We start from the raw sequence: 288,358 nt of genomic DNA, 5'->3' as shown, positions 1-288,358 counted from the left end.
GAAAGCTTTGGTACATATACACAATGGAGTATTACTCAGCCATTAAAAAGAATGCATTTGAACCAGTTCTAATGAGGTGGATGAAACTAGAGCCTATTATACAGAGTGAAGTAAGCCAGAAAGAAAAACACCAATACAATATACTAACACATATATATGGAATTTTGAAAGATGTAAATGATAACCCTGTATACGAGACAGCAAAAGAGACACAGATGTATAGAACAGTCTTTGGGACTCTGTGGGAGAGGGTGAGGGTGGGATGGTTTGGGAGAATGGCATTGAAACATGTATATTATCATATGTGAAACGAATCGCCAGTTCAGGGTTGATGCATGTTACAGGATGCTCGAGGCTGGTATGTGGGGATGACCCAGAGGGAGGATAAGGGGAGGAGGGAGGTGGGAGGGGAGTTCGGGAGGGGGAACTCATGTACACCCAGGGCGGATTAATGTCAATGTATGGCAAAACCAACCAATATAATAGTGTAAAATAATTAGCCTCCAATAAAAATTTTAAAAATAAATAAATAAACAAAACATACAGAAAAAAAATAAAAATAAATAAAAAGCAGAGACATTACCTTGCCAACAAAGGTCCATCTAGTCAAAGCCATGGTTTTTCCAGTAGTCATGTATGGATGTGAGAGTTGGACTATAAAGAAAGCTGATCACCGAAGAATTGATGCTTTTGAACTGCGGTGTTGGAGAAGACTCTTGAGAGTCCCTCGGACTGCAAGAAGATCCAACCAGTCCATCCTAAAGGAAATCAGTCCTGAATATTCATTGGAAGGACTGATGCTGAAGCTAAAACTCCAACACTTTGGCCACATGATGCGAAGAACTGACTCTTCTGTAAAGACCCTGATGCTGGGATAGATTGAAGGCAGGAGGAGAAGCGGACAGAGGATGAGATGGTTGGATGACATCACCAAATCGATGGACATGAATTTGAGTAAGCTCTGGGAGTTGGTGGTGGACCAGGAAGCCTGGCATGCTGCAGTCCATGGGGTCGCAAAGAGCTGGACACGACTGAGTGATTGAACTGAACTGAGCTGAACTGACAGTTGCTCACTTGGGGGAGGGGCCCACTGCAGCGCCAACCGGCCAACCGATGACTGAGCAGGACCATTAGTGGTCTCAGTAAACATTGCCTCGTAACAGCAGTAAGGAGCAATGCTGAGCACCAACAGCTGTGTACTAAGGGCTGCCCAAGGCTCAGTTCTATTACAGTATGACTGAGTCCAAAGGAAGTACAGGTCTAAGACAAGCCATTTGTGTAAGGAAATAGAAGGCTGTGGAATAACAGAGCATGAAAGAGAGAAAGAGAGAGGAAGCTGATTAAAAAAAAAAAAAAGAATAGCTGAAGTAGGAAAATTTTTCTACCCTTCACTAAAGAAGTGTACTCTATAGCTGTGATCAGTTCAGTTCAGTCGCTCAGTCGTGTCCGACTCTTCGCGACCCCATGAATCACAGCACACCAGGCCTCCCTGTCCATCACCAACTCCCGGAGAACACTCAAATTCATGTCCACAGAGTCGGTGATGCCATCCAGCCATCTCATTCTCTGTCGTCCCCTTCTCCTCCTGCCCCCAACCTTTCCGAGCATCAGAGTCTTTTCCAGTGAGTCAACTCGTCACATGAGGTGGCCAAAGTATTGCAGTCTCAGCTTTAGCATCAGTCCCTCCAATGAACATCCAGGATTGATCTCCTCTAGAATGGACTGGCTGGATCTCCTTGCAGTATAAGGGACTCTCAAGAGTCTTCTCCAACACCACAGTTCAAAAGCATCGATTCCTCGGCGATCAGCTTTCTTCACAGTCCAACTCTCACATCCAACATGACCATGGGAAAAACCATTGACTTGACTACACGGACCTTGGTTGGCAAAGTAATGTCTCTGCTTTTTAATATACTATCAAGGTTGGTCATAACTTTCCTTCCAAGGAGCAAGCGTCTTTTAATTTCATGGCTGCAATCAGCATCCGCAGTGATTTTGGAGCCCAGAAAAATAAAGTCTGACACTGTTTCCACTGTTTCCCCATCTATTTCCCATGAAGTGATGGGACCAGATGCCATGATCTTTGTTTTCTGAATGTTGAGCTTCAAGCCAACCTTTTCACTCTCCTCTTTCACTTTCATCAAGAGGCTTTTGAGTTCCTCTTCACTTTCTGCCATAAGGGTAGTGTCATCTGCATATCTGAGGTTATTGATATTTCTCCCAGCAATCTTGATTCCAGCTTGTGCTTCTTCCAGCCCAGCGTTCCTCATGATGTATTCTGCATATAAGTTAAATAAGCAAGGTGACAATATACAACCTTGACGTACACCTTTTCTTATTTGGAACCAGTCTGTTGTTCCATGGCCAGTTCTGACTGTTGCTTCCTGACCTGCATACAGGTTTCTCAAGAGGCAGGTCAGGTGGTCTGGGATTCCCATCTCTTTCAGAATGTTCCACAGTTTCTTGTGATCGACATAGTCAAAGGATTTGGCATAGTTAATGAAGCAGAAATAGATGTTTTTCTGGAACTCTCTTGCTTTCTCCATGATCCAGCGGATGTTGGCAATTTGATCTCTGGTGCCTCTGCCTTTTCTAAAACCTGCTTGAACATCTGGGAGTTCACGGTTTACATACTGCTGAAGCCTGGCTTGGAGAATTTTGAGCATGACTTTACTAGCGTGTGAGATGAGTGCAATTGTGCGGTAGTTTGAGCATTCTTTGGCATTGCCTTTCTTTGGGATTGGAATGAAGACTGACCTCTTCCAGTCCTGTGGCCACTGCTGAGTTTTCCAAATCTGCTGGCATATTGAGTGCAGCACTTTCACAGCATCATCTTTCAAGACTTGAAATAGCTCAACTGGAATTCCATCACCACCACTAGCTTTGTTCGTAGTGATGCTTTCTAAGGCCCACTTGACTTCACATTCCAAGATGTCTGGCTCTAGGTCAGTGATCACGTTATCGTGACTATCTTGGTCGTGAAGATCTTTTTTGTACAGTTCTTCTGTGTATTCCTGCCACCTCTTCTTAATATCTTCTGCTTCTGTTAGGTCCACACCATTTCTGTCCTTTATCAAGCCCATCTTTGCATGAAATGTTCCCTTGGAATCTCTAATTTTCTTGAAGAGGTCTCTTGTTTTTCCTATTCTGTTGTAAGGAAGAAACTTACTTTTCTTCACTACTTAATCTTTAAAGATACCCAGATTTTTAAAAAAACTCACAAAGAAGGAAATGAAGAAATAACTAAATATGGCTCAACATTTATGTACAGAAGCATTTAGTATTATTCTTAGTCCATTTTTAAGCTTCCCATTTTCCAGATAGATAAACCAAAGCATTGAATTTAGTCGACTTGACAAAATTAAAAATAGCCTGTAGAAATAAGTTAATTTCCTTTTTTTTTTTTTTTGCAGGGAGATCTGAGGAGCTGCTGAGTTTGCGTCACAGAAGTGTACATGCCCAAGTATATACACATCTTTTCATCAACTTACACAATTCTGGAATTCCAGGATAAAGTCCCAGAATTTATCCCCCAACTGTGTCCTTTAACAAACATTTATTGAATGAAGGACATCCAAACAATACACTACACTACCCTCCAGAACTCAGATGGGTCCTTATTTAGACATCAGTACTAATATTCCTTTTTAGTGATATAAAACAGCTGCATAATCCCTAGGAACTCTCTAGAATATCATTTATTTAATCATTTTCACTATACTTATCACCACCTGAAATTATCCTGTTCATGTATTTGGTTACCTGTCCATTGCCTCTCCGCTCCCCGTCATTATCAAGTAAACTTTTTGATAGCAGGGACCTCATATGACTTTCTCACTGTTCTACTGCTAGTCTCTGCAAAAATAATTGGTATGTAATAGGTGACCATTAAATATTTACTGAATTAGAGAGAGGATAAATGAATAGATTCAATGGATATTGTGAAAACACTATACTCTGTAGTTGGAGAGGTTCTTTTTTTTTTTTTTGAACAGAGGAAAATTTATGCGTCGAACCTGGACTGGTCACTTATGATAATATACATGCTACAATTCCATTCTCTCCAATCATTCCACCTTCACCCTCTCCCACAGAGTCCCAAAGACTGTTCTAAATGCCTATGTCTCTTTTGCAGTCTCTTATACAGGGTTCAGGTTACCATTTTTCTAAATTCCATATATATGCGTTAATATACGGTATTGATGTTCTTCTTTCTGGCTTACTTCACTCTGTATAATTGGCTCCAATTTCATCCACCTCATTAAAACTGATTCAAATGCATTCTTTTTGATGGCTGAGAAATACTCCATTGTGTATATGTACCAAAGCTTTCTTATCCATTCATCTGCAGATGGACATCTAGGTTGCTTCCATGTCCTGGCTATTATAAACAGTGCTGCAATGAACATTGGAGTACATGTGTCTCTTTCAATTCTGGTTTCCTCGGTGTGTATGCCCAGGAGTGCGATCGCTGGATCATATGGCAGTTCTATTTCCAGTTTTCTGAGGAATCTCCACACTGTTCTCCATAGTGGCTGTACTAGTTTGCATTCCCACCAACAGTGTAAGAGGGTTCCCTTCTCTCCACACCCTCTCCAGCACTTATTGCATGTAGACTTTTGGATAGCAGCCATTCTGACTGGTGTGAAATGGTATCTCATTGTGGTTTTGATTTGCATTTCTCTGATGATGAGGGATGTTGAGCATTTTTTCATGTGTTTATTAGCCATCTTTATGTCTTCTTTGGAGAAATGTCTGTTTAGTTCTTTGGCCCATTTTTTGATTGGGTCACTTAGTTTTCTGGAATTAAGCTGCAGGAGCTGCTTGTATAATTTGGAGATTAATCCTTTATCAGTTGCTTCATTTGCTATTATTGTCTCCCATTCTGAAGGTTGTCTTCTCACCTTGCTTAGAGTTTCCTTTGCTGTGCAGAAGCTTTTGATTTTAATTAGGTCCCATTTGTTTATTTTTGCTTTTATTTCCAATATTCTGGGAGGTGGGTCTTGGAGGATCCTGCTGTGATTTATGTCGGAGAGTGTTTTGCCTACGTTCTCCTCTAGGAGTTTTATAGTTTCTGGTCTTACATTTAGATCTTTAATCCATTTTGAGTTTATTTTGGTGTATGGTGTTAGGAAGTGTTCTAGTTTCATTCTTTTACAAGTGGCTGACCAGTTTTCCCAGCACCACTTGTTAAAGAGACTGTCTTTTCTCCATTTTATATTCTTGCCTCCTTTGTCGAAGATAAGGTGTCCATAGGAGCGTGGGTTTATATCTGGGCTTTCTATTTTGTTCCATTGATCTATATTTCTGTCTTTATGCCAGTACCATACTGTCTTGATGACTGTGGCTTTGTAATAGAGCCTGAAGTCCGGCAGGTTAATTCCCCCAGTTCCATTCTTCTTCCTCAAGATTGCTTTGGCTATTCGAGGTTTTTTGTATTTCCATACAAATTGTGAGATTATTTGTTCTAGTTCTGTGAAAAATATTGTTGGTAGCTTGATAGGGATTGCATTGAATGTATAAATTACTTTGGGTAGTATACTCATTTTTACAATATTTATTCTTCCAATCCACGAACACGGTATATTTCTCCATCTATTCGTGTCCTCTTTGATTACTTTCACTAGTGTTTTATAGTTTTCTATGTACAAGTCTTTTGTTTCCTTAGGTAGATATATTCCTAAGTATTTAATTGTTTTCATTGCAACAGTGAATGGAATAGTTTCCTTAATTTCTCTTTCTATTTTCTCATTATTAGTGTATAGGAATGCAAGGGATTTCTGTGTGTTGATTTTATATCCTGCAACTTTGCTGTAATCATTGATTAGCTCTAGTAGTTTTCTGGTAGAGTCTTTAGGGTTTTCTGTGTAGAGGATCATGTCATCAGCGAACAGTGAAAGCTTTACTTCTTCTTTTCCAATTTGTATTCCTTTTATGTCTTTTTCTGCTCTGATTGCTGTGGCCAAAACTTCCAGAACTATGTTGAATAGTAGTGGTGAGAGTGGGCACCCTTGTCTTGTTCCTGACTTTAGGGGAAATGCTTTCAGTTTTTCACCATTGAGGATAATGTTTGCTGTGGGTTTGTCATATATAGCTTTTATTATGTTGAGGTATGTCCCTTCAATTCCCACTTTCTGGAGAGTTTTTATCAAAAATGGATGTTGAATTTTGTCGAAGGCTTTCTCTGCATCTATTGAGATAATCATATGATTTTTATTTTTCAGTTTGTTAATGTGGTGTATTACGTTGATTGATTTGCGTATATTGAAGAATCCTTGCATTCCTGGGATAAAGCCCACTTGGTCATGATGTATGATCTTCTTAATGTGTTGTTGGATTCTGATTGCTAGAATTTTGTTAAGGATTTTTGCATCTATGTTCATCAGTGATATTGGCCTATAGTTTTCTTTTTTTGTGGGGTCTTTACCAGGTTTTGGGATTAGGGTGATGGTGGCCTCATAGAATGAGTTTGGAAGTTTCCCTTCCTCAGCAATTTTCTGGAAGAGTTTGAGTAGAATAGGTGTTAGCTCTTCTCTAAATTTTTGGTAGAATTCAGCTGTGAAGCCGTCTGGACCTGGGCTTTTGTTTGCTGGGAGATTTTTGATTACAGTTTCAATTTCCGTGCTTGTGATGGGTTTGTTCAGATTTTCTATTTCTTCCTGGTTCAGTTTTGGAAAGTTGTACTTTTCTAGGAATTTGTCCATTTCTTCCAGGTTATTCATTTTATTGCCATATAATTGCTGATAGTATTCTCTAATAATCCTTTGTATTTCTGTGTTGTCAGTTGTGATCTCTCCATTTTCATTTCTAATTTTATTGATTTGGTTCTTCTCCCTTTGTTTCTTGATGAGTCTGGCTAGTGGTTTGTCAATTTTATTCACCTTCTCAAAGAACCAGCTTTTGGCTATGTTGATTTTTGCTATGGTCTCTTTTGTTTCTTTTGCATTTATCTCTGCCCTAATTTTTATGATTTCTTTCCTTCTACTGACCCTGGGGTTCTTCATTTCTTCCTTTTCTAGTTGCTTTAGATGTAGAGTTAGGTTATTTAGTTGACTTTTTTCTTGTTTCTTGAGGTGTGCCTGTATTGCTATGAACTTCCCCCTTAGCACTGCTTTTACAGTGTCCCAGAGGTTTTGGGTTGTTGTGTTTTCATTTTCATTCATTTCTATGCATATTTTGATGTCTCTTTTGATTTCTTCTATGATTAGTTCATTATTCAGCAGCGTGTTGTTCAGTCTCCATATGTTGGCACTTTTAACAGTTATTCTCCTGTAATTGAGATCTAATCTTACTGCATTGTGGTCAGAAAAGATGCTTGGAATGATTTCAATTTTTTTGAATTTACCAAGGCTAGATTTATGTCCCAGGATGTGATCTATCCTGGAAAAGGTTCCGTGTGCGCTTGAGAAAAAGGTGAAATTCATTGTTTTGGGGTAAAATGTCCTATAGATATCTATTAGGTCTAACTCTTCTATTATATCATTTAAAGATTGTGTTTCCTTGTTAATTTTCTGTTTAGTTGATCTATCCATAGATGTAAGTGGGGTGTTAAAATCTCCCACTATTATTGTGTTATTGTTAATTTCCCCTTTCATACTTGTTAGTAATTGTCTTACATATTGCGGTGCTCCTATGTTAGGTGCATAAATATTTATAATTGTTATATCTTCTTCTTGGATTGATCCTTTGATCATTATGTAGTTTCCTTCTTTGTCTCGTTTCACAGCCTTTGTTTTAAAGTCTGAAAGTGAAGGGCTGGAAAAAGATAGTCCATGCAAATAGAGACCAAAAGAAAGCAGGAGTAGCAATACTCATATCAGATAAAATAAGTTAATTTCCAATTGATTTTTTTAAACTAATTTCTCAGGCAGTTCTTTCTCCCCACATCCTGACTGTAAAACTGCTGTTCTTAGGACAATATGAGTGGCTTTTAAGACATCTAACATGAAGGAAACATTACAGAGTTCACTATATAGATGGTCCCTGAATCAAGTTCAACTTTTAAGACATAGTACCACAGAATCGTGCTAAACTCTTTCCCCAAACTGTGACTATTAAATAATAATGATACATCCTTTAAAACATTTTATAAAATGTATTCAACCACATACTTTTTAAAAATCAAAAGGGATATAGCATAGACATTTTCTCTTAGTACTTTTTTTTTTTAATCTACATAGTTTGCTACTCTATCAATTTGCCATAGTTTTCTCAACCATCACATCAGTGGCTTTTATTTAGGTTATAAACAATTTTTCACTATTACAAACAATACTGTAGTACTATTCTTTGGCTTATCTTCTGCAACATATATAAGGATTTCAGATGAATAAATGCCTAGAGGTTGGATTTCTGAGTTGGAAATTATTATATTTGGGGAGCTTTTTGCAAATACTGGGCCAATTAACATTCTCACCAGAAATAAATAAGAGGGCCCATTTCCCCACACTCTCACCAATTATCTAGAAAACGGGAAGCTTAAAAATGAACTAAGGCTAACACTAAATATTTCTGTACCAAAAAGTGTTTCAATCACATCTGATAGGAAAGGAAGAAAATATCTAGATTTTGACTTCATTTGGATCTTTTTTTTTTGACAAATCAAAATCGAGAGTCATCTTTTTCTAAGTTTACATTTTATTCTCCACCTTCTTGTTTAATTGATCTTTCCTGATGCCGTCTATTAAAAAAGAGGATAGCAATAATAAAAATTTTCTGTCTTGAGGCTTATAGGGTATATTTGAAAGCATTCATTGGACTCTAGAAATTGACAAATATAATTCAGCACTGAATATACTATGAATTCCTACATTTTTCTAACATCTTTGGTTTAGCCTTTCATCAAAGCAAAAATCAACCTTATTCTACATAATGTTCCCTAGGAGTAAGAAACATTTTAATTTTGCCTGTATTCAGCAAAAATTCAAAACTTTCAATATTATCCAATTTAAAATTTTGACTCACTATATGATTTTCTCTTCAAACAATTTCTGTCTTTCATGAACATAGATTCAAACCCAAAGAGAGATTAGTTTTATAAATTTATACTTCAAAGGGAGACAAACAAAAAAACAAGAGAAGTGCTTCAAGACTGCCATGGAAATTGACATTCCTACCGTGCATCTTAAGGACAACATGTGAGAGCTTTAGTAAAGCCTTTGAAGTTTTAAAATGCATCAAATTAAAAAACCACATCCATTTAAAAAAGAAAAAAAGAACTCTTCTGACATTAATTCTGTCAACATCTCTTGGGGGGGAAGATGGCTTTTTTTAAGATATAAACACAGTTGGGGATAAAGATATTTTCTTTATACAGACTATCTAGAAATCTCACTGTTGGATATTAATGTTAAGATAAAAGTAAAAGCAGATTTCTGCCAGTGGATATAACAGGAGAGTGAGCTACAAAGAGAAAATTTTCCAATTACTGGAAACTGTAGTGCTTACAGAGTATCATGTCTTGAGGATTTGAAGGCAACTTTAAAAGATGACTAGTTCAACCACTTATCCACCTAAACACTTAAATCTTCTCCATGGGAGATTGGTCAAATGTTCATTCACTCAGTGTTTAAATACATGCAATGATAGAGAATGTATTACTTAGTGGTGCAGCCCAACTAACCTCTGGGCAGTCAGGATGATTAGTAAGTCCTTCTTAGTATGTCCTTCTGTTTTCTTATACTTAATATTTAATGATCCTACTTGCTGTTGTTGTTTAATTGCTCAGTCATGTCCAACTCTTTTGTGACCTTACAGACTGTAGCTCACCAGGTTCCTCTGTCCATGAAATTTCCCAGGCAAGAATACTGGAGTGGGTTACCATTTTCTTCTCCAGGGGATATTCCCAATCCAGGGACTGAAACTGCATCTCCTGCATTGGCAGGTGAGTTCTTTACCACTGAGCTACCAGGGAAGCCCAACTCTACTTACAAAGTGGCATTAAAGGGGAACTCTTGGCTGGCTAATTCTACATCTATTCCCAACTCCCTCTTTCTTTCACCTTTCACCACCAGTTCAGTTCAGTCACTCAGTTGTGTCCAACTCTTTGTAACTCCATGGGCTGTAGCACATCAGGCTTCCCTGTCCCACCAACTCCCGGAGCTTGCTCAAACTCATGTCCACTGAGTTCACCTTCCACAATACAGGTGAAAAAACTATAATACTCGCTTTTTCTGGTCTCTGTTGAAGCTAATGATTGCCAGCTAAACTCAGCTGTAGCTAATGAGACATAAGAAAAGTTTACATGGGGGTTCTGAAAACAGTTTTTTCATCCATTCCCACATCTTTCTGCCCTGAGCATAAACTTAATAAGCCATAATTGCTACTTTGCAACCAGGAATCACAAACATTGGCCCTCATACTCCCGTACCACTGAACAGTAGCAGCAACCTACCTTCAATGCTGACGGATTTTAGCTCAGGGTTTTTGATGCGTACACCTAAAGACAATTCTATTTAGCACACATACCATATGGTCATACTGAAAAGTCAAATGCTTACTCCACTTGATAACACCCTGTATATTAAGAGAGAAAATATTAAATTAACTGGTTAAGCCCAGCCAGACTGGATATACTTTCACCTTCACTTGTTAACAATCTAGAATGTATTTTAATATTATAATAATTTAAAACTACTAGTTAGAATACAGCTAAAAGTAAGAGAATTTAGTAAATGGAAGTTAGAGACATTTGAATTCTGATAGACAACCACTGTAAGCAATTTATTCTTCCTTCTCTTTTCTATCTTCTCTTTCTATTCTTACCTTACCTCCAAGTTCACATTAAATTAAGATTTCTAAACTCTGGAAAATCCTGATAGAATGATCCAGTTTGCTTTCTCTCTCTCTTTTTTTTTTTCCCAACTCTATCAGGAATGTTAGTTTTCCACAAATTACTTGCAGCCATAGCTTAATCCCAAAAAGGAGGACTGAATTTCAGCTTTCCCAAGATCATCAAATTTGAGCCTCCAGTTGCAATGTGATTTAGAGATACTGATCTCCTACAATCTTTTTAGACAAACAGCAAAATGCCCCAGAAGAAATATGTCTCAAATTTGACCCATTTTTCTAGCTTTATTTAATGCATATTACCAATAATGCTATAAAATAATTAATGTAAGTAGTCTCTTGAAAGAATTAGAAAATGTCCCCCATAATTCACACCCAACTCAATCCTTTATAAGAAAGAGTATAATTGTATTATAAAATTTTGATTCTATCAATTCCATTTCTGAATCAGTCACAGGATTAATCATTTATCTCCCATCAACTTCAAAGAAAACTTCTAAGGATGATAGTACAGCAGTTAAGAGAATAAACTTTGGCAAAAGTAAGACCTTACTTTTGAATTTGAATCAGTGCCTTATGAACTGATTGATGTGGGGCAAATTACTTAACCCCACTTATACTCATCATCAGGAAAAAGAGAATAATTAAACCTATGTCAGGAGATTCAGGTTCAATTCCTGGGTCAGAAAGATCTCCTGAAGGGGGAAATGGCAACCCACACCAGTATTCTTGCCTGGAAAATTCCACAGAGGAGACTTACACGCTACAGTCCATGGGGTCACAAAGAGTTGGACATGACTCAGCAACTGAGCACACACATATCTCATAGGTTTATTACAGAAATAAATTTAAGATGTGTGTATGGGGGTGTATATCCCACATATATACATGGTTTAGCATCATCACTAGCCCATAAGTGCTCAATAAATGGTTTGCTGTTATTGTTTCTTAAAAAATTATTGGCATCTTTTGGTATCCTTTAGACCTCAATCACACTACTCTTTTTTGCTATCATCATTTTTTAATATTCTTTCTTTGGATTTGGTGGAATGATTCAAAATCATGGAATATTTAGCATGAGTATATATTATTTCCGTATTTATATAACTTCATTTTTCAAAATCTCTGAACCATTGCCCATCCTTTCAGAGAAATAGAAAACACATGGTTTGGAAAGAGGTTTTAAAAAGACAGAAACAGTAAACAGGTAGAGATGGAGAACCTTCACGTTTACAGGTATGCCTAAGCTTGTGTTCTCCCAGGAAAATACCCTGAATCAAGGATTTAAGTACAAATAGCTTTTTTGAGAAATGCTGGGAATACTACTATGACAGTAAGGAAGGGGGACAAACAAGGATGCCTTATCAATCCAACTACCGCTGGAGGTGACTTGAGCTATATCTCACTGGGGAAACTCTAGGAACCAGTGCAAAACATACACTTTCAAATTATGGCACTTTGAAGGGGCAAGGGAGCTAAGGTATTCACCCCCAACTTTATGCCAGGCTTCCCTGCCTTCCACAAACTCCATGAGATGGTGAAGGACAGGGAAGCCTGGTGTACTCCACTGGGTCGCAAAGAGTTGGACACATCTGAACAACCACCACCTGAGATCATCGGCTGAGGACTGCTCAGCTGAGGCGCTTCTGTCCTGTTCATCATGGGTCACAGGCATAGCAGCGTTCTGTAGTGCTGGGGAAAAGGAACCAGACAGCAAAATGCAAACCCTGGGAGACAGAAGGCAGGGGGAGCCCACTGAATGATCAGAGGGACAGGAGGAAGTGGGCGCTGACGGTGTGTGCTTCAGGGCACCAAGCACCAAAACCAGAGGAACAAAAGCTAACACCTAGTCACACCTTGCAACAGAATAAATCCCACGGGTAAAAATACTACATGAAAGGAATCTGAGGAGAGGAAGCAAAAGGCTGACATTTTTCTGTGGGAAGGTAATGCTGGCAACACAAAAGAAAGTCGTACTTTTGGTTTTGTGGGCGTAGTATACATCTCAGTCCAGATGATTTTATTTTGGTGCATTCCTACCAAGAAACTCATGGTGCTGTAAGTCCTTTTCTTAGCTATATGGGCATAACTGGGCCTCTGGGTACGTGTCTTTTTTTTGGCTGGCTATTGTACACAGCAGTGGTCCCCTACCCGTTTTAGCAGCAAGGACCAGTTTCATGGAAGACAATTTTTCCATGGATGGGAATGGGGGTGGTTGGGATGGTTTGGGGATGATTCAAGCACACTTTTCTGTTATTATTTCATTGGATAGATAACGAAACAATTACATAATGCAGAATCTGACAGGAGGCAGAGCTCAGGCGGTAATAAGAGTGATGAGGAGCAGCGATAAACATAGATGAAGCTTCACTCACTAGCCAGGTACCCACCTCCTACTGTGCAGCCCAGTTCCTAATACGCCACAGACCAATACTGGTGGGTGGTCCAGGGATTGGGGACCCCTGGTATCGAGCATATAGTACTTCCCAAAGCACTTCCAACCAAACTTTTCAGAGTCTCGAAAGAGGAAGCCATTTTGGAACTCCCCTTGAGAAGTAACCCTCCTTCTCTGAGGGAAATCCCAATAGTTCTAACCTCCACAAGTCCTTCGGTGAAACTTGGCTCACTGTCATGGCATTTTCTGAATCTTCCTGGTCTGCAACACAGAATGTGTTGGGTGTTGTCCTGCTGTATAGTGGAAACCCTGAGAGAGGCCTGGGGCCATGAGGGCTGAGGTCCAGAGTCAAGGTGGACGCTGACCTAAACTTGTGAGAAAGCCTGCAACACCTTCCCTCTCCTTTCCTGACTTCCTCTGCAAACATGTTTTAAGCACCTACTTTCTTCTCACATCTTTGGCAGAGTTTCAGTGGCTACTAAGCAAGCCAGGAGCTGAAACCCCTCTTAGAAGATCTGTCAATCAGCCCATCTGTGCTAAGGCGGTCCAAGCCCTAGATTCGATTCTCACATCTGGATTGCAATTCATTTTCCAGTGTCTGAATGCCACGATCTATCTCCAACCTACCCCTGCTCCATTCCTAACCAGCTTATCATGGGGGTGGGTACTGGCGAAACCTCAGTGGGGTCTTTCTCAGACACAAGGGATGTTATTATCATTAGAGGGGCTTGTGAAACATTTGCAAAGAGCTATTCAATAGCTTTTGTTGGGCTTCTTGGAAGTATGATTATACTTAGGGAATTTTAAGAACTTATTAGGACATTTTCATGTAAGAATTATGCTTTGCTTTATACAGAAAACTTTTCCTTAGGAGTCATAATAATGATTCCACTAACCTTCCATTTTTTATAACCCCTGTGAATGCGATATGTTGGTATAAAGGTATCTCTATAGGGGGCAATTCTCACTTTTAAAAAATGACTGCTGATAAATGTGAAGTTATCCTTATAGTTAAGTGTAAAATAGAAACATGTTTAAAAGGCTATGTGAAATTAATCTGGGGACATGCTGAAAAGAAAGTCAATTAACCAATATGTTCTAGATCCTTCCCTAAATCATATGATTTCTTTATTTTTTTATAGTGGGACTTTTCATCAGAAACCTAGATTTATGAATGAATACCTTTTGGAAATATAACTGAATCTTTTTCTCCTTGGGGTATCATTATCCTTGAAATATGATGATAAAGCTGAGAATGGTTTCACCAACAGAAACTCAATTTTACATTGTCCATACTAATGAAGGAAAGCACTGCATGAGTTTTTGAGCACACAAACAACACGAAAAAATAATTTATAGGAATTTCCAAATGAAGACATGGAAACAAGGTAAAGAGGAAGAGAGGGAAATAAGTTAGGATGCTCAACTTTGCCTTCATTATGTCAAGGAAACTACTGCTACTTTAAGACGCCAAAGACAGTCCCTTCTCAGGGCCTTATTTGACTCACATTGCTTTCTAGATTCACACTGTTAGTGTAAAAGAGAAATTCCAAGTAGGTAGAATACAGCAAACTTTTTTAAAAATATATTTCAGCAAGCCTTTACCTTCCACTTTACCATAACCTCCAAAACTCCCTCTTATTCATAACCCTGCCCCGATGTATGTAATCCTTCATGTATTCAGTCTGGTTTCTACAGACATGTGATCTGCAACTCCCATCCAACATTTCCTCCACCTAACCAAACCACTTTATTTGCTATCCCAGAAAACTAATCACTCCATAATTCCACCCTCAAATAGCTTCTCACATGTTCTCTTTATTAAAATCCCATAAAATCCATTCATATGACAACCTCTTCATGAAGAAGCTATCATATTTATTACTTATAAGCAGGAGTGCACTGGTAAATGTTTACTAATTGGCTCTCCCTAGAAGAGAGGGAGACACTTGATTTATACTGTTTGCCAATTTCTATGGGGTAAATTGCCCTACCATGACCAATTTCGAAACTTGGAGCTGGAAAGGTGCCCACAATGGGCTCTTGAGAGCTGACAAGAGCTGGCTCCAGCACATTCATTGATTTAATAAGATCAGCTGGCCAAATCTGCACCACTTTGCAACAGTGAGGCAAGGTGTTATAGTTTCTTTTTAAGAGAGGTGAGAAACTGTTCTAGACACAGCACTGAGCAGAAACAGAACTGGGTTCTGGCTCTGGGCTTCCCAGGTGGCACTAGTGGTAAAGAATCTGCCTGCCAATGCAAAAGACTGAGACACACGTTCAATCTCTGGGTCGGAAAGATACCCGGAAGGAGGGCATGGCAATGCACTGCAGTACTCTTGCCTGGAGAACCCTATGGACAGAGGAGCCTGGCAGGCTACAGTCTACTGGGTCACAAAGAGTCGGACACAGCTGAAGGGATGTAGTACACAGGCACACAACGGGTTCTGGCTCTAGCTCTGCCATTTTTTAACTAGATGACACTAAAAGCACTAAACCATCCTGGGTCTCAGTTTTCTTTCTTTTTTTTTTTCATTTGCCATAAAGTATGCAAAATTCTCCAAGCTAGGCTTCAGCAATATGTGAATCGTGAACTTCCAGATGTTCAAGCAGGTTTTAGAAAAGGCAGAGGCACCAGAGATCAAATTGCCAACATCTGCTGGATCATGGAGAAAGCAAGAGAGTTCCAGAAAAACATCTATTTCTGCTTCATTGACTATGCCAAAGCCTTTGACTGTGTGGATCACAATAAACTGTGGAAAATTCTGAAAGAGATGGGAATCCCAGAGCACCTGACCTGCCTCTTGAGAAACCTGTATGCAGGTCAGGAAGCAACAGTCAGAACTGTACATGGAACAACAGACTGGTTCCAAATAGGAAAAGGAGTACGGCAAGGCTGTATATTGTCACCCTGCTTATTTAACTTCTATGCAGAGTACATCATGAGGAACGCTGGGCTGGAAGAAGCACAAGCTGGAATCAAGATTGCTGGGAGAAATATCAATAACCTCAGATATGCAGATGACACCACCCTTACGGAAGAAAGTGAAGAGGAACTCAAAGGCCTCTTGATGAAAGTGAAAGAGGAGAGTGAAAAGGTTGGCTTGAAGCTCAACATTCAGAAAACAAAGATCATGGCATCTGGTCCCATCACTTCATGGGAAATAGATGGAAAAACAGTGGAAACAGTGTCAGACTTTATTTTGGGGGGCTCCAAAATCACTGCAGATGCTGATTGCAGCCATGAAATTAAAAGACGCTTACTCCTTGGAAGGAAAGTTATGACCAGCCTAGATAGCATATTAAAAAGCAGAGACTTTACTTTGCCAACCAAGGTCTGTCTAGTCAAGGCTATGGTTTTTCCCGTGGTCATGTATGGATGTGAGAGTTGGACTGTGAAGAAAGCTGATCACCGAAGAATTGATGCTTTTGAACTGTGGTGTTGGAGAAGACTCTTGAGAGTCCCTTGGACTGCAAGGAGATCCAACCAGTCCATTCTAAAGGAGATCAGACCTGGATGTTCATTGGAAGGACTTATGCTAAAGCTGAAACTGCAATACTTTGGCCACCTCATGTGACGAGTTGACTCACTGGAAAAGAGTCTGATGCTAGGAGGGATTGGGGGTGGGAGGAGACGGGGACAACAGAGAATGAGATGGCTGGATGGCATCACCAACTCGATGGACATGAGTTTGAGTGAACTCCAGGAGTTGGTGATGGACAGGGAGGCCTGGCATGCTGTGGTTCATGGGGTCGCAAGGAGTCAGACACGACTAAGCGACTGAACTGAACTGATGCATGTTAAGAAGAGAAATGTCAGAAGATTTCTTGAAAATGAGGCTCAGTTCAGTTCCGTTCAGTCACTCAGTTGTGTCCGACTCTTTGCGACCCCATGAATCACAGCACGCCAGGACTCCCTGTCCATCACCAGCTCCCGGAGTTCACTCAAACTCATGTCCATCGAGTTGGTGATGCCATGCAGCCATCTCATTCTCTGCCGTCCCCATCTCCTCCCACCCCCAATCCCTCCCAGCATCAGACTCTTTTCCAGTGAGTCAACCTATCGCATGAGGTGGCCAAAGTATTGCAGTTTCAGTTTTAGCATCAGTCCTTCCAATGAACACCCAGGATTGATCTCCTCTAGAATGGACTGGTTGGATCTCCTTGCAGTCCAAGGGACTCTCAAGAGTCTTCTCCAACACCACAGTTCAAAAGCATCGATTCTTCAGCGATCAGCTTTCTTCACAGTCCAACTCTCACATCCATACATGACCACTGGAAAAACCATAGCCTTGACTAGACGGACCTTGGTTGGCAAAATAATGTGTCTGCTTTTTAATATGCTATCTAGGTTGGTCATAACTATCCTTCCAAGGAGTAAGTGTCTTTTAATTTCATGGCTGCAACCAGCATCCGCAGAGATTTTGGAGCCCAAAAAAATAAAGTCTGACACTGCTTCCACTGTTTCCCCATCTATTTCCCATGAAGTGATGGGACCAGATGCCATGATCTTTGTTTTCTGAATGTTGAGCTTCAAGCCAACCTTTCCACTCTCCTCTTTCACTTTCATCAAGAGGCTTTTTAGTTCCTCTTCACTTTCTGCCGTAAGGGTGGTGTCATCTGCATATCTGAGGTTATTGATATTTCTCCCGGCAATCTTGATTCCAGCTTGTGCTTCTTCCAGCCCAGCATTCCTCATGATGTACTCTGCATAGAAGTTAAATAAGCAGGGTGACAATATACAACCTTGAAGCATTTGGAACCAGTCTGTTGTTCTATGTCCAGTTCTCAGTGTTGCTTCCTGACCTGCATACAGGTTTCTCAAGAGGCAGGTCAGGTGGTCTGGGATTCCCATCTCTTTCAGAATGTTCCACAGTTTATTGTGATCCACACAATCAAAGGCTTTGGCATAGTCAATGAAGCAGAAATAGATGTTTTTCTGGAGCTCTCTTGCTTTTTCCATGATCCAGTGGATGTTGGCAATTTGATCTCTGGTTCCTCTGCCTTTTCTAAAACCTGCTTGAACATCTGGAAGTTCACGGTTCACACTACTGAAGCCTGGCTTGGAGAATTTTGAGCATGACTTTACTAGCGTGTGTGATGAGTGCAACTGTGTGGTAGTTTGAGCATTCTTTGGCATTGCCTTTCTTTGGGATTGGAATGAAGACTGACCTTTTCCAGTCCTGTGGCCACTGCTGAGTTTTCCAAATTTGCTGGCATATTGAGTGCAACACTTTCACAGCATCATCTTTCAGGATTTGAAATAGCTCAATTGGAATTCCATCACCTCCACTAGCTTTGTTCTTAGTGATGCTCTCTAAGGCCCACTTGACTTCACTTTCCAAGATGTCTGGCTCCAGGTGAGTGATAGAAAGCGTCTTTAACTGAGTTTTTTTTTTCTCCTTACAGTTGATTATGGAAGATTCTCACAAGAGTAACACTTCAGAGACAGCACCTCAATCTGGTTCAACAGTTCAGGCAGCTCATATTTCTCATATTGCTCAACAGGTAAGGCAGGAACCAGTTATCAGTGTTTGTTATTGCAGATGAATCTGTCGTTTCATGTCAATAATTACTAACATTCAAAAAAATAAGCAATAGAGAAAAACTAAACTGTTGAAATGTATGGAAGGAAGGAATATTTATGTATGTTGTCAAGATGATTCAGTTTTATTATTTTTTCTACAAAATATACTTAGTGTTGTTTTATTTTTTTTAATTTTCAAAATTTTTTATTAGACTGAAATTTACAATGTGTTTATGTCACTCACTGAGTACATGGCATTTAAAAACAACATCATTACAGAAAGATAACAAAAATACAAAGTCTTAAAACCTACAGGATATGGAAAACATTATTATCCACTGAGGCCTTAAATGTAGTAGACTTTACATAAAAAGGAAAAGCAATGAGTATACAAGTATACAGCCAGTTTAAGAAGTTAGCAAAAAGTTAGTTTTCTTATCTATAAAATAACAAGAACACACTAAATAAACCCCTCCGACTAACAGGTCTATGATTCTATTCAATCATTCATATGATCATGTCTTTTATCACTTACCTCAACTGAAATAACTTAAGAATAAGCTATACTATAACATGTACCTTCACTCCACCAAGCACAGTGCCTTGCCTTTAACTGGTGCTTCATAAATAGTTTGAAAATACCTGATTTTCTTAGGTAACACTGGCGGTAGCCTGGGTATGTGATAAGATAATGGAGAAGAATGAGTTATGAGAAGTACTGGCACAAGCAGACAAGAATCAAGTGATTACCTTGAGGGATAATTTTCTCTATGAATATATATATTTTCCAGGCTGGCAATGGATGGATGGGAAGTGCCACATTTAGTTGTCCACCATGTCTATTCCTTCCTTCCCCTTTAGGGGCCACCTGAAACAAGCACCAAGCTGTCCTCATTTGACGGTGTCTCTTAGTGGAAAATTCCACTCCCCAACATCATTTTTCTACCCTCAATATCACACTAATCTAGGTTTTTAGGATTTTTTTGCCATTATTATTTCTCCCTGTCATATATGGGCTTCCCCAGTGGCTCAGAAGTAAAAATTCCGCCTGCCAATCCAAGAGACATAGGTTAGATCATTGGGTTGGAAATATCCCAGAGAAGGGCAAGTCAACCCACTCCAGTACTCTTGCCTGGAAAATCCCATGGACAGAGAAGCTTGGTGGGCTAAAGTTCATGGAATTGCAAAAGAATCAGTTACAACTTAATGACTAAACAACAACTGTCATATATCCTTGCCAGATGTATCTCAGAGAAAATAGTACCTTTTTGCCAATTTCTTTCCATTTACCTCATAATATTACTTGTGAGCATAAAGAACTTGAACAATGGATGATTAGAGCACTATCATTAATACCTACATAGCAAAGTACATGTATGAAAGTAAAATCGACATTCAACAAAATGATAAATGGGATCATTCTATTATAAGCTTTGTCCAAGACTCCAAAGTTATTATATAATAATGAGATAAGAAGAGCCCAGTGCAGAACTGCGAAGACTACAGAACCACTTCTGTCAGCATCTCCAACCAATAAAAATCTTTGAGTTGGAAGAACTGGAGAAAAATCCTATGCTGAGTTACATACATAGTTGCTCCAGGGAAGAAAGACAACTCCTTTGCTTTAAGTCAAGTGAGAGTAAATTCAAGGGGATTTGACAAGTATCTCTCAGAGTTAAATGGAGTTTAAGTGTTGGCGTAAGAAGGTGTGGCTAGACTGGCCCGAAGAAGCAATGGAGAGAGAAAGACAAGACCCAGGTTTTCCGCAGACTAGATGTGGGCCACACAAGAAGGGGCAAACCAACAGGCGTCTTGAAAACACTGCCTGGAACAACCAGGTGAATCAAGAGATGGGCAGTCACCAGAAGTCTAGGAACAGAGGTCACAGTGTCAAAATCACAGGCGTGTGGCATCACAACTCACAGGAATTAGCTGCAGTTGAGAGTTCCAGAGGGGGGTCACCCTAAAATTCTCCATGAAAGAGTCAGCTCTGAATATCTGGGAAGTCAAATCTGAATCCATCAGTAAAATCTCTCCTGCTTCATCCTAATCTAATTCTGGAGGGGCCAGAAAAGACACACTCTCTCTCTCCTCTCCTCTCTCTCTTCCCCCATCTCCCTCCTTTTTTCCACACTTCCAGTTCTTGGTTGGGTCCTTGCTTGGGGTGGGAGAAAACTTAAGGAGGACAAGAAGTTCATATTATTACATTATAATAAACTCTACTCTTTGACGTTTTAGAGTTACTGCAAGACTATTACTTATCAGACAGTAACTTAAAAAGTTAGAGTTCTGCACAAAATTTCATCTAAGAACTGAAGGAAAAGCTATTCAACAGAATGTGTAAAAGAAATAGTGAGAAAAAAAAATAATGTTGCTTTAGGTGGTTTCTTTCTAGCAACTCCACTATTTTAATATAAAAGTGGCAGACTTAAAGGAAAAAAGGGGCCTCCGATGCTTAAGCTCTTAAATGTTTCCAAAGCCACTCTACAACACCTGGAGGCACTGGCTTGCCTGCTTCTAACCAAGCTATAAGCACCTACTTTCCAAGAAAAGCAAAAGCTTTTCAAGTGTTTTGTTCCTCTATCCTGTCTAATTACTACTGTTAAAATTGTGTTTTTCCTACTGCTTTTAATTGCAAGTATACAATGTATTTCTAATCCCCTATAAGTGGGCTAGTCCTAGGATTTCAAACACTACTTATAACATTACTTAAAGTCCAAAATCAATGGTTGGTACCCAACCCATTTGGAGACTGTTTTCCTGCAATATGTGCATACTCCAGCAGGGACTGTCCATGTAAGAGTAAAATTAAAATCTTTATTGAAAACAATAACCTCTATGTAGAACTTCTATATGGCTCTCAACTCTCTCAAAGGATGAGGAAGTTTTCTCTGAAAGTCTGGCATGGAAATAAGAGAAACTCAATATTCTTTCTGTATTAATTTGTCACAGTGTGTATAATCACATACTCCGCATAGAAATGGCACAAGTAGAGATTTCCAGGCTGACTGTCTCTTGGGCTCCCTTCATACCACAAGTTGACAGAGTTAATAAAGATATACTGTAAGAATTATGAACCTGCCCATTATTTTTCTGGGAATAGCAGCCAAAGCCAATAGCAGAAAAACGACCCAATGCTGCCAGGATGGCAAGCATTCTTGACTACATTTCATGCCAATTATTTCTTCTCACATGACAAGCAGGAATTAATTCCCAACCCCTGACCTATATTTCACATATTTGGGTTTCAGACCAAAAGAAACACTTTCTATCATAAAAATGCTATGACAGTCTGCCACACGATGAGGAACCCCTGCGGGCTCCTAGCCAACAAGTTCAGATTGAGTCTGCAAAACTTTTCTAGGGTAGAAAGGTGAGGTAGGGGGAAAAAAGGATAACTGTCCTCCCTTTTTGAGAGGTCTTATTTATCACAGTATCCTCCACATTCAGAGTGGGAGAATGAAACGCTGGAAATAGTAACCCAGTATCTACTTATCTCCATGATATCTCAAGCAGCAGCAGACCTTAGCTGCTTCCTCTCCTTCAAGTACATACTAACCATTTAAGTAAAACCTTCGAAAAAAGATCTCATGCCTGCCTAAAATATTCCAAAGAAACAGAATTCGAACAGAGAGAACTCTAGACAAAAACCTTATAGCGTGTGGCTTCTGTTAATGAGATAACTTGGCCAAAGGCACTTAGCGCAGCTGAGCAAGGAGTTGAGTTTGATGGTAAATGCCCACTAACTGGTTCCCCAGGAGCCTTAAAAAGAAGTATCCTAAAGCGCCCAGCATCTTCCCAGGGGCAGCTTTTTCAAGGGAAGAGTCTAATTCTGAGAAGATTCCCAGAATGTTAAACTGAAGGAAATGCAATGAAGATACAGCCCTAAACCTTTACTGCTGCTGCTGCTGCTGCTGCTAAGTCACTTCAGTCGTGTCCGACTCTGTGCGACCCCATAGATGGCAGCCCACCAGGCTCCCCCGTCCCTGGGATTCTCCAGGCAAGAACACTGGAGTGGGTTGCCATTTCCTTCTCCAATACATGAAAGTGAAAAGTGAAAGTGAAGTCGCTCAGTTGTGTCTGACTCTTAGCAACCCCATGGACTACAGCCCACCAGGCTCCTCCGTCCATGGGATTTTCCAGGCAAGAGTACTGGAGTGGGTTGCCATTGCCTTCTCCACTAAACCTCTAAGCAGACCCCAAATGCAGAAAGTCGGATCACAAGTCATTCTCAGATTATGGCCAAGTTCTAGATGGATATCAAGACCCAAAAAGATTAGTTTAATTCTCCAGGGTAAAAAGTCAAGACATAGGGTTTCAAATGAAATCATTTTTGCCTCACAACCATATGAAGTACTTAAATAGTAAGTCAGTGTTAAACTCCATTGTTTCAAACTTCAAAATCTGTTCTAGGCCTAATGAGAGAAGCATGAGTGATGGGATAGGAGGCGTGTTGTATTTTTATTCAAAGTAAATATTCAGTATCTTTCTGTACTCCCTCGATTTGATTATTCATTCACTCGGAAATACATACTGTATAATTATTTTGTTCCAGGTACTATGCAAATTATTAGGGTTGGAATTGTGAACAAGATAAACTCCTATCTTCATGAAAAAGCAGAAGAGAGAGGACAGTTGTATTTTGCACAATTTTGAACCAAAGTCCAGGGCCTGCCCTCTGACATATTTGGTTGACCAAACTTTGTAAAACACGAGACTTCTCATCTTGGCTCTGCTACTAACCTAATGTGGAATCTAAAACAAGTCATAAAGACTTTTGGCCTTCAATTTGCCATCTGTAAAATGGAGACAATGGCACCTGTTTTAACACTCACTATATACAGAGTTAAGATATGAAGTTTTATAAAGCACTACATAAATAAATCATTTAATTAAAATACTAAGAAACACCTGTAGTGAAAATAGTTGTTAAGAGTTAGCAGTCTACTTGTTAACCAAATTCAAGTCTAACAATAAATACCTGCTGTCTGAAATGAGAGCCAAAACAGAGAAGTGGTGATTGTAAAACATTTTCACTCTGCATCTTGAGGAACATATGATACTGAATTCTGCACAAGGTTAGAAGCTAGAACATACTGTTTCGCAGTTTTATTTGAATTAATCACAAATGATGTAAGGAAAAGAAACACATATTTTTCATCTAATACCTTTTGGAATTAAAGATAAATAAGAGAAGTATGACAAATAGGATTTTTATACATAAATATGATTTTCTTTAATGAACAAATACATTTATTTCAATGACTCCAGGGAAAGAAGTTAGAGGAATAGCCCAACTTTGGTGTCTTTTTTTCTTTCCCGCCCTCTACTGCTTCTCCTCACCAAAGGAAAGGAGCCAAGAATTGTGAGCAGGAGGTTTTTTTTACATTCTCCCATAATTCAAATATATTTTTTTTGACTGAAAAGGGGGCAGGTACATCTTAAGCTTTGATCCAGAATGACCACTTTCAGTTTCAGAGAGGATGATAAAAGGCAAATAAATATACAGTGGACAAACAATGGTAGTTACATACAGAAAATTTTTTCTACATCTAATACATAAATGAGCCTGAATATTCTGAGTGGCTTTACTCTCTACATGGCCTTCCCAGGTGGTTCAGTAGTAAAGAATCCGCCTGTCAATGCAAGAGACTTGGGTTCGATCCTTGGTCTGGGAAAATCCCCTGGAGAGGTAAACGGCAAACCACTCCAGTATTCTTGCCTGAAAAAACCCCATGGACAGAGAAGCCTGGCAAGCTATAGTCCATAGGGTTACAAACAGTCAGACATGACTTAGCGACTGAACAACAACGTTAGGTAGAAAAAATATTTTTAACAGAGGAGGTTGGGGGCGGGAAGAGAAGGGGACGACCGAAAATGAGATGGCTGGATGGCATCACCGACTCTGTGGACATGAGTTTGAGTGAACTCCGGGAGTTGGTGACGGACAGGGAGGCCTGGCGTGCTGTGATTCGTGGGGTCGTGGAGAGTCGGACACGACTGAGCGACTGAACTGAACTGAACTGAAAGATTTTCAAAAATTAACAATATCACTATGAAGACACCATAGAAACACAAGAAGGAGGAAAACATGACAACTGGACCATCACCAACTCATAGAAAATGTCTTATAGAAACATCAGCATAAAGAGAAAATACATCTTAACCAAAACCATCTGATGGCTGAACTCTAGCTGCCTTGTAAACAGGATCTTTGTCTTTATTTTTCTCCCAGCAGTTGACTGCAATTTTGGTAGTTTAAATGAGCTGGAATTTTTCTACAGATGAAACCTATGTATTTGATATTTGCATTTCTGAAATCTTTCTCTAGCCATATAAGGCTCTGGTGGACACAAATACAAATAATAAAACACACACGTGCATGCACATGCATACACTAAACATTGATATATACTTCCCATATCCAGTGGAACATAGTCTCTTGGGAGTGGGAACATAGTCTCTGATAATATAAAGTATAATCCTTCTTAAGGACAATTTGGGAGGGGGCAGTTATAAATATGGCAAAAGTTTGCGAAAATATATTTTTCAGTTGGTATTTTAGCTAGACAACAAGGGAAGTTAAGTTTGATTTACTTGCACTAGATTTTAAATCTGTTGAATTCACCAGTTTACCCTGAGCCCAGAACAGTGCATGACACATAGTAGGCACTAAGAACATTTTTGTTAAACAAACAGTTATCAGCAAACCCACTGTTTAATTGAAGTTTTTCCTTAATCATTTGTATTTGTTGTTCTTGTTCAGTCTTTAAAATTGTGTCTGACTCTTTGTGACACTACAGACTGTAGCCTGCCAGGCTCCTCTGTCCATGGGATATTTTAGGCAAGAATACTGGAATGGGTTACCATTCCTTCTCCAGGGGATCGTCCCAATCCAGGGATCAAACTGGAGTTTCCTGCCTTGGCAGGGGATTCTTTACTGCTCAGCCACCAGGGAAGCCCAATCATCTGTATAAACTACTTCCTGTTGTAATAATGTTAGTTGTGAGCTAATATAGAAAGAGCACTTAGATTTCATAAGTGTTAGGATTTCACACCCTTCTCTTCCCCAGCAGCAGCCAGGCCTCAGTCAATAATTGCATAGCGATATTTCAAGTCCTCATGTCTTAAGCTAACAAATAAAAGCAGCAGGATAAGAAGAAAATTTATTAAGTATTATTTGAAGAAAATTCAAAGGATTGCCTGAAAGTAATTTTATTTCACCATTTTACCACTGGTGTGATCTGAAATTGCCATTATCAGTGTACTTATCGGGCTCAAAGCACTCAAATGCTCTGGTAAAACACAAGTGTGTCACAGACATAACCTGAATTTTCTCACACCTTAAATGAAGTTCTATTTAAAAGGATAATTTAAATGGTCCTGACTTGTATATCCACTTGTGATAGACAGGCCCTCAGGTCTTCAGCAACTCTCTCATTGCTCCAACCAACCCCCTGAAAACTCCTGTCCAATGTTTCTGGGTCCTCAGAGGTCCTCTCAGACTTGTTCCTAAAGAGTCCTATTCCCCCGGCTCCTGTAGTGACCTTGGCTGGGTTCACCCCCTTTTCTGCAAGTACCTCAGTCCCTAACAGAGCCATCCAAAACCATTTCTGTGCCAGGGATGGTATCACAGCATAGAACCTCGCACTTCCATTTTGATCCCAGGAGACTTCTACAGACTTCTCTTTTTCTCCCTCTCTAATTTCTCTTCAAATCTTAGTTACACTGCCTGTCCTCTCCACACAGCTCACATATGCTTCCAGCAAGCCTGGAGGACAGCTCCAGGTGACCAAATCCATGGTGCACTCTGACCAGCCCGTCCTGACAGCGAAGGCTCTTTGCCAAGAACCCATCCAGCCTATCTCCTTCTCCCAAGACATTCCTCAGTGTTCATGCAAACCCACTCCTGGCAAGCACAAGACAAGCACTGCCAGACAAGCCTGAATTTCAATCTCACTTGAGACCACATCCACACGTGAAAAAAAGAAGTAATAAATATTAAAACAATAACATCGATAAACGTCTTCATGAAAAGTTAGATTGCTTTTTCCCATCTTTACTGAGATGTAATTGACAAATAGAAATTATATATATATATATTTAATGTGATGATTTGATACACATAAACACTGTGAGATGATTACCACAATTAAGCTAATTAACACATCACATCTTCACATGACTTCTTATTTGTGTGTATGTGTATGTATGTGGGTATGGTGAGAACATTTAACATCTACTCTCAGACAATTTCAATTGTGCAATGCAGTATCATTAATTATAGTCACCATGCTATATATTAGATCCCCAGAACTTACTCATCTTACAACTGAAAGGTTGTTATAAGATGACCATTTGACTAACATCTTCCCATTACACCACCCTCTGGCAACCACCATTCTAGTCTCTGCTTCTGTGAGTTGGATTTTTATTCCATATATAAGTGAGATGATACAGTATTTATCATTCTGTGTCTGACTTATTTTCACTAAGCACAATGTCCTTCAGATTCTGAGACCAGCTTACCCTGCAACAGACAGCAGATATCTGAAATACAGGACAAATAAGATTTGATGAAAGGGGCAAAAGGTAAAGAGACACAAAGGCTCAAAATCTGAGAAGCTGGGGGTCCTGCTGAGAGAGGAAAAATCCCAGGAGTGGGGTGTCTTTGGAGCCAATGATCATGGTTAGCCTGAGGATATCAGGGACACTTAGGTACAAGGAGCTAAAATGGAAATGGAGGGACACTAGAGACAAACAGTATCAGGTCTCAGAGTTCCTGAGAGTCAGTCTTAGAAACAAATATTTTCCAATGAAATTCCATGCAAATATTTATTTCACATATTTTTTTTTTATCATTTCTCCTTGTAACTGGCACGGTTCCATTTCTGTATCTAGTCATAACATGAGTCTACATGACACCGACATCCAGCCAATTCAGCCATAATCAAAACTCCAGTTAACCAGCCAGCTGCTTTCTGTACATGACGCCAAGCAATCAACTGGACTAACTTCTTCCCTGGAATAATGGACAAGACCAGATGTTTTGGCATTACATAAATGTTAAGTGCCAATTGGAAACAGGAGTGTTAGCTGTCATTTTACATAAAATCTTAAAATGATCCACCTTGTACTTTTCTCATGACTAGGACACAAACCTAACAAAGATCTAAGATACTCATATACAAACACATGTACACACACAGGCTGAAAATGCTAAGGAGTGAGCATGTGTGTTACAGAACAAGTCAGAGGAATGGGGGGAGTAAACTATTTCACACAATCTCAATTTTCAAGCCCTTATTAAATGGGCCCATTTCCTGCCACTTTGTGCTCTTCCCTGTTCTGCTCTGCTCTCCATCTCAGGGTTCCACTTTTCCAGGCATGGGTTTTTTGTTTTGCTTCATTTTGCTATTGAGTTGTAGGAGTTCCTTATGTATTTTGGAAATTAACCCCTAATTTGATATATGGTTTGCAAATATTTTTTTCCATCCCACAAGTTGCCTTCTCATTCTGTTGATTGTATCCTTTGCTGTGCAAAATGTCTTAGACTTTTGTAGCTCCATTTGTATATTTTCTGCCTTTGTTCCCTGTGTTTTCACTGTCATGTCCAAAGAAATCATTGCCACAGCCAATGTCATGAAGCTTTCCCCTTGCATTGTCTTCTAGTTTTACAGGTTCTGGTCTTACTTTCAAATATTTAATTCATTTTGAGTTTATTTTTATATATGGTGTAAGATAAGTCCAATTTCATCCTTTTTCATGTGACTATCCAATTTTGTCAATATCATGTGTAGAAGAGACTATCCTTTCCTTACTGTATATACTTGGCACCCTTGTCGAAAATTAGTTGAACATATTTGCATGGATTTATTTCTGGGCTCTCTACTCTGTTCCACTGATCTATATGTCTGTCTTTATGGGAGTACCATGCTGTGTTTAATTACTGAAACTTGGTATTATATTTTGAAATCCAGGAAGTGTGATGCCTCCAGCTTTGTTCTTCCTCAAGATTGATTTGGCTATTCTGGGTCCTAAGTGATTCCATATGGATCTTAAAATTGTTTTATATATATATATGCAAAAATTGTCATTCAGATTTGATAGAACTGGCATTAAATCTGTACACTGCTTTGCAAAGCTGAACATTTTAACAGTACTAAGTCCTCCAAATCATGCTCACAGGATGTCTTTCTATTTGTGTCTTTTTAAATTTCTTTCATCAGTGTTTTATAGTAGTGAGTGTATAAGTCTTTCACCTCCCTAATTAAGTTTATCCCTAAGCATTTTATTCTTCTTAGTTGCTATTGCAAAGGGACTATTGTCCTAATTTGCTTTTCAAGCAGTTTGCTGTTAGTGTCTAGAAATGCAAGTTCTTTTTATATGTTTATTTTGTTTCTTGACACTTCATTGAATGTGTCTATCAGTTCTACCAGTTTCTCTAATCCAGTCTTCAGAATTTTATATATATATATATATATATATATGATCATGTCACTTGCAAACAGGGACAATTTAATTTGTTCCTTTCTGCTTTTGATGTTGTTGTCTTTCAGTCATTAAGTCATGTCCAACTCTTTGTGACCCCATGGACTGTGGCCTACCAGGTTTCTCTGTCCATGGGATTTCCTAGGCAAGAATACTGAGGTGGGTTGCCATTTCCTTCTTTAGGGGATCTTCTTGACCCCTGCATTGGCTTCTTTACCACTGAGCCATCACCTTTCTGATTTAGATGCTGTTTATTTTTCTTAACTGATTGTCCTTGCTATGACTTCCAGTAGTTTGTTGAACAGAAGTGGTGAGAGTGGGCACCCTTGCTTTGTTCATAGTTTCAGGGGAAAAACTCAGCTGTTCACTACTGAATGTCATGTTAGCTGTGGGCCTTTCATATATGGCCTTTTTTATGATGAGGTGATTTCCTTCTATTCCTTGTTGGTTGAGAGTTGTTTTTCTTTTAATCATGAAGAGATGTTGAACTTGATCAAACATTTTCTGCATCTATTGAGATAATCATGTGACTTTTACCTTTTATTGTTTGCACAGTATTTCACAGTAACTGACTTTAGTAAGTTGAAATACCCTTCCATCCCAGAAATAAATTCCACTTGATCATGAGGTTTGAGCTTTTAATTTGCTTTTGAATTCATTTAGTTGAGGATTTTTTCCATACTCATTAGAAGTATAGGTCTGTAGTTTTTTAATGATGTCTTTAATCTGACTTTGGTAGCAGAGTAATGCTGGTCTTATAAAGTAATTATTCCCTTCCTTTCAATTTCTGGAAGAGTTTTAAAAGGCATAAATTCTTCTTCAAATGTGTGGTAGAATTCACCAGTGAAGCCACCAAGTCCTAAGCTTTTCTTGGTTGGGAGATTTTTAACTATTGATTCAATCTCCATATTCATTATTGATCTGTTCAGACTTCTATTTCTTCATGATTTAGTCTTGGTAAGATGTATGTTTCCAGGAATTTATCTATTTCTTCTAGATTGTTCAGTTTGTTGGTGTTCACAATAGCCTCTTCAGATTTTTATTTCTGTGGCATCAGTTGTAATGTATCCTCTTTCATTTCCAATTTTACTTGAGCCTTCTCTGTTTTTTCCTTAGTCTCTAAATTATCAAAAAATTTTCTTATTTTCAATAATTTTATATTGCTTTTCTGTTCTGTATTCTATTTATTTCTGCTTGTGTCTTTATCATTTCCTTCTTTCTGCTAATTTCAAGATTAGTTCTTTTTTTGATAGTTCCTTGAGATGTAGTTTATTTGAGATCCTTCTTTTTTAATGTAAGCATTTATTATTAATAATTTCCCTTAGTAGTGATTTTGCTGCATCCCATAGGCTTTGGAGTGCTGTGTTTTCATCAGTCTCAAGGTATTTTCTACTTTCCCTTTTGATTTTTTTCCTTTGACCCACTGGTGATGGTTCAGGAATATGTTGTTTAATTTCCATTTATTTGTGGATTTTCCAGTTTTTATCTGTTTTAATTTCTAGTTTTATTCCACTGTGGTCAGAAAAGGTATTTAATATGATTTTAAACTTCTTAAATTCATTAAGACCTGTTTTGTAACCTAACGTGAAATATCCTGGAGAATGTTCCATGTATGCTTAAGGGGAATGTATATTCTGCTGCCACTGGGTAAAAATGTTCTCCAAGTGTTGATCAGTTCCATTTGGTTTACACTGTTATTCAAATCTGCTGATCCATTGTTTCCCTGATTGTATTTGTCTATCTGCGTTCTCTTGCATATCATTAAGCTTCTCTGAGATGATTATTTTTAATTCTTTGTCAGGTAATTTAGAGCTTTCCATTTCTTTGGAACTAGTTATTGGAGTTCTAGTATTTCCTTTGTGCTGTCATGTTTGCCTGATTCTTATGATCCATGTAGCGTAGTGTTGGTGTCTATGCATTTGAAGGAGCAAACTCTCTTCCAGTCTTTATAGACTGGTTTTAGTAGATAAAGACCTTCTTCTGTTGGGTCCCTGGGCTGATTGTATTGCCTCTAGAATTGCAGTTCAGTGGAGTTGGAACCAGGTCATCACTGCTGCTAGTTCCACAGTGGGGTCCATGTTGTCAGACCACTCAGGGACTCAGGGGGAATGGGTCCTGTTTGGTCTCTGAGTGTACAAGACTGTTCACGGACCATGTCATTAGGGCTAGAACCAGGACAACGGTCCCCTTCAGGGTCTGCAGCTGGATCCGCAGGCTTGTTGCAGGTGTATGGACAACTATACCTCAATTAAAAAAACTTCTGTACATCAAAAGACACTATCAAGAATAGGAAAAGACAACTCCAGAAGTAAAAGAAAACTGCACATTATACACCTCACATGAGATTTATATCCATTACATAAGAAGAACTCTTGCAACTTAACAATTGCTAAGTTGCTAAGTCACTTCAGTCGTGTCCGACTCTGTGCGACCCCATAGACGGCAGCCCACCAGGCTCCCCCGTCCCTGGGATTCTCCAGGCAAGAACACTGGAGTGGGTTGCCATTTCCTTCTCCAATAACTTAACAATAGAAAGCTAAAATAATGTGATGGGAAAAGTAACTGAATAAACATTTTTCCAAAGAAGATTTAAAATGGCCAATAAGCACATAAAAAGATGCTTGACATGACTATTCATTAGAGAAATGTGTGTCAAACCATAATTAGATACCTCTTCACAGATACTAGGATGGCTATAATAAAAAAGACAGACAATAACAATTATTGGTAAAGATATGGATAAATTTGAACCCTCATATGGATATATAAAGTGCTGCAGCTACTTTAGAAGATAGTTGGGCAGTTTCTCAAAAAGTCAAACATAGACTTACCCCCTGATTCAGCAATTCCACTTATACTCCCAAGAAACAAAAATATTCAAAACTTTCACATGAATGCTTATAGCAGAACTATTCATAATAGCCAAAACGTGCAAACAACAAAGTCTATCAACTGACGAAGGGTTGCAGTGGTTGTTGTTGTTGTTGTCCAGTTGTGGCCGACTCTTTGCGACCCCATGGACTGCAGCAAGACTGCCTGTCCCTCCCATCTCCCCGAGTTTGCCCAAGTTTCTGTTCACTGCATCAGGGATGCCATATAGTCATCTCATTCTCTGACGCCCTCTTCTCTTTCTGCCCTCAGTCTTTTCCACGTGAGGGATTTTTCCAATGAGTCGTCTGTTCGCATCAGATGAGCAAAATACTGGAGCTTCAGTTTCAGTATCAGTCCTTCCAATGAATATTCAGGGTTGTGGTATATCCATACAATGGAATATTATTCAGTTATAAAAAGAAATAAATACTAATTCATACTACAATATCAGTGAACCCTGAAAATATTAAGCTAGGTGAAAGAAAGCAGACATAAAATGACTATATTATATGATTAATTTACCTGAAGTGTCCAGAATAGGCAAACTCATAAATATACAAAGTAAATTGATAGTTTCCAGGGGTTGTATGGAAGAAGTAATGGAGAGTGACTGCTAACAGTAGGTGATTTGTTTTCAGGGTGATGATAATGTTCTAAAATTAGTGATGGTTGCACAATTTTATGTACATCTAATAAACACTGAATTTGCAGTTTAGGAGGATGAACTTCATGGTATGTGGATTATAGCTCAATAAAAATGTTATCAATTTTTTTTAAAGCCTGCACAAAAACTTTTAAGTTTAATTAGGTCCCATTTGTTTACAGAAATATCAAAAATTTTATTTGGCATGTAAGCTTCTCAAGAAGCTACTGTAAGATGCACTCCTCTAATAAAAGAGAGTGAACTAAAAAAAAGGAAAGAAACATAGGAAACAAAGGATATAATATAAGAAAGAGGAGGCCCATGAAGGAAAATCCCAGGATGACACTGTGCTATAGAGCTAGAGAGCAACTGGGATAAGACTGGAGCAGGTAAAAGGTATCAGGAGAGATTTATTCAAAAAGATGAATGTGATAGAACCCTAAAAGGCCTGAAAGTTTTGAGATGATATTTTCAAAATCAGGGAAGAGTTTGGTCTAAGAGATAAAATCATAGAAAAATAAAAGAATAAAAACAATAAAACCCGACTTCATGGAGATCAAAATGTTATTTGGAAAAAGAAAAGTGATCATGGTACACTACTTGGCTCATCCATGAGTAATAAATAACATACTCATAAAAATATAAAGGTATAAATATACCTTGATTACTGATCTAATCTGTCATGTTAGGGGGCAGGCAGGATCAGAAAAGGACTAAAGTATGGTCAAAGCAAGTAGCTGAAAAGCACTAATCTTCATCCTCCAGAGTGGTAAGTCAAAACATAATGCTAAAACTATTTTCCACTTAAGGTCTCTTTCCCTTGACTTTGTAAGTACTCATACTTTCTTTCTGTTGCTATAGTTGCAGCACAATGTTGACCATATTAAAGAAGCTAAGGAGATCCAACCAGTCCATTCTAGAGGAGATCAATCCTGGGTGTTCACTGAAAGGACTGATGCTAGAACTGAAACTCCAATACTTTGGCCACCTCATGCGACGAGTTGACTCACTGGAAAAGACTCTGATGCTGGGAGGGATTGAGGGTGGGAGGAGAAGGTAATGAGAGAGAATGAGATGGCTGGATGGCATCACCAACTCGATGGACATGAGTTTGAGTGAACTCCGGGAGTTGGTGTTGGACAGGGAGGCCTGGTGTGCTGTGATTCATGGGGTCGCAAAGAGTCGGACATGACTGAGCGACTGAACTGAACTGAACTGGACTGAAGGAAAATACTTTATGGTAAATCATTACCTGATTGTTTATTTGAGGAGGGACTATATACCGGTGCTAAAATGTTTGATATTAACTTTATGTAAAAGCTTCCTCAGAAGTAGTTCTGCATTGAATAAAATATATTTTGAAAGTAGATGTTAAAATCTAGAACTACCTTTTTCAATTCTGCTTATGGTATTCTCTTCACAGAAGAATTACAATATAATATATAAGAAAACATAAGCTTTAAATATAATTAAAATATTGTATTATCAGACCATGTTTTCTGGTGGATAGTCAAAAAAAAGAAAAAGTAACAATTCAGTATGAAAGCTATTGAAAATCTCACTATTCTTTCTATTTACAAGCATTTGTTTGTATCAAACACATTTGCATCTTCACCTTTCTTTATATGGAAACCCAGAATCCAACACTTTAAGACCATAGTAAGACTGTAGGAGCACAGCCCATATACTAGAATTCTGAGTGCAATGGCTATCTGAATCATTCCTGTTTCTCTATCATCAAATCCTTTGAAAATCCTTAGTTGTTATCTCTCACTGCCCCCCATAGCTTTCTAACTTTCTTCCCTTACAAATAAAAAGTCTCCAGAGATGTGAAAGATAAGGTATAAGCCTAATCAAAGGAAGACTGATTACTTCATTCTATAAAAAGAGCAATCATATCTTAAGCAGCTAAAAAGCTTTCTTTATTTATTCATTTTTAAAATAAACCTGTTTATTGGATCATTTGACTTTAACAACTCCTTTGATTTAGAGAGGCAGATTCATTATAATTGGTATATAGAAATTCATGTCAAAGAGAAATATATTAAGAATCATGGTTAAAAATTGCAATTGGCCAATATAAAAATATTTTTTCTATTAATCCTAAGATTTTTCTTTTGCAGAACATTTTAAATATTATTTAACACTAACTTATTGTGACTGGGGATTTGAACCATTTTTTCATGATAGCAAAAGCTGCCACAGAACAGGAAAATCCTCCCAATATACCATTCCATATAACATTGGGAAACCATAACAACTTCTGAAGACGCAAAGAATTTACATATTATTTCCTAGAAAAATATCTCAAGATGAATAATAATAGAGAGCAGTTTTATTTGAAAATTCAAGACACTTTAAAAGATAAATAGAAGAAAATGTTAAGATTATAATCCTTTACAGAGTTTTTCACATGTATGTACATTTACATCATTTTAAATGGTATTAATATGCTCATAAAAAAGTAGTACTCTCTTTAAGGGAGATTTAGATACTAAGTTTTGCACTGAATCAAAGCTAAAACACCATCATTTCAGTTCAGTTCAGTTCAGTCACTCAGTCGTGTCCGACTCTTTGTGACCCCATGAATCACAGCACACCAGGCCTCCCTGTCCATCACCAACTCCCAGAGTTCACTCAAACTCATGTTCATTGAGTCGGTGATGCCATCCAGACATCTCATTCTCTGTCGTCCTGTCTCCTCCCACCCCCAATCCCTCCCAGCATCAGACTCTTTTCCAGTGAGTCAACTCGTCGCATGAGGTGGCCAAAGTATTGGAGTTTCATACCAAAGTAAAATTCTAAGAGAAGTTGTTTTTAAGCAAGTAGAATTGAAAGGCAATAAAGTATTAATCTATTAGGAAGTTAAACATATAAATCTTCTAATGTGAAGTCAGAAGACTAAAGATGCTTTTCATTTACCTACACCAGTAGACACATTATTAAGGAAGTTGGTATATTAGATATACTTTATGACCCTTCCTGCCAACTGTCTGCCAGAGAGAAAGGTAATGAATGAACTTTTTGGACCTCATTTATTCCATCTAAAATAACGAAAGCAATATGTTTTAAAATTCTAAGACTTTGTAGAGATTGTAGAAGAAAACAACTCCACATTTCATGATATTTTTCCAGTATAGTTGATGTACAGTTTAAAGAACAACCTAATTCATAGGATTTTTGTCCTTCTTTTATTTATCATTGCTTGAGAATTACTGGACTACTCATATATGTGCTGGTCTGGTCATTAATTTGCTGGCTATTCTCTTCTCTCATAAATTCTGGGGTATTCATTGGTCTTTAATAGCAGTATGTCAACAAATAAGAATCATCTTCCAACTCCATCAGTATATACACAAACACTTTGTCTTCAAGCCAAAGTGGAGATTAAAAAAGGATGAATTCACCACAACAATCACCCTCTGTGTTAAAAACTAATTAAAAAATCAGACAAAATTTAGGAAACAAAGACTTACAAGCATTAGAAAAGAGGCAGTATAACACTGTGACCTGAGAGGAAGAAAACATGCAATGGAACCTCAGCATTCATCAGCTTACTTCCTGGATGCAGTTTAAAGGCAACAACCGAGTCAAGCAGTCTTCCTCAGCTGAAGACGCAGAGATCAGACTTCAGGTAAACCAAGTAAGTTAGAACTTGTGGAACATATTACTTCAGAGAAAGTGGCTGCAAACAAAAGAAGTCCAGAGATCTGCAGTGGGGTCCACTTGAGACTTTGGGTACCCATCTGTGCATGCATCTGAAAGAAAGGGTCAGAGTTAGAGAAACAATACAAGAAAGGAGGAGTCAGAAAAACCCCTGTGAGTCATGGACGGGTCACAGAAATAGTTCATCTCCCCTTAAGCCCGAATGGATCACACACACACAGCATCAAGTAGAATTCTCAGAGGGGTACTGCATGTTAAGGCACCATGTAATCAAATTGCTGGAAAACTAATGATAAAAAGAAAATCTTAAAATTGTGCAGGAAAAATAAGACACTCTGTGACACATTACCTACAGGGCTTTAAAGAAAAGAATAACACCAGACTCTAAAGCCAAATACATTGGAAGAAGGAAAATTAAAAAAAAAAAAAAAAAACCACTATACCTATAGTTCTTTATCAAGGGAAAATAGCTTTCAAAAACAATGAATAAATATGTACTTTAAATGAATAAAAGTAAAGAATTCATCACCAACAGATTTCACTAATAGAGCAACACTCCAAAAATGGTAAAGGAGGTTTTGTAGGCATACCTAAAATAACACAAGATAGGAAGTTAAAACTTCACAAAAGATAGAATAAAGCCATAAATGATAAATATGCAGAGAAATGTAAAAGAAAAAATTCTTACTTTTAAACTATGTGAAAAATATAATTGACTAAGGATCATAAGAGACTACTACAAGCAACTAAACACCAATAAAATGGACAACCTCGATGAATGGTCAAATTATTAGAAAAGTACAACATTCTAAGACTGAACCAGGAAGAAACAGACCAATCCCAAGCACTGAAATCAAAACTGTGATTAAAAATCTTCCAGCAAGCAAAAGTCCAGGGCCAGATGGCTTCACAGGTGAATCCTACCAAAAATAGAATGAGCTAACACTTACCCTGCTCAAATTCTTCCAGAAAATTGTAGAGGAAGGAAAACTCCCAAACTCATTCCACGAGACCACCATCACCCTGATATCAAAACCAGACAAAGACAACACAGAAAAAGAAAACTACCGGCCAATATCACTGATGAACATTGATGCAAAATCTTCAACAAAATTCTAGCAAACAGAATTCAGCAACACATTAAAAGAATTACACTTCATGATCAAGTGGGCTTTATCCCAGGGATGCAATATACACAAACAATATATGCAAATCAATCAACGTAATACATCATATTAACAAACTGAAAGATAAAAACCATATGATCCTCTCAATAGACACAGAAAAAGCTTTCAATAAAATTCAACACCCATTTATAATAATAAAAAACAAGCTCTCCAGAAAGTAGGCATAGATGGAACCTACTTCAACATAATAAAGTCCATATATGACAAAAGTAAAGCAAATGTTATTCTCAATGGTGAAAAACTGAAAGCATTTCTTCTAAGATCAGGAACAAGACAAGGGTGCCCAATCTCACCTCTACTATTCAATATAGCTTTGGAAGTCCTAGCCACAGAAGTCAGAGAAGAAAAAGAAATAAAAAGAATCCAGATTGGAAAAAAAGAAGTAAAACTCTCACTCTTTGCAGATGACATGATATTATACATAGAAAACCCTAAAGATACTATCAGAAAATTACCAGAGCTAATCAATTAATTTAGTAAAGTCACAGAATATAAAATTAATACACAGAAACCCCTTGCATTCCTATACACTAACAATGAAAAATCAGAAAGAGAAATTAAGGAAAAATATCCCACTCACCTCTGCAGCAAAATGAATAAAATACCTACCTAAAGAGACAAAAGACTGGTATGCAGAAAACTACAAAACACTGATGAAAGAAATCAAAGACAACACAAACTGATAGAGAGATATACCATGTTCTTGGATTGGAAGCATCAATATTGTGAAAATAACTATACTACCCAAAGCAATATACAAATTCAATGCAATCTCTATCAAACTACCAATTTTTCACAGAAATAGAACAAAAAATTTCACAATTTGTATGGAAACACAAAAGATCCTGAAAAGCCAAAGCAATCTAGAGAAAGAAGAATAGAGCTAGAGAAATCAACCTTCCTGACTTCAGACTATACTACAAAGCTACAGTCATCAGGACAGTATGGTATTGGCACAAAAACAGAAATATAGACCAATGGAACAAGATAGAAAGCCCAGAAATAAACCTATGCACCTATGGGCACCTTATCTTTGACAAAGGAGGCAAGAATATACTATGGAGAAAAGACGGTCTCTTCAATAAGTGGTTCTGGGAAAGCTGGACAGCTACCATGTAAAAGAATGAAATTAGAACACTTCCTAACACCATATGCAAAAATTAACTGAAAATGGATTAAAGAATTAAATGTAAGGTCAGAAACTATACAAATCTTAGAGGAAAACATAGGCAGTACATTCTTTGACATAAATCACAGCAAGATCCTCTTTGACCCACCTTCTAGAATAATGGAAATAAAAACAAAAATAAACAAGTGGGACCTAATTAAACTTAAAAGCTTCAGTGCAGCAAAGGAAACTATAAACAAACTGAAAAGACAACTCTCATAATGGGAGAAAAATAATTGCAAATGAAGCAACCGACAAAGGATTACCTTCCAATACATAAGGAGTTCATACAGCTCAGTATCAGAAAAACAAGGAGCCCAGTCAAAAGATGGGCATAAACAGACATTTCCGCAAGGAAGACATACAGATTGGGCAATAAACACATGAAAAGATGGTCAACACTGCTGATTATTAGAGAAATGCAAATCTTTTCTCACACCAATCAGAATGGCCATCATCAAAAAAACCTACAAACACTAAACACTGGAGAGGATGTGGAGAAAGGAAACCCTACTGCACTGTTGGTAGGAAAATAAATTGATACAGCCACTACAGGGAAAAGTATGGAGATTCCTTAACAAACTAGAAATAAAACTACCAAATGATCCAGCAATCCCACTACTGGGCATATACCCTGAAAAAACCACAATGCGAAAAGACACATGTACCCCAATGTTCACTGACGCACTTTTTACAAAAGCCAGGACATGGAAGCAACCTAGATGTCCACTGACAGATGAATGGACAACGAAGATGCAGCACATATACATACATACAAAGGAATACTATTCAGCCACACAAAGGAATTAATTGGAGTTAGTTGTAGCAAGGTAGATGAACCTAGAGCCTATAACACAGTGAAGTTAAGTCAAAAAGAGAAAAGTAAATAGCATATATTACTGCATATGTATCTAATCTAGAAAAATATTACTGATGAACCTATTAACAGGGAAGAAATGGAGACGGAGACATAGAGAATGGACTTGCAGACACAGTGGGGGAAGGAGTGGGTAGGATAAATTGAGAAAGTAGCATTGACATATAAACACTACCATGTGTAAAAATAGGTAACTAGTGGGAAGCCACTATATAACACAAGGAGTTCCGCCTGGTGCTCTGTGATGACTTAGTAGGGTGGGACGGGAGGGGAAAGGAGGTTCAGGAGGGAGGGAGTGTGTGTGTGTGTGTATGTAAAACTATGACTCGCATTGTTGTATAGCAGAAACCAACACAAACTGTAAAACAATTATCCTCCAACTTAAAAAAAAATATTTTAAATAAAATTGTTACAAACATGAAATAATTATATAAAAATATTTATAATTGGCTGCTTAAAGCACAACTGATAACATTATACTTTGGGATTTCCAGCAATTGTGGAAGTAAACTATATGACAACAATAGCACAAAGGATAAAGACACAGGAGTGTACTGCTGCAAGGTTCTTATACTACACATGAAAAGGTACAACATCATTTGAAAGTGGACTGTGAGAAGTTGAAAGTACATATTGTTAACCGAAAAGAGACTAATACAAAACAAAACAAAGAGGTATAATCCAACAATGTAAATAAAATGTAATTATAAAAAATAGTCAATTAATCTCAATAAAAGGAAGGACAAAAGGAAAAATGAAAAAAGAACAGGTGGGGCAAATAGAAAATAAACAGCACAATGGCAAATTCAAATACAACCATACAAATAATGACTATAGTTTAAGCATTCCAATTAAAAAGCAGAGATTGCCATACTGACACCAAACAAATGACTGCAAAACTCTTTAAGTAAAAGGCATCAGTTCAATTCAGATGCTCAGTCGTGTCCAACTCTGCGACCCCATGAACCTCAGCACGCCAGGCCTCCATGTCCATCACCAACTCCCAGAGTTCACTCAAACCCATGTCCATCAAGTCGGTGATGCCATCACATCCTCGGTCGTCCCCTTCTCCTCCTGCCCACAATCTTTCCCAGCATCAGGGTCTTTTCAAATGAGTCAGCTCTTAGCATCAGTTGGCCAAAGTAATGGAATTTCAGCTTCAACATCAGTCCCTCCAATGAACACCCAGGACTGATCTCCTTTAGGATGGACTGGTTGAATCTCCTTGCAGTCCAAGGGACTCTCAAGAGTCTTCTCCAACACCATAGTTCAAAAGCATCAATTCTTCGGTGATCAGCTTTCTTCACAGTCCAACTCTTACATCCATACATGACCACTGGAACCATAGCCTTGACTAGATGGACCTTGGTTGGCAAAGTAATGTCTCTGCTTTTTAATTGCTGTCCAGGTTGGTCATAACTTTCCTTCCAAGGAGCAAGCGTCTTTTAATTTCATGGCTGCAATCAGCATCCGCAGTGATTTTGAAGCCCAGAAAAATAAAGTCAACCACTCTTTCCACTCTTTCCCCATCTATTTGCCATCAAGTGATGGGACCAGATGCCATGATCTTAGTTTTCTGAATTTTGAGCTTTAGGCCAACTTTTTCACTCTCTTCTTTCACTTTCATCAAGAGGCTCTTTAGTTCTTCTTTACTTTCTGCCATAAGGGTGGTGTCATCAAAGGCAGAGATAGCTTAAAAGCAAAAAGGATGGACAAACATATAACATGCTAATACTAATCCAAAGAAAACTTGAGTGATAATATTAATGTGAGACAAAGTATACTTCAAAACAAAAAATATTATCATGAATAAAGAAGGACATTTCACAATGATAGAGGGGTTAATTCATCAAGAGGCTATAAGAATCCTAAATGTGTACATAACTATTAACAGAATTTCAAAATACAAAATGTATATCTGAAAGGTGACAAACAAATCTTAGTTATAGTTGGAGACTGGCATCTCTCAGAAATTAACAGAATAAAGATTCAGAAAGTCTGAAGAACACAGAAAAAGGTTATCAACTAACCTGACCTAAAAGATAAATAAATAAATAAAACACTATATTCAACAACAGGCTTCCCAGTGGTAAGGAATCCACCTGCCAATGAGGGAGACTCAAGAGACACGGGTTCGATCCCTGGATCAGGAAGATCCCCTGGAGTAGGAAATGGCAACCCACTCCAGTATTCCTGCCTGGGAAATCCCATGGGCAGAGGAGCCTAGCAGGCTACAGTCCAGGGAGTCGCAAAGAGTCAGACATGACTGAGCATACACACACATACATACACACATCTCAACAACAGCAGAAAGCACAAACTTTCCAATCACACGCTGCACATTTGCCAAATTAGATCCTATTCGGGGGTCATAAAGTGTCTCAATAAACTTAGGAGACTTGAGAAGATATAGAGTATGTTCTACGTCTATCAAAGAGTTAAACTAGAAATTGATAGGGGCTATATTATGGGAAATCCCCAACTATTTGAAAATCAAACAATGCACTTCATGAATAAAGTAGTAAGGAAAAACAGAAAAAAATTTAACCAAATAATTAAAGCAATCAAAATTTATGGAATTCAGCTGAAGCAGAGTTTAGAGGAGAAAATATAGTGAATGCTAATATTAGAAAAGAAAGGTCTCAAATCAATCATTTAAGTTTTTACTGTTAAAAAAAAAAAAACTAGAAAAAGAATGGAAAATTAAACCCAAAGTAAGTGGGGGAAAGTAATAAAGAGCAGAAGTCAACGGTATTGAAAACAGAAAAACAGTACAAAAACAAGGAAACCAAAAATTATTACTAGGAGAAGAGTCAATGAAATTGATAAACCTCTAGTCAGACTAACCAGGAAAAGAAAAAAGACACAAACCACCAATAATTAGAATGAAAAGGGGCACAATTACATTTTCTAAGAGATTAAAATGCAGATGCCTGTCCCTGAAAGTTTATAATCTAGGTGATAAGACAAGCTCTATGTACATAAAACACGGAGCAATCTTACATCAACAGCAATAATAAACAACAACAACCAATCACTTATTAAATGCCAGGAAAAGTTCTAAGTACTTTAAATATATTAAGCCATTCAATCATCACAACCCTAACAGGTAGACACCAGTATTAATCCTACACTACAGATGCATTTGATCAATAGAGATATGATGAAGGTAGATAAGATAATTGAGTACTTAAAAATAGGAGAAGAAAATAGGATTGTAGTGTCCTTGGGAATTTCTTATGGAGGAGATAAGGCTTGAACTAGCTCTTGTAAGGTCTACACTGATGATTACCAAGTTTTTCACAATAGATATCACAATCTAACATTATCAGAGAGTTAGTATTTCAGCAGAGCAGTATAAATCAATTCTTCAGCTGTTTCAATGGACATTTATTGAACACCTACTATGTTTCATGCTTTGGGATCACAGAAATGGATAAAAGAAGAACATCTATTGTGTATGTATACTCAATATACACCATACTGCTAGATGTCATTGGGTTGTAGTCCTCACGTTCAAAAAGTTTGCAATCTAGTTAGATCTCTCTGTGTGTGTGTGCGCGTGTGTGTACATGTGTGCATGTGCAAACCAATCAGAAAGTAACTGAGCCTAGGTCACAGTCATGAGCTACCTTAAGTATTATTATATGGTGCAATTTCCTACAGTTTCCTGCTTTCACAGCAGATTAGTGTGAATTACCCAGAGATACGTCTTAATGGAAATGCCTTGGAGCTGAATCCTGAAAAGCAGGGAGACAGGACATACCAGCATGTATTAACAGGGTGAGAAAGGCTCAGATGAGAACAAGCATAATCTGCTTAGCTAACAGTAGGTAATGTCAGAAGACAGCTGAAGATAAAACTGACCATGTAAAGGGGGAAAAAGGGATACAAACTGGGGCATGAAAATTAACTTAAATCCCAAATTTTTGTTGAGAATATAGGTTTAGTAGTTTTCATCCCCAAATTGTAATTAAATCATTCTGTTTTACTTAGGCAGGAAAAGGGGCATAAATACAAGAGGAAATTCCCAAAACAATGGGAAAAAGGTTTCAATGATTATTTGATATGCATGTGATTTTCTTGGAATTCAAGAAATATCAATACAAATTAAAACAGAGAAAAAAATTTACCTGATCCAAGATTCTATATATTTTTCTAAAGACAAAAGCTTCTTCAAACAATGAGCAAGCATGCATCACTGATGCCACCCAACATCATCAAACTGTAAAGAAAACAGGAACCTTATGCTGGAGTAGGATAATCACTGATATTCCCATGGGCTTGTGAAGGGCCTGCTCTACTCAAATGACAGGGTACTGGGCTTTCAGCATGTCCAGGAGATATTCCCACTGCAATCGGTCAGCAGTTAACAAATGTTCTTAGTGACAGGAACACGCAGTCCAGGAGTACAGCCTTAACTGTCACTGGTGCCTCGGATCACCTAGTGCAATGTCGTTCTCCTCTCTGGCTCCCTCTAATGGCTCCAAATACCAAGTAAACAACTTCACCATATCTGTATATAAATTTGGATACAGGTATCATGTTTGGGTGCTAGATGAGACTAATTAAGTGCTTTGCAGAAGTGTGAAGTTACCTCTTAAACTGGAAGAAAATAAAAAGAAGGAAATCACGAGTGGTGGTTCTGACCCAATCCCTGCCCCTATTGAAGTTTCATAAGATCACAGCGGAAGGTACAATCTACCATAAATTGAAGAGCTCTGTGTTAACAGCAGGAAGCCAAAACTCATCTCACAACCCCTCCCCCACTAATTCAGCATCTCTTCCACAGATTCCAAAATCCTCATGCTGCTATATATCGCCACCTAGCGTCCAGAGGCTGATATTCAGTTCAGTTCAGTCGCTCAGTCGTGTCTGACTCTTTGCGACCCCATGAATCACAGCACGCCAGGCCTCCCTGTCCATCACCAGCTACCGAGATTCACTCAGTCTCATGTCCATCGAGTCGGTGATGCCATCCAACTATCTCATTCTCTGTCGTCCCCTTCTCCTCCCGCCCCCATCCCTCCCAGCATCAGAGTCTTTTCCAGTGAGTCAACTCTTCGCATGAGGTGGCCAAAGTATTGGAGCTTCAGCTTTAGCGTCAGTCCTTCCAATGAACACCCAGGACTGAGCTAGTGGAGGTGATGGAATTCCAGTGGAGATATTTCCAATCCTGAAAGATGATGCTGTGAAAGTGCTGCACTCAAGATGCCAGCAAATTTGGAAAACTCAGCAGTGGCCACAGGACTGGAAAAGGTCAGTTTTCATTCCAATGCCAAAGAATGCTCAAACTACCGCACAATTGCACTCATCTCACATGCTAGTAAAGTCACGCTCAAAATTCTCCAAGCCAGGCTTCAGCAATATGTGTACCGTGAACTTCCAGATGTTCAAGCTGGTTTTAGAAAAGGCAGAGGAACCAGAGATCAAAATGCCAACATCCGCTGGATCATGGAAAAAGCAAAAGAGTTCCAGAAAAACATCTATTTCTGCTTTATTGACTCTGCCAAAGACTCTGACTGTGTGGATCACAATAAGCTGTGGAAAATTCTGAAAGAGATGGGAATACCAGACCACCTGACCTGCCTCTTGAGAAACCTGTATGCAGGTCAGGAAGCAACAGTTAGAACTGGACATGGAACAACAGACTGCTTCCAAATAGGAAAAAGAGTACGTCAAGGCTGTATATTGTCACCCCTGCTTATTTAACTTATATGCAGAGTACATCATGAGGAACACTGGGCTGGAAGAAGCACAAGCTGGAATCAAGATTGCTGGGAGAAATATCGATAATCTCAGATATGCAGATGACACCACCCTTATGGCAGAAAGTGAAGAGGAACTAAAGAGTCTCTTGATGAAAGTGAAAAGAGTGAAAAAGTTGGCTTAAAGCTCAACATTCAGAAAACTAAGATCACGGCATTTGGTCCCATCACTTCATGGCAAATAGAGGCTGATATTAACATTGGTATTTAGTCGCTGTGCTGTGCTGTGCATAGTTGCTCAGTCATGACCAATTCATTGGAAAAAACCCCCATGTCAGGAAAAACTGAAAGCAAAAGAAGAGGGTAACAGGATAAGATGGTTGGATGGCATCATCAACTCAATGCACATGAGTCTGAGCAAACTCCAGCAGATAGTGAAGGACAAGGAACCCTGGCGTGTTGCAGTTCACAGGGTCACAAAGAGTTAGCCACGACTTAGCGACTGAACAAAGTTGTGTCCAACTCTTTTGTGACCCCATGGACTGTAGCCCACCAAGCTCCACTGTTCACAGCTAAGCCCAAAGGTGCCATTTTTCTGCAGTTACCTTCCCAGGGTTTCCTGTTAGATTTGGCTGTTCAGTACTTCAGGAATCCTAGCGTGATTCCTCATTCTACCCCAGGGTATACCCGAGAAAGTGTAGCTTTGGATTTATTTTATTGAGTTAAACCCCATTTTGTATATTATCCTCAAGTACTTTGAAACTGCAAATAATTCCTCAGGATAACTCTTTCTCAACACTTAGCATATACCTCACTTCCCCTTTCCTTCTTATGTTTCTCCTTCATTGGCCCATGGACTCTCTCTATCTAGTCTATACATTTTAATAGCATAACTTGCTGCATGATTATAATTGGCAAGAGAGGGCTGTAACAGAAATGCATCAGGATTGTTTGTAACACCAACATCTGAGTGGCTTTCATTTTGGCAATTCAGGCTTTCCCTCCTTCTAGTCCCACAACCACACAGTAGGAGAAAGAGATATTAATGAACAATCAAAAATCAAAAGAGTAACAGACTATCACAGAAATGAAAAATAATTTCAAGGATTAATTAAGAGGCCCTATTTCCCTCCAAGCAGTCTTTAGAGTATAAGCCCAAGCAAGCCATTCCTAGACAGGAAATATCAACATTTTGAAGATGTGAGTTTTCAGTTAGCAATAACTCTCTGAAACCATTTTTAGACCAACATTTTTTTGAACCAGACTTTTTTCCATATCAGGCAAAATAGAAGGTTCAGGTGTAGAAATATAAACATGGAACAAGGTCCTTAGTTTGCCTTTGAGTTAAATTTGCCAGACTGCCATGCAATATCTAAGTCCTACTTATACTAACAAATTATGCACTGTTTATCTGAAACTCAAATGTAACCAAGAGTTCTATATTTTATCAGTCAACCCTATATGAAGTAGACTAAAAGATCTAGTTGGGGGAAATAACTAGGCTCTTAGCAGAACCAGTCATTTTTATGGAAAAGGTCCTTTGGTGGGGGGTTCAAAAACCAATACCAAAGCAGAGGCCCAATGTTGTAAGCATTCAAATAACATTTTGCATTTATTTAATACTTGAAAATTTATAAAACATTTCATAAATTTTGTATTACCTGGGTCCTCCTCATGATAGTCCTTATGTGGGCATTTTTATGCCTGTTTCAAGGCTCACAGATGTTAAGGCATCATCATGCTGATCCATATGGACTTTATGAAGAAGATAGAACCTGAATCCAAATACCTGAGTATGGTGCAGAGTTCACAAATAAAGACAATGTTCACATGAACAGACAAGCCTTTCAATCCCTAAGCTGCAGATAAAAATTAAATATCTGGCAAACCCAGCACAAAATTAACGTTGTAACATAAGGTCAGGAAAAGGAAAAGATATTCTAAATGAGTCACTGAGCTGCTTTAAATACTTTGTCTGTGGACTCCAGCTTGGCTTTTTAAACCACATACACTCACTTTGCTTCCCCAAGTACAAAGAGACATTATTCTTCAGATGTACTTATATTCGCATGTACCCAAAATTTCTAAATCTCCAACCACTTCTCTTTGTAAGTCATTCATACGTCCTAGAGGTCTTTAATAAAATCACAGGAAAATCCAACTCTGTTTAACTTGCAGTTCATTTTCCCTAGACCTATACACTGAAAATTCAGATGTTCTTCTAACACTTCTTTCAGCTATTAATGATCAGGGCCGTCTTTAAACTGTAGAGTAGTGGCAGCTAGTGTTCACGATGTGTATTGCACTGCTCCCCAGCAGTTTTATCTTTTACCTGTGGTCCTCAAATTCCAGTGTTCATAAAAAACAAAAGTCCCCTGAAGCGTTAAAACATAGTTTCCTTAGCCTCTTATAGATTCTGATTCTATATAATATGGGGTATGAACATTCTGCAAGGCCCTATGCTACTGTCTCTTTTCTACCTCCTGGTGAATCTCATTCAAGAGAACTTTATTGTACACATGAATCACTGTGGATCTTCTTAAAACACAGATCCTGTGGCAACAATTTTGGGTTGGAACCAGAGACTCTGCCTTTTTAACAAGCTCCCAGGTAGCATTATACCCTCACTTCAGATCGAAGCATTCACCACAGCCTGAATCGTAAGTTTACAAAATGTGACTTATGGATGTTTCTCAGTGTTTAATCAGATTTTGCTTAAATCTTCTCACTCCTATTCTCTGCTCTGACTTTATGCTTTAAGTCCTAAAATACAGCCACCATCACCTCAAAAAGAAGTAGCTCAGAACAAAACAGGCCAACATCCTGAGTCCCACATAAGTCCATGCCTGTTCCTTTCTAGACCAAACCATTTCCTGATACCAGAGAGGAGGGCCTAGGCAGCATCATCACCCCTGATAAGCCTGTGCATACATATGGGAACCACAGCTCCTTACCACATTATCATCCCCCTGCGAGGATGGAGTGCAAACATGATGACAAATGATGATGACAAGCGATGATGAGGAAGATGATACCAGCTAACATTCATTGCACGCTTGCTAAGTGCCAGGCACTGTGCTAAACTCTTTACAGGGACTGTATGTATGTATGTATCATGCAATCTCATATCTTCACATGGACTGTCTTTATGGATTATCTCATATATATCATATACGTCTGTAAAGCAGATAATATTGTCTCCATTGTAATGAGGAGGAGAGAGACAGAGAAGAGCACATAGGCAATTTTTATGTTTAATATCACAATTAAAGTCCAGTGACAGCATGTATAAGGGAGGGCTCTTCCTCCCTTATGTCCCAGAGACAAATAACATTCACTGTGTAACATTTCTCTATGACATCCACATATCACCACCTAGCAATGGATAGCTGGAACATACAGGGGGTTTCCGGGAAAATCTTGAGTTTTTAGAAATGGCCAAAACTAGGCCTGTCTTAATGTATCAAACACTAAAGAGCTATTGCAGAAGATACAGGCAACTTAAAAATATGTGTTCTCAATAGTTACGTTCTAAAACCAAATCAAAGAATAAAAACCAAGTGTTCACACATGTTTTCTTTTATTCATACCATTTTTTAATTTATATCATTATCCTTTTTGACTCTTTATTTGCTTACAACCAGCTAATAGTTCCACGCACCCTTAAAAAAAAAAAAAACACAGAATTTTGTCTCTAAACTTCTAATGTGCCTTAGATATGCGTGGCTGAGCAGAAAATATTCCCTCTTGTCTCTTTGCTTTTATAATCCTATTGTTTTTACAGAAAGAGTTAGCTGCAATACAACAGTCTTTCCAAGTTGAGCACAGTGATGACTATATATTCCTCAGTTTGCTTAAGTATGTATCCTTTGTTATTGAGAATTAGTGGAAGCCATGTAAATGTTTTAAAAAGCCATGTTTATCACAAAGTATTAATTCAGGCAGCTGTGAGAAAGAGAGACGAGAAAGAAAACCCCAAGGATTACATATAGGCCTCTGAATAATCTCGTAATCTGTACTTTGATCAGTCATTACAGTTGCATGAAGGGCCTGCTTTATCTCTGAAGAATAAGAACAACCCAAGAGAGAGGAAGGAGGAAAGCAAATAGATAAGGGAAAATTGGATAACAGTTGAGAGACAAACTCACCTCTCGTTCTTCTTCGCCCTTGTTTTACTGTCATGGGAGACACAGAGATTCTGGAGCCAGACAAATCCAAGTTTGAAACTCCTATTCATCACTGCATGTAGCTGTGTGGCATCAGGCAGTTTACTTAGCCTCTCTGAGTCACGGTTTCCTCGTTTATGCTATGGAGACACTACTACTCCCCCAGGCCAGTTGTTGGGTAGATAAACATTCTTGTAGGATCGAGCCTGGAAATAGAACAGAAAGAGGGTATTACTTTCGGTTATTGTTATTTAGTCACTAAGTCCTGTCCAACTCTTCTGTGACAGCTAGACTATAGCCCACCATGCTCCTCTGTCCACGGGATTTCCCAGGCAGGAATACTTGGGTGGGGTGCCATTTCCTTCTCCAGGGGATATTCCCAACCCAGGATTGATCCCAAGTCTCCGCATGGCAGCAGATTTTTTACCACTGGGGTATGCTGGCTATGGGGCTTCCCTGGTAGCTCAGAAATAAAGAATCTGCCTGCCATACAGGAGACAATTCAAGAGATGCTGGTTTGATCCCTGGGTCTGGATGATTTCCTGAAGGAAGGCATGGCAACCCACTCCAATCTTCTTGCCTGGAGAATTCCATGGACAGAGAAGCCTGGCAGGCTACAATCCACAGGGTCAGAAAGAGTCAGACACAACTAAAGCAATTTAGCACACACGCATGATGGCTATTAATGGCCACCACTTCTTCATCTGTTCAACTTTCAACAAATTATTGATCATCTCTCTATGTCAGGAGTACAGTGAACTCCCAGGACTACAGTGAACAAACAGGAAAAGTCTCTTCCCTCAACAGATTGTGTTTCATCCTTTGAATACCCAGTTATCAAAATTCCATTCCCCCCACCCACTACTCCACTGAAACTCCTCTGGCAAAGTCACCATTGCCTTAGTTATCAAATACAATGGATTGGTTTTGGTCCTCAACAACACTTTTTTATAGCATCTAATATAATTGAGCAATTATCATCTTCATGCCTAGAATACTCTCTCTTGATTTCCTTTTACCCTCTAACTGAAAATTTTCAGTCTCCATTACTAGTTTTTATTTCCTACTACCTCTTTAATTAATATAACCTAATCTTCTGACTTTTGCCCTTTTTCTTTTACATGCTACACTAGTGGTTCTTGATCTTTTCACTTATGAACTTTAAGAATCTGAAGAAGCTATGTGCTGACTTCCTAGGGGGTGGAAATGGATCTGCTTACAAATAAACAAAAATTTGCATACATTTTCAGGAGCTTCACAGACCTTCTTCTTTTAAAACCCATTATTGAACTCCAGGTTAAGGAGTTTCTACTGCAGATGCTGATTGCAGCCATGAAATTAAAAGACACTCCTTGGAAGGAAAGTTATGACCAACCTAGATAGCATACTAAAAAGCAGAGACATTACTTTGCAAACAAAGGTCCATCTAGTCAAGCCTTTAGTTTTTCCAGTGTCATGTATGGATGTGAGAGTTGGACTGTGAAGAAAGCTGAGGGCCGAAGAATTGATGCTTTTGAACTGTGGTGTTGAAGAAGACTCTTGAGAGTCCCTTGGACTGCAAGGAGATCCAACCAGTCCATTCTAAAGGAGATCAGTCCTGGGTGTTCATTGGAAGGACTGATGCTGAAGCTGAAACTCCAATACTTTGGCCACCTCATGTGACAAGCTGACTCACTGGAAAAGACTCTGATGCTGGGAGGGATTGGGGGCAGGAGGAGACGGGGACGACAGAAAATGAAATGGCTGGATGGCATCACCAACTCGATAGACATGAGTTTGAGTGAACTCCGGGAGTTGGTGATGGACAGGGAGGCCTGGTGTGCTGTGATTCATGGGGTCGCAAAGAGTCAGACACGACTGAGTGACTGAACTGAACTGAACTGAACTGATGGCTTTAACTGCTATCCATATGTCAATGACTCTCTAATCTCTGTCTCCCACATAAACCACTTTTCTGAGTAACAGGCCTACTGTCCAATAACTTACTAACAACTACATATGAATGCCCCTCAGGCATCTTAGAATTCAAGATATCCCAAGCCAAACTTCTTATCATTCCCCTAAAACCTATTTTCTTCCTAGGAGACAACACCTATGGGAAAGAAAACAGTATCTTTAAACCTAACAGACTGAGATTTAAATCCAGCCCTGGAAGCTTCAGAAATATACGTAAGTCATTTGCACTTTAATTTCTTCATATTTCACATGAGGATAATAGTATGTCCATTTTCTGGATTGTTATGAGAATTGAAGAATGGAAAAATCCCTATACGAGTGCCACCACATAGCATACATTCCACAAATTAATATTCCTGGAGTCCCAATCTCAGCAAAAGCAACTCTAGTCACCAAGTATCCTAAGTCAAAAATGTAGGAATCATCTTCAACGTGTCCTTTTCCTTGTCTGCAATTAATGGACAGCTATACAGTACTGATTTCTCAACTTTCCCCCTCCTTTTAATTCAGGTTGTCATGGTCTTTCTCATGGGCACAGCAATAGTCTCTTAACCACTTGCTCTGGATCCAGTTCCACATTCTTCCCACCTATCCTGTATACTGAAGCCCAAGGATCTTCCCAAGGCACATATCTGATAATGCCATGATGGCTTAAATTTGCCCAGTATCCCATTGCTTCCGGGATTACATCTACCTTAATAGTTCACTGAAGACTGACTATGATCTGGCCCCTGTCTACCTCCAACTCAATCATTTGATTATTTGTGGATATCCTCAACTGCCCATAGTGTTTTGGATTCTGTATCTCTGTCCACACTGCTTCCTTTGACTGAATGTCCTCACCCCTGTAATGTCTTTTCTTGGCACTTAGATAAATAACTACTCATCTTTCAATATGCTGATCAACATCACCTACACTATGAAGTTAATCCTGACAGCCTCCTGCCATACCACTGTTCACTCTCACCTCCATCTGACAGGTGATTTTCTACCTGGCAAAGATGAATAACATATGGTTTCCAGTCTCAAAAAGCTTACAGTCATCATTCAACCAAAAATCTTGTTATATAACCTGGAGTAGTAAGCTGACTTCAAGGTGAAATTATCAGGAATGAAAAAGGAATGAGTTCTAAGTAACTCAAATACTCAGCTCACTGGTTTTACTCAGAAGCCTCTGAGACTCCCAAGGAGTGAGCAGGTGTGTGTGTGTGTGTGCACGCACACACACAGAACTATATGTTAGCTACATATTAACTGATTTAATATTCATGAAATATGAGTTGGGCGCTATTATTACATTATTCCCATTTTAGAAGAGAGGAAACTAAAAGCATAAAGAGACTAACTTGCCCAACATAACCCATCAAAAAATATCAGTATGAATGAAGTATGGACTTCAATTAACTTTTTAATATACAAAGGATATACTCTTCAGTTCTACTGGAGGTGTTGAACCTATTATACAGAGCCTATTATACAGAGTGAAGTCAGAATGAGAAAAATAAATATCACATACTAATGCAGATATATGGAATCTAGAAAGACGGTACTGATGAAAATATCTGCAGGACAGCAGTGGAGACACAGACACAAACAACAGACTTACGGACAGGACTCAGGGTAGCGGGGAGGAAAGAGAGGATGGGATGGAGAGACACAGTAACATGGAAACATACATTCGGTTCAGTTCAGTCACTCAGTTGTGTCCGATTCTTTGCGACCCCATGGATCACAGCACGCCAGGCCTCCCTGTCCATCACCAACTCCCGGAGTTCACTCAAACTCATGTCCATCAAGCTGGTGATGCCATCCAGCCATCTCATTCTCTGTCGTCCCCATCTCCTCCCACCCCCAATCCCTCCCAGCATCAGAGTCTTTTCCAGTGAGTCAACTCTTCGCATGAGGTGGCCAAAGTATTGGAGTTTCAGCTTTAGCATCAGTCCTTCCAATGAACACCCAGGATTGATCTCCTTTAGAATGGACTGGTTGGATCTCCGTGCTGTACAAGGGACTCTCAAGAGTCTTCTCCAACACCACAGTTCAAAAGCATCAATTCTTCGGCGATCAGCTTTCTTCACAGTCCAACTCTCACATCCATACATGACCATGGGAAAAACCATAGCCTTGACTAGACGGACTTGGTTGGCAAAGTCATGTCTCTGCTTCCTAGGTTGGTCATAACTTTCCTTCCAAGGAGTAAGTGTCTTTTAATTTCATGGCTGCAATTAGCATTCGCAGTGATTTTGGAGCCCACACTGTTTCCACTGTTTCCCCATCTATTTCCCATGAAGTGATGGGACCAGATGCCACGATCTTAGTTTTCTGGATGTTGAGCTTCAAGCCAACTTTTTCACTCTCCTCTTTCACTTTCATCAAGAGGCTTTTTAGTTCCTCTTCACTTTCTGCCATAAGGGTGGTGTCATCTGCATATCTGAGGTTATTGATATTTCTCTGCCATAAGGGTAGTGTCATCTGCATATCTGAGGTTATCGATATTTCTCCCAGCAATCTTGATTCCAGCTTGTGCTTCTTCCAGTGCAGAGTTCCTCATGATGTACTCTGCATAGAAGTTAAATAAGCAGGGTGACAATATACAGCCTTGACGTACTCCTTTTCCCATTTTGAACCAGTCTGTTGTTCCATGTACAGTTCTAACTGTTGCTTCCTGACCTGCATACAGGTTTCTCAAGAGGAAGGTCAGGTGGTCTGGGATTCCCATCTCTTTCAGAATTTTCCACAGTTTATTGTGATCCACACAATCAAAGGCTTTGGCATAGTCAATGAAGCAGAAATAGATGTTTTTCTGGAGCTCTCTTGCTTTTTCCATGATCCAGCGGATGTTGCAATTTGATCTCTGGTTCCTCTGCCTTTTCTAAAACCAGCTTGAACATCTGGAAGTTCACGGTTTACATATTGCTGAAGCCTGGCTTGGAGAATTTTGAGCATCACTTTACTAGCGTGTGAGAGGAGTGCAATTGTGCAGTAGTTTGAGCATTCTTTGGCATTGCCTTTCTTTGGGATTTGGATAAAGACTGACCTTTTCCAGTCCTGTGGCCACTGCTGAGTTTTCCAAATTTGCTGGCATCTTGAGTGCAGCACTTTCACAGCATCATCTTTCAAGATTTGAAATAGCTCAACTGGAATTCCATCACCTCCACTAGCTTTGTTCCTAGTGATGCTTTCTAAGGCCCACTTGACTTCACATTCCAAGATGTCTGGCTCTAGGTGAGTGATCACGTTACCATATGCAAAATAGATAGTCAATGGGAATTCGCTATATGACTCAGGGAACTCAAACCTTGGCTTTGTAACAACCTAGAGGGGTGGGATGGGGAGGCAGGTTGGAGGGAGTTTCCAGAAGGAGGGGACATCGGTATACCTATGGCTGATTCACGTTGATGTTTGGTAGAAACCAACGCAATACTGTAAAACAATTATCGTTCAATTAAAAATAAATTTTAAAAAGTGATATACTCCTTATAAAGAAGTCGTGGGATATATATTTATTGCGCCTATTAAAAGTCTGGGATATAAACGAAAAAAGTGCTCTATTCTCAAAAACAGTTATTTTCTAATTTTTTTTAAATAGATACAAAGAACAGAAAACTGTACCTCCTTTGAGCAATAAAGGCTTGGGGCAAGAAAGGAGGCTTTCAAATACATCGGTGAGTTAATGATCGAAATTAAATGAGTGCGGAACGCAGCTCTGTAGCCTTGATCTCCACATGTTATTATCCACGCCTCACCTTTCCTCCTCCTACGTGGGGGCGGTGGACTATCCAATGAAAGGGCGGTGCTACGTGGGCCTCCCGTGCGCGTGCGCAGCATCTGCTTGAGGATCATTCCCATCCATGCGCTCGAATGCAACTTCTTCAGTCTGGTCACTGCCAGCGTCAGAGCGACACCTTCTGCCGTCGCGCCGCCATTTTGAAGACGGGAAGGGTACGGGCCTGGGACCGCTGGAGGCGGCTGTGGCGGCGCCGGCGACTGGTACGGACGGTTTCCGCCCGCGTTAGCCCCTCCAGATTTGCCCATCTTTTGGCCACAGCTCTCGGTGTTGCCCCTATACTCGCAGGGCCCCTGTCGCTGTCCCCGGTCGTCCTGTCACTCTGTCGTTAGGATCTGTTTGGCTTCCTCAACCTTCATCTTTGCTGGAACCTTTGCTTACAGCTTGTTTAGAACCCTGCTCGGTGTTAAAATACCTACTTGGAGCCTCAGGACTCCATCCTGGTGGACGGCCCCTCTCTCCTCACGCGGATCTAGTGGGAGTTGTCTTCCGCAGACACACCGGGCGGGCTGAGGACGGCAAGGCCTCCTGTGGGCAGCGACTTGTGCCCTGCGGGGGCAGGGGGCGAATTCCGGGCTCCTGGGGTCCGGCACAGCTGGCACTTTAGTTCTGTCGCGGAAGAAGGGACACCCAGTAGGCGATGGTGGACATTACCCGAGTGATCTGTTGTTAGAGCTTAATCCGTCACTGGCCTGTTTTGTTTTGTCCTTTCCCAGGAATAACTTTACAAAAGGGAAGATAATTTTCGTCTGCCCTTTCCGCCAGAAATGGCCAATGTGAGTAAATTAGTCTCTTAAGAAGCAGTACAGTAATTATTTTGGGAACTCGTTAAGAAATGGAGGGACGGGTTTAATTATAATGGAATTGATGGCATAATGTTTCTTGTACTTAGTGAATCAAAAATGTCAAGGGAAACAAGAGGTGTGAAATTAGGTCAATATGCCTTGAAGGTAGTTTGAAGACAAACATATTTCTCAATACTTTTATTTACTTATGCAAGTTCCTTTTGAGAAATAAATTCAGTGCCTGCATCCTTTCAGTAATTTTAAAAGGCGTTATTTTTGTAAATACTTAGAATCTATTTTTAAAGCCGCTTTCTTTTTGGTTAGATAAACTGAAGGTTTTGTAGCAGTTTTAGTATAGGAAGTAACCTTACAAATACTACAAAATGAGAGCAAGAGAGATTATTCTCATAGGCCAGAGGTATTTATTCACGGTAGCTGTCCAGTGATTACTTAAACACATCGTGCCATAGGGTTCATAAAACATACATGAAAACTATTACAGTAAGAGTAGAAACTAATTTTAAAAGTTACACAGAGGTACAATACAGATTCAGAGCTTTGTGGAGAGGGAAAAGTGGGGGTTTGGGTTCACTTAATCAGAGAAGCATTTTAATTTTAAAAGATGGGTGAGATTATCTAAATCTCACCCAGAACAGGTATATTCAAAGACACCCCCTGCTCCCGCCCCCCTTCAGAAATCAAGAAGTCATTTCTGTCTTCCTGAATGTAAGATGTGTGAAAGAGATGAGTGGGAAATAAGGTTGGGTTGTGGATTTGGTATCAATGGCAACCCACTCCAGTGTTCTTGCCTGGAGAATCCCAGGGACGGGGCAGCCTGGTGGGCTTCCGTCTGTGGGGTCACACAGAGTCGGACACGACTGAAGTGACTTAGCAGCAGCAGCAGCAGCAACAAGAGTCTTGGGGCTTCCCAGGTGGCTCAATGGTACAGAATCTGCCTGCCAAGCAGGAAACTCAGGTTCCATCCCTGGGTCAGGAAGATCCCCTGGAGTAAGAAATGGCAACCCACTCAAGTATTCTTGCTTGGGAAATCCCACGGACAGAGGCGCTTGGTGGGCTACAGTCCGTGAGGTCAAAAAGGATCCAATGTGACTTAGCAACTAAACCACCAGCAGAGTTTTGTATGCTAGACTTGGTAATTTGGACTTTATTCTTTAAATTTTGGTGATTTGATTAGTGTTGTGTGTTAGGAAAACTGATATGGTAACAGTTAGCCAGGATTGTATTCCTGTAGTTGAATATGATACATTAAGTAATAATCTAATGATAAGACTATAGGGCCAGGGGAGGATGCTTAAATTTTTAGGTGGACAGAATGCTCTGGAGACAGGCCTTGCATTTTGGAGACATCTGGAGGAGGTTCAGTTTATCTGGATCTTGAAGAAAGAGTTGGAATTTGTCCAGCCTAAGAGAAGGAAAAGGGCATTTTAGTGGAAGAAATCTTACGGCAGTATAAAAGACAGAAATATGGAAATGTTGGGTAGGTATTTTTATGTGACTGAAAAGTGAAGTAAGAGAGGGGAAGATAAAATTAGTAAGAAATTCTGTCAGAGAGGTAGAAAGACCAGTCAAAGAACACACAGGTTGTATTTCAGAATACTGTATGAAAGGGAAGAAGAATGATTCCAAAGTATCAAATGGCTAGACTATTTCAGCCTCCTGGTAACTAGTTTTCATACCATCTCTCTAATCCCACTCCTTTCTCTTCACTACCCTTAGCTGTACATTCCTTAAAACATCCTTTATTTTTATCTGTTAATTCTTTTCCTCCCTGCCTACAGGTTAAAATTCCGATTTATTCTCTTGTTGTAACAGGCCCTTTCCTGTCTGTGTCGCAAAGTATGAAGCCTTTTATAGTTGCTCATAAGTTAAATTTCAAGCCTGTTCTTTACTGCATTACTTTATATCCACCTTCAGTGAACCTGTCACTCTGAAAACAACCTCTATACCTTTCTTCCTGAAAGGCACTCATTGAAATGAGTGCCTAAATTTCTGTTTCTTCACAACCCAGTATATCCTCCATGAAACTTTTCCTATGACCTCAAGGATCTCTTAATTGTTCAAATCTTTTAATAGAATTTCACAGATGATATGATATTTGTTGTTACGCATTTTCTACTAATCTAAGAGTCAGCAGTGATTTTAAATATAAAGGGCCAGGTAGCAAATATTTTGGAGAAGGAAATGGCAACCCACTCCAGTGTTCTTGCCTGGAGAATCCCAGGGAAGGGGGAGCTTGGTGGGCTTCCGTCTATGGGGTCACACAGAGTCAGACAAGACTGAAGTGACTTAGCAGCAGCAAATATTTTAGGCTTTGTAGGCCAGAGTCTCTGAAATAACTCTGCAATTATGACATGAAAGCAGCCATAGACAATACATAACTGGGTGGCAGTATTGCAATAGAACTGTTTTCACCAAACAGAAGGCTAGAGTCCACTGTAGTTTGCCAACCCCTGCATTAAGTTATTCTGATTCGGCTATTTTGATTATACATGAAAGATGTTCACACATTCATATTGTAACTGACCTGAGTCTAGGAAATGAACATAGGAGCAGAGAAGGTATAAAGATGTGTGCTAAACTGGAAGAAAGTGGACATTGCCATAAAATCAAGAGAAAGATAGCATAGGAGATAATTAGTACAATCTAATAGCAGTAAAAGAAGCATTAGGAAGTAAGTAGGATTTTTTTTTTCTAGGAGAGGTTTTGAAAGTTCTTTATTTTGAGAATGGAAGAATCTTATTAGCTGTGCCACTTTTTTAGTGTTGCTGATAAATAGGGCAACTTTTCAAAGTTCCTATTCTTTCTGTATGGCACTCTTGATTCTGGCCTTGCTAGGAAAGCCATATATTTTTACCCAAATAACTTAGTACTTGTGTTGTTGTTTGTTTTTTTTTTAATATTTGTGTTTATTTTTAAAATTATAAATATGCATGTTGCTCATTCAATGGCAGGTGCTCAATAACAGTAGAATCAATGTTGGTTTTATAAAAGATACATTGCAATGTGAGGATTTGCCTGAGATTGTCTGCGTTAGTGTAACATTTATATCCACAATAATTTTGGGTTTTGTGTGATTCTTAGGTGCTCTGTAACAGAGCCAGACTGGTTTCCTATCTCCCAGGATTTTGCTCTTTAGTTAAAAGGGTTGTCAATCCCAGAGCCTTTTCAACCGCAGGATCTTCAGGTTCTGATGAGTCTCATGTGGCCACTGCACCTCCAGATATCTGTAAGTAAAACTTATTTTTGCTTTACTTACAATTGTTTCATAACATTTGTTATGTTTCCTGTAATATTTTTTCTTGAAGTTTTACTGATCTTCTAAAGTTGAGTTTATCCCTTTGAAAGTAAAATCAGAGCTCTGCCTAAATATTTATGCCAGGAAGTTACAATATTAAAAAAAAAAAAAAGAATACTGGTTTCTAAAACTTACTTTCTTGAACTTTAGTTTTTTTCTAATCTATATTCAGATACACACAGTCTTCCCTGAAACAAATCTTCTTTTGATCCTATTAAACTATGTTACTACTTCTTGCCCCTCTGCTGAATTTCCTAAATGTAGCCATCACTTTTTACTAACCAGTGTTTATTAAGTCAAAGTCTGCTTTTTCTTATCCACCTTGCACACCACTGTATCACATTAATTATTCTAAAATACTGTAAATCATGACATTTCCATCATAAGCCTCAGTTATCTCCCATTGCTTGCAATAGCCATTCCTAAACTATCCACAAACTATGAATCATTGTTCAAGGTCTAAAAAAAAACTTTTTTTTTAAGTTCTGTAATTAGTTAACTTTGAGAAATGCTTTATGCTAAAGTTCTATCTTAGAGGTTTATAAAGCACGCTAAAATATTAAGGGAAGACTCTTAGAAACTTTACCTAACGTATTCTGAAGGGATTGCCCATGGAATCCCTTTTTCATTCAATGCATTACTGCATTGAATGTCAGTTCACTGGGGCATGCAAAGCCTCCCCTAGTTTTCTTGCCCCAGTTTTCTAACTCCATCTCTGATTATTCCTCAGTTTTCTTGATCTGAAGACTAAACATGTATCTTATCATAAATGAAAGGTCTGTTACTCAGAATAGTTAAGGGTTTGTATTGTGAATATACAGCTTAGCCTTCCTGTCTATGGGTTCTGCATCCTCAGATTCAGCCAGAGATTGAAAATATTTGAGGGGGTGGGGAATTCCAGAAAGTTCCAAATAGCAAAACTTGAATTTGCCATGTGCCAGCAATTTACACATCATTTACTTTGTGTTCGATATTATAGGTAATCTGGAGATGATTAAAAGTATACAGGAGGATGTACATAGGTTACATATATGCACATACAGTTCATTCTTGAAACAGCATGGGTTTGAGCTGTGCATATCTGTTTTATACACAGGTTTTTTCCAATAATAACTAACTGTGGTGCTACACAGTTCTCGGTTCCTTGACTCTGAGGATGTGGAAATGACTAAACAGAGAACTGACTATAAATTATACTCAGATTTTTGACTGCAGGGTTTGAACAACTAACTCTTGAGTTGCTCAAAGGTCAGTTGAACTATACCCTTTTTATATAAGGACTTGAGCATATGCAAATTTTGATATCCATGAGGGTCCAGAAAGCATTGCCTGTGAATACCTAGGGAGTACTATATAAAGAATTTTTGTAGATCAATAGGAAAAAAACAACCCAGTAGAAAACCAAACAAAAATTTCAAAAATGAGTTTGAACAGGCTATTTCTGTAAGAGAAAACCGAAAACATTTGAAAATATGCTCATTTCCAGTATTTAATATTGAGTATTTATTTGAAGACACAGATCTGAATAATCTATAAAATCCATATTGTTCAGAATAGCTGGTAAGTTTTAGTTTGTGAACTGATTCCAGTCGGTCATTGGTGGCTGTCTAGAGCCTTATCACTCAGTGTGATCTGCAGAACAGTATAGCATGGCATGGTATAGCATCAGCATCATGTGGGACTGGTTCAGAACGAATTTTGAGCCCCACTCCAGAGCTGCATTTTGGGAAGTTCTCAGATGATTCTTAAATACCTAATAGTTTGAGATGTGCTGGACTAGAGTGTTTGGGTTGAGAATTATGTGACAGTCTGGGTTCAGCAGGGAAAAGTTCCTTGATAGGTAATGTCTGTCATAGGTATGGAACAGAGATATGGGCATCACATAGGGGCAGCCGTGATGACGTGACCATTTTTAGTCACTTAGTTCTGGCAGAATATTTATAAATACTTTTATTGCCGACTAAAGTCTACAGCCATCCTTTCCTTTCTCTAAACAAAATTCCTACTCTGAGTATTTCTTCATTTGATTTTCTAAGTTACTTTTTTCTGAATCTTTTTTAATTTTTCATGTTAGGATTTTTTTTTAATTTTATAGGAATAAAGTAATGTGTATTCTTCTGTAAGTATTTAATCCATGTTCACGCATGTGACTGGTAAACAGGGCATTATGTCACATTGGCTGGTACAAAATTTTTTCCAGTCCATTAATGTTTTGTGCCACCAGGTAACAGCAGTTGAATGCCCCTCCCCAAGGGTTGCCTGATGGCTCAGATGGTAAAGAGTCTGCTTGAAGTGTGGGAGGCCTGGGTTCGATCCCTGGGTCAGGAAGATACCCTAGAGAAGGAACTGGCAACCCACTCCAGTATTCTTGCCTCAAGAATCCCATGAACAGGGAAACTTGGCAGGCTACAGTTCATGGAGTCATAAAGAATCTAACACGACTGAGTGATTAACATAGACACACCCCCCAAGGGTAACCACTATTAAGTCTGGTATCTTTACTTTCAAGTATTTTTTTTTCTGTATTTAAAGCATTATTATAAGCATGTAAAATAAATGTCACATATACTGTTCTTGGACTTAGGTTTTTCTTGGAGTGTCATTTATCCTGTGAACTTCTTTCACCATATGTAAATATTTACTAATGACCATTAAGAATTACATAGTACGGAAGTTCCCTGATGGTCTAATGGTTAGGATTCCAGGCTTTCGTTGCCATGGTCTTGGTTCAGTTCCTTTTTGGGGAACAGAGATCCCACAAGCCTCACAGTGAAGCCAGAAAAAAAAGAATTACATCGTATGGATTACAGTACTTTACTGAATCTCTTCCCTAATAAGGGAATTACCTATGAGTTGGCAGCTGGTTGCTTCAACTAGTGTTTTGGAAATAACATGAAACCAACTAACATTCAACCAGTAAAGCAAACTTCAGAGATCTATTGTTTAGGTAAAAAATAAAAAAAAAAACAAAAAAACCTTATTGGAAGAACAACATTCTTTCACATTCTTTCAGTATACCAATGCACTTAAGTTGTAAGGAGAAAATGGTTCATTTTATTGTTTCTCTTCAGGCTCTCGAACAGTTTGGCCTGATGAAACTATGGGACCATTTGGACCTCAGGATCAGAGATTCCAGCTTCCTGGGAACATAGGTTTTGACTGTCACCTCAACGGGACCGCATCACAGAAGAAAAGCCAGGTTCATAAAACTTTACCTGATGTTCTAGCAGAACCTTTATCAAGTGAAAGACATGAGTTTGTTATGGCACAATATGTGAATGAATTTCAGGTATGTTGTTAATATCATTTATTCCATTTTCTAATTATTAAAGCTATATTTCTGATAACTATGAGCATATTACTTTCATTGAAAAAGTTAAAAAAATATTTAAGTCCAGGATATACAGAAAAAGCATGTATAAGTTTTTAAAACCTTGGTGTTGTCCTATACTTAGTATTTGCTATATAATTTTTCACATTACAGTCTCTTAGGTAATTAATTCTTCAAAATATCTTTTTTAATAACTATTTATTGTAAATATAAATAGCTTAATTTCTGTAACTGGAAATTTAGATTTTCTTTTTTTCATTTTTAGAAACTAATTATAATTTGTATATGGACCAAATTCCAACTAGTTTTATATTCCTCTAGCCATTTAGAAACTTAAAAAAAATTTAAGATCTCTAAAATTCTTCAGATATACTAAACTAAAAAGTAGGATTTTTAAATAGGTTTTGTAAAAAACAATTCCTGAGAGGTTTTTTATGAGTTTTTTAGAACTGGTATTGCATATGAATTCTTTAAATGATTTTTAAAACTAGTATTGCATCATTGCTCACTCAAATGGGAAGTTACATGCATTTCAGAGTTTGTCAAACCCCTGATCCTTCCCATTTTTCATATTTCTGTGTGGTTTCAGGTGAAGATTTTGATGAAAACGATATTATTAAAAGTAATAACCCCTCACAGTTATGGGTTATATCAGTAACCTAACACTGGGACACAGTTGACCTCCCCTTTTTATCTCAGATAATTCCTTCTCAGTCTTGGCTCTTCCTCTGTCTACCAGTTATATGATATTTCCCAAATGTCTGTTCTTCATTTTCTCCTTTGACTTGCTCCCTGGTCACTTAAGTCCTCAGCTTTCTCCATAGGCTGTGTCTTCATATTTCCTCACTTTCTGTTTCTGTTTCTGACAGTTCTGGTTCTGTATTACTTGCCAAATGTCTTTATCTGGATGTCTCAGAAGTACGAAAATTAGGACTAGTACACATCCAGTACTGAATGAGTCCTTTTTACTCTCAAAACTTGTCTTTATTCCCATGTTTGTCAGTAGTATAAGTAACTTAGTCATCCTTGCACTGTCCCAAAAATAAAGATTCCAGTGACAGCCTTGACTCCTCTTTTCATCATTCCCCCATAAATAGTGACAGTTACATTGCTTTCATCTCTGAAAGTAGCCCTTAAATTTGTGTCAGTTTAGTTCTCACTAATATGCAGGTCAGGAAGCAACAATCAGAACTGTACATGGAATAACAAACTGGTTCCAAATAGGAAAAGGAGTACGTCAAGGCTGTATATTGTCACCCTGCTTATTTAACTTATATGCAGAGTACATCATGAGGAACGCTGGGCTGGAAGAAGCACAAGCTGGAATCAAGATTGCTGGGAGAAATATCAATAACCTCAGATATGCAGATGACACCACCCTTATGGCAGAAAGTGAAGAGGAACTAAAAAGCCTCTTGAGAAAAGTGAAAGAGGAGAGTGAAAAGGTTGGCTTGAAACTCAGCATTCAGAAAACAAAGATCATGGCATCTGGTCCCATCACTTCATGGGAAATAGATGGGAAAACAGTGGAAACAGTGTCAGAGTTTATTTTTTGGGGCTCCAAAATCACTGCGGATGCTGATTGCAGCCATGAAATTAAAAAACGCTTACTCCTTGGGAGGAAAGTTATAACCAACCTAGATAGTATATTAAAAAGCAGAGACATTACTTTGCCAACCAAGGTCCATCTAGTCAAGGCTATGGTTTTTCCCGTCGTCATGTATGGACGTGAGAGGTGGACTGTGAAGAAAGTTGATCGCCGAAGAATTGATGCTTTTGAACTGTGGTGCTGGAGAAGACTCTTGAGAGTCCCTTGGACTGCAAGGAGATCCAACCAGTCCATTCTAAAGGAGATCAATCCTGGGTGTTCATTGGAAGGACTGATGCTAAAGCTGAAACTGCAATACTTTGGCCACCTCATGCGACGAGTTGACTCATTGGAAAAGACTCTGATGCTGGGAAGGATTGGGGGTGGGAGGAGAAGGGGATGACAGAGAATGAGATGGCTGGATGGCATCACCGACTCGATGGACATGAGTTTGAGTGAACTCCGGGAGTTGGTGATGGACAGGGAGGCCTGGCGTGCTGTGATTCATGGGGTTGCAAAGAGTCAGACACGACTGAGCGACTGAACTGAACTGAACACTATTAGAGTTCAGCACCTCCTTATCTTACCTCAGTTTTTAGAGGCAGTATAGTAGGATAGACTGTGGAGATAGGATAAATCTGTATACAGAGATTAACGCTTATTTATTGATACTTAATTTTGTGACCTTGAGAAAGTTACTTCACCTTTATGAGACGGTTTCTTTCTATGTAAAATAAGAGTATTTTATTAATATTATTTAATGATATTAAAGTAAAAGTCAAAATTTTGTAATGTGGTATAAATGGATTTCCATAGTTTTGATCCTTTTCTTACCTTATCTCCCATGATTTCCTACTCCTCCTGCATGCTAATCACAACATACTTTTCATTTTTTGAAAATTACACCGTTCTCTTTGACCATTGCATGCCTTTGCACTATTATTTCTTGCTAGACTGTTTTTTTTCCTCCTGGATTCTTAACCTGTATTCTGTCCATTCTTTTATATGTCAGACACATATATTAATTAACATGTAACTCAAATGTGATTTCAACCTTTTCCTGATTTCTCCCAACAAAGCAAGTTTCTTCCCCATTTATACCTCCAGAAGACTTCCTTCATGACTCTGTAGCACTTTTCATAGTGGATTGAATTTATTTGTTCATGCTATTTTTCTTCTACTAACCCTTATATACCTAAGAGTGAAGACTGGATTTTTACCACGTAGTGTCTGCTCCTGTTATAATGGCTGATGTATAATAGGTACCCATTAAATTTCAGCTGAATAAAAGCCTCTAGGCTTTTCCTGTTGGAGAGATTATGTAATCACATTGCTTTGTAAGTTAGTGTTCTTATGCCCATTTTACAGAACAAAGGAAAGCATAATTAGATATGACAAAATATCAGAAGAGGTAACATTATAAGATACAATCATGGCATTTTTAAGTTTTTTAACCAACTTCTATTAAGTTTAGAATATCAATAGATATATATTCCTTTTTTTTTATTTCAACATTTTTTAAAAATTCTCAAATTACATTCATCAGAAAAGTTTGAGTATGTAAGAATACACTGATTATTACCTGATCACCAGCTAGATTAGGATTATTGAAAAAGCTTTCTAGGACAAACAGGTTTATAACAGGCAGGATATTTTATTTGAACTCCAGATTTTGTTTATCTGTACTTCTTATTCCCCTAAAGGGTAATGATGCACCTGTTGAACAAGAAATTAACAGTGCAGAAACTTACTTTGAAAGTGCCAAAGTAGAGTGTGCAATCCAAACATGTCCAGAGTTGCTGCGAAGAGGTATGTTGTGCTTTATTCAGTTTTACACTAGTGTGTGTCAGATTATGTCACTAATTTAAACATATTGAAAAGTGTACTCCTTAGGAATTATAATGTTTTATAATTGGATATTTTAACATGTCTCGCTGGAAACGATGATTGCCTGGCCAAGAAAAAGACTAGCAAATGTCCCCTGACATCTGACCTCATGCTGCCATTAGATAGGATTAGTAGAATTTTTAGTAACTTTTTCCCTAAAGTCATCCTACTCCCGGGTGATTACTGAGATAAATCTTAATAATAAACTTTTTTTTAATTCCAAGACTAACAACATGTAACCCAACTTACTCTTTGGAATTGTTGGCAGTATATTTTTAGTTCATCCAAAAAGAGCAGAAGTAAACCAAAACTAAATTTATTTCATCCTTTTAAAAAATAATATCTATTAATAACCCTAACTTGGTACCATAATGATTTGACTTAATCATCGTTTTTCTAAAGTGTTTTATGCACTGTTTCTATTTAAAAAAAAAAAACAATTTTTTCCTGTAATTTTATTCTTATTTATAGATTTTGAATCACTGTTTCCAGAAGTAGCCACCAACAAACTAATGATTCTGACTGTAACACAGAAAACTAAGAATGATATGACTGTTTGGAGTGAGGAGGTAGAAAATGAAAGAGAAGTGCTCTTAGAAAAGGTAATTCTTTCAACTGCTGACTGTTTAGTTTGATAATCTTATTTAAACACCATGAACACTGTTTTAAAATGATGGCTGTCTTTTCTTACCATTATTAGTTCTCTCGTAATGTATGTCAGTATTTAAAAAATGTACATCCTTTCTGAAAATAAAATGCCAGGGGTTTTTTGTTTGTTTAGTATCTTTGAAAAATTTATATTCTGTCCAGTACTTCCTCAGTTTTTTTTTTTCTCTAATTTATGTCTGTCTTAGGAAGTTTGGAAATACAATAAACAAGAAAAATGTAAAATTAACTCTTCGCCCCCATCCCTGTCTCCTCTCTTATCCTGTTTTCTCCCTCCCTGTCTCTTTCTCTTAAGCATGTCAAGTAAAAAGTGAAAATTACCTAATCCTTCTTCATAGTGTAAACAATAACAGTGTACAGTACAGTAATAATAGTTGTACATACCCACATTTTTCCCTTCCTTTGCTTTTAACTAGAAAATATGTTTTGACACCTTTCCTTCACGTTACACATAGATTATATTTCACTCTTTGTAAAATCTGTATAATATTAGATTACATGGGCAAACCATAAATTTTTTAAATTATTAAAAAATTTTTTAGTCTTTTGTTAAGTTGAAAATCAAACTTTTTGCTTTTATAGGCGGTGAATATATTTGTACATTTATTTTTTATGCATATACTTACATATTCCTAAATAGGGAATTGCAAAATCAAGGGGTATATTTATTTTAAGTTATAATATATACTGCCAATTTGTCCACCAAAAAGATCATCCTAGTATATAGGCTGTTACTCTTACCCTGGATATTAGCATTATTTTTCATTTTTATCAACCTGAGAAATAAGTGGTAACTGAAGATCTCATATTTAGAAATTATATGAGTTTGATTCCTTTGTATGTGTGACAAGATTACCTCACGTAACTACAGTTGAAAAAATTCTCTTTGCTAATTTACATGCAGAATAATATTGGGAGTTTTTTAATGTTTTCTTTAATGTTGGATGTATGGTTCTCACAGCTTATAAAAATATTGTTTACATACTTAACAAAGTATTTTATGATAATGACTTCACACTTAAATGTCCCAAATACAGCTTTGCTAATAAATTCCAGGTAGTAATTAACAGTCAGGAGCGAGTTATATGCTAGTTAGCAAAGAAGTTATAGAGAGGCATAAGACATTGTCTCTGATTTTTAGAAGATCTGAATTTGATGAGTTGAAATTTAAATATACAATAACTCAGTAAACATTTTTTGTTTATGTATTAAGACCAGGAGTAGTTTATTATCACTGTCATTTAGATGCTGGAGAGTTTGCTCTCACGTGTACATTGCATCATAAGTCCTACTTTTTGATTCGTCTAAGATTCTGAGTCTCATTTGATACTGACCCCAGTATAGATATAACTCAATTTTCTGTAACCAATTTTCAGGTTTTGAAATGGCACTATACTTTTTCATGTGATTTTTAATTTTATAGTGAGTAAAGCTGTTTTATTTTTTATGGAAAAGAAAATGTTTCTATTTTAGATATGTTAGTGATTATTTTAGCATCACACATGACTTTACTGTCCAAGTAGATATTTTATCTTTTATGGTTTAAATCTATTCTAGTTTTTTCCAGCAGATGTCAGTGTTTCCCACTGATGAGCAGAATAAGATAAATATTTAAACTGGTTCTTTTTGTGATCATTTGACATTCTTAATCTTTGCAAACATTTAAATACATTGTTTTGTTCAGCTTGTAGTTTTTGTGTACGTCTTATTAAATTGATACATAATTTTAATGACTTTTCTAGACCATATTCAGTTTTCCTGCTTTTTAAGAATTGTGAGGATTAATAAAATACAGCAATAAGTGCAAATATTATGTAGATAACCTAAAGAGTATAGTATTTTTAAATTTTTTCATTAGTTTACAAGAAAGTTTAGGCATGCCTTGGAGATATTGCTGGTTTGGCTCCATCACAATAAAGCAAATATGGCAATAAAGTGAGTCACATGGATATTTTGGTTTCCCAGTGCATATAAAAGTTATGTGTATGTTATACTGTACTCTATTAAATGTGTAATAGCATTATGTTTTAAAAAATGCATACCATAACTTTAAAATACTTTGTTGCTAAAAATGCTAACCATCATCTTAGCCTTCAGTGAGTCATAGTAGCAAAACATCAGTGAAGGTCACTGACTGCAGATCATCATAAATATAATTTTTGTAGGTCATAGGTTTTCAATTGCTCAACTTTTACCCTTGTATTGTTAAAGAAACCATAGACAATATATAAATGAATAGGCATGGCTGCATTTCAGCAAAACTGTATTTATACAAACAGGCAGCCACTCAGTTTGATGGCCCTCTGAGTATCACTTCCTCATCCCTTATTTAGAGTATGGCCCATGTGCCTAACTTTAGCTTGGACTTTGAACCACCTGAATGCCAGAGATGCTCAGTGAGGTCTCATCACTTGGGGTGGCCTGAAACTCATGTTACCCAGCGCTGCATGACCCCTGATAACACTATTCAGTTGCAGCCTTGCAGCTGGCACTCTGCTAGACCTCAAGGAATCTCACCCTCTGTCTGCACAGCTCAGCATGAGACTACCGAACCAGCAAAGACTGTTCTGCAGACTGCTTTGGAAGCCTATTGTGCATTACCCTCTTCTCCAGCGCCCTACCCCAAAAAGTCCAGATGCTTCGGCAGTCCAGACCTGTTGCTTTCTACTGCCTCAGCTCAGTGACACTGTCACTTTGCTTGGGCTCTGCTTCTTTGTCCTGCAGCGGAAAAGTGTCCTCAGCCAGAAGGCTAGAGCATATATGGGGATCACCTTATTTGTTTCCCTTCTCTCGAAGACTACAGTTTTGTGTCTGCCTGTTGTTCAGTGTCTAAAAACAGTTGTGTCGTGTATTTCAGTCATTTTTGTAGTTTTCAGCAGGTGGCAAGTTTGATAACTGTTACTCTATTACGACTGGAAGTGGAATTGTGCCCTTGTTTTTAAACACAGTGTCCTTTTTTTTAACATTCTAATCTGGTTCTAATATTTGTTGTCTTTTTCACTGCTTAGAGTTCTGATAAAGCTAGTCTTTGCATCATAGGAGTTAGACATCACAGGATTTGAATAGGTAATGCAGGTACATGGTCTGTATTATTTATACACTACGTAGGAAAATAGAGAAGCATATGGGGAAAAGTAAGTATGCTGTCCAGCCCTGTTCCCAGTCTATCCATTTATCTTATTTTCATGTGCCTTTTCAGAAATATTTCATGACTATGTGACTGGATAGGTGTATTTTTGAAGGACATACAAACAAGTTTTTTTTGTATACAAAGCCTGTTTTTAAACAACTTCCATTCAAATTAATGAATGGTTCAGATCTTTTCATTATGAATATTTTGTTTTCCCTCTCTTACTTTATTTCGAAGTTTCCATAGTGATATAAAACAGCAACTATAGTTTATACTCCTTGACAAATTTGGGAGTAAATAGCACAAAAGTGATTAGAAGTAGTTCCTAAAACAAATAATTTAGGAGAAAAAATGTACAATTTAGACTTTAAAAAAATGAAAGTGTTATATTAACCATTAATCATTTGGACTGGTGAAAATAATCTTAAGAGTATAAGTCCTAATTTATCATTAGTTTTAATTTTTTATTAATCTTGTGTTCTCTGAGGCAAAATATATTTATTTTTAAAATTTATTGAAAAATAAAACAGTCTATAGTGATGCTATCTTGAGCATAGTATTTGTGTCTTTTTCTATGCAGTTCATCAGCGGTGCTAAGGAAATTTGCTATGCCCTTCGCGCTGAAGGCTATTGGGCTGACTTTATTGACCCATCGTCTGGTTTGGCAGTGAGTAATTAAATACATTTTGAAAGCCAGATTACGTAATTTGAAGTAGGAATTATTATTTTATAATTACAGCCTAGGTAAAAATCGTTTAGGATTTCTTGAAAACCTCGCAATTTTATGCACAGAAGTACCAAGAATCAACTGAATTCACAACTTTGAGGGACCTCTGTCACTCCTGGTTAAAGTTCTCCATCACTTTAATTTTTTTTTATTAAAAATAATTTCAAATTTTATTTTTTCCATCCTTACTAATAGACATTATTTGAATTACATTGAATTAGTATGCTTACTGTTAGTTAAAAATTAGCATTTGGTAGTTCCTTTAAAGAAGAAAGAATACATTTGAATCAGTTCTAATGAGGTGGATGAAACTGGAGCCTATTATCCAGAGTGAAGTAAGCCAGAAAGAAAAACACCAATACGGTATACTAACGCATATATATGAAAGTTAGAAAGATGGTAACGATAATCCTGTATGCGAGACAGCAAAAGAGACACAGATGTATAGAACAGTCTTTTGGACTCTGTGGGAGAGGGCGAGGGTGGGATGATTTGGGAGAATGACATTGAAACATGTATATTATCATATGTGAAACGAATTGCCAGTCCAGGTTTGATGCGTGATACAGGATGCTCAGGGCTGGTGTACTGGGATGACCCAGAGGGATGATATGGGGAGGGAGGTGGGAGGGGGGTTCAAGATGGGGAACACATGTACACCCAGGGTGGATTCATGTCAATGTAAGGCAAAACCAATACAATATTGTAAAGTAATTAGCCTCCAATTAAAATTAAAAGAATAAAAAATTTGGATGGTAAAGAAATATTCAGAAAAGTAACTTTTTGGAAGTTAACATTTATAAAGCTATACTTTAAAAAAAATAATGAGCCACTATTGTCACATTTTAAATTCTGTGTATGTCTTTCAGTTACAAATAGTAATATTATTTTAATCTTAAGATAGAAGTATATACTGTTTCTTCTCGAAGTTAAAATTTAGTGAGTACTAGAAATGAAAAACACCCTGGGCTATAGTTTTCTTATCTTAAAAATTACAAAGGTGAACCATAGATGATTGCCTAAGACTTATTTCATCTCTAAAGGTCATGTGAAGTTATACATTGGTTCTAGATAACATGCAGTCTGCTAGATCATTCATTTCACATTTCCAGAATACCCAAGTGTTGACGGGAGAGGTTTTAAGGCAGTTAGGTGTTACATGTGACCCTTTTATTTCATATTTGACCTTTTAAATATTTGCAATATTTATACAGATCTGTGTTCATGTTTGCATAAAAATTATTAGTCCATTATCTTTCTTGTTAATAAAAATATGACATCATTTTTTATTTCTTCCAGTTTTTTGGACCATATACAAACAACACTCTTTTTGAGACAGATGAACGCTATCGACATTTAGGATTCTCTGTTGATGATCTTGGCTGCTGTAAAGTGATTCGTCACAGTCTCTGGGGTACCCATGTAGTTGTAGGAAGTATCTTCACTAATGCTACACCAGACAGCCATATTATGAAGAAATTAAGTGGAAACTAGCAGTAGGGTCAGTTAATTTGATCTTCTGCTTGTCTGTAACATTTGGGATGATCCACAAGCATTGTCAAAGGCTTCAGTTTTTAAAATTTACTCCCTTGTAGGTATTTATTTCAACATATGGATTTACAATATTGGCAAGTGGTTTATAATTTTTAAATTTCAAATACTCTTCATTAAATACATGTTGAGCACATCCACATTGTACAGAATGTGATAATTAACATGTAACCAGGGTATGATCTCATATTGTTACTTCTCCCCTTAATTGGAAAAAACCTCACTTTTAATTATACCTCTCCAAAAATAAATCATACATTGGCTATGATCATATGTGTTTTTTTTTTATTGCAGTCTTTTTAAAATACAGTTCTTAAAGTTTTTTTCTTTTTTTAAATAAATGCAGTTGAGAATTCTGGATTCAGTGTAGATTTAACTTTTTAAAATTTTTTTTTTCTTTATTACTTGTCAAGTGTCCTGGTACCAGTCTGAGTATTAGTTTGAAATGTATGTGCAGAAAAAGAAGAATAAGGATAATACTACATCTTTACATACAAAAGAATTTGAATCTCAACTTTGTATAATAGTGGCTTCCCTGGTGGCTCAGAGGTTAAAGCATCTGCCTCCAATGCGGGAGACCCGGGTTCGATCCCTGGGTCGGGAAGATCCCCTGGAGAAGGAGATGGTAGCCCACTGCAGTATTCTTGCCTGGAGAATCCCATGGACGGAGAAGCTTGGTAGGCTACAGTCCACGGAGTCGCAAAGAGTCGGACACAACTGAGCGACTGAACAGAACGGAATGGAAAAAGTAATTCTTAACTCCTTGGTGAGACAGCTAAGTGTTTTATTCTTAGACAAAACTATGACTCAGCTTCTAAGTCTATTTCTCTAATTTTAACAACAGATAGAAACTGCAGTAGTTTACAGAAATGCCTCATGGGGACAGAACTTGTTTTTACAACATTTTAAACTCAGAATTATCTTTGATTTTCTTTTGTCAATAGGAATAGAGATAAATCTCAGAAGAACAAGTAACTTCTGCCAAATGAATTATTTGAAATGGATTTTTCTGTATTTTTTTAATTAAATGCCTGTGTTTTAAATGAACACATGAAGATGACCAGCTTTAGCTTATATTCATTTAAAATTCTTTGCTTAATTAGCATGTAGCCTGATAATGAATATTGCTTAACGATTCACAGAGTAAGACCTACAATGTTCTCATTTGTTATGAAGAAGATAAAGTAGTGACTCCCATAGTGTTTTGAAAAAAAAAACTTTGAAGTATAAATGCTCAATAAATTTTCATCTATGTAAGGAGGACCTCGATCAATACAGAACATTATTGGCACCTCAGAGGCTCATCCTGTTCCCTTTCAGGCACTTCCTCCCCTTACCCCTCCTACAAGCAACCACTATCCTGATTTCCTACAGTATAAGTTGGTTTTCTCTTTTGATGGTTAATACATATATGAAATCATATATACCGTGTTCACTCTGGCTTCCTTCACTCAGCAATGTGAGATTCCTCCTTACTGTGCGTAATTATATATTGCCTATTTGCATAGCATTTGTCTTCTCAGTGAATTGGTACAGTTTTGCCCCCAGGGGAAATTTGGCAATGTTGAAACAGTTCTTGATTGTTACAGCTTGCAGTGGGTTAGTGCTATAGGCATCGAGTAGGCACAGGCCATAGATGTTACTAAATACCCTACAATGCAAAGGACATCTCCCACAGAAAGAATTATTTGGTCCACTGCCTTTCACCACTCATTTCAGTGTGCATTTTGCTTATTCAGGCATTTCTGACCTTGCACCATCCTTTGAGTCATGTTCTTTGAAATTTCACCCTCTGCTTTAACAGTTCTGAAATGCCGTCTGCTGGTTGAAAAGCATACTTCCATCGATGGCTGTGGCTGTGTACTGGATTATATCAGGAGTAGGGTAAAGAGTGGTGGGGCTCCTTTTCTCATCTTGATTTGTAACAGGATTTGCAAAAACAAAACTTTTAAGAAGCAGTAACCGCCAGTTAAAAATTTCATTTTCCTTGAAATGTTTTAAGAAGATTTAGGTTTGGGATATATAATCCAAGGGATTCTTACTAATCCTAGTAGAAAGTAGTTTAACTTTTATGTACTGCAGTAAGAAAATATTCCTGGTATCAGTTTCATCACATTCCTGTAAAGGAAGAATTGGTAAAATTTATTGTCTTAAACAGAAGTTTGCTACCTTTTAAAGCAAGACTGAGCCATTGAAATTGATGTAAGACCTATCACTGAAAATATGTTTTTGTTGTAAAATTTTCATTTTGACAAGAATTTATAGAAGATAAATGCTGAAAGGGGTCTTTCAGATCACCTGACCCACCTCCATCCTTTTATAATAGAATGAAAAACAGGAACGTGCATCAGATTACACAAGTTAGTGTTAAGAGCCAGTGCTGGAATTTGGCTGTGACTTACATACATACATACAGAGAGAGAGAGACTCTTCATACTCACTATAAAGAAGTTTATTAAGCAATTAAAAATATCAAAGAGTTGCAGAATTTAACTTCAGGTTAACTAATACTACTGCCACATTTCATAGGTAAACTTTGAGTTCACTCCCTTGAACTCTGCATGCTCTGAATTTCTTTGAAAATTTACTGAAATGTATCTAAAAATTCAATTACAGATCTTACACTTCACACAGTAGTTCTCTAACTTCAGGTTTAAAACTCCTTTCTTAGGCTTCTGTCACTTGTAGCATCAATATAATCCCTACATTTGAACCAAGTTCTGCTTTTGGTTCCAGACTCTGTTTCCTCTTCTTAGCACTAGTCCTCCTGTTCCGAAGCAGAATGTATCTACCTCAGCACTGCTGACGTTTTGAACCAGATAATTGTTTGTCCTGGGAGATGCTCATGTGTGTCATAGGATGTTCGGCAGCATCCTTGGCCTCCATCCTCTAGAGCCCAGTAGCAACCCCTGGTCATGACAAAAATATCTCTAAAAGTGGCCAAGTTTCCCCTCAGGAGCCAAATGTTTACATGAAAAAAATTTAACCAATGTGTCCTTTATTTTATGTGACAGTATCCTATCCTCAGTTGAGAACCACTGATTGAGTATTACCTTCTAACTCAGCAGTCCTGACTTCAGCTGTACATTTGAATCAGGTGGGAGTATGCTTAAACACACATGATTTGACCCCCACACGCATAGATTGTTCTGTTAGTGTGGAGAGGCTTGGGCATCATCATTTTTTAAAAATTTCCCAGATGATTCAGATGTACAGTCAAGATTCAAACCATAAGTCTGTTCTGAAAACAATAGGGATTAAAGAAGCATTTAAAGAAATAACAGCAGTATATGATCATGGATTTAATGCATTAAGGAGATACAGGAAACAAAAATGAAGTCTAATGTTCTGCATTAAGAGTGATCTGGTTGGGTTCAAATTCAAGGATACTTCCTCTACTAAGGCTTTGCTAACAGCTCCATCCCTTCTTTCCTTTCCCTTCCTTTGTTGAGCACTTGGTTTATATCATGCCATTTTGGATTTACTACTTGTACACAGTTCTTTTATATATTTTGTTGTTTTCTTCCCATACCTGAAAAGTAGGCATCTAGTTCCCTAATAGACATCACACTAAAAATGCAGTAATAATCTTCATTCTCATCTCATAACTACCCAGGATATTTTAAACTTTTTTATAAGTATTCTTTTCCCTCCTTGTTTTGTGTCAGTGGGATATATGAGAATCATAACTTATTCAGAAGATTCAAATTCAGGCTTTGAGCATTTGCCTTCTGATCATATTGTTGGAAGCTATAATCACTTAATGTTGCTACTATAAAGCTACAGTAATTAGGACAGTGATATTGACACAAGGATGGACAAACCAGTGAAGAGGAAAGAAAGTCCAAGAAATCAACCTGCATATTAGTGGTTACTTGATTTATGACAAAGGTGACACTGCAGTACAGTAAGAAAAGAATGATCTTTTCAATATATATTGCTGGGTCAATTGGATATTATATAGAAAAAGAATGTATTTTTTGCTTTTACCATACACTATACAAAAATCACTTCCAAATGAGTTGCAAATCTAAATGTGAAAGAGATCTTTGTCACTTTGGAGTAGGTAAGGATTTCTTTAAAAACAGGACACAACACTAACCATACAAGGGAAGAAAACATTATATTAGGATTAAGAACTTTTCAGTTCATCAAAAGACATGACAAAGGAGAAGGCAACCAACAGAATTAAAGATATGTATAGGGAGGCCTGGGGTGCTGTGGTTCGTGGGGTCGCAGAGTTGGACGCGACTGAGCAACTGAACTGAACTGATATATATATATATGTATATCTTCATCAATCCATATATATATATCATATATATGTGTATATCTTCATCAATCCAGATATATATCCAACAAGGGACTTGTTTCCAAAATATATATAAAGAACATGTAAAATCATCCAAAGAACCCAACAGAAAAAAGACAAACATCTGCAAAGAAAGCTATCCAAGTGACTAATAAACATGAAAAGGTTCTCTGCTTCATTAATCCTCAGAAATGCAAATTACATCCACATCACATCACTGCAGGTCCTCAGAATGGCTAAAATTAAGATACCAAGTTGCAAAAATGTAGTGTAATTACAACTTGATGGACGATGTAATAAAAACACTTCAGGAAACTTTTTGGTTCTAAAGCTTAACTTATCTGGGACCTAGCAATTCCTCTCTGAGATATAGATCCAACAGAAATGCATACAATAAAAGACATGCTTTTGAAAGTCTATACCAGTGCCATATATAATGCCCAGAAGTAGGACACTGCTCAAATGCCCAGTAGCACTGAAAGGTATATATAATTGTGGTATACTTACAAAGTGAGATGCTATATAATAATGAAAATGAATGGTTTATGACTACTTACAGCAAAGTGATGACACTAACAAGGGTGAAAGAAGCCAGTCACCAGTGTCTACTGTGTAATTCCACTAATGTGAAGTATAAAAGCAACAGTGCTGCTAGAAGTCAGAGTGATGCCCTGCCTTGTAAGGGGAAGCAGAGAGACTAAAAGGAAGGAAAAGAGACTTCTGAGGTGCTGGTGATGTTCTTTTATTTTTTTAATTTGAGTACAGATTGCATGGGTGATTTAATTGTACAAATTCATACAGATAAGTGCACTTTTTCGTATGCATATTATACTTCAAAAGTGTTTTTAAAAATACTACCAAATCCACTCAAGAGATACTAGTAAAACCTGTTTCAAAAATAACTGATAATAAAAAGACCCTGAAAATTGAATCTACTTTTAAAGAAAGGAATTACAATTTATAGTTAACCCAGAGAAACTAAAACAAAATTATGGCTTTTTAAATATTTAGGTATAATTTCAACTGTACATTAATTTCTAGGTTAAATGAAGAACCAAGTTTTCAAGCATTTCACTTTTCTTACACCTTTATATTAGACATTTTATACTTTTTATAACATGGTCAATTTTGCCAAGAGCCTAAAGAGTTTTCCAAGAATGTCTTAATCCTTGGATAGTTAATCATTCTCTTTTAGAGTTCTAACATTCCATCAACCTTGTAGATTATCTCTCTTTAATTATTAATTGATCTAACAGTTGTTTCATCATATTTGAGTATTTCATGAAATGTCTCATTTTTGTCATACTTAAATTTTACTGTAGTGTATTTACATAAAATGCCATAGTCATTAAATTTGCTTTTTTAAAACATACAGATAAGGTCATGATGCTATATTCTGCTTTGATCATATTGTCCTATATAAAAAGAGGCTCTAATTGCTTTAACTTTGTTTTGTGTAAGATTATATTTAAGTTGCAATTTCTTGCCCATTCTAGTCTAAAGGAACAATATTCCTGTATTTTAAGTAAACAGCAATTTAATGATACAAAAATAGGCACTGAGCTTTTTAAACACTGTTTTGTACTTACAGTCTAGGCCATTCTGCTGTAAATTGAATTTTCAATAGTTTTTGAATAGTAAAAAGCCATGCTTATTACAAACTGTGAAAAAGTTCCTACCAAAGGTTGAGTTTTGTTACTGGAAGAATGCTTCAGCACAGTGCATTACTGAACACAGATGTTCAGTAATAGATATTGTAAAATAAACGCTAACCAATTTAATGATGGTTCAGAAACAGTAATTCAGATTTCATGGGATCAAATTGGAACTTTGTGTCCATTTTCACTGAAAAATCTTGGACAGAGAGATCTTCCAATTAATTTCATATTAATTCAATCTGTTTTGCAATTTCTGTGCAATAGGGGCAGTGTACTTAATGAATATACTGTCTACCTCCCAAATATTTCTTGGTACTTATTTATACTAAAATGTTACTTGCTTTTTTTTTTTTAATCGAATTTACCTGAGTCCTCTATTTTATTCTATGTGAATGACAACTCTGCTATCAGACACTACTTATTTTTAATGGTGCCACTGTAGAGGAATTTTAATAGAATTACAAACTAAAATTTTTAAACATACATAGTCTTATAGAAAAAGAGTACAAGCTTTGAGCACCCTGGAGAATCAGCACTTGCAGTAACCGGTTAAACCTCCATGACTTGTCATCATTTTTCAATTTCAGGTTTTTACCTTTGAATGTTCATGGTGCTGTTCCCTGACTGCTTATTTCTCCTATTCATTTTAAAACTGTGACTAAGTTAGATCCTTAATACTGGAATCAACAATATTTTGTGGAAGAATTTTATTCTCCACAGTCCTATTTAATAATAGAAGGCTTGAGATCCATTTGTAATTTGCTTACAGAGCATGTGACTCCCTTAGTTAAAGTCATTTTAAATAATACAATTTCCATCTCTAATGTCACACAGTCGTAATTGTAAATTACTGGGTTTGGAGCAGTTCAAACTGAGTTAAATCACCAGTAGGGTCAAAAGAAAGACTTAGTTCTGGCACTGAGTAAACAAGCTGGGAAAGATTAGGGGAAACCGTATTTATTGCAGTGTAATCTGTTACAGTAATAACAATCTATCCTGTATTAAGCCTGGGTGCATGAAAAGACCTTTGCAGAGTCAAGGGGTCACTCATGGGAGGTAAATTAACTCGACTGGGACACTGGAGTACGAATTAGTGACCTGGAAGAAGCAATTAATCTCAAATGGATGAGCACTTGGCTTTTAGATTAATTCTCCATTTATAATTCCCTTGTCACTCAGCTGGTAAAGAATCTGCCTGCAATGTAGGAGACCTGGTTTTGATCCCTGGGTTGGGAAGATCCCCTGGAGATGGGAAAGGCTACCCACTCCAGTATTCTGGCCTTGAGAATTTCATGGATTGTATAGTCCATGGGGTTGCAAAGTCAGACATGACTGAGCAACTTTCAGTCACATAATTCCCTTAGAATTGAATGTAGATCAACACACAGTGTATTAATACTTTTATGAAAATAAGCCCAAAACTCTACACTGATTCAAGACAATTATGTCTCCAAGTGGCAAAAAATCGTTTCAGCATATTGGAAAAAAACTGAAAGTTGGTCAAGGAATCTACAATGGTGATACAACTAGAACTAAAATTGAGACTATAGGAAGTTTTATGGATTTGGTGTTGCAAGTTTTGTTTATAGCTGTTGACACAGGTTCTGGCAAGAAAATTAGAATGTGGCGATAAAGTAAAAAGACAAGATACACTCAGAACTCCTGGCCTGCTTCTCAGACTAATCCTGTTTTCCATTTTAAAATTAAAATTTGTTTTCACTGATAAGTTAAAAGACTGTAGAATATAGCCACTTTTCTGACATTAGGGTTATTATGAAGGATAACTGAAAAAGCACTGAAGTTAATACCTTTCATGTTAGATGTAAAAATCAATTTCATTACAGTCATTTCTGATAGTAGATCTCTATTGTTGGTCCTTGATGGTGTGATTCCAACCAGCAGAAGAAGCTATTGGATGTCCGGGGTTGCCGTTAGCTGTTGGCCCTTCCACTGTGCTCTTGCGTTTCATAGCACAGAGTGAGCTAATGTAATAATGAGTGCCCTTTTACATAGATACTTACGTGCTCATACACGCACGTTGTGGACAAAATCGTCATATATGTGAGGTGTGCTTATCTAATTTAAAATGTTACATTAAAATGTGTCCACAATGTGAATATCTCACATGGGTAAGAACCCTGATTTTGTCCCTGAGACTTCACCACATTATTCAACCCTCTGCAGTTCAGTTCAGTTCAGTTCAGTTCAGTTCAGTCGCTCAGTCATGTCCGACTCTCCGCGACCCCATGAATCACAGCACGCCAGGCCTCCCTGTCCATCACCAACTCCCAGAGTTCACTCAAACTCATGTCCATCGAGTCGGTGATGCCATCCAGCCATCTCATTCTCTGTCGTCCCCTTCTCCTCCCGCCCCCAATATCTCCCAGCATCAGAGTCTTTTCTAGTGAGTCAACTCGTCGCATGAGGTGGCCAAATTATTGGAGTTTCAGCTTTAGCATCAGTCCTTCCAATGACACCCAGGATTGATCTCCTTTAGAATGGACTGGCTGGATCTCCTTGCAGTACAAGGGACTCTCAAGAGTCTTCTCCAACACCACAGTTCAAAAGCATCAATTCTTCGGCGATCAGCTTTCTTCACAGTCCAATTCACATCCATACATGACCATGGGAAAAACCATAGCCTTGACTAGACAGACCTTGGTTGCAAAGTAATGTCTCTGCTTTTTAATATACTATCAAGGTTGGTCATAACTTTCCTTCCAAGGAGTAAGCGTTTTTTAATTTCATGGCTGCAATCATCATCTGCAGTGATTTTGGAGCCCCAAAAAATAAAGTCTGACACTGCTTCCACTGTTTCCCCATCCATTTCCCATGAAGTGATGGGACCAGATGCCATGATCTTTGTTTTCTGAATGTTGAGCTTCAAGCCAACCTTTTCACTCTCCTCTTTCACTTTTCTCAAGAGGCTTTTTAGTTCCTCTTCACTTTCTGCCATAAGGGTGGTGTCATCTGCATATCTGAGGTTATTGATATTTCTCCCAGCAGTCTTGATTCCAGCTTGTGCTTCTTCCAGCCCAGCGTTCCTCATGATGTACTCTGCATAGAAGTTAAATAAGCAAGGTGACAATATACAGCCTTGACGTCCTCCTTTTCCTATTTGGAACCAGTCTGTTGTTCCATGTACAGTTCTGACTGTTGCTTCCTGACCTGCATACAGGTTTCTCAAGAGGCAGGTCAGGTGATAGACATTTAAAATGATAATCTTGCAGTGATACAATTTGAACAATAGGTGTCGCCATCTGATTACCTCAGTCAGTTCAGTTGAGTCGCTCAGTCCCGTCGGACTCTGAGACCCCATGAATCACAGCACGCCAGGCCTCCCTGGGACTTCTAGTTCTGCAAAGCACTTGGGACTTCTGATATTGTAGAGAATATCTTACATTATCAATTCTGCCAGTTTGAAATTTAAACTATTTTGTTTAGGATGAAAGATTCCTGTACGTTGTTAATGACTTCTTTTTTCGGCCTTTTTTATTTTCCTAATGCGATTACCCACATGCCATTGTTTGGTCTGTGAAGTTAATTATATTATCTTTAAAACAGAAATTGAATCTCCAGTGCAGTTAGTCAAATGGTCAAACAGTTATAAACATTTTTTTCCTTTTTAAGTTGTGGGTTCCTATAAAAGTATCAGTGTGTCACAATGCACATAGTGGCTAGAATCAGAAAAGAAAGCTGGGGAGGGCACCTAGCTGCTAATACATAAAGGAAGGGGCAGCAGTGAGACTTGGTGTGAGGCGGTCGATTTATACTCACCAGCAAGGCAAACCAAGAAATCCTGCGGTAGTCAGGGAATGCTGAGTTTAGCCAAAAGTTCTGATGTGGTCTCAGATTTCATATTAATTTCCATTTGTTAAACAATTATTTGATGTCTCCTGTCTCTTAATAAAAGAGACTTTGTCTCTGAAATATTGTGAAAGCAAAAAATTAATAAGGTAGGCTTTGGAAATATAGTAATGTATTAGTTTTAGAATCATTAAAAATATATAATACTGTAAAATACAGAAAAAAGTATGAAAAAATGAGCCTATAGAATTTTTTATGTTATTATGCAGTATTTGGAATAGAGTATCAAAATCCAAAATGTCTTTTGAATCATAAAAGAAAATTCAAAATTTATATTCTAGTTCTTTGAAAAGTAAGGTATGTGGGAATAGACACTTTCATTGAACATTAAGGTCATGGAAAGTGAGTATTAGAAACTTACATAAATAGTTTATAGCTGTACAGGGAAGAAAAGAAGAAGGCATAGAAATATTGATGTGTTTGGGATACATTGAAACCATCTATCCTACCCTTTATTTTTTAGATGAGAAAACTCAGATCTTTAGAGTCTCAAGTGATTTGCCAAAGGTCACATTAAAATTTTAAAATCACATTGAAATCACATAAAAATTAAGATTTCTTGAGTCTTTAGTCTTTGGAACTACTTCTGTAACTGGCAATTTCTGATAATTCAGCTAGGTAGTTTTGAAATTGCTATTTTATTTTCTATGAACAAAAGAATATTCAAGTATAACAGAATTTTATGACATCAATTTGCATTACATGATTATCTATTCGTAATCTTAGTTAGGAACCGGCCCCCTTCTCAAAGAGTAAACTATAAGTTGCTCACAGTATTCTTGCTTTATTTGGGCAGTTCTGCTTAATTTATCATATCAGAGATGCTAGGAATGGTAAGAAGTTCTATCATTGATGCTAGAGGGAAAGACCAATATCTTTGATATAATAAAATACTATATTTGCTCAGTAATGTCTATATTTTATAACCATACATCTATGACTATAAACAAGTAAACTTTATTGTTGAAATTCCTTAGTCAGCAGTTATAAATCTGAAACTCCTGTTTTTTCCACTGACTTTTCTTTCTTTCTTTTTTTCTTGAGCATGTAAGATTTCTTAGGAGAGAGACTCACGTTATAGTGGAATGGGCAAGGGAGATTGAGAGGGCTGTTAATTTAATCTTGAACAGTGATTTCAAGCAGTTAATTATACATGAGATGTATTTATTAAAATACTTAGGTTACAGCAAGCAAGCCCTTTGCTAGTTACTTCAGTCATTATTTGTGTCACTATATAGATATGAAAACGAGTAGTTTTAAAATTTTGTAATTCACTGAATATTTCAAAAAAACCCATACCCTTTCTTTGCTTTTTACTTAAGCACCTGTCCCTATACATGTGCACTCTGGATTAGTAAACCGTGACTTTATTCTGATGCCCTTTGTGTCTGCTCCAATTCATAGTGCTTATGGCATGTCTAGAGTCTTCGGAGGAGACAAACGTTGAGCTGACCCAAGAGTGCAGGTAGGGTTTGAAGAGTGACAAGAGGATATTCAGGCCCCACAAATGTGTGAAGAAGAGCACATAGCACCGAGTGGATTGGTTTGCCTGTAGCTTCTTTGACATGCAAAGCAGAGATGAGGTTAAAAAAATAGGTTGGGGCTGGATTGAAAGGATTTTCTGTCCCAGAGTAAGGAATTTGCATTATATACTGTAGCATTAAACACAAAGTTTTTTGAGTAGGAGAATAATTCTGTTAAATCAACATAAACAGATAGATCTGGTGGGATAGGGCATGAATTGTAGGAGAGAAGTCACTGCAACAGGAAGACTACTATTGTGATTGAGAAAACCTAAATAAAGAAGGCGGCTTTTGGAAATGGGATAAATATTCCAAAAGAAGTACCAAAAGCAGTTGGAGGCTAACTGCTCCCTTGACCTTGCTCTCACTTTGTTCCCACATGTAGCAACCCAAATAAAGACTGTAGTTTTCAGCCTGGAGGATGGAGAATAAGAGTAGTAATAACCACAAATGTTTCCATGGTGCTTACTATGTGCCCAGCAGTGTCTAAATGCTTTACATGTGATAATTCATTTAATCTTCTTAACAACCCCATGAAATAAATATTATTTCCGCTGCACAGATGGGAAACTTGAAGCAGTGGAAAGAGAGCTTAGATGATATATTTAGACACACAGATAATGAGTGACAGCCCAGTCTGGAACATAAGCAATCAGGCCCCACAGTCTAATTCCTGTCCTGAAGGTCTCATTAATAAGTACTAGTTTGTGGGTTATAACTGGCCCTCAAATTTACCAAAATGGTGGTGAATATCCAAATGGGAATATCTAGCAAGTACTTGATGGAGAAGGCAATGGCACCCCACTCCCGTACTCTTGCCTGAAAAATCCTGTGGATGGAGAAGCCTGGTAGGCTGCAGTCCATGGGGTCACTAAGAGTCAGACACGACTGAGTGACTTCATTTTCACTTTTCACTTTCTCACATTGGAGAAGGAAATGGCAACCCACTCCAGTGTTCTTGCCTGGAGAATCCCAGGGATGGTGGAGCCTGGTGGGCTGCTGTCTATGGGGATATATAGAGTTGGACACGACTGGAGCGACTTAGCAGCAGCAGCAGCAAGTACTTGGAGGTGGGAATCTAGCATTCAGAGAACAGTCAGTATTGAAGATACAGAATTAAATGCTATATGTCCCTCACTCAACTAACTTGAGTATTGAAAACACTCTGTTACTGAATTTGAGATTAGAATTGAACCCACTGACTTTCCATAATCCAGGGGAGGGGATGTAGCTGGATGTAGGATCAAGACAAAGATTTTCAGTCTCATTGGAAATAATGCTGACAGACTTCCTCACCAGAGCCTTCAGAAGCAATATTCCACTTGTCTTTTATTTTCTCATGTTTGATATTTGATGGCAATTTGATATTTGATCATGTGTCATTTTCATTTCTATTTGTTTCTAGGAAATCACCCAGAGTTTGGTGGTTCAGACGGTAAAGAATCTGCCTGCAATGCAGGAGAACCGGGTTCGATCCCTGGGTTGGGAAGATCCCCTGGAGAAGGGAAAGGCAACCCACCACAGTATTCCTGCCTGGAGAATTCCATGCACAGAGGAGCCTGGAGGTACAGTGCATGGGGTCGCAAAGAGTTGGACACAACTGAGCAACCAACACTTTCACTAGGAAATCAAGTGGCTTATAATATTTTCATGCTCATTTTAAAGTTCCAACCAGGTTTGGGCTTCTGAAATTCTCATCTTTACAGCATGTCATGAAATATCATTGAGTTCAGATATCCAGACACTTATTAGAAAATCAAAGAGCTTTATAGAATCGTTGCTGTTAAGTAATAGGCTTTGGAAGACACCTGAGTTAGGATTTGGATCTTAGTTCTGCCACTTAGAAGTTTTCCAACCTTGGACAAGATACTTTCTGTCTCTGATAACACCTATCTAATGGGAAGATTGTGTGGTTTAGAAGAAATGATGTATTTAAGTTATTTGTTACCATTCCCTAAGGAAAAGGTCAGCAAATTTTAGCTGCTATTATTGTATAATCACTGTGTGCAAATTTTGTGAACATCTAAACAATAAAAGTTACCCCCCAAATGAATTTCCCTAGAAGTATAAAGCCACTTCAAAAGGAGGTGTGCTTGGCAGAACACTTTAGTACTTAATCTAACCACAACTTTGGAGAAGGAAAAATAAAACCATCACAAACAATTCATAACATCCAAAGCAAATAAAAGGACTCCTCCCACTAGCTGTTAATACACAGATAGTGTGTATTAGGTAATCATAGAATTCACTGCTTTAGATTTAATCAGTCATTACATGCACAGGGAAATCTGTCAGAAACTTTTTTATTGGCATTTTAAATCATTTTTCTTTAGTTAGATGAGCAGTACCTCAAAACCCAACACACAAACACCAGATCCAACAGAATTCTGTCTCAAAAATTTAGATACATACATATATATACTGTATGAAAAAAAAAATAGAAATGTTTAAACTGTGAATATTTATAATGATGGATGCTGTATGTTTGCAGAGACAAGTTTTAAAAAGTTCTACCCTGGTACAAAAAGTTTCCTATGCAGATATCTTTCTAAGTCATTATAAAGTTCAAACGTGTGATAATTCTAAGTCAGTAAGACGTTAGAATTAACAATTTTTTTTTTACAGAGACATTAATCTGTTGAAATTTACATAAGTATCTTATTTAATATTCACAAAAACAGTATGGGGTAAGTGATGGTATCTCCAATTCATGAGGAAGAAATTGAAACTCAGAAAAAAAAAAAATTTCGAGTCACAAAATTTTTAAGTAATGGACTAGGATCCCTACTTCAGGACTTATTTATATGAAAGTCCCAATTTTTCACACTGGATTACCTTGTGAAAATAATTGGTCAAGCTTCTCACTTTTGGAAATAGGTATTGAATACTTTACTGGAAGGAAGGGCTCTTGATTAGGCAAAAGTGATTTAAATATCATTTAAAGTGATTTAGAAAAGTGATTATTTTTAGGTACTTAGAAGTCATAAATGGAAAGACTTGATGGTACAAGATTGTATGGCAGGTGGTTCAGAGTATGTTCTACTGCCTTTGGAAAATGAAAGTTCAAGAAGCTTTTGAGTTCTGGTTTTAAAAAAAAAAGCACTATTTTTAGACTGACTAATAAAACTTAGATGAAATTAAAACTCTTAATATTGCAATCCCCATAATGACTCATGAATAAAGTGGGATATCTTTACTCATATATAATTCATATATTATTCAATATAAGCACCTGCTTGTAAGGTTTAGTGAAGAATATTGTAAATACCTTAACAAGAATTTTTCTATTTATAAAATGATCATAGGGATTAATTAGAAAACAATATTCTAAAAGTAGTCTTAGTAGGTATAAATGACCATGGTTGTCCTCAATAAAAAAGATTATAGACCCTTACTTGCATGTGCACGCTCAGCCGCTTCAGTCGCGTCCAGGTCTTTGTGATCCCATGGACTGTAGCCCGCCAAGCTCCTTTGTCCATGGGATTCTCCAGGCAAAAATACTGGAGTGGGTTGCCATGCCCTCCTCCAGGGAACCTTCCCGACCCACATATGCATATGGCCACACATACGCAAATATGCACAGGTTTGTTTTGTTCCTGACATTATTTTATTTAAATATTTAATTAATATTCTGATGCCTAAATTACTACCATATTTTTTCTTAACTTTTTACAATTCTATCTATATTTTTATGATAGCTAGTATTCAAACTAGAAATATAAAGTTTGGAAGCAGAAACACTGTTGTTCTAAATTAGATATTCATTGCTAAATTAAGAACATATGTTTCAGGGATTCTTAACCTTTTTTCATGCTACGGGCCACTTTTTAAAATAAGGTTTTTAAATGCTTCAAATGCAAATACTATTAAAAATCTGTTATTTTGAAATACATTTATAAAAATGTTTTTTAACTTGTGATAGGATACATGTGCTTTTATTAATGCTTTAAATTACAAGATTTAGCAGCAGGTCTAATAGATAATGTAATTTTGAATTAGTGATAACTATAAATAGTATTTTTTTTCTTTTTTGGAGGCTAATTACTTTACATTATTATATTGGTTGGTTTTGCCATTCATTGACATGAATCCGCCCCGGGTGCACATGTGTTCCCCTTCTTGAACCCCCCAAGGAGATCAATCCTGGGTGTTCATTGGAGGGACTGATGCTAAAGCTGAAACTGCAATACTTTGGCCACCTCATGCGACGAGTTGACTCACTGGAAAAGACTCTGATGCTGGGAAAGGTTGGGGGCGGGAGGAGAAGGGGATGACGGAGAATGAGATGGCTGGATGCCATCACCGACTCTGTGGACATGAGTTTGAGTGTACTCCGGGAGTTGGTGATGGACAGGGAGGCCTGGCGTGCTGTGATTCATGGGGTCGTGGAGAGTCGGACACGACTGAGCGACTGAATTGAACTGAACTGAACTGATAAATAGTATTATGAGATATTTGCAGCAACTATAATGTGATAGGAAAAGATCTGTGTTTTGTATCTGTGACAGAGAACTTCTAATAACAATTTGTTACCTAAATTCATAATGAAAAGAAATGCTAAATTTCAGTTGAATGTTACTGAAAATAAAAATATTATTTTTCTAACTAAATTTATTCTACATATGGACCCCACATTAAGAAAGCCTGTAACTAATAAGTTTTTTGTTTTAAAAGTTTGTATCAGCAATTATTACTTACTGATATTTCATGCATTTGGGGTCCTATGATGATACTTAAATAATATTTAAAGTAGACTAAACTGATATAGGGGTTTCCCTGGTGGATCAGTGGTAAAGAATTCACTTGCCAAGCAGGAGACCTGGGCTCGATCCCTGGGTCAGAAAGACCCCCTGGAGAAGAAAATGGCAACCCACTCCAGTATTCTTGCCTGAGAAATCCCATGGACAGCGGGCTACCATCCATGAGGTTTCAAAAGAGTTAAATATGACTTAGCAACTAAAAAAAACAACATTACAAACAGCTATGACAAATTGAGTTAATATGTATTTTGGAGTCTAACAACACAATGGAAGTCTTATTTGTCAGTCATATAACACTAAGTCAGAGGGCCTTGATGTTGTCTAAATTCTGCTGATCGAAGGGGAAGAGTGGGGAGGGAGCCTGCCAGCTTCCTAAACGGGTTTGGCCCAGAGGTGGCACACATCCCCATCACCCACTTTCCCTTGGCAAGAATTAGTCACGTGGCCCCTTCTGGGCACCATTTCCTAGTAACAGCACTGTACTGTGGAATGGGAAACTCAAAATTTGGGGTGGACAATTAGCTGAATCCACCACAATCATGTCTTTACTTAGAGCTTCTGTACAATATGCTTTGGGACAGTTTTCCTATTATTATAGTATTCTTCACATTCCTGAGGGGAATCCTACTCAGTTTCAGTAGGATTGTGTTTTTATTTTTTATTTTATTTTTTTTTAGGATTGTGTTTTTAAATTGTTGAGCAGGGTGGGAGGAAAATCCAATAAACCAACAAACCAACAGCCCTTGCTCTGTGAAAGGAAGCACCTAAGCTGCAAACCTTGTTGTTGCTGTTGTTGTCTAGTCGCTCAGTTGTGTCCGACTCTTTGTGACCCCATGGAATGTAGCCCGCCAGACTCCTCTGTCCTTGGGATTTCCCAGACAAGAATACTGGATGGGTTGCCACTTCCTTCTGCAGGGGGTCTTCCCAACCCAGGAATCAAACCCTTGTCTTCTGCTCTGCAGGCAGATTCTTTACTACTGAGCCACCAGGGAAGCCCTAAGCTGCAAAGCGAGGAGTCATCTTTGAAGCGTCTTTCTCTTTCCTCCTCAAAGGTAATCTGCTCGTGACCACTTCCTATTTATTTTACATCCTAAATACCACTTACATCCAGGACTGCCCCTGCCACCAGCTCACTTAAGAGCCTCATAAATTCTGCAGCAGCCTCCTGATTGAACCTTCTGCCTGCAGTTTTGTCTCTCTCCCAAGGCCATTTGGTCTTCCCTCATAACTCAGTCGGAGAAGGCAGTGGCAACCCACTCCAGTACTCTTGCCTGGAAAATCCCATGGGTGGAGGAACCTGTGGGCTGCCGTCTATGGGGTTGCACAGAGTCAGACATGACTGAAGCAACTTAGCAGCAGCATAGCTCAGTTGGTAAAGAATCACCTGCAAAGTGGGAGACCTGTGTTAGATCCCTGGGTTGGGAAGATCCCCTGGAGAAGGGAAAGGCTACCCATTCCAGTATTCTGGCCTGCAGAATTCCATGGACTGTGTATCCATGGGGTCACAAAGAGTAGTACACGACTGAGCTACTTTCACTTCACTTCAAGGCCATTTTACCAATATTCTCCAACTTTTAAGATTTCGCACCACTGTGAATGAAAAAGTTGAACACACTTCAATACATGCACATTGATTTATTTATAAGATGTCTACTTATTCTTTCACTGTTGTGGGTATCATGCAATGGCATGATGTGGAAAGATTACAACAAATATAAACAGAATTTCTAAAATTATCTTCCCCATGCCATGGACTATTTGATACACAAGAATAATCACATATCAGTCTGCGTCTGTCAGGCTAAGGGACTAACATGAGAATTTTCAACTTACTTAAAGGAGGGAGAAGCAAGAAAGTGAAGGTTGGTCTGCAAGGGCAGGTAGGTGAAGGATTGTAGAAAAAGTCACCACTTCAACTTGAAGCAGAAAAGCTGGAGTTCGCAGAAGTCCAGGAAGCAATAGGTCTGATCACAGCAGAGGACCAGGAAATGGGAACTCCCGGGGAGGTCCCTGAAAACTCTGTGGGACCACCCCTGTGACCTCTGCAGCTTTCGAGTATGTTGACTTGTGCTTCATGTTGGCCTGTTAAATCGCCACAGCTTCCTCTCATCAGAAACTAATGCGTAACTACTGAGAAGGCGATTAAAGGGAAATCCACTTCACAGCCTTCGGAGAGACTAGACACGTGGTGCCGGTTGACAACAACTAAGCCAACTCAGAGACTAAAACTGTAGTCTGGATTCAGAATGATTTTTCTAAAATGCACCCGATTTTGTCTTACTCAAAATCTGCCTATTGCTTTCTTTTGCCTCAGGTGGTAGTAGGTTTAGCCCTGCATACTTACATAGGAGCATAAAGAGGTCAAATATAATTCTTATATTTAGCCTTGGATGAACAGTGGGAGAGTGTTGAAATCTCTTCTATTTCCTCATAACCCTGTACAGAGCCTCTTAGCAGAGGAACTTCAGCACTCCACAAAACCTCCTTAGAAACCAACACCCTAAATGGTGACATCCATTCTATCCTCCAGAACTATAATAAATTTGTATTGTTTTGAGTCACCAGGTTTGTAGTAGTTTGTTACAACAACAGTAGGAAAAGAATACACCTCCCTCCCAACCAAAAAATTATTTAATAAAAGAAAAAAACTTTAAACTTATTCTGGTAAAGAAATATATCAACAAAATAAATCAACACAGCATGTATGAATTAGCAGCAGTCACTTCAGGGACTGTCTGAAATCTTCATTTTTTAAAAAGAAGGCAAGATAATTCAGACACTTAGATACTTTATGGAGCACTCACTTTCATCTTCCTGGTCTCAGAAGACATATTTGTTTGAACATAACAAATTGCTACAGCACACAATTATATTAACGCATTACCAATATGTATTTTGTTGTTGTTGTCTAGAAGTATTAGAAATGATTCCTACTAATAACCCAGCCTGGCTGTAGAAACAAATAACTTCAGGAACTATGAAAGTAATGATATTAAAGGGACTATTTACAAGCATTTAGTCATTCCCTTCAATTTAGAGATAGGTGACTGAGTCCCAGAAAGAAAGTGACATGTCCCAAGTTACATAGTTTTTAGCAGAATGGGAAGTAAAATACAACTCGCACTGTACTCTGGGCCAGTGTCACTGGCAGATGGAGCAAGGGGGAGCTAGGGAGGACATGGGACTCTGGAGAGGATCAGGTCCAGCCTAGGGACCCTACCCAAGCATAGGACTTTGGACTTAATCCAAGTGCAAGAGGAAACCATAAGCCAGATGTATATTCTTAAATGCTTAAATTTAACATAATATGAATACATCAATTCACAAATACATAGTAGCATGAATATATAAGTTCAGTCTTGTAGAAATACAAGAGTAAAAGTAAAGAGACTAGTTGTAAGATCTGCACAGGAATTGAGGAAAGAGGTGACAGTGACGTGGACAAGGGTGACAGCAAGGCGCTGAAGACAGATGGGGGATTCGGGCTCTTCTGTGGAGTCACAATCAGTCCAACTTGCTGATAGGTTGATGTGCAGGTAAAAAGAGGAGAGGAATCAAAGGTTATTTGATTTTGGTTTAATGGTTCCATAAGCTAAAGCTGAAACTCCAATACTTTGGCCACCTCATGCGACGAGTTGACTCACTGGAAAAGACTCTGATGCTGGGAAAGGTTGGGGGCGGGAGGAGAAGGGGATAACCGAGAATGAGATGGCTGGATGGCATCACCGACTCTGTGGACATGGGTTTGAGTGTACTCCGGGAGTTGGTGATGGACAGGGAGGCCTGGCGAGCTGTGATTCATGGGGTCGCAGAGAGTTGGACACAACTGAGTGACTGAACTGAAGCTGAAATGGGAAAATTCAGTGGAAAAAAGCAGAGTTTCTATTGTATCCTCTTCAGTTCAGTTCAGTTCAGTGGCTCAGTCATGTCCGACTCTTTGCGACCCCATGAATCACAGCACGCCAGGCCTCCCTGTCCATCACCAACTCCCGGAGTTCACTCAAACTCATGTCCATCGAGTCGGTGATGCCATCCAGCCATCTCATTCTCTGTCGTCCCCTTCTCCTGCCCCCAATCCCTCCCTGCATCAGAGTCTTTTCCAGTGAGTCAACTCGTCGCATGAGGTGGCCAAAGTATTGGAGTTTCAGCTTTAGCATCAGTCCTTCCAATGAACACCCAGGACTTATCTCCTTTAGAATGGACTGGTTGGATCTCCTCACAGTCCAAGGGACTCTCAAGAGTCTTCTCCAACACCAGTTCAAAAGCATCAATTCTTCGGCGATCAGCTTTCTTCACAGTCCAACTCTCACATCCTCTTAAGTTCAACTAATTGATTAAAAATCAATAACCCTTTTTTTTTCCCTGATTCAGTCCTTAAGTATTCACTTATGTGTGAAGCACTGTTCTAGGAGGAACAATGAGGGTTTGAATTGCACCAGTCCACTTATATGAGGATTTTTTTGAATAGTAGATACCTCATAAATGGAGGGCTAACTATAAGTTATACTTGTATTTTCAACTTCACTCCCATGTTTGTTCAAGTGTCAACTGTATAGCCCCTCTTCTTATGTAGCTTATAACTAAGGGAAAGGCTAGCTGGGGGAGGTGTTGGATAAGAAGAGTTCAAAGACACATCTGTGAGGGAAGGCAGGATAGGATTTTTTGTGAGAGGATTACTAATAAAGTACTACAAGAGTGTGAGATTATTTCTTACTGGACTAAGGGAGGGAAAAAGGTATAATGGATGAAATATTATTTGACATAAGTCTTTTAGGAGTGAGGGATGATGATCCAGAGAGAAGAAACTGTGCTCTGAGGAAATTCAAAGTATGTCCAAAGAAAAGAATAGAAATTTGGTTTTGATTGAGTGATTGATTCAGTCACTCAACGTTTATTTCTTGAATACAATATAGGCCAGGTAGCATGTTACCAGCAGGTGATTCAAAGATGTTTGAAATACACTACTTTTCTTCATGAGGTTTAGTGCCTGATAAGTGGTGAATAAATTCAATGGATGCATGGGGAAGAGGTATGGAAACAAATATTTATACATATTTTTTATTCATTCAGTACACATTTCTTGAGTACCTACTATGTGCATTGTTCTAGCACTTCCACATTGTTCTGGGACTTATATCCAAGTGTAAATAGATGTGCTCATGGAAGTCCTAGAAAAGAATTAGTAAAATTCATATTTTTTAATTAATTTTATGGGCATATAGTTGATTTACAATGCTGTGTTAGTTTCTGCTGTACAGCAAAGTGAATCAGTTATATATAAACATACAAATTAACTTATTTACAAAACAGAAATAGAATCATAGATGTAGAAAACAAACTTATGATTACCAATGGGGAAAGGGGAGGAGGGATAAATTGGGAGATTGGGATTGACATATACACACTACTATATGTTAACATAAAATAGATAACTAATAAGAACCTACTGCATAGCACGGGGAACTCTATGCAATATTCTGTAATATAGGAAAAGAATCTAAAAAAAAGTCCACATGGTTTTAATCGTCAATGTGGTTGGAGTTGTTAAGGAAAGACTTTATAAATAAGTCAACTTTTACACTAGAGTAGTTGGAATTCAGACGAAATTATTAGGAAAGGACCACACTACGGAGGGCATTGGGAAGTTATCAAAGGATTTTTGACCACAATGTGGTCAAAAGTGACAAAATTGAAGGTTTATTTTAATTAAAGAGCTTTATCTTATTAATTTGATCCAGATAGAACTAAAATAAGGATAAAGGGGGAAAGGAGAAGTTTCAAAAGACCCAGTAGTTCCACTCGTAGAAATATAATCAAAAGAATAGAAAAGCATGTTCAAGATTCATATTGATGTATGGCTAAAACCATGAGAGTATTGTAATTATCCTCCAATTAAAAATAAAATAAAATTTAAAATAAAAACATGTCCACACAAAAATCTATACAGGAATATTTACAGCAGCTTCATTCATTACAGCCTAAATTGGAAAAAATTCAAATATATATCACCTGATGAATGGATAAAGATGCTATATCTGTATAATGGAATATTAATCAGCTGTAAAAAGGAATAAAACACTAGTTCACGCTACAACATGAATGAACCTTGAAACTATTATGTGAAATGAAAGAAGCCAGACACAAAAAGGTGTATGTTGTATGATTCTACATATTTTAAGTGTCTAGAATAGCTAATTCCACAGAGACAGTCAATTAATGGTTTTCAGGGAAGGGGGAAGGGAATGGTGAGGAGTATCTCTTAGGTTTAAGGTTTCTTTTTAGGGTGATGAAATTGTTGTAAAATCAGATAGAAGTGAACACTGCCCAACTCGTACTAAAACCCCACTGAATTACACGTTTTAAAACGGTAGCTTTTTACATTTTGATTTTATATTGAAAGATAGTTGACTAACAATATTGTGTCAGTTTCAGGTGTACACTTAAGTGATTCAGTTATACATACAAATGTATCTCTCCTTTTTCGAGGTCTTTTCCCAGTTAGGTTATTATAGAATATTGAGCAGAGTTCCTGTGCTATATCCAGTAGGTCCTTGTTGGTTCAGTTCAGTTCAGTTGAGTCACTCAGTCGTGTCCGACTCTCCGCAACCCCATGAATCGCAGCACGCCAGGCCTCCCTGTCCATCACCAACTCCCGGAGTTCACTCAAACTCATGTCCATCGAGTCAGTGATGCCATCCAGCCATCTCATTCTCTGCCGTCCCCTTCTCCTCCTGCCACCAATCCCTCCCAGCATCAGAGTCTTTTCCATATAGTAGCATAAACATGTCAATCCCAAACTCCCGATCTATCCCTCCCCCACACCAAAAGGGTAGCTTTTATGGTATATGAATTATATCTCACTAAAGATATTATTTTAAGAATTGAGTGACTCTAAGACTGTTAAGACCATTATCAGAATATAGAGGATATGAAACGGAGCAGATCTGGGGAGAAGATGAGCTTGGGACATAGTGAAATTAAAACATTTATAAAACATTTAGCTGTTTTATAAATACTCATTATTTTAAGAGCTCATTCACAACTTTAAAAGTGGTGTATTGGGGTACTATGTACACAGAAATGACTATTGGAAACCTTGGAGTGGTTAAATGCTCTGAGTGAGAAAAGAGGGGAAGTCAAGTCCAAGATAAAATCTTGAGAAAAGTTATGGGAAAGCATCAAGGGAGAGAACAGAATTCCAGGAAGAAAAGCTACTTGGAAAAAGGCCTGAAGAAAGAAGGAGGCTGAAACAATGTGAGCAGCTGGAATAGAAGGCCAGCACAGCAGAGTACAGAAGTGAGTGAGGGGAAAGACAAGACTGGAGGCATATTTAGCGGTGAGCGGGCAGGGTTGAGGATGCATGGTCCTTGAGCTAAAGAACAATATGAAACTCATAAAAGGAAAAGTCGGGATTAGATTTGTATTCTTAAAAGATCACTCTAGCTGTAGTGTGAGGAGTGATTTGGAGAGGATTCAATCAAAATAACACTTGTCGAAGATGAAAACTTGGACTAGGATAGTGATCATATAGGTGGAGACTTGAGAGAGATTTCAGAGATGAAATGATAAGTGGGTGATGATTGAAAATGGATAGTTGGTGAGGATTGAATGTGGCTGGTGAGGGAGAGGCAGATGTCAAGGAATATGCCTTGTTTCCTGGCTTTCTTTTATTGGATGGTGGTGCCTTTGAATGGAATAGAAAAGAAGCCCATTGTGAGGGAATTAATGGTATTTGTCAAAATCCAACCAGAGCTATTGAGAAGAAAGTTGTATGAACAAGGCTGGACTGCTGCCTAATAGGTAGCTCTGAGCTGAAGATAATAACCTGGGAGTCATTATCATGAAGACAGTCATTGAAATCAGAGAGTGAATGAGATTGATTAGAAAGAGAATGAGAAGCCAACAGAATCAGTCTGAAACGATAGACTAACGACCACAATGGACTTGAAGAACACCAGCATTTAGTGCTCACATTGAGTTGATTGAGCCACTGTAAGAGGAGACAGAGAAGGACTGTTTGGACAAAGAAGGAACACCGGGATAACCCTCCATCATGGACACCAAGGAAAGAGAGTGTTTCAAAGAGAAAGGGGTAATCAGCAAGGGTAGATGGTTTAGCTGTTGCTGAGAGATCAGTAAGGATAAAGACTAAAAAAATGTTGGTTGTGAAAATTTGATATAATTCCATAGTGAAAATATATCACAAATAGATGACATTACAAAACCCAAATCTGGACACAACCTTTGAATGAGGAGGTGTGAGCGATGCTGACTGTTGTTGAATGTGGCTTATGACTGTTCAAAGGAGTTCCTGGTGATTAGGGAACTGAGGCTTGGTGGCCTTCCAAGTGGCTTCAGAAATCAGACATGATGCAACCATGTGGAGGTGTTTGAGAGGTGCAGTTTTCAAACCCATATTCCCCTGAGTCCTCCCTCTCCAGAACCTCCACCCAGAGAACCACAGGAGTGTGGAAACAAATGGGGGAATTCCCCATCATTTTTGGTAGTCCCTGAAATCAAATCAGGAAAACACTCACAGTTGAGCTACCGAATCTTTAGTAATACAAAAATGTATGTATAATAAGTGTATCCTTCCCTCCTTCACACATCCCAGTCCCACCTCCAGCACCCTATAAGCTCATTTTCTAACTCCTGTTTGCTGAAGATGTAACTGGTCAGTTTTGGAGCAGGAGCGGGTAGGTGGTTATCCAATGAGCTGTACAGCAGTACTGACAATGTAAATTAGAGCATTGTCCAACCATTTTTGTAAAATTTTCAGAATCCAATAATGACTTCAGTATTGATGGTTATCAGTGAGGTAGAATGGCAATTTTCTGTTATTTAAGGTAATTCAATCCAAGCAGAACATAAACATTATAAAAATTTATACTTTCAACTAGATCTATTTTACATGCATTTGAAAGCTAGCTGTATTTAATCGCTTTTAATTACATAAGCTAATTATGTGGATAATGTTGTTGACTTTTTATTCATCTCTTAACGTGTAGTTTCAGAGCTAAACCACCTTAAGTGCCCTCCTACAGGGCTGCTAAATGATAAGATCAAAATCATATAGGAAGATGACAAATCGTTCATCAAGAACCACAACCGTAAGTTACAGGGAAGATAAAATTGAGCTGAAAGGTCTTTATAGAATCTCTTGCAATTGCTCAAGAAATAGTAAAGTATATTTCTGTTTGACTGCTGCTGCTGCTGCTAAGTCACTTCAGTCGTGTCCGACTCTGTGTGACCCCATAGACAACAGCCCACCAGGCTCCCCCGTCCCTGGGATTCTCCAGGCAAGAACACTGGAGTGGGTTGCCATTTCCTTCTCCAATGTGCGAAAGTGAAAGTGAAGTCGCTCAGTCGTGTCCGACCCCACGGACTGCAGCCTACCTGCATTCAGCTTAAAAGTATACAGTGGATAAAATCTAAGCTATCTCACTAAACTTGTTTTTCCAATTAGTATAAACAAAGTTGACTTCTAGGTTGTGTGTGCTTTTCAAATTAACGTGTGGTCAGACCTTACTTTTTCAGGGGCTATATTTGGTTATCATGTTTTTGGATGATAGAGGCCCTCTGCTTCTTTTCCTCTTTTACTTCTCTCCCTTTGTTGTTGACTATTTTCAAGACATGTCATCCCTTGTTAGCAATTCTGCTTGGCAAGGGAGCAGAGAAAGGAGCTGCAACATAATTCCATTCATTTCACCTCTTTGCTAGCAGCAGTGGTAGAAGATTTATTACAGGAAGAGGTTGAAAGTATTGGCTGAAATCAAGTTCAAGGAATATGGTATATTTCAATTACTTGCACTCTCTCTCTGTTCTTTAGACAAACAAACCAGTCTTGGACATGCAGTCAGCTGTTCAAGTCTTATTATCTCAAGTGCAGGGTGTCCGCATACCCTGCTTCCCCCAACACCTGCTCTGTCTCACCAACTTTGTTAGCAGCCTTATGTGTTACTAACTCTACCTAAAGAGAGCCAGCACAAGGGAAGCCTAGCTGCGCATTGCACTCACGTCATCTAAGAAGCGGAAAAGGCGATGGCACCCCACTCTAGTACTCTTGCCTGGAAAATCACATGGGCAGAGGAGCCTGGTAGGCTGCAGTCCGTGGGGTCGCTAAGAGTTGTACACGACTAAGCGACTTCACTTTCACTTTTCACTTTCATGCATTGGAAAAGGAAATGGCAACCCACTCCAGTGTTCTTGCCTGGAGAATCCCAGGGATGGGGGAGCCTGGTGGGCTGCCGTCTATGGGGTCGCACAGAGTCGGACACGACTGAAGCGACTTAGCAGCAGCAGCAGCATCTAAGAAGAGTAAGAAGTTGCAGCCTTGGAAACACAGTCCTTAGGGTTGTCTTAGAACCACCTGGGGATCTTGTTAAAATGCAGATACTCAGTAGGTCTGAATTGTAGCCTGAGGTCCTGCATTTTGTTCTTTTTTTCTTTTTTCTTTTACAGAGGACAACTTTATTGGTTATTTATTAATGATGTAGCTATAACTGATTCTATTTTTAGTGCTACACAATTAAAAAAGGAAACTTGTAACGTAGAAATTTAGAAATCATTGAGATAGTCAAGGCATGTATCACAAGGGTTTGCTAAGTTCAATAACAAATGGTGACATAAATGGGGTCACATGTCTTCCACAATAGAGTAATTTTTAAACCCATACACTAAAAAGAAAAATTACCAGTATTATCATGATTATTATTATATTATTATTTGTATTAGTGCCATATAATATTGTTGAGATGTAGAAGTGATAGGCAAAGAATTTGTAGCTAAGATAACAAGGCCTTAAATTTGTTAACTTTCTCTTTGGCTTCCTCCCTGTCTAAGTAGAAAGATGTATTCTACCAAAGCTTCTGAAAAGCCAAAACTTAATAAATCCTCTTTGAAAACACTGAGGTTCTGAATTTCTCATAAGCTCCCATGAAAACTCTGTTGCTGCTTGTCTAGGCACCCACACATTTTGAGTAGAAAAAGCTTAGAAACCCTGTGGTAGACCTTAATAAGCAATAACTAAGAACTTATTCTGCTTTACATAGAGTTTGGGGTATAGATAATAAAATAAAGATCTTCCAGGGTATATTTTTGTTTAAATACAGAAAGAGATATTTATTCAATTGCTCAGTCGTGTCCAACTCTTTGTGAACCCATTGACTGCACCAGGCTTCCCTGTCCTTCACCATCTTCCGGAGCTTGCTCAAGCTCATCTCTGTTGAGTCGTGATGCCATCCAACCATCTCATCCTCTATCATCCCCTTCCCCTCCTGCCTTCAATCTTTCCCAGCACCAGGGTCTTTTCTAATGAGTTGGCTCTTCGTATCAGTGGACCAAAGTATGGGAGCTTCAGCATCAGTCCTTCCAGTGAATATTCTGGGTTGAGGAAGATATATCTTACCATAAATCAGTGTTTCAAACATGGTTCCTTTTTTTAAAAAGAATGTATTGTTATCGGAACACTTAACATGAGATCTATTCTCTTAACACCTGTTTAAGTGTATAATCCAGTATTGCTAACTATAGGTACAATGTTGTAAAGCTGATCTCCAGAATTCTCTTATCGAGCTTAATGAAAACTTACACCTGTTGATTAGTAACTCCCCACTTCTCCCTCACCAAGTCCCTGGAAACCACCATGCCACTCTGATTCTATTTTAGCTACATTACATAAGTGGAATCATGCAGTATTTGTCTTTTCTGACTGGCTTATTTCATTTAGCATAATGTCCTCAGGGTTTGTCCACGTTGTCACATATTGCAGAATTTCCTTTTTTTTTTTTTTTAAAAAAAAATGTCTAAATAGCATTTCATTGTGTGTTTGTATTACTCCTAGCTTCATCTATGGGAAGGAAGGTGTTGGCACATGCATCTAACACCCCCGCGTTTCCAAGGGGGCTCCCTGGAGGACTAACTTCTGTCTTGCCAGTACTGGAGCTCTGATGGGTGCAGCGCAGTCTAGTTACCTGGGGAAAAGGAGATGGCAGCTAGAGGTAGCAGGTGACTCAGCCCAGAGCAAGCGGATGAAAAGTCTTAGCTCTCTGCTTCCCCTTGGGAGGTAAAGAGTAAAATCAAGCATGTTTTCTTAAAAGCAGTAAAACTCCTTTCTCAAAAGAAATATTTAATAAAACTTCACTATGTAAAACAGTAAAGTGGTTGTATGAAGGGCAGACCGCCTAATCCCTACCCACTTAGCCCTCCTTTCAGTTTCCCTCAGCCAGAAACGTCTCTGGAACTGTAGATTCCAAAGGGCATACATACAAAACCGTTGCTTTAGACTCTAGTTTATATGTCTTGGCCAGTGCCACACAGTAGTGTTCATCCATTCATTCAACACATATTTACTGAATGCCTACTGTGTGCCAGGCACATGGTGGGGCTTTACATTCTAATGTGAAAGACCAACAATAAACAGCAAACAAAATGAATAAATAAGTTACATAATATATTAGAAGGAGAGATGAGCTACAGAAGAAAGTGCAGAGCAGGGTGAGGTGTATAAGGCTCCTGGTGTAGGCAGGGGCAAGTACAGCTGTAAATAGGGTGATCAGAGAGGGCCTCATGCATGTATGTGTGTTCAGTCCGGTCTGACTCTTTGCCACCCCATGGACTGTAACCTTCCAAGCTCCTCTGTCCATGGGATTTCCCAGGCAAGAATACTGGAGTGGGTTGCCATTTCCTACTCCAGGGGATCTTTCCAACCCAGAGATTAAACCTGAATCTCCTGCATTGGCAGGTGGGTTCTTTACCACTGGTTCCCCCTGAGAAGAAGAGAGGGCCTCAAGGAGAGGCAAAGACTTGAAAGTGACCCAATGCTGCAAGGATGGTAGCATGAACTCACAGTAAAATGTTGGTTCTGAGAGCCACCCTATGTGAGGTTGACTTGTCTAAAGGCAATCTGTGATGGGTAGTTTATCCTGCAGGTCCCTTAGCCCGGGCAGCATTGATCAGATCACAGGGAGGCACGAGGCCGCACACTGTTTTACACTTTGCCATCTTGCAGAGATCAGTCAAGATTTTGGAGTCAGTATCAATTATTCATTTATTCATTTCTCAAACATGTTAGGGACCTTGTACCAGGTGCCAGGCTATAGATGCCAGAGGGGCATGTGCATGAAATAGCAATCCCCAAACGGTGTGCTAAGTGCAAGATAAAGCTATGCACCTGGATAATGAGAACTCAAGAGCATCAACCCAGGTCTGGGGTTAACCCGGACATGAAGGATGAGCAGGACTTCAGTCATGATGGCCCGCCTCCCTCTCAACAAACCCACTTGCTAAATAATGGCCCTCCACAAGTCTGAAACCCTTTATAAATATCAGGTTTTGATTCATGGATTGTTTTTTTAAAAATCATTGCTAATTGAAGTAAATTGTTACCTTCAAATATTCTTGGACTCTGCATTAGTGAGATGCTTTTCTTCATTTATAGAGTAATTTATTTTGCTATACATTCATTGTTCATGACACTTCATCATGCTGAAATGCATTTTCTTGATTGTCTGTGGAGTTACCCAGGGGTAATAAATGTGTTGCTACATTTTGTAGACTGAATAATATCCTGCGTGAAGGAGCAATAGAGAGAGGGCAGACAGAGGGGTGGGAGAGGAAAAGACACACAGGTGCACAAAGAGCAAGGCAGAGAACAAGCAGAAATGAGCCCCAGAGTGGGGAGAGGAAAAGCACATTTATCCACATGACATAGCGTCCAAGTGATGCTTCTGTTCAAGTGATACAGCTTTGCTCATGCCAGGAAGACCCAGGGGTCAGCCTGCTGGTTGTCACTGTTGACACCTTTGTCCTGAGACAAGGTGCTCTAAAGAGGAACTTGAATGCATCACACAGTCTCCCAACACCGGGGATTTGTGCATTGTGGGGACCAGACTTTTCAACTGAGAGATCAAAGAGGAGATATCCGAACGGAAACTGGATTTGAAAGGATGTCTTCAGAGCCGTACAGAGGCAAGCTGATTCCTTTATCCTCCCAGTCCTGCCCTGGCCTTTCCAGGATGCCATGCAGACCTCCCCTGGCTGTAATCCTTTGGCATTGGGTGTGTGGGCTCCTGGGAGGCTCATGTGCATTTTTCTGCTTGTAAGAAACAGACACGTTGTCCCAAGGGACCAGCTCTCTGGCACAAAAGCTTGGTGTGATTGGCGAGGGGGTGGGGGGGGTGCCTGGTGCCTTCTGTTTCCCTTTTATCCACCTCCTTCCTTCCTTCCCCATTCAGCTCTCTCCTCCAGAAAGACACAGCAACCAAAAATAGCTAGTGCACTTACTCTCAATCTTCTGAGCATTAATCAATCACCACCCCACCTCCACCCCCCAGGCTGGGGAATTTCCATCACCATTATTCCTGGGACTATCTTGTGACACAGATGGGCACACAGACATTTCCTGACTGGCCCCACCCCTTCGTTATCATAGATGTCTTTTTAGCTCGGAGGTCATCAATCACAGGACTCTCTCTAGCTTCTCCGAGCAGGCAGCCCAAGCCAGGAATGCTGAGAGAAGCAGTCGCTGGTTTTCAAGTCCAGATTTACTTAAAAGACTTGCTTTTATAAAGCAACAAGCAGAGTGGACACAGGGGCCACTAGTCGTATCACACTCTTTCTGATGGTGACCTCAAGGGACAGTTTGCCGAAAGGCACACTTTGGAGAATTTTCCCCAGCTTAATTACATTTTAGCAGCAGTCTCAAAAGATAACCTTCCAACACCCCATTGCTTCCCTTAACCATTTTTTTGCTTGTTTAGTTGCTAAATCCTGTCTGACTTTTTTGGGATCCCATGGACTGTAGCCCACCAGGTTCCTCTATCCATGGTATTTTCCAGGCAAGAATACTGGAGAGGGTTGCCATTTCCTCTTCCACAGGATCTTCCCAACCCAGGGATCAAACCCACATCTCCTGCATTGCAGGCAGAGTCTTCACCACTGAGCCACCGGGGAATTAGTTCTATATTCAATTCAGTTCAGTTCAGTCGCACAGTCGTGTCCGACTCTTTGTGACCCCATGAATCACAGCACGCCAGGCCTCCCTGTCCATCACCAACTCCCGGAGTTCACTCAAACTCATGTCCACAGAGTCGGTGATGCCATCCAGCCATCTCATTCTCTGTAGTCCCCTTCTCCTCCCCCAATCCCTCCCAGCATCAGAGTCTTTTCCAGTGAGTCAACTCTTCGCATGAGGTGGCCAAAGTATTGGAGTTTCAGCTTTAGCGTCAGTCCTTCCAATGAACACCCAGGATTGATCTCCTTTAGAATGGTACCCATGGATTTATTTATACTCATTTCCACTAATTTTTTCATGTTCTGCTGCTTAAGGAAAGAGGTTTACTATTATGTAAAGTACTTCTCTTTTTTTGTGTGAGTGTGCTAAATTTATCTCTTTAATCCCTGCTTCCACTATTTGGTTAATAGATCTGTGTTCCTTTTAAGAATCGATTCATGTATGCATTTATTTAATAAATATTTATTGAGCAATTTCTCATAGTGATGAAACAGTTCTATTTTCTTTTGTTGTAGTTTACCTTCACATACATATTCTAGACGACTTTTCTCCTTGCTTATCTACTAGTTCTTACTTGTACATCCCAGGTAGCATAGTCTTTCTCACTGATTGGCAGCCAGCACCTTCCACTGGTATAGACTTCTATATTTTGATGCAAAGGTAAGATAATTCTGTATGTTTCATTTCCACTGCTTATGCTAACAAGGGCCTCTATTTTATTGGTCTGTCATTGCAACTATACCTGTTTACTTCAGAGTCTCACTATGTGTTGTTGGAATTGTTCCACATTAATGCCTGTGTGTATAGGTATATCTGTAACACTCCTTTGGATACTTTCCCCCCATTGCCATGCCCTTCCCCTTACTCAAACTGAAAGTGTTAGTCGCTCAGTCTTGTCCAACTCTTTGCAACCCCATGGACTGTAGCCCGCCAGGTTCCTCTGTCCATGGAATTTTCCAGGCAAGACTACTGGAGTGGTTTGCATTCTCTTCTCCCAGGGATCTTCCCAACCCAGGGATTGAACCGAGGTCTCCTGCATTGCAGGCAGATTCTTTACCATCTAAACCACCAGGGAGGTCCACTCAAACTGAAATGCATTTCACATTTTACAAATCTTGTGCAGAGCCTAGAAAGATCTCACTGATTAGCATCTTACTGTCTGGAAAATTTCATCCTATTCTGCCATGTAAGTTCAGATCAACTCAAAAAGCTGCTAAACCTTATAGTTCTTTACTTACCTAGTAAGTATCACATCAAATAAAAATTTTGCCTGGACCAAAAATTTTTCAGCCCCATCAGTGAGTTATGATCATAGAGAACAAAGAGAGCTATGTCATCATTAAGCCCAGAGATAATTCACCAGCCTCACTGAATACTTAAAAGATTTGTCACTACTGAACGTTCTCTTTCTTACGTTTTATACCTTCTTTGCCTTTATGCTTTATCTTTCTATCAAAACCATTGATTAAAAAAATAGTAGAGCTGTAAATAGCTACCCATATGTAAGCCAAATCCTTGATAAGCAAAGCAGCTGAAGGTAACAATTTTCTTTCTTTTTTTTTTTTTTTTGGATGGTTTGAGTGTGAAAGAAGACTGCTAACCGGCCACCAAAATCCATTTTCCCCCTTTACTGGGGGACCACACCTCAACTTCTTTTACAGCATCCCTTCTTGTTCAGAAGAGCCACCTGTATGTGTTCTAGCTAACTTCCACTATAGTGAGCCATTGCATATTTGGTCTGCTTCTTCCTTCAACTTAGTCTAAGATGACATGTAAGAGGAATTCTCTCCCTTAGAGTCAAGTCTCTCTCAGCCAACAGGGATGATTTTCCTAATCTAATAAACAGATGTCCCGACTGCCAAGTCATGAGGAGAATTCTTGGAAAGAAAGGATACAGCTATTTACTATTGCCAGCCTTCAGAGTCAGAGAGTGAAAGATACAGCAAAGAGTTTGGTGTGGATGCTAGTGGCTAAATCCCCTATGGATATTTCCCTGTATCTAATTCATTAATTATTTTTCCCCTCACAAGGCTGTTTCTGTCATGGTTTCTATGATGTATACAGCTTCTGCTAAAGGATAAACACCCAGAAAGTCAAGGCTGCAATTCTGTGAGTTTTGATAAATGAACAGAGTCATGTAACCACCATCACAGTGTTCAAGATATAGAACACTTTTGTCTCTCCAAAAATTTTCCCCTTAGTCTTTGTAACCAGCTCACCCTGAATCCTCAAGCCTTTTGTAGCCACTAATCTGTTTTCTCTAGAATCTCATATAAATGGAAATATAGAGCACGTACATATGTTTTTGGATGTGGTTTCTTTCATTAAGCTAAGAGCATGTAAACTTCACTCACCTTGTTGCAAGTATCGGCAATGCATTCCTATTTTTATTGCTGAATCATATCCCATTATATTGGTATATCCATTCCCCAGTGAGGGACATTTGGGTTGTTTTCAGTTTTTGGCTACTATGAATAAAACCACCGTAAACATTCATGCGGCTTCCCAGGTGGTTCAGTAGTAAAGAATCTACCTGCCTAAACCAGGAGACACGAGTTTGATCCCTGAGTCAGGAAAATCCCCTGAAGAAGGAAATAGCAATCCACTCCAGTATTTTTGCCTGGGAAATCCCATGGACAGAAGAGCCTGGAGGACTACAATCCATGGAGTTGAAAAAGAGTCAGACACGACTTAGCAACTAAACAACAACAACAAACATTCATGTGAGAATTTGTGTGAGCAGAGCTTTCATATCCTTTGGGTAAATAAGGAGTGGGATTGCTGGGTTGTGTGGGAAGTGTGTATTTAACTTTACAGAAATTGTCAAAATATTTTACAATGTGAATATCCCATTGTATACTTCTACCAGATTTCTAGCATTCTAAATAAAATATCCATTCTAATACAGAGTGCCATGAATTATTTTTCAACCTCTTCTAGAACATCATATGAATTATTTTTTACCTCTTCTAGAACATCGTATACCGGAAGACTTTGAAAATATTGAGGGTTCAGTTCCAGACCACTGTGATAAAGCAAACATTGTAATAAAATTTTACAAGAATTTTTTGCTTTCCCCCTACACACAAAAGTACATTGAACCTATGCTGCAGTCTATTTAATGTGCTGTAGCATTATGTCTGAAAAAAAAAGTGCACATTCCTTAGTTAAAAATACTTTATTGCTAGAAAATATTACCATCATCTGAGCCTTTTGCAAGTAGTAGGAGTAACATCCAGAGAAGGCAATGGCACCCCATTCCAGTACTCTTGCCTGGGAAATCCCATGGACAGAGGAGCCTGGTGGGCTACAGTCCATGGGGTCTCGAAGAATCGGACACAACTGAGCGACTTCACTTTCACTTTTCACTTTCATGCATTGGAGAAGGAAATGGCAATCCACTCCAGAGTTCTTGCCTGGAGAATCCCAGGGACAGAAGCCTGGTGGGCTGCCATCTATGGGGTTGCACAGAGTTGGACACGACTGAAGTGACTTAGCAGCAGCAGCAGGAGTAACATCAAAGATCACTGTCACCATAACAGATAAAACAATTTAAAAGTTTGAAATATTGCAAGAATTATTAAAGTGTCACAGAGACACAAAATGAGCAAAGGCTGTTAGAAAAATGGCACCAAAAGGCTTGTTTGACCCAGGGTTACCACAAACCTTTAATGTGTAAAAAATGCAACATTTGCAAAGCACAATAAAGCAAAGTGAATAAAACGAGGTATGCTTGCAAATGGAATCACTTGTCTGGCTTCTTTTGCTTAGCAGAATGTATGCAAATTCACTCATGTCAGTACGCATACCAGTAGTTATTTCTAATTCTTTTACTGCTGGGTAGTATTCCATCGTGCGGCTAGATCTCTTCTGTTTATGCATTCAGCTGTTAATGGGCATTTGGATTGTTTCCAGTTTGGGTCTATCATGAGTAAAGCTGTTACAAATATTCTTTTTACTGTCTTTTAATGGACATACGCTAAACTTCTCTTGGGGATATCCTTGTGAATGAAATTACAGAGTAGGAGTATTGAACTTTATAAGAAACTCCTGTATCTGATTTTATATTCTTTTTCTTAAAGAAAATTCTTGAAATGGTGTAAAGCTGAATGTGTCCTGCAAACAAGATTTCAATCGAGAGGCCAAAGTCACAACAAATCCTCTCCCAGGGAGTGAAGTCAGGATGCACATGGTGGCTGTACGAGTCATCGTTCCCTGTATCACAGCATTCTCCTGGCAGCCACAGTCAGCTCTCTGAGTAGCACAGAAGGTCAGACCTGGGTGGGCAGCTTGGAACACGGGCCCTCTAGTCAGCACGTTTGTACGTCCTGAGGGAAGACACAATTGCTCGGATAACTAGGCCCTCAATCGCTCTTAGCTGACTCTCAGTCCATCAGATGTGGCAAGAAATAGGCCTTTGTTTGGGGCCATGATTAATCTAGAGCATGGTGCCAGTTCTCCTACTTGATGGGCATTGATGGAGACGCCTGGCAAGGCATGAAGATGTTATTTGTGACCCAAGTTCACTCAACTGCTGGGAAATCCGGTGCCCTTCTGTCCATGGCAGTGCCAGAGGCACTCAGCAAGGAGTTGGGTTGAAGGGCCCACCTGTGCTGGCCAATCTGTCCCCTCTTACCTCAACTAGAGGCTCCCTGCACCTGCTGGAAAGCAAACAGTTTCCCATTCCTGACTGAGTGCATGCTCAATCGCTCAGTCTGACTCTTTGCGGCCCCATGGACTATAGCCTGCTAGACTCCTCTACTCATGGAAGTTTCCAGGCAAGGATACTGGAGTGGGTGCTACTTCCTCCTCCAGGGGATCCTCCCAACCCAGAGATGGAACCTGCGTCTCTCGTGCCTCCTGCACTGGCAGGCGGATTCTTGACCACTAGCGCCACCTGGGAAGCCCCCGATCCCTAGCCATGGTCTAACCCATAGCTCAGCTTGTTTCCCAGCTTTTCTGGATCACGTTGCACATGGTGTATTTCAGAAAATGACCCAGTGATGAAAGACATGGCTTTCACCCCTGGTTACTCTACCCACTTCGCACAAAGAGAATGCTCCCCGACGTTGCACTCCGAAGAGCACGGCTCTCAGGCCTAATTATAATGGTCTGATTAACCCTCCGGGGGCTCGCACGGGTTTTAGCCAGTGCAGATTTACCTGGGCACTAGTCTTTCAGCTAATCCTATCAAAGGCTGTAGGCTGGGGAGTGGGATGAGATGACAAATCCAAACATATTTACACAGATGTCTTGTTTAGTCCTGCACGCAGCCAGAACTGCGTTTGCATCTTGTTACAGAATCATAGTGATCACAGGCCAACTCTCTTAGAAACCTAAAACCAGGATATTGAGCAAGAAAGAAAATGGGAGAGGAAGAAAATGGATGGAGATTCAGTTCAGTTCAGTTGCGATGGGGATTAAGAGTAAAAAAAAAAGCTCCAGGGGAAGCAGCTTCTGGCAGCAAACAGCTGAGAGCAGCATGTTTGTGTTCAGGCTATGTGGTTATTTTCTGATTAGACGGGGTTGTCTGTCTAATCAGATTTTCTGCTTCCCTGTTATCCGTCTTATTAGGCTCTTTCTACATGTGCAGCTTCGGGTTCCCATCTAACAGTCCCAAGATGATTCAAAGTAATGACCAACAAAAGCACTTTCTGTGGGATGGTATTTATTAGGTTTATTCCAAGTCAGGCCTCTCTGACTCCACCTATGTAAGAGGATAAATATTCCTTTTCTTGCTTTTAAGTCTCATGAGGAGTCTAGTTTTCATACAAATCTAATAATGAAAATGGGCTTCCCTGGTGGCTCAGTGGTAAAGAATCCGCCTGCCAATGCAGAAGATGTGGGTTCAATCCCTGGGTGGGGAAGATCCCTTGGAAGAGGAAATGGCACCCTACTTCATATTCTTGCCTGGGAAATTCCATCAACAGAAAGAGCTGTTGGGTTGCAATCCACGGGGTCACAAAACTGTCAGACACAACTCAACGATTAAACAACAACAACAAATAATGAAAATAACTTCTCAATTAATCAGAGAAGATCCTCTGGGTACAACCTGATCTCTTAGGATTCCCTCAACATAAATCAGTGTTACTCGAGACCTACGAAGTGCCAAGCACCAGGCAGGCAGTGGGGGTGTAGAGTGATGGGCAGAATGCACAAGGCGTGCAACTATTAGTGTTCACAGTATGGGACACACAGGAGAAAAGGGGTTTCTTTCACTGCAAAGAGCATGAAAGGAAGAGAGGTAATTTTTTGTACTGTCCTTGCTCTGTCAGTGGCAGAGTAACATGAGAAAAAAATGTTATTTTTTTCCCCTAACAGCCAAGCAAGTATTCCCACCTATATGCCCAGCACATAGAACAGAATACCCTTGTGAAGTATTTATGTAAGCAGCTTTTGAAGAAAATTAAAATGACAAAAGGTCTTCCTACAATCTTTCTGTACTTTTAAACTTGACGATTTGAGACCATAAGAATGACGGGAACAATCTGTAAAAATAGTGCTTTAAAGGAAATGTATTAACGTCTCAGATAACTACATTACATGTTGTACACAAAGTAATCTTATTTCAGATTCTGTGATGAGCAAAAATGGCTATTTAGCAGAGAAGGCAAATGCTGCCCTATGGCTAAGAAGAATTGAGCTCCACGTCAAATGTGAGGAAAAAATTCAACTTCTCTTTAAATGCCATCTACTGATGGTTTCCAGGAAGCCTTTAGCTATTTTGCAATCACACATTGCACAAGGAATTTTGACGATCAAGGTATGTTAAAGTGTTTAGAGATCTTTCTGAGACGGATGATCTCAAACATCTCCTACTTGCTACAAAAGGCAGTTATTACTAAGTCAAAATTTCTCATGATTTGAAAATCCTGTTTACTTGTGAGTTCTGGTTTCAGAATCTATGCTTCAGGCACAGAAATTTGCCTTAGGTCTAGTGTTTATGATGGTGGAGACCACGTTTGTTTAAAGTCAAATGGGAATGGGGCCAGTAGAGATGGCCAAGTGGGAGTCAGCCTTCTGAGGAATGACAAATTACCCATGTAGAGCAAGTGTGAATCCTGTAAGAGAAGGAAGGGAGGCCCCTGAAGCTAGCTTTCTGTTCCAGAATTTACACAGCACAAGAGTTCAGAGCACTGTGCAAACTGATTCAAAGGGAGCCCCAGCAGTGTCCTGGTGTGCAGAAATGGGAACGGAGATGGGAGAGGAGGTGAGAGTTGGGACGCAAGGAAGACTGGGTCCTAGATGCACCCGTGTTGACTAAATCCTACTCTCAACACTTGGCCTCCACGGCACTCAAAGTGGCCTTTCAACCCAAGCTTTCTCTTTTTTTAAGGAATTTTTTAAAAAATTGTGGTGACATATGCGTGCATGGGTGCTCAGTCACTTCAGTCATGTCTGACTCTTTACTACCCCATGGACTGTAGCCCACCAGGCTCCTCTGTCCATGGGATTCTCCAGGCAAGAATGCTGGAGTGGGTTGCCATGCCCTCCTCCAGGGGATCTGCCTAACCCAGGGATTGAACCCGCGTCTCCTGCAGCTCCTGCAGAGCATGTGGATTCTTTACCACTGAGCCACTGGGGAAGCCCATAACATCAAACTTGGCATCTTAATCATTTTAAATGTCCAGTTCAATGGCACTAGACACATTCATACTGTGCAACCACTCTTCCAGAACTCTTTCCATCTTGCAAAACTGAAACTTTTTACCACTAAACAATAGCTCCTCATTCCTCCTCCAGGATTATAACTTTTTAAAAAGTTTAAGTGTAGTTGATTTACAATGTCGTGCTGGTTTCAGGTGTACAGCAAAGTGATTCAGATATATATGTGTGTGTGTGTGTGTGTATATTCCTTTTCAGATTCTTTCCCTTATAGGTTATTATAAAATATTGAGTATAGTTCCCTGTGCTATGCAGTAAATATGGTAATCCCAAACTCCTAATTTATTCCTCCACCCTCGCTTTGATAACCGCAGTTTGTTTTCTGTCTGTGGTCAGCCCCTGATTTCTTAATTCTCATTCTTTCTGGATGCTGTCTCAGGTTCTCCGCCTGCTCCAGGACCCTCAAACTTTCCACAGCGCCCCCACTGCACAGCCCTCCACCCTCCTTCAGCTACTTCCTGTATCTCCGTTCTGCTGTAAACAGTCTCCTATGTGATCACACTTTGCTCCATGTGTACCTTCTGCTAAAATCTGCCTTCCCCTCTAATCCCCATCAACAGTGGGGAATGTGTCTGCTTCTCCTTTTCTCTCACCTCCAGGTCCGGAGCTGGGCTCAGAAAATTCCTTACACCCACCTCCGGCTCATCATCCCACTGCCTTTCCTCCTCAGCTGCCTCCTTTGATGGCTCCACCAACTACCTAGGAGATTGTCTCGGCAGTCTCTCTCCTGAGCCCCCAGATTCCCACCATGCTCAGTGAGGTCGGCTTAGGAATTAAAACTGACAAATGCAAACTACTTGTCACATGCTTGAACCCCTAGCCCAAGACCCCAAAGAGGGATGAACCTGTACTTGAGCACCTGGCAGTAGGAAACACTGCTTCCAGTTTTAAACAACACTGCTGCTGCTGCTAAGTCGCTTCAGTTGTGTCCGACTCTCTGTGACCCCGTAGATGGCAGCCCACCAGGCTCCTCTGTTCATGGGATTCTCCAGGCAAGAACACTGGAGTGGGTTGCCATTTCCTTCTCCAATGCATGCATACATGCTAAGTCACTTCAGTCGTGTCCGACTCTATGCGACCCTATGGACAGCAGCCCAACACGCTCCTCTGTCCACAGGATTCTCTAGGCAAGAATATTGGAGTGGGTTGTCATTTCCTTCTCGATAAACAACACTAGCTGTGTGAATACTTTTAATAAGCTGAAGTCCATATTTCTGTAATTAATGTTACCAGTTCTCGTTTTGCCTTTTGAAGCTCTACAAAAGAAGTCAAATTGCTTATCCATATGACAGTTCTTGGACCATTTAGCAACTTTTATCATCTTTTTGCTAAGTCAGCTCCACTCCAGGTTAACCAGCTTCAGGGCCTTTTCACTTTCTGCCATAACACATTTTGGTGTTCCTTCTCCCGTTTCAGGGCTTCCCTGATAGCTCAGTTGGTAAAGAACCCACCTGTAATGCAGGAGACCCTGGTTCGATTCCTGGATCGGGTGGATCCACTGGAGAAGGGATAGGCTACCCACTCCAGTATTCTTGGGCTTCCCTCGTGGCTCAGCTGGTAAAGAATCTGCCTTTACCAGAGGGAGACCTGGGTTCAATCCCTGGGTTGGCAAGATACCCTGGAGAAGAGAAAGACTACCTACTCCAGTATTCTGGCCTAGAGAATTCCATGAACTGTATAGTCCATGGGGTCACAAAGAGTCAGACATGACTGAGTGCCTTTCACTTCACTTTTACTCTCCCGTTTCATGGCCCTGTCCTTGAAAGTTCTTCAAGTTTTGCAAGTGGTATACCAGACTACACATTGATCTAGGCGTGATGTGATTGGTGGAACCATCCTCCCCAACCCCCAAGAGGCAGTCTTTCCATGAACACAGCCTAGGACCTCATTAAATTGTCTTAATGATGGTGATGCTGATACTGATGATGGTGGTTGAGGTGGTGGTGGTGGTGATGATAGTGATGGTTTCAGGGATCATGTAATACTGTTGACTCATCACAGTCAACTCATTCAACCTAGAAACTGATTTTACTGCTGCTAAAATCACATCTCAACCATCTTTTTCACATGCTGTTGAACTTTTGGATCAAGATCAAAACTACTGAGCTTTATCTTAGTATATCTGAGCCATCATTTCAACCTAATGAAGAACTTTTTCGATCCTGATTTTGTCAATGTTTGTTTGCCCTTCTTCCGAGCTCCAGGTCACCTGAAGATTAATGAATATGTCTTCTATATCTTTATCCAAGTTTTTTTTTTTAATTAAACATGAATACAACAGTGTTAAAGTTAGAGACTTATGAAAAGACACTAAAGAGTGTCCTTCAGAGTAACATCTATCTGTTAATTAGCATCTTTTGACTACAATTGTTCAATTCATCTATTTAAATGTACCTCATTTTTCATCTGTTTTGTCCCCAAGCCTATCTTGAAACTTGGCTGTTCTATCAGCCAAGTATCACATTTTTCACTTGTGTCAATTTAATAACCATGACAACCTGAAAAAAAAAGATTCATTTGACATTACCTCTTCAATGATGTTAATCACCAGATTCCTCCCGTGTTTAAGTTCTCCCTTGTTGTTAAGTCGTGTCCAACTCTTTGCAACCCCATGGACTGTAGCCCTCCAGGTTCCTCTGTCCATGGGATTCTTCAGGCAAGAATACTGGAGTGGGTTGCCATTTCTTTCTGCAGAGGATCTTCCCAATCCAGGGAATGAGCCCTCATCTCCTCCACTGCAGGTGCATTCTTTACCACTGAGCCACCAGGGAAGCCTATAAACTCTCCCTACCTTCCTGTTAATAAGTAATCCTAGAATCTTACTTAGAATCATGATATTTCCAAGACAGTGTAGGGAGGAAAATGCCTCATCCTCATCATTTTGAGAACCAGTATCCCACTTGCCCATCACCAGCCTTTCAACAACTCTCCTCTCCACAATTTCTTCATTGGAGAAACAATCCGTTTCTGAGATCTCGGGATTCACTGAAACCTCATGAAACGAATCTTAGCCTCCCTCATGTTAGGGTTATTTGTGTAACATCTTACTCCCTCCACCCCCACCCTCAAAATCATCAAACTTGATTATGAACTCCTTGGCAACAAGGGACGGTGCTTATTTTTCTTGTTGTCCCTGACGTGGCTTGCACTGTATATTTGAAGGTTTGAATTGAACTGAATCACACAAAGGAAGAAAATTAGTTAGATCTATGCAGTCTCAAAATCATTTTATTCGTCAAATTGGATTTTTTCATCTATCTTAACATCTAATTTGTGCATAGCTGAATTAGTCTTGCAGTTAATCTGATGCAGTTTTCCATCTACTGAAGACAGTAAATTCATTTTCCTGATCTGGTGATTTTTAATCATATAGTCACAGCCCACTCACACAGAAAAATAAAACAGCAGATTAAATAGCAAACTAATAGCAGAATGATGAATGGGATTATCCCTAAACACAAAGGCTTTTACATACAATCTATAGTTTTTGCCAAGTCGTTTGTTCAGTTTTGATCCAACACCCTTTTGTTAAAGTGATAATAATAGTCACAAATTTCTGAGTGCTTCCTAGGGGTGACATGGTTAACTGAGATTAACATGATGGTTAAGCATGTGGGGCTTGGCTTGAGTCCGGGATATGCTATTGTTGTTTAGTCACTAAATCGTGTCCAAATCTTTGCAGCCCCAGGAACTGTAGCCCACCAGGCTCCTCTGTCCATGGGATTTTCCAAACAAGAATACCAAAGTGGGTTGCCATTTCCTTCTCCAGGGGATTTTCCTGACCCAGGAATCAAACCTGCATCTCCTGTGTTGTACCCATTACTATTTGTGTGACTTTAAGACAACTACTTCAACTGTAGAACAAAGTATAATAAGTGTTAGTTATACCATCATTATTTAAATGTATTATCTCATTTAATCCTCACAACAACCTTGTGAGCCACTATTATTTTCTCCTACTTTACAAATTTGCTAGGTACTAGCTGCTGGACGATGTAGGATTCATAGCAGGAGTTGTGTCACAATCAGTCACGGTCTTGCCCCCAGGGACCTCACAATTAAGTAAAGAGGACTGAATTTTGAATAATTAACTGTAATTAAAGAGCAGAATCATATATTTGCTATAGCAACATGAATGCAAAATGTGTGTGAGCACAGAGGGTTTAATAGCTAACTTTATATAAAAGAGATTCTGCCCTTGGGTGTCTCTTCAACTCCCTTTTTACCTCTCTCAGCCTTGCTAACTGCCACACTGGGTTTCTTTCATTTCTTGAACAAATCATGCTCTTTCCTATGACAGGGCCTTTAAAGCTACTCTTCCCTCTACCTGGATGCTCTTTCCTCTACCTCACCTGACTACTCTCATAGGACTGGCTCATCCCTTGCATCTCACCTCAAATGTCCACGCCCACTCAAGATATTCTCTCCTTCATTCATATTCTTTCTCAGCCCTTCACTGGATTCCTTCATATACTTATATATTTATGCTTCATAACTTATCAGATATTTTATTTCCATACTTGTTTTTATCAGTCTCTGCCTTTGATAAAGAAGAGCCCCCTTGGGAATCATCTTTTACCTGTACACCATTGCATTCCTAGGACCTAACAAAGAGTAAATATTCTTCAAATATTTGTTGAGAGAATTGATGACTATAATGCTGGATGACTTGGGTAGGATTTTCAAAAGCTAAACTTCATTTTTCCTCACTCCCCAAAACAAATTTTAAAGCTATACAGAAAAGATTAGGCTTTCATTGGATAGATAATCAAATCTGATCATAATAGATTCTTTATCTTCCAATATCAAAATTGCTTGTGTATATTGAACTGAATAACCAGGTCATTGTTTCCTTTTTTTTATTACTTGTTATCTAAATGGTCACATTTCCTTGTGTTTACAAAGTTCCTTTTGTTTTTTCATTGTTTCAGTTCCTATTTTGCAGGTATCTCATCCCGGAGTTTTTATGATGTTTAGTAAATTCCCGCATGCAGATAACATTATCTTCTAAGAACCAGGGAATCGCCTTCTCCTGGAATTAGTGGCTACAGAACTGACTTGATGGTGAAGCTGGGAACCCTCTTCTGACAGTTACATGCCCCCTCCACCCCTTCAACAGTTTAATACCACTGGGGAGGAAAGAGAAAGGCAGACAGCAAGAGGCTGAAAGCTCCCAGCTTGTTTCTGCCAAGACACATCAGTTTCAGGTCATGTTTCTGCAGCGCACGTGTCATGGAGCAAGCACAAGCTGTCAGCATGGAGAACAGAGAAGTTCCTTTGACAGATCCCACATCTACATTCCAAACCCATTACAACAGGAGAACTTGTTCCCCTGCAATGAGCTGCCCTCTCCCTCAACTGGACCCCCAGCTGCAAAAAGGCACCCATGGCTGGAGAGCCATGTCTTGAGGCCTGGAAGAGCCGCCTCTCTAATTATCATATGTATTTACAGGGCAGAGCTGCTATATTCATAGCTGGGGGTAGGGGTGAGGAGGGACAAGCAGGCAGACACAGCCTGTCTCTATAGAAAGGGCTGCCTGTCATTTCACATTCTCACCAAATGTGTTCCATTCATATCTAGAATCATAAAAGTGAGCTTCAGATTTAACTTTCTTTTAGTGTAAACCTCACACTTCCAAAAGTAGCTTTCAAGAAATGACTAAATAAACACTGTAATGAAAATTATAAACTCTGTCTAATTACTCATTACCTTTGTGTTCTAGTTTCCAGATATAAGAGGGCTGGGGAGGAAGGCAAAAAAATATTCATTGACCGGGGCTATGCCTTTTAAAATAATGGGAGAGAGGACGTTCCATTTGACAACAGAATGTGGTTTGAAGACAACCCCCGCCCCCACTGCATTTCTCTCCCAACTTTCCACTAAATCTCATAAAACCCAGAAATAGATGTAAACTTTTTACACTGGCTCTGGTTTTTCCCATGGTCATGTATGGATGTGAGAGTTGGACTGTGAAGAAAGCTGATCACTGAAGAATTGATGCTTTTGAACTGAGTTGTTGGAGAAGACTCTTGAGAGTCCCTTGTACTACAAGGAGATCCAACCAGTCCATCCTAAAGGAGATCAGTCCTGGGTGTTCATTGGAAGGACTGATGCTAAAGCTGAAACTCCAATACTTTGGCCACCTCATGCGACGAGCTGACTCACTGGAAAAGACTCTGATGCTGGGAGGGATTGGGGGCGGGAGGAGACGGGGACGACAGAAAATGAAATGGCTGGATGGCATCACCGACTCGATGGACATGAGTTTGAGTGAACTCCGGGAGTTGGTGATGGACAGGGAGGCCTGGCGTGCTGTGATTCATGGGGTCATGAAGAGTCGGACACGACCGAGCAACTGAACTGAACTGAACTGAGAGCTAGTACTAATAGTCAAGCTATTGCCAGAATCTAGGAGGAATTTCCATGAACTACAAGAATGGTGGAATTGGATTGAGAAACACATTCTGTGGTCTTCTAATTGTTCATCTCTAGAAAAAGAGCAAATCTGAACAACCTTCTGCCACCCTCCCTGCTGTCCCTGGCCCAGCAGGTAAAAGCTGAATCACCCAGAGATACGGGGAACTGTCTCTGTGCCACACAGGCGGTGGAGAGACATGGGGTTGGGTGGACTGACGGTGGTGATGGCAGAATATGAATGTGTGAAGCCAACAAGAGCATTGCATGCTGAGAGAAGTACATTTTCACCTATTTTGGATGTTCTGAGTATCAGAGCATCTTGCCACAGTCCAGTTGAGTCACACTGGATGAAAATGTGTGGGGTATGAGGAACTGGTCTTGGAGCAATGCATAAAATCCTTCAAGGGCAAAATCATTCATTCAGCCAGTGTTTACTGAGTACCTACTATATACCAGACACTAGTCTTGGCGCTGGGTAAACAATTGGCTTTCAAGGAGCTTACCTGCAAAGTGGGAAACAAAATAAATTAAAAACAAATACTGTAACTCAACAGCAAGTGCTATGAAGAAAGTTATATCTGAATAAGAAGGTAGAGATGGGAGTGTAGGAAGGCCTGAGGAGGAAGTCCTCCTGAGGACTTGAAAGTGAGATAGGAAGCCAGTGTGAAGGTTAGGGGAAAGCTTTCTTGAGATCAACAAAATTAAAAATGCACTTCCCTTTTTACAACACAGATTCTCATTGCATTTTAACTCAGTGGAGAAATTAGGACGTTTCATGATACAAAGAGCATTTATTAAGATGGGTGATATCATAGCACCACCATTGACTGCAGGGGGATAAACTCCAGTCAGTCTGGAGAATTTATTCATGACAGGAATGGACAAGCTATTATTGCCAGCCTGATCAGACGTCTGCCTACCTTTATAAATAAAGTTTCTTTGAAACACATTAGGCCCATAAAGCCTAAAATGCTTACTATCTGGCTCTTTACAGGAAATGTATGCTGATGCTAAAGCTGAAACTCCAATACTTTGGCCACCTCATGCGACGAGTTGACTCACTGGAAAAGACTCTGATGCTGGGAAGGATTGGGGGTGGGAGGAGAAGGGGATGACCGAGAATGAGATGGCTGGATGCCATCACCGACTCTGTGGACATGAGTTTGAGTGAACTCCGGGAGTTGGTGATGGACAGGGAGGCCTGGCATGCTGTGATTCATGGGGTTGCAAAGAGTCGGACACGACTGTGTGACTGAACTGAACTGAACTGATGCTGAATCTTATTATAATAGATTAAGGAAAAAATTTGAGGAATAATGGACCTGAAGACAAGAGTTGGAAGCTAGGTTCCAAGTGGAGGTGCCAGCCTGAAGGAGGAATGGGGACATTTTCCGTGTGTCACTGAGGTAAAGGCAGGTAGGATATACAAACATGGGACATTAGCAAATCTGGAGATGATTTACCAGGTCGTTCTCCTCTGATTATTTCTACTTCTTCCATGAAAAGAAGAAGCGAAGTCGTCCACGTGGAGTGTGGAGAGGAGAGAGTGCTGTATCTGCAGATATGAGAAATAAAAAAAAAAAAAAAACAGAGGAAGCAGAGGCAAGAAGGGACACATCCAATCATTTAACAGAGTGTATCTGCATAGTTCTTCCCTCATTTGAGAATTTGCAAATTAAATAAAATTAACATGGGACTTTCAAACAATAACCGAGGATCAGGAGAAAAGAAATATCCTCACCAAGACTTCAAAACGGAAATAGCTACAAACTGATAGTTTATTATAAGAGATTAATTTCTAGCAAAATTTAAAACATGTTTTCAATGGCCAAGCAACTGCATTTTCAGATAAGTACCTTAGTGAAATGTGTAAACATAAACAAATAGATAAATAAACCTCATACAAAGGCTTTTAGTGCAGTCCTTCTAGTAAGAGCCAAAAATTGAAGCCAACCTATATGCTCATAGCAGTGGTATAGCCAAAATAATTTTGGTATATTTACATGGTAGACTTCATTCATATAAAAGTGACCTTGAGCGGCTCCGGCGGCGCAGGCACGGGAGACGCCCGGCTCCGGCGCAACCGACCACGCGCAGAATCGTGACTGAGAGGAGCTGCCCCGCACCCAGGGTTAGGGCGGTGGCTGAGAGGAGCTGTACCATGTCCAGGAGGCGGTGGCTGCTTGGGCACCGGAGGGCCGAGAGAAGCTGATCCACATTCAAAGAAGGAGGGGCGGCCTTGAGGAGATACCCCTCGTCCAAGGTAAGGTACAGTGGCTGCACCTTGCTGGAGCAGCTGGGAAGAGATACTCCACGACCAAGTGGAATATAAGAATCCAGTGTTCTGGGGAGGAAGGAACAAGATGGCGGAGAGATAAGACGGCGAGACCACTTTCTCCCCCACAAATTCATCAGAAGAACATTTGAACGCGGAGTAAAGTCCACAAAACAACTTCTGAATACTGGCAGAGGACATCAGGCTCCCAGAAAAGCAGCCCATTGTCTTCTAAAGGAGAGAGAAGAAATCCACCTCCACCCACCAGAACACCGACACATTCTTCCCTAACCAGGGAACCTGGACAAGTCACCCGTCCAACCCCACACACAGCGAAGAAACTACATAATAAAAAGAACTCCACAAACTGCAAGAAGAGGGAAAGGCCACCCCAAGCAAAGCAATATAAGCAAGATGAAGAGGCAGAGAAATACCCAGCAAGTAAAGGAACAAGATAATTGCCCACCAACACAAACAAAAGAGGAAGATATAGGGAATTTACCTGATAAAGAATTTCAAATTTTGATGGTGAAAATGATTCAAAATCTTGAAAGCAAAATGGAGTTACAGATAAATAACCTGGAGAAAAGGATTGAGAAGATGGAAGAAAGATTTAATAAGGACTTAGAAGAAATAAAAAAGAGTCAATATACAATGAATAATGCAATAGATGAGATCAGAAACACTCTGGAGGGAACAAACAGTAGAATAACAGAGGCAGAAGACAGGATAAGTGAGCTAGAAGATAGAATTGTAGAAATAAATGAAACAGAGAGGAAAAAAGAAAAACGAATTAAAAGAAATGAGGACAATATTAGAGACCTCTGGGACAATGTTAAACGCTCCAACATTCGAATCATAGGAGTCCCAGAAGAAGAAGACAACAAGAAAGACCATGAGAGAATACTTGAGGAGATAATAGTTGAAAACTTCCCTAAAATAGGGAAAGAAATAATCACCCAAGTCCAAGAAACCCAGAGAGTCCCCAACAGGATAAACCCAAAGCGAAATACTCCAAGACACATATTAATCAAATTAACAAAGATCAAACACAAAGAACAAATATTAAAAGCAGCAAGGGAAAAGCAGCAAATAACACATAAGGGGATTCCCATAAGGATAACAGCTGATCTTTCAACAGAAACTCTTCAGGCCAGAAGGGAGTGGCAAGACATACTTAAAGTGATGAAAGAAAATACCCTACAGCCCAGATTACTATACCCAGCAAGGATCTCATTCAAATATGAAGGAGAAATCAAAAGCTTTACAGACAAGCAAAAGCTGAGGGAATTCAGCATCACCAAACCAGCTCTCCAACAAATGCTAAAGGATCTTCTATAGACAGGAAACACAGAAAGAGTGTATAAACTTGAACCCAAAGCAATAAAGAAAATGGCTACGGGATCGTACCTATCAATAATTACCTTAAACGTAAATGGGTTGAAATTTTCAAAAAGGCTAGGAAACAATTCTCATAGCCATCAATAGTTCAGTGTTGAGTTCATGAATAGTTTTTAAAGTTTGGGACAAACTGTAGTATTTGCTATTTGAAGTACTATTTGTAATTGGCATATTACGATGTAACATTGGTCTTCATTTCCATCTTAAAACGCCTAAAAATGCCTAACAGGTTTTTAGATTTGTGAATTTTAGTTGAAATGTATTTTACGATGTTACTAAACCTGCAGAAATATTGAAATATTTCAGAGAACTTATTCACTGTACATTTAATTTATTTTATTTATAAAAGTTATGAACTGTAAAAAAAAAAAAAAAAGAGTCGGACACGACTGAGCGACTGAACTGAACTGAACTTACAAAGATGCTAAGGAGGCCATTTGTGAGAAAGTTTCCACCCTCCCTGTGAGCTCGATACTGTCCAGGTGCAGGATTGTGGGAGAAGGGAAGGTTTCCATCTGGCCCTTGTCCTCAGAAGGGTCACACTTGAGGAGAAGTGACACTGGAGTGCTGGCCAGCATGGCGACAGTAATAGAGGAAACAGAAGGAGTGATTCATTTTACTCAGAAAAGTCAAGGAAGGCTGCCCTCAGGAGAAAGTGTTTGAGTTGGAATTTGAGGGAAAGGTAAAGGGTGTATGTTGATTAAGATTAGGGCAGGCCTTGTAGAAGAGTTTCTGAGCAGAGAGCAGGGTTGAGATTAGATTAAGGTGCTTTCTGGACATTCCACTGCCTACATGATTTAATGGAGGCAAGATGGAAAGGCATTCCTTGTGGAAAGGACCCACTGAGTGCCTTTGCAAAGGCAAAATAAGCTACAGTGGAGAGAGGACTTCCCTGATGGTCCAGTGGTTAAGAATATGCATGCCAATACAGGGAACATGGGTTCGATCCCTGGTCTGGGAAGTTCTCACATGCTGCGGGACTTCTGAGCCTGTGTGCTCTAGAGCTCATGCTCCACAACGGGAGAAGTCCCTTCAATGAACCTGAATACTGCAACTAGAGAAAGCCTGAGCAAAGTATTGCGGACACTGCACAGCAGGAAAAGAAGGACAGTGGAGAGTGTTTTTCTGTCCTATGACCTAGAGAGCAAATGAGTTAAAAGTGATGTATGTATGTATATAATTGTATCATTTTCTGAGCTAATTATGCAGAATGAAGTGGAAGGTTGAGAGGGTGAGTAGAAGGTTTGAAAATTCAGATTAAATTGAGGAAATCATACTGTTGTATTCATTGTGTATTGAAGGATGATGAAAATTAAAGATGATAGCCAGGATAACCAGACAAAAAAATAAAATAAAATAAAAGTGACCTTGAAAACATAATGTTGAGAAATATTCAAGTTGCAGAAGATTATTTATAGTCCAGTCAATCATTTACATAAAATTTACACACTCATAAAACAATGTGTTGTTTATTAATCTATATTTGCTGCTGCTGCTGCTGCTGCGTCACTTCAGTCGTGTCCAACTCTGTGTGACCCCATACACGGCAGCCCACCAGGCTCCCCCGTCCCTAGGATTCTCCAGGCAAGAACACTGGAGTGGGTTGCCATTTCCTTCTCCAATGTGTGAAAGTGAAAAGTGAAAGTGAAGTCGCTCAGTCATGTCCGACCCATAGCGACCCCACAGACTGCAGCCTACCAGGCTCCTCCATCCATGGGATTTTCTAGGCAAGAATACTGGAGTGGCTTGCCATTGCCTTCTCCGTAATCTATATTTAGAAAACATAAAAACAAGGACCAGGATCACAAAATTCATGACAGCAGTTAACTGTGAAGAGAGGAATAAAGAGAAATTGTGTTGAGGGGAAGATTTATAGAAGACTTTAACTTTATGATAATAGTTTATTTCTTAAAAGGTCAGATAAAATATGACATAATATTGATATTTATTAATTCTAGGTAGGCAGGTGCATGGTTATCTTATTATCTTTTTGAAAAACTTTTTGGTTAAATTATTTTTCAAAATAAAAATGAATTATGAAAGTTTATAAGTATTTTTTAAAAACACTAAAACTGGAGTTGAGATTTGTTTTGAAGACTCTAACAGGGCACAGTCACCCATAAGCTCAGCACAAGGACTTCCCTGGCAGTCCAATGGTTAGGACCTTGCACTTTCACCTCTGGGGACCCCGGTTCAATAGCTAGTTGGGTAACTAAGCTCCCAAATGCTGCTCAAAACCTTAGCACTGATGGTAGGTGGGCGGAGGCACACTGTCCCTTCACCATTTCACTCCATCTCCTCGGGATCTGCAGCTGGAAGCCCCATCACCTGTCTGCCTTCACCTCACCTTTCATTTCTCAGCTTACACAGCCTTCTCTCAGGACCTCTTTTCCTACTTTACATGAGTGAGTTCTACTCCCCTCCATTGCACTTGACACGCTGTCCACGTGTTCCCACCTTGCTGCAGTTAGCACTCTAGAACAACTTCCCATTTACTTGTTTGTCCCCACTCTGGCATCGCTGACTCCTTCGGGAGAGGCTGTGTGAAACCATCAAGAGTTCTCCAGCTGGCACAGTTCCTAGCCCTGACTACATGCTTCCTACATTTTTGATGATTTTGTAGATTTTGGGTCCAGACTGGTGCTGTAGGGGGCTCTCTGCTGGCAGAGGACAGAATAAAGGTGCTGAATGCCCGAAGATGCCAGCGGGAAATAATCTAGGCAAATTGTCGATTGAAAATCTTTTGCCTGGAGTTGGATTTGCATTTCAGAATCATTGATGTCTGAAGCTGATCTTCATTTTAAAAAAAATGTAAACTCAATTTTTAAAAAGCAGCTGATCTTCAGGCTTGCTTTTCCTCTTTGCTTTATCTAAACATATGTGTAGGGAAAGTTGGCTCTGAAATCATTCAAAACTGGATTTTTCTTTTATAGTTTCCACTCAAAATCCCCCATGTTTTCCACATAAAGTAGCCAAGCCTCAGCACTACAGAAAACATCCTATAGATATTTTCCTATTTTCTCATCTTGTCCAATTTTGGAAAATGTTGGGACCACATCAGACCCACCCATTGTAAGTAATGGGGAAAAGATGGATGGGGAAAAACCACTCTTCCACATGCCTGTTAAGCTTGACCTTAACTTATTTCTAGTTTTAAAATGATAACTTAATAGTGATGCCCTCAGCTTGAAAACTACTGGTCAGAACATGTTAAAAGGCATGAACTCAGGGACTTCCCTGGTGGTTCAGTGATTGAGACTCCATGCTCCCAATGCAGGGGCCACAGTTTCGATCCTTGGCAGGGGAACTAGAATCCAGAGGGCCATGAACTCTATTCTGATTTTTGAGTAACGCAGTGTTGTTTCCTGGACCCAGCAAACAGCTGAGTCTGCGACCGTGTAGTAGGTTGTGTAGTCCTTCCTGAGTGTTCACCGTCCCTCCCTACAATCTGCCTGCCCTGCCATGACTTGGAGCCCCATGGAGGAATGCCCTGCCCTCCCCCGTGGGCAGAAGCTTGGCCAGGGAACAAGAGTGGAGGCAAAAGGTGCCAATCCCCAAAGAAAGCTCCAAGAGGCATTGGTCGTCCCTGTAGTCAGCTTGTTCACCTTTCCTGCCTCTAAGAGAACAGCATATTACAGAAAGAGGCTGTCCTTTTAGCCTGAATTCCAGAATAAAGAAAATCCAGGGAGCTAACTTGCAGCTGATACATAATGTGAGCAAGGAGAAAAACCAAACAAAATGAAACAAAAACCCTTTGTTTATGAAGCCACTAAGATTTTAGGATTGTTGGTTACCATGTCACAACCGATTAAAAGATGACAGGTGGTGAATTTAAAGTTAGAATAAATTAAAAATATGTCAGACTCTTCTCTGCTACCAGCAGCAAGGACTCTGTAGAAGGTAAGAGGGAATTTTGCTATAGCCGGGCCTCTTTTTTTCTGGAAGTCTAGCTGCAGCACATATTCTCTTTGTGGTACACAAGTTGACAAGAACTCTTGTTTGTTTTTTTTTTTTCAATTCATCTCAAAGGTCCAGAATTTTCTGAGTCTGGAACCAGCCCCAGGGTCCCCCTAACTTCTAGGCAACTCTTTAACATTTCTAGCCTGGTTGCCAGTCACCATTGCTGTTTGAACTGAGCAGATTATTTCCTGTCTTCTCTAATATCACTGGTTGGAGAAACCAGAATTTCCCAAATTAGAGTAATTTTTTTTTCCTATTGATTTTGCCATTAGTGACCTGCAATGGTCTCTCCAGGAAAATAGAAAGACTTTCATTAAATATTCCTTGAATGTGGGTGTAGCCCAGAGCCTGCCTGTGGCTATCCTGTTGTTTAGGAGCAAGACCAGAATATCATAGTTACAGAGAGGAAAGAGGCTGAGCTTCATTGAAACATGGTTCTCGGCAGGGGTGATTTTCCAGAGGAAACAGAAACTGACTAGACACAAATGCTGGATACAATGCAATACAATACAAAGCAAATCCTGGAACCGTGAAATAAGCAGTATCCATTTAATTTTAGTAGAATCAGTGCATCGTTTTATTCAGCACACATAGGAATGCTCTGTTTATCAAAGCAACTTTCTCAATACCAAACATGCATATGCTGCTGAGAATTCAACTTATTATCTATCCTTACTTCCAGTTATCATAGGTCCACATTTTAAAGTAGGAACAGAAATACATGACTACAATGATCGCTTTTAATTTTTAGAACCTTAGTTATATTACTGGAATATTAGTGACAAACAGCATCTCAGCTTCTTTAGAAGAAATTCTTCTTCAGGAAGGATGTGCTCTTTTACAGTGTATCATCCGCCTTTGGCATGAACTGTCTTTGGTTTCTCCCACCCAAATTCTTTGCCTCCTTTTCCTCCTTTCTTCTTTCCTTTCCTTCTCCCTTGTTCCCCACCCTTTGCTCCAAACAGCTTTACCCTTTTTTTTTTTTTTTTTGCCTGGTGTCTATTTCCCATTTTCACCATCCACCTGATCCCCTTAACCCTGGGAGCGGCTGTATGCGGCAGGAGGGGGAACTGAGAGTCAAGGGGGTGGGGGTTGAGTCCTGGTGCTGCCACCGACGTCCTGTGTGATTGGGGCAAGTGACAAAGCTCCTCTGGGTATCCACGACCTCAGCCATAAAATGACCCGAGGAAACGATTGCAGACAGAGGGAGTGGTCCGAGTGCTGAACGATGCTGAGAAGGGAGGGGCGGCGAGGACAGAGGCGTGACACCAGGTCGAGCGGCTTATTCTCATCAGTGGGTTCAGTGGGGTCACTGTGGGCTCAGAAGACAGATGGGAATGTGACGAGGAGTGAGCAGGTAACAGGGAAATGAAGACAGCGAGCACCACCATCTTTCAAGAAGTTTGGCTTGTGGGACACAGTAAGGAGAGAGGGGGCAGCTGCAGGGGGAAGCAGGGTTCAAGTCAACTCCGCTTGGCATTGCTTTTATGACACTGAGTGTGGATGGGCGAGACACAATAAAGTGGAAGAACCTGAAGATGGGGGCTGGGGAGTGATCTATTCAGTGAGGTCCTTGAGGATCCTGTGCACAGAGAGGGGTTAACCCTGTCCACACACATGATGGGAGGCACAGAGGCCGTCAGTGTGGATGGTGTGAGGCGCCTGGTTTGGTGGCAGTAAGCTGAGGTGCTCCCTACTGCTTATTTTTCTTTTTCATGTAAAGTAGGAGGAGAATCTCATCTGTGGAGGATGAGCGGAAGGCTAGAGGTTCGAAGAGAGTAAATACTTCGTGAAGTTCTCCAGCAGAGAGTGCCTGCGAGTTCCAAGATGCAGATAAAGCACAGTGTTGGAGGAAGCTGAGAGCTGAGGTGGCTCTACAGGCTGGTGCTAGTAAGGCAAGGACCTCTAGGTCAAGATCTTTGCACCAGATGAAAATAAACATCTCTTATCCTCCCTGCCTATGTCTTAGGTCTGTTGCTCAATAACTCAGTTTAAATGAATCACTTCTTCCTTGTGGGTTAGGTTGATATCACTGGACAGAATCAGCTGGTGGAAGATAACCCTCCAACTCCTATGCATAAACTTGGCCAAGATCAGGCTTTTTCAGAGGCATAATATCCACAGGGAATACTGCATAGGCAAGGTCCTTTTGTATCAGGTTGATCTGGTTAAGTAATATATGTCTCTTCTGTGTCCCACATGTGCCAGATACTAGGAAAAGAGCTGAGAATGAAAAGGAGATATTACCCATTCCCATGGAGTTTACAGTAAAGTGGGGACTCATAATAATAACTAATTAAATAATTGTAAGTGAGCAAAGTATCATAAGGGAGTTTAGTTCTATAGCAATCAGTGGGCTTCCCAGGTGGCACTAGTGGTAAAGAATCCACCTGCCAATACAGGAGCCTCAGGAGATGCAGGCCCGATTCATGGGCTGGAAGATCCTCTGGAGAAGGGAATGGCAACCCACTCCAATATTCTTGCCTGGAGAATCCCATGGACAGAGGAACCAGGCAGGCTATAGTCCATGGGGTCACAGAGTTGGACACGACGGAAATGACTGAGCATGCACGCATGCATAGCGATCAGTAGAAAGAGGGCTCCACTTTATGTTAGAGGTGAATATCTTATCGAATTGTATGTTTGTGGGGTCCGGCTGCTCACCATTCAAAAGCCAATAAACAGGCCAAGTTTTTGGAAAGGAAAGTTTGCTTTATTTCAGATGCCAGTAACTACAAGAGGAGGGGTGGCAGACATCTGTCCAAAGGCCGATTCCCCTGCACTGGCAACCAGTGAGGGAAAGCTTTTATATACAGAAGTGTGTGGGGTGGGCGGCGGGGGGAGAGAACTACATGCAGAAACAGCACAGTCATCTGTAACAGTCATCTTCACATTGGTCATCGGTGATCTGACCAGTGTCATCTTTGTTGTTTTAGACACAGTTAATCTTCAGTTCCAGGGCTTCCCTCATAGCTCAGTTGGTAAAAAATCTGCTGTAATGCAGGAGACCTGCGTTCGATTCCCAGGTCAGGAAGATCCCCTGAGAAGAAAGTGGCAACCCACTCTGGTATTCTAGCCTGGAGAATCCATGGACAGAGGAGCCTGGCAGGCTACAGTCCATGGGGTCACAGGAGTTGGACATGACTTAGTGACAAAATCACCACCAATCTTCAGTTCCAGAGTCCATTTGTTCCCATTTCTCTGAGGCCAATCCTTGGAATTGTGGCAGCTCACATCCTGGGTACAGTCTGGTCATCATGTAATTAACTTTTCCACCTGGTATTTTAGTATCTATAAGGATATGGCTCTGAATATTATCTACAGCTCCTAAGAAAGAACTAAAGGTCCTTGACTATGCTTAATGACTACACTATTATTATTTAGTCTTCTTTGACAGTTTTCCTTTGTTTCTGCATTTCTCGCTTCTCTGATTAAACTTATTCTTTGACTAAAGTTTTCCACAGACAAAAGGCAGGCAGAGGTCATGGTGGAGGGGCAAGGACCATAAGGCCGTGCTGTTTCAAGAGAAGACGCCAGGGATGCATTTAAGACATGAAAAATGAGTAGGTGCTTAGTGAGTGAAAAGAGTTAGCTGGTAGGGAGGGGTGAGCATCAAAGGGTCACAGACATTACATCTTAAGAAAGGTATGAGGTCAGTCTTGGGAGAAGTTGGTAATTAGCTGTAAGTGACTCTAACTTGGAAAGTTTTGGGTGCCAATAGACTAGTCATGATATCTTTTTCCAGACTCACCTTCACTATGGCTGCTTCTGTGATTATGGATCATCCCTGATGGATGTTTAGCCTTTCAAGTCCTTTAGCTAATATCTGCCCATTAGTTACCTGGGACACAAGGACTCCAGACCAGCTACATCAGAATCACTCCATGTGGAGCCTGGCCATTATTTAGAAAGCTTCCAGGTGATTCTAATGTGGAGCTGGCATTGAGGCCCACCCCTCCCACCCCCAGCCCCCCACCTTCACTCCCCCCACCCCTCTTATCCCCCTACCTCCCCGCCCCCTCTGCTGTGGGGAGATGTGGGTGCACTGGTGCCAAACCCTCAGGACACCCAACCTCAGGTCTCAGAATTAGGGCAGGAGCATTCGCATCCCTCAGCTCCACCCTCTTCCTTCAAATGCCTCAGGGAATTCCTGCTTCCACCAGGTCTGAGAAATTGAATTCTTGGACACGTTTGAGTCTGAACAGGCTCTTGCTTCTTCCTTTTGTGACATTTGCGTGCATCTCAGTAATTTGGGCCTCATATCCTTGTCTAATTCGTTTACAGGTACTCCAACCGTCCATCCACCTACCTTCCTTGCTGAGGTCTTTGTGGTTGTTCTGGCCAGCGGGGCAGCAGGCAGTGTGTTCTCAGCTGCTCTCTCAATGATGCTCCCCCACTGATCACAGCATTGGAAGAGTTTTCTGTCTGAAGCAATCTACAATTATTCATTCAATCTGCACTCTTGAGCCTTCCAAACTTTGCCCTGTTCTATCCACTTTAAGTATCAGGCTACATATATTAAAGCAGAAGTGTCCATGCTCATGTTCAAAAGAAGCATTTCCCAGCTAAGCTGAACGTTCACCTCTGTACCAAAGGGTGAGTTCATCTGAGAATTTGAGGCAGTATTTGTCTACCCAATTTGCTCAGTGGGTAGGACCTCTGAACCAGGGACCTGGGGACCCTAGTGCAAATCAGATTCCTAGTAGTCCATCTAGGTGGCTTGAAGGTCCTGAGGTGGGTGCGCAGCAAGGAATTCCCTGTCCCTTTCTCAGAAAATGAAAATGATGAAAGGCCAGCTAATTGGACTGGATACTCATGTTGGCTAGTCTCAACACATTCAACTCTAAACACACCATTAGGCTTTTCTCCCAGACTTCTCATACTCCAAATAGACCTTCTGGTAAATTATCCGGCTTTGAGAACAGAGACCTGGGAGGACAGGGACCTTCCTGGGAGGTCTGATTGCACATTGTGTATTGATCTTGTCTGTCTTACATGGAGGAGGGTGCGTCTCTACATGGTACACTTGGTATTTAGGTCACGCACACGCTGGGTCACTAATTAATTAAATATGATAATAAAGCTAGGGATGGGCCCAGTCCTTTAAGCACTGAGAAAGACTTTAAAGGTAGGGATACTCCCAGGTCTGAAAGTTTCCAGGGGCTAAGTGTGAGTCATGAGTGAGCCCAAATGTGTTCTCTCTGGACCTTTTCACCCAGATACCTCAATGCAAAGCACCTTAAGCATGACTGTGTGATATAGCCCCTCGTTGCTCACTCAGGCCTGTGTTATTTTTACTGGGAGAGGCTGGGGTCAACGCAAAGCTAAACTGATGGGCAGCTAGGAAGCTGGACTAGTAGCCTTGGGCCCGTGAACACCAGGGAGAAGGCAGACAGGGTGTGGGGAAGGCAAAGCTCTGGGTGCGGACTCCCTAAGACCCAGAGAGTGACGCTGCTCTCTAGAGAGATTAGGGGTCAATGAGTCGCTTTTGAATGCTTCTTGAAAGATGAATGGATGTGCTGAGAGTCTGACTTATTTTTAGCCCTTCCTTTTTGCATCATGGCTATTTCTGACAGTATTTTTCCCATTTTGCCTAGCTTCAACAGAGTTTCTTTTCACACACATTTCCCCACATTCACAGAATGATCCTGTCCCTTCCATAGGAGGACTTCAGTGGAGGCCTCAATTCCTAGCCTGACCATGGCTTTGGAAGCTGGTTTTTCACTCTTGATGTGCTGAAAACCCTGAGAAAACTGTTTCTGAATAAGTGATTATCTCTAATTTAGATAAATAATCCTGCTTTTTTAGGCCATGATTCTGAAAATGATTATTCCCACTGAACATTTTTTCTTCTCAAGTAAGAATGAACAGTCTGTTTCCATCAGGTCAGCTTGCTTTTTTGGTTGAAATTTGCTCCCTCTAAATTTATTCTCTGCCCTTCCCTAGGTTGGTAATCCTAGTGACCCTGGCCATCTCACAGCTGAATGAAGGAAGAGGAGACCTCTAAAAGCTGTTCTCCATTACCTATGTCTTAATTACGTTGAGCATCAAAGAAGGAACATTTCAATGAGTTTATCTTTTCTCTAACTCAAGCACAAGCAATGTAGCTTTCACAGAGACTAATGGTCTGGGTTCTTGGGGTTCTTTTCCCCTCCTGTATACAAAGAACTGGGCTTCCCTGAAGGCTTAGATGGTAAAGAATCTGCCTGCAGTGTGGGAGACCTGGGTTCAATCTTTGGGTCGGGAGGACCCCCTGTAGGAGGACAGGGCAACCCACTCCAGTATTCTTGTTTGGAGAATCCCATGGACAGAGGAGCCTGGCGGACTATAGTCCACGGGGTTGCCGAGACTTGGACACGACTGAGCAACTAACGCTTCACTCACACATACAATAAAGAGGGCGGATTAGATGTTTTCTAAGTTCCCAGTCATCTCTAACTTTGTGACCTGAGAGATGGCTTTTTAGTAAAAGTGCTGGCTAAAGGTAGAGCTGTCACTCATGCCATCCTAATGACACATGTGCGTGGAAGACAGAGTCCTGGATCAGGAATCAAAGTCCTTGTGGTAGAAACTACCAGTTGGACCTCCCTTAGCTCAGACGGTAAAGCATCTGCTTACAGTGAGGGAGACCTGGGTTCAATCCCTGGGTCGGGAAGATCTCCTGCAGAAGGAAATGGCAACCCACTCCAGTTCTCTTGCCTCAAAAATCCTATGGACAGAGGAACCTGGTAGGCTACAGTCCATGGGGTCACAAAGAGTCGGACATGACTGAGTGACTTCACTTTCACTTTCTTTCACTTAGCTACTCTAAAGCCTTAGCTGTAAAGCTATAAGTGAGGTCATGTTGACTAACTGAAAAAATGATTTGTTGGAAGTGCTTTGACAATAAACTAAAATATAAAGAATTAGGAATTGCTGTTAAGAGAATAGCAAAAAGGCTCTTTCAGAAACCATCTCTCAGCTTCTGAATTTTAGGTCTCTAGGCAGCTTAAAATATAACTATATAGAGATTCTTCCTCCCACCCACTGCCCCGCTATTCAATTTCAACAAATGCAATGGATTAAAATTTGCCAAAGGAAAAAACAAAACAATAGTAATTTGCTAATGGGAAAAGCCATAACTCTAAAATGAGCTATGGAGAGTAACCCCTGAAAATGATGGCTTGATTTGAAAGTCACTTTGGAAATCTGCCTTGGTTTTGTAATGTCAAGTTGTAAGTTAGAAATTTCTATGTTCAAAAAATTCAGAGACCTGTTTTTCAGCAGATTCCAGTGGAGAACACACCAGGCTAAAGTCATACTGCCTCATGTTCATGCTTTAGTCCTGCTCCCGAGTTGCTATGCAAGCCTAGAAAATTGGCTGAATTTCTTAAGATCAAGTTCGCCCAGTTACAATGTGGACTGATAGCAGATGCTCAGAGTTTTCACATATTTCACTCTAGTATGAAAGTTAAAGTTAATGTAAGATATTTGTGAAAGCCCTTTTGGTATTTCAGATAAAAGTTACCATAATGCAGCTAAGGTATCACATCTAGCTTTACATACCTGATACTACCTGAACATTATTTGTAAATAAAATCTTATAAATGTGTTATGAAGGGGATATAAAAGGCCTTTATAAAGCAAAGGATCCTTTTTGGAACTCCAAATTGGGTTGCCACGTAAATCTATGTTTTCAAAACCAGATTTTCTATAAAAGCACAGTCTACCTACAGCACTGTTAACCTTAAACACACAGAGCTCTGCACAGAGGTTAGTAGTAAGAGCTATCTTCATGTAAGTGTGACACCTTAATAAGCACCAACCACATCACCAATCCAGAGCCTAATAGAAAATCTCTAACTTTGGGGAAAACAAGTATTTTCCTGGAAATTTCAAAATAAAGGGTGCTAAAGAATAACCAGGAATCATAAATGAGCTGGAGGTTTTCAAGGTCATTTTCAATGTCTATCATTTTACTAAGAAAAATGCAATAAAAGTGTTGCATAGCTAAAAATGACATTTTTACTATTTAAATATTTGTTTCCTATTGCAGAAGATACTGTCAAGGGAAAATGTTTTCTATTGCATCATCACTAATATAATCAACACCAAGAATAAAATAAAATTTGAAAATAAAGAGTTAATGGGATAGTACTTAAATATATAGATACACACACACCTTTTTCTGTTTCCTGATTTCACAAAGAAAATGGTCTAGGGAAACAGCAGATCTGATTGAAGGGTCTGGTAATCTTTCCTTTGATTTTCTGCAGCACTTACTGTCTGTATGAAACATTTGGCACGGGTGAATTGTCTTGTGTCTTTTCACGCATGTATTTCTTGTCTGTACAACTAAGTGAGCTCCTGGAAGGAAGTTCCCTTCAACACTGAGCCCAATCAATGCCTCGTATGTAACCCGGGTGCCTTAGTCATTGATTGGCATGTGCATTGCAGGGAGGAGCCTGGTGAGATACACTTAAAATCTTTATTCATTGATTTACAATATGTACAACATTTACAAAATTTAGGCATTAAATCCCATATTGACATGAATGCTGTGGGAAGTCTAAAAATAAATAAATGGCACGTAGGTTCATATACACATCGCGGCTCTTTGCACTTCATCACCAGCTGTAGGATTTAATGGAAGGTTTAAGGTGGTAGAAAATTCAGATGGCTGACTGGTCCTGGACCTTCCACATGAATAGCCCTTCCTTGGCTCCTCGAGGCTGGGGTTGGTTAGCAAACTACTTTCGTTGAAGAGAGTGAAATACCAGCCATTCTATAGGCACACGGGTGCACGAAGCCACACCCAGGAGGAGTTTGCAGTGAACCCCCGGATGGCAGAGAAGTTTGCACCATTGCAGACCCAGTCCCTCCACATCAGTCAGGGAGGCTTCGGAAAGGCGCCTGCTTACAAAGAACCAAGATTTGGACTTTCTCTCTTATTCTAATCACATGCAGTACATGGAAGGTGTCAGTGGAGAGTGACCCACGCATGAAAATGTATTTGTAGGTATATACAACATCAAATTATCATTGTCTTATGGCATCTTCAGATGTAGGATCAACCTGCCTCCTCTTTGATAGCAAAAGGAATGAATGAAGAAGCCATACCTCACCCCCTAAAGAAGAAACACTGTCTGGGGTCACACACAAATGACATCCTGTAGAAGCAGGACTGCACAAATTCCACATATAAGATGAAAAAAATACCCATGATGTTAGGCCTGGAAGTTTTCCTAAGGGTGGCAATTCTACCTTCCCTTCCTCTTCCATCCTGCCTCATCCCACATAACCTAAACCGGAAGGAAAAGCTTCTTAGAGCCTCAGTACCTTCATCTGTCAAGTGTAAATACTAGTAACATTCCTTACAGGGTTCTCACAGGGCTTATATGACCCAGCCCACGTAAAGTGCTTAGCCTAGCGTCTGGCACCTAAGAGGTGCTTAGTAAATGTCTTGCTTTCTCTCCCTCTACTTCCCCTACCCCAACTGTAAGCGACATATTGATAAGCCTACCAAACTCGGAATTAAGGCTATTTGATGCAATTAAAATGATTTTGTATCAGAGTTTCTGATGTCAGTTCCCATTTGGTCCCTTTGCAGGGGGGGGGGTCTCATTTTATGAGTCCAAGATCTCTTCCTGTGCAGGGCAGATGGTCCCCAACAACTGTCCTCCTAAGTAGTAATAACTCCACCGAAGTCCATGCAAAGATATGCCCTAACCCTGCTGAGAAACTCATACCAGTGATGGTCACCACCTGAACACTTCTCGGACAGCACCACTGAGGAAACCATGAGCAAAAACCTTGAGGCCAACACATTACTCTTTTTCATAAGTTTTTTCAACACTGGTGCAAGTATTATAGATAACTTTCAACAAACATAGATTACAAGCTCTACCACCATTGAAAAATAGGCATTCTGATTTGATCGTTTTGTTCAGAATAAAGAATCTTCTACAATATATCTTAGTTTCTAGTTATGCCATACAAAAATAAATATTATATATGTGATTTATAAGGTAAAAGAAAAAATTGTAACTTGAGGTGCCAAAAACATAGGAAGGATGGTGAAAGTTTTACCATTTACTTCAAAAGCAATCATCTGAAACCAAGAAAAACTCTCTGGGCTTTTGTACATCATGACCCTGCTGGCCCACCTGCTTCTCATCCTGGGATATTACGACTTCTTTCCCTATCAGTCTGGAGACAACATAATGCAGAACCTTCTCCCTGAAGTCACGGGGGATTTGGAAGAGAAAGAACAAAGGAGGCTTTTGGGCAGTGTAAACTGCAGATGAAAAGTTTGGCAGAGACACTGACTTGGCACTCACAAACGAATCAATTCCACACATCTTCCTTTCGTTTTGAAATCCTTTCTCTGTCTCGATTAGCCATGCCTGAATAGAAGTTCATGCTTGAAGGAAATAAGCCCAACTTGCTGTCAGTCACTTTGGACACCTATTAGTCCAAGTAGAATCCAGAATTTCATGGAGCAAAATTAGGTGCCAGTCAAGGCTAATCTCACCAATTATATGAAGGGATAAAGAGCCACCTTATGAATGCTAATTCAATTAAGTTGGGAAAAGTCCTTTTCCAGCCACCTCTCCTCTCATACAAAAAAATCTTATGATTGCCTTTTTTTATCCCATGCAGAAAAAAGGGAGTATGATTCCTATCACTGGGAGAAGAATATTGGGACAATTAAATTGGACAAACTGCTTACTATTTTTCTAGGGACTTAGATCAGAATTGCCAAGGAAATTGTCTGTTCATTTGGGAATCAAAGTTTTTAAAACTCTAAAGCTATAAGTGAATTCATGGTTGGACCACCTAAATCAGTGGTCACTGACCTTTCTCCTGAAGAACACAGATCTATATGAGTCCATATAACATATTGGGGCTTCCCAGGTGGCATCAGTGGTAAACAATCCACTTGCCAATGCAGGAGACAAGAGACCCAGGTTCAATCCCTGGGTTGCAAAGATCCACTGGAGTAGGAAATGGCACCCACTCCAGTATTCTTGCCTAGGAAATTCCATGGACAGAGAGCCTGGTGGGTTACAGTCCATGGGGTCACAAAGAGTCAGACACGATGGAGTGACTGAGCACACAAACATCTCAGAGGGTCCCAGGACTTCTGTGGTCCGTGCATGTATTCCAAATTAAGAGCCCCAGATCTCAGTAAATGAAAAACTACTTTTTGGAGGGAAAACAAATGCTTATGGCATAGAATTCAGGGGTTGTTTGGGGGCAGGCTGCTTTGATGAGGTCTTGAAATGACTACATTGAAGCAATGCTTGTTCCTCGTGGTAAGTAGAAGTGCTTGGCTGTGAAGACATCCGGAGTGCTGTGTTTTCACATATGTGACTACTGTCAGGTCAATGCCTCATGCATGACTATGGACCCTCAAGGCCCCCAGGGATTGCTACTACAGGGTGCCTTTGAGCTGCTATAATGTGAGTCCCAACCACACCCACAAGCAGGACACTATCACGGACATGCAGTGTGGGTGCCCATTCGTCTGATTTATGGGTGATGTTGTGGCAAATGTGGCATCAGTTTCATTTCGGGGGAGTGGCAAGTTACAGATATTTCCTTCACAACAGGAAGTGCAGACCTGAAAGAGAGGAAGAGAAAAAGAAAGGTGATGAAGGGCTGGCAGATGAAGCGGGCAGAGAGTTTTGAAGGAATTGGCTCCCTCACAGCAAGACTCAAGCGAAAATTACCTGTTCTACAAAGGAAACACCAACTTTGTGTTTAAGAGGGTGGGATGAAATTTCACCTGGAAGCGTTGTGATCAAAATAAAACCTCCTGCGCAGACTAAACTTCTAGGGGTATGCGTTCTGTTTTTCACATCCTTCCATGTGGTTCTTATGGGTTTCCCTGGTGGCTCAGATGGTAAAAGAATCTGTGTGCAATGCAGGAAACCCAGGTTCAATCCTGGTGGGGAAGATCCCCTGGATAATGGAATGGCAACCCACTCCAGTATTCTAGCCTGGAGAATTCCATGGACTGAGGAGGCTGGCAAGCTATAGTCCATGGGATTGCAAAGAGTCGGACACAACTGAGCACAACAACAGGTGGCTATTATACCATTTTACAGCCTTCCAAGGTCTCAGTTATTCCATCTGTGAAATGGGAATTGTAAAACTTACCTTTGTCAGACAACCTCTCTGACTACTTGAGGAAGCTGTTAAGATAGTAATTAATTTGCCACGTTTTCACAGTGAAAGTGAAATGCTTACAACCCAGTTAATTTAAACTTATTTAATACTTTCATTAGAACTGTCTGCATACTTATCCCCACTCCCGTGGGTGAGTTCAAGTTGAAGGGCTTTCATTTATGCAGTTACTCCTGCTTTATACTGCTTTCCTCATGCAGCATAAGAAAAAAAACCCACTAGATTACTGACAGAAATTATTTTAGGCCATGGCTCCCAAAGTACAGTAGCCTCAGCTTCAACTGGGAAGTTACTAGAAATGCAAAATCTCACACTTCACCCCAAATTTAGCAGTTTAGAATCTGCATTTGAACAAGATCCCCAAGTGATTCATATACACAGTAATGTTTGAAAAACTCTTTGATGCTTAATATCTTACACAGTTGTTATCTTGCAGAGATCTGAGTTTGGTCACAGGTGACATGGACCATGAAGACATGATGTTGAAGACAGAAACCAAAGGTCAGAAGTGAGTTTGGATTCTTTCCGTCACTAGTTCACCTGAGCACACGAATCACTTTTCTGATCTATAGCTTCCTTCTTGGTAAAGTGTCACCATAATGTCTGAAAGCCAAGCTTAGCTTGGAATGGGGTAGGGGGGTCTAGTCAAGTAAAACCCTTGGGTTTATGTTTCATATTTCAATTTTATTTATGACCATAATTTCTCAATAAACCAAAAAAAAAAAAAAAGAATTTCTAGTGTATTTCACAAGTCACTTGAAAACTGAGTCTTGCCTTAGGAGAAAGCTGCGTCTTGTCTTAGGAGAAAGAAGCCCCCACTAATAGTGAGAGTGGGGGCTGCCTCCAGCCATCAGGAAGGTGGCCCAGTGGGGAGAAGAGTGCAGCCTCCAAGGTCTAGGACTGACATACAAGACACGTACAGCCAGCTTGGAATGAACAGCGGGAGAGTCAGGGGCATTCCCCACTCCAATCATGAGTCTGGCTGCCCTTCTCTGAGTCTTGACATTTTCCTTCAAGGCTGCCTTTGCAGTCTGTTCTACACTGAGTGTTTCTGTCTCGGGACCAGATGGAGTTTAAGGAAAGTAAACCCACAGGAAACAGCAGGGTCTCCTGTCACCTGCTCAAATGACTCAGGAGCCAACGAGTTAGTGTTAGTCACTCAATCATGTATGACACTTTGTGACCCCAGGAGCCAGCAGATAACTTCCAAATCAACGTCCCAATAAAGATATGAGCTCCAATTTACAGATAGTTATCAAAGCTAAATTGCCGTGTTGATCTTCAGTTGAATGAACTTAACAATAACTTTCAATACTTTCCTGGTGTTGTGTTTACATAATTTATATTGGTTTACATAATTTATACTGGTTATCCTACACCCTGATATAATTTTTTATTCTTTTAGCACCAGCATGAAAGGAAGCATCTTTTCATAATGGTAATGAAGACAGTCAAAAGTCAGCCTACATGGAGGAGTAGGCTCATGGAGCTCATGAGCCCTAGCGGGCACCTGGAAAGGAGGAAGCCTGACTATGGTGTCCCATCATTTGCTCTGTTGCCAGACCTTGTGGCCTTCATGCTCGGAGTCTCTGCAGCCAGTGGACAAGCAGTCTTCCAGCGGAACACAGCGCTTGGTGACAGAGATGCTGTTTCCCGTGACTTCCATGGTGTGCTGAGTGTAGCAGTATCTAGTCTCTGTCAATAGGGAAAACACGTTTTAATTGAGATGAGAAACGTTAGCCCAACCTGGATGAAAATGAAACAGGAGTGTTGACACTAAGATCTGATGGCACCTGAACGTACACTGTGTTAAGCTGATATCCAATCCCAAGATCTCCATTTCGCTGTGATAGAAGGAGGCCTTCTGAATAACACTGCTCTCTGCCCATAAAATCCCCATAAACCAAGACCTAGTGGTATCACTCTTTGTCTTCCAACAAATTTGGCCACTGACAAATTTTGCCACGGTACTGATTTTTATTTTTAGGGCACGAGAGGTTTGGAGGAATGATTTAGGATGTGGGAATCATACAATTTTCAGGAAGAGGAAGGGGTGAAAAGTCCAAAGAACACGAGGTTAAAAGAAAAAAAGTGAGACAGGTAATGATCTTCAAGGAAAGAAAAGACTATAGAGACTGGTGTGTGTGGGTGTGTGTGGGTGTGTGTGTGTGTGTGCGTGTGTGCGCATTCAAATGTGTGTATAGGTGTGCTTATGTGTGTGCCCATATACAAGATTAGGAAACAGCTATTCCCAAGTAAGAACGATTAAAAACAGATTCATTGTATCTGGAGAAAATGACTTCATCCAAAAGAAAGAACTTCTAGCCTATGAGCAATAGTTGAATCCTACAACTCATGACAGGAGAAAACTAATCCAGCAATAAGAGTCATCTCTCCCCAGGGTGATTTCAGTTTCTTTTCCAAAAGGCAGATGGACACCATGAAGTGAGTTTCCAGAGTCCCTCTAAGTTTAGGAGCCTGAAAACTTGAGATTTCCTCCAAAATTCCATGGTGAATTTTTTAACTTGCAATTTAAAGAATAAAGAAAAATGACTTTGTCCATGTAATTCTTTAAGGCCTCCAGGCGGTGTTCAGCTTTCTAAGCCTGGGATTTAGGAGAATGTTCCTGCTTCACTGTCAGATTGAAAAAAATAATAATAACTCTTAAGAAATGCCACCAAGCTGTTTTTCATCCATATCTTGGATCCAACTTTGCATGCTTTATACATTTTGGATATTTAGTGGCTAAAATAGAATTATGACCTTCTGTGATATTATTTATTAGGCAATAAAAATTCCTCTCACCAAAGTACTAAAGTCAAGAGAAGAAAGCTCAGGAATTTTAGGCCCAGAGAATGAGCTAATACCACACTGACATATTCTGGGGGTCATGAAAATCAGGGGCTTAATATTCTTCCCAGACACCCTCACCCAACAGAATCTGAGTGGCCTGATTCAGTCTTGCTAAGGGTAAAAACGTGTCCAACATCGGTATGGGTACCTGTATTAAGTCTGTGTCAATGCCCTCCCCTGAGGGCTGTTCTCACACTGCACCCAACCAGAATTTCATCATTTGGGACCAGGTCAGGGAAGTTCCTGGTTCCAGGTCAGGGGAGCTCAGGACCTGGGGGCTCTTTGGAGTAGGTAAAAGTAAGGTCATCCTATGAGCTCACAAGAAAACCTGATAGTTTTGCACCTGGCAATGGTTCTTCCAAAATTCTAAAATATTTTAAAATTGAAATGGTTTCTTTTCTGATGAAAAGGAGGTGGCATGATTTTTTACTTATTTTTTAAGCCTTTAGCAGTGTTTAACAAATGGAAGCCAATGCCCTGAGAGATTTACCGCATCTTCCAAACAGGACTGGCTTACTTTAGTACCAGACTTGGATGTTTATGGCCATGTTAATAGATGCCTTTCTCAGCCCCCACCCCAACTTTTAGACATTCAAGAAAGCAATAAAAACAGGAATGTTCTTATCTTCTGTCTCTTCTTCTCACAGACAACCAGGAGCAGCTGCCAGAGGTTTTATTGCTCCAAATGTAAATCTGAGCAGATAAGATCATACATTTATGGAAAAAGTAAATCATTATATGGTTTCGGTTTGGGAAATTAGGTTTTGTCCCTCAAGTATCGAATTACCTTGTTCTGTGGTGTTGGAGAAGACTCTTGAGAGTCCCTTGTACTGCAAGGAGATCTAACCAGTCCATTCTAAAGGAGATCAATCCTGGGTATTCATTGGAAGGACTGATGCTAAAGCTGAAACTGCAATACTTTGGCCACCTCATGCGATGAGTTGACTCACTGGAAAAGACTCTGATGCTGGGAAAGGTAGGGGGCGGGAGGAGAAGGGGACGACAGAGAATGAGATGGTTGGATGGCATCACCGACTCTGTGAACATGAGTTTGAGTGAACTCCGGGAGTTGGTGATGGACAGGGAGGCCTGGCGTGCTGTGATTCATGGGGTCGCGGAGAGTCGGACACGACTGAGCGACTGAACTGAACTGAACTGAAGGAAGCCTTAAAATGAGTAAACTTCATCTAACTACTTTTTGTTCATATTTTTATATCTATAACAAACTTTCTTTTAATTTATTAACTGGAATAATGAAATGAAAGTAGAGACAATTGATGAACCTGTTTGTTTTTTCAGGACAATATGCAAAAGCCCAATACGTAATAAGCTAATTCTTATCATTCTGTGGGAAAAATGGTGATCAGTGATGAGGCTGGTTAAGAATTTTTTTCTTACATGTTACCAAGTCCAATCCATAAAACAAAGATACATTGAGAACACCCCATTACTTGCAGCCATAGAGACCTCATATCTGAAGTGTGAATCCCTTGGAAATATCCATTCTTAAAACACAAAATCCAAGGTGAATTGTGAAATGTTACTGTGGAAAGGATTCGGGAGTTAAATAAGTGTTGGAAATGCTCAAAGTTGAACAGCTTTCTTTAGTGGATAACTTATGAAAGCCTTGAATTTATATTGCGATCTCCAAGGAGGGAGGGTTGGGCAAGCAGGCAGAATTTCCCAAGCAGAACTAGGTGGACCACATGTGACTTATCACTGGATGGTAGGATTGATAAAAATTCAGCCCTGGAGCCCTGCTCTCTATGCATTTTGAATAATCCTTGGGTTAGTAATGAGGTTATATGAGAACCAAGCCTGCTGATAACTTCACACTAAAAGGATTTCAAAGACTTTTATCTAAAAGATAAAAGATGGATTTGAATTTCTACCAGGTTAGTTTCAGCCTCTAAAATCTCATATTCCACAACTACATGGAATTCCCAGAGGTGGTGAAACAAAAGTCTTTTACGATGATACTCACAGGCATTCAACTAAAATCAGAACTGGGTAAGAGAGCTTGATCAACTATTGGAAAACACAAAATATAATTTTTATGAAATTCACACACACACGGTTTCTTACAGTAGCATAATGTTGGGTTATGTATTTTAGTACATTCTGCCAATACATTTCTTTAATTTTACATTTAATGTAATCATTTTATGGTAGCACTTAATTCTGCCATTTTAATTTTTACTTTCTGTTTGTTCTGCTTTGTCTTTGCTTGTTTGTTTTGTCTATTTTCTTTTTCTTCCATTCCTGTGAACGTTTTCTAGAATTTCCATTTTTATTTTGCTACAGTGTTCTAGGATGTATCTCTTTTTATAGTTTTTTTTTTTCAAGTGGTTCAGTTCAGTTCAGTTCAGTTCAGTCGCTCAGTCGTGTCTGACTCTTTGCGACCCCATGAATCACAGCATGCCAGGCCTCCCTGTCCATCACCAACTCCCAGAGTTCACTCAAACTCATGTCCATCAAGTCAGTGATACCATCCAGCCATCTCATTCTTTGTCGTCCCCTTCTCCTCCCCCCCAGTTCTTCCCAGCATCAGAGTCTTTTCCAGTGAGTCAACTCGTCGCATGAGGTGGCCAAAGTATTGGAATTTCAGCTTTAGCATCAGTCCTTCCAATGAACACCCAGGATTAATCCCCTTTAGAATGGACTGGTTGGATCTCCTTGCAGTCCAAGGGACTCTCAAGAGTCTTCTCCAGCACCCCAGTTCAAAAGCATCAATTCTTCGGCAATCAGCTTTCTTCACAGTCCAACTCTCACATCCATACATGACCACGGGAAAAACCATAGCCTTGACTAGATGGACCTTGGTTGGCAAAGTAATGTCTCTGCTTTTTAATATACTATCTAGGTTGGTCATTGGAGAAGGCAATGGCAAGCCACTCCAGTACTCTTGCCTAGAAAATCCCGTGGATGGAGGAGCCTGGTTGGCTGTAGTCTGTGGGGTCGCTAAGGGTCGGACATGACTGAGCGACTTCACTTTCACTTTTCACTTTCACACATTGGAGAAGGAAATGGCAACCCACTCCAGTGTTCTTGCCTGGAGAATCCCAGGGACGGGGGAGCCTGGTGGGCTGCCGTCTATGGGGTCACACAGAGTTGGACACGACTGAAGTGACTTAGCAGCAGCAGCAGCAGCAGGTTGGTCATAACTTTCCTTCCAAGGAGTAAGCGTCTTTTAATTTCATGGCTGCAATCAGCATCTGTAGTGATTTTGGAGCCCAAAAAAATAAAGTCTGACACTGTTTCCACTGTTTCCCCATCTATTTCCCATGAAGTGATGGGACCAGATGCCATGATCTTTGTTTTCTGAATGTTGAGCTTCAAGCCAACCTTTTCACTCTCCTCTTTCACTTTCATCAAGAGGCTTTTTAGTTCCTCTTCACTTTCTGCCATAAGGGTGGTGTCATCTGCATATCTGAGGTTATTGATATTTCCCCCAGCAATCTTGATTCCAGCTTGTGCTTCTTCCAGCCCAGCGTTCCCCATGATGTACTCTGCACAGAAGTTAAATAAGCAGGGTGACAATATACAACCTTGACGTACTCCTTTTCCTATTTGGAACCAGTCTGTTGTTCCACGTCCAGTTCTAACTGTTGCTTCCTGACCTGCACTCAGGTATTATTACATGCATAACTTAACACAGTCTGCTGGCATCATTTTATCAGTTCAAGTAGAGCATAGCAATCTTCCCTCTCTTCATGTCTTATTACCCTTTCTTGTTTGTAATATAATTGTCTTCAATAATCCCTTACATACATTTAGAACCATATTAGACAGCACTACAAATTTTGCTTCAACCATCAAACATAATTTAGAAAACTCAAGAGTAGAAGTATGGTCATATCATACTATCAAAGACATATTTTCGTTTACCATGTTTTTTCTTCCTTTCTGATATTCCAAGTTTCCATCTTTCATCATTTTCTCTCTGTATAGAGAACTTACTCTGGCCATTCCTTTAGAGTAGGTCTGCTGGTGAGAAAGTCTGTTTTCTTTCATCTTTCATCTTATTTCCCCTTTCTTTCCCAAGCAAAATTTTCTCTGGATATGGGATTCTGCATTATTTTTTTTCTAATGCCTGAAAAATGTTGTGCCATTTCCTTCCATCCTCAATGGTGTCTGATGAGAACTTTCATCAAATAGTTTTCCTCCTACACAGTGTTTTTTCTCTCTTCATCTTTCAGTATTTTTCTTTGTTTTTAGTTTCAGAAGTTTGACTGTTATGTGTCTTTGTGTATATTTCTTTAGTTTTATCCTCTTTGGGGTTCACTCAACTTCTCAAATCTGCAGGATTTCATCTTTAGCCAAATTTGGAAAGTTTCATCCATAATTTCTTTGAGGACTTTTTTCAGCTCTGCCCTTTTTCTACCTTTCTGAGACTCCAATGACACACTGTTAAATCTTTTGTTATACTCCTGCAGATTCCTGAGGCTCTGTTTTGGGAGGGATTTTTTATTTTCCCTCTCTGTTGTTCAGAATTTGGTACTTTCTATTATTCTACCTTCCAGTTCACTGATTCTTTCCTCTATCCCATTCTACTGATGAGCTCATCCACTGTGTTTTAATTTCAGCTACAGTATTAATAGTTTTGAAATTTCCATTTGGTTCTTCTTTATATTTTCTATTTTTTTTTTGCTGAGATTTTATTTCTCATTTGTTTCAAGTGTGTTTGTATTTGTTCACTGAAACATTTTTGTTATGGTTATTTTAAATCTTTATTAGCTAATTCAAACATCTTTGTAGCTATCTCATTGCTCAGTTCAGTTCAGTCACTCAGTCGTATCCGACTCTTTGTGACCCCATGGACTGCAGCACACCAGACTTCCCTGTCCATCACCAATTCCGGGAGCCTACTCAAACTCATGTCCATCACGTTGGTGATATCATCCAACCAACTCATTCTCTGTTGTCCTTTTCCTCCCTCCTTCAGACTTCCCAGCATCAGGGTCTTTTCCAATGAGTCAATTTTTCGCATCAGGTGGCCAAAGTATTGGAGTTTCAGCTTCAGCATCAGTCCTTACAATGAATGTTCAGGACTGATTTCCTTTAGGATGAACTGGTTGTGTCTCCTTGCAGTCAAAGGGACTCTCAAGAGTCTTCTCCAACAACACAGTTCAAAAGCATCAATTCTTCGGTGCTCAGCTTTCTTTATAGTCCAACTCTCACATTAATACATGACTACTGGAAAAACCATAGCTTTGGCTAGACAAATCTTTGTTGGCAAAGTAATATCTCTGTTTTTTATTTTGCTGTCTAAGTTGGTCATAGCTTTTCTTCCAAGGAGCAAGCGTCTTTTAATTTCATGGATGCAGTCACCATCTGCAGAGATTTTGGAGCCCCCAAAAATAAAGTCTCTCACTGTTTTCATTGTTACCCCATCTATTTGCCATGAAGTGATGGGACTAGATGTTCCGTTCCGTTCCGTCACTCAGTTGTGTCCGACTCTATGCGACCCCGTGGACTGTGGCCTACCAGGCTTCTCCATCCATGGGATTCTCCAGGCAAGAATACTGGAGTGGGTTACCGTTTCCTTCTCCAGGGGATCTTCCCGACCCAGGGATTGAACCCGGGTATCCCGCATTGGGGGCAGACGCTTTAACCTCTGAGCCACCAGGAACTAGATGTTAGTAGCTGTTAATTGTCATTTTTCATTCTGTTTGAGATCTTCCTGGTATGACAAGTGATTTTTTATTGAAACCTAGACATTCTGGTATTATGTTATAACATCTCATATCTTATTTAAACCTTCTATTTTAGCTAACTTCCTCTGACTCAGTCCCAGTATGGGGAGGGGGTCTGCAGCCTCATTACTGCTGGGTAGCAGTCAAGTCCAGGTTCCCTACTATCTCCTTTCACAACTGAGAGTGCTCTCCTCATTACTTCTGGGTGGGATTTCCAGCTCCCAACTACGTCTCCTATGATACCTTCTTGGCTAAGAGTGGTAGAAATGCCTTGTTAATGACTCCCACATGGCCTCAACTGATGCCACTCTACTAATGGGAGCCTGGCCTTATTACCACACACTCCCTAGTGGAGTCCTGACTCTCCACTTGGCCTCCTCTGACACAGTCCCAACAGGGATTGGGATGAAGAACAACGTCATTACTGTTGGATAAGGATAGAAGTCCAGGAAGGCCTCATTACCACCCAGGGGGAATCTCAGCATCTCAGGGGAGGTTAATATGTCTCATTACAGCTTGTTCAGGGTGGAAGTCTAAGCCTTTGTTAGCATGGGGGTGGTGGTAATCTACAATTGTTTTCTGTGGTATTCGGCTGGAGTGGTTATTGTCTAGATTTCTGTCTTGCTAGGCTGCCTCCTTCTTGGTCCTTTGGCTACAGAGAGATAACTTTTGTTGGAGTTTATTATTTTGGTGCCTGTGGTATTTCCAAGTTTCCAGCTTTGTCATCTCCAAGTCTGGAAAGTATAGGACAAAAACAAAACCCAGAGAACTCACCTCCTTGGGTCATAAGGACCTTAGCTAGTCTGCCTTTTTCTCTCTTTCAGAGTCTTTCCTTTCACCAGTATATATAATGTTTAGGAATTTAGTTGTTCTTAGCAGCAAGAATCAGAGAAGGCAATGGCACCCCACTCCAGTACTCTTGCCTGGAAAATCCCATGGATGGAGGAGCCTGGTAGGCTGCAGTCGATGGGGTTGCTGAGAGTCGGACACGACTGAGCGACTTCACTTTCACTTTTCATTTTCCTGCATTGGAGAAGGAAATGGCAACCCACTCCAGTGTTCTTGCCTGGAGACTCCCAGGGACGGGGGAGCCTGGTGGGCTGTCGTCTATGGGGTCGCACAGAGTCGGACACGACTGAAGTGACTTAGCAGCAGCAGCAGCAGCAGCAGCAGCAGCAGACCTAACAAAATGAATGAATCTCCCATAATATTGAGTGAAAGAACTCAGATACAAGATGGTATATACTGTATGATTCCACTATTAAAAGACCTGATAAGAAACAAAACTAATCTATGCCATTGGAAATCAGGAGGATAATTTCCTTAGTTTTCTAGGGCTGCCATAATAAAGTAGCACAGACTGGGGATCTTAAACCACAGAAATTTATTTTCTCACAGGTCTAGAGGCTAGAAGTCCAACATCAAGATGTCCGCAAGGTTAATTTCTTCTGAGGCCTCTTTACCTTTCTTATAGATGATCACCTTCTCTCTGTATCTTTATATGGTTTTACCTTTGCATGTTTGTGCCCTAATCTCTTCTTATAAGGACACCAGTCATATTGGGTTAGAACCTATCCCAATGACATCTTCAAATACAGTTACATTTGGGAGTACTGGAATGAATTTGGTAGATGGCACAATTCAGCCCATAACAAGGCCCTTGGTGGTAGGGACAGTGACTGAAAACAGACATGCTAGAACGTACTTGGGTGTGGAATACAGTCAATTTCCTAATCTGGGTGCCAGGTACATGGTAAGATCAGTTTGTAAAAATTCATCATGCTGTTCACTATTCTGTATGGATATCTCAATTTTAAGTTCAGTTAAACGATAGTGAAAGAAAAAAAGAATCCATGATGAAGGAAAATAGACTTACGAGAAAGATGAACTATAAATGAGTTGCAGATACGCTGAATTATTTAAGGTGTACCCTAATTAGGAATGTTCACATGCTCTCCTCTGGCGTCCAGGCATCTGATTAATCTCATGGCTTTCCTAGTCCTATCAACTGCTATCCACAGGCCTGTAAAAAATACTGTTTTCTTTTCCCAAGTAAGAAATGTCTCAAGGCAGAAAAGAAAAGTAAATAAATACTTATCAACCAGATTGAGTCATAATTGCTCTCCTTTACCCTGCAGTCAGCATCTCTTGAAGAAACTACTAAACAGTTACTTCTCTCTTTTTTAAAAACACCATCCACATCCACACTTCTTAAGGACACACTTCACAAATCTCTGCCTTAAAGCAAATCCCTGAAACTCAGAAAGTGATGTGTTTATCTCCAGACAAAGTCTAAGAAGGTAACTGAAAAGGATGCAAAGTGAGTAAGGATATATAGAACTTTATGGTTGACAGTAGTTAAAATCAAAGTGAAACACAAAAGCAATGCTTCCTATCTGAGGCAATTCTGTTAACGGAAAATATTTAGACAAAAACACTGAGTTGGAGTAGGTCAGATGCTCTCAGTTCAGTTCAGTTCAGTAGCTCAGTCATGTCCGACTCTATGCGACCCCATGGACTGCAGCACACCAGGCTTCCCTGTCCATCACCAACTCCCGGAGTTTACTCAAATCTGTGTCCATAGAGTTTATGATGCCATCCAACTATCTCATCTTCTGTCATTCCCTTCTCCTCCTGCCTTCAATATTTCCCAGCATCAGGGTCTTTTCTAATGAATCAATTCCTCACATCAGGAGGCCAAAGTATTGGAGTTTCAGCTTTAGCATCAGTCCTTCCAATGAATGTTCAGGGCTATTTCCTTTAGAATTGACTGGTTTGATCTCCATGCAGTCCAAGGGACCCTCAAGAGTCTTCTCCAACACCACAGTTCAAAAGCATCAATTCTTTGGCACTCAGCTTTCTTTACAGTCCAACTCTCACATCCATACATGACTACTGGAAAAACCATAGCTTTGACTAGACAGACCTTTGTTGGCAAAATAATGTCTCTGCTTTTTAATATGCTGTATAGGTTGGTCATAGCTTTTCTTCCAAGGAGCAAGCATCTTTTAATTTCATGGATGCAGTCACCATCTACAGTGATTTTGGAACCCCCCAAAATAAAGTCTTTCACTATTTTCATTGTTTCCCCATCTATTTGTCAAGAAGTGATGGGACCGGATGCCACAATTTTAGTTTTCTGAATGTTGAGTTTTAAGCCAACTTTTTCCACTCTCCTCTTTCATCAAGAGGCTCTTTAGTTCTTCTTCACTTTCTGACAGAAAGGTGGTGTCATCTGCATATCTGAGGTTATTGATATTTCTCCCAGAAATCTTGATTCCAGTTTGTGCTTCATCCAGCCCAGCATTTCTCATGATGTACTCTGCATATAAGTTAAATAAGCAGGGTGACAGTATACAGCCTTGACGTACTCCTTTTCCTATTTGGAAGCAGTCTGTTGTTCCATGTCCAGTTCTAACTGTTGCTTCTTGATCTGCACACAGATTTCTCAGGAGACAGGTCAGGTGGCCTGGTATTCCCATCTCTTGAAGAATTTTCCACAGTTTATTGTTATCCACACAGTCAAAGGCTTTGGCATAGTCAATGAAACAAAAGTAGATGTTTTTCTGGAACTCTCTTGCTTTTTTGATGATCCAGTGGATTTGATCTCTGGTTGGCAACATGATCTCTGGTTGCTCTACCTTTTATAAATGCAGCTTGAACATCTGGAATTTACAGTTCCCGGTTCACATACTGTTGAAACCTGGCTTGGAGAATTTTGAGCATTACTTTGCTAGTGTGTGAGATAAGTGCGACTGTGTGGTAGTTTTAAACATTCTTTGGCATTGCCCCTTCTTTGGGACTGGAATGAAAACTGACCTTTTCCAGACCTGTGGCCACTGCTGAGTTTTCGAGATATGCTGGCATATTGAGTGCAGCACTTTCACAGCATCATCTTTTAGGATTTGAAATAGCTCAAATGGAATTTCATCACCTCCACTAGCTTTGTTCGTAGTGATGCTTCCTAAAGCTCACTTGACTTTATATTCCAGGATGTCTGGCTCTAGGGGAGTGATTACATCATCATGGTTATCTGGGTCATGAAGATCTATTTTTTATAGTTCTGTGTATTTTTGCCACCTCTTCTTAATATCTTCTGCTTCTGTTAGGTCCATACTAACCCTAACCCATCTTTATTGTGCCCATCTTTGCATGAAATTTTCCCTTGTTATCTCTAATTTTTTTGAAGAGATCTCTAGTCTTTCCCATTCTATTGTTTTCCTCTATTTCTTTGCACTGATTGCTGAGGAAGGCTTTCTTATCCCTCCTTGCTATTCTTTGGAACTCTGCATTCAAATGGGTATATCTTTACTTTTCTCCTTTGCCTTTTGCTTCTCTTCTTTTCATACCTGTTTGTAAGGCCTCCTCAGACAAGCATTTTGCCTTTTTACATTTCTTTTTCTTGGGGATGGTCTTGATCACTGCCTCCTGCATATTGTTATGAACCTCCGTCCAGAGTTCTTTAGTGACTCTGTCTATCAGATCTAATCTCTTGAATCTATTTGTCACTTTCATTGTATAATCATAAGGGATTTGATATAGGTCATACCTGAATCGTTTATTGGTTTTCCCTACTTTCTTCAATTTAAGTCTGAATTTTGCAATAAGGAGTTCATGATCTGAGCCAGTCAGCTCCCAGCCTTGTTTTTGCTGACTATATAGAGTTTCTCCATCTTTGGCTGCAAAGAATATAATCAATCTGATTTTTGGTTTGACCTCAGATGCTCTAAGGGTACAAATATATATATATATATTGCTTAGGTTGATAGCAGAACTTTTGCTTAAAAAGTTGCTGGAAAATTCTAATTGAAGAGTAATTTTGAGAATTCCAGTGCCACCTGAGATGAACCAAGAAATGGTAGCATAAAACTAAAACAGCTGGATAATATTAAAACAACAACTGAAATCTTGTGAAAGCATAGGTGAGCTACCAAGGCAGAGATGATTTGATGAGTAAGATAACAGCCAAACCAACAATGCATTAAGCTTAACCTGACACTCTATACCTATTCTGCCCTCGAGGCACTTGCTAATACACACGTAAAGAGGCTAAGAAGCTAGGCAGAAAGCCCTGCTGGGAGAGACAGAAGCTAAGCAGAGCCTTTGTGTTAAGTGGGAGGCACAAACAGGAATTCAGAAGGAGCATGGCAGCCAGGAGACAAGAAGGGAGTACAGTGGAGGGAGACTGACGGTCCTGGTATAGAATTATAGGCTGGCAGTTATGTATTTCCAGTGCTTTAGGAAATGTCATTCCACTCACTTCTAGCTTCTATCGTTTCTGTACTAAGTGTTGGCAAGGTTGCACGGCAACTGGCACTCTCACACATTGCTGGAGAGTCTGAAATCGGTGCAGTGACTCTGGAAACTATTAGGTAAAATCCAGTAAAGCCAAAGCATGAGTACCGTGTGCTCAGCAACCCCATCTCCTGGGATAGACCTGGTGGAAATGTATATACAGGTGCACCAAAAGACATATGCAAAAATGCTGTGCACGGAAGCAATCCAGATGCCTATCACCAGTGGAATAGATGGATCTTAGTATATTCATATAATGATCTACTGTGCTTCTGTGAGAAAGAATGACTGCTGCTCACAAAAACACAGATGAATTTCACATTTAGAAGGTGGGAATGAAAGGAGGACATTCTGTATGGTTCCATTTATATAAAACTGCACAACACTCACAACTGTATTACCTGTGGGAGATGGACAGTAATGACTGGGGATCCTCAGTGGCCTTCTGGGCCACTATGACTTCTGTGACTTAACATGAACAGCAGATACATTGCATGTTCATGCTGTGAAAATTCAACAAACTGTGCACTTATGGTCTATGCACTTTCCAGAATGTATGTTAAACTTTAATTTTTAAAAGTTTGTTTTTAAAACAAGAATAGAAATGCAGACATATAGAAAAAAATGTGTGGACACAAAGGGGCAAGGGGAGGGTGAGATGAATTGGGAGATTAGGTGTGACATAAATACACTATCACGTGTAAAATAGCTAGCTAGTGGGAAGCTGTTTCATAGCACAGGGAGCTCAGCTTGGTGCTCTGCAATGACCTAGAGGGGTAGGATGGGGAAATGGGAGGGAGGCTCAAGAGGGAACCTATCTGTATACATATAGCCAATATACTTCATTGTACAGAAGACACTAACACAACACTGCAAAGTAATTATACTCCAATAAAAAAAAAGGTTTTTAAAAAAATTTTTTTAAAGGATGAAATCTAAGACTTTCATTTAGCAATATGACAGGATAGATCACCTGAACACTACCTCTTTACAAAGCAGCCAGAAATGTTGGATAACAATACCTTTTGTAAATGTACAAATGAACTCTCCAGGAAGCTAGGGAAACCCCAGGGGCCAACACTGAGGAAAGTACTGAACTCTCTACCCTGGTGGGAAACGGGAGGGCTGATAGATAAAAGATAAGAAGATGCAAGGCCTTGGCTCCTCATGGGGTATAGAGGTATAGACTCCTGTATAAAGGCAGGAACCCTGAAGGGCTATGTCCAATGAATAAGACTGCCTGAAAGAGAAAAAAAAAAAAATCCACCCTTAAGTAAAGTAAACAAAAAGACTGTCTAGCCTGGGCTCGATCTGCAAAAAGTTGACCATAAGGAAGTCTTTCCTGAAATTCTGTAACTGTGGGGCTTGTCTTCAGTTGAGCTGGGGATCACATTTGTATTCCCTGTTTATTCCAGATAACAGATACAGGAAGAGCTGCCAAGGGACATGCTCAGATTTTTCTTTACTTTCCCAGAAATACAGTGAGCAGCAGAGATTCTGGAATGAAAAGGATATGTCCCTCTATCTCAAAATTCTGGCCAGATTTTATATCAGCAGAAATTTCCGAGGAAGATTTTGCCCTCAAGGGAGACACCTGTACTTTATAATTAAGAAGGAATATAAAATCCTTAGCAGCTTAGGTATCTTCCACAGAATAAGCCTTTTAAAAAACTGCAATGTTTTTTACTTCATATTTAATTCTACAAACTCTTAATAAACACTTAAGACAGTCTCTGTCTCAAGGAGATTTTAATCTCTCAGCACAGAGAAATGTCACAGGCAAACACACGTGCATCTGAGCACAGAATGCTCAACTCTTGTTTGCCTTCACCAGTTTCTTCAATTGGTCCCTCATATAATATGATTTCCAGATCGTTTCCTATTCTGGTTCATAGAGATAAGAAAGTTACATAGGTTTATAATGAGCAGTTGATGAAATTAAGGTTATTGCAAAGGAAGTGCTCAGGGACTAAAGCAAGCTGAGGGGTGAACAATGGCAGTCCATGATGGAGGCTGTCCTAAATTCTCATGTCTTGGGAAGGAACATGGTCCTGTGAATCTATAAGTGCCAAAGGCAGTAACAATGCAATGGAGGAGAAAGCACCTTTATAACACACATTTCAAGTCAGAATGAGAGGAACTTGAAATTCAATCTCCTATGCAATTTGGGATGCAAGTTTATTCCATAGGGATCAAATTTAATATTTATACAAACTGGGTTTTTTTCACTTTCAACCAGTTATTTTCATATCAGGTGTTAATTGAAACCTAGTTAAACAGATCACAATATAAGCCAATAGAAAACAAGGAATGTCTCAGAAGAAACTACTGAGCTGTCCTTACCATGCCTGTTGGTAATCCTATAGCTGTTTCAATCAAACTAATAAATGGGTGGAAAATGTAGATTTAATGAGTAGTTTTCAGTAGACACATTTTACATTTTGATGGCGCTAGTGGTAAAGGACCCACCTGCCAATGCAGGAGATGTAAGAGACTCAGGTTCGATCCCTGGGTCAGGAAGATCCCCTGGAGGAGGGCATGGCAACCCACTCCAGTATTCTTGCCTGGAGAATCCCATGGACAGAGGAGCCTGGCGGGCTACAGTCTATAGGGTTGCAAAGAGTCAGACACGAGTGAAGTGACTTATCATGCACTAGTAATGATGGCATTATTTTCATTCTTAGAAAAATCTGGAGCAAACCCAGAAGAAAGGTCGATGGCTCATGGGAATCACGGCTGCACAAGAAAGAATCATCTTTTCTCAGGTTTCAGCTCCAGTCCTCACTCCTTACCGATGTTCAAGACGCCACAAAACAGCATGGCTCCTCTATTCTGCTCTTACCATTCCCCAGCACATTCTGCTATACCCAGCTCAGGTCTTTCAGGGTCCACTGAGCCCACATGGGCGCACCCCATGCCTCTGCTCTGAGTGACTTCCTGGAAGACATGCCCCCTTCACTCTTCCTCCCCATCCTTGCTCACCTGTCGGGCTGCTGCCATCTCCCCAGCCCATAACACTGTCAGTGGTCACCTCAGCCCCCCAGCTGCAATGCTTCCCCCTCAACTCCCACAGCATTTAATGCCATGCTGCCTTTGGCATTAGCCTTTGTTCTGCTATTTTTGACATTTGATATGTTCAGATTGTATCTCCTTGGCTAAACTGCCAGCTCCTTGAAAGAAGAAACCTGATTCCTATCTTTCACCATATAATCCCCCAAAGGGTTTGGCATAAGTGGTTCTGTGTCATGAACCTCAGGGCATCACTTTCCATTTAATCCTATAAATTTCAGGATAAAAAAGGGAGAAGGAGAAATTGTGTAAAGACCTGTGCTATATTCAGGTATCTGTACTTTAGAAGGATAGATTTTGACCTTGAAAGAAAGCACGAAGATGGAACTTCCTTGTGTCCGGAGAGGAATTCAAGCAGAGTACTAGCGCTCCCTGTCTTCCCTTTGTGTCAGGAATAAACTTGTACACCTCCTGACTCAGACAGGGCCTCTGTGAAATACAGCCCACAGCCCAGGAGAGCACCAGTTCACAAGCCCTCCTTTTCCTCTGCATCGTCTCTGCCAGGGTGATCCTGAGAGAAGCACTGTCGGGTTCCCATACAGTATCTCTGACCAGTGCCAATGGTTTCAAAAGCTCATCTGCCAGCTTTGTCCCAGCAGGAACCAGGCCAAAGGTTATTGGCTACACAAGCAAATCATCCTGTTTTTGTCCAGAGTCACTGTTTACAGTGACTCTGCAATTTTGCTGCCTATTTGAACTACTAGGGAAGCTTTCAAAAATTCATATGTCTGGCTGCACCCACACCATCTAAATATGAATCTCTGGGGATGGGCCTAGGCATCAGTGTTTTCCCTTGTGATTTCAATGTGCCGCCAAGTTTAAGAAGCCGTGCTTTAACCAGGTCCATCAGCAACCCACCCAAATTCACTCTGTAGTATAATATTAGAAAATACTGCTGATTCTGGAATGAATGCCTGACAGCAGAAGGCAGTGTAGACAGGACTTCTGTTTGATTACTTGGCTGACTAGATACCTAGCTTGTGATTAAGCTGATTTTCAGTGTTTCCATATTTTCTTCTTCCCTGTGGTCTTTTGAAACTCAACTAACATCAAAGTAAACAAGAATCTAGAAATGACAATACTACATTTGGCTCTCTGAGTGGGGAGAGGAGCTCCCAGTGGTTCTTGTGCCTGACTATTCATTAGAATCACCTGGGATATCACACAGAAGCATGGCCCTAACCTGAGAGATGTTGGCTCAGTTGGTCTAGAGCTGTGGTTCTGAACACGTGACCTCAAGAACAACAGCTTTTATAACACTGTGGATTGCTTTAGAAATCCAAACTCCCAGGCCCCATCTCAGATCTACTAAATCAGAAACTAGGAAGGAGGGGGAGGGAGAGGGGGAGGGGGGGCCAAAATCTGTATTTTAATAAGCACTCCAGGGAGTGATGGTCTTGATGAAGTCTGAGAACCACTAGTCGAGGCAGGACACAGGTCCAGATGATTTTGAAAAGACCCACAGGTATTTCTGCTGGGCAGTCTGGGTAGAGATTCCTGCGTCACATAAATAGCACTGACTTAGGGAGATAACTGGAGAAGGCAATGGCAAGCCACTCCAGTACTCTTGCCTAGAAAATCGCATGGACAGAGGAGCCTGGTGGGCTGCAGTCCATGGGGTCGCTACTAGTCGGACACGACTGAGCGACTTCACTTTCACTTTTCACTTTCACACATTGGAGAAGGAAATGGCAACCCACTCCATGTTCTTTCCTGGAGAATCCCAGGGACGGGGGATCCTGGTCGGCTGCCGTCTATGGGGTCGCACAGAGTCGGACACGACTGAAGCGACTTAGCAGCAGCAGCAGGGAGATAACACCTGCCCTTCACTGCAATCTGCATGCTCTCCTGATGCCCAGTCCTCCAGGAGAAACAGTGTGCCTTCCACTGGGGTGAGTATAAGAGCTCTTGCATTACATTGAAAAAATAGCAGGTTTGGCTGGTATATTCAGTCATTCTAACAAGTGAATTAGATCAGCAGTGAAGTCCATCTTACTATATGCTCAAACATTTGTCAATAAAATACCCCATCCGTATCATCTCCCCATCAAATGAAGTGACTTTCCTTCAGACCTAAAAGCCAGTAAGTTAACAGTGACTCCATGTAAAAATATACCCATCTTATTTGATTCAAGAGGATAAAAGCGACCTGAATATGAAACATCTGCTTCATTCTGAAACAGGCCTTTGAGTGAAAGTTTCATGCTTCCATAGGGCATCCATCTCATCCTTCAAAGAGAACTTAATGGTTTAAAAAGCTCAGGGTTTTTATTTGTGCGATGGTGACACTTAGAATGCTAGCTTTCATGCAGTCTCAGGATAGAAGCCTCTGGCAAGATATGTAATAAATGGGATCTTTATATGAACAGCAATTCATATTTTTACTTAAAGGAAGTTCCTATGCAATGACTAATGCTTCAAAGAGTGGATTACAGGCTGGTTGATCTCTTCTTGTCCAGCGTTTGTCAGGCCTGGGGGTAATCACTTACCTCTTTTGGAGCTCCAGCGAGGCTTCATAAGCAAGTGGATAAGCCTACAGATCAGTTTATAGCTCTGACAGTGTCTGGTGATAAGCTGCTGATGTGGCATAAAAGATCTACTCATAGCCTTAGACAAGAGAAGTTGAGACTGCAAGCATGCCTCTCTCATACATGCATCACACACAGTCAACAAGGCACTGCACTCGTGGACAGCTCTGGGCAGTCCAATGTGCCTACTGAGAGTTTACCTCGAGGGCAGTAGATGTCTGGAGCCCATCGGTTGCACTCATAATTGTCTGCTGCCTTTTCGCAGGTGAAGCACTTAAATCCACCAGGATATGGTGTGGCTACAAAAAAAAATCAAGAGAGAATATTAATTTTTTAGATTGAGCATAAAAGCCTACATGGTGAAGTGAGATTTTTTTTATTTTTTAATTTTATTTGTATTTTGTATCTTCTTTTATTAAAAATAACAATAAAGGATTACTAGATCACAGATTATTTTCAAAGAGTCTAAAAGTGTTAACTTGCAACTATCCCTATATTTGAGAATTTGTAAAATGCTGGACAAAACATAAAAAACAGCAGTGTAACAGTGTGGAGCCTGTAGTTTTAGGTTTTATACAGAAATACACATAGGAATTTTTTAAAATTACTTTTTAAAGAGGATTATCAAAATAGCCTGACAGTTTCTTAAAAAACTAAACATGCAATTATCATATAACTCAGAAACTGCACTCCTGGGCATCTATCCCTGAGAAATGAAAACATACATTCACACAAAAATCTGTACACAAATGTTCACAGCAATTGTATTTGTAACACTGCCAAACTGGAAACAACCCAGATGTCCTTTGATGGGTGAAGGTTAAACAAACTGCAGTACATCCATACCATGGAACACTAGTCAGCAATAATAATGGCATTGAAACATGTATATTATCATTTGTGAAACGAATCGCCAGTCCAGGTTCAATGCATGATACAGGATGCTCGGGGCTGGTGCACTGGGATGACCCAGAGGGATGCGATGGGATGGGGAGGGAGGTGGGAGGGGGGTTCAAGATGGGGACCACATGTACACCCAGGGCAGATTCATGTCAATGTATGGCAAAACGAATACAATGTTGTAAAGTAATTAGCCTCCAATTAAAATAAATAAATTTTAAAAAAGCAATAATAATTAATATTAATATAGTAAACAACCTGGGTGAATTTCCAGGAAATTATCCTGAGTGAAAGAAGTCAATCCCCCAAAGGTTATCTACTGTATAATTCCATTTATGTAACATTTTTTACATGAGAAAAGTTTAGAAATGGAGAAAAGATTAGTGGTGGCTAGGAGGCTAGGGATGAGAGTGGTAGGAGAGAGACGGCCAGGGGGACATGGTGTGAATGAGGCCAACAGAAGGAATCTTTGTGCTACTGAAATTGTTTAGTGGCTAGACTTGGTGGTGGATCCACAAACTTACATGTGATAAAAATATGTAGAACAGAAACACTCATGCAAAAATGGTACAAATGAACACGAGTAAAATGGGGGAAGTCTGAATAAAACTGGTGGATTAATATATTAGCATCAATAACCTGGTTATTGATTTTTAAAATGTTGCCATTGAGGTTAAACTGGGTAAAGTACACATGAAATCTCTACATATAATTTCTTATAAGTACTGATGTAGCTATAATAATCTCAGTAAAAATATCAATTAACAAAGGGCACTCTAGATTTCCTACCACTGACTTTTATATGTCAACTTAAGTAGACATATTAACATGGCAAATATAAATACTAGGCTCAATCATTAAAACTTTATTGATGTTTGATCATTTCTTATCAACAGCATTTCTTTAGCTCAATCTAAAATTTTTATCAGGCTGAACATGACATAATTAAGCATCCGGGGGGATAGTAAGTGTCAGCTAAGAGAATAGTTTTTGTTGCAAAATACATGCTGCCTGTGCAGAGGTGACCCTCCTAACGAGGCCTGGGAACCCATAGACAATGTCAGGGGCAGCGTGCTGAGGGCATGGTGGGGGTGTGAATGCACTGTGGGATTCTAGCTCCAGCCTCAGGGATTCATGATTCCAGGAAGCTCTTCCTAGCCATCCCCTCCATTCCCCATCCCTGAGCTGCTTCTTCCTGCCTTCTGAAGGGGCTGTCCTCCAGTACTTGTATTCTTTGCCTTGGACTTGTGTTCAGGTGGGATACACCCATGAGAGTCAGGCTCTTAGAGTGCACCACACACCAGGGTCTCCTTGGCATTTAAGGAAGAGGATCCACAAGGAATGTCAGGCGAGGCTGGCTGTCCTTTTCCCTGATGTATTTTCATTTGCTGCTTAGTTCTAATCATTTGCTTGCTTTGTTGCTTAGAGTTTTGCCTTTCATAGACAGAACTTGTGTGTGTGTGTGTGTGTGTGTGTTCTAATTTGTAAAACTACCTGGCCTCTTTGAAAGCTGCAAACACGCAAACACTTCATCTGCAGCAGCCAACTGTTCTTCCTCGCAGATGGCTGAGCCTGCATGTCCCACTGGCGGAAATAATCATCTCAGGGTAAATTGCTTTGCCCACATGGAACCAATTAAGTATGTTATCAAAAATAAATGAAGGAGGAGGCAGCAGCTTAAGGCCAGAATTATGGGCCAGATATAACTTTGATTTTCACCTTGCCTAGAATAGCTGCCCATCTTGCTTGCAATATTTCACAGAGCTGACTCTGACAATATCCGATAAGCTAACATGATCAAAAGTTATAAACTGTCTAAAAAAGACAGATAACTGGAACATTTAACAGGCCCATTTGAGAGTTCTATATTCCTCCTAGTGACTGGTGACTCAAGTTCATAAGCAGAGTGATTCTGAGAGCATAGCTTGTCGTAAAAAATGAGGAATGGAAGGCAGCCTAGCCATAGCCATCCAACCACTGCGTTCCCAGAGAGAAAATTTCACTCTGGTTAAACATGCTCTCCCTATCACGTAATTATAATAAAGCAGAAGTCAACTGTTTTGTAAAACTCTGACTTTACATTCTACTGCCTAGATAGGTGGGTTAGGTAAGTACACACCTAAAGAATTTAAAATAAATAGATTCTCATATTCCAAACGGCATTTTATTCTTAAAGACATTTTAATTAGATTATTTTTATAAATACCATCATTAAAAACCATACAAAGTTTTTTAGGAAATTATCCTGATTGGATACATTAAAAATAGTTTTGCTACCTACTTTAAGGTATTCAATATAGAAAAATGTAGAACAGATAGAACTTTGTAATATTTGAAGTAGAATTATTAAAGCAGGAGTTTTGAAAAAAAGATGTAAATGATTTGTCCAAGAAGAGCATTTCTCAAAAAATGATCATATTCACCAAGGTTTATGACTGCAAGTTAACCATAATACTTCAGCTTGCATGATTAATTCACTAGAGTATCCAATTTTATCTGTCTGTCACAGCAGCCAGTAAGATTTTTAGCTGGAATGCTGGATTAGTTATTCCTGGAAACTTTCCCATCAAAGAGATAAATTAAGAACTTTGAACAAAGATTGATGATCCAGCCATTCCAAAAATAAACTTATTGAGAACCTAGCACTAGTAAGTTGTAGTATTCCCAAATTTGGATTAATAGAGTCTTCAAAATTATCTTCTGCAAGACTAGTGACAATATTAAACACTGCCATTTCTTATATGAGTAGGCCTCAGTTCAGTTCAGTTCAGTCACTCAGTCGTGTCCGACTCTCCGCGACCCCATGAATCACAGAACGCCAGGCCTCCCTGTCCATCACCAACTCCCAGAAATTAACCCAAAGTATATAAAACTTTAAACAGGAATATGAGCTAAAATACTAGGATAGCAACAGACTCTCTGTTTAAAATCATTTATCTCTGAAAGCGTTTATCAGCATGGATCATTGACAATTAACCAAATGATCTCATTTTTGGTGAGCTTTATTTTTGAATCCACAACTTCATATCTGTGTGCATTCTCAACAATGACAGTCTAACATTTACTTCTAGGAACTTGTATTTATATCTTGGTAGGTATTAGTGATCAGTGAATAATCAAATCCTTTTCAGTGACAAATCTCTGAAAACAGACTCAGCTTTCAGTCAATAATTACAGCACAATACTATGTAATGGTTAAATTCCCCATCCTGGAAATATTTAGCTAAAAAGCAAGGTCTACAGATGAACAATTATCTCCACTAACTTGCTAACTGATACTGCATCTGATAAAAAAGATTTGTTTTCTTTTTTTTTTTTTTTTAAAAAAAGGATGGAAAGAGGTTCCTAAGAGATGTGCTATTTTCTTCTTTGTTACTTCAAAGCATTACAAAGCAAGTAGGGTTTCAAATTGTTGTGGCCCCAGCTGCGAATGAATCTAATTTGGCTCTTGATCACAGAGTTAATAAGCTTAGTACTCTGTATTTCAGGGCATAAGTCCTTGGTCCCTCAAGAGAAGGTGATTGTAAAGAAAAAAAGAAAAGCCAAAGAGCCCAGTTACTCCCTGTAATATAATCTGTCCATTAACTTTCCTGGTCAGCCATAGTTCAACTGACCATAATTCATTTGTAAGGCATCAGAAAAGATTTCGTCTTTGTTTCCATCTCTTGGAAATTTTGCCTGGATAAAGGCCTTAAGTTACCAAAACTATGGTGAGAAGAGAGTCTTGTTTTATAACGTATACTGATGTATAATGTATCCAAACTTTTATTTTTCATTCTTGCTAAATTAATTTCCATTGGTTTTGGAAATTGGATGCAAACACAAAATTTCTAGAAATCTAATAAACTGACTTTCTCTGTCCATTAGGCAACAACATGTTGTCAGTATAATTTAATACCATGAATATATTCCTGGTAGAAATGCCTTTCCTGGGACCTTTCTAGACAGCCTTCACGCTCCCTAAAATTTCTCAGGCAAGAATACTGGAGTGGGTAGCTATTCCCTGATCTTCCCAACCCTGGGACTGAACCCCAGTCTCCGGCACTGTAGTCAGATTCTTCACCTCTGAGCCACTCGGGAAGCCCTCTTGTTCACTGGCTCACTATCTGGGCGTAAACAAGCCACCTGCAGAGATAGAACTCTTTGGCCCACATGATTAAGAAAAGCCACAGAATATGCAACCAGAGGAAAACTGGATTTCTCTGGAAAAGTTTCTATTACAAGGACAGAAAAGAGGCCAAGAACAGGCTGAAGTCACTTAGGATGTTAAATTCTGCTATCACGTATGAGGTCTAACAACCAAATAAGTAGCTCCATGTCTCTTAAAATGAACACCTGCTTTAGAGGTTTTTATTAGGCTTGTGGTACTTTAATCATGGGCTAGGAAGAAATATATCATTTTTCACATAAAAAAAAACATATAAATGATTAAAAAGAATGTTATTGAGGATGGTGCCTTAAGTTTGAAAGCCATTAAGTTTATTTCTTTTAAAGGCTTAGAAACTTCAAAGATTAGGGAACCACACAGCAAAGGAGATTAGTCATGGAAGGCTGAACTTTGCCAACCCAGTTTCCAGTCCCACACCTTGTTATCTCTGAGGGCTGTCTGGGGTCTTGGGGGAAAGAGTTCGTGTTTGTCTGGTGTAGAAAACGTGTGTCTTCTCACATCTCGAGCATCACTGCATTTCTCCTTGGGCACGTTCTGAGCAGTATCTAATATTAATGGAATCGGGCTCACTCACTGACCCCAAGAAAGCTATCTGTGCCTCCATCTACAAAGTGAGGCGATTATATTAATAATTCAAAATCAAAATAATCCCACACTTCCCTCATCTATTTTTTATTATCTGTGTTCGACAGAAACCTGCTTATTTGTGGAGAGACAGCTTTATCTAAACTCAGTCTACTGGGTGCTGCTCAAGGGCAGACGACTACGACCATTTAAAAAACTCCAAAAACTTCTGAAACAGTGCAGAGAAATGTGAAGTTAACTCTGCTTTAAAGTGTGCAGAATAAACCAAGTTCTGGCTAAGTGGGAAACGGACAGGAACTTGAATCCAGCACAAACTTATATTCCTAGTGACCAGTTATGGAGACTCTCAAAGCGAACTCGGCCCAGACCTGTGGGCGAATCAACATACAATGTAGCTTATGAACAACTGCCTCTGCCCTTCTCCACATTCCAAAATCACATCAGAAAACTCCATCACTTCTTTCTGTATCAGTCAGTTCAGTTGCTCAGTTGTGTCTGACTCTGTGACCCCATGGACTTTAGCACGCCAGACTTCCCTGTCCATCACCAATTCCCAGAGCCCACTCAAACTCATGTCCATTGTGTCGGTGAAGCTATCCAATTATCTAACCCTCTGTCATCCCCTTCTCCTCCTGCCTTCAATCTTTCCAAGCACCAGGGTCTTTCCCAATGAGTCAGTTCTTCTCATCAGGCGGCCAAAGAATTGCAGTTTCAGCTGAAGTATCACTCCTTCCAATGGATATTCAGGACTGATTTCCTTTAGGATTGACAGGTTGGATCTCCCTGCAGTTCAAGGGACTTTCAAGAGTCTTCTCCAACACCACAGTTCAAAAGCATCAGCTCTTCCGTGCTCAACTTTCCTTATACTCCAATTCTCACATCCATTCATGACTACTGGAAAAACCATAGCTTAGACTAGACAGATCTTTGTGGGTAAAAAATGTCTCTGCTTTTTAATATGCTGTTTAGGTTGGTCATAACTTTTATTCCAAGGAGCAAGCGTCTTTTAATTTCACGGATGCAGTCACCCTCTGCAGTGATTTTGGAGCCCCCAAAAATGAAGTCTCTCACTGTTTTCATTATCTCCCCATCTATTTGCCATGAAGTGATGGGACTGGATGCCACAATCTTAGTTTTCTGAATGTTGAGTTTTAAGCCAACTTTTTCACTTTCCTCTTTCACTTTCATCAAGAGGCTCTTTAGTTCTTCTTTACTTTCTGCCATAAGGGTGTTGTCATCTGTGTATCTGAGGTTATTGATATTTCTCCCGGCAATCTTGATTCCAGCTTGTGCTTCATCCAGTCTGGCATTTTGCAGGATGTACTCTGCATATAAGTTAAATAAGCAGGATGACAATATGCAGCCTTGACATACTCCTTTCCCGATTTGGAATCAGTCCATTGTTCCATGTCCAGTTCTAACTGTTGCATCTTGACCTGCACACAGATTTCTCAGGAGGCAGGTCAGGTGACCTGGTATTCCCATCTCTTGAAGAATTTTCCACGGTTTGTCGTGATCTACACAGTCAAAGGCTTTGGCATAGTCAATGAACGAAAAGTAGATATTTTTCTGGAACTCTTGCTTTTTCGATGATCCAGCGGAAGTTGGCAATTTGATCTCTGGTTCCTCTGCCTTTTATAAATCCAGCTTGAACATTTGAAAGTTCATAGTTCACAGTTCACATACTATTGAAACCTGGCTTGGAGAATTTTCAGCATTACTTTGCTAGCATGTGAGATGAGTGCAACTGTGCAGTAGTTTGAGCATTCTTTGGCATTGCCCCTTCTTTGGGCCTAGAATGAAACTGACCTTTTCCAATCCTGGGCCACTGCTGAGTTTTCCAGACACGCTGGCATATTGAGTGCAGCACTTTCACAGCATCATCTTTTAGTAGCTCAACTGGAATTCCATTACCTCCACTAGCTTTGTTCATAGTGATGCTTCCTGTGGCCAACTTGACTTCGCATTCCAGGATGTCTGACTCTAGGTGAGTGATCATACCATCGTGGTTATCTGGGTCATGAAGATCTTTTTTGTACAGTTCCTCTGTGTATGCATGCCACCTCTTCTTAATATCTTCTGCTTCTGTTAGGTCCATGCCATTTCTGTCCTTTATTGTACCCATCTTTGCAAGAAATTTTCCCTTGTTATCTCTAATTTTCTTGAAGAGATCTCTAGTCTTTTCCATTCTATTGTTTTCTTCTATTTCTTTGCATTGATCGCTGAGGAAGGCTTTCTTATATCTCCTTGCTATTCTTTGGAACTCAGCATTCAAATGGGTATATCTTTCCTTTTCTCCTTTGCCTTTCACTTCTCTTCTTTTCTCAGCTATTTGTAAGGCATCCTCAGACAACCATTTTGCCTTTTTGCATTTCTTTCTATATAGTGAGCTCTTTTTAATCAGGCCATGGCTTTATTCAGCTAACATAGGTCAGTTCAGTTCAGTTCAGTCGCTCAGTCATGTCCAACTCTTTGCAACCCCACAGATGGCAGCACACCAGGCCTCCCTGTCCATCACCAACTCCCAGAGTCTACTCAAACTCATGTCCATTGAAGTTGGTGATGCCTTCCAATCATCTCATCCTCTGTTGTCCCCTTCTCCTCCCACCTTCAATCTTTCCCTGCATCAGGGTCTTTTCAAATAAGTCAATTCTTCGCATCAGGGAGTCAAAGTATTGGAGTTTCAGCTTCAGCAGCAGTCCTTCCAATGAATATTCAGGATTGATCTCCTTTAGAATGGACTGGTTGGATCTCCTTGCAGTCCAAGGGACTCTCAAGAGTCTTCTCCAACACCACAGTTCAAAAGCATCAAGTAACATAGGTCACCTGAGTGGAAATTTTCCATCAATTTCTAAACAGCACAGATGGTTTCCCCTCCAGTGTTATTCAAAGGTCATCCATCAAAGATCCCATTCTGAAATGGACTTTCCAAATATGGTCCCATTTGGGAATTCGTTGGTAGCCCAGTGGTTAAGAATCTGCCTTCCAGTGCGGGGGACACGGGTTTGATCCTTGGTCTGGGAAGATCCCACATGCTGTGAAGCAGCTGAGCCCAAGAGCCACAACTGAGCCCATGTTCCTAGAGCCCATGCTGTGCTATAAGAGAAGCCACTGCAAAAAAAAGCCCAAGTTACAATGAAGAGTAGTCCCCCTTTGTCACAACTAGAGAAAACCTGCACACAGCAACAAAGACCCAACACAGCCAAAAATAAACAAAGAAACAGAGGCCCACCCAACACCAGAACTGACACACCATACCACTGAGGCAGAAGCAGTGGGTGTGTTTGCTGGTTCTCGATCACTTAAAACAACCCCTTTCAATTTTCCTTCCCACTCTGTGTGTACAATCACAGCCTCAGAGAAGGCCAGGCACAGGTCTGTTACGAGGCCCAGTGACTTCTGAGTCTGTCACTGAAGCATACAAAGAATCCCACAGAAACTTTAAGTCCTGGCAATCAAACACAAGAGACCAGAACCGAGGCTTTTTTTTTCACCAACTCCAATTTAAAAAAGCATGGCTGTGACCCCATGGACTATAGCCCGTCAAGCCTCCATCCATGGAATATTCCAGGCAAGAATACTGGAATGGGTGGTTATCCCCTTGTACAGGAAATCTTCCTGAGCCAGGGTTTGAACCAGGGTCTCTTGTATTGCAGGCAAATTCTTTACCATCTGAGCCACTAGGGAAGCCCTTGGAGAAAATAACACAATTCAATCCTAGGAAACAGAAAAACTACCAAAGCACTCTCTTTTCATGAATGTTACTAAAATAAACTGCCTTGCAAAAACAAGCAGCCAGATAAGCTTTCCATACAATTAACCAGTAGGCACCAGTCTATCCTGGTGAGAACAATAAATCTAAAGAAACTACTAGCTGCCAATGAAAAATATATTTGGAGTTAAAAAAAACAGTGATGTATATTTAGCGTTCTCAGTTTACTATCTGAGTCAATTACAATAGCATAAATAATAAGCATCTGATTTCATGTTATGTATGTGCCTGCTGCTGCTGCTGCTGCTAAGTTGCTTCGGTCGTGTCCAACTCTGTGCAACCCCATAGACGGAAGCCCTAGTACTTTACAAATATTATTTCTAGTCCACAATACAATACTATAGGGTATACATCATTCTAACCATGCTAGAAATGTAGAGATCAAACTTTAAAAGATTCTCCTAACATTTACTGAGCATTTACTATGGCTCACGGGCTTCCAGGTGGCACTAGTGGTAAAGAACCTGCCTACTAATGCAGGAGACTCAAGAGACATGGGTTCAAACCCTGGATCAGGAAGGTCCACTGGAGGAGAAATGGCAACCCACTCCAGTATTCTTGGCTGGAGAATCTGGTGGACAGTGGAGCTTGGTGGGCTACCGTCCATAGGGCTGCACAGAGTTGGACATGACTGAAGCGACTTAGCACACACACATGGATCACAGTGCTAAGTGCTTTGTGTGTGTTCTTTTACTTACTCTTCACAAAGTTAGAGAATTTATTTCAAGTCAGAAGGCTATGAAGTGCTCACCGAGGTGCTCACCCAAGGTCAGGTAGAGAGTCCAAGCCCCTGTGCATTCCTTGAACCATCTCTCATTTAACCAGAACATGAAGACATTAAATATTTTAACTATGTGGCATCAAAGGAGTCCAAGTGACTGCCTCTACCTTGCAGACTGCAAGTTCCTCAAAAGCAAGGACTATGATTGGTTTGCCTTTACATCTCCCATGCCTATCATATCACGCCTGACACACAGTACATGCTCAAAAAAGTTTGTCAAATAGAACATTTGAAAAGAGTGATACACCTTGAGGCAAATGGTAAAAGGTCAGCCCACAGACTAAATACCCGCCTCTCACCACCACCAGTATTCTTGCCTGGAGAATTCCATGGACAGAGGAGACTGGCTGGCTACCATCCATGGGGTCGCAAAGAGTCAGACAAGACTGAGCAACTAGCACACACTCACCACCACACTGGCAATCCAGCAGAGGGCCAAGCAAATATGAAACATGAGATAAATACAGAGATGGTGACCAACAGAGGAAGCTAAGCTGCCGTGTTTCCCAAAGTGCAATTCTTTGAATATAGGCAGCAGCAGAATCACCTGAATTCTTGCTGAAAGCAAAAATCCATGGGGACCGCCCCAGATACATGCAGTCAGACACTCCGGGGAAGGGACCTGGGACACACATTATTCTGCACTCCGAAGATAACTCTTAAACACAGGAAACTGAAAGCGATAGGCAAACAGGAAGTGGTGAGAGGCAATTATGCTGAAACTGAGAATTAGATGCACAGACAGGAAGGCCAGCTATTATCTTGCTTATAAAGGCCTGATCTTTTACCAACACCTTCCTGTGGGACTCGGTCGTTTACTTTGATAGCTGACTGAGACCTGGCAGAGTCAGAGAGAAGAGGGTTCAGAATCAGAGCCATGGTGCAGGAAACAGAGCAAACAAGCCCAGTATTTTACTTAAAAACGAGCACCCTGTAAAAGGGGGAGGTGAACACACACACAACACATTTTGGTTATGCACATGTGTGCATACTCAGTCACTAAGTCATGTCTGACTCATTGCCACCCCATGGATTGTAGCCCACCAGGCTCCTCTGTTCATGGGGTTTTCCCGACAAGAATTCTAGAGTGGGTTGCCATTTCCTCCTCCAGAGGATCTTCCTGACCTAAGGATCAAAACCTGCATCTCTTGCATCTCCATCTTTTGCATTAGCAGGTGGGTTCTTTACCACCAGCGCCACCTGGGAAGCCCAGCACGTACACTCCCAACAATTAAGTCACCGGGTTTCCCCCACATGGAAGGCTGCCTACTCCTGGCCAGTTTTCAGCTTTCAAATTTTATTTGAAAGCAGGTGACAATCTGCAGCAAAGAGAAGGGAGTCTTACTTGAAGGGTGGAGGTAGATTATGTCTTTCACAGTGAAGTCCCGGGACTGGGCGGCTTTCAGACAGTCAGCCAGCAGACTGAGGAGCAGGAGCCAGGCCAGGGCAGGGCCAGCTTCCATGGCAGACCGAGGCTTCACTCATCCAGGGGACCTGGGAGCAGGGACTCGGGACGATGAAAGAGGATTTGCACCTGAAATACGAAGCCAGAGTCATCTCAGTGTCTAAACGGGGGAAGCCACAGAGACTCAGCCCAGCTTCTGCTGGCAGGATGAGCTGGGGAGAAACAGGGAGCCCAGGGTACAGGGATGTGCGTAGACAGAGAGAGAAACTTTATAGACTGTAATTTTAGAGCACTTAGAAAATTTCAACCCAAATCCATTCTTAATTAGGTTGCTAAAGCTCCACTGCTAGCAGTCCCTTCTAATATCCAGCAGAGATGGTATCAGGAGAGATTGAATTTTAATGAAATCCAGCTATTTTTGCCAGGAGGCCAGGGGATGGCTGCCAGAACCGACAATAAATAAGTCAGGTGCAGAAGCTCAGAAGCATTTCTTTGATAACAGCGAACACCAGGGATGAGAGTACAGCCGTACTGGGTCGTGCTGCCCATACAAACCTGTGCAGGCTAGACTTTCAGATTAGAGGAGAAAAAAGATACAGAGGTAAACTGGCCTCTCCAATGAACCAAAATGTGTCTTTATAGCTCCAAGTCTCCTTCACATAACTAAAATTATGGGCTGCCTACTGTTGAAGTCCTTAGTATGTATCAGCTGATTCTCCTCATAACCCTATGAGATAGGCACTGTTACCATCCCACTGTGAGGTAACAAGTCTAGCAAATATGTTGATTTAAACCCAGGCAGTCTGGTAAAGAACCTGCGTGCAAATGCAGATGTAAGATACCTAGATTCAATCCCTGAGTCGGGAAGATCCCCTGGAGGAAGGCGTGGCAACCCACTCCAGTATTCATGCTGGGAAAATCCCATGGACAGGAGAGCCTGGTGGGTTACAGTCCACAGGGTCGCAAAGAGTCAGACATGACTAAAGCGACTGAGTATACACCCAGTCTGGCCACTGAGACCACAAATAAAATTAGGTGATACTGTGTTCTTCCAAAGACTGATTCACGGTGTATAACAAAACCTGAAGAAATGAGATCAACGTGTCACTGTAACACTAAGCTATCATCATTCTATCCTTTATTTGGACTCTATTTTTTTTTCAATTAAATTGATAGCAGTAAAATCTTTACTTACTTACTTAGAAAACCATCATTTGAGCACCCATGCAATGGGTCAAGTTAGATATTCACTTTATTTTAAACTGGCTAAAAAGTAATTTGGACATTTTGTTCACGAATTCTGATACAAATATCAATGACATTTTTAAAATGGCATAACAAAACAATCCTAAAGTTATTCTGTCAAAACAGAAAACAAGAGTAAATGTGTTACAAATCAAAATCAATAGAGGAAATCAATATGGATTAATCAGAAATTAGAACACAGTACAGACAAATATTAATCAAAACAGAATGAGAGAAAGCATAAAAATGAATTCAGAAAATAGAACACTCTAGGGAGCTCAGACATAGAACTATTTCACTGTACAAGCAATTTTTCAAAATCACAGAATAGGAAAATATTAAATAATAGTATGATAACTTTATTAAAAATTGTGAAAAAGATTAACTGACACCAAACAATGCATGATACGCTCAAATTAACTCCAAATGGATTGGTGTGTTATTTTGTTTTAAATAGATGAATTGCTAGAAAATGGAGTAGAACCCTTATCACCTTGTAACAGCCTGATAATGCCAGCCTTGCCAATTTCACGCTCACTACACCCTCTTCCATTTATAATTTGATTCCCCCAAACAGGTTTGCATTCAGAAAGGGAAGGAGAGGCTCATTCACTTCATAATGTGACTGCCAGGCACTGTGCTTGGCACTTCGTTAAATAATGTGATGAGAAAACAAGTATCAAGGATCTCTTTCCCTCCATGAGTGACAGACACAAACGTTATCTCATCTTAAACGGAGGTAAGAATACGTTCGTGTACATCCACTTGGTCGAGTGAGGCAGCATCTGAGGGACAGATTCGCGCAGCCCCCTGGGCCCCCCGAAGGAATCGCACTGACACCAGTCTCCTCACAATCTGGGCTCAGTTCGAGAGGGATGGTGAGGAAAGCTTTCTGATTTCATTTTGAATAATTTAACATTAAATATCAACGAGTTGCCAATCTTAAGTTCTTTTTAATCAGAAACTTGATGTCAACACATACCAAACACTGCAAGTGGCTCATTTTCATTAAAGCATCTTTCAACCACAGTATTCCTTCCCGTTATTGATTTAAATTGTCTCCCTCTGCACAGTCCTTGCATAAGCATCAAGCATTACTTAATGTCATCTGAAATTAACCTTATTTCAACCTCTTTGGCACGGCTACCCAGCCAAGAGCCTTCATTTCACAGCTTGCGTTGACCATGCGTGACTAACACATAGAGGGGAAGAGTGAGACGCCTGAATTTGAAACCTTACTCCAGTACTCTCTTGCTGTGCAACCTTAAGGGAGTTACTTAACAAGTCTGTGCTCCAGTTTCCTCATCTGCAAAATGAGGAAATACTACCAACCTTAAAATTGCACTATGCTGGCTCAGTGATAAGGAATCTGCCTGCCAGTGCCGGAGACACAGTTTGGTTCCTGGTCCAGGAAGATTCCCACGTGCCATGGAGGAACTAAGCCCCTGACCCACAACTGACGAGCCGGTGCTCTGGAGCCTGGGCGCCCCATCTGCTGAGTCCACCTGCCGCAACTGTCGAAGCCCGTGCTCTCTAGAATCCCTGTTCCACATCAAGAGAAGCCACCGCAGCAAGAAACCAGAGCACTGCAACTAGAGTACAGCCCCCACTCCCTGCAACTAGAGAAAAGCGCACACATCAACAAAGACCCAGAACAGTCAAAAATAAATACATACACAAAATTATATTAAAAAGTGTACTACGAGCTGTCCTTAGAGAACAGACTTGGGTTTGCCAAGGGGGAGAGGGACCTGGGAGGGATGGACTGGGATGCTGGGGTTAGCAGATGTAAACTATTACATATAGAAAGGAGAGAATAGCGAGAATGGGAGGAATAAACCCAAGACAATGAGGGTAAAGGAAAAAGAACAGGAGGGAGAAATAGACAGAGGTACGATGAAGCTAGAAAATATAAAGCCATGTGATCCTATGCTACTATGCTGCTCACCACTTCATAACAAGCCACAAAGAGGTGATTCCAAGGAACAGCTGCACTCAGTGTGCTCCATGGAGGAAGAAAGGAAGGAGAATTTATCTGCCTGCTGCCATTCTGCCTCTAGTCTCCCATTGATCAAGTTTCACTCCACAGAGAACTCACTCCTCGACATTTCAGCAGTCAGAGTGGAGGGTCAACCCCATGTGGATGCACCTCTGACCAAGAAAGAAAAAGAAGGCACCAGCCACAGGAATCTAAGATAACACTCAGGGTTTGTCCCTACTGCATGTGCTATTAATCCTTGTAAACGCCACAAGTTTTTGTTTCAGGGTTTGTTGTTTTTATTTTATTTAAAATTATTTCTATTGAGATGAAATTCATATCATGTAAGATACACCATTTTAAAACAATACAATTTAGTGGAGCCTCTTAGTATGTTCATAGTATTGGGCAACCATCATCTAGTCTAGAATGTTTCCATCACCTCTGAGAGAAATGTTGTGCCCATTAGCAGTCATTCTCTCCTCTCCCCACTCCCTGGCAACTACTAAGCTACTTTCTTTCACTATGGATTTACTTATTGGGAACATTTCATGTAAATGGAATCATACAAGATATAGTCTTTTGTATCTGGCTTCTTTCACCTAGTATAATGTTTTCAAGGTTCATCCATGTTGTAATATGAATCAGTACATGATTCATTTTTATCACTGAATAACATTTCACTGTTATACCACTCATCATTTGATAGGCATTTGGGTGGTTTCCACTTCTGGTCTATTTGTGACTAATGCTATTATTAACATTCATGTACATTTTTTTGTATAAACATAAGTTTTTATTTTTCTTGGGTATATACTTAAGAGTGGAATTGCTTGATCTTATGGTAACTATGTTTACCCTTTTGAGGAACTGCCAAATGGTTTTCCACTATGACTACACTATTTTACATTCCCATCAGTAAAATTTCTCTGCTTCTTCACTAACATTTACTTTTACCAAAACATTTTATTATAGCCACCTTAGAGAGTGTAAAGTGCACTGTGGCTTTGAGTTCCACTTCCCAAATGACTACTGAGTTGAACATATTTTCATGTGCTTACTGGTCATTTGTATATCTTCTTTGGAGTAATATTTATTCAAACACTTCACACACTTTAAACTGAGTTATCTTTTTATTGCTGAGTTATAAGAGTTCTTTCTATATGTTAGACTCTGGACCCTTTTCAGATATATGATTTGCAACTCTTTTCTCCCTTTCTCTGTGCTGACTTTTCACTTCCTTGATGACATATTTCGATAAGCAAAAGTTTTAAAGTTTGATGAAGACCACACATTGCTTTTTATAAACAGAGATTGTGTTCCCTTACACAAGTCAAGCGCAACACAGAGCAATACAGAAAAAGATGTGCGTACAGTGCACAGTGAAAGAGCCCATCCACCTTATAGTAGCCAGAGCTATTTTCCCACCTTTTTCCCATGAGAAAACAGGATGGGCAGGGCTATCTATTAATATCACCAGCTGCTTACCTTTCTGCAATAAATCATGAAGCACCACTCACTCTATTAGTATTTTCTAGGAGATGAAAAGTGAAAGATGAGCAGCAGGTATTCACAATTAGTCTAACCATTACTGAAACATGGGCTCTGCTGACAGGGATATATCTTTTCTATTCAGATTCTCAGTAGTTGATGGAGCTGTAATCCCTGAACCCCACAAATCCCATGCTGGACTCATTGATATGAACGGTCATTTCTAGGACTTTGATGCTTTTCCCTAGAGTCCACTGTGTCTTTGGAATGTTCTAGAGATTTAGAAAAGATGTTGCATTTCCATTTTGTGCCCTGCTATTTGAATATGCACTGAGGATTCGTCCCTGACTACCGCTCTCTTATGAAGAAGTACACTCTCATTTTCACAGCTCTGTGACCTTTCATTTGTTATTTATGAGCTTTTGCAAATCTAATACCATTCTGACAGATTTAATTTGTGCTCTAAATTACCTTTGCATGAGTTACTCAACTGCTGGGTTTATTCCAATAGATTACTTGCTACATTCTGAAACAGGAAAAAAAAAATTAGTTCAAGATCTATTAGACTTCCTCCACTTGGGAGAAAGTTGAAAAGAGTGACATTCTAATTTTTACTCCATGGTACTAGATGGTATAAAGGAGGATTTCTAACTCTAGTCAGAGAGTCAAAGCAACAGGGTCAGAACAGAGGTCAAACTTTACAAATCTACATCCTAATTGCTATTTCATATAGAATCCATAAGAGAAGATTACTTCCTATTCCTTAAACTGATCACTGGATAACAACAAAGCACTTCTGGAAGTTACAGATATATTGACTAAGTACTAAGTGACATGCCTCAATACTAAGTCAACATATAAGCAATTGTAAAGTAGAGAACTAACCCAAATATAAATATTTTTCAATGCTACTCATATTAAAATTTGAACTGCCTTAGATGCTAAAGCTGAAACTCCAATACTTTGGCCACCTCATGCGACGAGTTGACTCACTAGAAAAAAGTCTGATGCTAGGAAGGATTGGGGGTGGGAGGAGACGGGGACGACAGAGAATGAGATGGCTAGATGGCATCTCTGACTCGATGGACAGGAGTTTGAGTGAACTCCGGGAGTTGGTGATGGACAGGGAGGCCTGGCGTGCTGTGATTCATGGGGTCTCAAAGAGTCGGACACGACTGAGTGACTGAACTGAGCTGAACTGAACTGAATACAAGAACAAAATGGAATTCTAAAACCTGAAAGATCATTACAATTCTTGATTCAATTGTCAATATATATAGATTAGGCTTGGTGCCTTAATGATCTGAAAAAGTTAGTCCACCTCCCAAAAGTATAAATTAAAGGTATGATGTCACAAAAACTAAGTCCACTTAAATATTATAATTCTGACCATAGTACCTGTCTCACAATTTGGGGAGACATATAATATGCCCATAATATGTGGTGGTTTTAAAACATGTCTGCAAACCTGTTGACAGGTCACTATTACAAGGTGGGATCTAATTCCCCCCTTGATTCTGGGCCAAACTTCCTGATCAGTTGACCAGAGTGTGGTGGAAATGACACCATGTGACTTTCAAAGTTGGGTCACAGAAGGTCACAGAAGCACTAGCCAGTGCTCTGAAACACTCATGCTGAAGCTGCACAAGCAGTCTGGGTACTTTGGGTGAGATGCTGTGAGAAAGCTCAAGTCACCCAAACAGAGCAACTGAGAGTTCATGAAGAGAGAGCTGCCTGCTGCTCCCTAGCTGCTCCAGCTCCCCCCCGACCCCAGTTCCAACCACTGCCCAATTGCCACTGCATGGAGACTCCAAGTGAGAACTGCCCAGCCAAGCCCTTCCCATATTCCTGACCCACAGAAACCATGAAATAAACGAAATAATGGTGACTGCTTTATGCCACCAGGTTTTGGGTGGTTTATCATGCAGAAATAGATGTCTGGAACATAAGGAACTGGAGCAGGAGATCTAATTAGGAACTGCAGTTCTGCTCAAGGAAACAATCCTACTTTTCACACAGGTTGGAAGGCACAGAAATCCAAATCAAACAAGCTGTAACCTAAATTGAAGGAAAGGGGTGAAGGGGAGAATTTTACTGTCTCACTTGACTGTCCAGCTCAGACACAGCTGGACTTTAATCCCATTATCAGAAATTTCCATCCCTCTGAGAGGACTTCTGCCTGTCCTCTCTCGCCTTTATTCTCATTTAGGGCTTCTCAAACTGTAACCACCAGCAGTTTCAGAAGCATTCCCAGGGAGGCCCTTCCCCATTTGTTCCAGGCAAAGCCTGAAAAAGGAGCGAGCTTCATTCTTTGACCATAACTGGCCAGGGCTAGGTGACTAGCACATCACTGAGACGAACACATAGCATCAACTTCATGGAAATCACATGGATATATTGGTTCCCCAAAGGAAAATCTAGGTATTGTTACCTGAAGAAGAAAACTGGATGCTGGGCGAGCAGAATTACACCAATGTCCACTACAACAAATAACACAGAATTCTAAGTAACTTCATTAGCCTAGAAGTGCAAAATAAAATGAATGAAGCTCACATGAACATTTCGGAAAATGCCAGAAGGTGGAGAGGTTACCTATTGACATGATTTACTTCTGTAAAAATGGAATATTACTCCATTACAACTTTCAAATCAAATATAAGGTTTAAACAGTGAAGACAGTCCATGTGGGCGTATGGAATCAGTTTTGCTCTATCCTTTCCCCTTCTGAATGGAATGGCTCCTCTATTCACACACACCGTGTGTTGCTACTGGCAAGCACAATGTTCTTTCATGAGCCATCCTACAGGACACTGTTAATCAGCCCTCTCTGAAAAAGAAGTCCCCAAGAAGTAAAACTCAGGAGCATGTGTATGTCCTGTTCTTCCCCATGGGGAAGGAGGAAGAAGAAGAGAATGAAGCTTGCTGGCCAAGAGAGACAGAGGAGAGATAGAGAGAAAAGCTAAGCTATGTGCAACCCTTGCTTTTTGATCAATTTTTAACTCTTCCCTTGGATGCTTCAGTTTCCATCCAATAAATACCACTTTGCCCAAGCTAGTTTGAAGTGGCTTTCTGTGCCTTGAAATCAGGAGATCTGACCAATTTAAGAGTCTTCCAAAAGGGTCCAGCCACTAGGTTATATTTTCCTTTGCAACAAATATGCACTTTATCAACTAAAATATGCACTTATCAACTAAAAGGTTAGAGTTGGTTTTTTAAATGTCAATAATAGAGAACTATCTCTTTCAGATTTCATAGATACTGATGTTTCATTTCCATAACCTAAAGTGTGGTAGATGTTCACATATTCCCAATTTAAATTGAGGATCTATTTGCACAAAAATCAATGCTTTAAAGAAATGTGTATTTCTTTTTCAGGAACCCCTTGGCAAGGGCTTGAGTTACAGGGAAAAGCTGCCTTTCTATTTTGCCCTAAACTGATTTAGAGGTCAATTGCATCAAAAATGCTTCAATTCTTGAAGGATAAATGATGCTGGCCAAATATGTCTAGTAGTATGTTCATGTTTCTAAAAAATGCTGTATTAAGTCTCTTCTGCTTGTTGGCCATATGCTTGTTTGCTTCCTCTATCAATGTGAAGGTACCAAAGAACTGACAAGATGGTTCTGAAGTACACACAGCCATAAGCGGATAAAGTCAAAGAAATCTCCAGCAAGAATGGGACACTGGGTACATTGCAGCTAGTCTGCCAATTTTTTATTTACTTAGAAGGAAGTAGCAATTTGGAGAAAGTTTTGCTTTTGTGTTTTTCACTAGATGTTTCTCTATGTTTAAAAATGCCGTGTTTACATTTTATTTTTTCTAGGAATTTTCATCTTAGAAACCTTCCAAAAATGTGAAAATTCAAAATATTCTCAGAAACAGTACGACAGTTATAGGGACTTCCCTGGATGTCCAGTGGCTAAGACTCCACACTCCCAATGCATGGAGGCTGGGTTCAGCCCCTACTCAGGGAACTAGGTCCCATATGCCACAACTAGAGATCTTGTATTTCACAACTAAGAGCTTGTGCAGCCACATAAATAAATAAATGTTTTTTTCAAAAGAAAGAAACTATATGATAGTTATAAGTGGATTTAAGTGCAAAGGCATTTGCTCTTGGGTTCAAAATAGCCCAGTTCCATAACCAACATTTAAACCAAGAGTTACCTTGGTTCTATACAGAGGCAGTCTTCTTTGTATTTTGAGTAGTATGTTATTCTTTTCCCTGATAATTTAGAGTATTTCCAAAACTTCCCTAATAATCAGTTATAAAGCTGACACTGCCTACTGTAAATCCATGGGGATGTTCTGTAGTGTTTGAAGCACTTTTTACTGGCAGAGACCACTGCATGGCGTTTGGGGCCCCACTGTTTTGCTTTTAGAGACCTGGTGTGAGGATTCTTTCTGAGACCTTGAGGCCTATTAATTCTTCATGTCATCCCTCCCAGCTGGCTGTAGCCACTACCATGCTCACCCACATCAAGTGCTCTCTGCCTCTCTCACCTCCTCTTACACATCAGAAAGCCGGATATAAACAAATGACCCCACATCTCTAACCTCTTTATGAAATATTCCTTCTATTGCTTTAAGATTGACTAAAGCCTGGCTCACAGAGGAGAAAAAAAAAACACTTTCTCGGAGACTTCTGGTGGAAGGTGCTCATCTACCCAAGCTCCATGGATCCTGGGGCAGAAGGGAGCCAACGTTCCTCTCCCTTCTACTGCAGCCTACAAAACATTGCTCTTCCTCTTCAATTGATATTCCTCTTCATCCCAAAAGCTAAACCAGCTGCCCTTGTGGCTGTTGTGAAGTGGCTGGAGAATATTAAGGATACAGCCTACCATCAACCACTAACAGCATTCAGCCTAATCTTGATTTTCATCCAAAATTCAGAAGAATCAACCAATCTTAAATCTTATTTCCTGTCTTGCATGGACTAGAGTTTTGCCCAGGGTTCCAGGAATCCTAATCAAGTTTTTGTCAAAAAAGGCCTTGAAGACTGTTTCCATTTAGCCAAGTTCAAGAAGACTGTGTAACTGCTAGTTTGATAGGTGTGGAGAGCCTTTTCAGGATTTCTTACAGTGTAGGAAAGACAGCCTTGCTCTCTCTTGTGGGAAAAATGAAAAAAAAAAATCAAATAGCCAACATCAAAACAATGGCTTATGTAAAACACTATGGCTATATTTTTTTCAAATCACTGGGTTCTTTGCAGTTAATTATAGACAGTCCCCACCCACACAGTTTATAGTGGTTCAACTTAATGATTTTTCAGTTTCACAATGGTGCAAAAGCAGTAAGCAATCAATTTTTTTTAATTCTGATCTTTTTCCAGGTTGGTAATTGATGGGGCTGGTGATGCACAATACAATCCATCCCGATGCTGGGCAGCAGTTGCAGTTCCCATCAGCCACGCCATCATTAGGTTAAAAAACGGAAAAAAACAGTCATTCTATTAATATATCCATACAACCATTCTGTTTTCCACTTTCAGTACAGTATTCAAAAATTCTACAAGCTATTCAACACTTTATTGTAAAGCTGTTGTTGTTGTTGAGTCGCTCAGTTGTGTCCAACTCTTTTGCGACCCCATGGACTGCAGCCCACCAGGTTCCTCTGTCCATGGGATTCTCCAGGCAAGAGTACTGGAGTGGGTTGCCATTTCCTTTTCCAGGGGATCTTTCCAACCCAGGGATCGAACCCACATCTCCTGCTTGGACAGGCAGATTCTTTACCACTGTGCCACCAGGGAAGCCCTTCATATAAAATAGGCTTTGTGTTAGATGATTTTTGCCTTAATTGTAGGCTAATGCAAATGTTCTGCTTAAGGCAGGCTGGGCTCGGCTATCACGGTCCATAGTTTGGGTGTAGTTAACGCATTTTTGACTTCAGGATATTTTAACTTATGATAGGTTTTTCAGGAACTAATCCCATCATAAGTCAAGGAAGACATGTATTAAATCTTACCCCATGTTTCTCATTTAATAAATAGTATGTTTTTAAAAACAAAATTATCCATGCATTCATCCTTCAAGTTTCTGATAACCAAGACCTTGAACAACACACAGTATGTCTCTCTCCCGATGACTCAAAGATCACCAGCTCTGGTTTTGTGAAAGGGTATTGGGGTCTGCTAAAACTCAGAGTCCAAACTATAACTTGAATTTTTAAGAACACTTTACAGATTAACACAGTCATTGTGAGGAAGGAATGATTTCCTCACTCTGGGTTTGAAGGCAAAGGAATGGATCAAATGACTAATTCTGTGTCACTGAGGTAGCATTCTTGCTTTGTAACACTCCATCTTCATTTATAAGTCTCCATAAATAATGGTTATTAAAGAAGTCTGCTACTGTAGCAGAACAGATTCTAATAAGATTTTATATAGTATTCATTCAGTCAGAAAAGGATATGGGAATTATTAATAAAAGAAAATTAACCTTGGTAACAGAAGATTTTTTTTTGTTTTTGCATCTAAATTAATTTTATTCTTACTGAAAAAAATTACTGAGTAGCTTCTTGTGTATAAGGAAATGCAGCTATCTAGACAGACTCTGCCCCTGACTGCTGACACTGAATTCAGCCATGTGAGGGTGAGTTTCCCTCCCTTCTCCCTTATTACTGTTTTCCTAGTTCTGTTCCCCATTCACTCCCCTTGTTTTCTATTTCACTTGTTAACTCATTCATTCATTCACCATCCACCATAGTTACCTAAGTGGCTGTACGTAACGTTTCCTGTTACACTTGTTATTGTCAATAGCTCCAGTTTAATAAACAAAATTTTCAACTCTATTAGTAAAAATTAATGCAATTCTTAAAAGTCTTTTAAAAAAGACAAATGATGCATCTTTAAGTCATTTAGTCAAGAGTGATCACGGTGTGATGTTAACCTTCTTTCCTTACAACCAAGGCTACGTGTTTGTAACATGCCAAGCAGAGGAGACAGGTAACACAATCATTGCACAGGCCCTCTGGGCAGGAGGTCATAAGACATTGAACAATGAAATCCAATAAGAGGTCCATATTCCTTCCTATGGAAGCAATTTAACTGGAAAAGGAAAGAAAAGAAGAAATGTTGACAGGCATGACACATTTCACTTTATAAAGAGCCAGTTAATCTCAAGGTTCATATGAACAATCATATAAGTATACTGGTAATAATAGGGCACGGGAACTAGAGGGACTGGAGAAAACAAAAGATGTTAAAATTCCCAAGTGTCATAGCCAGAGGTGAATTCATCGTGCAGTGAAGGGTAAACCTCAGAGTCCCTACTGCATGGGCCCCTGCCAAGAGTCCTTCCTAGATTTAGGATTGCAATTCATGTATTCTTTTCCTTAAGGAGAGCTCTTTGCTAAAAACCCAGCTCAGCCAGCATAATGCAAAGTCAAAAACTTTTACTACTCCTAATAATATTCGTGCATTTTCCCTGAGGGAATTGGGTTAATGAATAAAAATACATGCTGTCATTCCACTCTCATGGAAAGGAAAAAAAGAAAATGAAAAAGAAGGAAAGCCAACACATTCACAGAGGCAGGCCTCCTCAAAACTAGGGAAGTGATATCAGAGCTGGAAAAAGCAATCAACCAACCAAGTAACTCCAACCTTCTGCCAGTCCTCCAACACTTGTGTGTGTGTGTGTGCTAAGTCACTTCAGTTGTGTCCGATTCTTTGTGACCCCATGGACTGTAGCCCAACAGGCTCCTCTGTCCATGAGATTCTCCATGCAAGAATACTGGAATGGGTTGCCATTTCCTACTCCAGGGGATCTTCCTGACCCAGAGATCGGATCCACGTCTCTTATGTCTCCTGCAGGAGGTGCAGAGGCACTGGAACTGGAACGGAGGCCAGCCTAAGGGGGACCACCCAGGCACAGTCAGCACGGGCATGCAGGGCTGACCGGGCACTGGGCAACAGAGCAGAGAGGATGTTGAGTGTGTGAAGTGCCAGCTGCAGAGCCAGGAAGATCCCAGATCTCTCCACCTACTACCTAGGATTGTTCTGAGGACAAATAATGCCTGGACAGACTGTAGAGCAGTTGCTGAGGGCACAGGTTCTGGAGCTAGCCCAGGTTAGGACGCTGACTCTGCTCCTGATAGTTGATTGACCACAGGCAGGTTTCTTAACCTCTCTGTACCTCAGCTTCCTCATCTGCAAAATGGGGGAAATCATACTGCCCATGTCATAGGGCTCTTATGAGGACTAAAGGAGATGATACGCATAAAGCACTTTGGACCATGCCTGCTGGCTAATATAATTCTCAAAATCATCCTCTAGTGGCCTAGCAAGGCATCCAGTTTCTCCTTTGAGTCAACATGCTGGTTCAGAACTGTCTGATCTCCTGTCCAGAAAGAAGGTATGAAAGGTCTTCAAAAAGGCACCTATACAACGTTGTGTTCTACCAGGAGAAATCAAAAGCCCAGGCTGCTTGTCAGATTTTCTAGCTGATTCCGAACTATGATCCACATCCTGCCATGAGGATAAAGACACGGGGCAGGTGAATTAAATGAAGCAGACTAGGGAAGGGCTAGGGCAGGATTTCTCAAATTTGAAAAACGCTTTCTCCTTCGAATAGAAAAAAGACTTATAGACAGAACCTCTCCTACCCCTACTGTCAACTAATTAATCCTTATTATAATAATTATACTGCTACTCACATATAAACAGAAGACTGGTTTTAAGTTTTTTAAAGCCCATGTCATAGCTTTAAAGCTAAACAAAAAGTACCAGTATAAATAAAATCACATTCAAATTAAATGACAGTTAAATAAAACAGAAAATAACATATATTGAGCACTTACAATAGGGTTGAACATTATGAAACTGCCACTATTCCATCATTCTGCCCTACAAAGATGGCAATTTCTTATCTGTAATACCTACAACACTGTGAAGTAGTATTATTACTGTCCCATTTTCCAACCGAAGCACCAAGAAATAAGGACACACATTTTCAAATCTTCCTCAGATTGGACAGGTGGCCAAAGACTGATCTGCAGACACTGCTCTGGGAAGCCTTGACTTAGGAGGCACACAGCACAGCAGGGATGGGGTGATGGAGAAGAGCCGGGCCCAGAAAAGAGCTGGGGCAAACTTCAGTGAGCACCCAAAGAATGCCAAATCGGGGACATCTCCTGCTGGAGGGGAGGGGCCGCCAAAGACCACTTCGACTTGGTGGCCTTTTGTCTTTGTTCTGGGTGGAGCAGAGGGCTTGGCTTGTCCTCCCAGGAGACAGGCGCTGGCCCTCCTTGGGGATCACCAGTTAAGCTGGATACACGGAGACAGGAAGAGCCAGAGAAAGGATAATAGGAGAAAGTGTAAGAGGGAGAAGGGAGTGGTTAAGAAAGGTTTCCAAATTTGCTGCACTTTAGAATCATCCAGGATCTTTATAAACCAGGGGTCCCCAACCTCCGGGATCTAATGCCTAATGACCTGAGGTGGACCTGGTGTAATAATAAAGTGCATAGTAACGTAAGGCACTTGAATCAGCCCGAAACCACACTCCTGTCCTTGTCCATGAAAAAACTGTCTTTCACGAAACAAGTCCCTAGTGCAAGAAAGGTTGGGGACCACTGTATAAACTAAACTATCGATGCTGATTCTCACCCACTTATTGTTGTTTAGTCAGAAAGTTGTGTCTGACTCTTTTGTGATCCCATGGACTGCAGCCCGCCAGGCTCCTCTGTCCATGGGATTTCCCAGGCAAGAATATTGGAGTGGGTTGCCATTTCCTTCTCCAGGGACCTTCTCCACCCAGGGATCAAATCCATGTCTCCTGTATTGGCAGGTGGATTTTTTTTACTACTGAGCCACCTAGGAAGCCCTTCTCACCCACTAGGATGTCATTGGTATGGAGTGTAAATTTGGTATTGAGATTATAAAAACCCTCCAGGTGTTTCTAACTTGCAGCAAAATTTGACAAACTTTATTATACCTCTTGCAAGTTGCTGATGGAAGGAAATAGCCTTGAAACATGTTCCGTTCATCCACAGGTACCAGCAAACCATGCTGTAAAGTTCCCCACGGCACTCAATTACAGAACTATTAAGCAGTCCAACATAATCACTGTGATTTATTCTCCTAGGTCCCCTCTCTCATTCCTTCCTGGCATCTTCAGGGCACTGGGGACAGGAAGTGGGCAGGGCATGACTTATAAAATGACCGCAGCTTCCCTCCTGACTTCTTCATGGCTCTGGCTTCAAAGCTGCCAGGCTTCTCTTGGCTTCCTTGGAAATCATTTCTAGAAAGTAATTTTCACTCTCTTGATGAAGGGATTGTCTCCTGTTGCCCTTGAAATGCTCTGGGGTGAAGTGCATGCTACAGTTCCAACTTAGCACACTTAAGTTTTTATGACAATAAAACAGAAAATGTCTCAAGGCCTCTCTTAAGACCAAAATCCTCTCACAACCATTCCTCCAAAGGCAGACAGAGAGATGTGAATTTTTGAGAAAGGAAACACATATGCCAATATTTTCAGAAGCAGCTTGGAGTGATGGAGAGAGAATGATTTCTGCACAAGGCAAACCTCAGGTCAAAGTCTGACTCTGCTGCAAAGAGCCGTGTGAACCTGAACAAGAAAACTGCCCTGCGGTTCAGCCTCTCGTCTGCACTGACACACCAAAATGCCTTCAACTCATCAGGCCCCCACACCCCAACATTTCTACTGAGTGACTACGATCTTGAGGCAGAGGATTGATTATCAAGTGGCTCCCATCTCTTTGGTGGTGGCAAATTTTCCATCTTCTCTGATTTTCTAGTCACTCGTTCTGATATGATTCATAGAAAGAAAGCAGGACTGAGAATAAGACAAAAGGGAACAAATACAAGTAACCTAGTTGGGAAGAAACAGGAAGAGGAGTAATACATTCATCGTAATTTCACTCTGTAGGTGTTAGTCACTCCCACTTGTGTCCGACTGTTTGCAACCTGCTGGACTGCAGCCTGCCAGGCTCCTCTGTCCATGAAATTCTCCAGGCAAAAGTACTGGAGTGGGTTGTCATTCCCTTCTCCAAGGAATCTTCCCAATCCAGGGATCAAGTCCGGATCTCGTGCATTCCAGGCAGATTCTTAACCATCTGGGCCACCAGGGAAGCCCAGAGTGAGAACAACATAGTTCCAATATCCAAAGCAAACAATTTATGCAGCTGCATTGTATTTTGCCAGGTCTTTACTATGGATGGAAAAACAAAACCAAGCATATATTGTAGAGAATTATCCTACAAGAAGCAAAGGAACTGGATCAAAAGATCGTAAAAGGATTTGATACGAGATGTCAGGTTTTTCCAATTCCTGTTTTCATGATTACAGTGATCTGAAACTTCTAGCCAGCCTGTCTGTGCCAAGGAGTCTAAAAGTAGTAACAGTACATGCTCCAACCATTCTACGTGCACAAGCAAAACTGATGATCTAAGTCACCCTGCCTGGCACAGCTTCCTGCAATGATGGAAATGTTGTACACTGGGGCTGCCCCATTCAGGAGTTACTAGTCAAGTCTGCCTATGGAGCAACCGAAATGTGTGACAGAGGAAGTTCATTTTAATTTATTTAATTGTTACTGAAACTAAATAGCCACATGTGGACAGTGGCTATAGTACTAGAGGGTGGAATTCTAACTTAGCGATAAATAAATGAAAACCAGTGACTGAAGTTGTGACCTCAGAACCAATTAGGGCCAGGGTAAAGCAGAACAATGATTACCCAGCTGGGTACCTTTACTACAGTGTTAATTACATCAAATAAAAAAACATAGCACAGCTGCTTCTGTGGAGGCACTTTTGGCCTTATCATTGGTGCCGGGGCCAAAGGGGATGAAAAGGAAATAACAAAGCCCTAAGGGTCCTGTTTTCAGGAGTGCCACAAAGTCTACCCCCTCCTGCATTTCACTTTTAGATGACAGCTGAAAATCCTAGCTTCTTGTGTGACAAGATGTCAATTACTTTCTGGGGTACTTTTTAATCCCAATTTTTATAGATGAGGAAACTTAGGAAGAGCAGTCAATAGCTTCAAGGTCACCTGGGTAGAAAGTGTGGGAGTGGACACTGGAATTCACGCAGTCTGGCTTCACACACCATGCTCTGAAGAGCCATCAGTAATTTAGAAGTTAGAGTAAATAAAAGAACTACCTTTGAGAGGAGGCTGGCTTGCTCTACGTATCCTGGACATACTAAGACTGTGCCTTTTCAGGAAAAAGGGGTCATTTCAGCTTTAAGAAGGAAACACGGGAACACTGCACAGTGAATGAAGGGGGCGAAGAGATAGAAGTAAACGTGGAGACCAGGGGCCCCAGGAGACTCACTTTGCCGTTTTCCCCAAGCCTTCTCTGAGTCTACTGATTTCTTTCTAAGTAACTAATGTCAATGGCAAGATAGTGGATGAGGTGTGAAAAATAGAGCAAGTCCTGAGAGAATTTGAGAACGTATTTCTACTGGTGACTGCTGCTGCTAAGTCACTTCAGTCGTGTCCGACTCTGTGCGACCCCATAGACGGCAGCCCACCAGTCTCCGCCATCCCTGGGATTCTCCAGGCAAGAACACTGGAGTGGGTTGCCATTTCCTTCTCCAATGTGTGAAAGTGAACAGTGAAAGTGAAGTTGCTCAGTCTTGTCCAACTAGTAGCGACTCCATGGACTGTAGCCCACCAGGCTCCTCTGTCCATGGGATTTTCTAGGCAAAAGTACTGGAGTGGCTTGCCATTGCCTTCTCCGTCTACTGGTGACAGCTGGTCTCTAATCCAGCTTGCTTCAAGTGTAAAATTTTATCCCTATGACTCAAAATGTAATTTTAAGGGACTACGTTCCCCTCCTTCAATCTTCCATTATTACCCATTTTAAAGGCTTCCAGATTTTTGTATTCAAAATAATGTTGTGAGTAACATCCTTGCTGCTACATCACAGGGTATATCCCCTATTATTTTCTTAGAATAAACTCTGAGACATAGAAAATAAAGGAAACGAAAGGACTTTCGCTTACACTGGGTGGACCAGGAAGAAGGCTAGCTGAGGGTTTCCCTTCCCTGGAATTGTGTCACAAAGTGATGAAGTAAGTACTTCCTAGGAACCTCTGTTCTCCTCTGCCTGCATGGGGTGCTTCATAATTCCATGCTACCGCAGACTGTATTAACCTCACCAAAGAGGTGACTAATTCATTGTTTTATTCAAAAAATATTTACTGAGGAGCTAGTATGCACTAAGCCCTGTGCTAAATATGGAGGTTCAGATTTGAAGGAGAGTCAGCCCTTATCCTCATGCAAATCATAACAAAGCAGAAAAGACAGAAATGTAAAGGTACAATGGTATATTATTTGAGGATAAGTAGATTTTTATTCTCGGAGAAGGCAATGGCAAGCCACTCCAGTACTCTTGCTTGGAGAATCCCATGGATGGAGGAGCCTGGTGAGCTGCAGTCCATGGGGTCGCTAAGGGTCAGACACGACTGAGCAACTTCACTTTCACTTTTCACTTTCACACATTGGAGAAGGAAATGGCAACCCACTCCAGTGTTCTTGCCTGGAGAATCCCAGGGATGGGGGAGCCTGGTGGGCTTCCATCTATGGGGTCACACAGAGTCGGACACGACTGAAGTGACTTAGCAGTAGCAGCAGCAGCAGATTTTTATTAGGGCTTCCCTGGTGGCTCAGACAGTAAAGAATCCACCTGCAAGGCAGGAGACCTAGGTTCAATCCCTGGGTTGGAAAGATCCCCTGGAGGAGGACATATTCTTGCTTGGAGAATCTTCACGGACACTGGAGCCTGGTGGGCTACAGTCCATAGGGTCACAAAGAGTCAGACACGACTGAGTGACTAAGCACAGCACAGCACAGATTTTATTAACACATTTATTCCCTACTTAAAGGCAAACATCTTTGTCTTTTTTCAGTTGTGTATTTCTATTTTAAGGTGAACATCTTGATTTCTCAAAAAAATTGACATCTTTCAAAGAAAAACAAAATAAAAATATTCCAAAAATGCCTTAAATCATAACCTGGCTATCTGAAAGATTTTAATGCATGAGACATCTTTTTACTATAAAATTGTAGAAAGTAAATGTGGATGTTGGAAATACAGATCATGAGCATTTTAAAAATATTAATACATATTTAGTAAGTGCTTTAATAAAAGTCACATCAAAATTGCACCTCATTCCCATACTTTGAGATTTCTTTTTGAATCTAGTCAAAAAGATTCAAAAATTGAATCAGTTTTGAATACTGGCCAAAAACACAAATTAACTTGGGAGAAGAAAACAAAGTATAATACAGTTTTCTTAACTGAACACCTACTCTATCAAAGTTCTATTGCTTATGAAATCCTATTGCTAATGATAGAAATTCGTAAAGATACACAAATACAACACCAGCTCTTTCTAGGTAAATCTGGTCATAGAGTTTCTGATTGCTGAAGGCCCATCTATACATCATAAACAACTGACCCTGGCTTGACCCTGTCTCTAACTCATGCACTTCTGCACTAACCAGGTGTGAAATGTGTTCCCACTGTGCTGCAAGGTATGGGTCGGACGGGGCCCAGAGTTAGCACAGACTTGTCAGTTGTCCCTAACTCCTCTTTCCTTCGTCCCCCTCAAGCCCACAGTCACAGTGAAAATTCAGTTTCCTGGTACATTCCAGCCCCACAAAGCAGGTATGTGAACTTCACTATTCTAACGACCCTGGCCAACACTTTAATGCACACAAACTGAAACTGCTCTGTGCCAGAGTACTGGGAGAATCTTAACAACTAGATTAAAAGGCCAATCAATTGGTAAACTCCCAGGGGAAGCCCTAATGCCAGGGAATAGATTAACTGGTAACTGATTTCAAGAACAAATGGAAAGTGCAAATCTCAGAGAGATGAGGTAGGCAAGGAGAATCAAATAAACGGGATCAGAACCTCTGAAAGAATTTGGGCCCTAGAAACTGGGATTTGGTAAGTCTATAACAATGCAGAAAAATGATATTCTTTTCTAATTCCTTTTTATTTTTCTAATCAAGTTTCATTTTTCTTTACACATGGCAAAATTTTGGCTGCTTCTTCTCTTCATCTGTTTTCCTGCATAATATTGTGAAAAATGAAAAGCTGGAAGAAAATGTGTACAAAAATTCACAAACTGGATCTCCTCTTCCCCCACCCTAGTTTCGCTGATGCAAGAAAAGGCTGTGTGGCGAGGGTGTCAGGTTCAGGGTTTCTGAGTGCTGAAGGACCCATCTCGGCAGCCCTAAATATTCTCATTTTGCCTTGTGTTTGGATAAAAACTGTTGGATGATGCTTCAGTTCAGCTCAGTTCAGTTCAGTTCAGTCACTCAGTCGTGTCCAGCTCTTTGCGATGATGCTTAACGATATGCTAATCCTTTATAAAGTCAGGGTGAAGGGAAAGGCAAGCCATAGGAGAGATTTTCTGAGATAAGTGTGACATTCTCAAAAACAACAAAAATGCAGAGAAAATTAAAAATAACCTAGCAAAATATTGTAACAGTGATTGGTCTTAAAGTTCAACTCTGGGCTTCCTGACTCAAACAGAGGTTTGGGGAGTATAATGAGTTGATTTTGAAACAAGCCCATTTCACTGGCACATGATTCACAAATAGAAATTCTCCTGAAATATTTATTCTCTATCTTCCATTTTTTCATTCCCACTACAAAAGACAGTTTGGATCCTAATATGAGATGACTTTTCTCATAATCTTTTAGAAAGTGAAAGTGTTAAGTTTCTCAGTCATGCCTACTCTTTGCAATCCTATAGAATGTAGCTCACCAGGCTTTTCTGTCCCTGGGATTTTCCAGGCAAGAATACTGGAGTGGGTAGCCATTCCCTTCTCCAGGGAATCTTCCTGACCCAGGGATCGAATCCAGGTCTCCCACACTGCAGGCAGATTCTTTACCATCTGAACCACCAGGGAAGTAGTTGACAAAGTATTTTGGCCCACAATGATGGTGCACACAATGAAATATGGAATATTTATTTCCTGTTAACTGGAAAAGAGAGCACAGGTACTACCTGTGTGCAAAACCTCTCTTGGACACTGTATTCACGCAGTATCAGTTCAGTTCAGTTCAGTCGCTCAGTCGTGTCCGACTCTCTGCGACCCCATGAATCACAGCACACCAGGCCTCCCTGTCCATCACCAACTCCCGGAGTTCACTCAAACTCATGTCCACAGAGTCGGTGATGCCATCCAGCCATCTCATTCTCCGGCGTCCCCTTCTCCTCCCGCCCCCAACCTTTCCCAGCATCAGAGTCTTTTCCAGTGAGTCAACTCGTCGCATGAGATGGCCAAAGTATTGCAGTTTCAGCTTTAGCATCAGTCCCTCCAATGAACATCCAGGATTGATCTCCTTTAGAATGGACTGGTTGGATCTCCTTGAAGTATAAGGGACTCTCAAGAGTCTTCTCCAACACCACAGTTCAAAAGCATCGATTCTTCGGCGATCAGCTTTCTTCACAGTCCAACTCTCACATCCACACATGACCACGGGAAAAACCATTGCCTTGACTAGGCGGACCTTGGTTGGCAAAGTAATGTCTCTGCTTTTTAATATACTATCAAGATAACTTTCCTTCCAAGGAGCAAGCGTCTTTTAATTTCATGGCTGCAATCAGCATCTGCAGTGATTTTGGAGCCCAAAAAAATAAAGTCTGACACTGTTTCCACTGTTTTTCCATCTATTTCCCATGAAGTGATGGGACCAGATGCCATGATCAAGACCAGGAGCTGACTGTGGCTCAGATCATGAACTCCTTATTGCCAAATTCAGACTGAAATTGAAGAAAGTAGGGAAAACCACTAGACCATTCAGATATGACCTCAATCAAATCCCTTATGATTATACAGTGGAAGTGAGAAATAGATTTAAGGGACTAGATCTGATTGATAGAGTGCCTGATGAACTCTGGACGGAGGTTCATGACATTGTACAGGAGACAGGGACCAAGACCATCCCCATGGAAAAGAAATGCAAAAGAGCGAAACGGCTGTCTGAGGAGGCCTTACAAATAGCTGTGAAAAGAAGAGAGGTGAAAAGCAAAGGAGAAAAGGAAAGATATAAGCATCTGAATGCAGAGTTCCAAAGAATAGCAAGGAGAGATAAGAAAGACTTCCTCAGTGATCAATGCAAAGAAATAGAGGAAAACAACAGAATAGGAAAAACAAGAGACCTCTTCAAGAAAATTAGAGATTCCAAGGGAACATTTCATGCAAAGATGGGTTCGATAAAGGACAGAAATGGTATGGACCTAACAGAAGCAGAAGATATTAAGAAGAGGTGGCAGGAATACACAGAAGAACTGTACAAAAAAGATCTTCACGACCAAGATAGTCACGATAACGTGATCACTGCCCTAGAGCCAGACATCTTGGAATGTGAAGTCAAGTGGGCCTTAGAAAGCATCACTATGAACAAAGCTAGTGGAGGTGATGGAATTCCAGTTGAGCTATTTCAAGTCTTGAAAGATGATGCTGTGAAAGTGCTGCACTCAATATGCCAGCAGATTTGGAAAACTCAGCGCTGGCCACAGGACTGGAAGAGGTCAGTCTTCATTCCAATCCCAAAGAATGGCAATGCTAAAGAATGCTCAAACTACCGCACAATTGCACTCATCTCACACGCTAGTAAAGTCATGCTCAAAATTCTCCAAGCCAGGCTTCAGCAGTATGTGAACCACGAACTCCCAGATGTTCAAGCAGGTTTTAGAAAAGGCAGAAGCACCAGAGATCAAATTGCCAACATCCGCTGGATCATGGAGAAAGCAAGAGAGTTTCAGAAAAACATCTATTTCTGCTTCATTGATTATGCCAAAGCCTTTGACTGTGTGGATCACAATAGACTGTGGAACATTCACGCAGTATACTATCAGGAAAAAAGCACACTGCTAGAGAAACAGAGTCAGGGAGTCTCAAGCAGAACTAGAAAAAACAAATCCAGGTATGAAAGCTTTAGGATTAGGTAATGAAAACATGAATGAACATCATCCCTAAATAGCACTCCACAAAAAAAGAAAATTTGTGAATAAATCATTTTAGAATGACCAATCTTACCAGTTAACAAAGGTGAATCAAAACAATGATTCAAAGAAATATAATTTGGTCACCATAAAATTGGCAAAAACACTTTGCTTGGTAATATACCATGTTAGAGAATGTGTGGGGAAAGAGACTAATTCATTTGAGAAGTAAATTCATTTTTTTCTGTTTGGAAGGTAATTAAGCAGTATCTATCAATTTTTTTTTTAATGTGCTTACTCTTCAACCCCAGATTCCATTTCTGAGAATCCACCAGCAGCTGTATTTCAAATCTGTGCCAAGATATCATAGGTGAGAATGTTCATGTTAATCTAAATGTTCAGTAATAGGAAGTAGGTTTATAAGTTAAAGTTTAACCTTATCAAGGAATATTGTATAGCTTTTAAAGAGAGATGATCCATAAGATATAAAGAAAAAAAAGATGCAGATGAGACCATTCACCACGATCCTTGTGATATTGTGATTTATAATAAGAAATATATATCTGTTCTTCCTTCCCCATCCCTACACAGAGCTCCTTAGACCCTCAGAATTTTCTAAGTGAAGCAGTAAAAGGGGTCTTTTGTTATGCTAATGGAGCAGGCTGTCACATCTAAGGATGTCAGCTGGTTGCCAAGAGAACTAACCATCTGATTGGAGGGTTGGGACTCCCTCAAACCCTGGGAGGGTAAAAGGGCTGAAGGCTGAATCACGTGAAATGGCCAATGAATCAATCAATTATACCTAGGCAATGAAGCCTCCTGAACAACTTAAAAGGATGAGTTTAAAGAGCTTCAAGGTTGGTGCTGGGATAGTGGTGGGCCTGGCAGTGGCATGGAAGCTCCTGCTTTTCCCCATTCCATTCTCTGCCCTAGGCATCTCTTCTTTGGGGTTGTTCATGAGTTATACACTTTTATAATAAACCAGTATTCTGGTAAGTAAGATGTTTATTTGAATTCTGTGAGCCACTCTAGTTTGAGACGAGACGATCTTACAGAATTGAGCCCTTAACCTGTGGGATCCGATGCTATCTACAGGTACACAGTGTTAGAAGTGAGTTGAATCACAGGATATCCACCTGGTGTCAGAGCATTGCTTGTTGGTGTTGGAAAACACCCACCCTCTGCATATACCCTATAACTGGTGACCAGAACTTTTACTGCTTTTTAAAAGGAAAATGCATAAACACATAGATATATGCAGGCCCTATAAACTTTATTTTCTACAGAAATAAACTTTAGGGGCTTCCCTGGTGGTCTAGTGATTAAAACTTTGCACTTTCAACGCAGGGGGTGCAGGTTTGATCCCTGGCTGTGGAACTGAGAGCCCACAGGCAGCATGGCCAAAAACAAAAAACAAAACAGCCTTTCTTTTCTGAAAGATACCCAAGAGATTGTTAATGATTATTTTTGAGGAGATAGCCTTCACGTGGGGAGTGAGGGCACTTCTACTTTTGTGAGCTAAAAACTGTCACCTGTCATCTGGTTCTACAAGAATTAAATCATTAGCCACCAGCAGTCACTGACCTTCAACACACCCTAAAAACAGTTCAGGGCAGAGATCAGGAATGAGGCACCCTGTGTTCTGGGAAAAATTGGCCGGACAGGCCTTCCAATAATTAGATATTTTCTGAAAATTTTATGAGTCCAATTTGTTGCATCTCCTCATATCTAGAAAAGATCATTAACCAAGACATCTGTTCTTCATGGCTAGCAGTGACTTTCTGCCAAAACATGTGCTTGATTTCATGTACACTTTTCACTAAAATCATATGTATACTGAAAACTCCCCCCTACCTTTTTGGAGCAGTTCCTCAGAGCTATCTGAGAGATTATCTCCTTGGCTATAGTCCTGATTTGATCCCATTAAAAAACTTAACTCACAATTCTCATGCTGTGCATTTTTTTCAGCTGACACTTGCATTTTATATCTTTCTAGCAGAGTACTTCATGAGGAATGCTGGGCTGGAAGAAGCACAAGCTGGAATCAAGATTGCTGGGAAAAATACCAATAACCTCAGATATTCAGATAACACCACCCTTATGGCAGAAAGTGAAGAGGAACTCAAAAGCCTCTTGATAAAAGTGAAAGAGGAGAGTGAAAAGGTTGGCTTGAAGTTCAACATTCAGAAAACAAAGATCATGGCATCTGGTCCCATCACTTCATGGGAAATAGATGGGGAAAGAATGGAAACGGTGTCAGACTTTATTTTTCTGGGCTCCAAAATCAACTGCGGATGCTGACTGCAGCCATGAAATTAAAAGACGCTTGCTCCTTGGAAGGAAAGTTATGACCAACCTAGATAGCATATTAAAAAGCAGAAACATTACTCTGCCAACCAAGGTCCATCTAGTCAAGGCTATGGTTTTTCCCGTGGTCATGTATGGATGTGAGAGTTGGACTGTGAAGAAAGCTGATTGCCAAAGAATTGATGCTTTTGAACTGTGATGCTGGAGAAGACTCTTGAGAGTCCCTTGTACTGCAAGGAGATCCAACCAGTCCATTCTAAAGGAGATCGATCCTGGGTGTTCATTGGAAGGACTGATGCTAAAGCTGAAACTCCAATACTTTGGCCACCTCATGTGACGAGTTGACTCACTGGAAAAGAGTCTGATGCTGGGAGGGATTGGGGGCAGGAGCAGAAGGGGATGACAGAGAATGAGATGGGTGGATGGCATCACTGACTCGATGGACATGAGTTTGAGTGAACTCCGGGAGTTGGTGATGGACAGGGAGGCCTGGCGTGCTGTGATTCATGGGGTCGCAAAGAGCTGGACACAACCGAACGACTGAACTGAACTGAACTGATAGTGTTTACGTTTTCTTATCATGTATAAGTAAGTATCCAAAGGCATGCATAGTGCTTTCTGCAGGATATGTTTAATTCCATGCTAGCATCTCTTACGGAGAAGGCAATGGCAAGCCACTCCAGTACTATTGCCTAGAAAATCCCATGGATGGAGGAGCCTGGGAGGCTGCAGTCCATGGGGTCGCTAAGGGTCGGACACGACTGAGCGACTTCACTTTCACTTTTCACTTTCACACATTGGAGAAGGAAATGATAACCCACTCCAGTGTTCTTGCCTGGAGAATCCCAGGGATGGGGGAGCCTGGTGGGCTTCCGTCTATGGGGTCACACAGAGTCGGACACGACTGAAGTGACTTAGCAGCAGCAGCAGCATCTCTTACTGTCCAGTACATTTCTTAGTCAAATACCTTACCTGTTAATCTCTGAGTGAGTCAATTTATTTCAAATTGTATCCTACTCACACTCCCAACCCACTTACTAGCAAAATGGATTTGGGGAGGCCTATCCTAACAGACTCTTGGTAGGACACTTAAATATAAGAACTAAATAAAATTCATGGAAAGGAAAGGGAAATAAAAAGCCCAGACAAATGCATTGACTATGATTGAGCAACTAGCACAGTTCCAAGTTTCCCAAAGGAAAAGGCAAAAATGGAAACACAGTGGGTGATAGCATTCTCCTTGTCTGGGAGAAGATTTCTTGCCCATCTATCATAGGAGACATTTCTACCTGGTGCTGAATTCTAAGAGACATGATACAAGACACTTTGAAAACATCTTGATTTTTACGACCTTCAGCTCTCAGATTTGACCCTGCATTGGAATCACCCAGATGGCTCTTCACACACAGATTGCAGGGCCCCAGTCTCAGAGTTTATGACTGAGTAGGTTCAGGGTAGGGCCTAAGACTCTGTATTCCTTATTGGTTCTCAGTTCAGTTCAGTCGCTCAGTCGTGTCTGATTCTCCACGACTCCATGAATCACAGCACGCCAGGCCTCCCTGTCCATCACCAACTCCCGGAGTACACTCAAACTCATGTCCACAGAGTCGGTGATGCCATCCAGCCATCTCATTCTCCGGCGTCCCCTTCTCCTCCCGCCCCCAACCTTTCCCAGCATCAGAGTCTTTTCCAGTGAGTCAACTTGTTGCATGAGGTGGCCAAAGTATTGGAGCTTCAGCTTTAGCATCAGTCCTTCCAATGAACACCCAGGATTGATCTCCTTTAGAATGGACTGGTTGGATCTCCTTGCAGTACAAGGGACTCTCAAGCGTCTTCTCCAACACCACAGTTCAAAAGCATCAATTCTTCAGCGATCAGCTTTCTTCACAGTCCAACTCTCACATTCTAGGCGATAGTAAATGCTGCTGTTCAGGGACCACAAATGTAACACTGAGATCTTAGGCCAACCATTCATTCATTAATATTTAATGGTCAATGACTTCATTGTTAGTTCTACTGACAATCTGGAGATACTCTCTGTATAATCAATTCAAGAAAACTTTGAAATGTAACCCAGTGAAAGTAATTTTAAAGCTTTGAACTGTGGTGCTGGAGAAGACTCTTGAGAGTCCCTTGGACTGCAAGGAGATCCAACCAGTCCATTCTAAAGGAGATCAATCCTGGGTGTTCATTGGAAGGACTGATGCTGAAGCTGAAGCTCCAATACTTTGGCCACCTCATGTGACGAGTTGACTCACTGGAAAAGGGTCTGATGCTGGGAGGGATTGGGGGTGGGAGGAGATGGGGACGACAGAGAATGAGATGGCTGGATGGCATCACCGACTCGATGGACATGAGTTTGAGTGAACTCCGGCAGTTGGTGATGGACAGGGAGGCCTGGCGTGCTGTGATTCATGGGGTCGCAAAGAGTTGGACACGACTCAGCGACTGAACTGAACTGAACTGAAGCCCAAATATATGGTTTCTTATGACCTAATCAGAAAACAAAGATGGAACTTGGGAACAGCCATAGATATAAATGTATTACAAATACCTTGGCCCTTCTTAATACAAATGTATTCCACATCACTCGATTCTGATAGGGTTGGTCAGACAGAGCTGATAATGCAAATTTATGAACTACTGATTCACATTAACAATAGTTTCATTTTACCCACAGGAGGATGATCTCCTGCCAATATCTAAAATATATTATAATTAAATTCCAAACTCAAGAATCAATGATCTTTAGACAATCTGCACTCTGTTTTTTTTTTTTTTTCCTTATTGACAAGGGGAATGGAGGATTAACTTTACTAGGAATTAACATAGGATCCTTCTTCTGAAGAGGTAAGAGTTCAATATACTCTTCAGGTAAGTAACCTCATCTGTCTTCCAAATCCCTGGACAGGGGAGGAGGAGAGGGGAGGGAGACTGCACCTTCCTCATATCATGGGAATTCTGTCTGAGACCACCATCTCTAATCCCTTTTGGTTCATGGTTGTCAAAGCACTTGATGTCACAGAAGAACATTGGGGTATTTAACAACCGCACTCAGATACAGATCACACATCCACACAAATACCCACACACGATAGAACCAACAAACAGTATGTTTAACAAGATTTTAAAAATACCCAACAGATGCATTTATAAATATACTTCAAAAAGAAGGAAAAAAAGTATTTTTAAAAAGCCAAGAGTACTCTGAGATCCCTACTTTTCAGTAAGTTTAACTTGTCATCAAAAGTTCCATTCAAGAAACTGCAATTAAGCACCTACTATGAGTCAATCAGTGTTTTAGGAGCTGGGAATTAAAGCTGGACACAAAACCTACTCTGATGTGTACTGAGGAGGCATTCATATAAAATTAGTTCCAGATGATATGGGTAAGTTACCTGTTGTCTTAACAGTATGGCTAAAAGGTGCCATCAAAGACTGGCCATCAAGCCCCTCTTGGGGCTCCCAGGGGGCTTCCTGGAGGAGAAGACAGAACCCTGCACATGAGTGGGAAGCAGCTGGAATGAAGACAGAGGGTACAGGTCAAGAATCCTGGGGCTGGGCTGCTGGATGTGCATCCAAAATCCAATCACTCCTTATGTGTTACAAATAAAAATTCAGTTTTGTTCAGGATGGCATCTAGCCTGATCAAAATGCACTTGCTGCTGCTGCTGCTAAGTCACTTCAGTCATGTCCGACTCTGTGTTACCCAACGGACTGCAGCCCACCAGGCTCCTCCATCCATGGGATCCTCCAGGCAATAGTACCAGAGTGGCTTGCCATTGCCTTCTCCGAATGCACTTGCTAGAACTGTTTATATCTAGGGTGACCATGTGTCACACTCCTGCCTAATGAGATAGATGTGGAAGTCACAGGAAGACTTCTGAGAAAGCCTTGGCTCACATTTGGCTTTTGCTTTTCTTTCTTTGGGCTTCCCCGATGGCTCAAAGAGTAAGAATCTGCCTGCAATGTGGGAGACCTGGGTTTGATCCCTGGGTTGGGAAGAACCCTTGGAGAAGGAAATGACAACCTACTCCAGTATTCTTACCTGGAGAATTTCATCACAAAGGAGCCTGGCTGGCTACAATCCATGGGGTTGCAAAGAGTCAGACACAACTGAACAACTTTCACGTTTCCTTCTTTGCCAGTTACCCTTCTTGCTGCCTGAAATACAGATGAGAAGCCCAATGTGGGGCCATTATTTGGGGGAGCAAAAAGAGTGGAAAAATGGAATGAACCTGGTCACTCAGAGCAGACTACCTACTTCCGGTCTCCTTGGTATTAAGAAAAGCAAATCCTGGCTGAGTTAAGGTCCTACAGTGAGGACGCATCCAGCTGTATGGAAACAGAAACTCATCTCATACCTGTAGACAGCACTATTATACAGCACTATTTTATTTTATTTGTTTGCATATTCTGGGGGAAACTCTAAATCTTAGCACAAACCCTAACATCCAAAAGCAAACTCTGAATCCCTCACTTTTATCAAAACATGAAATGAAGGCTATATTGACACTTTTTAAAACTTCTGTGACAATTAAGTGCAAACACTATTAACAACTATGTTAGTAGAAAGTTTAAATATGATATTTAATCATGAGCTAACAAAATTACAAGTTACAATGGCCAGTTAAATTTACAGTTTCCTCTAAAAATGTTCACATGAATACATAATCTTTGTTCCTCTCATCCTACAGAAAAAGAATTATGAACTGTCTCCTCTCACACACATACACACAGAGTCACCGTCTGCCATTCTTACTGTAAAGATATGACATGTTGTCCTTAACATATATAAAGGACAATCTTCCCAAAATGGAAAATTAGAATCTCATAATAGAAAGGCAAATCTTCCCAAGAAAAGGCAATTGGCATATCACAGTCATGCAAATAATAAGAATATTCAGAGATACAGAAGCAGATGGGGGAGAAGCAAAAACTGAAGAAATCATACAGGAAAATTTCCCTACTTTTCAAATAGACTTCAGTTGACAGGTTGAAAGAGCTTCCCCAGCTCCAAGTTAGGAATACTTATAAAAGATATATCAGTGCAAACTCTGATACATGCTAGAAGAGAGAAAAGCTATTGCTTTTGTTTATTTCATAATAAATCATCATATTCTCTTCTTAATTCTAGCTAGCTTTTTTAATACAGTCTCCTGGACTTTCTAAAAATAATTATCAGCTCAAAGAGGAAATTTCAGCTTTTCTTCTTCAATATTTACTCCTTTCTTTTCTTATATTCTCTAGAACCTCCAAAGTGAAAGTGAAAGTCACTCAGTCGTGTCCAACTCTTTGCAACCCCATGGACTATATAATCCATGTAATTCTCCAGGCCAGAATGCTGGAGTCGGTAGCCGTTTCCTTCTCCAGGGGATCTTCCCAACCCAGGGATTGAACCCAGGTCTCGGGAATTGCAGATTCTTTACTAGCTGAGCCATAAGGGAAGCCCAACAATTGGTAGTAGCTTTCTTATTTCTCATTTTAATGAAAAATCTTGAAATCATCTAGACAAAACCAAGTTACTGGCATCAGATTTCATCTGCACACTGTTGAGAGGAAAAAAAGAATCTGATTCCCAGAATTTTGCACTGACAAAAGATATTCAGCTCTAATAGTAAAGGGAAATATTGAAGGTAATTTGATAACAACAACAATAGTATCATTGAATTAATACTTACATAGCACTTATTTGGTTCCAGGTTCCGTTTTACGCATTTCATTTATTATCATAGTTTGTCTACATAGGTGGCAGCCATTAATTCCTTCTGTCCCTCTCCATTCAAGCTATTCCTCCAACTCAAGGTGGAGTCTAACCTCTCATCTCACAGAATCTGGGAGAAGTGTTGTATCAGTTCTAAGCCAAGACTTCGTGAAGACTGTCAGGTTTCTGCCTCCTGGAGCCCTGTGTTCCCATGGAAGGAATCCAGGCTTACAGTGAGGTTATATGAGAGAAACTGAGACATGAGTGAAAAGCCATCTTGGACATCCAGTCCAGCTGCACCGTCAGGCGATTATAGCCCCTGCTGCTATCTGAGTCCAGCTACATGGAAGACCTCAAGTAAGAATTGCCCAGCTAAGCCCGACCAACTGAGAGAACCATGAGACATAAGAACAAACTGCTGTTTACACTGTTGTTTGCGGTTAGTTCACTATATAGCAACAGATAACCAGAATGCTTATACCATTTACTGTCACAACATTCACAAGAAGTAACTATATTAATATCCTCATTTCACAAATGAAGAGATGAGGCCCAGAGAAATTATATAACTTTCTCAAGGTTATACAGCAAGCAAGAAAAATCCTTGAAGGAATGCAATGATTCCAAAATAAATAAACCTCAGGGAACTCTATTCAATATCCTGTAATAAACCATAATGGAAAAGAATATGAAAAAGAATATATGCATATATGTTTATATATAGATAGATAACTGAATCACTATGCTGTCCACCAGAAACCAACGCATTGTAAATCAACCATGCTTCAATAAATAAATAAATAAGCCACATTCTTCATATGTAAAAAATACTGAGAAATACTCTAACGCAATAAAAATGCCTCAAAGAAGAGACCTCAGGATAGAGGAAACAGAAAAAGGAGAAAAAACAGTGGTTAAAACTGCATCTTGTGACTATATTGTGAAATCTAAGATACTATGGATAAGATGACTAAGAGTATGCAAATTAAATGTTGAAGATTTCCAAAATAAGAGACAAACTACAAGGTTATAGTAACTGTCAAGAATGAAAGAAAATGTAGAAGTTGGGAAGGAGCAAGTCTGGAGGCAGGAGAAAAAGAGAGAAATGAATGCATTCTAATGTTCTTGGTATGAATTTCTGCCAAGATATAAATGAACAAAACTAATTCATGTAGAAAATCAAATAGACCAATTACCATTGGAGAGACTGGGAAAGTGGTTAAATTCTTACCATTAAAACAGAGCAGAAACAGATGATTTCAGAGTTAGTTCCATATAACTTATAAAGAATAGAAATGTTATTTAAATTATTCATGACTACAGAAACATAAAGTTCCTAAATCCATTTTATAAAATTGGTTTAGTCTTAAAACCAAAAGTGATCAAAGTAGTACAATGAAAGAAAACTACAGAGCAATTCCACCTATAAATATTTGCAAAAATTCTAAATAAAATATTAGCAAGTAGATGCAAAAGGAGATGAAATGAATATTACTAATGAACAAGTTTCTGCACCAGCAAATCCATTAGCATCATTCATGCTAGCAATGAATGCAGGGAGGAAAAGTGATGGGTTATATCAATAGGTTCTAAAAAAACATTTGGTAAAATTCATTGGCCATTTTTAATAAAACTTCAAGTAAAATATAAATCGAAGAAACCTCTTGAATGTGAAAATACCTGTTTTGAGTTATTGAAAATCAATTGCAAACATCATTCCAAACAATCAAATGTCAGGATTAAAATAGGATATCTGCTCCTACTACAATTCAACAATAAACTAAGGATAAGAAAATAGTTAATATAAATAGTATATGGGGAGATAAATGTTTCTAATTTTGCTAATGATATGTTTACATAGCTAGAAATTCTAACTTCAGTTTTCAAATGAAAACTACTAGAATCAATGAAGGAGTTTGTTCAAGTGGCTGGAAAAGTTCAGAGCTTTTCTTAATGTTTGCAATGGAATATTTTAAAACATAATAGCATTAAAATGAAAAGAAAATTTAGAGATAAGCATGTAAATTCAAAGTTCATATATATGTTTAGTGAAATGCCAATTAGAATCTCCAGTTCTTAAAGTGGATATGATAAATGTTTTGGCAAGATTAAATGTCCAAAAATTTCCAAGAAATTTGTGAAAAAGAATAGTGAGGGGCGGGCCATACCAGACTTAATTCCATTAAAATCAAATCATGGCATGAGAATAAACACAGAACAGAACATTTAGCTGTCTACTATCTCAAGAAGGGAAATCTGTGATGTACTGCTCTTAAGAAATAGAAAACTCAGAGAAGACATAAGAATCCCCTTATTTTTGGAATGTCTTGTCCATCACCTAGAATTGTGGATCATGAATCCTGAACACCAGGCCAACACTGCTATGGAGGATGCCTCCCTGAACAGAACAAAAGATCAATATATAAATATTCACAGATGGCTGTATAATACATGGAGAGACATGTGGAGACATAAACTAGGTTGTTCAGCACTGTTTGACAGTGAAGGGGTCAGGGAATCCTGGATATGAAGGGAGGGAAGGAACGAATAATGTAAGTTTGAAAATGCTGTCCACTTAACACAGACTGTGTCACGTGATCGAATTTGTGAAGAGCCTTAGCATGCATACACATACACACGCCAGTGTGCTTGAAAAGATGAAAGGATAAGACCTAAAATGTAATTTGTGGTTATCACAGAGGCATGGATTTGGATGATTTTTTTTTTACTCTATATAATCAGGAAAAAGTAAATTTCATTTTCAAAAAAGGGTTCAAAATTATGAAATAAAAATGTATGGACATAAATTTAGTTTTAAAATACTATATTTTAAATGGATGCCAGGTAGGAAAGTCTTCATATTCTTTTTTCTGAAGTTTAAACAATGTGGAGAGTGAAAGTCCATAGCACAAGCATGAACATAGAATAATTATTGCTCCTATTACCACTATTTCCAGAAATTTCTAGGTCACCTATTGACAGTCTAGTTGTAGCAAAAGTAAAATCCTCAGTGACCCAGAGTGAAGGGAAGCTCATAGCATCACTAACGGCTCTAAAACCGTAGAGGAAAATAACATTCCCAGATGGCTCACTACTAAAGAATCTCCTTGGTGATGCAGGAGACACTAAAGATACAGGTTTGATCCCTGGATCAGGAAGATCCCCTTGAGGAGGAAATGGCAACCCACTTTAGTATTCTTGCCTGGGAAATCTCATGGACAGTGGAGCCTGGTGGGCTACAGTCCATGAGGTCGCAAAGAGTCGGACACGACTGAGTGACTGATCACGCATACACACAGAAGAAAAGGAATATCCGATCATTTCCTCAATACAACCTTACACCAACATCACTGTGAATTAAGACTGAAGCAAAAACATTGGCTTCTGAGCTTCCAAACAGAGGGTCTTAAGTACTCTTGTCATCCTGATGGAAATGTGACCGTCCAAGCCAATTGCAGCCATGAAATTAAAAGACACTTAATCCTTGGAAGGAAAGTCATGACCAACCTAGACAGCATATTAAAAAGCAGAGACATTACTTTGCCAACCAAGGTCCGTCTAGTCCAGGCTATGGTTTTTCCAGTGGTCATGTATGGATGTGAGAGTTGGACTGTGAAGAAAGCTGATCACCGAAGAACTGATGCTTTTGAACTGTGGTGTTGGAGAAGACTCTTGAGAGTCCCTTGGACTGTAAGGAGATCCAACCAGTCCATTCTAAAGGAGATCAATCCTGGGTGTTCATTGGAAGGACTGATGCTAAACCTGAAGCTCCAATACTTTGGCCACCTCATGCAAAGAGTTGACTCACTGGAAAAGACTGATGCTGGAGAGATTGGAGGCAGGAAGAGAAGTGGACGACAGAGAATGGGATGGCTGGATGGTATCACCTACTTGATGGACATGAGTTTGAGTGAACTTTGGGAGTTGGTGATGGACAGGGAGGCCTGGCGTGCTGTGATTCATGGGGTCGCAAAGAGTCGGTCACGACTGAGCGACTGAACTGAACTGAACTGAAGCCGATTATCACACTTTTTATTGGAGACCGTCAGACCACCTGATTTGTAAGCAGGCTTTATGTAACAACTCCCTACCTCCATGATCAGGTCTGGAGAAGCCTTTCCCATCTCATTTGGCACCTTGGTATTCAAACCCCACCACAAAGGAAAGTAAATCACTCAGCTACCACCATGTCTCTAGCAGTCCATGTTTCAAAGCCCCAGTAGCTAAAAAATGGTAATAGATTCCAGGAGAATTTAGAAATCCCTGTGGTTAAAGTACTTTTTAAAATGTAACCAGTCTTTCTGGCTAGAGAAAGCTAATCTCATCTTCCCTCATGGTACACTGCAGCCCAGATCCCTTAATCTTCCTCAGATGTGTGCATAATACCCTCTGATGTTCAAGTAATGCCATGTCTGAAAAGGCAGCTCCCAAAAGCAGTTCTCAGTCTGCAGTCTGCCAGCTGCCCACACAGTGGGAGCCGGGCACACTTGTCTCAATTCACTCCTGGTGAGGCTGCCCAGCCTGTCCTCCATCCCCAATGCCCTCTAACTTAACGGGCCTTAATTCTTCATAAACTGGTTATTTAGCGCTGTCTAATATCCTGAAAGAGCAAGGTTATTTTCTTTGAAAATGCATGCTTCTGTAATTGTAAGGAGGAAATAAAACCATCTTCACACAGTGAAGACCTTTGAATCCATTCTCTCACCATAGGCATTTATGACCAGACCTACTTGTTCTGCTGCTGAAAATACTAGAAACCTAAGAATGGGCTTTAATGGAAACTCTCCAAGGTAAATTGGCCCTCAAAAATACTTCTGATGGAATCTATTTAAGTGTAAAACTGAAAAGCTGTAGATGCATAAGTGTATTCAGAACTCTGATTATAATTACCATAAAAGAGGTTTTTATAGTCATCCCGGAATCATCTTGACTTCAGAAGTAAGAAAAGACTTATGCAAGGCTCTACCTGAATCAGGTGAATCAAAAGAACCCAAGACCATCCACTTTTTTTATCACACACTCTGAGACAACGTGCAAGGACTATTTTTCTAGTGATGTCCCACACAAAGCTGATAGGAAACTTTCCCAGGGGGTGAAATCTGGATCTAAAAGATTTCAAAAGGGTACATATTCAAGACCTTTGTACTGCCTCAAATAATGACATAATGCCTTTTTATGGCGGCATCCTGCTTATATACACGGAATAACACTACTATGAAACCACATGGGGCTTCCCAGGTGGCACAGTGGTAAAGAATCCACTTGCCAATGCAAGAGATATGGGTTCGATCCCTGGATGGGAAGATCCCCTGGAAGAGGAAATGGCAATCCACTCCAGTATTCTTGCCTGGAGAATCCCATGGACAGAGGAGCCTGGCGGGCTACAGTCCAGGGGGTCGCAAAAGCGTTGGTTATGACTGAAAAGACCCTGATGCTGGGAAAAAATGAAGGTGGGAAGAGAAGGGACGACAGAAGATGAGATGGTTGGATGGCATCACCGACTCAACGGACATGTGTTTGAGTAAGCTCCAGGAGTTGGTGATGGACAGGGAGGCCTGGTGTGCTGCAGTCCATGGGGTCACAAAGAGCTGGACATGACTGAGTGACCAAACTGACTGAGCATGCACGCACTATGCAATCACTGCTTCCCTTTTCCTAGGGGGTTGTGGGGATTGATAATCACTGCATGAATCTGTCAGATGCTGAAAGCCTGGAGTATGTCCAGGAGTCACACATTCCACTCTCCTCCTGCTTTCAGTGCAAAGGCCCATGGAGAAACTGTTTTCTACAAGCACGACGACTGTGCCTTTCATGCCCACACTTACACATGCACACACCACGCCCTGACAGGCCTAGTTGAGCTCTTCCTCTATAAGCTCCACCTGGCCACCACCACACACACTGCTGTGGACTGAACGGCCTTCCCCGAATTCGTATGTTGAGGCCCTAACCACCCATGTAAATGGTGTGTGGAGATGGGACCTTTGCGAGGTGATCAGGCTGAGATGATGTTATGAAGGTGCAGCTCTTGGGTGCCATTAGTGTTCTTATAAGAGACACCATGGAGCTTATTGTCCTCTCCCTCCCATATGAGGACACAGGACGAGGTGGCCACCTACAAGCTAGGAAAAGGTCCTCTCCAGGAATCAGATCAGCTGGCATCTTGAATGTGGACTTCCCAGTCTCAAGAACTTTGAGAAATAAGCATCTGTTGTGTATGCCATCCAGTATGTGGGGTCATGCGATGGCAACCAGAGCCAGCTGCCTCCCGTGGTTTCTGTGTGCTCGGTTCTTTAATTCCAGGTGTCATGCTGAGGCATATCCCTATATCCCTGATTCTCCACTTCCCACAAACAAGTCAAGAGGTTTATAACATCTCCTTCTATTTGATGTCCCTTCTCTTCTTTCAGAAAGCGTCCTTCAGCAGCAACACCCCCTCCTCCCACTGAAAAGCTGGTGTGTCACAGGTGAAAAACACAGGGGCACATTCAGCCCAACAAACACACTTGAGTGGCCTCTGAAAGTCACGTCTGTGAAACTGGGAGCTGCCCTTAAAAGGATCAAATAAAATAATGTACCTCGAAAGCATTTTGTAGTTTGTGAGAGGTCCCATGAAGGTGAAACATAATCACACAATATTAGCTTCTTTTGTGGAATCCGACTTCTATGTAAAAAGTCAGTAACAAGCTTCAGTAAAAAAATTCATTTCTTAAAAAAAGCCACATAAAAACAATACAAAGATCTATAATAATCCATGCCATTCCCTAAGTCAAGTGACTTCAGGGCAAGCACTTTCATCCATAATCATTTTTTAAAGGGTTTGAATAAGAGAAAGCTTAAAGATGATTTTAAGAACTTAACCTTCTATACCAAACACCAGACACTAATTCAGTGACACTGAAAAAGAGGTTCCCCCACTAGATCATGAAAGTCTCAGGGTCTAAGGCTGAGTTATATTCACCTTTAATACTCCAAAGTCCATTTTAGTATCTGGCACATAGCAAAAATCAATCATTCATTCACCGAACAAATATGGTGCCACATTCAAGAGAATGCTTGAAGGTATTTTCTCCTGCTGAGGGTGGGTAAATAAAAATCACTCACTGTAGGATTCTTCTTTGTAAATACAGAACAACCTAGCATAATGGAAAGCTTTGGCTGTGAAGTCAGATGCACCTGCATGATGACATTGATTCTGCCACTCAACTCGGGCAAGTGCCTCAATTCTTCATCTGTAAAATGGGGATACTGATGCTTACTATACAGGCTTGTGGTGAATGTTAGAGGAAAAACATGTAAGGCAACTCAAGCATTATCCAATACAGTGTATATGCTCAACAAAGAAAGCTTATTATCGATGAGTATCTCCAAACAAGAGTGCATGTTTAAATCCAATTACACTCACTACATCATGTCACAACCTATTCATCATCTGTAAACTACATCTAACAATATTTCCATTCAATTACTGTCTACTGACTTAATGGACTGTGATACTTCGTGCTGGACATGAATGATACACAGTACTTAGAACAGAGTCAGCTATCATAAGAACTCATATCCTGAGATTCAAAACATAAACTAGGAAATGTATCCTGAGGCCTGAGGTCACATAGTAGGATCGCTGAGGGCAGTGGGCTTGGCTGCACCCGTTCCAAATAGCAAGGTCCCAAGGAATTTTCCAGAAAAGTAGGCTATCTCTAAGCAGGGCAGACAGCCACTAAAGCAACATAAGAATGAGTCAACATGAAAATCTGCAATGAAATAGGACCATGGGAAGTGCTGGGTAAGGAGGGAAGAGGAACAGTCGACAAGCGAGTCCTCCTTAAGTCTGCTGAACTAGTCCGAAGTAGCCAGCATAGCGCATACCTTCACAACTACCACCTGTGTACACATCTCCCCTGAGGACAAGGGTGTCTCCCACGTCCCCAAAGACAAGAGATAAGTCAAAGTATAAATGAAGTAAAAGGGTGCTGGGAGGAAGAGGTCAGAAAGCAGATTACACAGTAAAGCAGCAAGGCTAAAGATTTTCAAAACTAGCCAGAGCCTCTTTCAGATTTTCAACAGAGAGCATTCTGAAAATGACTGAAGGTCCAAGATATGAGCGAACTACCTGAATGGAATATCTTCTGACAAGGAAGTCAAAGCGAAATAATTATTATAATTGATTACATTTAGTTAATAAGAAGCTTATAATGATTTTCAGAGTGTTTACACATATGTTGTTCCGTTTGGGAATAATGCTAGGAGGTTAAATGCTAACGGGTCAAGAGCCAGGATGGGCAGGGGGTCTGCTAGCATGACCCCAAGAGAGCTACGGTCAGGGTCTGGAGGAGGGACTAATTGGGAACTTGAAGCTGGTCCACCTCCATTCTAGGTAGGCTGGCACTGGGAGAGATGAACTTGGCCTTGAACAAAAAACTTTACAGACCAAAAATAAAGACACCAAACTGAACCCCCATTGTAGTGACAGGTCAAAGCCCTTCATCTGGGTGACCTTTGCAGCTATTCAAATACAGCCATTGTTATGAAACTGTGCCTGGATAGAGTCTGTAAGCCCAGAAGCAAACAGGCACAAATGTGCCTCCGGGCCATTCATTAATGCATGAGGCCATTCTGGCTTCTCCGTTTCTAATTTTCATGTTTCCTGAATTTGGTTCTTGTCCTCGCGTTCTCCCTGAAGTCAGGACTATGCCTAGCTGTGACTTTCGTCCTAAAATGTTAACTTTTTCAGGTGTCTTGTTTCTGTAAACCCAGGAAAACATTAGCAAATCAATTCAAAGAGAGAAGGGTCCCTGCCTTGGTCCCCCATCCCATAAAACTGGCTCCAACTCTCTCAGGCATACACAGGATAGGGTGTCTGTTATGAAAGAGCTTCTTCTGAAAAGGATAGGGAGACTTTTATCAGAGTGAAAACCAAGAAAAGTGATCAGGGCTTCCCTGAGCTCAGTAGTGGTAAAGAATCCTGCCAATGCAGGGGGACACGGGTTCCATCCCTGATCCAGGAAGATCCCACGTGCCTCGGAGCGAATAAGCATGTGCACCACAATTATTGAGCTGTGCTCTAGAGCCCAGGAACTGCAACTACTGAGCCCACGTCCTGCAACTACTGAAGCCCATCCACTCTAGAGCCTGTGCTCCGCAACAAGAGAAGCGCTCACACTGCAACTAGAAAGTAGCCTCCACTTGCCCCAACTAGAAAAAAGAAGACCCAGCACAGCCAAAAATAAATCATAAATAAATAAATAAAATGTTTTAAAAAGTGATCCATCAAAAGTCACAAAGCAACTACAATTTCATAAGTCTTTAAAAGCCAAAGCTCAGGGTATATTTTACCTCCCAGCCACTCTCCTCTCCCCCTAAAATCATGGTACAGTTGACCTTTATGTCCTGCCCTGCAACTTGATTTGACAACACCCACTCTAAAGGGTAACACAGTGTGTAGAACAGTACTAACCCATTCTGCTGGGCAAAGAACTTTCTGGAACTTTCCCAGTCCTTCAGGAAAGAAGAAAGATAATGTGCCTAGCATTAGGAAGGGTTAGGTTCACCAGGCTGTTGAGAATTTTTAATCTTTCTTTCAATGTAAGTCACAGAACCATTAACTTGAATGTTACTGATTACAGATTTAGTTGAGGGGCTCATAAAGTACCAGCACAGAGAAGAAAACAGGTATCTGACTTCAGCGAAGCTAAAACTAGTCAACATCGTGTGTCCCCAGGTGCTGCCTCCATAAACACAGAGGACTGACTGTACTACACCATTTCATATAAGGGACTTAAGCACCCACATATTCTGGTATTCACTGGGGTCCTGGAACCAATTCCCTTGTGAATACAAAGGGACCATTGCATGTGAAGACCAGATTTCAAAAGTAACCTATGGTCTTATAAAAAGAAACCCAGACATTCAGGCAGGAATCTCCTGACTCTCCCTCTCTCCCACTCTCTTCATCTGCCCTCTGACTAGCTCACCTCCCAACCTTCTCACACCTGCTGTTAGGCTGTGAATATTACAGAGGCAGAGCCAACTCTCAGATAGGTTCTCCTGACACATCATTTTTGCATGAGGACTTCACTGTGTGTGAATTTCCTTAGTTCAGGAAGATGGAGCCTAGTATTTCTCAACTTTCTTCTCTTAATTACCCCCAGTCGTAAAGCAAAAAGGCCTACTCAAGGGCGTTTGAGATCCAGCCCAAGGTAGCAAGTAGAAATCTATTTGATGCCTCGTGTTTTATTCTCGAGTGTCAATTACATTCTACTCCATAATATATGGGCTTCCCAGGTGGCTCTAGTGGTAAAAAAAAAAAAAAAAACCCGCCTGCCAATGCAGGAGACGCCAGAGACTGGTTCAACCCCTGGGTCAGGAAGATCCCCTGGAGGAGGGCATGGTAACCCACTCCAGTATTCTTGCCTGGAGAATCCCTTGGAGAGAGGAGCCTGGCAGGCTACAGTCCATAGGGTCACAAAGAGTCAGACACGACTGAAGCAACTTAGCACGCCATAATAAATGCATCTGTTCGCACATAAAGCAATGGGTTTTCTGAATTTATGTAAATGAACAGTTCAGGAAGCTGCACCAGGTTAATCCTACAGCTTTGTGTATCATGCTACATTATGAGTATTGATTCATGCTACCCTCTATTTCACAGAAATTTACTCAAACGTTTAATCCTCTTTGTCTTTACAAATTAGCTTTAGAAGAAAATAGGTGAAAGGTAGTTCAACACATTTAATTATTTAAATAAAACTGAAACCACCATTTAGGAACATCCAGAAGAAAGAAGGGGTTTCCCTGGTGGCTCAGACAGTAAAGAATCTGCCTGCAATGAGGGAGACCAGGGTTCTACCCCTGGGTCAGGAAGATCCCCTAGAGAAGGGAATGGTGACCCTCTCAAGAGTATTTCAAGTTTACTCTTCCCCTTGTTTTCCTCTCCATCCTCCCTCTATACTGAGGTGGTATGTGGTAGAGAGAAGTTTTCCTGCTTTCCCATTGCCTCTTTAGTGGTTAACAGGGTCCTGTGCCAAGTGGAAAGCCTATCCCAAGTAGTTTAGAAAATTTTAATTCCCCAAAAACCTATCAAAGGGGTGACATCTGACCCAGACCAAGAAAGAATACATATCTCCACAGCTACAATGATTGGTTCATGAATAGGAAAGTGCTCAGTCAAAGCCAACCAGAGAACTCATAGCCAACCAGCACTTCCACCTCAAGCTCTTTCTCCTATATTGCTAATATATATTAGCCATATATATATATATATATAGTGAGAGAGAGAGAATCCAAACTCCTTAGGGTGCCATCTGCGTCTAGACCATAAGTCAAGGGTGGCTGATGGATGAGCCTTGCTTCTGTGTACTACACACAAAGATGATCCAGAAGATGCTCCAAGTCTTGATAAAAACATCTTTCAATTTTCTCAGTGTATTCCAATATTTACACTCATGGCTCCTTCTCCGTTCTCTCATCTACCTAGCACCTGTCCTGTTCGCCTTGCTGGGAGTGTTTTATTCTCATTACCTGCCCAGTGGATGTTCATCATTCTATCTCAGCCCAAGCAGGTTCCCCCTTGGGAACCCTCCCCCTCCTTCCCCACTGAGTTGCTCACTTCTTCCCAGCTTCCTTAGGGCCACTCTCAGAGCACGCAGTACTGTTGCCTCCACAAACGCCAGGAGCTCCTCCAGCCTGTGACCTCTCCTACCTACCTCTGCTTCACCAGCATCTGACACCGTGCCTTCCCTGTAGTAAATCTTACGTGGACATTTGTTAAATACGTGAAAGAATGAGTCAACAAAATGAACTTACATTGGTTAGCACTATTTGAATAAAGGACAAGGTGCAAAAGGGAATGCAATTTGATGCCGGTGCACTTCTTTCCATCAGCAACCCAACCAAGGATCGGGTTGATCCCAACAGATTACTCAGAATGATTTGGCCTAAGAGAGAAACAAGAGGAGGCATAAATTCACAGAATTAGAAGTATTAAAACATTTTCTTCCCTCTCTTACTATCCACATTCAATCCCCACATCTGTCTTTGATTCTACTCGTTTCAAAGAAACACTCTGTCCAGATGTTCATAGGAACTGAGCGTTAACACAAAAATAAGAGTCTCAAACTAAAGATGTCATTGGCTTTCTGGAAAAGCACCTCAGTGTGGCTGGAGGGGCAGTGTCACTGTCACTCGGGATGCTGAGACTTTTTCACTTGTTCTCTTCCATTATCAGTCAGTTCTTAGCCTTTCCAGAAACACAACATCCTGAGGTTATGATGGGGTTGGAAGCAGGGAGCTATGTCTTTGTAACTGGGAAACGGCTGGTGGATAAGCCTTGATTTCGTACACTCCAAGCAAAGGTGATTGGAAGACATTTGCAATCTTGATAAAACACATCTTTCTACGTTCTTAATTTATTTCACTGTTTTTACTCAACAGGTAGCTAACAGGCATGGACTGCATGCAGCCACTTGCTGCTTGGCGGCAGGCTGCCTTACAGAGAGGGGACATCAGTTTGGGTCTAGCAGGACCCCCCAGTCATTGCTGACCATAGTGCACCTTACACCCCTTCCCTCCCTTTCCAGAAATTACATGAGTCTTCAGAATTGTTCAAAACCGTCTATTTTCTGAGTCATAGCTTTTGCTAAAAGAGAAGGTGTGGTTCTTCCTGCTGGTACCATCCTGCACTAACCGCCTCCTTCCTGTCAGCAGGTTGGAATATGTCTTTAAGCAAGGCTCGCAGTTTCCACCTGGGAAGCAGGCATCCCTGTCTCAACTTTGAGCCTGATAATAAAGGACCTGTTTCTACAGTCACTGCCAAAGGCTATGCGTTGCAATCAGGTTTCTCTTGGAGAGCAGTTTATAGCAGCTGAAGGCAAGAGGATGAGATCAGTGAGAAGCAGAAAATCCAGACCCTCCATGTCAATAAGCATTATTACAATTTAAAGCACAGGGTAGATGAGAAATCTGAAAATCACCTTTACAAAGAGGGGGAAATTCCTAGGCAGCTATAATGAAAACAAAGATACTCTAAGTGTGACAGGAAGCAAAACCTCCTACCCTGCCATTACTGTTCTGAAGACCTGCCTTTCCTTATAATTATAACTAAGTTCAGGTTTGTCTTCATTCTTGAAGAAGAGCTACCTTCCCCCACATGCTATTTATCTTTTTAAAGAAGATTCAAAAGGTTAAAATAGATGGCTTTGGTTTTAAGGACATTTTCATTTTTTAAAACATAGGCAATTATAATGGTTAATTACAGGTTTGAGGGGAAATTTTTGACCTTTTGCCAAGATATATTCATTGAGCCAGGGGAACAGTGGCTTAGGGAACAGTGACAATGTTCTAGAGCCAAGTGCTGCCTTAATTGTTCAAAATCTGGAAAAGGAGCCCACCCCACCCACTCTATAAAGCGGGTGTTTCTCCTGTGTTCTCTCTCTCCCCCTCTGCCCTCACGCTCTCTGTATACATGTGAACTTTTTTCTAAGTGCCAGAGAAAAATCAACCTTTTCTTCCCACCCTTTCCCATAGCTTTTCGGTTCTGGAAAGTATACAAACAAAGCTTGATTTCTCTGTTTGCTAATCAGGGGAAAGGAAAATTTCAGGATCTGTAAAGAGCCAGTCTAATTGTTTTCACTGAATTCACTGATCATTTCAGTTTAAGACAAGAAATCTCCTCAATTGCCTTGCTGAAAAGACCAGTTAAGTCCCTCAGCTCTTAACAAAAAGGTCACTAAGGTAGCCCTATGCAGACATGATGGATATTAGGACTCTGCTGCTAGTTATCCAAATGGCCCATTTCTTCTCCACAACAGGGCTTATCTCTAACTAATACTGTTCAATTCAGATAAATTCATTATATCCTTGTTGGGCTTGTCCTCTTGGGGGCTTAGGGAAAGCAATGTGCCTTTCAGATGCATCTGCGCTGAATGCTGCACGCAGGACTGTACGGTTGGCGGGCCGAGTTTGTGCAAATGAAACAAATCTTATGAACACTTGTCCTCAGTTATTCACACTCTGCCACCTAGAACCTCATGAGATCGCCTTCAGGCAAAAGAGGGATAAAAGAGAAGGAAAGTGGAGAGAGAGAAATGAGAGGATGGGTCCCCTGAAGCCATAGGAAGGCAGAGGGAGTCAGTGCTTGCACTGGACAGAGCCTCATGAGAAGCGAAGGAAGCCCCACTGCCTAGTCACAGACATCCACGGTGATACCTCAAGACAGGCTGCTCCCTTTGGGCTGCAATTTCCTCTGTGGGGCCAGATTCAAGGTCAACACTGATACCCAACTGTGACAAGAACCATGTCATGTGGAATGCTTCCTCGACGGTGAACCTGACTGGGACCAACGCTGGGCCTTCACACAGGAACAAAGGGGATGGTGGAGATGTCACACTCTGCCATAGAGGACCTGGAGGAGAGATATCCCGGGCTACTGCTTTCTCAATTCTTACGACAAACACAGTCATATCAAATTTTCTATAGAGGATGCCATTTTGAGTTTTCTATGGTCAAGGGCAAATGTCCAAGAGTTTGTAATCAGAAAGAATACTTTGTCTTCGGTTTTGCTGTGTTTTAATTTTTTTTATAAGGATTTATTGAACTTTTTATAACATTGCTTCTGTTTTATGTTTGGATGTTTTGATTTTTTGGCCCCAAGGCATGTAGGGTTTTAACTCTCCAAAAAGTGAAAAAAAGTCAAGTCACTCAGTTGTGTCTAACTCTTTACAACCCCATGAACTGTAGCCCACCAGGCTCCTCTGTCCATGGGGATTCTCCAGGCAAGCATACTGGAGTGGGTTGCCATTTCCTTCTCCAGGGGATCTTCCCAACCTAGGGATCACACCTGGGTCTCCTGTATTGCAGGCCGACTTCATGCACTCTGAGCCACAGGGTCTTCCTTTAAGGAAGACTAGGGATCAAATCTGTACCCCCTACATCAGACAGAAAAGTCTTAACCACTGGACTATCAGGGAAGTCTCTGTCTTCAGTTTATGTCACAATTTTATGTCAGCACATAAAATTGGATCTTATATATATTCAAACAAAATATAAACAATTGTAAAATCAAGACACTGTTAAAAAATGAAAACTCCAGCATGGATACTTTGATTAGTTCACATATTCAGTCAGTCAACAAATATTCAATGGGTTTCCACTGTGCTGGAAACTGCAGTGGAAATACAAATAGGAAAAAGACATGCTCCCTACCCTGAGCAGCTTACAGTGCAGAGGAAATGAGAATTTAATGTGATGCTTGCTCCAACGTGGATTTTTTTCAGAGTACTATTAGACCATTAAGAAGATTCAATGATAGTCTATGGGAGTTGGGAAAGGATTCACAAAAGAAGTAGCATTTCATTTGGATCCTTTAAGGATGAATACCTGTTTTATAAGTGGAGAAAGAAGTGTGAGTCATAGTAAGCACATCATAACTGGGAAAATTAACCTCATTATCGACTGGCCTATGTCACCAGTTTCTAGAAAACCATCAACCCTGTTATCTAAAAGTAAATGCATCAGTGGTTTAAATTGAAAAGTTATATATTTGCACAAAGTAGACTGAGTTCATTATAATTTAACAAATGGATTCCCTTCTATGGTATTTACACAGTTCATGGAAGGCTGCAACCCATAATAACTGAATAAGATAAATGTTTCTCTCGTTTGAGTTTCCATGCACTGCTTCCTTTGGTCATCTGTTTTACTTGGGGTCTCTAAACTGAACTGACTTTAATCTTCAAACTGTACATGTGGCAACACACATGATCGTCAAACCTCTTTGATGTTAAACTAACAGTTGTCGAGTTTAATTTTGTGGCACTTTGATAAAAGGATTAGGGGAGACCCATGAAAGCAATCACCTTACCTGAAAAGCTGAATTTTAACAATAATCAAGGAGGCCAAAGATGTGGCTAAGCTCAGCCTAGTGAGAAATGAGCATATAACAAAATGAGCACTCATATTGGATAGTTTTTGACTGACCTATTAAAACTTGAGGTGAGTCAGCTGGTACAGAAAACACTTAATATTTTCACGCAATTAAAAAAAAGAAAACACTTACTGGGCTTAGGGTAGCAAAAGAAATTTGGTAGTAGCATAGTAGTGATGGCTGCACAATGCTGTGGATCTGATTAATGTTGCCGAATTGTACACTTCAAAATGGTCAATGCTATGTTATGGATTTTTACCAAAAGAAAAAATACCCCAAAGAGCACCCATTGGGATATTTTCTTTATAAACTAGATACTGACATTCAAGATTTTTTATTCTTACCATTTTCCTTGGAGAATATTTTAAAAGATCATCAAAGACGCTCTTGCTAACAGATTCTCTTTAACTAAAAGCCTATTGCCTTGTGTCCAGGCAAAATCAATATGTAAAGTATTAACAAAATAAGAAAACCTAGTTTAGCTGAAAGAATTCTAGAGGAAGTCAGTCCACAATATTCTTGTAATTGTCTCTTAAATTAACAAAGTAACAGCACTGCAACAGGTGATTAATGTATTTGCTACTCTTCTATAGACATTTCAAAACTATTCCAATTCAATATATAGTTTTATGTATGACTAATATTTGTGCATAGTTAACTTGTTCTGCCACTAACTAAATCTTATCCAAGATGTGAATCAAGCTGTTGAAAGATTCAGAAACTCTAGTAATTTATGGTATAGTCAGTAACACTGGACTGAGATGCTGACTGATGTCAACGTGAGTTTCACAAGTACAATTTGGTGCTCCAGATCCATGTCTAAAAGAGGGTGAAAAGAAGATGGAGCAAAAATTCAGAAGGTGGTATATGTTGATGAGTTTGCTTTAAAGAGTCGACATTTTGAGGAGGAGATGGAGATGTCAAAACTGATTAAACCACCTCCTATACAACAGGAAAATAATCAATTCTACCATAGAAGGTCTAATCACACCTGAGGGAAAATGAAAGATATTTTACCCTAGTATTACTTAAGCACATGGCACAATTAGCATCATAGGAGATACAACCATAGAGTAAGAAGAAGAATTTCATACTTCCTATTCATAACAATACTTTGCACTTAAGGAAATTATAATTTCCCATGTTAACAAAAGTATTTCTAAAAATGTATTTATGATCTGGAAAGCAACCAGAATTTCCATTAACAAGGCTATGTTTTTCCTATTAAGTTAAGTGGATTTCATTTTTAAGTTCTGCAAGGATTTTTCTCACCATTAAACTTGCTATATGGTGGACTCTGGCTGAAGATAATGAAACTCAACCCTTAACCGTGATAGACAAATATTATTTAATTTAATCTTTTCTCTCTAGGACTATTCACAGCAGCAAAGCACAAAAGGGTAAATACAGATCCTGTGAAGTACTTTCACACCTGGAAATCATCACTAATTAACACTAATTGAAAAAAGAGAAGCTTAATAAAGGAAAAGAATGCTAGACTGCAGTTCAGGAGACATGGAGACACTTTGACTTCAAGCTGTGTGATTTTTGCATACCCCACTCTCTCTCTGCCACTTCCTAGGGTTTCTGGGACCATCAGCATATGAGAAAGTACTCGGTAAATGGAACAGCACCGACAAATGTGTGTTGATCTTGGTAATAAAAACCAGCATTAGAAATTAGTCCACAGTATTAGATCTTAGTCCAATCCTGCTCCTATTCTCCTAGATGACAATGTTATACCTTCTCTTTCTCTTCAAACATCTACCACTCCCTACTCTGGCATCACCCTTTATTGGTGACCTGGTTTCTCACTTCACTGAGAAATCCAAAAAAATTAGAAAAGAGCCTCCCCATGCTTCGTCAACACCTCTACCCACCACCAGAATCTGTGCCAAACCAACACTTAATCTTCTTCCTGGTACAGGGATGAAATGTCCCTGTTCTTAAAATAGGACATCCTTTCCAGTAGATCCTATCATTTTCCATCTACTCAGCATCAACATTCTGGCAATTTTCCCCTCTAAATCATTAATTGTTTGCTCTCCACCAGATCAGCACTATTGGCAAACTAACCTTCTGCTGTTTTATGCATCTGAAATCACAACAAATAAAAAACAACAAAATAAAGTCATCTTGACTCCAGTTCCCTCGTGAACTACCAACCTAATATTTTCTTCCTTGGCAGCAAAAATCTTCAAGACTCATTCATCCTTGTCTCCAGTTTCTTTCCTTCCATTCTGCTTACTACTCCCTCCAAAGAAGAATTTGCCCCATCATCCCACCAGCACAGTTTCCATCAAGGCCACCAGTGACCTCTAGGGTGATGAATTCAATGTTCAATTTTCAGTTGTCATCTTACCTGACCAGCTCCAGCATCTGACACAACTCATCACATCTTCCTCATAACCCCTCTTCACTTGGCTGTAGGGACACCTGCTTGTCTTGGTTTTCTTTTTTCAGTGGTTGCTTTTTCCTTTTCTGTTTCTTCCTCATGTCCCAGACTCAGGATACTAAGTGTCCCAAAGATCAACCATTAAACCTCTCCTCTTTTCTAATATTCTCTTATCCCTTGGAGATCTCTTACAGGCAACTTTAAATACCATCTACAGGCTCACGCTTGCTTGCTTGTATGTAAGCTCAATCTCGTCCAGTTCTTTGCAACCCTGTGGACTGTGGCTGCTTGTCCATGGCATTTCCCAGGCAACAATACTGGAGTGGGTTGCCATTTCCTACTCCAGGGGCTCTTCCAGACTCAGGGATTGAACCTGCATCTCTTGCATCTCCTGTATTGGCAGGAGGATGCTTCATCACTAAGCCACCCGAGAAGCCCCATGACTTAAAACTAAATATTTTCAGGGCTTTCCTGGTGGCTCAGTGGTAAAGCATTTGCCTGCCAATGCAGGGGACATGGGTTCGATCCCTGGGCCTGGAAGATCCCATATGTGACAGGACAGTTAAGTCTGGGTGCCACAACTACTGAAGCCGGTACACCCAGGGCCTGTGCTCTACAAGAGAAGCCACCATGATGAGAAGCCTGAACACCACAACGAGATAGTAGCGCTCACTCGCCGCAACCAGACAAAGCTCACACACAGCAATGAAGACACAGTGCAGCCATAAGTAAATAATCTTAAAAAAAATATTTTCAGCTCTGACCTCTCCATTGAGCTGCATACTTCTGCATCCACCTGTCTAATCAATATTTCCTACTACAGGTCTTATGTACACAGAAACTTAAAAAGCCTAACATAACATGGAACTACTGATTGTTTCCAGGTGTCTAGTGTATTCTCAGGGTGCCCAACATCTATTAATGACAACTCCATCTATCCAGCCATTCAAGCCAAAACGTGTGCAAAATCCTTCCCTCCACTCTTGGTCCCACACACACATCAGCAAATCTTTTGCATCAGCAAATCTTCAGAATATATCCAGATTTTGATCTCTTCTCACCCCTTCCCTGACACCATCGCCTCTCATCTGGAATGTAGCAATTGCCTCCCACCTGTCTCCTACCTGTCTCCCTACCTCCACCCTTGGCCTCCACAGTCTCTTCTCAGTAGGCAGTGATTCTTTAAAAGACACCAGTTAACATCCTCTCTGTGCTTAGAACCCTCCTGGGACTCTTTTCCATCCAGAGTAAACTCCAGGGGTACTACAAAGGCCTTCAAGACTCAATATAATCCAGCCCCCATTATCTTTCTGATCTCACTCCCTACCACTCTGATCATTTCATGGCTTACTATTTATCAAACTTGCCAACAATCTCCTGATCCGGGGCATTTGCACTTGCTGCTAAAGTGACCACCTGGAACTTCCCTTGCGGTTCAGTGGTTAAGAATCCTCCTGCCTTTGGGACTCTGTGGGAGAGGGTGAAGGTGGAATGATTGGGGAGAATGGAATTGTAGCATGTATATTATCATAAGTGACCAGTCCAGGTTCGACGCATAAATTTTCCTCTGTTCATTTCTTTGCATTTGTGCTTTTTTAATAAAAATACTTTTAACTGTAAAGAAAAAAAAATTATAAAAAAATAAATAAATAAATAAATTTTGAGAAAGTCACAAAAAAAAAATAAAATAAAATACAATAATAATAAAAAAAAAAAGAATCCTCCTGCCAAGGCAGGGGACAGGGCTTTGATCCCTGGTCCAAGAAGATTCCACACTCCACAGAGCAACTAAGCCTGAGTGCCGGAACTACTGAAGCCCTGTGCTCTTGAGTCCTGCAACAAGAGAAGCCAGTGCAAGAGAAGCCCATGCACTGCAACTAGAGAGTAGTTCCCATTTCCCTCAACTAGAGAGAAGTCCACATGCAGCTCCAGCACAGCCAATAAATAAATAAAAATAAAGTGACCACTTAAAAACAAGAAAACTAAAATGAAACAACAGGACAAGTACTATTATTAAAATTCTCAAATAAGCTCCCTTGACTCGAGTACAACTAGGCATCACCAACTTAAGAAAGTGCCAGCTTTAGAAAAAAGAGGCAAATTGTAGATACGAACTGTGTCTTTCTGGATCCCCAGGGGTCTGGCCCAGGGCCTGGTGCGTGGCAACACTCACTGCGTGTGTGATGAGTGAATGCAAAGGCTGAGGGAGATTCTAGGGCAAAAGCAACAAAGCCAGTAAAGACGATGAAAGGAAGGCTAAAAGGGCCAGAGGTGCCCTAATACAGTCTCCCTGGCTTTGCTTTTCTACACTCATATTGCTGGGCCTGGGGGAGCCACTGAGCCTTCAAAAAGCCCATGTCTGTGAGAAGTGCTTCCTGCAGCACCCTTACAGTCCGATAGAGCAGCTATAAGCACAGTGTCCACTACAACCCAGAACTTGTTCAACAACTGTGGTTTTCTCTGAGGAGTTGTCATAGTAACATTTTACAGATCAAATCACCAACATCCACTGGATCAAGAAAAAGCAAGAAAATTTCAGGAAAACATCTACTTCTGCTTCATTGACTATGCTAAAACCTTTGACTGTGTGGATCACAACAAACTGTAGAAAATTCTTGGAGGTGGGAATATCGGACCACATTACCTGCCTCCTGAGAAACCTATATGTGGTCAAGAAGCAACAGTTAGAACCGAACATGGAACAATGAACTGGTTCAAAATTGGGAAAGGAGTACGTCAAGGCTGTATATTGGCACACTGTTTATTTAACGTCTATGTAGAGTACATCATGTGAAATTCTCCACTGGATGAATCACAAGATTGCCAGGAGAAATATCAACAACCTCAGATATGCAGATGATACCACTCTAATGGCAGAAAGATAAGAGGAACTAAAGAGCCCCTTGATGAAAGTAAAAGAAGGGAGTGCAAAAGCTGACTTAAAACTCAATATTCAAAAAACGAACATCATGGCATCTGGTCCCATTACTTCATGGCAAATAGATAGGGAAACAATGGAAACAGTGGCAAATTTTATTTTCTTGGGCCCCAAAATCATTGCAGACAGTGACTGCAGCCATGAAATTAAAAGACATTTGTTCCTTGGAAGAAAAGCTATAACAAACCTAGACAGTGTATTAAAAAGCAGAGACATCACTTTTCCAACAAAGGTCTGTATAGTCAAAGCTATGGTTTTTCAAGTAGTCCTGTACAGATATGAGAGTTGGACCATAAAGAAGGCTGAGCACTGAAGAACTGATGCTTTCAAACTGTGGTGCTGGGGAAGACTGTTGAGAGTCCCTTGGACAGCAAGGAGATCAAACCAGTCAATCTGGAAGGAAATCAACCCTGAATATTCATTGGAAGGACTGATGCTAGAGCTGAAGCTCCAATACTTGGACCACCTGATGTGAAGAGCAGACTCACTGGAAAAGACCTTGATGCTGGGCAAGACTGAGGGCAGGAGGAGAAGGGGTGACAGAGAATGAGATGGTAAGATAGCATCACTGATTCACTGGACATGAGTTTGAGCAAACTCCGGGAGATAGAGGACAGGGAAGCCTGGCATGCTGCATTCCATGGGGTCTCAAGAGTTGGACATGACTTAGTGACTGAACAACAATAACAACATTTTACAGATGGCGATTCAGGTTCATCTGACTCAAGCCATGGTCCTTTAAACGTTCTCCCATGGGTTTTCCAAATTAGAAGGGGATGATTTCCTAAGCAGAAGAGTCCAGAGGCAATGAAGTAAAAAGTACTGGGGCTGGTGTGGGGTGGGTGATGGCCCACAATCTCTATTTATATTAATAATATTCAGATGAAATTTGGGACCTACAAAGAGATTGCATAATGTGACTGAGCAGTCAGGAAGCTCTTCAATATTACCAAGTTAGAGAGAGCTGTTTCTTTTGTACAGGTTTTGGATTGCAAATATGCAGAGTTTATCTGTAGGGCTGTTTTCCCAAGGCCTCCATAACAAAGCCAGGGCAAACGACACATCCCAGGCAGACACTGAAACCTCAGCTTCTGTTGTTTCAGCCTGAGGCGCTTTCCATGCCAGCAGGCAGCCCCTTTTCTGTTTTTGCAGCTCCATCCTGGGCCGTGTTTGTTTAGGTGTGTTCACTATCTCTAGTTCAGCTGCCTCCTCTCAGGCGACAATAACACTTGGCGTATGTACTAACAAAATGCTGCAATTGTAATTTTGCAGGGGTAGCGTTTGGGGAACCAGATGCCCAATTCTGTATGCTTTGCATATTTATGGCATTGTTCTCATTAGTAATATCCTGCATAACTCTCTCACATCTTAGCCCTAGGGCTTCTCTACACTCAGCTACATTCTCTTGTTAAAGTCCCCCCACCCCCACCTGTTAAACACATTCCTCACCTCTCTACAATAATAGCAATAATAACAGCAGCAATAATAATAACAAAATGATACCTTCCTGGCACTTGGGGAGGACTATTAAAAGCCTAGTGGCTCAGATGGTAAAGAATCTGCCTGCAATGCAAGAGACCTGGGTTCGATCCCTGGGTCAGGAAGAGCCCCTGGAGAAGGGGATGGCTACCCACTCCAGTATTATTGCCTGCAGAATTCCATGGACAGAGGAGCCTGGTAGGTTACAGTCCATGGGGTCACAACAAGTCAGACATGACTGAGCGACTAACACTTTCAACACTTTAAAAGTCTATCAGTTGTAGCAGATGGTCAGCAAGAAAGTATAGTGGATAGGAGAAAAATATTAATAAGAGAATACCAAGATCATGGCATCTGGTCCCATCACTTCATGGTAAATAGATGGATAAAAAGTGGAAACAGTGACAGATTTTATTTTCTTGGGTTCCACAATCACTGTGGATGATGACTGCAGCCATGAAATTAAAAGACACTGGCTCCTTGGAAGAAAAGCTATGACAAACATAGACAGTGTATTCAAAAGCAGAGACATTACTTTGCCATATAGTCAAAGCCATGGTTTTTCCAGTAATCATGTACAGATATGAGAGTTGGACCGTAAAGAAGTCTGAGCGCCAAAGAATTGATGCTTTCAAACTGTGGTGCTAGAGAAGATGACTGAGAGTCCCTTGGACAGCAAGGAGATCAAACTAGTCAATCCTAAAGGAAATCAACCTTCAGTATTCATTGGAAGGACTGAAGCTGAAGCTCCAATACTTTGGCCACCTGATGGAAAGAGCCAACTCACTGGAAAAGACACTGATGCTAGGAAAGATTGAGGACAGGAGGAGAAGGGGGTGACAGAGGGTGAGATGGTTGGATGGCATGACTGATTCAATGGACATCAAGTTTGAGCAAATTCTGGGAGATAGTGAAGGACAGGGAAGTCTGGCATGCTATAGTCCATCAGGTCTCAAAGAGTTGGGACGTGACTTAGACACTGAACAATAACAAATTCCCAAGAGCAAACAGAAGGAGACCTCTGCTTTACTGATTCTGGGTAGAAAAGGCATGTTCTAAATCTTGTTTGAGACTGTTGGAACCCCATGGGCATAGAACACACATAAATTTTCTGGGTTTTATTTTCATCATGCCAAGATAGAGAACACACCACATTTTTAACATATGATCAAAATCCAGTAGGCATCATTCTCATCATCAGCTAGATTCAGAGGAAAGGAAACCTCTCACTCAAGTTTCTCCCCATTCACACCCACAGTTACCTCCAACAGCTCTGTCATTCAGCCTCACCAAGTCTCAGAACAATTTAGTTGGATACCACCTGTATGTCAAAATATCACAGTGCCATATATGTCAGTACTGAGTTACAAGGTTCTTTCACACTAATAAAAAATCTTCAAGATATCTAGACAAGTCCTGTGTTGGCCAGCTCTGAAAGAAATCCACACATCCCTATCTTCATCTAAGAAAGATGTGCATTCTAATCTAAAATAAACACTGCAGTCTGTGAACCAGCTCTTCAGATGAGTTACAGACACTCCCCAAAGTCTCTCTAGATCCCTAGATGACTGAAGTGTACCCAGACCAAGCTGGACATCCAACGTCCCCTAAAATTCTGTGAAGTTCCAGAACTAATGAAGCTCTTCACTACTTTCTCTCCTTGGTCATCCCAGCACATGTAAAAGAGAAAAACCAAATATACATAATTTTTATGTAATTATATGGCATATCACTGTATTATATAATATTTTTTCTTTAGTTAGTATAATCAATTTTATTCATAAAAAATAAACAAACAGAAAGTTTTCTAACCCACACAGAAGGGTAGGGGGAGGTAGGTGTCTGTCCATCCAGCCCAGCCCACAGCCCATGCGGTTTTGGCAGCAATAAGGGACATGGGGGGCAGGTGCTGTGCTTAGTTGCTTAGTTGTGCCTGACTCTTTGTGGCCCTGTGAACTGTAGGCCGCCAGGCTCCTCTGTCCATGGGGATTCTCCAGGCAAGAATAGTGGAGTGGGTTGCCATGCTCTCCTCCAGGGGATCTCCCAAACCAGGGATTGAACTCAGGTCTCCCATACTGCAGGCAGATTCTTTACCATCTGAGCCACCAGGGAAGCCCATGGAGGGAGTAATGGACCCCAAATTAAAAATGGTATATGTGTGTGTAGGGAAAGGAGATGTGTGTAAAAACTGTGAGGAGTAGAGGGAGGAAGACAGATACACACACACACACACACACACACACACACATATATAACCTATATATGCATAATATTTTACAAATATGAATATGCTATAAATCAAATTTCATCCTAAAATATAAACCACCTATAGAAAAAGCCTAATATGTGCCACCTTGCCATTAAATAGGATGTCAAGGCTCTCCCCCTTGACATAAGTATATAAGAACCTCACTATAGTTGCGACCTTGTAGTTCTCAGCAGAACCTCCTAAATGGAATAAAAATATGAATTTAATACATATCATTTCCCTTAAGAACCTGAGACTCAGAAAGAAAGCAAGAGAAAGGAGATTGTCCAGGGCGGGTTTTCTATTTGGAATAATATTATTCAATATATCCCTTGGGAAGCCACTACTTGCTGGGCTCTCAGTCATACTCAAATCCTTGCCTTCATTCTCAGAACTTCAGAACACCTAGGTCCGAGGCCTGTGTCACCACAACCCTCAAGGATGTAAGAGTTATACTTCTTCTCTGAACTTTTCAAAGTTATTAACTGAAGCATCATATTCACAAAATACTTCCTACATGGAAGACCTGGACACAATTTTGAGACATTTATTGTTCATTATTTTTGGCTTCATAGGTGCATTCTATCAAACCTTTAGAGACGAGTTAGTGCCTACACTTCTAAAACTCTTTCAAAAAATTACAGAGGAAGGAACACTTCCAAACTCATTCTACCATCACCCTGATACCAAAATCAGACAAAGACAACACATGAAAAAGAAAATTACAGGCCAATATCACCGATGAATGTAAATGCAAAAATCCTCAACAAAATTCTAGCAAATAGAATTCAACAACACACTTGATTACATACCATGATCAAGTCAGATTTATCCCAGGGATGCAAGGATTCTTCAATATACACAAATGAATCAATAAGATACATGACATTAACAAATGGAAAGATAAAAATCATATGACAATCTCAATAGATGCAGAAAAAGCTTTTGATAAAATTCAGCACCCATTTATGATTAAAAACGCTTCAAAAAAAATGGGCTTAGAAGGATCTACCTCAATATAGTAAATACCAAACTCATGTCTACAGAGTCGGTGATGCCATCCAGCCATCTCATTCTCTGTCGTCCCCTTCTCCTCCCGTCCCCAACCTTTCCCAGCATCAGAGTCTTTTCCAGTGAGTCAACCCATCGCATGAAGTGGCCAAAGTACTGCAGTTTCAGCTTTAGCATCAGTCCTTCCAATGAACACCCAGGATTGATTTCCTTTAGAATGGACTTGTTGGATCTCCTTGTGGTACAAGGGACTCTCAAGAGTCTTCTCCAACACCACAGTTCAAAAGCATCAATTCTTCGGCAATCAGCTTTCTTCACAGTCCAACTCTCACATCCATACATGACCACTGGAAAAGACTCTGATGCTGGGAAAGGTTGGGGGCGGGAGGAGAAGGGGATGACCTTGAGAGTGAGATGGCTGCATGGCATCACCAACTCTGTGGACATGAGTTTGAGTGAACTCCGGGAGTTGGTGATGGACGGGGAGGCCTGGCGTGCTGTGATTCATGGGGTCACGGAGAGTTGGACACGACTGAGCGACTGAACTGAACTGAACTGATATATGATAAACCCACAGCAAACATTATTCTCAGTGGTGAAAAACTGAAAGCACTCCCTCTAAGATCAGGAACAAGACAAGGGTGCCCACACTACTAGTATTATTCAACATAGTTTTGGAAGTCCTAGCTATGGGAATCAGAGAAGTAAAAGAAAAGGAATCCAAGTCAGAAAAGAAGTAAAACTCTGTTTGCAGATACATGATACTATACATAAAAAATCCTAAAGATACTATCAGAAAATTACTAGAGCTAATCAATAAATTTAGCAAAGTTGCAGGATACAAAAATCATTACACAGAAATCACTTGCATTCCTATATACTATCAGTGAAAAATCAGAAAGAGAAATTAAGGAATCACTCCCATTCACCATCGCAACAAAAAGAATAAAATATCTAGGAATAAATCTACCTAAGGAGACAAAAAACTGTATACAGAAAACTATAAGACACTAATGGAAGAAATGAAAGATGACATAAACAGATGGAGAGATATTCCATGTTCCTGGGTTGGAAGAATCAATATTGTGAAAATGACTATACTACCAAAAGCAATCTACAGATTCAATGAGATCCCTATCAAATTACCAATGGCACTTTTCACAGAACTAGAACAAAAAATTTCACAATTCATATGGAAACACAAAAGACCCCAAATAGCCAAAGCAATCTTGATAAAGAAGAATATAGCTGGAGGAATCAAACTTCCTGACTTTATACTATAAAGCTAGAGTCATTAAGACAGGATGTTACTGGCACAAAAACAAAAATATAGACCAATGGACAAGATAGAAAACCCAGAGATAAACCCATGCACCTATGGGTAACTTATTTTTGACAAAGGAGGCATACAGTGGGTCAAAGACAGCTTCTTGAATAAGTGGTTCAGGGAAAACTAGACAGCTATGTGTATTTTTTTCTTTTTTCTAAGCTTATGTATCTAAGTCAAAACAGTATGTTTTACTTCTGAAATAATGTGGCATGAGTCCTAATCACCCCGATTTCTTTCCTTTATCAGGACTTTCATCGGTTTAAGAAAAGATATTGGTCATTTTAGCCTAGTAGGATACTTAGCCCCAATATTAGCTGGAGGAATTCTAAATGTCCCAAGAAAGTTCACTCAAGACTGTCCTTTAAAGCAACATGACTCAGATATCATGGAGTTCATTTCTCTGTGTGGGCCAGGAATGGACCATGCAGATAATCTCTTCAAAAATCCTACTGAGTAAATATATGGACTCCCAAATAATGTCCCACAGCATATTCTAAATTCAGTGTTTTTACTAAAACAACTAAGAAAGCGGGACCATAATTAATCCCTTTATATTGTGCTCTAGAATTAAACTTTAAATGTTGTTACACAATTGTAGTTGTTGTTTAGTCACTAAGTCATGTCCAACTCTTTTGCAACCCAATGGACTGTAGCCCACCAGGCTCCTCTGTCCATGGGATTTCCCAGGCAAGAATACTGGCCCAGGGATTGAACTCTCATCCCCTGCATTGGCAGGCAGATTCTTACCACTGAACCACCAGTTGAGAACCTATCAGGGGCTTTTTGAAATTCCCATCATCTTTGGTTTTAAATGTTATATGACGGATGAATATTTTGAATATGAAGCTAATACAATAGAAGTCCTGCAGGGGAAAAAAAGAAGTCTGTCTTTATGGTGACTTCTGCTACTACCTAACCATGTAAGCCATTTTTGCTGACGTGACCATGACCTCCACACTGCTAAGTCCACCTGAGGATGTCAATCCTCCACTTACCTGACTTTTGACAGCATCCACCACAGCTGCCCACTCCCTGCTTCTAAGAGGAGTCTTCACTTGCTCGAGGATTGCAATCTCTTTGCTGTCCTTATACCTCTTGTGCACTTCTTCTTAGATTCGTTTTTTGACTCCTCCCATACCTGACCTCTCTATGCAGCAACTCCCCAGGGCAGTCTTGAAATCTCTTTTATTTCAACTCTGTGCATTCACCCAAAGTGATCTCATGCATTCCCATTTCTTTAAATACCACACCAGCAATTCACAAATTTATAACTTCAGCCTAGACCTATTTACTGGCTTCAGACTCATTTACTTAATTACCTATTTGTCATCTCTAAGGCTGGTTCACAAGTATCTGAAACTTAACCTGCCTTCAGCTGAATTCTTGATCTTTAGGCAACGGCCCCTCCATCCATACTACCCTTCTGGACTCTTGGGGGTCATTCTCAATACCTCCAGCTCCCGCACCCCACCCATCACCCCATCCCTTTCTCTCCTCACCACCATCTAATCAAATGCCCACTCTCTCTTGCTGGACCACTGCACTAACCCCCCAAGCCCTTGTTGCTGCTTTCACCGCATTTCTTTTCCAGCAACAATCAAAGAGAGCTCTTTAAAGTACAAATCTTAAACACGATCTTAGAACCTTCCAAAGGCTTACTCCAAGAGTGGTTAATAAAGTCTATGAGCTTGGAGAATGATGGCATAAACTCTTAGATGAGAATTATTTTTTATTTTTCACTGATGTATAGCTCCATGAATTTCTGTATATGTATGTTCCCATGTAACTCCCACCCAGAGCAAGATATAGAACATTTCTTATACTCCAGAAAGCTCATCTTCTGCCCTGTCCCCACTCTTTCCACAGGTAATCACTTTTCAGGCCTTTATTACAGTGGATTCATTTTGCTTGTTCTTGAACACCATACAAATTGACTTATAGAGATGATTTTTTTTCTAAACGAATCAAACTCTTCAAATGCTCCTGTACGTTAATTATTAGACCAGCTTTAAGACAGTAACATCCTGCAGTCACCTAAGTCAGGTGTTCAGCTCCAGAGTCTCAAGTCCCTGCTGCTGCTGCTGCTAAGTCACTTCAGTCGTGTCCGACTCTGTGCGACCCCATAGACAGCAGCCCACCAGGCTGCCCCATTCCTGGGATTCTCCAGGCAAGAACACTGGAGTGGGTTGCCATTTCCTTCTCCAATGTGTGAAAGTGAAAAGTGAAAGTGAAGTTGCTCAGTCATGTCTGACCCTTAGCGACCCCACGGACTGCAGCCTACCAGGCTCCTCCATCCATGGGATTTTCTAGGCAAGAGTACTGGAGTGGCTTGCCATTGCCTTCTCCACAAGTCTCTACAAAAGCTTATTAATTAACAAGTGAGAATGAAATCCACACAGCATTCCAGATTAAGCTGTTCCAATGAACTGTCCCTAGGTATTTAAGACAACACAGGGATTAACATTTCTACTCATGGGCTTTGAGTCAATCTGGATAACTAATCTGCTAATCTGCTAATTCACTCAGGGTACTCTTTTGATCCAAATAGAGACTTCAACCTGACAGAAGTGTGACAGCATGAGTGCAGTGTACTGCTGCTGCTAAGTCACTTCAGTCGTGTCCGACTCTGTGTGACCCCATAGACAGCAGCCCACCAGGCTCCCCCGTCCCTGGGATTCTCCAGGCAAGAACACTGGAGTGGGTTGCCATTTCCTTCTCCAATGTGTGAAAGTGAAAAGTGAAAGTGAAGTCGCTCAGTTGTGTCCAACCCTTAGCGACCCCACAGACTGCAGCCTACCAGGCTCCTCCGTCCATGGGATTTTCTAGGCAATAGTATTGGAGTGGCTTGCCATTGCCTTCTCCGAGGAGTGCAGTGTACAGTTACAGTTTTAATAGTGCAGTGGGACTTTATCAGGCTTAAGGCCTTACCAGGTGACTTGTGTTTCAAGCATTAGGAATTAACAAGGATGAGCTGTGGTGGGGCAGCTTAAACCTGGATAAAGCCTCACCGGCACCCATTCACCATTATAACTTTACCCTGGAAAAACGTTATTAAATCTCTATTTTTAAGGCAAAATCCCTGTCCTCTGTCCAGAGTAAGGGCCAATTCCAATAAAGAGCCTAGGGAAGTCAACCCCCTGGGACATCAGCCTCTCCTGAGACCTGAAGTCCAGAGAGACACCTCCCCAGGGTTTGGAATTTCTAAAGCCTTCCAACCAGTCCATTCTAAAGGAGATCAATCCTGGGTGCTCATTGGAAGGACTGATGCTAAAGCTGAAACTCCAATACTTTGGCCACCTCATGTGACGAGTTGACTCACTGGAAAAGACTGTGATGCTGGGAAGGATTGGGGGCGGGAGGAGAAGGGGACGACAGAGAATGACATGGCTGGATGGTATCACCGACTCGATGGACATGAGTTTGAGTGAACTCCGGGAGTTGGTGATGGACAGGGAGGCCTGGTGTGCTGTGATTCATGGGGTCGCAAAGAGTCGGACACGACTGAGCGACTGAACTGAACTGAAGTCTTTTTGCATGGGAAGCAGAGTCCTTGGGGCTTGTTTTGGCTCCTCAATGGTCCAATACCATTGGACCATTTCTCTTCTTGAAATGAAGAGAAATCCCAAACCTAAATTAGGATTGACTGGAAGTATTTTGAAGATTTACCGAAGTCTGGAAGGGTTGACAAAACAAGTCTTACCAAGCATCTCTGGTACTAGAATCTTGCACTCTGCACACTTTGGCATCTGAGATAAACATGTGCTAAGCATATCAGCTGATGAGGTTTGCTAATGCTGGCTAAGCTGCAGTCATGGTTTTGTGGGAATGATTCCTGACACAAAAGGCACTCAAAATATGTTGGTTACAGGGAAAGAACAAGATGGCAGAGGACTAGGACGGCGAGACCACTCTCTCCCCAACAAATTCATCAAAAGAATATTTGAACGCAGAGTAAAGTCCACTAAACAACTTCTGAATGCTGGCAGAGGACATCAGGCACCGAGAAAAGCAGCCCATTGTCTTCAAAAGGAGGTAGGAAAAAACATAAAAGATAAAAAGAGAGACAAAAGAAGTAAGGACGGAGCTCTGTCCCAGGAAGGGAGGCTTTAAAAAGAGAGAAGTTTCCAAACACCAGGAAACATTCTCACTGGCGAATCTGTGGCGAGCACTGGAATCTCAGAGGGCCACATAACCCTTTTTTTTTTTAAGATTTTTTTAAAACCCACAGACTACCCGCCAAACGGCAACTCCCAGCGGAGAAGCGGCGCAGAGGCCTGCATACACCATTAGCAAGCGGGGGCTGGGCAGGGAGGAGCCGGCTGAACTGCTTAGAGAGAGGACTGGGCTTGAATGCTGCGAGAACAATCTGAGAGAACTGGGGATAGCAAAGCAGACTGGGATAGCTTCCCCACGAAAGGGCAAAAAGCTCTAACCTAAGACTCTGCCAGCCCCGCTCACAGAACAAAGGACTGAGCAGAGCGAGCCGGCTGCGGTCGGCCCATCCCCCATCCCCCGCCGAGACAGGCAGGGAGGGCGGCCAGAGCCAGAGGGGGCAACCGCGGCCCCAGAAAGGCATCCGATACAAACTGCAGGCAGGCTTGCTGCTAATCAGGACTTCTTGGGCTCTGGCCGGTCGATATCCCCCTGAGAAGGTGCGCTGGTTGTACACCCAGAAAACAGAGTGGCAGGGACTGGGGAGGCGATAAGTTGCAGTGACCACGCTAGCCAAACACCTGGTCCCCTGAGCTGCTCGGACCGGGGAAGGCACAAAACAAAGGCCCAAGCAAGTCTGCGCCTTTGTGGAGTACCCGAGAACCTGAACTTGAACCGCTCAGACCTGGGAAGTGCATACAACACAGCGCCAGCCTCGGACAGTTCCTGGCAGAGCAACCTAAAGCCTGTGCAGTGTAGACTGGGACAGCACACATGCTGTGAGCAGGGGCAAACCCAGTGTGGCCGAGACACTTCAAGCACTCCCCACAGACGCCAGAGATATTTGTCTGCAGCGTTCCTCCCTTCCCAGAACAGGACTGAACAACTAAGCCTTAAAAAGTGTCCAACCGCCCCCTAGTATCAGGGTGGAAATTAGACACTGAAGAGACCAGCAAACAGAAGCTAAAACAGAGGGAACCACCTTGGAAATGACAGATAGAGTACTCTAGAGACTACTCCAAGAATAAGACCAAAAACCAGAGGCAAGAGGCTTAAGCCCAAATCCTGAGAACACCAGAGAACTCCTGACCCCAGGGAACATTAATTGATAGGAGCTCATCAAACGTCTCCATACCTACACTAAAACCAAGCACCACCCAAGGGTCAACAAGTTCCAGAGCAAGACATACCACGCAAATTCTCCAGCAACACAGGAAACTAGCCCTGAGCTTCAATATACAGGCTGCCCAAAGTCACTCCAAACCCACTGACATCTCATAACTCATTACTGGACACTTCATCACACTCCAGAGAGAAGAAATCCAGCTCCAACCACCAGAACACCGACACAAGCTTCCATAACCAGGGAACCTTGACAAGTCACCTGTCCAACCCCACACACAGCGAGGAAACTACATAATAAAGAGAACTCCACAAACGGCCAGAAGAGGGAAAGGCCACCCCAAGCAAAGCAATATAAGCAAGATGAAGAGGCAGAGAAATACCCAGCAAGTAAAGGAACAAGATAAATGCCCACCAACACAAACAAAAGAGGAAGATATAGGGAATCAACCTGATAAAGAATTTCGAATTTTGGTGGTGAAAATGATTCAAAATCTTGAAAGCAAAATGGAGTTACAGATAAATAACCTGGAGAAAAGGATTGAGAAGATGCAAGAAATGTTTAATAAGGACTTAGAGGAAATAAAAAAGAGTCAATATACAATGAATAATGCAATAGATGAGATCAGAAACACTCTGGAGGGAACAGTAGAATAACAGAGGCAGAAGACAGGATAAGTGAGCTAGAAGATAGAATTGTAGAAATAAATGAAACAGAGAGGAAAAGAGAAAAATGAATTAAAAGAAATGAGAACAATATTAGAGACCTCTGGGACAATGGTAAATGCTCCAACATTCGAATCATAGGAGTCCCAGAAGAAGAAGACAAAAAGAAAGACCATGAGAGAATACTTGAGGAGATAATAGTTGAAAACTTCCCTAAAATGGGGAAAGAAATAATCACCCAAGTCCAAGAAACCCAGAGAGTCCCCAACAGGATAAACCCAAGGCGAAATACTCCAAGACACATATTAGTCAAATTAACAAAGATCAAACACAAAGAACAAATATTAAAAGCAGCAAGGGAAAAGCAGCAAACAACACACAAGGGGATTCCCATAAGGATAACAGCTGAACTTTCAACAGAAACTCTTCAGGCCAGAAGGGAATGGCAAGACATACTTAAAATGATGAAAGAAAATAACCTACAGCCCAGACTACTGTACCCAGCAAGGATCTCATTCAAATATGCAGGAGAAATCAAAAGCTTTACAGACAAGCAAAAGCTGAGAGAATTCAGCATCACCAAACCAGCTCTCCAACAAATGCTAAAGGATCTTTTCTAGACAGGAAACACAGAAAGGGTGTATAAACTCGAACCCAAAGCAATAAAAAAAACGGCTACGGGATCGTACTTATCAATAATTACCTTAAACGTAAATGGATTGAATGCCCCAACCAAAAGACAGAGGCTGGCTGAATGGATACAAAAACAAGACCCCCATATATGTTGTCTGCAAGAGACCCACCTCAAAATGAGGGACACATACAGACTGAAAGTGAAGGGCTGGAAAAAGATATTCCATGCAAATAGAGACCAAAAGAAAGCAGGTGTAGCAATACTCATATCAGATAAAATAGACTTTAAAACAAAGGCTGTGAAAAGAGACAAAGAAGGAAACTACATAATGATTAAAGGATCAATCCAAGATGAAGATATGACAATTATAAATATTTATGCACCCAACATAGGAGCACCGCAATATGTAAGACAATTACTAACAAGTATGAAAGGGGAAATTAACAACAATGCAATAATAGTGGGAGATTTTAATACCCCACTTACATCTATGGATAGATCAACTAAGCAGAAAATTAACAAGGAAACACAAACTTTAAATGATACAATAGACCAGTTAGACCTAATAAATACCTATAGGACATTTCACCCCAAAACAATGAATTTCACCTTTTTCTCATGCACACACGGAACCTTTTCCTGGATAGATCACATCCTGGGCCATAAATCTAGCCTTAGTAAATTCAAAAAAATTGGAATCATTCCAAGCATCTTTTCTGACCACAATGCAGTAAGATCAGATCTCAATTACGGGAGAAAAACTATTAAAAATGCCAACATATGGAGGCTGAACAACACGCTGCTGAATAACAAACAAATCATAGAAGAAATTAAAAAAGAAATAAAAATATGCATAGAAATGAATGAAAATGAAAACACAACAACCCCAAACCTCTGGGACACTGTAAAAGCAGTGCTAAGTGGGAAGTTCATAGCAATACAGGCACACCTCAAGAAACAAGAAAAAAGTCAACTAAATAACCCAACTCTACATCTAAAGCAACTAGAAAAGGAAGAAATGAAGAACCCCAGGGTCAGTAGAAGGAAAGAAATCGTAAAAATTAGGGCAGCGATAAATGCAAAAGAAACAAAAGAGACCATAGCAAAAATCAACAAAGCCAAAAGGTGGTTCTTTGAGAAGGTAAATAAAATTGACAAACCACTAGCCAGACTTATCAAGAAACAAAGGGAGAAGAACCAAATCAATAAAATTAGAAATGAAAATGGAGAGATCACAACCAACAACACAGAAATACAAAGGATTATTAGAGAATACTAACAGCAATTATATGGCAACAAAATGAATAACCTGGAAGAAATGGACAAATTCCTAGAAAAGTACAACTTTCCAAAACTGAACCAGGAAGAAACAGAAAATCTGAACAGACCCATCACAAGCACAGAACTAGAAAGTTGTAATTAGGAATCTTCCAACAAACAAAAGCCCAGGTCCAGACAGCTTCACAGCTGAATGCTACCAAAAATTTAGAGAAAAGTTAACACCTATTCTACTCAAACTCTTCCAGAAAATTGCTGAGAAAGGGAAACTTCCAAACTCATTCTATGAGGCCACTATCACCCTAATCCCAAAACCTAGTAAAGATCCCACAAAAAAAGAAAACTACAGGCCAATATCACTGATGAACATAGATGCAAAAATCCTTAACAAAATTCTAGCAATCAGAATCCAACAACATATGAAAAAGATCATACATCATGACCAAGTGGGCTTTATCCCAGGAATACAAGGATTCTTCAATATCCGCAAATCAATCAACATAATACACCACATTAACAAACTGAAAAATAAAAATCATATGATTATCTCAATAGATGCAGAGAAAGCCTTTGACAAAATTCAACATCCATTTATGATAAATACCCTCCAGAAAGTGGGAATAGAAGGGACATACCTCAACATAATAAAAGCTATATATGACAAACCCACAGCAAACATTATCCTCAACGGTGAAAAACTGAAAGCATTTCCCCTAAAGTCAGGAACAAGACAAGGGTGCCCACTCTCACCACTACTATTCAACATAGTTCTGGAAGTTTTGGCCACAGCAATCAGAGCAGAAAAAGACATAAAAGGAATACAAACTGGAAAAGAAGAAGTAAAACTTTCACTGTTCGCTGATGACATGATCCTCTACACAGAAAACCCTAAAGACTCTACCAGTAAACTACTAGAGCTAATCAATGATTACAGTAAAGTTGCAGGATATAAAATCAACACACAGAAATCCCTTGCATTCCTATACACTAATAATGAGAAAATAGAAAGGGAAATTAAGGAAACTATTCCATTCACTGTTGCAATGAAAAGAATTAAATACTTAAGAATATATCTACCTAAGGAAACCAAAGACTTGTACACAGAAAACTATAAAACACTACTGAAAGTAATCAAAGAGGACACTAATAGACGGAGAAATATACCATGTTCATGGATTGGAAGAATAAATATTGTAAAAATGAGTATACTACCCAAAGTAATTTATACATTCAATGCAATCCCTATCAAGCTACCAATGATATTTTTCACAGAACTAGAACAAATAATCTCACAATTTGTATGGAAATACAAAAAACCTCGAATAGCCAAAGCAATCTTGAGGAAGAAAAATGGAACTGGGGAATTAACCTGCCGGACTTCAGGCTCTACTACAAAGCCACAGTCATCAAGACAGTATGGTACTGGCATAAAGACAGAAATATAGATCAATGGAACAAAATAGAAAGCCCAGAGATAAATCCACGCACCTATGGACACCTCATCTTTGACAAAGGAGGCAAGAATATAAAATGGAGAAAAGACAGTCTCTTTAACAAGGGGTGCTGGGAAAACTGGTCAGCCACTTGTAAACGAATGAAACTAGAACACTTCCTAACACCATACACAAAAATAAACTCAAAATGGATTAGAGAGCTAAATATAAGACCAGAAACTATAAAACTCCTAGAGGAGAACGTAGGCAAAACACTCTCCGACATAAATCACAGCAGGATCCTCGAAGACCCACCTCCCAGAATATTGGAAATAAAAGCAAAAATAAACGAATGGGACCTAATTAAAATCAAAAGCTTCTGCACAGCAAAGGAAACTATAAGTAAGGTGAAAAGACAGCCTTCAGAATGGGAGAAAATAATAGCAAATGAAGCAACTGATAAAGGATTAATCTACAAAATATACAAGCAGCTCCTGCAGCTCAATTCCAGAAAAATAAATGACCCAATCAAAAAATGGGCCAAAGAACTAAACAGACATTTCTCCAAAGAAGACATAAAGATGGATAACAAACACATGAAAAAATGCTCAACATCCCTCATCATCAGAGAAATGCAAATCAAAACCACAATGAGATACCATTTCACACCAGTCAGAATGGCTGCTATCCAAAAGTCTACATGCAATAAATGCTGGAGAGGGTGTGGAGAGAAGGGAACCCTCTTACACTGTTGGTGGGAATGCAAACTAGTACAGCCACTATGGAGAACAGTGTGAAGATTCCTCAAAAAACTGGAAATAGAACTGCCATATGACCCAGCAATCGCACTCCTGGGCATACACACCAAGGAAACCAGAATTGAAAGAGACACATGAACTCCAATGTTCACTGCAGCACTGTTTATAATAGCCAGGACATGGAAGCAACCTAGATGTCCGTCTGCAGACGAATGGATAAGAAAGCTTTGGTACATATACACAATGGAGTATTATTCAGCCATTAAAAAGAATACATTTGAACCAGTTCTAATGAGGTGGAAGAAACAGGAGCCTATTATACAGAGTGAAGTAAGCCAGAAAGAAAAACACCAATACAGTATACTAACACATATATATGGAATTTAGAAAGATGCAAATGATAACCCTGTATACGAGACAGCAAAAGAGAAACATATGTATTGAACAGTCTTTGGGACTCTGTGGGAGAGGGTGAGGGTGGGATGATTTGGGAGAATGGCACTGAAACATGTATGTTGTCATATGTGAAACGAATCACCAGTTCAGGGTCGATGCATGTTACAGGATGCTCGGGGCTGGTGTGCAGGGATGACCCAGAGGGAGGATAAAGGGAGGAGGGAGGTGGGCGGGGGGTTCAGGAGGGAGAACTCATGTACACCCAGGGCGAATTCATGTCAATGTATGGCAAAACCAACCAATATAATATTGTAAAATAATTTGCCTCCAATAAAAAATAAATTAATTAAAAAAAATTTTTTTTAAATGTTGGTTACTGATAAGATGGAGGAATTATCATCGACCACAGTTTTGCTTCCTAAACTTGAAAGAAAACTTGCTTACTCTTCAGTGTGAAGTGTTGGGAGCGTAGGAAGATAAGAAAGCCTTGTGGATAAAATCATCACCCCATCCTCCTTTGATGAACTAAACCAGAACACTTCCTACAGAGAAAGAAACCTATTTGTTTAGACTGCTGCTGCTGCTGCTAAGTCACCTCAGTCGTGTCCGACTCTGTGTGACCCCATAGATGGAAGCCCACCAGGCTCCGCCGTCCCTGGGATTCTCCAGGCAAGAACACTGGAGTGGGTTGCTGTTGCCTTCTCCAATGTGTGAAAGTGAAAAGTGAAAGTGAAGTCGCTCAGTCGTGTAGGACTAGTAGCGACCCCATGGACTGCAGCCTACCAGGCTCCTCTGTCCATGCGATTTTCTAGGCAAGAGTACTGGAGTGGCTTGCCTAGAAAATCGCATGGACAGAGGAGCCTGGTGGGCTGCAGTCCATGGGGTCGCTACTAGTCCTACACGACTGAGCGACTTCACTATGTAATAGCAAATAAGCCTACTTTCTCTTCCTTTCTCTACATAAATGTCCCTTGAACCATTGTGCTGGTAAATTTCATTTAGCCTGGCCTGCTTATTTAACTTATATGCAGAGTACATCATGAGGAACGCTGGGCTGGAAGAAGCACAAGCTGGAATCAAGATTGCCGGGAGAAATATCAATAACCTCAGATATACAGATGATACCACCCTTATGGCAGAAAGTAAAGAGGAACTCAAAAGCCTCTTGATGAAAGTGAAAGAGGAGAGTGGAAAAGTTGGCTTAAATTTCAACATTCAGAAAATTAAGATCATGGCATCTGGTCTCATCACTTCATGGGAAATAGATGGGGAAACAGTGGAGACAGTGTCAGACTTTATTTTTGGGGGGCTCCAAAATCACTGCAGATGCTGATTGCAGCCATGAAATTAAAAGACGCTTACTCCTTGGAAGGAAAGGTATGACCAACCTAGACAGCATATTAAAAAGCAGAGACATTACTTTGCTAACCAAGGTCCGTCTAGTCAAGGCTATGGTTTTTCCCGTGGTCATGTGGTATGGATGTGAGAGTTGGACTGTGAAAAAAGCTGAGCGTCAAAGAATTAATGCTTTTGAACTGTGGTGTTCCTTGGACTGCAAGGAGATCCAACCAGTCTATTCTAAAGGAGATCAGTCCTGGGTGTTCATTGGAAGGACTGATGCTAAAGCTGAAACTCCAATACTTTGGCCACCTCATGCGAAGAGTTCACTCATTGGAAAAGATTCTGATGCTGGGAGGGATTGGGGGCAGGAGGAGAAGGGGACGACAGAGAATGAGATGGCTGGATGGCATCACCGACTCGATGGACATGAGTTTGAGTGAACTCCGGGAGTTGGTGATGGACAGGGAGGCCTGGCATGCTGTGACTCATGGGGGTCACAAAGAGTCGGACACGACTGAGCAACTGAACTGAACTGAACTGGCTTAGTGGTAAAGAATCCACCTGCCAATGAAGTTGCTGCAGGTTCTATCCTTGTGTCAAGAAGATCCTCTAGAGAAGGAAATGGCAACCCACTCCAGTATTCCTGCCTGGGAAATCCCAATGACAGAGGAGCCTGGCGGGCTATTGTCTATAGGGTTGAAAAGAGTCAGACATAACTGAGCAACTGAGCACATACACATGCAAGATGCATGGAAAAATCCTCCAGATCCTCTGGTAAATGAAGCCATGGGTAGAAGGGAAAGCCCTAGGCAGGGCCAGACATTCTCACCTATGTTCTTCAGCAGTGATTGCTCTGTAAATCGAGAGTAAACTCATGTGAGCCAGGATCCCAACTCCTTTCTTGTCCTCTCTGACTGCAATGCTGTGAAGAAGACTGCTGATCTTGATAACTAAAATTGCTATTGTTGATATCATCCTTAAGGTATAAACTGAGGTTGCTTTTCCAGGGCAAGATGAGCCCACCTGGCCAGAGAATCGTAAGCCAGAAATATCCTGATTCCAAAGCTGCAATTAAGAAATGTCAATTTGCCTTCATTCATGGACCTAACATTCCAGGTTCCTATGCAATATTGATCTCTACAGCATCTGACTTTACTTCCATCACCAGTCACATCCACAGCTGGGTGTTGTTTTTTCTTGACTCCATCCCTTCATTCTTTCTGGAGTTAGTTCTCCACTGATCTCCAGTAGCATACTTGGCACCTACTGACCTAGGGAGTTCACCTTTCAGTGTCCTATCTTTTGCCTTTTCATACTGTTCATGGGGTTCTCAAGGCAAGAATATTGAAGCGGTTTGCCATTCCCTTCTCCAGTAGTTTGCCATTCCCTTCTCTTACTTTGCCACAAACATCCACTGTTAGAGTTTGGTTACACCCCACGGGCATATGAGTCCTTTGCTCAGTATCACAACTAAAAATGAAATTTCCTCTAAAAACAAGCTTTAATGTTCTAAAAGCTGAGGCTAAAGAAGTCACAGAAGACACTGTGTAAAATGAAGAGGAGAAAAAAAAAAAGGAAACCAGGTTAAAACTTGTAAAGGGGCTCTGGAGAAAACAGCAGGCTCCACTGGTTTATTTAACTTTTAAATCTTATTAAATTTGTTAGATGCATGTTACCATTCATGGTTAATTTACTTTTATTCGGACTTCTATAAATAGGCACTCTATGAATACTGATAAATGACTTAAAATCTTGTTGGACTTCAATAAAGAAATTAGCATGTTAATCTTGAAGATTCTATCTATAGAAATAAATGAAAGCTGATTTTCTGCCAACCTCTACTCGCTGCAAATTACTCCTCCCTCCCCAATGCCTGGTCCCTCCCTGCCATCCTTGTTCTTTTCTTTGGCTCTGTGTTTGTAAAATCTGGCTTCTCCTCAAACCTCTCAGATCTGGCTCTCTTGCAAAAACAAACAGAAGCTACCTGGAGCCCTTGATTCCCACTTACATTCTTGCCAAAGTTCAGAGGATACCAGAGCTGGTGGCAGCCAGTCAAGCCCAACATGGGACAGTCTTTATCTACCAATACAGTGTTTTCCTGTCTCTGAACATGCCAGCATTTATTTCTCTGACATTATAAATGGAAACATATGTGCATGCGTACTCAGTCGTGTCCAACTCTTTGCAATCCATGGACTGCAGCCTGCCAGGTTTCTCTGTCCATGGAAACATAATACTTGCCACAAATCTGAAACTAATAAATCTAAAAGCTGAGCCCAGAGCTGGGGCAACAGGTAGACAACAGCCCATACAAAGCTCATAAAAAAGTAGGCAGTGGGTGGAAAGGGAAGACATAATCTTACATGACCTACACAGCATCTGAAAAACCAAGACAAGTTTGATATCCAGGTGGTTAGATCACATGGAATGCATATTTAAATCCTTAGCAATTCATATGAAAGCACTGCTGACTTTTAAGTGATTAGTTGGTTTGTAGTTTTCTAGCTGAAACTCCAATATTTTGGCCACCTGACGCGAAAAGCTGACTCATTTGAAAAGACTGATGTTGGGAAAGATTGAAGGCAGGAGGAGAAGGGGATGACAGAGGATGAGATGGTTAGATGGCATCACCGACTCAATGGACATGAGTTTGGGTGGACTCCGGGAGTTGGTGATGGACAGGGAGGCCTGGTGTGCTGCAGTTCGTGGGGTCGCAGGGAGTCGGACGCGACTGAACTGAACTGAACTGAAACAGACTTTGGTAAAGAGTAATGTCAGTTTAATATATGCCCCTAACAGTCGGACACGACTTAGTGACTAAACCACCACTACCAACAACACACATATGCCAGTTCCATCTGTAAGTTCCACCTCTGCCTTGACAGTCAGGGTTAAGGTCATCTAAGTTAGTTTGTCCATTATCAGCATTTTGGGGCCACCAAGAAGATGAGAATTGGTTTTTAGGAGGCAAAAAAGATCTTACATATAACAATAGGTGGTGGCCCTCCAAAACTTAATTCTACTTGATAAGATCTTATTTCTTAGTATTTAATTTCTCTCATTAGAAAAAATTTTAGGGAGAAATAATGAAAAAAGAAGCTGAGAAACACTATTCTAGATGCTTAGAATTGTAGATGAGCACACAGGGAAGAAAATGAGCAAAGGACAGCACAGTGAAACCTGCAGATACTAAATAAAGTAATCTAAGACAGCCCAATAACTGGATCCTGGAATGAACTAGGATCCAGTTCCGTTCCAGAACTGCTCCAGTTGTGGAGCAGAGCTAGAGAAATCCCAGTGGCAGGTTATGACACAGCATTAGAAACTCTGAGATGAAGTCAGAAGACCCGTGTTGAGTCAGCACCTAACACATGATCACTACTTGTGTGACCTTAGAGAAAAGTTACTTATTAACTGTGGCCTTTCTCCTTTTCTGTAAAAAGAAAAAAATGCCAGAATCACAAGGTAATTGCAATAGTTAAATGAGATCATATTGGTGAAGCACTTTGCAAACAAGAAGCTGCTGCTCAGTTGAAAGGTAATACCACCCGACAGAAGTATTTGAATATTGGAAGGCTCTGTGTGGGTAGAGGATTATATTACTAAGCCCATAGTTGAGACTGCTATGAATTATTGCTTCAAGATGATATTAGACTGACTGTGAAAGGGCTGCTTGCAGGAGAAGCATGTCCTATGTAAATAAAACAGCAATGACCTAATGAAATTGATCTATTTTAAGGGGATAGGAAGAGACACTCAGACCACAGAGAAGTGATGAGAGAAAATCTCTTTTCTTATCTTTTTTCCATCAACCAAACCAGTGGTTCTCAGCCTAGCTACACTTCAAATCACCTGGGGCACTTTTGAAAACTTTTCAAAAATGTCTGAACCTGGCAGATTGTATGAACTCTATAAATATTTTTTGAGCAAATAAGCATTGGCAAGCTTGCAGTGAGAAAAGCATTCTCATACACTACCAGTGGGAATGTAAATTAATACAGTTTTTAAAGAAAGCAATCTGTTAATATGTACCAATTATTTTTTCATTTTGTTTGATTTTTACTTTGCTTTTGTTTTAAAGTTCATCCCCTTGGTTGACTAATTCTACATCTAAGAATTCATCCCAAGAAAATAATCCAAAAGAGGAACAAAAATGTACACTTAGGGATGCCTATCACACTATCATTTTATGTTGGGATATTACCCCGTTCAGTATAGTTGGAATTGCCTTGAACATGTATCAAACACTTCAGCTCTGCAGACCATACACTAAGGGTGGTTAAACAAAAGAAACAATAAATCATTACAAAGTACTCTTTTTAGACAGCTATCATCTCAATCCCAACTAGACATCCTGCAGCTCATCAGTATTTCAAAAAGTTGAGAACCTGCCAATCAGTTTAAGTCTGGGTAGGTCACATCTTAGCCTTCCATTGTCCTGATGATCTCAACTAACCTCAAAACCAAATGGCAGACAATGAGCAATTAAAGCACCATAAAGTAATCTTGCAGGCAAAGGCAGGACAAGCAGGAAAAAAAAAAAATCACATTCACCTCACTGGCTTTCTTTGTAAACTGCTGATCTCCTTGAGCCAGGACGCCCCAGGATTTGCAATTCAGCCCCAGCCTAGGATTCTCCACCACAAATGACAAGCATCCTCAACAGATTCATTGCCCTCTTATCCCTGAAATGCGGGAGACCTGGGTTCAGTCCCTGGGTTGGAAAGATCCCCTGGAGAAGGGAAAGGCTATCCATTCCAGTATTCTGGCCTGAAGAATTCTACAGACTATATAGTCTATGGGGTCAGAAACAGTCGGATACAACTGAGCAACTTTCACTTTCACTATCCCAAAGAACCCCACTGAAAAGCTGCTGAAATCACCGAGCAAGCCTTCACCAGGCCTACCTTCCTGCAGGCTATACAATACCAACATTCCCTCAGGAGCGCAATGAGAAGGATTCATTTAAAAAAAAAAAAAAAAGCTCTATGCCAGAGACTAAATTGTGAGCTCAAGGCTTTTAGTATCAATGATCCAAAATATAAGAATAACTCAGAGGGCAAACGGGTATTTTTATCAAATGTGTTCATCGAGTAGGTTAAGCACATACTCATCAAATGAGTCAGATATCATAGCTAATGAGCCATGTAACCCTGGTCCACGAGAATGTGGACAATATACAGGCAACAAAATATGTAATGATAAACAGCATACCTGTGTGCTTGATACATCTCATAGCACTTTCACAAATTTATTATCTCTTAGTTCTGGAGGTATAAAATCTGAACCAGGTCTCACAAGCTAAAATCAAGGGTGATAAGAGTTGTGTTCTTTTTGGAGGCTCTAAGGAAGAATCCTTGCCTTTTTTAGCTTCTAGGTGCCACCTGCATTCCTTGGCTGGTGGCCTCTTCCTCCATCTTCAAAGCACATAATACCAACCTCTGCTTCTATTAATTTTATCTCCGCTCTCCTCTGCTTGTTCATCACACCACATTCTCTGCCCCAACCCTTCTGCCTCCTTCTTATAAAGACCCTGTGATTACAGTGCGTCCACCAGGACTATCAGGACAATCACTCATCTCAGGATCTTTAATCACATCTACAGAATCCCTTTTGCCATGGAAGGTAACACTCACAGGCTCCAGGGATTAAGACGTGGACATTTTGGAGTGATCACTATTTAGTCTACCTCGGGTGCCAATGAATCTGACTCAATTGCTGAGCTAAAGGAGTTCACAGACTATTGAATAAAACTTATTTTTTTAAAAAAATATTGATAAGGCATATTTTTTTTAAAAGAAAACAAATTCTAACACTCATCAAACAATACCATCAGGGCTATTGCAGAAGGATAAACAAAGTGCTCTGGATTAACAGAAGATGGATCCATGTATCTCAACCAAGAAAAGAAGAGAGGGCCTCATGAGAGTGACACATAGAATCAGGCATCAATATGTGCTTAAACTTGTGGTTAAGGGTATCCCAGGAAAGCACATGAAAAAGCTAGGAATATCGAACAGGCTGGTGTGATTAGAGCCTGGGAGACAAAAGGTGGAGAAAATGACAGAAGGAAATGTTGAAGAGAGATACTAAGGTCATATCATAGTGGGCCACTTAAAGAGAGGGACTTTATGGAATTAAAAGACATTGAAAGCTGTTGAACCCATCACTCAGATGTGGGTTTACAAAAAACACTCTGCAGGCAGTGAGGAGAGTGAATTGCAGAAGGCAGACCTAGCTTACAAGCTCCTTGAATTGTCCTGAGAAGAAAGATTCAATCAAGGAAGCAATACAGGAAATGAAAGCAAAGTGGATTTCAGACACATTTCCAAAGCGAAATCAACAGGACCAAGTGAATCCAAGACGGAGACAAAAGAGATGCTGAAATGACTAGCTCAGGCAGCTGGTGGATGTTGATGCCAATAAATGGTCCAAAAAAAAAAACAGAAAAAGAAAGGGCAGTTAATGGAGGAATGTGTTTCAGATGCACTGATTAGAACCTTTATGGAGAGGTAACTCTGAATGTTTACTGAAAATGGAAAGCATGCAAATACAACATCGACGTGTCTGAGAGACTGAAAAGATCTGATATTTGGAGTCAGAGGACCTGGGCTCTGGTCCCTTCCCTATATTTATCAGTTCTGTGAGTTTGGATAAGTTGCTCAAACTCTCAGAACCTTGGTTTCCCTCTCAACAAAGTGAGAGGTGGGGGTATTAGATAATCACTCAATTTCCTTCTCATTCTAACTTATACAGGTCTAACATCTGAGTCATTATTTTCTTCTCAAACACTTCTCCCAGTTACTCAATATTAGCCACTAAAAGAGACTCTGATGGATTCTGATTTTTAAAAAGAAAATGGCTAGATCTTGAAAGGGGAGGACAAGGGCACTAACAACCACCGCAGGCCTGTTATGTGCAAGGTACTGTGCCTGCCATACTGTCCCCACACTGCTTCTCCCACATGGCCTGGACACTCCCATAGGCATCCTAGAAACGAACTGTGTCATGAAAATCAAAGACGGGAGACTAAATAATAACTTCTACTTTCTGTTCCACCTTCATTTCTATATTCTGTCCCCAAAATACTCCTTTCCTACTAGTCTTTAAAATGTGTTCGTGCCAACAGGGCAAAAATGTGTTTTCTTATTGGACACTGAAAAATTACATGGGGGATCGTGCGAGCCTAGAGAGGGAGGAGGCAAGTAATTTTTTAAGTCTTTTATTCAAAGAATAATAAATTGAGATAGTACTCTAATGAGGTCACTGGTATTAAAAGGCAAAGTAACTTAAAACTATTCAGTGGTTTCTACTGAGTTTAGCTGTAATTCTTGATGGGGTGGACACAGGGATTTAGCATAGTAATCTTGCGGGTTTTTCAAACTATGAATTCACCCTTCTTTTCTACCCCACAAAATTCTTATACTTCCCTCAGGCAGGATGACAGGAGAGTTCATGTCCTCTTAAGTTTAGGAACAGGTAACAAAAAGACTGAAAATATTAATATCCAAAATTAAATCAATATTCCATAATTGGATACACACAAGTATGTTCGTATGTGTATATATGCATGTGTATGTGTGTACATACATGTGTATGTACATATACACACGTGTCCAAATAAGACAGATACGTTATATATATTAATATATATGTAAAACCACTCCCTGGTGAGGCCTCTATCCTACTTTTTCCATGTTCTACTGATAGCCACACATGCCCTTCACCCTAATTTCGTTCAAACATATGACCTCTTCCAGTTGCTCGTGCAGCTTTATGCCTGCGTCTTGATTCACATTCTTCCTTCTTCCTTCTTCTCCTCCCAGGGCAGATGGCCCCCTTCAGTTGTCATCTTCTGATTAGGTCTCCCCCGATCTCCACCACTCCCTCCTTCGCATTCCACTGCACCTTCTCTCAAGTCTATAATTCTTTATTGGAAGTTTGTTATTCATCCATATTTCTCTAATTTTAAGTTTTCATAAGTAAAAAAGGCAGGTACTCAATTGATATCTGTTGACTGAATGGATGCACGTGATAACAGAAGAAGAAGAAACATCATGATTTGGTATCTCTAAGGCAAAGATATATTCCTTTCCTCAAAATCCATCTACAGACCCAGAGAACAATTTTGTTTATTTATTATCAATAATTATAAGTAAGAATGTCCAGAGGTAGTGCTGTTTTTTAAATATAAAATATTTCACGACTTTCAGGGCAAACAATGAACCATGTACACAATATGGTCAGCAAAACTTATTTGATTAATTTTTTTTTAGTTCTAGTCATTCTGCCATTACGTAAACAAAAAAGAGTAGAAATTAAACTGTATGTATGTGTGTGTGTCTGTGTGTGTGTGTGTGTGTGCGCTCAGTCGTGTCCAGCGCTTTGTGACCCCATGGACTGTAACCTGCCAGGCTCCTCTGTCCGTAGGATTTTCCAGGCAAGAATACTAGAATGGGTTGCCTAATATTCCTTCTCCAGGGGATCTTCCTGACTCAGGGATCGAATCTGTGTCTCCTGCATCTCTTGCATTGGCAGGTGAATTCTTTACCACTGTCCCACCTGGCAAGCCCAGAATTCAACTATCACCACCTTAAATTTCATGCCACTGTTGGATGATAATTTGTAATACTAACACAGTGGGACATTTATTTTTGTTCCATCTGTGCTGAAACAGCTACAGCTTTAGCCTTCAGAGATGTATTTATGGTCATATCAGTCAACAAGCCCAGAGAAGCAGTTCTCAGGGAGTATGATCACCACTGATCGCAGAAATAAAGTGAACATGTTACCATGGGCTGGGTGAGACTATTATTAATGTGTTCACCTACAGAGCCACCCTGAAGCACACTCAACTGAACCCTGAAAGAGAGTGTCAGGGAGCCGCATCTAAACCCTCCCTCAATCTTAGGAGACAAGGCAATTTCGAGTAAAAAGTGCTTACTCGTGTCAGTTATAACACAAACATCAGACTGTGATACAGGCACTCAAAGTTAAAGCTCATAAAGCTCCCTTTAGTAGGAGAAAAAACTAATTCAATGGTTAAAATGCCAATCAGGGCAGGATAACTAGGCAGCAGCTGAAAAGACAAGATTTAGAAATCAACTGCAACTCCTTTGGGGATACATTACTGCTGAATGGCTGTCAGAAGCAGAACATAAGTGAGCTGAGTGAGCACCATTAACTTGGGGAAACAAAAGAATGACTCTTATTTAAGTGAACACACAGAGGATCCCACTAAATTTTTGAAGAGTCACATGTTAAGTGGGTTTAGAAATTTTTCTTAGCCTAAAAAGTATGTGCAAATGAATTTGGATAATGGACACAAATTAGGAAATATCAGTTCAGTTCAGTTGCTCAGTCGTGTCCGACTCTTTGCAACCCCATGAACTGCAGCACACCAGGCCTCCCTGTCCATCACCAACTCCCAGAGTTAGGAAATATAGCAAAACCCAAAGTACATTTTCTCCAACATAAACATATGTTATACATACATAAAGAATCAAATATCTCCTAAGGTAGTCATGAAATTCTGGACTCGTGATTGATTTATTCATCCTGAGGAAACATTTAGCCTTTAGAAAAGGACATTATCTCCTGGGCCAAAAGCACACTGCGAGCTTCATCATTTGACCTTGTCATCTGCCTTCTCCTGCACTGCCACTTCTCTCAGCATTCTGAAAAGGGAGAGGGGCATCACTGGGACTCAAGGGAAAAGACCAGAAGAGACCTGCTCTAGATCACTGACCCAGGAACTCTCCTGTTCACACTATGTCTTGTCCCAGGTTATTCACTAAACCGTGAAAAGCAACAGCATGCAAGGTAGATGTGACAGGAAAAAGAAGGCATCTGGAAGAGGCCAGCAGTCACGGTTGGTGAGAAAAAAGTGATGTGCCCACAAATGGGGGAAGGAAAACATCTCACGTGTTTCAAGCTTCCCCAGCCTACACTGAGTCTCCCTTTACCAACTGAAAGAAAAGGAGCCACCAATGACAAGTACAATGTGGCTCTCCCCAGGGCACAGCTGATTGGTCCAAGCTGACATCTGTCCCAGGCTCCACCAATCAGCTCTTTTTCAGGACTACTGATTCTGGGAACAGAGAGAGCATGAGTCAGTACAAAGTGGTGGCATAAACTATGAGACGTATACATCTCAGGAGCATCTGAGGTCACCTTCTCTGCACCTGGGCTGCAGTAAGAAAGAATCAAAACAAGGTGAGAGAAACCAAGAGATAGGAAGAGAATATTGGATACATTCAAATCCTTGCTGGTGAGACCCAGTTATATAGCCTTGGTCTTTCAGCATTTTACTGACTGATTCTTCCTTTAATTAATTCTCCATTTATTCATTTAAGGGAGAGGAGACACAGTCCAACACCATAAAAATGCACTATTAGTTACGCAGAGTGTCCCAGAGTACAGAGGCAAATCCTTATAGAGTCCAAAAAAGAATAGGCCAGGGGTAAGAAAAGGATCCATTCTGCTCCACCCACAAAATAATCCTTGAAAAATAAATTTTTCTAAATTAATTTGAGTTATTTTATTAGTTAATATTAAATATTTGAGTCAAAATTAGATATTCACTGCTTGTAAACAAGAATCAAAATATTTGAGAAAAATAATAAAAAGATTTAATGCCTGAGTACATAATAGGAGACTTAGAGGGATGAGCAGATTGAGAAGCAAAGACCTCTAAGATTCCAAAGCCATCCGAGTGTGCACAAGTTCTTTGTCTCGCTGATTGTGGGATTCTTTAGGAACTGATCACTCAGGAATGTATATATGCACATATATATACACATGTAGGTTTATGCTTATCAAGTTTCAGCACCAGAAGTTAAACCCAACATCTCTGCTCCCTGATTCAATGCAATCTTGACATGATGTGAGCTGACTGAGGAACAATTTTGCAGCTCTCAGAAATTTCCAAAGTTTTTAATTTTCTAAAACTGTATGTGAGACTTAGAAAGCTTATAAAATGCTAATGCGATATGCATTGAAGGTGAAAGCAAATAAAATGTTGATGTGATAAGACTGATTAGAAGACAAGGTTTCATGCAAGCAATTAGAATTGACACTAGTAAGCAGATTTAATTCCTGTCATATCAATGAAAACTATGTACCTTCACAAAAAGTGACATCATCAAAAATACATAATGATAGTAACAAATTTTGATATTTAGAGAGAGAACATTAAGACTCACGCTAGTTTTCTTGGGTCACATCTGGGTAGCCTATTCTACTAGTCTGAAACATTAAAAACATCCTGTATTAACATTCAATATACCTTTGAAAAGATGAAGCCATTTACCAGGAATGAACTTTGTCCCACAGGAAAAAAATAATTAATCTAGGCAACTTTTAATTAAACAAAGTCTAGTTCTCTTCAGAACAGAGTTTCAACAGCTACTTCAAAACACACAAATGCCCTACATCTCACTGTCCATGGGTTCTCAAACCTCCCAAACCTGTCAATTCTCAAGGCTCAAAAGCTCCCAAGGCAAATGAATCATCACTTCCTGAGTAAATGAATGGAAGAAATAATTTTCATTTCTACCATTATAAAAATCAACACTGTCCAGAACTTATTCTCCAGATTCAGCAGGTTATTAATACTCCTAAACACCTACTTAATCTTGAAACAGACCAGCTTTTTCATAAAGTGTCAATTTCTCTCCCAGCCCCCTTAACCACAAAGTGGAGGGAAAGGATGAGCACAAGTGATTGAGGGATCACTTCACAGTTTTCCACCAACACAGATGCATTCCTTAACAAACAGGGGCAAAGAGGCCAGAGAGAGCCAACTGTGGCCCCATTTAGTCTCTTGTTCCTCCAGGTGCTACCTTGCCTTTTCTCTTAAAATGCCATAGGGAAGAAGTGACCCAAAAGGCTTGAGCTGTCAGGAGCAACCTCCATAGCCACCCACATCACCACCTGCACCTCTCACCTCCCTTAAGCACCAGTGTCATCTGTCCATTGAAATGGGGCACAAAGTGGGCAGGGAAGAGAGTGGATCAGGAGGAAAGAAACCCGGAATCTTCTGTTTGCATCTTTCGGACACCAGTCCCTACCTAGTTACACCTTCTCATGCCAGACTTCAGGATAGAACTCCTTTTAAAAATAGCAAAACACACTGCTAAATTTGAATTTGGTTTTCTGAGTAAAGCTTCCGTGTCCTGCATGAGTTCCTTACTAAGCAATGATCTTTATCACAAGCCCCACTGCTTTTACCATCATCTGACCAGTGCCAGAAAGTTTTGATTTACAAGCTTTAGAGTCAGGCTTGAAAAGAGCCTTTAAAATGTTTCAAGGAGCAGATTTTATTTTAATGAGCATATTTAGGTTGTTTCGAGTCAAGTTCAAAATTCAAGTCACATATGAACAATTTTTATAGGGGGGAGGAGGAACCTGATGTTCAGATTCATTTGCCTCCCATTTGAAGTAATTCATCTTTAAAATTTCTGTGAAAATTCTACAGAGTTGCCCAGAAAACGGCACCAACCATCTGTAAGTAAAAACAAAAGCTCTCTATAGTATATATCACAGGTTCAAAGCACTTTGGCATCGGCAGATTGAACATGTTATTAAAAGAATTTAACTGCAAGAAGAGCTACCATAATTACACAGCAGCTGGTCTAATGTTGACAAAACAACTTTTAAAGGCTTCCAGAAGCCTTAAAGGCTAATCAATTAAAAAGGCATGAATAGTAATGTACATCCTATTCTTAACACCGGGAGCTGCATCTTCTGCCAATACAGTGAGGCTTTCATTTTAGAACAACCATTTCTCTCATCCTACGATTAAACCAAACACGTGAATAAATTCTAAGTTGTGTCTAGGTGAAACTATTATACGTAAAATAAAATAACTCCATAAAACTTGATTATAAACACTGAACTTAATGAGTATTTCCATACGGGCAAGTTCTTATCAAAATGCCAACAACTCATGCCAGAATTTGTGCTTACTTTACCAAGAGCAGGCAGAAAAATGGCTCGGTTTACTGTCTACACTGGCCAACATCACGTTGGAGGCAAAAAGAACGAATGAAGGAACAAATGAATGGATGCTGGAATGAGTCTCTTGGCAGCATCCCCGGTACACTGACTTACTCCCCTTCAGATCTGCCCAAGAGGCCATACGGAATGGCCTTCTCTGTCAATCCCTCTGCCAATCCAATGGCCTTTTCTCTCAATCCCTTACATTTGGAGAATTAGAAAGGATTTTATGTATCACTGTATCCACCCCTCTTTAGGACCCTCAAACTTTTTTTATACAGGGGCAGATAGCAAATAATCTAGGCTTTGTAGCTCACATGGTCTTGTCACTACTCACCTCTATGGTTACAACATGAATGTAGCCTTGTCCACTTAAGTGGCATGGCTGGGTCCTGATAAAAAATTATAAAAGGAGGTAGGGAAAGGATCTGGCTCAAGGTCAGTAATTTGCTGACCCCTGCTCCAGCAGCACGAGTCCCCTCTTTCCCAGGTGGTACAGTGATTAAAGAATCCACCTGCCAATGCAGGAGACACAGGTTCAATTCCAGGGTCGGGAAGATCCTTGGAGAAGGAAATGGCAACCCACTCCAGTATTCTTGCTCATAAAATACCATGGACAGAGGAGCCAGGCGGGCTATGCTCCATGGGGTCTCAAAGAGTCAAACATGACTGAGCACGGATGCATGCGTGCATGCTCTAGCAGCATGAATTCCCTCTTCCCCATGCAAGATGCAGGAAGTCTCTTTGGGGACCCCTTCAGCAAAGGGGACTAATTCGCTCATGGAGCCTCTTCTACTTTCTTCAGTCTTCTCTTCTCTCGACTTAAATGAGTTTCCCCACAACTGGCAGCCACAGTCACATCTTCATCTTCTGCTCAGCTTTCCACTCCTAAATCATTCTCCCTCACCAGAGGGCTCTGTACAAACAGGCCTTCAAAATCATTTAGTTAAAAAATAACCACCGGTTTTGCCTTCCGGAGCCCCAGAGGGGAAGTATGGTACCTCTGCGACCCAACGGCCCGTTATGTCTTTGAAGACAAGTGCAGGGGACACGCATTCACTGCCTGACACTCATCTGGGATCTCTCTCACAGCATGTTTTATCGTTAGTTTTCTTCGACCATCTACACAGACTTTTCCTCCTCATTTAGATAGCAATTGAAGCATAGTCCCTGGCACGTAGGCTCCATTTGGTTTTATGAGTAAGAGTGACAGAATGACCACAGAAATACCAATCAAAAAATCTTTTTAAAAACCTGTCTCCACAAATTCAAAAAGGACAGCTCCTCACTGCAGTAGGAAGACTGCTGGTATGTGGAATTCTTCTGAAGTGAGCACTGATTGTTGAGAGGCAAAAGCCCTCCTTCTCCTCTCGTCTCCCACCCATCAGGACCCAGGAGTATCATTTTAACGGGGCATGCTTCATAACACCAACATCCCAACTGAGGGTTCTGAGACTGGGCCTACTGGGGTCCTGGTCACACACTCAGTCCTTCTTCTTGGCCAACAGTGGCCCTAATTTAGTCATGTTAATGTCCACTGATCAATACACTATTAATTTAAAAATGAAAGTTTTAAAGAGTCGATTGTACCAACGGTGTGTGTATTGCTCAATGTGGAATTTTAAAAAAGGAAAAAAAAACTCGTAAAAGTTGGACTTCCCTGGTGGTCCAGTGGTTAAGACTCCATACTGCCAGTGCAGAGGGCATGGGTTCAATCCCTAGTTAGGGAACTAGGATCCCACATGCTATGTGGCATGGCCAAAAGATTAAAATTAATAAATGAAATAAAAATTTTAAAATAAATAAAAATATTTTAAAATAATAGAAGAAAGAAACCTCCACTGTGTAAAAAAGAAATGGTACAGATGACTTATTTACAAAACAGAAATAGAATCACAATGTAGAAAACAAACATGATTATCAAGGGGTATGGGGGTGGGGGATAAACTGGGAGACTAGGGTTGGCATATACACACTGTGCTGTGCTGTGCTTACTCCCTCAGGCATGTCTGACTCTTTGCGACCCCATGGACTATAGCCCACCAGGCTCTTCTGTCAATGGTGTCACTACTATATATAAAATAGAAAACTAATAAGGACCTACTGTGATAGCACAGGGAGCTTTATTCAATATTCTGTAGTGACCTATATGGGAACAGAATCTAAAAAAGTGTGAATATATGTACAACTGATTCACTTTGCTATGAAGTAGAAACACACTGTAAATCAACTAGACTCCAATAAAAAAATGTTTTAAAGAAATAAGTTACATATATATATATATATATATACACACTATACATCTTATTCACAAAAGTATAATATTCATAAAGGAAGAATTATTAAAATGATTTCTTAAACAGAAAAAAGTAAAAAATAAAATGAAAAATGGAAAAAAAAAACCCTTAAGAGCACTGCTTATAATTAAGCAACCATCCTCAGGGAAAGAAAGTAGGTCCCCCACAGAACCCCTACTTTCAAATAACTAGCGAGATGATTATCTCACAATATTACCTCTAAATATTACCCCAGGATAATTCTCTTTCATAATCAGTTATAAAATATTTCATGATTTAAATAGGCTATTCTTAATATCATACTTTCTAGTACCAAAGGTCTTTAAGACTATAACAATGACTTATCTCTTCCAGCATCACTCTGCCTTTCTATATTCCTTCTCTCCACTTCCATGAAGGATGGGGAGGAGGTATGTCATGAAGTCCTGGCCTATTCCAGTCACTAGAAGTTACCATGGGGGCTGCGTATGGACGAGAAAGATCTGCTTGTGGGCCTCTCATTAGGGTGGTGGAGACGCCCCAGCAAGGACAGGGTGGGCACCTGCCCATCCCACGCTCCAGGAAGCCCAAGACCCACCATCACCTTGGCTGTGCTGTCCAGTTTAGCAGACACTAGCCACATGTGGTCACTTAAATTTAAGTAGATTAAAATTAAATAAAATTTAAAATTCAATTCCTCAGCTGCATCAGCCACATTTCACTAACTCAGTAGCCACATGTGGTCAATGCTTCTATACTGACCAGTGCAGACACAGAATATTTCTGTCACCACTGGAGAGACTAGAACATTCTACTGGACAGTGTGCAGTCCACTGAGCTGCTCACTGATCACTACTCTCCAGCCAACACCTGTGTGTGTTAGTTGCTCAGTCATGTCCAACTTTCTGCGACCCCAGGGACTGTAAGCTCTCCAGGCTCCTCTGTCCATGGAATTCTCCAGGCAAGAATATTGGAGTGGGTTGCCATTCTCTTCTCCAAGGGATCTTCTTGACCCAGGGATTGAACCTGGGTCTCCCACATTGCCAGAAGATTCTTTACTGTCTGAGCCACCAAACACTTAGGGGGCTTCATGAACTGTCATAGTCTGCTGACTGTCATAGTCTGCTGGAGCTCTGCTCTGTACCTCCCTGAAACCCAAAGAAAAAGTGGGGATACAGAAATGTCACACCTGGTTATGCCAAACCACTAACACCACGCTGTTTTAAAGGCACTCTTTAAGTAAAATGAACAAAGAAATGCATAACTTGCTCTTACCTCAGGGAGTTCTGCCAAAGTCTTCAGCTTTCCCAACTTCATGAGAAACTTTAACCCAGAATAAAAATGAGACTTGATCCTCATCTAGATTCTAGTAAAAAGTAGGAGAGGGAACAAAAGGCAAAAATTTTCTCACCATTTGTTCTGAAGTTGGCATCCTTTGTATCATTTTATGGTCACTTTTGTTTTAATTATCATTTTGCATCAAAAAAGATGTCTTTTTTTTTCCCTTTATAAAACATGACTCCAAAGTTCCAATGAAAGCATTAAAATACAAGACTTAGCTTTATCACCAGGCAAGTAAAGTCATTCGATATCTGCCTCAACATAATGCAGCATACAATTTTTTCCAACTTACTGAAATTGCTATCTAAGATTCAAGAACAAGAGACAGTTGCTAATAAATTTAAACTTTCCCATACAGTGACTTTGGAGAACATAAAATTATGAGAGGAACTAAATTCACATTCCAAGCTGCTTTCTGAAAGATGAGCTGACCTCTCGACAGTCTATAAAGTCTGTGAAACATCTGTTTTGATAACATATGTACTTAAAATTCCCCACATGTCAGTTTCAAGTTACTCAAAATATAAGGCAGCACCAGCTGCAAGGATAAGGGGAAGAAGCTGTTGCTTAAGTGTCAAGAAACACTCAAGATTTTAATGAGACTCAAGACTCTACCGTGTGCATATCGTGGTCCTGGGAAATAGACAGAATACAGACTGTAAGTCTCACGCCTTCCACTAGTGAGAAAATTCTACCCTGATCTTGGTAAGTTTCCCCTTACTACCTTCTCGCTAAGGGGCAAGTGTTTAATTCTCTTCCCTTTTAACCAAATGCCCTCCCTTCGTTATTTCTAACCCTTCAAATCATCCTTTTGCAAAGACCAGTTCCATTTTCACACTTTCCATGAAACTTGCTTCATCTCTTCTGGCCCACATATTCCTCACTCTTCTCAGTAGGTATTAGCAAAAAAATAAAGGACCTTATAATGGTCACGTAATTATCCTCCTTCTGCCCTGACAGACAAATCTGATCTCCTCACCCATATGGGTTAGCTCCCATTTCCTGGCTTTTACAGAGAGAGTGAAGCCCCCCAGTTACATCTTCAGCCCAGATCTCTCTCCTGAACTCACAGTCATATCCCCAACCACCAATTCAGTCTCCACGTGGAAGCCTGATAAGCATCTCAAATGTAAGGTGTCTCTTGAGTGACGGGCTCCTCTTGCAAATCTGCTCCACCTCAGCCTTCCCATCTCAGTACCTGACAACCCTACCCTTTCAGTTCTCTGATCCCAAACCTTGGACCCGTCTTTGACGGGGCTTCCTCACTCATGCCCCATACCCCACCTTTCAGTAAATCCTATCTCCTCCATTCTTTTCAGACAGACAAAGGTTGCCCTGTTTCACCACTTCCGTTGCAACCTCCACTCCATGTTGGATCTAAACCAAAGTCACCGGGATTGTTGCAATAGCCTCCCTCAGCCTTGTCCCCTCCTTCCTAATCATACATTTAATCAGGTCATTCCTTGGTGGAAATTCTTCCAATGGCCCAACTCTCTCAGTCCAAAAAAAGAAAGAAAAGGAGAGGGAAAGAGGAAAACGTTTTCTAAGACTCTGCCTGATGGAAGGGCTGCCCTCTTACGTCTTTGACTGTATACTACTCTCTCCCTGGCTTACTCCACTCCCACCATTCATCTCTTGCTGTTTTGAGAGCCAGTGACTTCATGATGCCAAAATAGCACCTTTGCATTTCTGCCTGGAAGGCCCTTCCTGCAGAGGTCCCTAAGGCTCTCTCCCTTACCTAGTCCAGATGCTCATGTGACACCTTCTGAGGGGGGCCTCTGGCCACCAAACTGAAAGTTACCAACTGCCTCCAGCTCACCTCTGACACACTTTCTCCCTCCCTCCACTTTGCTTTCTCCATATCACTTAGCATCATCTGGCATGCTGCATATTTTCTTATTTATGTCCTTATCTTCTGCCCCAACCTTTAGAATGTAAGATCTATGAAGACAGGGATTTTGTGAGAGTTATTTACTGTTTTATCCCCAAAGACTTTTGCTTATTTCACTCACTATTGTGTTTTCACTGTGAACTGTAACTGGCATGAGTTGTTTCTCAAATATTTAAAGAGACAGAGAGAGAAGACATCCCGAGTTCCATGAAGACAGTTGCCCTATCTTACCCTTTCTATTTATATCTTGGGTAGGGTCCAGAAAAGAAGTACTAGTTGCCTGATTATCACCATGTTTGCATTGGCAAGTATAAAATATTTAACCATTCAAATTTTTGGACTTGTTAAATGTAGACAGTGTTGATGTAATATTAAACAATGTAACTATTTTTTAACGATTTCAACATTATTTAAACTTAAGTTTATAATCTATTCAACTGTGAACAATTCTCAAAGTCACGAATAAGATACAGTTTCTTAAGTACTGCCCCCCAAATGACACAAACACCTGCCCAAAAAAAGATGGGAAAGGGAACCTTAATACTGTCATTTGTTGGGTAAATTACAGCAAATAAAATCAACTTCTATACCAAGCCCCCAACGAGTCATTTGAGTTCTTTTGTCATTAGCTTGATTATTAAAATAAACAGGTGCTTTTAATAAATCAACTCCACTGTGCCAAGTGATGCTGTTGGTAAAGTCCTAGACAAATATTAGGGAATTACAGATATTGGAGGAATACAACAGAGAAAGGAGGAGCTTTCCCCTAATCCTGTTTCAAAAGAGAAGGATATATACCCTCTCGTTTCTTTTCTTTATTGAGGTATAGTTGATGTACAATATATGTTACAGGTTAACAACATAGTGAATGATTCATAATTTTTAAAGGTTATACTGCATTATGGTTATCATAAAATATTGCCTATATTCTGTGTGTTGAACAATATAACCTTGTAGCTTATTTCAGTTCAGTTCAGTCATTCTTAGTCGTGTCTGACCCTTTGCGACCCCATGGACTGCAGCACACCAGACCTCCCTGTCCATCACCAATTTCCGGAGTTTACTCAAACTTATATCCATTGAGTCAGTGATGCCATCCAACCATCTCATCCTCTGTAGTCCCCGTCTCCTCCCGCCTTCAAACTTTCCAAGCGTCAGAATCTTTTCCAATGAGTCAGCTCTTTGCATCAGGTGGCCAAAGTATTCCAGTTTCAGCCTCAGCATCAGTCCTTCCAATGAATATTCAGGACTGATTTCCTTTAGGATAGACTGGTTGGATCTCCTTGCAGTCCAAAGGACTCTCAAGAGTCTTCTCCAACACCACAGTTCAAAAGCATCAATTCTTCAATGCTCAGCTTTCTTTATAGTCCAACTCTCACATCCATACATGTCTAGTGGAAAAACCACAGCCTTGACTATGCTTATTTATTTTATATATAATAGTTTGTACCTCTTCATTCCCTACCCCTGTCTTTCCCTTCCCCCATTCCTTCTCTCCCCTGGTAACCACTAGTGTTTTTTCTCTATGAGTCTGTTTTCTTTTTCAAACAACTAATCTTTAACAAAGGAGACATACTAGTCAAGAAGTCTAAAAAATGCCTAGTCTTTCTACACATTCACAGCACAGACTATACAATATCAACAATCAAGTACAGACCCAATGCAAATGAGATTCTTTTTCACAAAAGATGACTCAAACTTTATGCCGAAAGCTTTATGGAAATCAGCATACCTAAACTGACTGAGCATTCCAAAGGGGAAATGCTGTAGCATGCCAAAACAAACCCTACTCAGTGGTTTGAAGGCCCTTGGGTTCAGTCCCTCAGAGAGCATCTCATTCCTATGGGAGAAGACTCGGATCTCCTTCATACTTCATTGAGCTCCTGCAGTACAGAACCAACTACATCTGTTCGGTTTGGTGAAACCTGTACAAAACTTTTTAAGTAGAATTCTTTTTATCTGTGTATCTTCTGAAACAGAAAAATGAACATTAAACACTAATTAGCTTTATGTTGGCAGGTTATAAAAAATTTACTTTTAATTGTTAAGAGAAACACCCTGTACAGTAGGTAATGGTTACATTATTGGCATGACAGTGGTGACAGTTACAGGAAGCACTGCTCATTAACTAATCTGTTTTATTTATTCAGCAAACACTGATAGAGTAGGGAGACTCTCTCTCACTAGATATCTGCTGAGCATCTAGTTTGTGCAGTGCTTGCAATGTGCAATGAACTAAAGTGCTGCCCAAATGTTTAAGGGAACAAAAAAAACAGCCTCTAAATATGAGAAAACTGAATTTAAAAACCTAGGCACAGTGCCACTTGGAATCCTCATTGAGACAACTCAAAAAGGTGAGGAAACACGAGTCTTACGAGTCAAGCCAATATCATAATATGTATATTATCACTTGGGAAAAAAATAGTTAGAAATTCTTTACCAAATTTCAAACCTCAATTTAGAGTTTAAAAATATAATTAAATGCATACAACTAATTCCAATTCTTTTAACAAGACAAGAAAAACTAAATAGAAATATTGATGTTTCATCAGAGATAAACCTGAATTCAAATAATAGAACATTTGACAAATATTCTTAAAATTTTTAAATAAGGGTGGAGGATAGACAATCAAACTTTAGAAATAGTGCCACATGTAAATTTAATCGTAAAAGAGAAATTATTATCCTATTTTGGCTTTTGTATCCTAACATTATCTAATAAATTATTTCTTTAAAAACACAGAAAGAAAATTAAATTCAGAGCCCACTGAAAATTGTCAGGTGTAGGTTACCATAGAGGTTTGGATTACTTCTAATTCCAGAGAATTCACAAAGTGCAATGATGAAAAAAAAGAAAAGAAAAAGTTGTGAATCCTTATTACTTCTTTCTAACCCAGAATTAAGTCCTGTTTCCCCCACTATCCCCGACAGCGAACAACCTGTGAACGGCGAGTAACCTCATCACAAGGATCCAGACCCAGCTATGCTGCACCCTGGACCCCTGCCGCCTCTGCCTCCCCAAATAACCGTACCTTTTACCAGCTCCTCATCCAGCAAAGGAGGAATCTGGCAGGAGCCAAATAGAAAGTCCAAGACTGGAGCTGGTGAGGAGAGGTATGCCAGACGTTGCCTGTAATCCTGAAGAGGAGGGCAAGGACAGTGCACATTTTGTATACCTTCAGTATTCATCATTTCATCTTTATGCTACAACTCTGAGATTAATTGCACTGCTTTGCTCAGAAATGCCTCTGTCAGGATGAAATCTGGGTCTTTTATAAACTGATAAACTGTTCCTTTGTGAAATATTATCCCCTATTATTCTCTATTAATAAACATTTCAATACTTTTGTTAGGGTGTGTGTACCAGGGAAATTTGTTATTTGTGTTCTGACTGCCTGAGACTTTATGTCATCTAAAATATACAAGTTTGGGGAAAGTACATGGCTTGCACGTTTGCACTATCTCAATGTGATCTTAAAGCAGATGCAGGGATTTTTCTAACAGAGTACATTTTAAGGTTTATACAAAACAAAAATTCTTCAAGATGAGAGGCAAGGAGTTAGCTAGAAAAGAAACAGAAAGAAAGACATACTACATAGCTGTACATTCACAGAATTTAAAACCGAGAAGAACCTCAGGCAACAGCTAGTCCAGTATTTGGTGTTGCACAGAGCACTAACTCAAATGATGCACCTTCTAAATGGGTTCCATTGGCAAACAAGTTTGGGATCCACTGAAGAGTATACCTCCTTTCAAGTATGTAGAATGATCATTCATTTACTAAAAGTTCTGAAAAGTCTTACAGTTGAAAAGCAGTTAACCCACTGTATCCCAAATATTTTTGACCACTGTACTTCCCCCCCGCCCCCCAGATATCCCAAGGAACCAGTATCTCTTCTTGCAGAACCTATTCTAGAAGTGCATGTGCAATCATTTTACAAATGAGAAAAGAGACGTTCAAAGAAGTTAACTGACTTGGCCAAAACCCAGGAAGGAATTCAGTTCAGTTCAGTCACTCAGTCATGTCCAACTCTTTGCAATCCCATGAACCACAGCATGCCAGGCCTCCCTGTCCATCATCAACTCCCGGAGTTTACCCAAACTCATGTCCATTGAATCAGTGATGCCATCTAACCATCTCATCCTCTGTAGTCCCCTTCTCCCAACATCAGGGTCTTTTCAAATGAGTCAGTTCTTCATATCAGGTGCCCAAAGTATTGGAGTTTCAGCTTCAACATCAGTCCTTCCAATGAACACCCAGGACAGATCTCCTTTAGAATGGAGTGGTTGGATCTCCTTGCAGTCCAAGGGACTCTCAAGAGTCTTCTCCAACACCACAGTTCAAAAGCATCAATTCTTCGGCACTCAGCTTTCTTTATGGTCCAACTCTCACATCCATACATGACTACTGGATAAACCATAGCCTTGACAGGAAGGAATTAGTGGTTAATAATTCAGCAAATAGCCAGATGACAGCTTAAATTAAAAGTGGGAAATAAACAAAGATCCCAACATCGTTTTGTTTCCACCCATACCTCACCACAAATCATTGCCTCTTCTGTATCTCTGTCTCATTCACCTTGGATTCTTTGATTCCCTCAACTTTTACTTGCCTATTTGACCAATATGCTAGATTCATTGATTGGCCAACATGCGCTTCTGGGAAGCCATTTTTGTATTTATGGCCATGCCTTGCAACAAGTGAGATCTTAGATCCCAGAGCAGAGATCAAACCTGTGACCCTGTGTTAGAAGTGCAGAGTTTTAACCATTGAACCACCAGAGAAATCCTCATGGGAGCTTTTTAAGTGATCTTTTAGACTCTAGAGTTGAGAAAATGACTCAGCACCAGAATTGCCCTAATGGAGGATGCGGTAGGAACACAAGATAACCTAAGGCAAACAGAACTTTGTGGCTCTTTTCAATTTTATTTCTGTTTAGTTTAGGGCTTCCCCAGATAAGACTGGAATGAGATAGGACTGGAAAGTTTTCTTCAATTGGTTATAAATTAGGTGATCCTTTCCTTATTGTAAGTCTTCCAGCTCCTTCTTTTCTGTACTCTTTTTCTGCTTCCTATTTCCTGTGTTCAACCTTACTCAGTACACTGTTCCAGGAGAGATCTGAAGCCCTTGTGCAATGTCAAAACTGCCCAGAAGCTGTAGGAAATGAGTTTATCCATTTGCCTACAATGTCTTATAGGCTTAATGTCTACAGCATACATTGCCTACAATGTCTTATAGGCTTAATGTCTACAGCATACATTTCTTAAATTTGTTTAACCTAGCTGAAAATTACCCCCTTTAACAGTGGTCTTCATGACATAGTTTCCAAGCTAAGAAAGTACCATTACAAACAGTACCTCTCTTTAAACTGCTATTTCATTATAGGATACACATTGCCTGTCATTTAGAAAGCTGAGCTTCTGAACAGCTTTGATGGGAAAAACATTTTTTGAATCCTATTGATTTTTACTTGCTTGGTTTGGTTCTACCAAAGAATAACACTATTGGCAGCAGTAGAAAATGAATCCTGAGTTGTTTCTCAGAACTGGGTGGAGTTGATGCTAATCCAGCCACATCTCACCTCAGTTCAGTCGCTCGGTCATGTCCGACTCTGCGACCCCATGGACTACAGCACGCCAGGCCTCCCTGTCCATCATCAACTCCTAGAGTTTGCTCAAACTCATGTCCATTGAGTCCATGATGCCATCCAACCATCTAATCCTCTGTCGTCCCCTTCTCCTCCCATCTTCAATCTTTCCCAGCATCAGGGTCTTTTCCAGTGAATCAGTTTTTCGCATCAGGTGGCCAAAGTATTGGAGTTTCAGCTTCAACATCAGTCCTTCCAATGAATATTCAGGACTGATTTCCTTTAGGATGGACTGGCTGGATCTTCTTGCAGTCCAAGGGATTCTCAAGAGTTTTCTCCAACACCACAGTTCAAAAGCATCAATTCTTCGGCACTCAGCTTTATTTATAGTCCAACTCTCACATCCACACATGACTATCAGAAAAACCATAGCTTTGACTAGATGGACCTAAAACAACATTTTAAGTCAGCTGGCTGTGATTCCAACATATGATAATGGAACAGGAAGAAGAACCCTGGCCCTTTGAGATTAAACAGATCTAGCCTTGTCTGGTTCTCTATTTAAAAAGCATCAGCCCTAATTATGTGTTGAAAACTCATTCAAAGACTTTTCAACAGCCAAGAAGGATTTTGTATATCTTTACCTATATATGGCAAATTTGATATATTGTCTTCTGTTTTATTCTATTGAGGATAAAGATCAAACACACTGAACATATGCTATATATATATAGCTAGGTAGCCACCATGTAACATAGAGGAAAAGAATGCTAATGAGGTAGTAAGAAATTAGATATGAATAATTAAATGTAGCTGACAAGAAATGATTATTTTCTTCCTTGAACTTTTCTGTTGTTTTCAGTTCAGCAGAAATTAATTCTATATACTTCTAAAAAGCATGGTACAGCTTAGTATGAAAGTGTGAAATAGCCAGCTTTTTATTTTCAGGTGAGCAGACGGCTTATCTAACTTTCCCAAGTCCTGGTCACAGTAATTGATGGCTTAGAGTCTGTTCTGTAAAGACCCTCAATACCTAGAGTGTATTCCCTAGGAAACAAAAGCAAGGAATGGTCTTTGAGGAGAACAGTCACAGTTGGCAGTATTTGTTTGCTCTTGGTAGACATTCAGGGACTAAAGGTACATGGCAATTGTCATAAACCACAAAGCCAAAGGGGGCCTCCCAGGTGGCACTAGTGGTAAAGAACCCACCTGTCAATGCAAGAGACTCAAGGGAGGCTGGTTCAATCCCTGGGTTGGGAAGATGCCCTGGAGTAGGAAATGGCAGCCCCCTCCAGTATTCTTGCCTGGAAAATTCCATGGACAGAGGAGCCTGATGGGCTATGGTCCATGGGCTTGCAAAGAGTCAGGCATGACTGAGCACACACAGCACACACAAAACCACAACCTATCTTTTCCATCTAAATCAATCGTCTGCAATTCCCCCTCTTCCTCCTCCCTACCCCCCAGCCCATCCCTAAACTTTATAGCTTTATCTCTATGAAAGCAGTAAGTCTATTCAACACATTCATTGAAGGCTTACTCTGTAAAAGACAATGTACTCATGCAAGCATTCAACAGAAATAAGACATGATGGATATAATAAGCTAGAATGTAAAACTCAGTACACTATTATGAAATACAGGTATAAGTAAAAGAGAAAAATGTACATTGATATAAATCAAGAGAAAAGACTTCTTTGGGAGGACTGCATTTGAACTAGGCCTTGAAGGATTAAAAAGAATTGTCAGTTGGGAAATAATGGATGAAAGAATACTCCTGACCAAGGACACGTCTGACCAAGAACAAGTTAGAATTGCTACAAAAGTTTCTGTGGATTCATTCAGTTGGGTGACTGGGAATATGAATTGAAAGAATTCCATAAAGGAAAATCTTTCTATGAAGTTATACATAAAAGAAAAACAATGTGTTTCTAATACCATTCCTTTGATCTTGTATCGCGAAAGATCCTACATCAATGCAGAATATTACTTCTATTAAAGTCAGTATTTTTAAGAGTTAATATTTTAGAACACTTGAAAGTCAACTTTTCTATCTTTATGATAAAAAAAAATTCTAAGAAATTAAATATATTCTACATGGATAATCAAGTCAAAGAACAGGAAGGATCTACATAGTAAAAAAAGAACAAATTCCAGGGAGATATGCTAGATGCTTTAAATTTCTTGTTACAGATCTCCAAGAACTCTGTCTTGTTAACTTAGTTTCTTCTAAATACAAATATTAAGTCACAGTTTTACTAGATCAGTATTATTGGGTAGTTTTAAATGTCAAAATATATATGTTGGTTCCTACTCACCTGGGAATTTAATTAGTGTAACTCCTTGGTTTTATAGTTGAAGCAAATGAAGGCCAGACAGTGGGTGCCTAACTTGCTAAAGGTCAGTCAGCTAGTTAATAGTAACCAGTTAAATTGGAGGAAACTATATAATTTGCCTAAGGACACACTTGCCTAAGGTCTGGCAACTGGTGGGGCTGGAATTATAACGTGGGAGATTCCTGGCTTCTAAGGTTATTCTACACTGCTCTCTCTGCCAATGGAAAACTAACAATAATCCCTCATAAGCAGGTAGAGTCCTGTAGATGAAAAGCCATACAAATAAAAAGTAGAGTAATAAATGCTAGTATTATAAGTCCAAGTAAGTGTATATATTATCTAAATTGCTTTAATGGCATAAAGAAACAAGTATTTCTAGACATCGTGATGGAAACAATGTGTACATTTGCTAGTTTATATAGTATCTGGTACTTTTTAAGAAAGAGGGAAATAAGATAAGAACAATGCAATCTTTATCCTGCTTTTTAGAGCATAAAAATATTAAGCAATATATTTTTGAAAATGTTCACCCCAAAAAGCACTCCCCAAACACATTAACTGTATTGTATTTAGTCATTTAGAATGCTTAGAGATACTTGTTTTGATAATTCAAGTAACATTCATGATTTTTTTTAAATGTCAGACATAGGACAATCTTGGCTTTAAGAATTCTTATATCCATGGCTTTTAAAAGGTCTATGAAAAGATGAAGATTTCACACCCAATGCTTCTGTAATGCTTTTGTTTTGCCAACCGTCCATTATGTGGTAATCATTTATGCATACACCTCAATGTTTTTTGGAATCTATTTTTAATTTTAGCCTTCATCCTCTCTTGGCGAAAGAGAGAGTAAGGATGAGTGAGTGGGATGCAGGACAGGAGACAGAGGTATTATTAACACATAGTCTTATTACTTCCTGTCTGAACCCCCTTGCTTTCAAATATCAACAGATGTGTTTTAGTTTTTTTATTTTCATGAAAAATAATCCAAGTTCACTGTATTTGTAACTGTGTGCATGAGAATTTGACTTCTGGTATCTGTCTAGCTTTTCCTTTGCAGCAACCTCAAGAGGGTAAAAACGTCAATTAGCCTACTCATTAATGGTAACTAGTCACCAGTTATATATTATGAGTAGACTGAGAGAAAACTAAAATTATCTAATGAGGACATTATACATTGGGCTTCTTTGAGGGCCACGTTTCTGGATACATCCCTTATGGGATCCTGGAAGCTTTGTCAACACAATTGTTACAAGAGATACCAGCTTCCATTAACTTGGTTCATCATATCCTGACAGTGGTGGGTGGTGTAGTCGCTAAGTTGTGTCTGACTCTTTGCGACCCCATGGACTGTAACCTGCCAGGCTCTTTTGTCCATGGGATTTCCCAAGCAAGAATACTGGAGTGGGTTGACATTTCCTTCTCCCAGGGAAGAGGGTAGTGCGCCTGCGTTTGTGTGCTAAGTCACTTCAGCCGTGTCCGACTCTTTGCAACCCCATGGACTGTAGCCCACTAGTCTCCTCTAGTCCATGGAATTCTCCAGACAAGAATACTGGAGTGGGTTGCATGTCCTTCTCCTCATATCCTGATAATCATGGCAAAAATGGAACATCTTTTCATTTCCCAGTTCTCACTACCTAAAGAAAGCACAGTGTTCATCTTTAGTCACACTTTCTTAGTACCAAAAACAAAAACAAAACAATATTTAAACTTGCTGCCTTTCATATATAGGGAATTCATGGGGAAAAGAGAGGCAATTTTTTCAACTTACAGATTTTCAGAAGACATAAAAATGATAATCAGATAAGCCTTTCTATATGAAATCTGAGGTTACAACACTATATCTTATTTTCATAATACTTTTTTACTAAGAGCAATACACATTCATTGAAGAAAATCTGGAAAGTACTTAAGTAAAAGAAGACAATAAAAACACTTGTAATCTCATACACACTAGTAGTGTACTAGTTGCTCAGTCGTGTCTGACTCTTTGTGGCCCCATGGACTGTAGCCTGCCAGGCTCCTCTGTCCATGGAATTCTGCAAGAAGAATACTGGAGTGGGTAGTCATTCCCTTCTCCAGGGGATCTTCCCAACCCAGGGATCAAACCCAGGTCACCTGCATTGCAGGCAGATTCTTTACTGCCTGAGTCACCAGGGAAGCCCTATAATCTCATAATACCCAGAGACAGTTACTATTAATGTACTAATGCATTTTTTTCTATATAGAAAGATGAACAGATAAGTACAGAGAATTTATACAAACTTACTCAACTATACATTTTAATAGTATCATACTAATATAAAATTTTATATCCTTCTCTTAACATTGACTTTAACTTGGTGGACATATCTTTTAAAAGAGAGCCATGAGAATATTATCCAGCTATTTTGACTGCTGACAGGAATGGAATTTAAAACCATCTCCTACAAATGTGCTTGGGATTGCTTTTCCCAAGTATACTTATCTTCAATCTTCCATTTTGACTTTAATCTTCTATTATTTTTCTTCCCATTTCAGTTCAGTTCAGTTCAGTCACTCAGTCATGTCCGACTCTTTGCAACCCCAAGAATCACGGCACGCCAGGGCTCCCTGTCCATCACCAACTCCCGGAGTTCACTCAAATTCATGTCCATTGATTCGGTGATGCCATCCGGCCATCTCATTCTCTGTCGTACCCTTCTCCTCCTGCCCTCAATCCCTCCCAGCATCAGGGTCTTTCCCAGTGAGTCAACTCTTCACATGAGGTGGCCAAAGTATTGGAGTTTCAGCTTTAGCATCAGTCCTTCCGATGAACACCCAGGACTGGTCTCCTTTAGAATGGACTGGTTGGATCTCCTTGCAGTCCAAGGTTGTCTTTAAAATTATTCCTATGGTTCAATTCTATCAGCATAGTTTTCACTTACTCGTAAGAACTACATACCATCTGCAGACATTTATAAAAGTTAAAATAAAATCATCCCCAAACTAGTTCCCAGAAGAGCCTACCTGTCTACTCAGAAAAGTGTCTATTTATCTCCAGTTTGTTTCTTGTTTCTTGGCCAAACAAAAAAATCATGAATAGGGAGAGAACTAGGATTTGAAATCCAGTCAAGCTTTCTGAAAGTTTAAAAACGTATATCCTTTCTGCAACACTTTAACTACAAATATATTCCCTTCTTAAACTCTTAACAAATGATTTTCCCTTTCTCCAAAATAAGTTGTATTACTGTAATCTATGTTCACTTTGAACACTGATCTCACAGTTATCCATAGGGACATGGATCTGCCTTGATGGCTCCAGAGTCCTCCCTGAAACTCCTCCCCTGACAAGAGCCCCTCAAGTCTTCCAGCCAATGCCCTGGAGAGCTGCCACTCACACACTAAGGTTCAGCACACTTGGATGATGACCATCTTGGAGATTTAGTATCTAGTCTGTCGATTAGGTCGAGAATATCCTCAGGACTTGCCATTTCTCAATCTATTATTTACAGTCCATTTACTGCCTGAGAAAGCCTGGGTATAAGAATATTATTCAGCAAAAGCGGAAGCAAAGAATTCATTTACATTGTGTTCTCTTTTTATATCTCTGAGTATGTGTTTGGTACAGTGCAAGGCAGGTACTTCTACAATTCTCATTTCAACAATATATGAGTCTTTCATCATTATTTTGGGAATCCATTGCAAGAATTTGTCCACATTCATTTTTGGCAATCTCATTTTCAGTATGCTTGGGATCTGTCACCCTTCATGGGCTTAATTTAGTAAACTGACCCTTCAAATATTTCTGCCTGCATTAATGCATACAAAATTAATTCTACTCATTATAATAAATATTATGCAACATATTATGCAATATATCCTGAGCAACAGTTGTCCAAGAAAAGATCTGCAAATGATGGATTTTTAATAAATAATCATGTAGGCAGATATCTGAAAGCTCCTTATTGCTAGCTATTCAAGTAAAAACATGATTTCTCTTTAATCAATGTCTTCTGCTGCATTTGTAAACTAGTTAATGAGGGTTTCAGAACTTTTGATAAGTGGGTTTCCCCCACACCACCCCCACAGAGTGGTTCTGCATTTATTTAAGTGATGTTTTGTTCAATTATTTTTAAAATTCAAATGACACTAACAAAACAATCATTTATTAGAGCTTCATTGTAATTGTCTATTGAACGTATGAGGAGTTTCTACTTACAGAGTTGCAGACCTACATATTTCTCAAACATCTCTACCACTGTCACTTGATTTTTCTGAAGCACTACCTTAAGTACCTAGTGGCTCAGCAGTAAAGAATCCACCTGCAATCAAGGAGACAGGGGTTCGATCCCTGTGTCGGGAAGATCTCCTGGAGGAGGACATGGCAACCCACTCCAATATTCTTGCCTAGGAAGTCCCATGGACAGAGGAGCCTGGTGGGCTACAGTCCGTAGGGTCGAGAAGAGGACATGACTGAAGAGACTTAGCACACAACATAAGTACAGGGTTTCCCAGGGGGGGCGAGTGCTTAAAACACACACACACACACACAAACCCTGCCTACCAATGAAGTAGACATAAGAGCCACAGGTTTGATCCTTGGTTCAGGAAGATCCCCTGGAGAAGGGCATGGCAACCCATTCCAGTATTCCTGCCTGGAAGAATCCCACAGACAGAGGAGCCTGGCGGGGTCACAGAGGAGCATGGGGGGCCAATGGGGTCGCAGAGTTGGACATGGCTGAAGCGACTTAGCACGCAAATACCATAAGCACATCATTCTTTAGGGTTTTGATTACTTGTATATTTAACAACTCATTAATAAAAATAATATGCCCCTTTGAAAAACATAGTTCCTTAAAACCCATTATTAGCTTTCTCCCTAAATGTTTATCAGCCCACATGCAGTGGGAGCTAAGTGGTACTTTGCAGGGTAAAGCCTTTTGAGAATGGTACATGATGGTCCTGAAGCTATGGGTTGAATAGTAAAAAAATAAAAAGGTACAGAAATCAGAACCAGGAAATAAGGAAGCCCAGCATGAAAGAAGGAAGAGAGGCAGCAACGGAGGGAAGAACTTGGGAAAAAACTTGAACTCTGCTATTCACCTTGGAAAAGTACTCAACTTCTGAGAGCTTCAGTTGTTCCACCTGTAAAACAGGGGTGATGAAAATATGACTTCCTCACAGATACTTTAATAGTAGATCTCAGTGTGTCTTGTGAAGTTTACAACATGATGCAAAGTATGGCTTTTTACTTGGCATCATTCGCTATAATCAGTCCCATTTATGCATTCTGTGCTATAAACATTCATCTTATAAAGACTGTGGACAGCTTCAAAAGGTAGACCCATGCACTGTAACTACCTTTTCTGGTTTGGAAGCACTTCTGATATTTTTAACCCAAAAAACTAATTCACAATTTTTAACGGCATTTGTGTGCCACAAGCTCAGAAAGCTTACTGTTTGTTCTCACGACTAGAGTCCTGCAAAATCTCTTTTTAAACAAGGAAGCCTCTTTTAAGTCCTGTTTCAGTCTGGTGCCTTTGGTCAAGGTGGAAACTAAAATTGAAAACAGATAGATGTTTTACATTTAAATGGGTTTAACATAAATGTGTATTAAGCCATTTCATGGACGATTGCACAAATATCTTTTGCAAACTTGGTACACGTGAGCACATATACAGTAACCATTAGTGTCTTCTAGAGAAATAAGGTGCAGATCCAAAATTTTAAAGAGCTATTTCGAGTTCCTCTCACTGAAAGAAAATGTAATGTCTTTAAGGGAATTGCTCTAATAATATCAAGGCATCTGAAATGGCTAGCCAGAGCAGAACAGAACAGAGTGGATGTCACCGTAAGTCAATTTAACAAGAAATAAGCTTCCCCCTGGAGAATCTAAACTCCCTAGTCTCCCACAAAGAAAATTGAATTTTGGAGGTCACACCTTGGGTAGGTTACCAGAGGGAGAAGCTTAACATTCTTTTTGCCATATGTTCTGGTAGGTCAACGCTATTCTACCAACAAATTCCCTCCTAAACATTGCTCCTTCCTCAATTTTTCCTCTCCCCCACCACATCCTCCTCCAAATTATAACAAGTCTTTGGAATCCCCTAGGAAATGGCAAATTATTGTGACACTTCAGATGCCGGGGCCCACTCTGGATACAACCATGCTCAAACATCGAGTTTGGAACCTTGCGGAGAGGAATAGGATCCAAGCCGAAGGCAGGAGCTGGGGGCGCGAAACTAGTGGGATTGCGGCGGGGAGTCAGAGCGAGTCAGATAGATCCACCAGAGCTTTAGGCTAACTGTTAAGCCAGATGTAATCAACGGAACTGCTCTTTAGACTGGAGAGAAAAGCAGGTCGCCAAGTCAAGCCCAGGCGAAGCTCTGGCTCCGTGGGTGAATGACCCACTCGCAAAACTCCTCCCGAGTGGTGATCGGAGGGCCTTGGGCGTTCGCGCAAAGGCTGGAAGCGCCCCGCCTCACCGCCCCTTCGGCAGCTGCTCTGGATGGGCGCAAGCCGGGCCACCACCCACCCCCATCTCCTTCCCACCCCCGCCCGCCCCGCAGCAACATGTGGGGTGCTGCTACTCCGCCGCCCGGCGTTCTCCCTCCGGCTGGAGTTCCTGGTGGACGCACACTTGGCCCTGGGAAGGTGCTGAATTACTCTTGGGGAAGATTCCTTCAGCGTTGAACTTGGCAGCTCCTGACGTTTCCATCCCACCCCCCGCGCGCAGGCACTACACACACGCACACACACGCCCCTCCGGACTTGCCCAGGCTGCGCGCAGTGCGGGCTGCCCACTCGGAGGCAAAACATCGGAGCGGGATGCCGAAGCGAGGATCTCAGCTCCGCCGACCGGGGGACCAAGAGGGTGTGGGGGCAGAGGACTGTCCTAGCAGAGGGCAGTTGCAGGGACTCAGCTCACTCCGTGGTGGGTCCAGGCCCCGCAGTAGATCGGGCGGCTGGCAGGAAACCCCTCTCGTTTTGTGCTCTCCCGGGAAGCCAGCCTCTACTCACCCCGGCTGCACGCGGATTCCGGCCGCCAGCGGCAGCCCGCTGCCCCATCCCACGAACACTGCGGCGCCCCCAGAGTGTGCAATGCGGAGCCCCGGCAGCGCGCGGCCGGAGCCGGGGAGTGCGAGGAGGCAGCGAGGGAGCGAGGGAGGGAGGGGACCAGGGAGGGAGCGCGGCGGGGAGGGACAGGGCGGCGCGGGGCGCGCGCGCCACGCCCACTCGCGCCCAGCGCTCGCCGCCGCCGCCGGCCAGCCCGGCCTCGCCGGCCGGGGACCAATCAGCGCGCGGGTGTGTGCTGGGGGAACCGATTCCTCCGCGGGGCGCGCTCATTGGGCCGGGGCGCGCGACCCAACTCCGGGAGAGTCCGCCGGGGCGCCTAGTGTGCAAACTCCCGCCGACACGCGCTGGCCACCCGGCGCAGGTGGGCTTTCCCGGCTCCGTGCTCGGGCGTGCTGGGCGAGTCTGCCGAGTTCCGCTGGCGGAACCGGGAGGATGTGAGACCGGCTCTTGAAACGCGTTCGCGGTGAGCGTTCAAAACCAGCAATGTTTGCTCAGGTTGCACCGGCCCCTTCCTGTGAGGCACCCTCGCGCCGCTCGCTTCACCCTGGCCGGCAGCCGAATGAGGGGAAGCCCGGCCATGTAAAAATGGCCCCAGCCAAAGCCTACTCCCCGCCACCCCCAGGGTCTTGCGAAACCCGATGCACCTAAGAACCCGAGCTGAAAAACTTCGTCGAGCTCCTAAGCCAGGGCACCCCTAGACCACTTGACGTTTGCAACAGAAGAGCAAGCCCTTGGGGCGGGCGGCGGAGGGGCGGAGAGCCGGGGTGGTGCTGGCCGACCCTCGTGAGGAAGCGAGACTCGCGCTCTGGGCTTTGGTGGGGAAAGCTCCCCCTCCTCCGCCAGACATTTCCCTCAGGTAGAGCCCTCCCACCCCCGCCGTCTCTGGTGGTATTGATTTTTTTTCTTCCCTGGTGTAAATCATGTCTGACTCTCGGGGACTTTTCAAGCCGGAGCCTCAGAGTGGAAGCTGAGCACGGCCCCACTTCCCCCTCCTCCCCTCAGCTCCGCCAGGGCTGGCGGGGACTGGGGTTTTTTTTTTTTTGCGGGGGGTAGCTGGTGGACTCCAGGGAAGGTCTGAAGGAAGGACTCCATCTGCGAGCCAGCAGCTCGCCCCCAGCTGCCCCACCTCCGCCAGGTACCTGACCTGCGGGCTGCCTTTGTTAGGACGGCCGCCCCGGTGGCTACATTTGTTTGTCCATCTTTCAACCGAGCCCACTACCCCCGCTTCCTTGGCCTTTCTCTTCTTTGAGCTTCTTTTCAGGCAGACCTCCTTTGTACCTTCCTGCCTCTGTTCCTCCTCGTAATCTACTCCTGCTCAATATAAAAATATCCTTTCTTTTTCTTTTTCTCCCATTTACCCTATTTGGAACGGTCTCGGATAATTTGTTTTGTTATTTTTTGATTCACAGCTTCTGGACCTCAGAAAGTTTTTCTCTTACTTATAGTTGATGTGCACAGGTTCACACAAGCTCTAGATTCCAGTGGGCAAAAATAATTATCACTCCTTTAGAACATTTGGACACGGGAGGTGATCACTGCGGTGTGCTGCCTTCCTGCAGGGCTCAGCACATTGAATGAATTGAACATGAATTAATCAAACGGAACCTGGAAATGTCCCTCAGTGAGCGACCGGGCAGGTTACCTGTGGGAATCTGGTACTAATGAGAACGCGTCCTGGATCGTCATCGCTGCCTTAGTTTCCAGGGAAGAAATCCTGTCTTGTGAAGTTCCCATCCATGTACCTAATTCACTTCATTTTTCTCTCTTTTTTTTTAACTGACTCAGCTCGCAGTATAGTCAAAACTTAACATTTGGGCTCAAAATTAAGTTCAGTATATTAATGCTGTTCATGAGACTTAAATTCTTTGTGGGGATAGCATCCTTAGGATCTATTTTAGAATGATAGGCATTCAAAATATTGGAAGTGATTTATCTCTGTGGACTGTGACAACAGATGAATTTTTTTATTCTTTATACTTTCCTGAATTTTCTAAAAAAAATGTAATACTTATTAATCAGGAAAAAAATAATTTGTTAATTCCCTACATACAATACTCTCCAGGCATCAGAAGAGCTGAAATATTAAATTCTCCTTCTCCATCACCCTTCACCTCTTTTCAATCACCAAGTCCCATAAATTTGGTCTCCTGGAATAGCACTGAAGTCTGTCTCTCCACAGCATCTCAACTGCCACTGCCACACCTATCATGTCTTATCCAGGCTTCAGCCATAGTCTTAACCGCTCTACTGATCATGTCACTTAAAAGCTTAACATCCATCACCCTCCCCAACTCCACTGCTATGAAGTTCAAACCTACCTTGGTTGACAAGGCCTTTCATTCCTGTCCCAATCCCTGCCTTCCATTTTGGTTTCATGCTGCCCCACGCTTCCCTACATAGGATGATTCTACCTTCCTGCGACTTTTTTGTCCTTCCCATAGATGTTGTGTGACTTAGAGTCCCCGTGGCTAAGACTGTCTAGTGCTGCAATGCCCTTCTCTTCCTCTCCAGCCCCACCCCACTGCACCAGTAAGTTCCTACCTCTGCTTCAAGACTCACTTCAAATGTCACCTTTCTAAATGAGATCCCAGAGCAGATTTAGCAACTCTTCCTCTCTGTACTTCAAAAGCAAACACTTTTTTTATTCAATGGTTGATTATCCAGCTCCTATTATGTTCTAGTCACTGTGAAGAAAACATATATTGTATTTATACTGCTGGAACAGACTATGAGAGAGACAAACATTAAGGCCTGTCACACAAATAAATAATTGCAAACTGAGATAAGTGTGATGAAACTGCTACCTGCGCAAAAGGAAGCATGGTTTACTTTGAACAAATGCCAACTACAGTTCTTACCACATTGTGCTCTAACCTGTTGATTTGTTTGTCCAGAGCTCTATCTCCCATCATATTCATCTATGTACTGACATCCAGAACACAGTGCCTGGCTCACTCTAGGTGCTCAGTAAACATTCGTAAAGAAATGAATGGATAAATAAGTGAATGGGTATTCAAAGCCCCCACGAAGCATTTCATTTCATTTATTTGCATACTGCATTTGTGCAGAATCTATAAGTCTTTACTTCTGTGTTTTAAAAATTAAAATTATTAGATCCTTGTCTCATCTTTTATAACTGTAATCTAGTTCTCCCAACAAAACTTACCTAATTTATTCTTGTTTGATGTCATATTTTGGAGACATTAGCTAATATACTATTTGTAGATAATCTGTTGTTGTTCAGAGGAATTTATTCTTTTGTTCTTTTTATAAATTTGGCTTTTAACATATAAATGTTCAATTTTAAGATCCAAATCACAGTCTATAAAAGAATAAATAAATTGGGTTTTATCAAAATTAAAAACATTTGCTCTGCAAACAAAACTGTTGACAGAATGAAAAGATATAGACTGGGAGAAAATATTTGCAAATCATATATCTGATACAGGACTTGTAGCAGAAGATACTAATCTATCTCAGTTCCACTAATCATTAGTGAAGTGCTGATTAAAACTACAATGAGATACTATCATACACTTAATATAATGGTTGGAAAAATCTGATAATGTCAAAATCTGATGAGGATGCAGAGCAACCAGAATTCTTGTATATTGCTGACAGGAATGCATAGTGGGACTGCAACTCTCAGTTTCACAGATATTGTAAAATTAAATATACACTTCTTCATATGGCCCAATTTTCCACTAGATATTTACCAAAGTGAAATGATAGGCCTATATTCATGCAAAATCCTCTAAATAAATATTTATATCAATTTAATCACTAAAATCTTGAAACAACTCCAAAGTCCCTCAACGGGGAAAAAGCTAAATAAAATGTAGTAAATCCATAGAATGGAATACTATTCGATACTGAAAACGGACAGGCTGTTGATACAGTGTTCTATATCCCAATGCACTATGTAAGTGAAAGAAAAAGACTCAAAAGCTTAATGTATATACTAGTTAGCAATGGCAGAGCAGCAAGATAAAAAGGTTTTTATGATGATGGGCCCAAAATAATTTGAGGTCTGGATGATCTATATTTAGATGAGACAGTTGATTAAACCATTGTTAATTCAAGTTTCCTGTCATACAGAGTTAAAGCTCATTTTACCTAATATAATGTTGTTGGTCAGTCGCTAAGTCATGTCCAATTCTTTGTGACCTGATGAACTGCAGCACACCGGGCTTCCCTGTATTTCACCATCTCCCAGAGTTTGCTCAAAACACAATATAGTGAGTGCATGAATTAATCATTAATGAAAATTCCACTAAACAGTCTTAGTGAAAGAAGAAACTATGACTGTCTTTTTTACCAAAATATCAGCAATGCCTCACACAACGCCAGTAGGCTCTCAATAAATACTCGTTAAATGAATGAACAGATAAGAATGAAGATAAAGTTGAAATTTTACAGGACTATAACAAAATTTTCCATTCAGATGAGTGTTTTCTTCTTCAAAGTAGCTACTTTGTCACATTACATTTTTCATTCCAGTGATTCAGCTCCTGTTTCAAAATATATTCCCTTCCTCCTTCTACTTATTAAAATATTGCCCTTTCTTTAAGTAACAATGTTTCCCTTAAATGAATTATTCACTTTCTTTCTCTCAATGAGCAAACAATAAATTTAACATGTCTTAACGAACTGAACTGAACTGAACATTCTGCTGATTTTTCAATATTCCAAGTAATGTCTGGTTTATTTTTTTCTCCTCTATGACAAATATCAGAAGTTTATATAGCAAGCACACAGCAGAAATGAAAATCCAGATTTTACGCAAAGCTTGAGAGATTTGGGCTCAAAAAACCATCCTATTTCCAGATGTATCACTAAAAGTGATTTTCACTTATTGGACACTGATGATTGACATTAAACTCTTGAAATATCATTAAAATATTTCTACTCTAACCAGTTTGCACAGTCAAGTGAGTTTTAAAAAATCATTTACAGCTAAGCAATTATATAATTTATTAAAAGAACTCAATTTTCTCTACCAGTTTTTCTACCAGGAAACGGTAATCCTGGCTGCCAGGAAAGACCCCTCAGTTGCTTTAACACATCAATCAGTTTTATACCTGTTTCTGTCAGGGCACTTTTTGCATAAACACGGAAACCACATAGAATTGACATGGTAATCCTTCCCATAAATGAGAATTACCTAATTACCACCTGACAATGAAAATATTAGAGATTAAGGAGAGGAAGTCGTGAGAGATGGGCAGATAGATGTAAGCTGAATGGGATAGTGTAAAGAATAAATCCATAAAGGTCTAAAAGTTTCATCATCTTTATTTTCCCCAGTGTCTGTCACTGTACCTGAGATAATTCAGGACTGGTTGAATTTTTGCTTGTGATCTTACTTCTGTGCTCAGGGCCAAGAAAAAATGAGATAAAATTTCAAGAGGTTATGTTTTCATCTTTCCTCATCCCATTGCTGATGCCTGTAATTCCACAGTCAGGGCAAATTTCCTTAGCCAGATCGCAAAGAGGATTTATCTGGAATTGCGTGTTAACCTGAGTGGTGGTAATGGTTGCCTGGAATGCTGTGCCAACAAGGATCACAAGGCCAATCTGATGGATCGATTAGCAAACCTTTGATGAAGGAGAGCAATTATAATTTCAGTTTTGGACACATGCAGATTGGTTGTAGAGTAACGTTACCAGATAACATTACCCAGGAGGTCGTTGGATATGCAGACCCAAAGCTCAACAAAGATGTACATTTCTGAGACTTCAGTTTAAACTCGCTCCTGTCTCCACTTGTGCACACAGCAGACATGTGCTTGTTCCTTCTGAGACCTCACTTGGCTTCGGCACCCTCTGAGTTCACTGTTCCTCCTAACCACCACCAACAGATAATTGTTGGAACAAAAGATGAAAAACAATTATATCCCACAGTGTCACGTTAATCCAGATTTAGCACCTTGTGGGTTAGGACAAAAGGACAGTAGCTAAGGAAGTTGTTTATGCTAGTGAGGGTATTAGTCAAGTGACCAACCTTGTTGTCTAAGTTGGAAGGAAAAGAAAAAATACAAGGATGAACTTAAAAATGAAATTTTTTTCCCTCATAAATTTTTCAATGAATTTCTTTCCCTCCAATCCCAAGAATTGGAATCAATGTAATTCTCTGTCCTTGAATTATCCATGTCTTAGACCAAGCACACTTTTCCCTCCCTATGTTAAGTATTACTGGAACCAAACAAAAATAGCTTAGCTCTTTGCTCCAGGGAATACATCCATCTGGAAAGCTCAGTCGTGTCCGACTCATTGTGACTCCCTGGACTATACAGTCCATGGAATTCTCCAGGCCAGGATACTGGAGTGTGTAGCTGTTCCCTTCTCCAGGGGATCTTTCCAAACCACAGGTCGAACCCAGGTCTCCCACATTGCAGACAGATTCTTTACTAGCAAAGCCACCAGGGAAGCCCAGGAATATTAGATTTGGTAGCCTATTCCTTCTCCAGGGGTTCTTCTCAACCCAGGAATCAAACCAGGGTCTCCTGCACAGCAAGTGGATTCTTTACCAGCTGAGCTACCAGAGAAGCCATACCACGCACCATGTGGGATCTTAGTTTCCTGACGAGGGAGTGAACCTGTGCCCCTGCATTGGAAGCAGGGAGGCTCAAGCATTGGATCACCAGGGAAATCCTCTGGAAAGTAAACTGTGAGCCTATTAAACTGTTAACATTTTAAGGCTAACTTCTCATCATGTGAGTACTTCCAGACTCTCTCCTACCTGTGCCTACCAAAAATGTTATGTCATAGACTCTGCCCATTCCAACCAGTCCCTGCTTTTCAAGACTTGCCTAGAAATCCCAGCTAAGACTCTAAAAATATCATAAATACCTATGGAAGTAAGTGAAAGGAACTCAAATGAGAACAGGGGCTGTTTATTCAGAGCTTACTAGAGCAAGAGATTTCAGCCACCATCATTTGCATTTGGCAGCAACTGAACACAAGCAGAAGAGTCGTAAAACTTTATAATTAAAAAAAAAAAAAAAAAAAGACAACTTCTGGTATGCATTGCTGTCATGGAGTGGCTGGAGTACTTGGGCAACCAGAAGCAGGGAATCCTGTCTGATTGGTTTGAGGATCATATTTGGCTTTCTCTGGTTAATCCTGGGTTTGGGAGAGAGGGCAGAAGTAGGGGAGCTGTCAGTCATTGACCAGGCCTGACCATTTTAGGCTAATTGCCGAAAAGGTTGTGGTTTGCCTTCCTGACCTGTTAGTTGCAGAGGCTGTGGGTCAGAGTTCTATTGTTATATATGATCCAGTCATTCCGCGTTTGTCCAGTCTCCCGTGTCCTTTCCTAATTTTCTGATTTTTCAGCCTGCACTAAGACTTTGCAGCAGATGTTCTCCACATTGCAGGAGCGTTAATAAATGGACCTTTGCTTCATCTGCAAGTGTTTCTGGTGGTCTTTTGAAGAGTTACCAGTGAACGGTCCATATCTACGCTTCATGTTGTATAGCTATCTTCTTCCCCTTTTTCCCAATGAGAGTTTACCTCCAACAAGAAAAGAGAATTCTCCCAAAAGATTCCATAGTTCTCTAGAAACATGTCTCTTCTTGGTTCACTCTGTGCAGGCAGGGTCTGGCTCTCCAACCTTGGGAGACCCTTGAATGTCACAGGCTCTTGGGATCCCAGCAGCCATTCCTTCCTTTTGGGGGGGAAGGCACAGGGCACAGTCTTGCAAATCTAACACAAAAGTGCCCCTTTGCCAACATTCTGTATGACTGGTAGATTGGACAAATGTAGAGGTGTCCTAGGATAGACACTGTGAAAGTACATAGAATAATTAAATTAGGAAGTGTTAGAGTTTCCTGGAATCCTGTGTTAAAAGAATAGCAATACATTTTGCAGACAGAGCAAACTTATTCTTTTACCAAACATGTGTTCAACAAAAGGTACATACCAGAAGCTGAAAAGACAGTGATGAGCAAAACAAAAACATAGCTGATACCATGTCTCACTGAGCTTTCAGTCTAGGGAGGGACAAAGTTATTGATCAAATAATCTAACATATAAATGTGAAATATGAGAGTGTTAACAGAGAAAACTGGGAATTCTCAGAAGGTATGCTTGAGGGATCAAATACCAGTCTTCTTCATATAATGCATCCATGCAGAAGGTATCCATAACAAGACATTAAAAAACATCAAAAAATCATGTGTAGATCTCTGCTTCCAACTAAGATGGAATAGCTGAGACTGAATTTACCCTCCCAGTGGGAACAACCAAAAATCGGACAATATCTATACTTGTTAACCCTGTGTAGGTTTTCCAAGACTTCCATAACAAAGTACCACAAATTGAGTGTCTTAAAATCACAAATGTATTCTTTCACAGTTCTGGAGGGTAGAAGTCCAAGATCAAGGTGTCCTTCTGGCTTCTGGTGCCTCCAGCAATCCTTTCCTTTCTTTGACTTGTATATGTGTCACTCTCATCTCTGCCTCCATCATCTCAAGGCATTCTTCCTGTGTGTCTTCTAAATCTTTTTTCCTTCTTAGAGGAGAGGACCCCAGCCATTGGATTAAGGTCCACCCTAATTCAGTATTGTAACTAATTACAAAGACCCTGTTTCCAAATGAAGTTACATTTTGGGACTTCAGTGATCAAGACTTCAACAAGGGGCACAATTCAACCTATAACACTCTCCATTCTAGGAGATCAGGTGGTGGGCTTCACTGAACTCTTCCAAGCCCCTGGTTTTTCCCAAGTCAAGAAGCACTGGCACCCTGCATTGCAGGTCTATCCTTTTTTGAATCTAAACCTTCTGGCAAATATTTTCTGCAGTACTCTTCTCTATGATTACTCTCACACAGAGTAATATATTTCACCTTTAAGTACTTAACTGGAAAACAAGATTTCCTGGTGTCCCACGCTTAACCCATATGTGTCTTTAAAATCTGCCACTCAGTTTTAAGTCTTACAGGGATTTAGGAATGTACCAACTTTCTACTTTGTCTTGAAAAGGCCAAGCTAAAACTTGAAAGAAAACCTGGAGCTTAAGGATAACCTTCCAATTACTTAGCAAATTACATTTTTGTTAAGTATCTCTCTTTTTCTTATGCAGATACGTGAGCACACATGTCTTATCATGGATTTATAGTCTGCTGCTCTAAGCCAGGAATTGGCCATGTGTGAAGGAATGTGTAGTGGCAGCGGTGACCTCACACAGATTTCGCAGCCCTTTCTCTATTTTATAGTTAAAATGCTAGGACCATCAGTTGGGTAGAGTTCTGAGTAAACAGCCTTTCGAACATAAACCACATGTCTCCTGTTGTTTTGTGAGTGAGCCCTGTGTCTGTTGGAAAGTACTGGGTGGCTCGAGTACTTGACTATATTTCTTCTGCAGATGTCACACCTTGTCACCAGCCATCCCCGCCTCTATAAGAACACCCTGCAGGCATTTGTTCCCTTTGAGTAAATGCCACTCTCCAAAGAGCCTTTCTACAGGATAAAACATGTTTCACACAAAGTCCATTCCTAATTCAATGAAGGAGCATAAAGAGCATTCTTCTCAGAGGTAAATGAATGAGCTAAAGTGTAGAGAATACATAGTTTTGCGATTTTTTCCCCACTGGCTGCATCTTATCAAAGTAATGCCTCTTGCTGAATCGTTAACAGCTGATGGTGTGCATTACAGAGTGGAAAGGAAAAAAATGGAGAACTAATAGGTGTTTTGGTCGACAAATGCTGGAGCCTTTCAATACAACAAAGTGAAAGAGATGTGATTTTCTGTATTTCTTCACTCTTTTGCCTGGGGCAGGGCAGCCCCTGCTTTTGAACAAGGTCAGGTACATTGTGCAGGCCCACAGTTTGAAGAGCATTGAAAGATTCCTGGAGGGGGTGTATCCCCAGTAACAAATGGCTCTGTTGGGGAGGAGAAGGGACCCCACGCAGGCTGCCCTTTTATCTCCCCAAAGTAGAGGCCCTGCAGGCTCTTAACTAGCTGGGGTGGGTTAACACCTGCTCAGAGAAAGAATGTACTCACCTTCTGGTCACAGGTAGCCGACTTCTTGATGGGCAGGGCTGGAGGCCCTTTTCTCTGTTTGTCTCACTGGGAATTTTTCTCTGTCACAATGGGAAACGGATAGTAGACAACTATGCACTGTTTCCAAGTTGAAAGTTTAGGAGGCACTAACTCTCAAAGCACAGAGCAAGAAAAGAAAAATACTTGAAAATATCAACTGTGTACACATTTATATATGGAATATAGCTGTCTACTTTTGTATTTCAACATTATGTTTGGATATGTAAGTGTTTTTGTTAATATCATGATGCACTTGACAAGGGAAGTAAGGAAATTGAAGATGGGTGGGGTATACCAGTCTGGTAATTGGTATTTATTGAGGTTTTCTGTGTGTGGCTATCAGAGTGTTCCATTTGGGGAATACTTTAATGATAAATCACGGTCTCTGCTGCTAAGCAGTTAGCGGATTATCTTGGAGAACAGGACATGCACACACATAATATTTCTAACAAATCAGTAAGCACCAACTTGTATAACATAGTACAGTCATTAATAGAAGATTTAAATGCTTGGGCTGTGTCAAGTGGAGGAGTAAATAAGAGTCACTCTTGATACAGGATGTGGATCTTACTCCAGAGACTTGGGGGAAATGTCATTTCTTTACCATTTTCAAATGAATTAATTCAGACTTTTATAATGATCAAGAGGCAGTGAGTTCACCTTTCTACTCAGAACACATAGCAATGACAGGTGAAATATTTAAAAGGCAGGAAGAAAGAGACAGAAAAAGAAAGAAGAGTGAAAGAAGGAAGAAAGGAGGGAAGAGAGAGAGAAAGGGGGAAAACCAGAAAGACTCAACCAGGTTCTAATACAGGATAAGAGCTTGTGGACCAGACACAAAGGGAAAACACAAACTGTGGGTTGCCTCGGCTTTGGAAGTAGGCACCCATGACTGGGAACTTGGTCCCTGGAGGACAAGGAGTGCTTAGTGTGAATGAGACTTGGAGCAGAGCCAGGCTTCCTGTTTGATGCCAGAGGCAGACAGGGCTTTCACTCTACTTTCACTCTACTGGGACTGTGACTTCAGATGAAGCTGTAAGCCTGGGAGATGAAGGGCAAAGACCATGTGTTACTTTCAGAAACTGAGCCAACTGCGCGCTCTGTAAATGGATCAGCCACATCCCTCAATGGCCTCTAGGGGCAGTACATCCTATAGTGAAGTAAAGTGAAGTCACTCAGTCGTGTCAGACTCTTTGCAACCCCATGGACTGTAGCCTACCAGGCTTCTCTGTCCATGGGATTTTCCAGGCAAGAATACTGAAGTGGGTTGCCATTTCCTTCTCCAGGAGATCTTCCTGACCCAGGGATTGAACCCGGGTCTCCCGCATTGTCGGCAGATGCTTTACAGTCAGAGCCACCAGGGAAGACATCCTGTGCTCAACTGTAAAATTTGGTTCTGGTTTGGGAATAGGACCGGACTAGGCAGAGTCAACTTCTGAACTGTTGTGAAGGGAGAAATTTGGAGGGGATACTCAAAATCAGCCTGCAAACAAAAAAAAGTCCAAAGCCCAGGAAGAAAGACTAATTTCTCAAAGGACAGCCAAGAAATAAAAGACTTGGAAGAATAGTTCACGCCAAGTGAAACTCAGAATCATCTGAAAAGATGTCAGCATAAATTTGCTGAGATTGTTCAAAGAGATATAGAAAGGTGTTTATGATTAAAGAAATAAATTATGGAAATAAATAGGCACAAATGAAATAAAAATGAAACAAATCAAATTATACCCTAAGCTAGAAGGGCTGAGAAGCCAGCGTCTCCTCAAGTACAAGTTTAAAGAATGGAGTTTATACAAATGAAAATATTACAAAATTATTGGCCTGATATCACATGAGTATTGCAAAAAATCATGAAAGTGCTTTGTAAATGACCAAAGTTTAGAAAATAGCTATTCACTCCAGATTATTCACTACACAGGGAAATAACTGATGCCTCCATGGGCCACAAGGTGCAGTGAAGCTCACATAGTTCCTTAGTGAGAAAAGTAAAACCAAATTCACTTTTTCTCTCCCTGTGTCCAGGATTCTTGCCATTATTTCATTGTTTTAAGCTACCCCAAAGCTGCTCATTAAAAAGGAAAAATTTCATATCCTTATAAAAATATACCTGATCAAATCCTGATGCCTTTGCATTTGGAAGTCATAAAAAGCATCCACTTTCACTTTTCACTTTCACACATGGGAGAAGGAAAGGGCAACCCACTCCAGTGTTCTTGCCTGGAGAATCCCAGGGACGGCGGAGCCTGGTCGGCTGCCGTCTATGGGGTCGCACAGAGTCGGACACGACTGAAGCGACGCAGCAGCAGCAGCAGCAGTTCAGTTTATTTGTATCATTATAAAAACTTTTTTTTTCAACCTCTTTATAGACACTTTAGGCACAAAATTGTTCACATTTCTTCCACTGAAATGAAATACATTTGCAGTTCACCTGGTAAGGAAAGGGTTGCTGTGTCATGTGAAGTGATAGAATCTGACTTAAAGCCATCTCCCCTTGTAAACTGCTACTTTTATGAGGAACTGTTTTTATGAGGACAGGTCAGTTGTCACAGAAAGCATACATCTGACCACTAGCTCTCCATCTGTGCAGGTCCTTTAACCACACTATAGGTTTCATCTCCTGGGGCCTTCAAAATGTTCATGGAAATTTATCAAATATTTGTCAAATAAATATTTTTGACATCTCAAAAAAATAAGGGGGAAAATGAATTGGTTCCAAATATTATAAAGAAAGTCACAAAATTAAAACTAAGGTTTTTTATTTTTATTATTGTTGTTGTTAAATGCAATATGGAACCTGTGACTGCAAGCCAACTCTTACATTTCCATATGCATTTAATTAAATGTGGATATCAGTTCATTTTAATATACTTGATACGTTGTAAGTGGGGCACTAACAAGAATTCTCAGGACCACTAAAGTTCTTTGAAATGCCCAGTATTGAATTTGCTATGTGACATAGGAAGCTCAGCCTGGTGCTCTGTGACAGCCTAGAGGGGTGGGATGGGGTGAGGGGTGTGAGGGAGGTTCAAGAGGAAGGGGACATATGTGTACTTATGGCTGATTCATACTGTTGTGTGACAGAAACCAACACAACACTGTAAAGCAATTATCTATCCTCCAATTAAAAAAAAAAAAAAGCCCTGTATTTAGTTACTGAAATTCCAGAGTATTCAGTGTTACTTGTCACTTTTGCTTGGAAATAGTGATGAATTCCATTATATTCAAGTTTAGTTAAGGTTTTCTTTTTTCATTTTACCAAACAGGAGTGTGGATTTAGTAAATTCCTAATTGGCTTGCACTTTTGTGTGTTAAATTTGCTTTTTCTGTGAAGCCAGTTCCCAAACAAGATTAGAGAAATCCATATGCCAACAGAAATAGGTCTTTTTTTCAGTGCTCCTCTGTTGAAGTCTTATAATAGACCTTAATTATCCCCATGGCATCTGGAATGCAATAGCATTTATATTTCTTAATTTTTCTGAATAAAATTAAATCTGCTTCCTACACTCCTTCACCAACTCAAATGAAAAGTTTGGTTATCAGGGCTTCATTACCACTCTTGGATCTTACAAGAACCCCGGACTCCAGGAAAATGGAGGATAGCCCAATTGCGGTGGAGTATTTTCCTTATTTCACAGGCCTTTAAAGATATAAAAAACCACTAGTACTGCTGACAGCACATCAAACAATCCTTCACACCCTCACCAAACTCAGCCAAGGAAACTTTTGCTGGGACCCTCATGTTTTATCTGCTTGGTTCCTAGTTTCATAGGCACAGAGTCACTCCCATCTGAGGTTCTACCACCTCTAGAATTGCATTGAGGCTGCTTCATGCCTCTGTCCAGGTTCAGGAAAACGAACCACCCTACAGGGTCAGGCTTCTTTCATCCATCCACAGAACATCAGGTGTCCATCTGATTCTCTTTTGGGCAACGTAGCCTATTCCCTTGATGGCCCTAGTGCAGTGTTTCTCCTAGTATGATCTATAGCAAATGGTACCCCATAAATCATCTGCTTGTGCTTAACCAGTTTCATATGAAAAACAACATCCAAGCAATTTTCCCACCCATTTCACAAATTGGAAATGTAAGATTAAGTATTACTTTTACAGCAGTCCCTTTATTGAATTCTTTGTAACAGGGGTCCCCAACCTTCGGGATCTCATACCTGATGATCTCAGGTGGAGCTGATGTATTAATAATAATAGAGATGAACTGCATAATAAATATAATGCATTGAATTGTCCACGCCCCGAGGTCGTGGAAAAATGTCTTCCATGAAACCAGTCCCTGGTGCCAGGAAGATTGGGGACCGCTGCTTTATAATATACCAAAGCTTACTGTGAACCCCCTGATGGAAAAGGTACCAAAAGGGCATGAGATGAGACGGAGTCTAAGAAAAGACTAATGTAAAAGAAAAGCCTTTGGTGGTCTCGTTGGTAGCATTAACTAATGAGAACTCTTCTAACGGGCTGCCACAGGCTCCTGTGTTACTCATCGCTTTCTGTTTTTCAGCTTCCCCGATGAATAGACTGCAAAGCAGCTGAAGAAGCAGCTTTATTACTCAAAAGGAAATGTTGACACACCTGGGGATTTGAGCGTGTGAGATGAAGGGCCCAGCTTTACACCACTTAAAGTGATAACATGGTTGATACTAAGTGAACTCGTGTAACAAAATCTACTCTTTTTAAAAGCCCCCTGGCACTAGTCCTCCTGAACATTGTGAGACATTTTAGGAAAAGCTAGGAAACATTTTTAAGATAAAAGACTGAGTTTAGACAGTGGGATAAAAGCTATCTTGTAAAACTTAAACTCATATTCTTTTCCCCGGGTAAACCTTCCCAGGAACACTCAAATTCTGCCTAACATGTTACAGAAGTATTGGTATGTTCCTTTTCTTCCAGACGTTAAGGTAGGTAATAGATCTGATATCAGGAATCATAAACTACCTTGCAAAGCAGTGCAATACAACCAGGAACAAGAATGATTTTTTAAAAAATTTATTTGGCTGTGCCGGGTCTTAATTGAGGCATGCGGGATCTTTATTTGCAGCGTGCAAACTCTTAGTTATGGAATGCAAGATCTAGTTCCCTGACCAGGGATAGAATCCAGGCCCCCTGCATTGGGATCACAGAGTACTAACCCCTGGACCATCAGGGAAGTCCTCGGGACTTTTTTTAATGTTGCTCTTTTCAGTTCCCTAGCAAGCAGCACCATAGTGGTCCCTCCGTAACTGCTTTTGCCTTTTAATCCATCCTATGCAATTAACACCTCATTCTACCCAACTCTGTTCTCTATACTTGACTCTTTGACACTTTATTTTGCCTGTATAAAATACAGTTAATTATCACGCTGTCTTCTCACTAATTGCTATTTGAGATTATTTTATTTCCCTAACTAAATTTTAAACATCTTATGAACAAAAAGTATTGAAACTCTTTGACATACCATGATAACTAAAAGAGGCCTGTGCTCAGTCTCTCAGTCATGTCGAACTTTTTTGTGATCCCCATGAACTGTAGCCCACCAGGCTCTGCTGTCCATGGGATTTCCCAGGCAAGAATACTGGAATAGGTTGCAGTTTCCTTCTCCAGGGGATCTTCCCAACCCAGGGATGGAACCCACGTCTGCTGCATTAGCAGATGGATTCTTTACCACTAGTGCCACTGGAGAAGGCCTATGTGACCTAATACCTATACAGTTATACAATCACTAATTACTTAACTTTAAGGGTTTGTTTAATAATTTACTTTATTTTATTTATTTGACTGTGTCAGGTCTTAGTTATGGCATGTGGGATCTAGTTCCAGAAGTAGGGATTGAACCCGGGCCCACTGCACTGGAAGTGAGAAGTCTTTGCCACTGGACCACCAGCAAAGTCCCTGACTCTTAGGTTTAAACCATATATCAAAAATAAAATTGCATTTCTTCTTAATTTTTTTTCCTTCAAAATTAGATATAGCCTCAGAGGTACTGCAAAATATTAAGGTTAGTTGTTGTGATATATTTGTTGTGATTTTTTTTTTCTTTTAAAAGTCCGTTTTAGAAAACACTGGTCTGAAAAGTGTCATCACCCCCAGAGAGATAATGGAATCACAGAAGAGCAAAGCTAAAATGGATATTCACGTAGACATAGAATTGCTTTAGTTCCAATTTGAGTTCTTAAATTGGATTTAAGAAGGATAGAACCATTTTGCAGGCCTGTGTGGAAGAGTTAAATCTGGGGCAGGTGGAAGACTAACCATACGAAGAACAAGACCAGGTCAAAGGTCTTCCTGTGAGAGAGGCTTCCTCACCCTGCCTGATGAAACCCTCAGTGTTTGTCCCGACTCTCAAAGCACAGAAAAGTGCCCAGCTTCACACAGGCCCCGGATCCTGTCAGCTCTGTGATTAGAGACCAGATCACTGAATTGCAGGCAGATGACCTCAGTTGCTGACTGAATCTGTCAGGTTCACTTTTGGTGTCTTCAAATCGTTTTGTGAATAGCCAATCTCTCCTTCCTTCCCTCCTGTCTGGTTTGCATCACTGACAAATTCCACTTTTCCTCTCTTGAAAAAGACATTCTTCCTGGGCCCTGCCCCTGTGGAACAACATAAACCACTTGGAGATGAGCTGGAATGCAGCCTTCATCATTAAACAATGGTAAGTGGTTGAGATAAAGCACCCAATAAAGCAGCTGGAAGGAGAAAAGGCAGAAAGAATGTGTGCTTTCTTCTGCAGCAGAACACCCCATCCATCAGCTGAAAAGGAAATCTGGGACCTGGCTTCAAGTTTTCATTAAAATGCAATAGGGCATCCGGAAGTCTGATTT

General features: G+C 40.5%; 2 protein-coding genes across 5 annotated transcripts; one reads left to right on the top strand and one right to left on the bottom strand.

The window, feature by feature from the left end:
* Nucleotides 1–55,298: 55,298 nt before the first annotated feature.
* On the top strand, nucleotides 55,299–72,479 carry MMADHC (metabolism of cobalamin associated D). The gene is made up of 8 exons (XM_055397004.2): nucleotides 55,299–55,433; nucleotides 55,947–56,006; nucleotides 59,118–59,262; nucleotides 62,403–62,620; nucleotides 65,954–66,059; nucleotides 66,609–66,739; nucleotides 70,514–70,600; nucleotides 71,960–72,479. Exons 2-8 carry the CDS (start codon nucleotides 55,998–56,000, stop codon nucleotides 72,152–72,154), a joined length of 891 nt encoding a protein of 296 aa, XP_055252979.1. The 5' UTR covers nucleotides 55,299–55,433; nucleotides 55,947–55,997; the 3' UTR covers nucleotides 72,155–72,479.
* A 60,898-nt stretch (nucleotides 72,480–133,377) lies between these two features.
* On the bottom strand, nucleotides 133,378–273,959 carry LYPD6 (LY6/PLAUR domain containing 6). Of its 4 annotated transcripts, XM_055398049.2 has the most exons (7): nucleotides 271,455–271,648; nucleotides 254,594–254,684; nucleotides 210,746–210,876; nucleotides 168,230–168,418; nucleotides 156,879–156,977; nucleotides 138,802–138,932; nucleotides 133,378–136,671 (listed from the first exon to the last, which is right to left on the bottom strand). In XM_055398049.2, exons 4-7 carry the CDS (start codon nucleotides 168,345–168,347, stop codon nucleotides 136,504–136,506), a joined length of 516 nt encoding a protein of 171 aa, XP_055254024.1. In that variant the 5' UTR covers nucleotides 168,348–168,418; nucleotides 210,746–210,876; nucleotides 254,594–254,684; nucleotides 271,455–271,648; the 3' UTR covers nucleotides 133,378–136,503. The 4 variants fall into 4 exon arrangements, with proteins under 4 accessions (XP_055254024.1, XP_055254022.1, XP_055254020.1 ...); XM_055398047.2 differs by lacking the exons at nucleotides 210,746–210,876; nucleotides 271,455–271,648 and adding an exon at nucleotides 273,830–273,959; XM_055398045.2 differs by lacking the exon at nucleotides 210,746–210,876.
* Between the last annotated feature and the right edge of the window lie 14,399 nt (nucleotides 273,960–288,358).

The sequence above is a fragment of the Moschus berezovskii genome, chromosome 2, assembly GCF_049115385.1.
Source record: "Moschus berezovskii isolate FMDL1 chromosome 2, NW_MosBer_1.0, whole genome shotgun sequence".
NCBI classification, from domain to species: domain Eukaryota; kingdom Metazoa; phylum Chordata; class Mammalia; order Artiodactyla; family Moschidae; genus Moschus; species Moschus berezovskii.
The sequence above is the reverse complement of the archived record's forward strand: the minus strand, read 5'-3'. Positions and strand labels throughout refer to the sequence as shown.

Coding starts and splice junctions, on each gene's coding strand:
- MMADHC (XM_055397004.2), top strand. Junction 66,060..66,608: donor TCCAGAGTTGCTGCGAAGAG/GTATGTTGTGCT, acceptor TCTTATTTATAG/ATTTTGAATCACTGTTTCCA. Junction 66,740..70,513: donor GAGAAGTGCTCTTAGAAAAG/GTAATTCTTTCA, acceptor TTTTCTATGCAG/TTCATCAGCGGTGCTAAGGA.
- LYPD6 (XM_055398047.2), bottom strand. CDS start 168,347: ATGGAAGCTGGCCCTGCCCTGGCCTGGCTCCTGCTCCTCAGTCTGCTG. Junction 156,978..168,229: donor AATCTACCTCCACCCTTCAA/GTAAGACTCCCT, acceptor TTTTTTTTGTAG/CCACACCATATCCTGGTGGA. Junction 138,933..156,878: donor AGACATCTACTGCCCTCGAG/GTAAACTCTCAG, acceptor CCCTATTGACAG/AGACTAGATACTGCTACACT.